This window comes from Mytilus californianus, unplaced genomic scaffold (assembly GCF_021869535.1).
Source record: "Mytilus californianus isolate M0D057914Y unplaced genomic scaffold, xbMytCali1.0.p SCAF_16, whole genome shotgun sequence".
Classification (NCBI taxonomy): Eukaryota; Metazoa; Mollusca; class Bivalvia; order Mytilida; family Mytilidae; genus Mytilus; species Mytilus californianus.
This window is the reverse complement of record NW_026262648.1, coordinates 3,714,510-4,002,867: the sequence shown is the minus strand read 5'-3', so window position 1 is coordinate 4,002,867 and position 288,358 is coordinate 3,714,510. Positions and strand designations below refer to the sequence as shown.

General features: G+C 31.7%; 1 protein-coding gene across 1 annotated transcript; it reads left to right on the top strand.

The window, feature by feature from the left end:
- The first annotated feature begins 141,138 nt into the window (after nt 1-141,138).
- Nucleotides 141,139-272,098, top strand: LOC127726120 (prolyl 4-hydroxylase subunit alpha-2-like). Its single transcript, XM_052233440.1, has 7 exons — nt 141,139-141,184; nt 144,174-144,319; nt 146,435-146,599; nt 164,021-164,091; nt 218,722-218,836; nt 256,486-256,536; nt 271,952-272,098. The coding sequence occupies exons 1-7, from the start codon at nt 141,169-141,171 to the stop codon at nt 272,096-272,098; spliced, it is 711 nt and encodes a 236-aa protein (XP_052089400.1). The 5' UTR covers nt 141,139-141,168.
- Nucleotides 272,099-288,358: the final 16,260 nt, after the last annotated feature.

Below are 288,358 nucleotides of genomic sequence, written 5' to 3'. Positions count from 1 at the left end.
AGAAATATTGTAATTACGACATCTCCCATCCAGCAACTAGCGAAATCACTGTAAAAGAGGGTCGTCCGTTTAGGTGTGCGGGATGTATGAACATGCAGCCACGTCCTGTCGATATTGGGACGTTAAATTTGACAACTAGTGAAGGAATGATGCCGCATTCTCTGCGTGTTAAAGAAAACTTTCAACAATTCGTTTTAAGGGATTCGAAAGAGGCCTGTTGCGGGGCAAACTATCTGTCCCTTTCCAACATACCCTCTTTTCAATTTTGCCCTATATTCCGTTTGACTCACTATGCGGAAGCTACCTATTGCACTAATTATTAGTTTATTCTCGTCTTTAATATCTATGAAAAATCTTCATTGGATGTTAATCAAACGACAATAGACCAACTATATTAAAGAAAGTTTACTGTGTTTGGGTTGCTCACCCAATTTTGTCAGTCAATATAACTGAACTACAAACAACTGTCATACAGGTGGGAGTTTTAGCTAGCCATAAAACCAGGTTTCCACCATTTTCTTCGGAAAATACCTGTACCAAGTCAGGAATATGACAGTTGTTTTTCACTTGTTCCGTTGATTGATAACGTTTGATTTTGTCAGATTTATGGACTTCCCCCTTTTTGAATTTACCTTGGAGTTCGGTATTTTTTCTTATACTTTTTTACTTCAAACTTTCAATCAGTTGACTAAAAGTCATGATTTTTAAGAAAACATACCGCTAATTTAGATGTGAACCTTTAACATAAAGCGTTTATATTGAAAAAAAAATACTTTTGTGACTAGGAGAATATTCTTAATGTATTAAAATCGAGGATATTAATATTAATATCCATTTATAATATTATTTTCAACCTTGATATATCAATACTTTAGATTCATAAGCTTGAACGAGATATTCTGATTTTATAGTGTAAAAATACTACATGTTTTCTTCCGATGTTGCCCTGATAAACATTGGACAATGAGTCAAAAGGCAAAGTTGCATATTGAAATTTTATAAAGATTGTTGTATATATATATGTCACACATTATTTTGGTACTTAATTTTCTATTTCAAACTGTCTTATTATATCGATTTCAATTGTGTACATTTCGTATGCAGCATGCATATTTATTTTATTCAATTGTAACGATCTCGAAATTTGCTATGACTTTAAATTTCCGAAATATTTGTTAACATTTGAAACATGTAAGATTATCAATTTATATTTGTCAATAACCTTTTAAACTCTAAGCTTATGCAAACATCTTACAAGTTCGTTATGCAACTTTTATTCGGTCATATCAAATACACACATAATTCAATTGATTGATGGATTGATCACCTATCGTAATTCTCTTTGATGAATTAAATCACTTAATTATATAATTTCTGTTTACAACATGACCCCAACAAACTGTGTTGTTATAGCAACTTTATTTGGTATTTAAAGAAAGATAAATTTATATTCAGGGACTCCGTTTTGATATACCAACGAGAGCACATGAATTGCGTTCGGATTTTCCATCGCAATCATATATGTTGTTTTTGGCTTAAAAAAAACTAATTTTTAACACTGATATTTTATATTTGGACTTTATTAAATGAATTTGGACTTTACCAATTTGTTTATGTTTATTGTATTGAAATGACGACTTGTGTGTGAATAAAGAGCTAGTACCCCGCATTGTGAATCGTTCCCATAGACGGGATCCCACTCAAAGCCATTCCGGCAATATTTATTAGAGAAAGTGATAAATACTTTCTCATAAGTTGGTGGAGTTTCGAATCGATCTGAGGAACCTCTTGCAATACAACAAGCGAGTGGCATAGTAGGTTCGGGCGCCTACTCTTTGTAATAATGGACTATTTATATCAAATATCAAGACCAAGATGTTCACATAACATGCACACGTCGGCATGCTACTGGAATGTTAAACCGTGGCAACCCTACCGAGAATTTCAGAAATTGAGATCTGTGGAATATGGAAATACGTCAAAATCGAAGGAACATAAACAATCTAGAGATCGTCGACATAAATCTAAAGCACAAAAACTTCGGGATATGAAGCGACTTGATCAATATCGACAACAAAAAGAAATTGTAAACGAATTACCGTTTTCTTCGATAACCAATAGTGATCTAGATAAATCAGTTCCAAAATGTGATACTAAAACAGAACAGATGAACAAGTTCAAAAAGAGAAAATGAGGATTTGAAGAAGACAATATTGGTAGTGACACCTGCAAACGGGAATATTACAGGAAACATCCTTGGCACTGATTCAAATTCAGATAACCAAAAATTAGAACTCGAAAGACTTTCAATTGCACTACAACATCACAAAGATATCGTTGATCAGTATATAGTGTATGCTTTAGACATGGAGGAATTAACTTCAAGCTTAAAGGATGAAAATGAAATATTAAAACAAAATCAAGGAAACCTTTCTTCGTTGGGACATTCGTCTTTCCAAAATCAGCAACTCCAAAATGACCTACAAAGTGTAACAGCGGAACTGAATAAAGCTATTCGAGATACAAACTTTTGGAAAGATAATGCATTCCGGGAAAGTAAGCAGTGTAGTGATAAGTACACAGAGATATATGAACTTGAACAAGAAATAAAACAACTTAAAAGTGAAAAGTGTGGATTAACTAATGAACTCACTACGTGGAAAATAACAAGATACAAATGATACAACAGAAACTATAAAGCCGAAGAAGTAACAACCATCAACATTTTCACCCGAGACAAGGACGATATCCACGATATTGAACTCTTAGTGAACATTTCATTTTACTATTACTCATTCAATGACTCAAATTTATAAATTCGGGACGAATTTTCTTGAAAAAGGGAATAGTTGTCACACATTATTTTGGTACTTAATTTTCTATTTCAAACTGTCTTATTATATCCATTTCTATTGTGTACATTTCGTATGCAGCATGCATATTTTATTTATTCAATTGTAACGATCTCGAAATTCGTTATGACTTTAAATGTCCGAAATATTTGTTAACATTTGAAACATGTAAGATTATAAATTTATATTTGTCAATAACCGTTTAAACTCTAAGCTTATGCAAACATCTTACAAGTTCGTTATGCAACTTTTATTCGGTCATATCAAATACACACATAATTCAATTGATTAATGGATTGATCACCTATCGTAATTCTCTTTGATGAATTAAATCACTTAATTATATAATTTCTGTTTACAACATGACCCCAACAAACTGTGTTGTTATAGCAACTTTATTTGGTATTTAAAGAAAGATAAATTTATATTCAGGGACTCCGTTTGGATATACCAACGAGAGCACATGAATTGCGTTCGGATTTTCCATCGCAATCATATATGTTGTTTTTGGCTTAAAAAAAACTAATTTGTAACACTGATATTTTATATTTGGACTTTATTAAATGAATTTGGACTTTACTAATTTGTTTATGTTTATTGTATTGAACTGCCGACTAGTGTGTGAATAAAGAGCTAGTACCCCGCATTGTGAATCGTTCCCATAGACGGAATCCCACTCAAAGCCATTCCGGCAATATTTATTAGGGAAAGTGATAAATACTTTCTCATATATACATAAGAAATTAAAGATCCTGTGGAAAAAAATCTGATGTGAAATGGTCTTGTTATGATTACAAACTACTATTTTCTGACTCTGTTTCAGGTTATTTACATATTTAGAGTCTAGTGTCAATATCAGCTGTAGAGATGAGTCTTATCCTGAAAATCCATTGAATGTTCTGCACTTACTGAATAGATATATACACATTTGGCCATCGATACCCGATATTGTTTTATGTAGTAGTTGTGCAATATCCAAGCGAGAAAGAGGTAAATGTATAAAGTTTAGTTAGTCATTGAGGTTTTGGTAAAAATTACAGTGACTGCGCATGCGTTATAACGTTTGTGATTGTGCAATATATAGAAATATAGATATATGAGATGAGTAGCTGGTCATTCCTGTACACTTAAAAATACTGTATTTCTGTATTGTGATAAGTCGTCCGTGTTTAATACCAGCAATAAGGTAACACCTCCCGAAACAAACGCTCATTCGTTATCTGCTAAATATTTGGAGATAAACTAATTATAGATACCAGGAGAAGATAAGAGGGCTGTTGCAATGCTGGTCGGCGTTGCCATAAAAGTAGAGAGGGAAATTGGTCCCAGCCCTGTATATACATAAAATCGAATTATGTATATACTAAATATTTCAGTATGAATATCCATAATCTGCTTCTGCAAATTAGAAAGAATAAAAAGATCAAGGTTTTTAACTATCGCTTCCGTTCAGTTTTATTATTCTTTCTGGTAAACTTTTTGAGGCTCATATTTTCCATAAAACTACGTACGAATAAAACGATGTATACTTTTAATGAAACTTTAAGGATTCTTCCAAAAGAAAGAATGTGTAAATCTAAACAACTAAACAAAACTTGTAATTTTTTTTTGAAAGATGCAGACCTTACACATCTTCAAGTTTTAAAAGACATAGCTCGTCGTCAGAGAAGACGACCATCTCTCTCAAAGAAAAAAAAATTGAAAGTATATACTAGTAATTATCAATGAAAAATAAGTTCCACAATGAAAACGAAACGATAATGATAAAAACTTTATCAATCGCAATAGAATCCCCTTTTAATCATCTACACGCAGACCAATGCCAGATAAAAAAAACCAAAAATGATGAACAAGTGACCATGCTGTACGGTAACAGTCTATGGAAAGTGCGAATAAAAAAAAAATAACGTTTCTGATGTAGAGTAACGATATTTTCTTTTGTAAACGAGATGCATTGTGGCAAAAATGGGACACGAATACCACATTTGTAAGAAAAAAGAAGATTTCCTTTTTAAAACAGGGACATATTTAACAGAACAAACGTCTGTATAAATTTCCATGCACTGTGTACATATAATTCTAAGTATTTTGTATTTACGAGAAGATAGGCAAATTGGATTAAATGAAACCTATTTGTACTATCTCTAAGTTTGAAGTGTACAAATACTAAGACAATAATGTAGGAAATACAGTGTAATCCACTTTCAATATGTTCTATTGCATTTTAAGCCACGTGTGATAGATTGATAATGCTATATTTTCTTATATGAGTGCGATATTTTTTTGTATAGCGATATGTTTTTATTATGAAAAACTTATTAGTGCTATACTTTTGTAACATAAAAAACAGTTACGTCAATATTGCAATATGCATTTCAGACAAATAAAAAACATCGCCATTTATTCATGACAGGTTGTATGAAATAGTCAAATTATGATTGCTGACACTGACATTTCGTACATGATATGAAATGAGGAGATGGGTACAATTGCCAATGAAACAACTATCCAACTTAGTCCAATATGACACAAAATTAAGCAATATAGGTCAACGAACGGCCTTCAACAATAAACAAAACACATACCGTATACAGTCCGCTACATGTATGAAAGGACCCGACATGACAAAAAATGAAACCATTTAAACAAGAAAAACAACGGTCTGATTTATGACAAAACAATCAACAAAAAACTGATATAACAGACAAAAAATTACGACAACCACCACATTACAGGCTCTAAGCTTGTTACAGGTGCATATAACATGTGTGTGTGGGGGGGGGAGGGGAAGTGGAAGGGGGGGGGGAAGTGGAGGGGGGCATGTTTGAGCCCTTCAACCCTCCCCTTAATTAAAACAATGGTGTACCAGCAAAACATAATAAATACCTGTTAAAAAATGGTACGACTCATCAGATCGGCACGAAGCAAAAAAAAAAAAAAACAAAAAAAAAAAAAAAAAACAACTAACGTGAAGACAAAAGAGTACTTTCAGCTACTGAAAGTTAGTTAATGGACAATAACAACTACTTAATTAATCATGTTTTCCCAGACTAAAGTTTCAATTAGTACATATGCATTGGATTCAGTGTAAAGACGTAATAAACAGTCTGCGAAAAGCTTGACCTTGTAAATACCATAACATAAGTACATTAATTTGTCTAGATGTAGGACCATAACTTTTCATAAATGTTAAGAAATCCATGTTTAGTAACGTTTGATTTAGCAATAAAAAAAAATCCATGTCATTAACAATAATCACTTTATTCAAACATCTTTCTACGATGTTAAAATGATATTCAAATGATCAATAAGTTAACATGGATTGTGTTTAATTTAAATTTATGTACTTTATAAACAACATAGCCGTAAACATTTATTTAAGAAGTGATATCCCATTTTTATAAGAATTTCTTATCTATGAAAGAATTAAGTAAATGTTAAAATAATCTATTGTTACGAAATCTTAAAGCCATATCATACTTCTATTTTTCACGTGCTCCACGATTCTGTGTTTATCAATAGGTAACGATCAGCAAACTTTGACACCGAAACTCGAAAGTTAATTAGCAGCCCTAGTTTTCAATCAACGATCAAAAAATGATTTTTTTGTCGATTTTACGTTATGGATTCGTAAAAATGTTGCACAGAGGCCCTGGTTTAGTTTATATGCATGCATTGGTTCAATAATGTCTTTAACATTATAATAACTAGTCACTCGTTTCAAATGACTTTAACCAGTGATACATAGATTTCGTTCATTGAAATATCAAACGTTACTACAGACAAGGACATAGTAAACCAGTTTTGAAATACATCCACCGTAAGAAGAGCCAAGGGGACGCCACGTTAAAAAAAAAAGGAAAACTAACAAAAGAGAACGAAATATCGTCTCTTTTGACGTAAATTTTTGTTCAGATTTACACGTGTGAAATCTTAATATCCAAAATTAGAAAAAGGGCAATTATTGTTGTTAATATAAGATTTATTTAAAGGAAATTCCCTTGGGTAAATTTTAGCTGTACGGTAAGAAAATTCTTGAGTATTCAAAGAAAGAGAACACATCATCAAGGTAACGTTGAGTGTTATTAAATTTGTTAATTAAATGGAATTTGGACGGATCTTTACTGAGTTTGACTGAGAATCGATAAATTTTGGATTTTCCAATCACTATTGCACAGTATTTACCACCTTCCAAGTCCATACATAATACACGATCCTATCGTTTTATTAAGTAACTCTATTTCAAATGGTGATGCTTTAGTGGAATTATAATATGGCTAATAACAATATTCTTTCAAACCATTCGATTATATCATAGGTCATGTTGTAAATAGTAAAATAAGCAAGGAATTACTATTTCTTAAGAGAAAGAAATATTCAAAGCGACAATACAATCTAATACGTAAAAAAAAGAATGCACATATGGCAAAAGTATTATTCCAAACAAAGACAGATGTACAGTTACTGTTGTCCCAGACATGTAAGATACAATTCTACATCCCAACAAAAAGTTCAAAACAACTATTTACCAACGATGAACATATTACTTTTATCTAATAAAATTATGTTCGAAGAACAATTAAGAATTTCGAAAGATGATTTAAAGATTAGTTTTGACGTTCAGCAGTGAGCTAAAACTGATATCTCTTATAAAATAAAAGTTGTAGTTACAATAGAAAAGTACTGCAATTACATTAAAAAAGTATAGCATCTACTTTAAACTGAATAGCATTTAATCATTATTTATATAAGAAAAACATAGCACCACAATTTTTCCACGGACATAAACTTTTGCTTTCATATTACAATTGAACATATTTGAAGACTTAATTTTGGTTTGTAATTAAACGATATGTTGACAGTTGATATATCCATAAAATTATTTAGCATTATTTATTTTTACAGATGCACTTGATTTTTTTCCTTTAAAACATCCTTGAAATGTAGGTAATGATCGATTTCAGACTCTTTTGATTTATAGTTATACATGTAACTCTCCTTTTTGTCGCGTAAAAGTAATCCCGGACCAAATTTATTGGTTTTTTTTTATATATTAAACATAAGTTTCATTGCCGAAAACATCTTTTTTTTCTCATGAAGTGTCTGCATATTTACAATCCCACATAAGAAACGGTTATTTCGATTCGCACTTTCTATAGACTTAGTAAGCACTTGTAAATTAAACAATGCATTATTAATAAATACGACAAACATATATTTCACCAATTCTTAATTGAAAAATATACACCAAGAGCCAGAGATCACTGACGAGAATCGGGGACCTTTAACACCAACTCATTCGAGTTAACTATAGTATGTGATTACTCAACAAGACAATGTTAATGCGAGAACGAATTCTCTTTTCTTTAAATTGTAAGACGACTAGAATAAAGACTATATTTATTTATGATACAATTTGAAGTGAAAACAAATTCCCTAGAAAGATTGTAATTTAAGATCTGCTCGACTAGGGGTTGTACTGTAAAAAGTAAAATAACAAAAATACTGTGTGGTTTTGGTGTGAGTTTAAAATGTTTTACGAGTCCAAATAAAAAAGAAATTTCCAGGCAAAATCTTTTAATAAGCTTGAAATATATCATCTTATATTATTTTATTCATTTTATTAAAATACATTTTAACGGGGTCACCGAATTCATATATCATTGAAGTACATTTTTCATAACTAAGAAACATAGAAACAATTAAAAACCAATTGTTCAGAGAACAATTGAAGGTCTTTCCACATCAATTTTCTAAATTATTGATGAAAAAGTACTTCCCGTTTACTTAAAGTAACTATTTGCGTCCAAGCATAGGTTTCTTCATTCTGATTCAATAAATATATGGTTTCTATATATTTTTGCCTGAAATAAAGGATAATTGTCAACTTCCGGTTTAAAAAATATCACATTTGGTCTCATATGATAGCATTATTCACACTGAAATATATGGTTTCTATATACTTTACCTGTAATAAGGGAGATATTATGTACTTCCGGTTTATTTAAAGTAACTTCCGATCTCAAATGATAGGTTTATGTATGCGTATTTTAACAAATGTATATTTTCTAGATATTTTTCCATGAAATAAGTGCAAAAAAGGCTACTTCCAGGTTACTGAAGGTCACTTCCGGTTGAAATTTTCATATGTGAACCAAGAACTTGCAAAAGACCCTATGGCTTTATTATGTACCAATTTTGAGTTATTATAAATTAACCTTAGATTTAATCATTTCAGGGACAATAACTCCTATAAGATGTCATTGGATTGTTTCAGACCAAATGTATCATATTTTCATCAGAACAAGGCAAACATTTTGCACTAGTTCTTTTATATATAACTTTTAAAGTGTCAGAGAAAATACAAAAACAAGCAAAATCAAAAATATAGAACATGACCTTGACCTTTGACCTTGACCTTATTTTCTAAGTTAGGACCCATGGACCTCAAATAAAATAACTTCAGGTTTTTACGGCTTACGGTTTATGAGTTACAAAAATATAACGACAAATTTATATGGTAAAGGTAGATAACTCCTTTAAGATTTCACCAAATCGCTTCTATTCAAATTAGCCAAAAAATCCTGAGGATGTAACGAACAATTTAGAAAAAGAATTTTGTCGATATTTTTTTTTGTTACGAAGGAGATGCACAAACAAGATAAACAGTAAACGGGGAGATAACTTTTACAAAGAAAATTGTTCGGCTTAGCAGGGTGAAATTTAAAAGCGCACGAAAAAACTGTACGATACAATATAAGAAATATCTAAGCGGCATATTGCGAAACAAAAAATTATCGCAAGAACAAAATTTGGCGGAAGAAAAAAAAAAAAAAAGAATAATAATCAGAACAAATACAATAGGTTTTTCCACAGAAAAGTGGAAAGACCTAATTATATAATGAAATTTCGATGCACAATGCTGTCACGACGGCATGCACATGTTTGTTGATTTTTTCCCACCAATGCGGTGCAGTAGATTTTTGCACGACCTTGTGCAACGCAAAAATATAACTATCTACTGGTAAGACCATAAGTGTTTATTACATATGAAGTTTGAATATAAACATATATAATTTACAAACAAAAGAGACTTTATAATTTGTTAGTGGGTAGAATAAAAAATATATAAAAATACACATACATTTATATTTAAAAAATATGAAACAAAGATATGTGTCTAAAAGACTGGTTTTAAATCTAGTATGGGATGGATGAACGAACGGGCACACAGACAGAAAATATTATGTCCCTTTATTTTCATAGGTAGAGCATAGACCTAAAAGGATCCAATTGCATGACATGTTCTATTCTGTTTTTCGGATGTAATGTCCAAGTAAAACGTCAAATGTTTAATAAAGAATCTTACGAGAACACATGCATAATTATAATTAAAGACAAGAAGTTAGATAACAACTTACTTGGTAAAATGCAACAAATTTTGATCTCGAAGATGCATCCTCATAAATTCCATTTTATAAAATTCTTCGAAAAGATGGTAAAAATACTATTTGATACATTCATTAATGATCTGAATTTCTGCCGCAGACAAAAGTATCTTGATACAAATTATTGGTTCAGCTGATTCGTGCATATTTTAAGATAAATTGTGGGTTTGATGATAAAAGCGTGAAACTTTGCACAATTGTAGATATATATTTGGTAGTCAATTCAAGCTATGAACCCACTCTGAAAAATCCAATATGGCAGCAGTTTTTAAGATGTCTGCCAATCAGTCCAAATTTCACAACCATGTATAATTTAAAGCTAACAATATACAAACCAAATCTTTTAAAAACATATAAAATGTATTCCAACGTTTCTCGTAAGTCCTGACGTTGTATTAGACTTTTCATTTTTTTTTTAAATGCCGAAAATTCAAAATGGCCGCCAAAAAAAGTGAAAATGAACAAAACTAAGACAAGGCTTTGCTGATATTACTTCTATCTATTTTGCAGTTCATACAATGTTCTAGGGATTACGTAAACAAGGTACATTGATGCTGATTACAAGACAATTTAATCAAAGATCTCATAAATGGAAACATTCGAACGTTTTCGTGACGCCATGGGAATTTGTTTGATCGTTCAGTTCCATCTAAGTCACAAATAATAATGTTATGTTATATGAAATGAAATGTTCAACTTCTCCTTGCCACAATCCCTTCTTTTTCCACGATTGTGATAACATTTATATGATCAATAAAAACGACTAATCATCGAATTTTACTTTAAAGAGTAAAATTACGAGTTGTACCAGTTCCGGAACATCTGAGTTGATCCCTAGTTTCAATGAAAAGGAACGTGTGTTGTTTATGCTTTCAATGTTGTGCTATTTGCTCGTTACTTTTTGATGTCTGTGTTGTCAACCAGTGAAAGTCTTGTTTTCCATCGTATAGGGATGGGAAACCTTATTGCAATTGAAACATTCACATTCGATTAAGATTTACATGTACATATGTTATTTGTTTTACATGTTTTAAGTTTTATGATTCTTCGGGTTGGAGTAGAGACCTGTATAAATCTACTATTATATGATATACTGGATATGACTCATGAATATATTTTAAAAAAAGCACCTAGGCTGGAATCACTTGTAGAACAGGAACTGCTGACCCTTCTTGAGCACCTGAATTATCCCCGGATTTTAGTGGTGTTGGTGTTGCTCAAATGTTAGATTTTTGTGTTGTGGTTTCTTAACTGCTGTTAGTCTTTTTTTTTGCGTTTTTATCCCATATTCTTATCTGGTTTTGTTTTACTAATGACTTTTGAGTGCCTAAGTATCTTCTCCATCTTTTTTATCGCCTGAACAACAACATATTTTTCATGCAGTTTTCAAAATGTTTCTTAAGGACAGCCCATTTAGTCTTTGCCCCACTCCCCACCACATTTTGAACAGCATCGTACATAGCATTATTGTCCTCGCGCATTTTTATCGACCGTGACATCCGTTTTATATCTGTCAACCACATTTTATTAGCTCATCACATAATGCTGATACCTTTGTGATAAATGTCACATTAGGTATATGCCATCCATATTCACTTGAAGTAGCGCTCTGGGTAAAACTACTTTGAGAATGCTGTGTATTTGCTTTTAAACCGTAACTGTGGTTTACCTGATCTCGTTATATTATTTCAAAGGTTGATTTGAACTTGTAAATTGCTATTGCCATTTCTAGACAAAACACCATTACATGCTGTAGTTGTGTGATACTGATAGTCGATCTGATTGCCCCCACCTTCTCCTTTTACAACTGTGTAATTCTACTCATAGGCTTGATTTACATTTACCATTTTTAAATTAAGTTTGCAACACTTAAACTATAGTTGAATAGCATAATATCCCGCATGGGTACAGAAAGCCATAATTTGGATAGAAAAATGCAAAGAACCAATGAATACGCTGAGTCATGGAATTTTTATACACCCAGAAGGAACATTCTCTTAAAGATCTTCCTAAACATGTCTAGTTTAATCTTTAATGTTAAAGATCAGATGTGGTTAAGCGGACTCTCAATTTCTCTCTTATTGCTCCATTCTTTGAATGTTACATTTAATTCTCACCAGGGTGTCGTTCGTGTTGTTTAAACACTTGTTCAACCACTGTTTTCTAACGAATCACATAAGGTTTTCAGTGATGCCATTTCTATATGACGACCAAAAACAAAACTATTCTTTGTTCTGCTAGATATATGTTTGCCCAGTTCCACTGTTCCGATTTTGGAAAAGCAAAATGATTGGTCACAAGTAATAATTGGCACATGTCTCGAAAAAAATTAACACATTGTTGGATTGTGATCATGGAATGTCGAATCGTTGTGACAGATTTGATCTCTTCCTGAAAGATCGATCAATGCAGACTGATATATAAAGGCGAATGACCATTTGTCTTGGCTCTTCATGCGTGGAATGCTGTCCAGACATATTTAATGTTTTCATTATCATCTGCTTCAAGCCACCTGTGTTATCATTTGGTTAACTTTTTTATACCATGCAATGATAGAGTTGCACAATTGACTCATTTTACCAGGTTGGCATACATGTATTTTTGGTTAGACAATTGTCAGAGTGCATGTCCATAAAACGGTAATTATTATACGTAAGAATGAAACGCATGGTTATATTTGGTCAGTATTAAGGATATATCTTACTCCATAGTAATATATATATAATTAAAGACCAATTGTTCAGAGAACAATTAAATGTCTTTCCACCCGAAAAGATCTATTTTGATACAAAAATATTAAAATTCGGTTTAAAATGTTATTTCCAGCGTCAAATGATAGCTTATTGTACGCTGGTTTAAAAAATATACGAATTCTAAACATTTTTTTTTAAATAAGGAAGATAATTTGTTTCTACGGTTTGAAAAATGTCACTTCCGGTATTATGTGATAGTTTACCTGACACTGATTCCAAAAATATATGGTTCTATATACTTGTACATTACACAAGTACAAAAAATAGCTACTTCCGGTTTACACAAGATCACTTCCGGTTAGCTTTTCCAAGGTAATCTGGCTTGCAACCTAATGCATAAAGTCCCACGGTTTTATCATGTATACATATGAAGTAAAAGCAAAGGTCAAAATCTAGAACGTCAAATTTACCAATGACCTTGAGCTCAATTTGAAGGTCATAAATCAAGGACCTAAAATCAAAAGACACTAGGTCTTTATTATATATGGTGAATGAGTTATATCACCATATGCGTAATTTTAAATCTAAGAGGGGAGAAAACTCCAATTTAATGTTAGCGTACCTTTTCAACCAAAATGTATGCGTTACGACATGTCGCAACTAGCAATTTAGTAAAAATATGTTGTCGATATCTTATACGGTTTTTGAAAAGAAGTGAAATTAAGCCAAAATCTAAACTTAGAATATGACCTTGACCTCTGACCTTGACCTAATTTTCTTTTTTTGGACCAAGGACCTCAAATCAAAAGACCTTAGGTATCTTTCACTTATGGTTTACCAGTTAGAAATGCATATCACTTATATCAAAGGCATAAGGGGAAATAACTCTCATATGGAGTCTCCGGATAGCTTCGGTCAAAATAAAACGTAACATCCTGAGGATATAATGAGCATTTTGGAAAAAAAAATTTGTCGCTTTCTTTTACGGTTGCGAAGGAGATCTCATAACAAGAAAAACAGTGTTTGGGGAGATAACTCTTACACAGAAAAGTGTTCGGTTAAACAGGTTCAGTTTCAAAAGCGTATAGACTGTTTGATATTATATACAAAAAAACTAAGCGATATCTTTTGAAACAAAAATACAGCGCAAGAACAAAATTTGGCGGAAGAAAAAAAAAAAATAATCAGAACAAAAACCAATAGGTCTTTCCACGGAAAAGTGGAAAGACCCTAATAAGTTGTAGCAAAAATACGAACAGTTGTGCTGGCCAATAATATACTGATTAAAGTTTCAGAGATTATGAGGGAAATGCATATGTTTCAAAGCATAATGTTATGAGGAATTTGTCAAGTTAGACTAAGCAAACGCTGAAATATTAAAAGTGTAGTACTATGTTACGATTATTTAGCCGTTGTTGAACTCTCGTTTTTTGTCAATATTGTCCACGGCTGCTGTTGTAAAACCACCAGGATTCGAGGGAGGAACCACATATTCAATGTTAAATGTTTCATAGATGGAATCTTTTAGTACTGTAGATAAATGGATAGATCATTCATAAACGACAAATATTAACTGTACATTTGGTCATTTAGTTCCTCATTTTCTGGTCCTAGCATCCAGGAGAATGCCTATATACATTAAGAGATGGTTTTAGTTCAGTTTTATGTCATATCAAATAAGAATAGAGAAAACAAACAGAAGTAACTTTGAAATGATAGCGTCGTATTTGCCTCAATGGAATTACTCGACTTCATCTGGAAATTTGGCCAAACGATTATCAACTTCTAGAAATGTTTTGATGACTGTGGAAAAGACTTTTACCTACATCATGTCTTTTTGAACTACCTGCAGCTTTTTCAAGTATCATTATTATACAAACAGATTGTTGCGGTTGTTTGTTTAATTGCAATACAATATTCATTAAACAGAAGAAGCAAGCAACTGTCTTGTTAATGGCTTGGCAAGCCTGAGATTACTGCAATTTATAAGATCATTACTATGTCCTCTTTCAGTTGATCATAAAGAAAACTGTTCAAGTCGGGAAGTATACATTCTAGTTAAGTCTAGCTTAAATATTGGAATAACGCCAGTGTCTATACGTGATCCCTCGTTGTATACTACTGTTCTGCAAGAATAGTGCCGTAGTTATGATTTTCTATACTTTCCTCACAAATCTTTTAGCTTTAGTATATAAATGTAGCATACGTTTGGTATTATAGGGCACGTAGTTTTACTGAAGGTACGTCAAAACAATACACTTTGTAAACTTCTACAACGGATATTTATTGATTTTGATAACTTATAGCGGCTATCTTGGAGAAAGCCACCAAATTGAAATTTGAATTGGCGTCCATCAATGTCCATAGCTAGTATTGTTCGAAGCACCCAACATTACTTACACGACAAATTTGAACTTATATAAGGGATATTTGTTGATTTATATATTTTGTGGCGGCCATCTTGAAAAAAGCCGCCATATTGAAATTTCAAGGTGGGTTCATAGCTAATACTTTTGGGAACCCCAAGCTCTACTTCCATGCCAAATTTGACCTTAAATGTGACCTTATATAAGTGATACATGTTGATTTTGATATTTTATAGCGGTCATCTTGGAAATAGCCGCCATATTGAAATTTCCAGGTGGGCCATACCTAATGTAGTTTGAAACACCTAGAACTACTACCATGCCAAATTTTGTGCTTTTATCATCGAACCCACAATTTTGTCACCGCTAAAGAAGTAACATTCGGGTATGGTTGAAATCACTTTTTTAAAACCTAACAACATATAAAAAGCAAATCAATCTCACTTCATATTTCATTTTTTTTATTTATGTTTACAGACTTAGTTTAGAATTTATAAAGATCCCTCTAGTTCACAACATAACACCATGTCACCCTACCCTGAAACATTATTTCGACTCTTGGCCGACCAGTCTTTGCTCTTACTCTTAAATGACGCATGAGAAGTAGCAAATACCAACTTTCCATTCCTTGGTTTGCCCCGGTAGGGATGTTTATTGATTTTTATATTGTTATTAGACCAGATATATCTATGATCGACACAGCTGCTCATCATTTCGATTTTATGTTTATGAATTTCTAATTGAAGGATTGACTTATAATATTTTTCCAAAAAATATTTCCCTATTTTTGTCTCTTGAATAGAAAGTTATTTTGATAATTCTTATTTTGTGAAGAACCACACTGATTCTATCAGAAAATACACTGAAGATGATATTATCAAAATGCTGTTCTTTTTGATCGACAATATATTTGTTGAGTTTGCAGGATTGATATTTCAACAGACAGTCGGTATTCCAATGGGTACTAATTGTGCACCCCTACCGGCCGATTTGTTTTTGTACTCGTATGAAGCAGAATTCATTCAGAACCTTCTAAAAGACAAGCAGCAGTAATATACCCGCCGCCCCATCGTATGGTGTTTACATATCTCAGTTGATACGTTATGCTCGTGCATGTTCACACTAAACGGACTTCAAATACAGGAGTGTGCTCCTTACGCAGAAACTGCTCCAACAGGGTTATGAGGAGGAAAGATTAAAAATAACACTCAGTAAATTCGATAGACACCATCACGAATTGGTAGATCTATACGATGTCTCTGTGTCTAAACTAACTAACGACAGTTTTACCACGTCTTAGATTGTGGTTTACCATCTACGTCGTCTGGTCTGCTAAGTACCGAAAGTGACCTATTCCCAAATATGACTGTTTTGCCGAGTTTGAATTTGCATTGCTATTAGACGTGTCTCGGTATTTATACACCCAGCATTCATGTACTAGTATTCAGTTATGATGTTTCTTTTGTAAGTCTGGTTGAATATTGTGTTATAACTTATCGTTTGTGGTTTGAATTCTATTTTTATTTTTTATATAAAATTGAGAATGGAAATGGGGAATGTGTCAAAGAGACAACAACCCGACCACAGAACAGACAACAGCAGAAGGCCACCAACAGGTCTTCAATGCAGCGAGAAATTCCCGCACCCGGAGGCGTCCTTCAGCTGGCCCCTAAACAAATATATATACTAGTTCAGTGATAATGAACGCCATACTAAACTCCAAATTGTACACAAGAAACTAAAATTAAAAATAATACAAGACTAACAAAGGCTAGAGGCTCCTGACTTGGGACAGGCGCAAAAATGCGGCGGGGTTAAACATGTTTATGAGATCTCAACCTTCCCCCTATACCTCTAGCCAATGTAGAAAAGTAAACGCATAACAATACTCACATTAAAATTCAGTTCAAGAGAAGTTCGAGTCTGATGTCAGAAGATGTAACCAAAGAAAATAAACAAAATGACAATAATACATAAATAACAACAGACTACTAGCAGTTCACTGACATGCCAGCTCCAGACTTCAATTAAACTGATTGAAAGATTATGTCTTCATCATATGAATATCAGGCACAATCCTTCCCGTTAGGGGTTTAGTATCATACCATCATAACATATATGAGAAGAACATAACCCGTGTCATGCCAACAACTGGTTTTTAAATAAATGTGTTTAGTGCCGATGCAAAGACCCTATAAGTGAATCAATATTAACGCCAAAATATGCAATCTTTAATGACCTGACAACAGTATCGTAACTATATCCCTTCTTAATAAGTCTATTTAAAGGTTTTGTTAGTTTCAGAGGTGAATACTGACATTTTTGTGCTTTATAAAGAATATTTCCATAAACAATTGGATGTGAAATACCTGAACGTATAAGAAGTCTGCATGTTGAGCTATATTTACGAATGATGTCCTTATACCGATGATAAATATTAGTAAATGTTTTGACTAGTTTGTGATATCGAAAACCCTGGTGTAATAATTTTTCAGTAATACATAAATTTCTCTCGTTAAAATCTAAAACATTGTTACATACACGAGCGAATCGTACAAGTTGAGATATATAAACACCGTAAGATGGTGACAAGGGAACGTCACCATCTAAAAATGGATAATTAACGATAGGAAATGAAAAATCATCTCTTTTATCATATATTTTAGTATTAAGCTTTCCGTTAATGATATAGATATCAAGATCGAGGAAAGGGCAGTGGTCATTGTTAGTATTAGCTTCATTTAAAGTAAGTTCAACAGGATAAATTTCTTTAGTATACATACTGAAGTCGTCATTATTGAGAGCCAAAATATCATCCAAATATCTAAAAGTATTATTAAATTTGTGTATCAGATGTTGTTTCGATGGGTCTTTACTGATTTTTGTCATAAATTGTAACTCATAGCAATACAAAAAAAGGTCCGCAAAAAGTGGTGCACAGTTAGTCCCCATTGGAATTCCGATAACCTGACGATATACGGAATCTCCAAAGCGAACAAAAATGTTATCTAGTAAAAATTCAAGGGCATATATAGTATCAAAGCATGTCCAATTGACATAGTTTTTTTGTTTATTGCTACTAAAAAATGACCTAAAAGAGTTTGAACATATATATTCACATTCTGACTTTTTAAATGCCAATTTAATTAGGTGTGTGAATTTTTTCTAAATGAGAATGTGAGGCAATGTGGTATATAGGGTAGAAAAATCAAAACTTTGAACAGATTCAAAATCACCAATATATGCATGCAATTTATCAAGTACTTCCAACGAGTTCTTGACACTCCAAAAGTAATTAATTCCACTATTTTCGAAGGCCTTATTTGAACAATTTATTATCAGGTTTTTGATTGTACCAAGTGTACTGGTAAGAAGAATAGACAATTTAGTAGTGGAACAATGGCTTGAAGACGAAATGAATCTATATTTGTAAGGTGTTTTGTGTAGCTTCGGAAGCCAATACATAGTTGGGACTTTCATTGTATTTGGTTCTGCTTGTAAAGCGGTAGCTAAAAGTTTATGTTTGTTACAGATGTCGTTTTCTGAAAATGGAGTCAGTTGGAATGTTGGTGAATTGGTGATTTCTTTTTTCAGAACCTCAATGTAAAATTTACGTCAAACAATAATAATATTATTAGCAGCTTTATCGGCCGGGACAAAAACAAATTCCTTGGCTAGTTCTTTTAGTTTATGTTTGATACGAGAAATAGGTTTATTGTGGTTATTGTTAAGAGTAAAATGTTCTTTAAAATGTTGAATACGTATATCAACTATGTTCATTACTGATTTAAAAAAAGAGTCCAAAGATTTTTTGTCAGCTTTTTCCCGTTTTATCCATTTCAAACAGTAAGTATGGAGTGAGTCGTGGATGATATTACGACACTCATTCCAATTAATAATTGACGGGGGACGATATTTAGGTCCTTTACTGAGGAATGATTTTAACTCTCGGTCTTGAACGATGTTAAGATCTCCTGTTATAACATGGGAAATGGGTCCATAAATGTATTCGGAATTACTGCAATTACATGAAGTAGGTGTATTTTCACTGATATTAACATCTTTACACAATTGGCTATAATTAAACACAAATTTCCGGGTAGATTTCTTGTAAATATAACAAATAAGAGGGAGCTCAGTATTATCAAAATATCCCGGAATTTGTTCTTTAACAGAATGGTCGTTAAAAATACCGGCAATATTTACAAAATCAAGACCTTTATATGTATGTAAAAGTTGAGATAAGTGATAATCTAGTTCATTTATATGATTTTCAGTTTAAAGCAACTAAATGCACAGGATTTTTTAAGACAGACAGCTAGATACCATAAACATACTATATATACATATGCCAGAGTCTGAGCTTGATTTGCTATATATAAAAACTAAACTGACGAAAAAAGGTCATTTATTCAAAATCATAAAATGCAAAAAAAACATTTTGCAAATAAAAAAATTGACATAAAAGTTCATATTTAATATGAAATAATAATACATAATTAATACGAAATTACATCAACTAATATCAAATTAAATAAAATGCTTCGCTGGGTGCAGCTTGATACGACCGCAGAGGTCGAAACCTGAACAGTTGGGGCCAGTATGGACAGCTCTGAATTTGGATTGTGATTGAATATTTGACACAGCATAGGTTTCTGACACAGAAAGAATGTGGTCTAAAAACTTGAATTTTTTTAATTTACCTATTATGGTCCAATGTCCAAAATCAAAATACATGGTTAGATTCAGCATATCAAAGAACCCCATATATTCAATTTTTGTTGAAATCAAACAAAGTTTGATTTTGGACCCCAACTTGGACAAACTTGAAAACTGGGCCCATAATCAAAAATCTAAACACATGTTTAGATTCAGCATATCAAAGAACCCCAAGAATTCAATTTTTGTTAAAATCAAACTAAGTTTAATTTTGGACCCTTTGGACCTTAATGTAGACCAATTTCAAAAACGGGACCCAAAATTAAAAATCTAAATACACGGTTAGATTAGGAATATCAAAGAACCCCAATAATTCAATTCTTGATGAAATCAAACAAAGTTTAATTTTGGACCCTTTTGACTTCAATATGAACCAATTTGATAGCGGGGCCCACAAATAAAAAATCTAAATACATGGTTAGATTCAGCATATCAAAGAACCCCATATATTCAATTTTTGTTGAAATCAAACAAAGTTTAATTTTGGACCCCAATTTGGACCAACTTGAAAACTGGGCCAAAAATCTAAAATCTAAATACATGTTTAGATTCAGCATATCAAAGAACCCCATATATTCAATTTTTGTTGAAATCAAACAAAGTTTAATTTTGGATCCCAACTTGGACCAACTTGAAAACTGGGCCCATAATCAAAAATCTAAACACATGTTTAGATTCAGCATATCAAAGAACCCAAACAATTCAATTTTTGTTAAAATCAAACTAAGTTTAATTTTGGACCCTTTGGACCTTAATGTAGACCAATTTAAAAAACAGGACCCAAAATTAAAAATCTAAATACACGGTTAGATTTGGCATATCAAAGAACCCCAATAATTCAATTTTTGATGAAATCAAACGAAGTTTAATTTTGGACCCTTTTGACCTCAATATGAACCAATTTGATAGCGGGGTCCACAAATGAAAAATCTAAATACATGGTTAGATTCAGCATATCAAATAACCCCATATATTCAATTTTTGTTGAAATCATCAAAGTTTAATTTTGGACCCTAATTTGGACCAACTTGAAAACTGGGCCAAAAATTAAAAATCTAAATACATGTTTAGATTCAGCAGATCAAAGAACCCCATATATTCAATTTTTGTTAAAATCAAACAAAGTTTAATTTTGGACCTTTTGGACCTTAATGTAGACAAATTTGAAAACTGGACCCAAAATTAAAATTCTAAATACACGGTTAGATTCGGCATAACAAAAAAATAAATGTGGTCAAAGAATTTACAAATCTAATGTGCCATACTGTGCAATTAAAGATTACTTCTTGAAATTTTTCAATATTTGAAATTTGAAAAAAAAAAAATATCTGAAGAATAATTCTTTTTAATTGCTGAAATCTGAAATGAGAAAAAATTGACCCCCCACAATTTCTTTTTACCCCCCCCCCCCTTTTTTTCCCCAAAAATTCTTTCCCTCGAGATATGGTCATAATCTCAATTCAAATTTCCAATGGAGTTTGCAACCATAATTACCCTTTTAAATTTACCATAGTGCTAACTTAATCTATTTTATAATAGAATTTAAAATATAGTGTCAAATCTTTCATATGGATGTTTTTGTAAAAAAAAAGATGCAACATTTGCAGATATTTTTACTGGTCTTCCTTTATAAATATGCATTTCTTTAAACATAATTTAAAAGCAGTTTAAGGGAAGTAACCAAAACGTTGTATTTGGATTACCTCCCTTACACTGTTTTAAATCATCTTAATTGTTTATTAACCATTACTTTATACATAATTTAAAAGCAGTGTAAGGGAGGTAATTTCAATGATATATTTGATTTATCTCCCTTACACTGCTTTAAATTATGTTCTGTACTAAAGTATTTGTCCATTAACCAGGACAATCTTGTTTTTCCCCCTTTTTTGCCCCTAATTCCTAAACGGTTTGAGCCATACCCCCCTCCCAAAGCAAATCCTAACCATCCCTTTGTGGTATGGAAACTTAGTATAATTTCAGAGAGATCCATACACCGTTCCACAGTTATTGTCTGGAAACTAAAAAATGCTTATTTTTGGCCCCTAATTCCTTAACTGTTGGTACCATAACCCCCAAAATCAATCCCAACCTTCCTTTTGTGGTATTTAACCTTATGGTAAAATTTCAAAGAGATCCATTCACTTAAACTAAAGTTAGAGTGCGAAAACCAATGTGTCTTCGGACGACGACGACGACGACGCCGGACGACGACGACGACGACACCGACAACGACGCCGGACGACGACGACAACGATAACGACGACGCCAACGTCATAACAATATACGACCGCAAAAATTTTTTGCGGTCGTATAAAAATGACAAAGAATAGCAAAGATGGGGAGAAAAATCTGCCCCACAAATAAACATATATACATATCTACTTCAAAAGATAACATTGAGGGAGGTATGTGGGTGGGAATTTTTAACAAATTGTTTGATAAGAATCACAAGTTAACACATCAAATGCTGATGATAAAAGGAAGTGACCACAACGCACTTACACGTGAACTCGTGCTGACCCCGCAAGATCATTGACCAATAAGAAAGATGTAATCCAATCATGCACTGGTCATAATTGAAATTTCTCTGCACGTGAAAACATGTTATCTAATTTCAACAATTTATCCTTTGGTTAAGTAGGACACTCTGACCCTTTGACCAGACAAGAGACATCATAAATTTACAGTATAAATAGCTCACTCTTTACATAAGTCTTAGTAATAAACAATTAAAACAGACAGCTAGATACCATAAACATACTATATATACACATGCCAGATCTCTGAGCTTGATTTGCTATATGATACAAAAACTAAACTGACGAAAAAAGTCATTTATTCAAAATCATAAAATGCAAAAAATACATTTTGCAAATAAAACATTTGACATAAAAGTTCATATTTAATATGAAATAATTATACATAATTAATACGAAATTAAATCAACTAATATCATATCAATTGAATAAATGACAAAGAATAGCAAAGGTGGGGAGAAAAATCTGCCACAAATCTGCTCTTAAGCTGAAAGAGTGGATCCCCCACCCGATGACTCTGGCGACGTGAATACAATTTATATATAACTTGACAAATTTGCAAGCATGACATTCACATACATGTACACCAAAAAATAACACTTTATTTTGGTAAAACGTTTCCACATTGAGCATAAATACTAAAAGTTCATATGATCATATACCAAGATATTACTTTTAAATTATCTCTTACTGATAAAAATGATTAAAGGCGTAAATCTTAATCCGGTCAGGACCACAGCAATAAAATTACAATATAATCGTTGTTAAGTATATGTTTCAGAATTCATATTTCGTCTCACGTCTAGACATTTAATAATAGTATCCCCTAAATATTTTAGTACGGACAATTAGTACATTAATTAACCGAAACTTTATCTTTAATCTTAAATCTGCAAACAAAATAGAAGTACATTTTTACGAAGCCCTGGATTTTTTCTAAATACGAAGTTTTATATCTGACTATTTCTATATGGGATCATGAGCAACTGATTCTCATACTACACATTTTCAATCAAAATTGTATAAAGATCATAGATTTATTAAATTTCTTAAGGAAAAATGTTTTAAATTGAAATTAGTAAATAAGTATCTAATGTAGACCCTTTTAACTCTCAGTTATTTTTGTGATTATTGATATGAGACTTTAGAAATATTTTGCGAAACTCATGATTTGGTAAAAAGTTAAGCTTTAGTCATAATCTTGAATATACAGCTTTTTAATATTTAATGACTGGTGAATACCACCATTCGATATTAATAGTATTTTGGCAGGCAATACTGACCCAAAACAGAAGCATAGAATTTTTTTACTAAAGATCATATACTAGTTAACGTTTTGTCAGGCAATGCTGACCCAAAAACAAGACAGTTGTAATTATATGAAATAAAGATCATAAAACGTTTTGGCAAGCAATGCTGACCCAAAACAAGACAGTTGTAATTGAATGAAATAAAGATCATAAAACGTTTTGGCAGGCAATACTGACCCAAAACAAGGAAGTTGTAAATGTATGAAATAAAGATCATAAACGTTTTGTCAGGCAATACTGACCCGAAACAGCTGAAGCATAAAGTTCTGTTACCAACTTAATTCTTTTTATGCTGTAAAATTCCATAAACGCATTTGACTTCAATCCTTGAATCACGGATAGGACAATTCCATCCATGAACTGCAGCAGAAGTCTTTGTTTTTTTCTTCTTCTAAAACTAAGTGCTGTATAGTTACGAGAGTCCAAGACAATTAACGTCATAAATTTGTATTTATAAAACAGTCAAAAGTAGGCTTTGGTAAGACAATGATTCTTGTTGATATGACTCGCACGTCTTGATCAAAATTCTAATCTCGAAATTAGGTATGTGTCATTAAATAATGTCAGTGAAACAGCAACCCATCAACATTTGTATGTTTGTATTATCGGAACTGTGGCATACCGCTGATATATGAAAGTATATGTAAGTTGTTGATATCACTCTTTATTGCACATTTCCTTCAATGGAAAAAAAAGTTCTTTCGTAGATCAATACCAGACTCAGCGCCCTTTGTCCATAGTTAAAGCATGAAATAAACAAAATTAGAATGGAAAAGAATGGAAAAACTCAAATTCTCATTAAAAGACGAACTTGATCTTACTCTAGGACCACAAAAATAACGCATGTTAAGGAATAGTATGCGATGATTTATTATCATAGTTTCTTCTTCTTCAATAATCAACCATTAAGCAGACATGATTTTTATATATTATGTATTAAATGAAAAGAATGAACTTTAAAATATTATCAGTATGTCTTGTCCATTGTTATTTTTCATAATAAATCTAGTATAAAGTAAAAGCAAACGACCTTACAATGTATAAGTATTGGCATAAAAATTATCAATTACGTTCATCGCAACCCAAACTATATCATGTACATGAATTATACTAGTAAACATAATTATAATAAAACAATACATTAAAAACATGTATTATAAACTGACAAACATTTGAATCTAGCTACATGTCTCAAAATAATCGCAATTTTGTATGTAGCAAAAGGATTGATTACAAAAATAATTTATTCCAAACCAATCATCATGACGAAATAATAATTAAAAGTAGCATGAGTTTCATGACGAAGCATAAAACAATACAGAGATCATAGACCAAGCTACTACGACCTCTGCAAAAAATGTATCATGAGTTTCATGACGAAGCATAAAACAATACCAACTACATACTAACATATTTACAAAAGCATATACACAGAGGTCATAGACCAAACTACTAGACCTCTGCAAAAGTAGCATGAGTTTCATGACGAAGCATAAAACAATACCAACTACATACTAACATATTTACAAAAGCATATACACAGAGGTCATAGACCAAGCTACTACGACCTCTGCAAAAGTAGCATGAGCTTCATGACGAAGCATAAAACAATACCTGCTACATAATAACATATTTGCAAAAGTAAATACACAGAGGTCATAGACCAAGCTACTAGACCGCTGCAAAAACAATACACAGAGGGCATAAGTACAAGCAACCTCGCCCTCTGCAAAAATTAGAATATCGTCCACATTACCCAAACAGGCAAAGACAGGTAAATTGGTTCGTAATAAATAAGCATTGGGTTGCGATATAGGTAAGAGACATATCCTTTTTATACCGTTAACATTAAGCAAACAAGGTACACCTGCATGAATTAAAATACTAACAATTATAGCGATTAGGCTAACTTGCAAAATTATAAGCTCCAAACAAACCACCGTGACGAGATTTACGAAAGTAGCATGAGTTTCGTGACATAGCATGAAACAATGAACACTAAATAAAACATAATTGCAAAAGAAAGTACACAGAGGTCATAAGTGCAAGCAACCAAGATCTCTGTACCAATTGAAATATCGTCCACCTTACCCAAACAAGTAAGGCAAATGAGTTTGTAGCCCAAAAAATAATAGCATAGCCTTAAAACTTAAACTGTCTTGCTCTTTCATATGAGAGTGTTTAAGTGTATGCAATCGTGAATAACATCGTATATAAGTGTGTAATTTGCATTCTATCATGTATGGTATTATTATCGTTATGCAAAAATGTTTGTATTTGTAGTTAAATTTAAATGAACCATGTCTCCTACAGATACACAAGGCGGATATACTTTCTGCAAACATTAGGATGCTATTAAGGATTCAGTAACTTGTAAAATTACAACATCGGGTTAATCAACAGCTATTATTTTTATAAGTATGGTAAATAATTACATTTTGATCGCATACGCACAGTGTCGCCAACAACACCAAAATTAATTTGACCCACTATCTCTTTGACAAAGAAATGAATTTGACCAATTAACTGCTTTAAATGTTTTGCATAAATCAAAATCGTGAGATCTATCCGAATGGAAGAATGATAAAAAATTAACTGTACGTTTGTTCAGAATTTAAGCATAAACTAGCTAAAAAATAAAAGACTTTTGTATAGTTCGATTTTACCTCAAATTGCTAAAAGGAAATCACTCCAGTCCAAAATTATCCATAAAATTAAAATTAATAACAAATTGTTTGAATCACAAGTTAACACATCAAATGCTGATGATAAAAGGAAGTGACCACAACGCACTTACACGTGAACTCGTGCTGACCCCGCAAGATCATTGACCAATAAGAAAGATGTAATCCAATCATGCACTGGTCATAAGTGAAATTTCTCTGCACGTGAAAACATGTCATCTTATTTCAACAATTTATCGTTTGGTTAAGTAGGACACTCTGACCCTTTGACCAGACAAGAGACATCATAAATTTACAGTATAAATAGCTCACTCTTTACATAAGTCTTAGTAATAAACAATTAAAACAGAATTATCTTCTCTGCTGTCTTAAATTATTTTATTCAGCTTAATTTTCAATTAGAAAATAAAATTGTTTGTTTTACACAGTTTTGATTTAGGAGAATAACCGACATGGTTAGAAAATACAAATAATTACACCATTACAAATACAATTCTATATTAATATTCTTGTATGGTTAGAAAATACATAAAATAACACCATTACAAACTCAATTCCAATTTTATATTCTACTTTTCTGTACCTGAGATAAAAAAAACCTCACAAAAGTACGTCACTTTTTGTGGCGTTGATACATTTGTGTGACGCACAGTTCATAATTCTTTTGTGGTGTACTGGTGTACTGTCGTAAATCCATGGGAAGTGTCCGTTGTTATTCAGTGGTTTACATGTTGTAATGTACAATTATATTATTTATTTATGTATTTCTCTGTCCTTGGTGTTCTTGCGTTTATTTGTACTGTATTCCTGTAACGTAATGTTGTTATTTTAGCGGTATTTTTAACATCGTCATATAAGCAGGAGGTTTGGCTAGCCATAAAACCAGGTTCAATCCACCATTTTTTCTCTTAAAATGTCCTGTACCAAGTCAGGAATATGGCAGTTGTTATCAAGTAGTCCGTTTCTTCTATGTATGTTGACGTTTGTTTTTGTAGCAGTTCAGTGTTTCTGTTGTTCCGTTGTTTTCCTCTTATAGTTGATGTGTTTCCCTCGGTTTTGGTTTGTGACCCGGATTTGTTTTCGCTTAATCGATTTATGACTATTGAACAGCGGTATACTACTGTTGCCTTTATTGGAACAATTCTATAACCTGACTTTTTATATGGAATATATAGGATAGAATATTTTTCCAAAATCATGGACACACAAGCGGCAACATGAGATAACAATAAACAAAGTTTAACAATTAAATAAATATATAAGAACGATACTGAGGGATAGAAAAACTTGATTGGTAGAATACAAATGAGACAATAAAAAAAAAAAACAACTAACCAAACAAACAAACAAACAAAAACACTTCAGACATGTATTTTATTAATTTTGATTACTTTGTCTTATACATATTGTAAAAGTCAATAACATTTACAAAAAGTAATACACATACATATCTTAGGTAAGAATTTAGATAAAGTTTAAGGCAAATGACCATATAAAAATTTATTCACAAAATATAGATGATCTTTGTCCTCATTATTTAATATATAGAAGAACTTTTCCCCCTATTAAACGGGCTATTTTTTTCACTTAATTAGAAATAGTAGTAAATTTAAACCTTGTTTTCGCTCATTGTGGTATTTGTCACATCTAATTAACACATGTTTTTTTTTCATTTTCTACCTCATTTTTTCACATTTACAACAAATTCTCTTTTCTCTTGATATATGTTCATATCTTCCAGGTTTTATGAATAATTTGTGTGATGATATTCTTAAACAGCAAAATGTTTTTCTATAATCACATTAAGATAATTCTTTGAAACAGAATTTTCTTTTATAGATAAGTAAGTATCTAACTTTTCAGACTTGAAGGGCTTCACTATTATTGTTCCAATCACTTAAGTATTTTTTTGGGTAAAGCTGGGTTTAAAATCAAATATAATGTTGTTTTATTAGAGGACAGAACGTGTTCTTCGATAACTTTTAACAATTCTGTAATTGAGGAGTACCAAGTTGTTTTACGTTGTTTGCGCAAATCTTTTGAGTTTACAAAAGCAGCAGATAGCTAAATTTGCCATTGCAAGCAATAGCGGATGGCACCCATCCCACATTGCCACTAAACTGCAGCCATTTTGAGAAGTTTAAACAGTCAATGCACATAAATTCTTCACAACGCATCTGTTTGTAAATTTTCCAGAAGTTTGGAGCATTTTTTTGTATTTCCTATTTTTGCAGTTTCCATGGCAACAGCGGCCATTTTGGAAATTCCAAGTTCAAAAGTCTCATCTTTACTTACCAGTCAACAATTGTTTTAAGTTTCATTAAGTTTGGAGCATTCTGAAATGTTTTTGGACATGTTTGCTGTTTCCATGGGTACGGTGTCCATTTCGAAAATGCCAACAACAGCTATAACTTTGTGCCATGTTATATATTCATGAAGTTTCATCGTGTTTGATTTAATATTATTTAAGAACATGCAGTTTTAATTTTTCCCCAATAGGGTCAATGTTTAACTTTTCCCCAGTTTCCATGGCAATGACAGCCATTTTGGAATTTATAAGTACTGATGGTACATTTTTGTACTTCAGGGCACCACTGGCAACATTTACATAAAGTTTCCATAAGATGGCTCTTATAACAAAAGATAAACAATTAAGAAATTAGATTTTTGTTTACCTTTTTGCTGTTTCCATGGTAACGGCGGCCATTTTGAACCATTCCAATGTCTCTTGCACAGCTTCAATTAGTGTTCCACATTATGATTTAGTTCCATCAACATTGGTCTGACCAATTCCGAGAAATACTGTGGACAAAATGTGTGGAAGAATAAAAATAAGAAAAAAAAAAAAAAAAAGAACGGAACAATAACAATATGTCACCCCAACTCCGTTGAGGGTGCCATAATAATTGAAATTCAGACAAAATAATTCTTATATGATTTACATATAAGAGAATACGTTGATATGATTGGTTGAGAGGACTTCCGGTAGTTGTTCTTGACGTTGTTAATTTTTCGATAGACGACGTTGACCGAACTTCTTTTCGTAACCAATGTAAACAAGATGGCGGCGATAATGACACAATCCGGATCGACGTTAACAAAATTTATTTTCAATTCGCGTTAATAGGTCTTAATAGTTAAATTAAATAATAAACACAAAACATTCGTTTGAATGATAATAAGAGTTTTTGTAGTTTATTTTTTATCAGATTGCAAATTTGATGGAGTACATATTTTTGCGTTAACCAACAAATATATTCATGCGCCAGGCCTATTCAATGACACAAATATACAATTTACGTGTGAAAGAGGTTACGAGTGTGGAAAAATAAATTCCTTATCTCCAATTTTAAAGAATTATAAGGACTAAACGCCTTTTTAAAAGAATTTATTGGTGTATAAACTGTACCAAGTCACTCACAAACATATCATTTTATTTGTTTGTGAGTGAATTGGTCGAGTTTATACACCAATAAATTCCTTTAAAAAGGCGTTTAATCCTATAATAATTCTGTAAAATAATAGTTACAATATTCTAACGTAGATTGTACAATGTTATAACGTAGTGGAAACCTTCCGAGCTCTGATAGTGATGCAAAGTTAACACCTTTCCTATGCCCACCTAATACAAATTTACAAAACGTGTACGCAATTGTTCACATGGTAAATTCTTATTACGTAAATCTAGATTAAGCTTTCCTGGATAAGAGTGGATTTTCTTATTATTAACATTAAATGATCATCCCTAAATTTCTGAATCATATACAAGTTTAGGTTTGATTGTGTGATCAAAAACATGTAAACTAGAGTTTATTCCTGGATTTGTACTTGAAAAAACCATTTTCTTAATTTGTAATATCGTTTCAGTGCTTTATATATATATACGCAACGCAATCATAGGTTTGAACGTTGTTTTCAATTTAGACTTGCATAAATATATATATATATATATATATATATATATATATATATATATGAAAAAAAAAGGTAAGGCTGAAAATGCACCAAATATTTATATTCAATATGAATATTCACATTTTGTCTATTATAACAACAAATTGTTCAAAAATGTTCTCCATAGTATCCTACCGGTTTCACTGTTTAACAGATCTTCAAGGATATGGTTGCTGGCGACGTCGTCAGGGGTAACGTCCATCAGCGACATTATTATTTAGTCCTGAACGTCATAATATAGCACAACGTAATAATTATGTACTTTCACTTTCGTTTTAAGTACCTACGTTGTGCTATATTATGACGTTCAGGACTAAATAATAATGTCGCTGATGGACGTTACTCCTGACCGGTAGGATACATTTTTGAACAATTTGTTGTTGTAATAGACAAAATGTGAATATTCATATTGAATATAAATATTCGGTGCATTTTCAGCCTTACCTTTTTTTTCCTATTTTATGCACAGCGTGGACAAAATTTAAAACTTTTCAATATATATATATATATATATATATATATATATAATATATATAAACAAGTCTAAATTGAAAACAACGTTCAAACCTATATATATGAAATTCATATATATATGAAATTCATATATATATGAAATTCATTTTTAGTCAATGAAAAATTTCCTAAAGCTGAAAAATGTATACCCAGATGTTAATAACTGGACACACTTTAATAGTAGAATTATTAAATAGAAATTTCTGCCGCATTATTTAATATATTTATTTTTACGATTGATCTTAAGACACCAGTTAGAGCAATAAGTAAAATAACAAAAATGCCGAACTCCAAGGAAATTTCAAATCGGAAAGTCCATTATCAAATGGCAAAATCAAAAGCTCAAACACATCAAACGAATGGAAAACAAGTGTCATAATCCTGACTGGGTACAGGCATTTTCTTATGTAGAAAATGGTGGATTAAACCTGGTTTTATAGCTAGCTAAACTTCTCACTTGTAGGACAGTCGCATAAAATACCATTATATTGACAACAATGTGTTAACAAAACAAAAAGACATAATAGACAAAAATGTCAAAAATAGGGGTACAGCAGTCAACATTGTGTTATAATCTTAATCACACATAAAAACAAACAAATATGTCAACAAAGAAAAACAAAATGGCGTATAGACAAAGCACATAAGCAAAAATGAAGACAAAAATACAAAAAAATGACCACAGCACAACAACAGTTTGGCGAGATGCATAAGTACCGAGCCACGCCAAAAGGTTCTTACCAAAAATGAACTAAACAGTAAAGGTAAATAATTTACAAAGACAAATAAAAAGAACTCTATAACACGTAATTAAGATGATAAACAACGTCAGTACCTAAAATCTATACTTCAAAACCATCATGTATTATTTGTGAAGTTGATACGGAATATATATCAACAAGGTCTTGGTATCTTCCGATGAACTTTGTTAGAAAAAGGACGAGACGTTCTTGACATAACCCTGGTTCATTAACTTTCTGCTCAGACACTGAAGACGTTTTGTAAAGTCTGAGTAGCAGCTGCAAGCTCTTGAATACCGAATGAGTTGGGAAACGTATATCCCATATGCAGGTGAAGTTGGTATAATGCTACTAAGGTGGGGGAAATTGATAATTTCAAAATTAAAATAGTCTCGTTTGTCATAGATTCTGGTACTAAAATGACCGCTTATGTCGATTTCAAGGTATAAGTCTAAAAATGAGGCGGAGGAAGCCGTGTCTGTTGTTTCTTTAATTTCTAGTTCTGGAGGATATCAGAAAAGTTTGGATTGCTAATGGAAAGAACATCATCAATATATCTGAATGTGAAATTAAATGATCTGGCTTCTTTGGTCTTCTTGTTTTTGTGTCTGAAGGTACTCCGACTCATATGAAAATAAGAAGAGGTCGGCAAGGATATAGAATATTTTTCTAATATTTTAGTTTGCGTTGCAATCCTTCAGCTGAAGTTGAAAAAATCACAACATCATCTGCATATTAAGCAATTTAAATCATTACATTTAAGTTTCACAGAGTCAAATCATGATTGTAGATATGATGGAGAACGTTAATAAAAATCTTAAATAGAGTAGTCCTGGACGAACCCCTATTTTTAGAGGAAATGAGTTTTACACATGATTACTCTTATAATACATACTGTTATGATATTTTAGAATTTGTTTTTTACATTCATTTGTAACAATGTAAGCATAAAATATGACGTCTTTACACTTAACCCATTGGATGTGTACTAATTGAAATTTTAGTCTAGCAGAACATGATTTATTTAGTTGTTGTTACTGGTTTTTATCTGCATACATACAAGTTCTCCTTATTTTTTTTTATATCATATACAAAATGTCAGTGTCAGAGATCATGATTTGCTTATTCTATCCAACCTGTCATGAATAATCGCCGATGTTTCTTGTTTGTTTTGAATGCATTGTGCCATAGTGTCGACATTGTATTCATATGAAAAAATATCGCATTTGTAGAGAAAAATATAGCATTAAAGGGGCATTAGCTCAATAGCTGTCAAATTCATGTTCACCGATTCGACTCGAATTCTCATATTTTATTTATAACATACTAAAACTTCTATCCAAATTACAAAAAAAATCATAAAGAAACGATTAACAATGCATGGACTCGTTATAATACATCAACATTTTTGTGTATTTTTGAATAGACGCCATCTTATTAATCATCGAGATGATCTCCAAAGGTAAAAACAATCAAAATTCAGAATTTAGAAAGTGACATTGACCGTTGATTCTGACCACAACTTTCTTTTGGTGGATTAAGGACTTCCAATCATAATACTCTGGTCTCTATTGACATTTATTCATATTGTAAATCTACTGTTACCAAAACTTTGTCGTACTTTATTTAGCGTTACTAACTTTTTTTATCCGAGCGTCACTGATTAGTAGAAACGCGCGTCTGGCGTATAAAATTTGAATCCTAGTATCTTTGATAAGTTTTACTAACGGCTCATAAGTTACATTTATGTATATCTTAAGGGATACCATTAACAACATAAGAAGTGCAATAACTGTTCTATATCATATGCAAATTGTCTGATCGGCATGTTGGGAAACAAAAAATAATAATGTGGTGGAAGAAAAAGAATTATTGAAACAATTGAAGGTCTTTCCACCCAAAATACATGTATTTTGATTGGAAAATATAAATACTTTCGGTTTTAAATGTCCTTGCCGGTGCAAATAATAGCTTATTTTACTCTGATTCCCAAAAAAAATATAATTTCTACATACTTTTACTTACAAGAAGGGAGATGAGTTGCAAATTCCGATTTTAAACGATAAGTTACTTGACACCAATGCCCAAAATAAATGGTTTTAGTAACGTTTACATGAAAATTGTGCCAAAAGTGGCTCATTTTGGTTTACGAAAGTTACTTCCGGTTGAAATTTTTCAACGTCATATAAATCAAAATAAAAAAAATAAAATAATTTTATTGGTGTAAATTCCAATACAGGAATGATACCAGCTGACATTAACAAAATACAAATATAAAAATACCAACAAAAAAACAAAGACAAATATACAAAGACATATTTTCTCAATGATAAGAGACGCAAATTTTGTAATATAACTACATTGCGTGGAGGTATTATTCATACTATGTGTTATCAAGCTATTACAATAAGCGTTCATACTATAACAGTTCTCAACAACATTATGTTTGCTTTAAATAAATGTTCTTATCATACATATCACTTATTCCAGCTACACATACAGTACATATTTCAGCATCATTATTTTTCAAAATGAAACTAAATTTATCTTGTTCAGACATATTAACAAAAGATGGGACTATATCACTTAAATTACAAAAGACTTCTATTAAATTATAACGCTTTACATTTAATGAGGAAATGGAATTCATCTTCAATTCCATACTTGCAGAGTGGACAAATTCTCTGTTCTAAAGGCGTTCTAGTATATCTACAAACTTTTATTAGTAATTTGCTATTACTAATTCTAATTTTTACCATTTTAGAAATAACACTTTTATTAAGGTCCAGTAGGAGATATTTTTCTAATTCGAAATTATTTTTAACTTTACGATACGTTCTTAGTTTTTACCATGACTATCCTTATTAGAGTTACAAAAAAGAGCTTGTTTCCAGGATTTTATGAATTCCTCTTCTAATTTCTTTTTTTCATATAGGTCTGCAACTGAATTCAAAAGATCATATGACTTTGTATCAGTAAGAAGTAACAGCATAGGTCAAAATCAAGAACGTCAAATTAAACTTTAAGAAAGGACCTCAAATCAAAAGACACTAGGTCTGTACTGGGACTTACTATATAAATATAATAGTCCCAGGTCTGTACTATTAATGGTTAATTATAAATATCACCATACAGCAATTTTTTTATAAGAGGGGAAAAAACTCCCACTACATTTCACTTATCCTTTCAATCAAAACTTATGTGTTACGACATGTCGCAAATAAAAAATTAGTAAAAATATTTTGTCGATACCTTATATGATAATAAACAAAAATATATATTTACATCATGACCTTGACCTGTGACCTTGACTTCATTTTTCTTTTGGTAGACCAAAGACCTCAAATGAAGGACCTCAGTTATCTATCACTTATGGTTTGCCAGTTACAAATATATTTCATAAATATGGAATACGAAAGGGGAAATAACTCTCGTATGGAGTCTCCTGATAGCTTCGGTCAAAATTATTTAAAACATGCTGAGAATGTTTGGAACAATTTTATAAAAATGTTGGTTTCTCTTACGGATGGAAAGGAGAAGATACCACTAACAACAATGTTCGGGGAAATTACTCTTACAAAGAAAATTTTCCATTAAACATGATGAGTTTCAAAATCACAAAACTGATCGATATCATATACCAAACTTCTAAGCAACATCTTGCGAAACAAAAATACTACGCAAGAAATAAAATGTGGCGGAAGGAAAATAATAATCAGAACAAAGGCTCAAGGTGTTTCCACAGAAAAGTGGAAAGACCTAATTAAAATCCAATTATTCAAGGAATAAGAAGAAGAAAATGTATTTTTCATTCCAAACCTGAGGTATCAATATGTGAGATGGATAGACCTTTTAATAAGAAACACATTTCTTATCTTTGATTTTTACAACTACAATCATGTAGTTAGTTTTAAAACCACATAGTCGGCCACTCTTTTAACACGCTAACGCTTGTGCAAAAATACTGAGAGTAAAAAATCTGCTAAAATTTCCGACTTGTAAGATAATTCGCATCAAAAAAGCACTTTATAAATTGTATATGTCTAAGCGGATTTCTGGATTAACCTTCACCAGGAACGTTAAAAGCCAAATATTTAAAAGCCAAGAATGAACTGATCATTGACGAAACGTCGCTTAGGAAGGTTATATTGAGAACAGAACACATAAACGATTAATAAGTTTCATATAATGATATTTTAAGTGCATAATGTTAAGAAAAATCTTAAAGGGAAACATTGAAACATAAGTTTACTTAGGTAACATAGAAAATGTTATTTTACAAGAATTGATTGACACAATCTAAACCTCTATCCACTAGGATATCACAATATATTTATTAAAACAAATAATATAACTTTTGTTTGAATAAAGAACATAAAATTGAGAATGGAAATGGGGAGTGTGTCAAAGAGACAACAACCCGACCATAGAGCAGACAACAGCCGAAGGCCACCAATGGGTCTTCAATGCAGCGAGAAACTCCCGCACCCGGAGTCGTCCTTCAGCTGGCCCCTAAACAAATATGTATACTAGTTCAGTGATAATGGACGTCATACTAAACTCCAAATTATACACAAGAAACTAAAATTAAAAATGATACAAGACTGACAAAGGCCAGAGGCTCCTGACTTGGGACAGGCGCAAAAATGCGGCGGGGTTAAACATGTTTTTTGAGATCTCAACCCTCCCCCTATACCTCTAGCCAATGTAGAAAAAACAAACGTACAACAGTACGCACAGTAAAACTCAGTTTAAGAGAAGTCCGAGTCCGATGTCAGAATAGGAAACAAAAGAAAATAAACAAAATGACAATAATACATAAATAACAACAGACTACTAGCAGTTACTGACATGCCAGCTCCAGACCTCAATTAAACTGATTGAAAGATTATGTCAATATCATATGAATATCAGGCACAATCCCTCCTGTTAGGGGTTTAGTATTATACCGTCATAAAATATATGAGAAGAACATAACCCGTGTCATGCCAACAACTGGTTTTAGAATAAATGTTTAATTCCGATGCAAAGACCCTATAAGTAAATCAATATTAAAGCATAAATATGCAATTTTTAATGACCTGACAACAGTATCGTAACTATATCCCTTCTTAATAAGTCTGTTTAAAGGTTTTGTTAGCTTTTGAGGTGAATACTGACATTTTTGTGCTTTGTAAAGAATATTACCATAAAAGATTGGATGTGAAATACCCGAACGTATAAGATGTCTGCATGTTGAGTTATATTTAGGAATGATGTCCTTATACCGATGATAAAATTTAGTAAATGTTTTGACTAGTTTATTATATCGAAAACCCTGGTGTAATAATTTTTCAGTAATATATAAATTTCTCTCGCTAAAATCTAACACGTTGTTACATACACGAGCGAATCGTACAAGTTGAGATATATAAACACCATAAGATGGTGACAAGGGAACATCACCATCTAAAAATGGATAATTAACGATCCATCCTGTGCGTATTTTTTTTTGCGTGAACCCCTTGAGGGGGTTCACGCTTATATATTGGCGAGTTTTGAAGTGTCTATGGGCCACTCGATATCCTCAGAATCACGATTTTCGGAACGTCTCGAAAATTTTCCATCATTTTTACAGATAGTTATTTAGGTAGCAATAAACAGTTAGGAAACATAATTAAAATTTTCCCTTATAAATTTTACTATCCCCTTTTCATTGCCTTCTTGCAATATTAATTTGACTGTTTGTGTCATATATGTGCATATGTATGTAATCAGAATCTTCCATAGATTTCATATCCAGTATATAAAATGGTAAAATATAATTTCTTTTTGGTGTATCCATGGCAACAATTTGCATTTTTTTGTTATAAAATATAGCAAAAAGGGGGGAAAAGATGTCACATATTTCCCCAAATTTGGCCAAAAGTAGAATTTCAATCACTTCAAGTAATACCTTTTCTGAAACTGTTTACATATATCTTTCAATAAATCCAAAGAAAATCATATGTCTTTCGTCTCACTTTTTTTTTAAATTGCGTCAAAAACTTCGTGTAGGGAAAACGGTACTATTTATTCTGCCATAGGCGACAATACTAACATTTTCTAAATTTACCACTTTTTATAGTAAAAACCTGGACAAAACAATTATGTGTCGTGTTAGTACTTTATCACTCTGTTCGAAAAATTGAAGCCAAATAGTATCAAGACCAACTTCCAATTGAGCTTGTTTATGTTATCCATGCCCACCGTCATTTTACATTAAATTTATGAAATTTTGGAAGTCTTTTCGAATAATTCTCTAGAAAATATTTCAATGGGTTTCAAAATTTATATTGTAAATAAACACACTGCAATTATTCATAGATAAATAAAAAAAATATATTGTACCCTTACATCCAATCACAGCGCTCCTAAGTTGACTTCCTTCACCTGCCTTGGGCACACAAAAGGCCAACCTAATGCTGGGAAAATGTAATAGTACCGTTTTCCCTATACTGTGACATAAAGAGATAAAGAATTCTTATGACACCATTAATGCAATAATTGGTTATTGTGAAAACCTTGGCTATACTAAATTCTTGTATGTCCCCATTACTTAACCCTTTCCCTTTCACACCGGTACAGCTTACCGGTGAAGCAAATTTTAAGATATTTTTTGGGCATTTAGTCTTGTTCCATCGTCATTTGCTGACGTACAGATATGGTTAAGGGCAGACTAAGAACTGGATTCCTGCTATATTTGCGCAAAAACCATGCATTTGGCCATTTTGGCATCAAAAATATATTATCTGAACACATAATTTCTAAAAGAAAACAAGCTGGGTGAGGATCTTCAGATGTTTTTTTTTTTTCGTCTTTAGTAGTAGACTTAAGTACTTAAATTTCAATATATTCCTAACGATGCCAGTGGTGCAGGGGTATGCTGAACAAACCCAAGGCGGAAAGATCGCGTGTTCGATTCTCACTGCCGGAGGTGGAAAAATTATTTCCTATATTAAATGTAACTTAACTTAACTTTACTTTCAATTTCAAAAAGAAAAACCAACGAAATACTTATGTTTGTTTTTAAAAGAATGTGTGTGTCAAATGGCCCCCCCTTTTCCCCCCATTTACTTCCTCGGGTTCGGTCCAGGGTGCGCCACATCAAGTTATCATTAGTAATTCAATGCATTTTCCCTTGAAAAAACAAAATTTAGGTTACTGCTTGACTGAAATCGATTTAGACAAAAAAATAGTGTCCGAGTTTGAAATTGGTCGAAAAGAGCATCTGAAATCAGTTATTTTGAATGTTACGGACATCCAGATTTCAAGGCATATAGCACGTATTTCCTCTTTTAATACCAATATGATAACTTGTATGCCTTTAACAGACTTGGGGCATTGTGTTTCCACCAAAACCTTACCCTATTAGCGCAACAATATGTCTCTACACGACTTTTGTCCCAAGGATTTCGAATTTTTCCACATTTTCTCCAAAAGTCACGTGACTTTTCGAAACATCCCACGTGACCAAAAAGGACGAATTATCTTCAAACGTAATTTTCGGAAATATTTGATCAATTATCTTTCATATGAGCCCAACATGGCATGTGCATGACCATTGGTGCGAATGCAGTATTCAATTGAACTTTGATAGTGTCTTTTCGATAAGTAAAGGTCTAAAATGCCTGAAAGGGAAAGGGTTAAAGAAACATGGATCATTTCATGTCCCCACCCCTATATGCTGGTTTACCTCTTTCTGTACTTCTTTCAGATAAAACTTAATAAACTACCTGTATCCAATCATATCTTATCTTATTTAAAAAGAATAATAAACAGTACCATTCAAACAGGTAAAAATGACAGTTCCATTCAATTTATCCAAAATTTACAACATAAGCACAAATTCAAGATTTTTCATACTAATCTCCATTCCATGCTTTAGTATATGCCATATTGTGGTTCAAAATTTCTGAACTTGTTATAAAATCCATTATTCTGTCTTGGGATGATAAAAACAAAGATATTAGACACTTTTAACATTAAATATGCAAAATATTCAGCTGTAAAGTTGCCTTTCTTGCCTGTATCAGTCTATGAAAAAGCTGAATTATGTCCCTTGGGAGTATTCATTTCCAACAAAAGTCCTTTCAAACAGTAGAAAATGAAAAATTATATATGCTTGATATAATAAAAGATAGAAACTACAAAATGAAGCACTATTCAAACATTTGCTGCATGAATTGTCAAGAATGTGATCAATTCTTCACACTGGAGAATATAAAATCTACCTAAATTTACCTTCAATTGGGCCTCTTTTTTTCTTAGCTGAACAAATTTTATACTGAAAATGCTTCTATTATGACCAAATATTGCCTTACTCCATAAACAGTACACACTTAACCAGATAATTTCCCAATTTAATAGATTATGTCTTGAGAAATACCCAAGGGATACATTTAGGGAATAACACAGCAAAAAAGTCAAATATTTCAGTTAAAAATATTTGTCGCAACTTGAATTCTGGTGTTTCCAATTGAATTAATCATTGCGAAAGGTGAAAACAAATACAAAAGAACTAGAGTTAGGTGCATCTTATACAATATAGTTAATATTGAAATCCTACAATGAAGTTTTATATCAGTACCCATCAATTTGACTTATTATGATGACTCAGCACTTTTCTCAACACAGTATTGGTCCCAGTGAAAAATTTCTATTCTTGCTGATAAAAATCAAATGTATTAATCAAAAGCTTCAAAATAGTGTAATATAACTGAAATCTGATTGATTTTGATTTCCCTTGCTAGATTCAGTATACTGTGACATAAAGAGATAAAGAATTCTTATGACACCATTAATGCAATACTGGGTTATTGTGAAAACCTTGGCTATACTAAATTCTTGTATGTCCCCATTACTTAAAGAAACATGGATCATTTCATGTCCCCACCCCTATATGCTGGTTTACCTCTTTCTGTACTTCTTTCAGATAAAGCTTAATAAACTACCTGTATCCAATCATATCTTATCTTATTTAAAAAGAATAATAAACAGTACCATTCAAACAGGTAAAAATGACAGTTCCATTCAATTTATCCAAAATTTACAACATAAGCACAAATTCAAGATTTTTCATACTAATCTCCATTCCATGCTTTAGTATATGCCATATTGTGATTCAAAATTTCTGAACTTGTTATAAAATCCATTATTCTGTCTTGGGATGATAAAAACAAAGATATTAGACACTTATAACATTAAATATGAAAAATATTCAGCTGTAAAGTTGCCTTTCTTGCCTGTATCAGTCTATGAAAAAGCTGAATTATGTCCCTTGGGAGTATTCATTTCCAACAAAAGTCCTTTCAAACAGTAGAAAATGAAAAATTATATATGCTTGATATTATAAAAGATAGAAACTACAAAATGAAGGACTATTCAATCATTTGCTGCATGAATTGTCAAGAATGTGATCAATTCTTTACACTGGAGAATATAAAATCTACCTAAATTTACCTTCAATTGGGCCTCTTTTTTTCTTAGCTGAACAATTTTTATACTGAAAATGCTTCTATTATGACCAAATATTGCCTTACTCCATAAACAGTACAAATTTAACCAGATAATTTCCCAATTTAATAGATTATGTCTTGAGAAATACCCAAGGGATACATTTAGGGAATTACACAGCAAAAAAGTCAAATATTTCAGTTAAAAATATTTGTTGCAACTTGAATTCGGGTGTTTCCAATTGAATTAATCATTGCGAAAGGTGAAAACTAATACAAAAGAACTAGAGTTAGGTGCATCTTATACAATATAGTTAATATTGAAATCCTACAATGAAGTTTTATATCAGTACTCATCAATTTGACTTATTATGATGACTCAGCACTTTTCTCAATGCAGTATTGGTCCCAGCGAAAAATTTCTATTCTTGCGGATAAAAATCAAATGTATTAATCAAAAGCTTCAAAATAGTGTAATATAACTGAAGTATGATTGATTTTGATTTCCCTTGCTAGATTCAGTATACTGTGACATAAAGAGATAAAGAATTCTTATGACACCATTAATGCAATAATTGGTTATTGTGAAAACCTTGGCTATACTAAATTCTTGTATGTCCCCATTATTTAACCCTTTCCCTTTCACACCGGTACAGCTTACCGGTGAAGCAAATTTTAAGATATTTTTTGGGCATTTAGTCTTGTTCCATCGTCATTTGCTGACGTACAGATATGGTTAAGGGCAGACTAAGAACTGGATTCCTGCTATATTTGCGCAAAAACCATGCATTTGGCCATTTTGGCATCAAAAATATATTATCTGAACACATAATTTCTAAAAGAAAACAAGCTGGGTGAGGATCTTCAGATGTTTTTTTTTTTCGTCTTTAGTAGTAGACTTAAGTACTTAAATTTCAATATATTCCTAACGATGCCAGTGGTGCAGGGGTATGCTGAACAAACCCAAGGCGGAAAGATCGCGTGTTCGATTCTCACTGCCGGAGGTGGAAAAATTATTTCCTATATTAAATGTAACTTAACTTAACTTTACTTTCAATTTCAAGAAGAAAAACCAACGAAATACTTATGTTTGTTTTTAAAAGAATGTGTGTGTCAAATGGCCCCCCCCCCTTTTTCCCCCCATTTACTTCCTCGGGTTCGGTCCAGGGTGCGCCACATCAAGTTATCATTAGTAATTCAATGAATTTTCCCTTGAAAAAACAAAATTTAGGTTACTGCTTGACTGAAATCGATTTAGACAAAAAACTAGTGTCCGAGTTTGAAATTGGTCGAAAAAAGCATCTGAAATCAGTTATTTTGAATGTTACGGACATCCAGATTTCAAGGCATATAGCACGTATTTCCTCTTTTAATACCAATATGATAACTTGTATGCCTTTAACAGACTTGGGGCATTGTGTTTCCACCAAAACCTTACCCTATTAGCGCAACAATATGTCTCTACACGACTTTTGTCCCAAGGATTTCGAATTTTTCCACATTTTCTCCAAAAGTCACGTGACTTTTCGAAACATCCCACGTGACCAAAAAAAGGACGAATTATCTTCAAACGTAATTTTCGGAAATATTTGATCAATTATCTTTCATATGAGCCCAACATGGCATGTGCATGACCATTGGTGCGAATGCAGTATTCAATTGAACTTTGATAGTGTCTTTTCGATAAGTAAAGGTCTAAAATGCCTGAAAGGGAAAGGGTTAAAGAAACATGGATCATTTCATGTCCCCACCCCTATATGCTGGTTTACCTCTTTCTGTACTTCTTTCAGATAAAACTTAATAAACTACCTGTATCCAATCATATCTTATCTTATTTAAAAAGAATAATAAACAGTACCATTCAAACAGGTAAAAATGACAGTTCCATTCAATTTATCCAAAATTTACAACATAAGCACAAATTCAAGATTTTTCATACTAATCTCCATTCCATGCTTTAGTATATGCCATATTGTGGTTCAAAATTTCTGAACTTGTTATAAAATCCATTATTCTGTCTTGGGATGATAAAAACAAAGATATTAGACACTTTTAACATTAAATATGCAAAATATTCAGCTGTAAAGTTGCCTTTCTTGCCTGTATCAGTCTATGAAAAAGCTGAATTATGTCCCTTGGGAGTATTCATTTCCAACAAAAGTCCTTTCAAACAGTAGAAAATGAAAAATTATATATGCTTGATATAATAAAAGATAGAAACTACAAAATGAAGCACTATTCAAACATTTGCTGCATGAATTGTCAAGAATGTGATCAATTCTTTACACTGGAGAATATAAAATCTACCTAAATTTACCTTCAATTGGGCCTCTTTTTTTCTTAGCTGAACAAATTTTATACTGAAAATGCTTCTATTATGACCAAATATTGCCTTACTCCATAAACAGTACACACATAACCAGATAATTTCCCAATTTAATAGATTATGACTTGAGAAATACCCAAGGGATACATTTAGGGAATTACACAGCAAAAAAGTCAAATATTTCAGTTAAAAATATTTGTCGCAACTTGAATTCTGGTGTTTCCAATTGAAATAATCATTGCGAAAGGTGAAAACAAATACAAAAGAACTAGAGTTAGGTGCATCTTATACAATATAGTTAATATTGAAATCCTACAATGAAGTTTTATATCAGTACCCATCAATTTGACTTATTATGATGACTCAGCACTTTTCTCAACACAGTATTGGTCCCAGTGAAAAATTTCTAATCTTGCTGATAAAAATCAAATGTATTAATCAAAAGCTTCAAAATAGTGTAATATAACTGAAATCTGATTGATTTTGATTTCCCTTGCTAGATTCAGTATACTGTGACATAAAGAGATAAAGAATTCTTATGACACCATTAATGCAATACTGGGTTATTGTGAAAACCTTGGCTATACTAAATTCTTGTATGTCCCCATTACTTAAAGAAACATGGATCATTTCATGTCCCCACCCCTATATGCTGGTTTACCTCTTTCTGTACTTCTTTCAGATAAAGCTTAATAAACTACCTGTATCCAATCATATCTTATCTTATCTTATTTAAAAAGAATAATAAACAGTACCATTCAAACAGGTAAAAATGACAGTTCCATTCAATTTATCCAAAATTTACAACATAAGCACAAATTCAAGATTTTTCATACTAATCTCCATTCCATGCTTTAGTATATGCCATATTGTGGTTCAAAATTTCTGAACTTGTTATAAAATCCATTATTCTGTCTTGGGATGATAAAAACAAAGATATTAGACACTTATAACATTAAATATGCAAAATATTCAGCTGTAAAGTTGCCTTTCTTGCCTATATCAGTCTATGAAAAAGCTGAATTATGTCCCTTGGGAGTATTCATTTCCAACAAAAGTCCTTTCAAACAGTAGAAAATGAAAAATTATATATGCTTGATATAATAAAAGATAGAAACTACAAAATGAAGCACTATTCAAACATTTGCTGCATGAATTGTCAAGAATGTGATCAATTCTTTACACTGGAGAATATAAAATCTACCTAAATTTACCTTCAATTGGGCCTCTTTTTTTCTTAGCTGAACAATTTTTATACTGAAAATGCTTCTATTATGAACAAATATTACCTTACTCCATAAACAGTACACACTTAACCAGATAATTTCCTAATTTAATAGATTATGTCTTGAGAAATACCCAAGGGATACATTTAGGGAATTACACAGCAAAAAAGTCAAATATTTCGGTTAAAAATATTTGTCGCAACTTGAATTCTGGTGTTTCCAATTGAAATAATCATTGCGAAAGGTGAAAACAAATACAAAAGAACTAGAGTTAGGTGCATCTTATACAATATAGTTAATATTGAAATCCTACAATGAAGTTTTATATCAGTACCCATCAATTTGACTTATTATGATGACTCAGCACTTTTCTCAACACAGTATTGGTCCCAGTGAAAAATTTCTATTCTTGCTGATAAAAATCAAATGTATTAATCAAAAGCTTCAAAATAGTGTAATATAACTGAAGTCTGATTGATTTTGATTTCCCTTGCTAGATTCAGTATACTGTGACATAAAGAGATAAAGAATTCTTATGACACCATTAATGCATCACTGGGTTATTGTGAAAACCTTGGCTATACTAAATTCTTGTATGTCCCCATTACTTAAAGAAACATGGATCATTTCATGTCCCCACCCCTATATGCTGGTTTACCTCTTTCTGTACTTCTTTCAGATAAAGCTTAATAAACTACCTGTATCCAATCATATCCTATCTTATTTAAAAAGAATAATAAACAGTACCATTCAAACAGGTAAAAATGACAGTTCCATTCAATTTGTCCAAAATTTACAACATAAGCACAAATTCAAGATTTTTCATACTAATCTCCATTTCATGCTTTCGTCTATACCATATTGTGGTTCAAAATTTCTGAACTTGTTATAAAATCCATTATTCTGTCTTGGGATGATAAAAACAAAGATATTAGACACTTATAACATTAAATGTGCAAAATATTCAGCTGTAAAGTTGCCTTTCTTGCCTGTATCAGTCTATGAAAAAGCTGAATTATGTCCCTTGGGAGTATTCATTTCCAACAAAAGTCCTTTCAAACAGTAGAAAATGAAAAATTATATATGCTTGATATAATAAAAGATAGAAACTACAAAATGAAGCACTATTCAAACATTTGCTGCATGAATTGTCAAGAATGTGATCAATTCTTTACACTGGAGAATATAAAATCTACCTAATTTTACCTTCAATTGGGCCTCTTTTTTTCTTAGCTGAACAATTTTTATACTGAAAATGCTTCTATTATGACCAAATATTGCCTTACTCCATAAACAGTACACACTTAACCAGATAATTTCCCAATTTAATAGATTATGTCTTGAGAAATACCAAAGGGATACATTTAGGGAATTACACAGCAAAAAAGTCAAATATTTCAGTTAAAAATATTTGTCGCAACTTGAATTCTGGTGTTTCCAATTGAATTAATCATTGCGAAAGGTGAAAACAAATACAAAAGAACTAGAGTTAGGTGCATCTTATACAATATAGTTAATATTGAAATCCTACAGTGAAGTTTTATATCAGTACCCATCAATTTGACTTATTATGATGACTCAGCACTTTTCTCAACACAGTATTGGTCCCAGTGAAAAATTTCTATTCTTGCTGATAAAAATCAAATGTATTAATCAAAAGTTTCAAAACAGTGTAATATAACTGAAGTCTGATTGATTTTGATTTCCCTTGCTAGATTCAGTATACTGTGACATAAAGAGATAAAGAATTCTTATGACACCATTAATGCAATACTGGGTTATTGTGAAAACCTTGGCTATACTAAATTCTTGTATGTCCCTATTACTTAAAGAAACATGGATCATTTCATGTCCCCACCCCTACATGCTGGTTAACCTCTTTCTGTACTTCTTTCAAATCAAGCTTAAAAAACTACCTGTATCCAATCATATCTTATCTTATTTAAAAAGAATAATAAACAGTACCATTCAAACAGGTAAAAATGACAGTTCCATTCAATTTATCCAAAATTTACAACATAAGCACAAATTCAAGATTTTTCATACTAATCTCCATTCCATGCTTTAGTATATGCCATATTGTGGTTCAAAATTTCTGAACTTGTTATAAAATCCATTATTCTGTCTTGGGATGATAAAAACAAAGATATTAGACACTTATAACATTAAATATGCAAAATATTCAGCTGTAAAGTTGCCTTTCTTGCCTGTATCAGTCTATGAAAAAGCTGAATTATGTCCCTTGGGAGTATTCATTTCCAACAAAAGTCCTTTCAAACAGAAGAAAATGAAAAATTATATATGCTTGATATAATAAAAGATAGAAACTACAAAATGAAGCACTATTCAAACATTTGCTGCATGAATTGCCAAGAATGTGATCAATTCTTTACACTGGAGAATATAAAATCTACCTAATTTTACCTTCAATTGGGCCTCTTTTTTTCTTAGCTGAACAATTTTTATACTGAAAATGCTTCTATTATGACCAAATATTGCCTTACGCCATAAACAGTACACACTTAACCAGATAATTTCCCAATTTAATAGATTATGTCTTGAGAAATACCCAAGGGATACATTTAGGGAATTACACAGCAAAAAAGTCAAATATTTCAGTTAAAAATATTTGTCGCAACTTGAATTCTGGTGTTTCCAATTGAATTAATCATTGCAAAAGGTGAAAACAAATACAAAAGAACTAGAGTTAGGTGCATCTTATACAATATAGTTAATATTGAAATCCTACAATGAAGTTTTATATCAGTACCCATCAATTTGACTTATTATGATGACTCAGCACTTTTCTCAACACAGTATTGGTCCCAGTGAAAAATTTCTATTCTTGCTGATAAAAATCAAATGTATTAATCAAAAGCTTCAAAATAGTGTAATATAACTGAAGTCTGATTGATTTTGATTTCCCTTGCTAGATTCAGTATACTGTGACATAAAGAGATAAAGAATTCTTATGACACCATTAATGCAATACTGGGTTATTGTGAAAACCTTGGCTATACTAAATTCTTGTATGTCCCCATTACTTAAAGAAACATGGATCATTTCATGTCCCCACCCCTATATGCTGGTTTACCTCTTTCTGTACTTCTTTCAGATAAAGCTTAATAAACTACCTGTATCCAGTCATATCTTATCTTATTTAAAAAGAATAATAAACAGTACCATTCAAACAGGTAAAAATGACAGTTCCATTCAATTTATCCAAAATTTACAACATAAGCACAAATTCAAGATTTTTCATACTAATCTCCATTCCATGCTTTAGTATATGCCATATTGTGGTTCAAAATTTCTGAACTTGTTATAAAATCCATTATTCTGTCTTGGGATGATAAAAACAAAGATATTAGACACTTATAACATTAAATATGCAAAATATTCAGCTGTAAAGTTGCCTTTCTTGCCTGTATCAGTCTATGAAAAAGCTGAATTATGTCCCTTGGGAGTATTCATTTCCAACAAAAGTCCTTTCAAACAGTAGAAAATGAAAAATTATATATGCTTGATATAATAAAAGATAGAAACTACAAAATGAAGCACTATTCAAACATTTGCTGCATGAATTGTCAAGAATGTGATCAATTCTTTACACTGGAGAATATAAAATCTACCTAAATTTACCTTCAATTGGGCCTCTTTTTTTCTTAGCTGAACAATTTTTATACTGAAAATGCTTCTATTATGAACAAATATTACCTTACTCCATAAACAGTACACACTTAACCAGATAATTTCCCAATTTAATAGATTATGTCTTGAGAAATACCCAAGGGATACATTTAGGGAATTACACAGCAAAAAAGTCAAATATTTCAGTTAAAAATATTTGTCGCAACTTGAATTCTGGTGTTTCCAATTGAATTAATCATTGCAAAAGGTGAAAACAAATACAAAAGAACTAGAGTTAGGTGCATCTTATACAATATAGTTAATATTGAAATCCTACTGTGAAGTTTTATATCAGTACCCATCAATTTGACTTATTATGATGACTCAGCACTTTTCTCAACACAGTATTGGTCCCAGTGAAAAATTTCTATTCTTGCTGATAAAAATCAAATGTAATAATCAAAAGCTTCAAAATAGTGTAATATAACTGAAGTCTGATTGATTTTGATTTCCCTTGCTAGATTCAGTATACTGTGACATAAAGAGATAAAGAATTCTTATGACACCATTAATGCAATACTGGGTTATTGTGAAAACCTTGGCTATACTAAATTCTTGTATGTCCCCATTACTTAAAGAAACATGGATCATTTCATGTCCCCACCCCTATATGCTGGTTAACCTCTTTCTGTACTTCTTTCAGATAAAGCTTAAAAAACTACCTGTATCCAATCATATCTTATCTTATTTAAAAGGAATAATAAACAGTACCATTCAAACAGGTAAAAATGACAGTTCCATTCAATTTGTCCAAAATTTACAACATAAGCACAAATTCAAGATTTTTCATACTAATCTCCATTCCATGCTTTAGTATATGCCATATTGTGGTTGAAAATTTCTGAAATTGTTATAAAATCCATTATTCTGTCTTGGGATGATAAAAACAAAGATATTAGACACTTATAACATTAAATATGCAAAATATTCAGCTGTAAAGTTGCCTTTCTTGCCTGTATCAGTCTATGAAAAAGCTGAATTATGTCCCTTGGGAGTATTCATTTCCAACAAAAGTCCTTTCAAACAGTAGAAAATGAAAAATTATATATGCTTGATATAATAAAAGATAGAAACTACAAAATGAAGCACTATTCAAACATTTGCTGCATGAATTGCCAAGAATGTGATCAATTCTATACACTGGAGAATATAAAATCTACCTAAATTTACTTTCAATTGGGCCTCTTTTTTTCTTAGCTGAACAATTTTTTATACTGAAAATGCTTCTATTATAACCAAATATTGCCTTACTCCATAAACAGTACACACTTAACCAGATATTTTCCCAATTTAATAGATTATGTCTTGAGAAATACCCAAGGGATACATTAAGGGAATTACACAGCAAAAAAGTCAAATATTTCAGTTAAAAATATTTGTCGCAACTTGAATTCTGGTGTTTCCAATTGAATTAATCATTGCGAAAGGTGAAAACAAATACAAAAGAACTAGAATTAGGTGCATCTTATACAATATAATTAATATTGAAATCCTACAATGAAGTTTTATATCAGTACCCATCAATTTGACTTATTATGATGACTCAGCACTTTTCTCAACACAGTATTGGTCCCAGTGAAAAATTTCTATTCTTGCTGATAAAAATCAAATGTATTAATCAAAAGCTTCAAAATAGTGTAATATAACTGAAGTCTGATTGATTTTGATTTCCCTTGCTAGATTCAGTATACTGTGACATAAAGAGATAAAGAATTTTTTTGACACCATTAATGCAATACTGGGTTATTGTGAAAACCTTGGCATTACTAAATTCTTGTATGTCCCCATTACTTAAAGAAACATGGATCATTTCATGTCCCCACCCCTATATGCTGGTTTACCTCTTTCTGTACTTCTTTCAGATAAAGCTTAATAAACTACCTGTATCCAATCATATCTTATCTTATTTAAAAAGAATAATAAACAGTACCATTCAAACAGGTAAAAATGACAGTTCCATTCAATTTATCCAAAATTTACAACATAAGCACAAATTCAAGATTTTTCATACTAATCTCCATTCCATGCTTTAGTATATGCCATACTGTGGTTCAAAATTTCTGAACTTGTAATAAAATCCATTATTCTGTCTTGGGATGATAAAAACAAAGATATTAGACACTTATAACATTAAATATGAAAAATATTCAGCTGTAAAGTTGCCTTTCTTGCCTGTATCAGTCTATGAAAAAGCTGAATTATGTCCCTTGGGAGTATTCATTTCCAACAAAAGTCCTTTCAAACAGTAGAAAATGAAAAATTATATATGCTTGATATAATAAAAGATAGAAACTACAAAATGAAGCACTATTCAAACATTTGCTGCATGAATTGTCAAGAATGTGATCAATTCTTTACACTGGAGAATATAAAATCTACCTAAATTTACCTTCAATTGGGCCTCTTTTTTTCTTAGCTGAACAATTTTTATACTGAAAATGCTTCTATTATGAACAAATATTACCTTACTCCATAAACAGTACACACTTAACCAGATAATTTCCCAATTTAATAGATTATGTCTTGAGAAATACCCAAGGGATACATTTAGGGAATTACACAGCAAAAAAGTCAAATATTTCAGTTAAAAATATTTGTCGCAACTTGAATTCTGGTGTTTCCAATTGAATTAATCATTGCAAAAGGTGAAAACAAATACAAAAGAACTAGAGTTAGGTGCATCTTATACAATATAGTTAATATTGAAATCCTACTGTGAAGTTTTATATCAGTACCCATCAATTTGACTTATTATGATGACTCAGCACTTTTCTCAACACAGTATTGGTCCCAGTGAAAAATTTCTATTCTTGCTGATAAAAATCAAATGTAATAATCAAAAGCTTCAAAATAGTGTAATATAACTGAAGTCTGATTGATTTTGATTTCCCTTGCTAGATTCAGTATACTGTGACATAAAGAGATAAAGAATTCTTATGACACCATTAATGCAATACTGGGTTATTGTGAAAACCTTGGCTATACTAAATTCTTGTATGTCCCCATTACTTAAAGAAACATGGATCATTTCATGTCCCCACCCCTATATGCTGGTTAACCTCTTTCTGTACTTCTTTCAGATAAAGCTTAAAAAACTACCTGTATCCAATCATATCTTATCTTATTTAAAAGGAATAATAAACAGTACCATTCAAACAGGTAAAAATGACAGTTCCATTCAATTTGTCCAAAATTTACAACATAAGCACAAATTCAAGATTTTTCATACTAATCTCCATTCCATGCTTTAGTATATGCCATATTGTGGTTGAAAATTTCTGAAATTGTTATAAAATCCATTATTCTGTCTTGGGATGATAAAAACAAAGATATTAGACACTTATAACATTAAATATGCAAAATATTCAGCTGTAAAGTTGCCTTTCTTGCCTGTATCAGTCTATGAAAAAGCTGAATTATGTCCCTTGGGAGTATTCATTTCCAACAAAAGTCCTTTCAAACAGTAGAAAATGAAAAATTATATATGCTTGATATAATAAAAGATAGAAACTACAAAATGAAGCACTATTCAAACATTTGCTGCATGAATTGCCAAGAATGTGATCAATTCTATACACTGGAGAATATAAAATCTACCTAAATTTACTTTCAATTGGGCCTCTTTTTTTCTTAGCTGAACAATTTTTTATACTGAAAATGCTTCTATTATGACCAAATATTGCCTTACTCCATAAACAGTACACACTTAACCAGATATTTTCCCAATTTAATAGATTATGTCTTGAGAAATACCCAAGGGATACATTAAGGGAATTACACAGCAAAAAAGTCAAATATTTCAGTTAAAAATATTTGTCGCAACTTGAATTCTGGTGTTTCCAATTGAATTAATCATTGCGAAAGGTGAAAACAAATACAAAAGAACTAGAATTAGGTGCATCTTATACAATATAATTAATATTGAAATCCTACAATGAAGTTTTATATCAGTACCCATCAATTTGACTTATTATGATGACTCAGCACCTTTCTCAACACAGTATTGGTCCCAGTGAAAAATGTCTGTTCTTGCTGATAAAAATCAAATGTATTAATCAAAAGCTTCAAAATAGTATCCTAGTCTCACTGGTACCCCATAATCCTAATAGATATAAGATATGAAGGTAAAAAACTTTAAAAAGTGACTAAAAGGACACAGGGCACCACATTGTAGGAAAGCAACAGCAAGCCGTTCAAAAGATCGATAACAAGTTACAACAGGCATTACAACTTCTGATCTCGAGTAACCTAAGTTAAACTTCCAAAGGAATACCCTACAGCCATGACAGCGTTTTTGTGTCTTTGACTTATTCCCCATTTGCATTCTCAATTTTAATCTGATTCAGGAATTGGATATAAAAGCAAGACAGTCACGAGTCTTTGAAAACTATACAGGATCTTACTGACTTGAGATATCTTCACACTCTATTTGTGTCAGTTCTATATTTTGTTTGTTTTTTTTTGTTTGTTTTTTTGTTTGTTTTTTGTTTTTTGTTTTTTTGTTGTTTTTTTTCTGTCTTTCACATCAAGCAACAGCAAGCACATTTACGGCAAGTTATACCAAAAACTCTACTTAGAAAATGACATTCACCGACTTCTGAGCCAAACTGATGACCAACTAAGATAATCTTATCATTATATATGCCTATGGTCAACCAATGAGAATAGTATCCTTGTCTCACTGGTACCCCATAGTCCTAATAGATATAAGATATGGAGGTAAAAAACAAAAATACCCTAAAAACAAACGTGAAATAATATATCTTAATCCTCTTAAATCAGAAATAAACATATATTCAATTCTTATTTCAATAACATTTCCTATAATAATTTAATACCCCATTTTTATTATAGGATTAAACACTCGACCAATTCACTCACAAACAAATAAATGTCCGAAGGATATGATATGTTTGTGAGTGACTTGGTACAGTTTATACACCAATAAATTCCTTTAAAAAGGAGTTTAATCCTTATAATTCTTTAAAATTGGAGATAAGGAATTTATTTTTCCACACTCGTAACCTCTATCACACGTAAATTGTATATTTGTGTCATTGAATAGGCCTGGCGCATGAATATATTTGTTGGTTAACGAAAAACTATGTACTCCATGAAATTTGCAATCTGATAAAAAATAAACTACAAAACCTCTTATCATCATTCAAACGAATGTTTTGTGTTTATTTTTTAATTTAACTATGAAGACCTATTAACGCGAATCTAAAATAAATTTTGTTAACGTCGATCCGGATTGTGTCATTATCGCCGCCATCTTGTTTACATTGGTTACGAAAAGAAGTTCGGTCAACGTCGTCTATCGAAAAATAAACAACGTCAAGAACAACTACCGGAAGTCCTCTCAACCAATCATATCAACGTATTCTCTAATATGCAAATCATATAAGAATTATTTTATTTTATTTTATTTTATTTTATTTTATTTTAGTTTTTGTTTTTGTTTTTATTTTGTTCTTATATTTACGGTATTTTGTTTGTAAAACATTCTTTAACATATTGCTGAGACATTTTATTTGCACATCTGAAGTAAAGTACTCTTCTGATGTCTGTGGTTTTAGAACGCCTCATTAGAAAGATGGCCATAAATATGATGTTCATGGACTTGACCACTGCATGCATACTTTAATGTTCTGATAGGAAAATATTGAGGAACCAGCAAAATAAACAACTGCAGATAATTCACCAGATGAAGTCAGTAATTACAGTAATTAAAAGCGCAGACAACAACCATAAATATTTAGGAGTGACATGTTTGTCAATAAAACATCCATTTCACCAGAACTCTTCTCTTTGCTAGTTGACACTGAATAAATAGTACACATATATTTCAAACAGGTTTATTTTATTACTAGACTAATTAACGTATGTACACATGGATTATATGTTCATAAGAGACCTCTTAAATTTTTTAAAAATAAATTCTCTCCAGATTTGTTAAAGTGAACCTGGTCTTTCAAACAAGGTTCAGAAATATCTGATTGATCAACAAAATGATAATTACTATTTTTACAACATAATACAATGTGCTCATTTAGCAAGTCTATTCGTTTGTTTATCACTTTTGATTTTGTGTAAACACATCCTGAAAATACTATTGCAAAATTGGAACATGTTTGTAATTTGCTCAGCTCAATAAAAAGTATGTCACATTCCCTTTTAGCTTGTGTAAGCTGTTGTGTTTCTGGAAAATACATTTTATTTACATTATTGGTTCCAATATGGAACATTACAACAAAAACAATTCTTCTTTCAAGTTCAACTTTAAGCATATCTAAAACGTCACAAAGTGTTGCCCCTCCTCTTGAAACAATAGCAGTGTCTAAAACACAATTTGACAAAAAACGAATCATGGAATCCCCAATGAAAAGGATGGGCGTAAATTCTTTTGTTTTTTTCATCTGAATAACTCTTGACTTTTTAACTACATTGAGAAAACAAACTTTGCAGCTAGTAAATCAAACTGTAAGCCTCTTTTGTCTTTTAAATACCCTTTTCTGGAGGGAAACATTAATGTTCCTTTGTCTCCTTTAAAACCTATAACATTGACAGAGACTGCATATCTCATAACTAGCGTATACCAATTAGGAATAGGGTCAAATTTAGGAAAAACAACTGAACAATTTATACACTCATCTATAATAAATGTGATAACCGAAGGCAACAAACAGTAAGGGGGAAAAGCATAACAATTTTTTCTCGAATCATATATTTGACTAAACGCATCAACACCTGCTGTACATGGAGATGGATAAGGAGTGAAATGGTCTAATGGTTTTCCCTCACATGTAGTCATTGTGTTACTATCCAAGGCAAACATATCTACATCATGTGGGCGGTAAATATAATCTATATACACCCATGTACGTTTACTAATAGTTGTGTCCGACTTTGACAGTGACCTTGAATGAACATCTGCAGGATTTTCCGCAGTATTTATATATACTAAAGATAAGGAACAGTTATTCCTAAATGTGACCTGAAAAATTTCTTTCAGTATTTTTGTGAGATCAGAATTTTTTAAATGTTGGTTTTCCCAAGCATAAACAACAGCCTGATTGTCGACATGAGCAATTATTCTTTTACACTTAATGAGATGTTCAATGCTTATCAAACTATTTTTTAAAGCTAATGCTTCTTTTAACATAATTGGAAGTTTCAAAGACTTCTGATCCCAATAATCTTAAATTATTCCTTCTTTCATATCTTTTCCAGAAATTGTAGCACCCCATTTGTAACCTGACGAATCAGTTGATATTTCTAAAATGAAATGTCGGTCTGAGACCCATAAAAATGGTTTATCCCATGTATCTAAAAATTCCCAGTACATGATTTCCGCCTTAATTTCATCGTCTATTAAAACATTGGAGAAATTTAGAATTGCGTTAGATATAGCTTGGTTAGCAGCGGATGTATACAATTTTGCACCTGGAATTACAAGACACATAGATATACATAAACCTGTAAACTTCTGTATTGTGGTAACTGGTGCCCTCTGACTCTGTAAGATTTCAATTCTGAGATTTTTTAATTTTAATTTTCTTTTTTTTTGTGACAAAAAACGATTGCCTTTTTGAGTCAATTGTCATTCCAAGAAAAGTAATGCATTGTACTGGTGTGAGCACTGATTTACTTATGTTAAAAAAATAGCTAAGTTAGAGAATAAACTAACCGCCATATGTATTGAAATCTTAGCCCGAGTCATGGGGTTATCTAACTCCTTGGGTAATGGATCGTTGAACTCTCCGATGAGACGGTCATCAATGTTCAATAGACAGGACAAAGATAACTGTCTTAATAACGATATAGCCGTCAAACTTAGTGTGTTATACACGAAAGCAGAATTTTTCCATCCAAAAGCCAAGGTGTTACATTGAAAATAATGACCCCCCCCCCCCCCCGCTGAAAACCTAAAAGTGTCCTTGAATGTTCTGAGACCAATACGTTGTCGTAACCGGACTTGTCGTCAAGTTTTGTCAGGAAACTATCTTTCTTAACCATCTTAGGAACATCCACGAATGTATCTAATTTAAAAGGTGTGTCTCTCATAAAACAGTTCTTGGCTTTAATGGTTCAATGGTGATAGGTGAAACTATATGGGGTGAATGAGCTTCCCCAACTTTTCCAAGGTAAGTAACGGCAGCAGCTTTAATACGTTCAATTAATTCAGAATTTATAAAATCCACAAAATTTTCACAATTGCGAGCATTTTTGAATTGCCTTGCGGGTGGGAATTTGTCATCATAATGCATTCCCCAAAATTCTCCTTTGTAAGGTTGCATAAAATCATGAATGTTAACTCCTTTCTCTAGCCATTTCAATTGTTCAATTGTTAGGATCAGCAATTATAGAACGCCACTGATTAACATGACTATGTAAATTTCCTGCAACAAAGTATGTTGGATCATAAACAGCAAAGGGATCATCATGGAGAATCATATTTACATCCAACGGAGTTGAATTATGATAGAAGTTCGGTAAATAATCGACAATTTTATTATCTTCAGTTACTAGTCTTTGAGGAAAACACCGCTTCTCTACTGTCCATGGTTGAAAAGTATGCATATATTCCCATTCATTGGGTTTTACAGTCGCTGATCCAGATGAAATCTACAAAATAAGTCGTCACTATTTACGTGGACAGTCAACTCTAAAATGAGACATATCGCCACAAATATGACACCCACTATAATTGAGACCAGGCCTCATTCTTGAGTTACCACCCCCTCTTCTGTTTGGGCTATAGTATGACCTTGGTGGTGCTGAGTTGGGAAAACGACGCATAAAATGTTGCATCATTTGGAACATAGGTGTGAACTGATCTAAAGAATTTGAATTTCATTGAATTTTCCATGCAGCTTTAAAAATTTCTGTTCTTTTTCGTATATTTTTGACTCCGCTGCGGAACATAATAAGGATGTAACAAGATGGCCAATTCTGGGTTGCGATTTATTGCACAAATTACCGTTGCAATACCAAAGAAAATAACTCTTTGTCATTGTGGTCATATCTGCGACCCATCTCGTCTAAATGCATGAGTTTCATTTGTAGACTTTCAACATTTATCTCTCCCGCTCTAGCGGCGTACTCCTTAACTTCACGTAACGCTTGAGCTACTGTATCTGCACTTAAACTCTTTTTCATCTCATCAATTTGCTGCTTCAAATCATAATTCTAAAACGACACAAATCTTATGTTTAATAATAAACTTCACCTTATCATAAATTTAATCAGTTATATTCTTGAATTTTGAAAAATCCTTGAATCGTTCAAAAATCGATTGTAAAGAAGAATTATCTTTTGTGGCTATAGCCTCTGCAGATGTAAACTTGCTGCACATCTCGTTACCTAATGTATATTGACGCAACATTGAATCTGATTTCCAACCTACATGAAGTTTTATTGCATCTTTTTATCTATTCCTAACCATGCCAATGTCAATGCACAACCACTGCGGGTGCTATGAGGGGTTTCTTCCTCCCACAAATTTAGCTTAGTAAGGTACAATTTTAATCTAGCATTCGCTGCCGACGAAGATAACGGTTTACTGCTCAATTTCTGATGTGAATCTAATGGACGAAAAGCATAGCCCAACTTTAAATTAAAACCTATGCTATCACATAGCTTTACATAATCTTGTAACATTTTGACTGGGCACAATTCAGCATGAGTTTTTAAAACGACAACAACTCTTGGATCACGAATATCAACAGTTTTACCTTTGGTAAGTTGTATTACAAGGCCATTATTCTCCGGAAGTACAAAAATCTGATTTGTTAATAACGAACCAAGATCACCTGCTCTATCCCCGGTGCTAGCGAGCAAATTAAAAAATGTCAGATCTCTTCGGTAGATATATTTTTGTGCGTTCGAAAGCTCTGGGTTACAGAGTTTGTATGAAATATGTCTGGAAATTTTGAAAAGTTTGTTTTTAAATAAAAGCGGTGTATGCTTTGGAGTGGTAGCACTGGAGGATTGTTCTAGTCTTATTGCTGATAAATGTTTTTTTATAACAGAGGCTGCTGCAGGATTTCCAAAGCCTGTAACATTATTCCAGTCAGTACCTCTACCATAATCCCGAAAAATTGCCCTTAATTGACCAATGAGACTGTCTACTGACCCCGCGGATCTTCTAAAGGGACATTCACATGACTTGTCACATTTTTTAGTATTTCCCATTGAAGAACACCCTGATTTATGCACCTGTGTTTTTCCTTTTCCATCTTTAAAAATTAAAAACATTCTTATATCTAATGGCAGCGTTAATTATTATCATACTTATTATTTATTATAATCTAAACTCTAAGGTTCGCCCCGAATCATATCAACCAAGATCGATATCCAATACATCAAGTTCCATGGTTCGACTCATATCACATACTCTTAACTTTTGAGTCTGATACGGCTCTCCCCGAATCATAACCTAAATTAATGACACTCTAATCAAATCCAAGGTTCGCCCCGAACCAAGACCTAAGACAGTCTATCAGCACATTCTTTTTCTCTAGCCCTATACCACTTGTATCAAATTTAATAAATTTAAGGTTCGACCCTAACCAAACGCATGCAGCCTAAAATACAAATAATATCAAAAATTATATTTCACTCTCCCTTATATCTCTGTCTCCCCTATCCGAATCATATCCTTAATAACACTCTAAACAATTCCAAGTTTCGCTCTGAACCAAGACCTAACATAGTCTATAAGCACATGATTTTTCTCTCGCCCCGGCTATACCACTTGTATCAAATTTTAATAATTTTAAGGTTCGCCCCGAACCAACGCATACAGCCTAAAATACAAATAATATCCAAACTGAATATATTTCACTCTCCCATAGCTCTCTCTCCCTATCCACATGTATAGAATTTTAATAAAATTTAAGGTTCGCCCCAAACCAACTCATGCAGCCTAAAATACCATGGCTCCCGTTCACAGCATGCCCGCCATGGATTTTTTCTAAATTGCATTACAATTATTACTTTTTGAAGGTGCACTGCATTTTAGATGTCACAGATCCACCTGACGTCCGAAACTAAAAAGCAGTCTGACAATATTCATAACATTATATCTGTCAAATGACAACTGCTGCTTTGCAATGCTATGAATACAGATACCATGTGGATTTTTACTAGGATACTAGACATTCTTAACCTCAGATAACCTCATACTTCGTCAAACTCATTGTCACTAACATCTGTGTATCAGATAAAAATATTAATGTTATCCTCGTTTAACCTTCTCCACCTTATTCTATGTCTACTCTAACCTATCCTCAGATAACCTCATACTTCGTCACTCATCGTCATTAACATCTGTGTACCAGACAGAATAACCCAGCTGTATTATACACCTTATTCTATGTCTAATCTAACCAAATCTGATTTAACGACCGACACAATTAAACAAAATTAAAGATCTTACCGATGGTTCATTTGTCTTGCCTTTCTTGCTTTGACCCGCCTAATTGTCTCCTTCACCTTTTCGCTTTTTATTCGAATCAGCTCTACTAATATGTTCATTTGCTAATTCTATAGCACAATGAGCTAACTTGACCAAGGCATTGGTGTCCAGTGACTTTTTTAGAATTGCTTCTACTCTTTCAATGTCAACACCGAAACTTTTTGTTATAGATTTGATGAGATCGTCGCGATCAAGTGTATCTAAGGATTCTTCAGTAAATCCATGTAACTCTTCCACATGTACAGAATTTTGAAACTTTATGATAAGTTCCATTAACATATCCGAATATTAAACTTTATGTCACTAATGAGTTTCATCTTGTTAACAGATCACTAAAAATTAGCACGCTGATAATACGGCACAGCCTCTGAGCCAAACTGATGACCAACTAAGATAATCTTATCATTATATATGCCTATGGTCAACCAATGAGAATAGTGTAATATAACTGAAGTCTGATTGATTTTGATTTCCCTTGCTAGATTCAGTATACTGTGACATAAAGAGATAAAGAATTCTTATGACACCATTAATGCAATACTGGGTTATTGTGAAAACCTTGGCTATACTAAATTCTTGTATGTCCCCATTACTTAAAGAAACATGGATCATTTCATGTCCCCACCCCTATATGCTGGTTTACCTCTTTCTGTACTTCTTTCAGATAAAGCTTAATAAACTACCTGTATCCAATCATATCTTATCTTATTTAAAAAGAATAATAAACAGTACCATTCAAACAGGTAAAAATGACAGTTCCATTCAATTTATCCACAATTTACAACATAAGCACAAATTCAAGATTTTTCATACTAATCTCCATTCCATGCTTTAGTATATGCCATATTTTGGTTCAAAATTTCTGAACTTGTTAAAAAATCCATTATTCTGTCTTGGGATGATAAAAACAAAGATATTAGACACTTATAACATTAAATATGCAAAATATTCAGCTGTAAGGTTGCCTTTATTGCCTGTATCAGTCTATGAAAAAGCTGAATTATGTCCCTTGGGAGTATTCATTTCCAACAAAAGTCCTTTCAAACAGTAGAAAATGAAAAATTATATATGCTTGATATAATAAAAGATAGAAACTACAAAATGAAGCACTATTCAAACATTTGCTGCATGAATTGCCAAGAATGTGATCAATTCTTTACACTGGAGAATATAAAATCTACCTAAATTTACCTTCAATTGGGCCTCTTTTTTTCTTAGCTGAACAATTTTTATACTGAAAATGCTTCTATTATGACAAAATATTGCCTTACTCCATAAACAGTACACGCTTAACCAGATAATTTCCCAATTTAATAGATTATGGCTTGAGAAATACCCAAGGGATACATTTAGGGAATTACACAGCAAAAAAGTCAAATATTTCAGTTAAAAATATTTGTCGCAACTTGAATTCTGGTGTTTCCAATTGAATTAATCATTGCGAAAGGTGAAAACAAATACAAAAGAACTAGAGTTAGGTGCATCTTATACAATATAGTTAATAATGAAATCCTACAGTGAAGTTTTATATCAGTACCCATCAATTTGACTTATTATGATGACTCAGCACTTTTCTCAACACAGTATTAGTCCCAGTGAAAAATTTCTATTCTTGCTGATAAAAATCAAATGTATTAATCAAAAGCTTCAAAATAGTGTAATATAACTGAAGTCTGATTGATTTTGATTTCCCTTACTAGATTCAGTATACTGTGACATAAAGAGATAAAGAATACTTATGACACCATTAATGCAATACTGGGTTATTGTGAAAACCTTGGCTATACTAAATTCTTGTATGTCCCCATTACTTAAAGAAACATGGATCATTTCATGTCCCCACCCCTATATGCTGGTTTACCTCTTTCTGTACTTCTTTCAGATAAAGCTTAATAAACTACTTATATCCAATCATATCTTATCTTATTTAAAAAGAATAATAAACAGTACCATTCAAACAGGTAAAAATGACAGTTCCATTCAATTTATCCAAAATTTACAACATAAGCACAAATTCAAGCTTTTTCATACTAATCTCCATTGCATGCTTTAGTATATGCCATATTTTGGTTCAAAATTTCTGAACTGGTTATAAAATCCATTATTCTGTCTCGGGATGATAAAAACAAAGATATTAGACACTTATAACATTAAATATGCAAAATATTCAGCTGTGAAGTTGCCTTTCTTGCCTGTATCAGTCTATGAAAAAGCTGAATTATGTCCCTTGGGAGTATTCATTTCCAACAAAAGTCCTTTCAAACAGAAGAAAATGAAAAATTATATATGCTTGATATAATAAAAGATAAAAACTACAAAATGAAGCACTATTCAAACATTTGCTGCATGAATTGCCAAGAATGTGATCAATTCTATACACTGGAGAATTTAAAATCTACCTAAATTTACCTTCAATTGGGCTCTTTTTTTCTTAGCTGAACAATTTTTATACTGAAAATGCTTCTATTATGACCAAATATTGCCTTACTCCATAAACAGTACACACTTAACCAGATAATTTCCCAATTTAATAGATTATGTCTTGAGAAATACCCAAGGGATACATTTAGGGAATTACACAGCAAAAAAGTCAAATATTTCAGTAAAAAATATTTGTCGCAACTTGAATTCTAGTGTTTCCAATTGAATTAATCATTGCGAAAGGTGAAAACAAATACAAAAGAACTAGAGTTAGGTGCATCTTATACAATATAGTTAATAATGAAATCCTACAGTGAAGTTTTATATCAGTACCCATCAATTTGACTTTTTATGATGACTAAGCACTTTTCTCAACACAGTATTGGTCCCAGTGAAAAATTTCTATTCTTGCTGATAAAAATCAAATGTATTACTCAAAAGCTTCAAAATAGTGTAATATAACTGAAGTCTGATTGATTTTGATTTCCCTTGCTAGATTCAGTATACTGTGACATAAAGAGATAAAGAATTCTTATGACACCATTAATGCAATACTGGGTTATTGTGAAAACCTTGGCTATACTAAATTCTTGTATGTCCCCATTACTTAAAGAAACATGGATCATTTCATGTCCCCACCCCTATATGCTGGTTTACCTCTTTCTGTACTTCTTTCAGATAAAGCTTAATAAACTACCTGTATCCAATCATATCTTATCTTATTTAAAAAGAATAATAAACAGTACCATTCAAACAGGTAACAAGAGCTGTCAAAATGACAGTAAACCGGATTCTTTAACATTTATTTGTGTTCTGGCATTAATCAATATCACAAGGACCAAAACTCCTAATAGGTAAAATTTATGATCATCAATATCAAACTTGACTTCCATGTTGTCAACAATAACGACATATAAACTAGATAGAAAATGACCCTCTAGCAGGACATGACATTTTTTAAACTTTCAAGAACCGTAACTCCTGAACGGTAAAAGTCAAAATCGTCATTATTGAACTTGACCTCCATTTTGTTGTTAGTAACAACATATTAAAATTTAAAAAGGTTTAATTGAACAGTTCATGAGTAAATGCACGGACACGACATTTTTTAAACTTTCAAGATCCGTAACTCCTGAACGGTAAAAGTCAAAATCGTCATTATTGAACTTGACCTCCATTTTGTTGTCAGTAACAACATATTAAAATTTAAAAAGGTTTAGTTGAACGGTTCATGAGTAAATGCACGGACACGACATTTTTTAAACTTTCAAGAACCGTGACTCCTGAACAGTAAAAGTCAAAATCGTCATTATTAAACTTGACCTCCATTTTGTTGTCAGTAACAACATATTAAATTTTAAAAGGTTTGGTTAAATGGTTCATGAGTAAATGCACGGACAACATTTGGTTGCCGCCCGCCCGCCCGCCCGCCCACCCGCCCGACCGACCGACCGACCGCCCGCCGTACATCCCCAAATCAATAACCAACATTTTTGACACAAAAATCCGGTTAAAAATGACAGTTCCATTCAATTTATCCAAAATTTACAACATAAGCACAAATTCAAGATTTTTCATACTAATCTCCATTCCATGCTTTAGTATATGCCATATTGTGGTTCAAAATTTCTGAACTTGTTATAAAATCCATTATTCTGTCTTGGGATGATAAAAACAAAGATATTAGACACTTATAACATTAAATATGCAAAATATTCAGCTGTAAAGTTGCCTTTCTTGCCTGTATCAGTCTATGAAAAAGCTGAATTATGTCCCTTGCGAGTATTCATTTCCAACAAAAGTCCTTTCAAACAGTAGAAAATGAAAAATTATATATGCTTGATATAATAAAAGATAGAAACTACAAAATGAAGCACTATTCAAACATTTGCTGCATGAATTGACAAGAATCTGATCAATTCTTTAGACTGGAGAATATAAAATCTACCTAAATTTACCTTCAATTGGGCCTCTTTTTTTCTTAGCTGAACAATTTTTATACTGAAAATGCTTCTATTATGACCAAATATTGCCTTACTCCATAAACAGAACACACTTAACCAGATAATTTCCCAATTTAATAGATTATGTCTTGAGAAATACCCAAGGGATACATTTAGGGAATTACACAGCAAAAAAGTCAAATATTTCAGTTAAAAATATTTGTCGCAACTTGAATTCTGGTGTTTCCAATTGAATTAATCATTGCGAAAGGTGAAAACAAATACAAAAGAACTAGAGTTAGGTGCATCTTATACAATATAGTTAATATTGAAATCCTACTATGAAGTTTTATATCAGTACCCCTCAATTTGATTTATTATGATGACTCAGCACTTTTCTCAACACAGTATTGGTTCCAGTGAAAAATTTCTATTCTTGCTGATAAAAATCAAATGTATTAATCAAAAGCTTCAAAATAGTGTAATATAACTGAAGTCTGATTGATTTTGATTTCCTTTGCTAGATTCAGTATACTGTGACATAAAGAGATAAAGAATTCTTATGACACCATTAATGCAATACTGGGTTATTGTGAAAACCTAGGCTATACTATATTCTTGTATGTCCCCATTACTTAAAGAAACATGGATCATTTCATGTCCCCACCCCTATATGCTGGTTTGCCTCTTTCTGTACTTCTTTCAGATAAAGCTTAATAAACTACCTGTATCCAATCATATCTTATCTTATTTAAAAAGAATAATAAACAGTACCATTCAAACAGGTAAAAATGACAGTTCCATTCAATTTATCCAAAATTTACAACATAAGCACAAATTCAAGATTTTTCATACTAATCTCCATTCCATGCTTTAGTATATGCCATATTGTGGTTCAAAATTTCTGAACTTGTTATAAAATCCATTATTCTATCTTCGGATGATAAAAACAAAGATATTAGACACTTATAACATTAAATATGCAAAATATTCAGCTGTAAAGTTGCCTTTCTTGCCTGTATCAGTCTATGAAAAAGCTGAATTATGCCCCTTGGGAGTATTCATTTCCAACAAAAGTCCTTTCAAACAGTAGAAAATGAAAAATTATATATGCTTGATATAATAAAAGATAGAAACTACAAAATGAAGCACTATTCAAACATTTGCTGCATGAATTGCCAAGAATGTGATCAATTCTTTACACTGGAGAATATAAAATCTACCTAAATTTACCTTCAATTGGGCCTCTTTTTTTCTGAGCTGAACAATTTTTCTACTGAAAATGCTTCTATTATGACCAAATATTGCCTTACTCCATAAACAGTACACACTTAACCAGATAATTTCCCAATTTAATAGATTATGTCTTGAGAAATACCCAAGGGATACATTTAGGGAATTACACAGCAAAAAAGTCAAATATTTCAGTTAAAAATATTTGTCGCAACTTGAATTCTGGTGTTTCCAATTGAATTAATCATTGCTAAAGGTGAAAACAAATACAAAAGAACTAGAGTTAGGTGCATCTTATACAATATAGTTAATATTGAAATCCTGCAATGAAGTTTTATATCAGTACCCATCAATTTGACTTATTATGATGACTCAGCACTTTTCTCAACACAGTATTGGTCCCAGTGAAAAATTTCTATTCTTGCTGATAAAAATCAAATGTATTAATCAAAAGCTTCAAAATAGTTTAATTTAACTGAAGTCTGATTGATTTTGATTTCCCTTGCTAGATTCAGTATACTGTGACATAAAGAGATAAAGAATTCTTATGACACCATTAATGCAATACTGGGTTATTGTGAAAACCTTGGCTATACTAAATTCTTGTATGTCCCCATTACTTAAAGAAACATGGATCATTTCATGTCCCCACCCCTATATGCTGGTTTACCTCTTTCTGTACTTCTTTCAGATAAAGCTTAATAAACTACCTGTATCCAATCATATCTTATCTTATTTAAAAAGAATAATAAACAGTACCATTCAAACAGGTAAAAATGACAGTTCCATTCAATTTATCCAAAATTTACAACATAAGCACAAATTCAAGATTTTTCATACTAATCTCCATTCCATGCTTTAGTATATGCCATATTGTGGTTCAAAATTTCTGAACTTGTTATAAAATCCATTATTCTGTCTTGGGATGATAAAAACAAAGATATTAGAAACTTATAACATTAAATATGCAAAATATTCAGCTGTAAAGTTGCCTTTCTTGCCTGTATCAGTCTATGAAAAAGCTGAATTATGTCCCTTGGGAGTATTCATTTCCAACAAAAGTCCTTTCAAACAGTAGAAAATGAAAAATTATATATGCTTGATATAATAAAAGATAGAAACTACAAAATGAAGCACTATTCAAACATTTGCTGCATGAATTGCCAAGAATGTGATCAATTTTTTACACTGGAGAATATAAAATCTACCTAAATTTACCTTCAATTGGGCCTCTTTTTTTCTTAGCTGAACAATTTTTATACTGAAAATGCTTCTATTATGACCAAATATTGCCTTACTCCATAAACAGTACACACTTAACCAGATAATTTCCCAATTTAATAGATTATGTCTTGAGAAATACCCAAGGGATACATTTAGGGAATTACACAGCAAAAAAGTCAAATATTTCAGTTAAAAATATTTGTTGCAACTTGAATTCTGGTGTTTCCAATTGAATTAATCATTGCGAAAGGTGAAAACAAATACAAAAGAACTAGAGTTAGGTGCATCTTATACAATATAGTTAATATTGAAATCCTACAATGAAGTTTTATATCAGTACCCATCAATTTGACTTATTATGATGACTCAGCACTTTTCTCAACACAGTATTGGTCCCAGTGAAAAATTTCTATTCTTGCTGATAAAAATCAAATGTATTAATCAAAAACTTCGAAATAGTGTAATATAACTGAAGTCTTATTGATTTTGATTTCCCTTGCTAGATTCAGTTTACTGTGACATAAAGAGATAAAGAATTCTTATGACACCATTAATGCAATACTGGGTTATTGTGAAAACCTTGGCTATACTCAATTCTTGTATGTCCCCATTACTTAAAGAAACATGGATCATTTCATGTCCCAACCCCTATATGCTGGTTTACCTCTTTCTGTATTTCTTTCAGATAAAGCTTAATAAACTACCTGTATCCAATCATATCTTATCTTATTTAAAAAAAATAATAAACAGTACCATTCAAACAGGTAAAAATGACAGTTCCATTCAATTTATCCAAAATTTACAACATAAGCACAAATTCAAGATTTTTCATACTAATCTCCATTCCATGCTTTAGTATATGCCATATTGTGGTTCAAAATTTCTGAACTTGTTATAAAATCCATTATTCTGTCTTGGGATGATAAAAACAAAGATATTAGACACTTATAACATTAAATATGCAAAATATTCAGCTGTAAAGTTGCCTTTCTTGCCTGTATCAGTCTATGAAAAAGCTGAATTATGTCCCTTGGGAGTATTCATTTCCAACAAAAGTCCTTTCAAACAGTAGAAAATGAAAAATTATATATGCTTGATATAATAAAAGATAGAAACTACAAAATGAAGCACTATTCAAACATTTGCTGCATGAATTGTCAAGAATGTGATCAATTCTTTACACTGGAGAATATAAAATCTACCTAAATTAACCTTCAATTGGGCCTCTTTTTTTCTTAGCTGAACAATTTTTATACTGAAAATGCTTCTATTATGACCAAATATTGCCTTACTCCATAAACAGTACACACTTAACCAGATAATTTCCCAATTTAATAGATTATGTCTTGAGAAATACCCAAGGGATACATTTAGGGAATTACACAGCAAAAAAGTCAAATATTTCAGTTAAAAATATTAAACGCAACTTGAATTCTGGTGTTTCCAATTGAATTAATCATTGTGAAAGGTGAAAACAAATACAAAAGAACTAGAGTTAGTGCATCTTATACAATATAGTTAATATTGAAATCCTACAATGAAGTTTTATATCAGTACCCATCAATTTGACTTATTATGATGACTCAGCACTTTCCTCAACACAGTATTGGTCCCAGTGAAAAATTTCTATTCTTGCTGATAAAAATCAAATGTATTAATCAAAAGCTTCAAAATAGTGTAATATAACTGAAGTCTGATTGATTTTGATTTCCCTTGCTAGATTCAGTATACTGTGACATAAAGAGATAAAGAATTCTTATGACACCATTAATGCAATACTGGGTTATTGTGAAAACCTTGGCTATACTCAATTCTTGTATGTCCCCATTACTTAAAGAAACATGGATCATTTCATGTCCCCACCCCTATATGCTGGTTAACCTCTTTCTGTACTTCTTTCAGATAAAGCTTAAAAAACTACCTGTATCCAATCATATCTTATCTTATTTAAAAGGAATAATAAACAGTACCATTCAAACAGGTAAAAATGACAGTTCCATTCAATTTGTCCAAAATTTACAACATAAGCACAAATTCAAGATTTTTCATACTAATCTCCATTCCATGCTTTAGTATATGCCATATTGTGGTTCAAAATTTCTGAACTTGTTATAAAATCCATTATTCTGTCTTGGGATGATAAAAACAAAGATATTAGAAACTTATAACATTAAATATGCAAAATATTCAGCTGTAAAGTTGCCTTTCTTGCCTGTATCAGTCTATGAAAAAGCTGAATTATGTCCCTTGGGAGTATTCATTTCCAACAAAAGTCCTTTCAAACAGTAGAAAATGAAAAATTATATATGCTTGATATAATAAAAGATAGAAACTACAAAATGAAGCACTATTCAAACATTTGCTGCATGAATTGCCAAGAATGTGATCAATTTTTTACACTGGAGAATATAAAATCTACCTAAATTTACCTTCAATTGGGCCTCTTTTTTTCTTAGCTGAACAATTTTTATACTGAAAATGCTTCTATTATGACCAAATATTGCCTTACTCCATAAACAGTACACACTTAACCAGATAATTTCCCAATTTAATAGATTATGTCTTGAGAAATACCCAAGGGATACATTTAGGGAATTACACAGCAAAAAAGTCAAATATTTCAGTTAAAAATATTTGTTGCAACTTGAATTCTGGTGTTTCCAATTGAATTAATCATTGCGAAAGGTGAAAACAAATACAAAAGAACTAGAGTTAGGTGCATCTTATACAATATAGTTAATATTGAAATCCTACAATGAAGTTTTATATCAGTACCCATCAATTTGACTTATTATGATGACTCAGCACTTTCCTCAACACAGTATTGGTCCCAGTGAAAAATTTCTATTCTTGCTGATAAAAATCAAATGTATTAATCAAAAGCTTCAAAATAGTGTAATATAACTGAAGTCTGATTGATTTTGATTTCCCTTGCTAGATTCAGTATACTGTGACATAAAGAGATAAAGAATTCTTATGACACCATTAATGCAATACTGGGTTATTGTGAAAACCTTGGCTATACTCAATTCTTGTATGTCCCCATTACTTAAAGAAACATGGATCATTGCATGTCCCCACCCCTATATGCTGGTTTACCTCTTTCTGTACTTCTTTCAGATAAAGCTTAATAAACTACCTGTATCCAATCATATCTTATCTTATTTAAAAAAAATAATAAACAGTACCATTCAAACAGGTAAAAATGACAGTTCCATTCAATTTATCCAAAATTTACATTATAAGCACAAATTCAAGATTTTTCATACTAATCTCCATTCCATGCTTTAGTATATGCCATATTGTGGTTCAAAATTTCTGAACTTGTTATAAAATCCATTATTCTGTCTTGGGATGATAAAAACAAAGATATTAGAAACTTATAACATTAAAAATGCAAAATATTCAGCTGTAAAGTTGCCTTTCTTGCCTGTATCAGTCTATGAAAAAGCTGAATTATGTCCCTTGGGAGTATTCATTTCCAACAAAAGGCCTTTCAAACAGTAGAAAATGAAAAATTATATATGCTTGATATAATAAAAGATAGAAACTACAAAATGAAGCACTATTCAAACATTTGCTGCATGAATTGCCAAGAATGTGATCAATTCTTTACACTGGAGAATATAAAATCTACCTAAATTTACCTTCAATTGGGCCTCTTTTTTTCTTAGCTGAACAATTTTTATACTGAAAATGCTTCTTTTATGACCAAATATTGCCTTACTCCATAAACAGTACACACTTTACCAGATAATTTCCCAATTTAATAGATTATGTCTTGAGAAATACCCAAGGGATACATTTAGGGAATTACACAGCAAAACAGTCAATTATTTCAGTTAAAAATATTTGTCACAACTTGAATTCTGGTGTTTTCAATTGAATTAATCATTGCGAAAGGTGAAAACAAATACAAAAGAACTAGAGTTAGGTGCATCTTATACAATATAGTTAATATTGAAATCCTACAATGAAGTTTTATATCAGTACCCATCAATTTGACTTATTATGATGACTCAGCACTTTTCTCAACACAGTATTGGTCCCAGTGAAAAATTTCTATTCTTGCTGATAAAAATCAAATGTATTAATCAAAAGCTTCAAAATAGTGTAATATAACTGAACTCTGATTGATTTTGATTTCACTTGCTAGATTCAGTATACTGTGACATAAAGAGATAAAGAATTCTTATGACACCATTAATGCAATACTGGGTTATTGTGAAAACCTTGGCTATACTCAATTCTTGTATGTCCCCATTACTTAAAGAAACATGGATCATTTCATGTCCCCACCCCTATATGCTGGTTTACCTCTTTCTGTACTTCTTTCAGATAAAGCTTAATAAACTACCTGTATCCAATCATATCTTATCTTATTTAAAAAAAATAATAAACAGTACCATTCAAACAGGTAAAAATGACAGTTCCATTCAATTTATCCAAAATTTACAACATAAGCACAAATTCAAGATTTTTCATACTAATCTCCATTCCATGCTTTAGTATATGCCATATTGTGGTTCAAAATTTCTGAACTTGTTATAAAATCCATTATTCTGTCTTGGGATGATAAAAACAAAGATATTAGACACTTATAACATTAAATATGCAAAATATTCAGCTGTAAAATTGCCTTTCTTGCCTGTATCAGTCTATGAAAAAGCTGAATTATGTCCCTTGGGAGTATTCATTTCCAACAAAAGTCCTTTCAAACAGTAGAAAATGAAAAATTATATATGCTTGATATAATAAGAGATAGAAACTACAAAATGAAGCACCCTTCAAACATTTGCTGCATGAATTGCCAAGAATGTGATCAATTCTTTACACTGGAGAATATAAAATCTACCTAAATTTACCTTCAATTGGGCCTCTTTTTTTCTGAGCTGAACAACTTTTATTCTGAAAATGCTTCTATTATGACCAAATATTGCCTTACTCCATAAACAGTACACACTTAACCAGATAATTTCCCAATTTAATAGATTATGTCTTGAGAAATACCCAAGGGATACATTTAGGGAACTACACAGCAAAAAAGTCAAATATTTCAGTTAAAAATATTTGTCGCAACTTGAATTCTGGTGTTTCCAATTGAATTAATCATTGCGAAAGGTGAAAACAAATACAAAAGAACTAGAGTTAGGTGCATCTTATACAATATAGTTAATATTGAAATCCTACAATGAAGTTTTATATCAGTACCCATCAATTTGACTTATTATGATGACTCAGCACTTTTCTCAACACAGTATTGGTCCCAGTGAAAAATTTCTATTCTTGCTGATAAAAATCAAATGTATTAATCAAAAGCTTCAAAATAGTGTAATATAACTGAAGTCTGATTGATTTTGATTTCCCTTGCTAGATTCAGTATACTGTGACATAAAGAGATAAAGAATTCTTATGACACCATTAATGCAATACTGGGTTATTGTGAAAACCTTGGCTATACTAAATTCTTGTATGTCCCCATTACTTAGAGAAACATGGATCATTTCATGTCCCCACCCCTATATGCTGGTTTACCTCTTTCTGTACTTCTTTCAGATAAAGCTTAATAAACTACCTGTATCCAATCATATCTTATCTTATTTAAAAAGTATAATAAACAGTACCATTCAAACAGTTAAAAATGACAGTTCCATTCAATTTATCCAAAATTTACAACATAAGCACAAATTCAAGATTTTTCATACTAATCTCCATTCCATGCTTTAGTATATGCCATATTGTGGTTCAAAATTTCTGAACTTGTTATAAAATCCATTATTCTGTCTTGGGATGATAAAAACAAAGATATTAGACACTTATAACATTAAATATGCAAAATATTCAGCTGTAAAATTGCCTTTCTTGCCTGTATCAGTCTATGAAAAAGCTGAATTATGTCCCTTGGGAGTATTCATTTCCAACAAAAGTCCTTTCAAACAGTAAAAAATGAAAAATTATATATGCTTGATATAATAAGAGATAGAAACTACAAAATGAAGCACTATTCAAACATTTGCTGCATGAATTGCCAAGAATGTGATCAATTCTTTACACTGGAGAATATAAAATCTACCTAAATTTACCTTCAATTGGGCCTCTTTTTTTCTTAGCTGAACAATTTTTATACTGAAAATGCTTCTATTATGACCAAATATTGCCTTACTCCATAAACAGTACACACTCAACCAGATAATTTCCCAATTTAATAGATTATGTCTTGAGAAATACCCAAGGGATACATTTAGGGAATTACACAGCAAAAAAGTCAAATATTTCAGTTAAAAATATTTGTCGCAACTTGAATTCTGGTGTTTCCAATTGAATTAATCATTGCGAAAGGTGAAAACAAATACAAAAGAACTAGAGTTAGGTGCATCTTATACAATATAGTTAATATTGAAATCCTACAATGAAGTTTTATATCAGTACCCATCAATTTGACTTATTATGATGACTAAGCACTTTTCTCAACACAGTATTGGTCGCAGTGAAAAATTTCTATTCTTGCTGATAAAAATCAAATGTATTAATCAAAAGCTTCAAAATAGTGTAATATAACTGAAGTCTGATTGATTTTGATTTACCTTACTAGATTCAGTATACTGTGACATAAAGAGATAAAGAATTCTTATGACACCATTAATGCAATACTGGGTTATTGTGAAACCTTTGCTATACTAAATTCTTGTATGTCCCCATTACTTAAAGAAACATGGACCATTGCATGTCCCCACCCCTATATGCTTGTTTACCTCTTTTTGTACTTCTTTCAGATAAAGCTTAATAAACTACCTGTATCCAATCATATCTTATCTTATTTAAAAAGAATAATAAACAGTACCATTCAAACAGGTAAAAATGACAGTTCCATTCAATTTATCCAAAATTTACAACATAAGCACAAATTCAAGACTTTTCATACTAATCTCCATTCCATGCTTTAGTATATGCCATATTGTGGTTCAAAATTTCTGAACTTGTTATAAAATCCATTATTCTGTCTTGGGATGATAAAAAATAAGATATTAGACACTTATAACATTAAATATGCAAAATATTCAGCTGTAAAGTTGCCTTTCTTGCCTGTATCAGTCTATGAAAAAGCTGAATTATGTGCCATGGGAGTATTCATTTCCAACAAAAGTCCTTTCAAACAGTAGAAAATGAAAAATTATATATGCTTGATATAATAAAAGATAGAAACTACAAAATGAAGCACTATTCAAACATTTGCTGCATGAATTGCCAAGAATGTGATCAATTCTTTACACTGGAGAATATAAAATCTACCTAAATTTACCTTCAATTGGGCCTCTTTTTTTCTTAGCTGAACAATTTTTATACTGAAAATGCTTCTATTATGACCAAATATTGCCTTACTCCATAAACAGTACACACTTAACCAGATAATTTCCCAATTTAATAGATTATGTCTTGAGAAATACCCAAGGGATACATTTAGGGAATAACACAGCAAAAAAGTCAATTATTTCAGTCAAAAATATTTGTCACAACTTGAATTCTGGTGTTTTCAATTGAATTAATCATTGCGAAAGGTGAAAACAAATACAAAAGAACTAGAGTTAGGTGCATCTTATACAATATAGTTAATATTGAAATCCTACAATGAAGTTTTATATCAGTACCCATCAATTTGACTTATTATGATGACTCAGCACTTTTCTCAACACAGTATTGGTCCCAGTGAAAAATTTCTATTCTTGCTGATAAAAATCAAATGTATTAATCAAAAGCTTCAAAATAGTGTAATATAACTGAAGTCTGATTGATTTTGATTTCCCTTGCTAGATTCAGTATACTGTGACATAAAGAGATAAAGAATTCTTATGACACCATTAATGCAATACTGGGTTATTGTGAAAACCTTGGCTATACTAAATTCTTGTATGTCCCGATTCCTTAAAGAAACATGGATCATTTCATGTCCCCACCTCTATATGCTGGTTTACCTCTTTCTGTACTTCTTTCAGATAAAGCTTAATAAACTACCTGTATCCAATCATATCTTATCTTATTTAAAAAGAATAATAAACAGTACCATTCAAACAGGTAAAAATGACAGTTCCATTCAATTTATCCAAAATTTACAACATAAGCACAAATTCAAGATTTTTCATACTAATCTCCATTCCATGCTTTAGTATATGCCATATTGTGGTTCAAAATTTCTGAACTTGTTATAAAATCCATTATTCTGTCTTGGGATGATAAAAACAAAGATATTAGACACTTATAACATTAAATATGCAAAATATTCAGCTGTAAAGTTGCCTTTCTTGCCTGTATCAGTCTATGAAAAAGCTGAATTATGTCCCTTGGGAGTATTCATTTCCAACAAAAGTCTTTTCAAACAGTAGAAAATGAAAAATTATATATGCTTGATATAATAAAAGATAGAAACTACAAAATGAAGCACTATTCAAACATTTGCTGCATGAATTGCCAAGAATGTGATCAATTCTTTACACTGGAGAATATAAAATCTACCTAAATTTACCTTCAATTGGGCCTCTATTTTTCTTAGCTGAACAATTTTTATACTGAAAATGCTTCTATTATGACCAAATATTGCCTTACTCCATAAACAGTACACACTTAACCAGATTAATTCCCAATTTAATAGATTATGTCTTGAGAAATACCCAAGGGATACATTTAGGGAATTACAGAGCAAAAAAGTCAAATATTTCAGTTAAAAATATTTGTTGCAACTTGAATTCTGGTGTTTCCAATTGAACTAATCATTGCGAAAGGTGAAAACAAATACAAAAGAACTAGAGTTAGGTGCATCTTATACTATATAGTTAATATTGAAATCCTACAATGAAGTTTTATATCAGTACCCATCAATTTGACTTTTATGATGACTCAGCACTTTTCTCAACACAGTATTGGTCCCAGTGAAAAATTTCTATTCTTGCTGAAAAAAATCAAATGTATTAATCAAAAGCTTCAAAATAGTGTAATATAACTGAAGTCTGATTGATTTTGATTTCCCTTACTAGATTCAGTATACTGTGACATAAAGAGATAAAGAATTCTTATGACACCATTAATGCAATACTGGGTTATTGTGAAAACCTTTCCTATACTAAATTCTTGTATGTCCCCATTACTTAAAGAAACATGGATCATTGCATGTCCCCACCCCTATATGCTGGTTTACCTCTTTTTGTACTTCTTTCAGATAAAGCTTAATAAACTACCTGTATCAAATCATATCTTATTTTATTTAAAAAGAATAATAAACAGTACCATTCAAACAGGTAAAAATGACAGTTCCATTCAATTTATCCAAAATTTACAACATAAGCACAAATTCAAGATTTTTCATACTAATCTCCATTCCATGCTTTAGTATATGCCATATTGTGGTTCAAAATTTCTGAACTTGTTATAAAATCCATTATTCAGTCTTGGGATGATAAAAACAAAGATATTAGACACTTATAACATTAAATATGCAAAATATTCAGCTGTAAAGTTGCCTTTCTTGCTTGTATCAGTCTATGAAAAAGCTGAATTATGTCCCTTGGGAGTATTCATTTCCAACAAAAGTCCTTTCAAACAGTAGAAAATGAAAAATTATATATGCTTGATATAATAAAAGATAGAAACTACAAAATGAAGCACTATTCAAACATTTGCTGCATGAATTGCCAAGAATGTGATCAATTCTTTACACTGGAGAATATAAAATCTACCTAAATTTACCTTCAATTGGGCCTCTTTTTTTCTTAGCTGAACAATTTTTATACTGAAAATGCTTCTATTATGACCAAATATTGCCTTACTCCATAAACAGTACACACTTAACCAGATAATTTCCCAATTTAATAGATTATGTCTTGAGAAATACCCAAGGGATACATTTAGGGAATTACACAGCAAAAAAGTCAAATATTTCAGTTAAAAATATTTGTAGCAACTTGAATTCTGGTGTTTCCAATTGAATTAATCATTGCGAAAGGTGAAAACAAATACAAAAGAACTAGAGTTAGGTGCATCTTATACAATATAGTTAATATTGAAATCCTACAATGAAGTTTTATATCAGTACCCATCAATTTGACTTATTATGATGACTCAGCACTTTTCTCAACACAGTATTGGTCCCAGTGAAAAATTCTTATTCTTGCTGATAAAAATCAAATGTATTAATCAAAAGCTTCAAAATAGTGTAATATAACTGAAGTCTGATTGATTTTGATTTCCCTTGCTAGATTCAGTATATTGTGACATAAAGAGATAAAGAATTCTTATGACACCATTAATGCAATACTGGGTTATTGTGAAAACCTTGGCTATACTTAATTCTTGTATGTCCCCATTACTTAAAGAAACATGGATCATTTCATGTCCCCACCCCTATATGCTGGTTTACCTCTTTCTGTACTTCTTTCAGATAAAGCTTAATAAACTACCTGTATCCAATCATATCTTATCTTATTTAAAAAGAATAATAAACAGTACCATTCAAACAGGTAAAAATGACAGTTCCATTCAATTTATCCAAAATTTACAACATAAGCACAAATTCAAGATTTTTCATACTAATCTCCATTCCATGCTTTAGTATATGCCATATTGTGGTTCGAAATTTCTGAACTTGTTATAAAATCCTTTATTCTGTCTTGGGATGATAAAAACAAAGATATTAGACACTTATAACATTAAATATGCAAAATATTCAGCTGTAAAGTTGCCTTTCTTGCCTGTATCAGTCTATGAAAAAACTGAATTATGTCCCTTAGGAGTATTCATTTCCAACAAAAGTCCTTTCAAACAGTAGAAAATGAAAAATTATATATGCTTGATATAATAAAAGATAAAAACTACAAAATGAAGCACTATTCAAACATTTGCTGCATGAATTGCCAAGAATGTGATCAATTCTTTACACTGGAGAATATAAAATCTACCTAAATTTACCTTCAATTGGGCCTCTATTTTTCTTAGCTGAACAATTTTTACACTGAAAATGCTTCTATTATGACCAAATATTGCCTTACTCCATAAACAGTACACACTTAACCAGATAATTTCCCAATTTAATAGATTATGTCTTGAGAAATACCCAAGGGATACATTTAGGGAATTACACAGCAAAAAAGTCAAATATTTCAGTTAAAAATATTTGTCGCAACTTGAATTCTGGTGTTTCCAATTGAATTAATCATTGCGAAAGGTGAAAACAAATACAAAAGAACTAGAGTTAGGTGCATCTTATACAATATAGTTAATATTGAAATCCTACAATGAAGTTTTATATCAGTACCCATCAATTTGACTTATTATGATGACTCAGCACTTTTCTCAACACAGTATTGGTCCCAGTGAAAAATTTCTATTCTTGCTGATAAAAATCAAATGTATTAATCAAAAGCTTCAAAATAGTGTAATATAACTGAAGTCTGATTGATTTTGATTTCCCTTGCTAGATTCAGTATACTGTGACATAAAGAGATAAAGAATTCTTATGACACCATTAATGCAATACTGGGTTATTGTGAAAACCTTGGCTATACTAAATTCTTGTATGTCCCCATTACTTAAGGTGGTACCTAACACTACAGGGAGATAACTCTGTAAAAATCAGCTATACGTTTTAATTACGTTGTATTGTTAAGGAAATATTAAGCTTCTCAATGATCAAAATTAGTGTTGGTCAAACTGCTGTATAACCAACTAAATTTTTCTGATAAAGTTGTTGGTTCAAATTTTTTGAATTTTTTATATTTTTGTCAAAGGGTCAAAGTAAACATCTTGTCAAAATTTCATGAAAATTAAACGAGCCAAATTAATATTAGTCAAGGTGTTGGGTACCACCTTAAAGAAACATGGATCATTTCATGTCCCCCACCCCTATATGCTGGTTTACCTCTTTCTGTACTTCTTTCAGATAAAGCTTAATAAACTACCTGTATCAAATCATATCTTATCTTATTTAAAAAGAATAATAAACAGTACCATTTAAACAGGTAAAAATGACAGTTCCATTCAATTTATCCAAAATTTACAACATAAGCACAAATTCAAGATTTTTCATACTAATCTCCATTCCATGCTTTAATATATGCCATATTGTGGTTCAAAATTTCTGAACTTGTTATAAAATCCATTATTCTGTCTTGGGATGATAAAAATAAAGATATTAGACACTTATAACATTAAATATGCAAAATATTCAGCTGTAAAGTTGCCTTTCTTGCCTGTATCAGTCTATGAAAAAGCTGAATTATGTCCCTTGGGAGTATTCATTTCCAACAAAAGTCCTTTCAAACAGTAGAAAATGAAAAATTATATATGCTTGATATAATAAAAGATAGAAACTACAAAATGAAGCACTATTCAAACATTTGCTGCATGAATTGCCAAGAATGTGATCAATTCTTTACACTGGAGAATATAAAATCTACCTAAATTTACCTTCAATTGGGCCTCTATTTTTCTTAGCTGAACAATTTTTATACTGAAAATGCTTCTATTATGACCAAATATTGCCTTACTCCATAAACAGTACACACTTAACCAGATAATTTCCCAATTTAATAGATTATGTCTTGAGAAATACCCAAGGGATATATTTAGGGAATTACACAGCAAAAAAGTCAAATATTTCAGTTAAAAATATTTGTCGCAACTTGAATTCTGGTGTTTCCAATTGAATTAATCATAGTGAAAGGTGAAAACAAATACAAAAGAACTAGAGTTAGGTGCATCTTATACAACATAGGTAATATTGAAATCCTACAATGAAGTTTTATATCAGTACCCATCAATTTGACTTATTATGATGACTCAGCACTTTTCTCAACACAGTATTGGTCCCAGTGAAAAATTTCTATTCTTGCTGATAAAAATCAAATGTTTAAATCAAAAGCTTCAAAATAGTGTAATATAACTGAAGTCTGATTGATTTTGATTTCCCTTGCTAGATTCAGTATACTGTGACATAAAGATATAAAGAATTCTTATGACACCATTAATGCAATACTGGGTTATTGTGAAAACCTTGGCTATACTAAATTCTTGTATGTCCCCATTACTTAAAGAAACATGGATCATTTCATGTCCCCACCCCTATATGCTGGTTTACCTCTTTCTGTACTTCTTTCAGATAAAGCTTAATAAACTACCTGTATCCAATCATATCTTATCTTATTTAAAAAGAATAATAAACAGTACCATTCAAACAGGTAAAAATGACAGTTCCATTCAATTTATCCAAAATTTACAACATAAGCACAAATTCAAGATTTTTCATACTAATCTCCATTCCATGCTTTAGTATATGCCATATTGTGGTTCAAAATTTCTGAACTTGTTATAAAATCCATTATTCTGTCTTGGGATGATAAAAACAAAGATATTAGACACTTATAACATTAAATATGCAAAATATTCAGCTGTCAAGTTGCCTTTCTTGCCTGTATCAGTCTATGAAAAAGCTGAATTATGTCCCTTGGGAGTATTCATTTCCAACAAAAGTCCTTTCAAACAGTAGAAAATGAAAAATTATATATGCTTGATATAATAAAAGATAGAAACTACAAAATGAAGCACTATTCAAACATTTGCTGCATGAATTGCCAAGAATGTGATCAATTCTTTACACTGGAGAATATAAAATCTACCAAAATTTACCTTCAATTGGGCCTCTTTTTTTCTTAGCTGAACAATTTTTATACTGAAAATGCTTCTATTATGACCAAATATTGCCTTACTCCAAAAACAGTACACACTTAACCAGATAATTTCCCAATTTAATAGATTTTGTCTTGAGAAATACCCAAGGGATACATTTAGGGAATTACAGAGCAAAAAAGTCAAATATTTCAGTTAAAAATATTTGTTGCAACTTGAATTCTGGTGTTTCCAATTGAACTAATCATTGCGAAAGGTGAAAACAAATACAAAAGAACTAGAGTTAGGTGCATCTTATACTATATAGTTAATATTGAAATCCTACAATGAAGTTTTATATCAGTACCCATCAATTTGACTTTTATGATGACTCAGCACTTTTCTCAACACAGTATTGGTCCCAGTGAAAAATTTCTATTCTTGCTGATAAAAATCAAATGTATTAATCAAAAGCTTCAAAATAGTGTAATATAACTGAAGTCTGATTGATTTTGATTTCCCTTGCTAGATTCAGTATACTGTGACATAAAGAGATAAAGAATTCTTATGACACCATTAATGCAATACTGGGTTATTTTGAAAACCTTGGCTATACTAAATTCTTGTATGTCCCCATTACTTAAAGAAACATGGATCATTTCATGTCCCCACCCCTATATGCTGGTTTATCTTTTTCTCTTTCTGTACTTCTTTCAGATAAAGCTTAATAAACTACCTATATCCAATCATATCTTATCTTATTTAAAAAGAATAATAAACAGTACCATTCAAACAGGTAAAAATGACAGTTCCATTCAATTTATCCAAAATTTACAACATAAGCACAAATTCAAGATTTTTCATACTAATCTCCATTCCATGCTTTAGTATATGCCATGTTGTGGTTCAAAATTTCTGAACTTGTTATAAAATCCATTATATTGTCTTGGGATGATAAAAACAAAGATATTAGACACTTATAACATTAAATATGCAAAATATTCAGCTGTAAAGTTGCCTTTCTTGCCTGTATCAGTCTATGAAAAAGCTCAATTATGTCCCTTGGGAGTATTCATTTCCAACAAAAGTCCTTTCAAACAGTAGAAAATGAAAAATTATATATGCTTGATATAATAAAAGATAGAAACTACAAAATGAAGCACTATTCAAACATTTGCTGCATGAATTGCCAAGAATGTGATCAATTCTTTACACTGGAGAATATAAAATCTACCTAAATTTACCTTCAATTGGGCCTCTTTTTTTCTTAGCTGAACAATTTTTATACTGAAAATGCTTCTATTATGACCAAATATTGCCTTACTCCATAAACAGTACACACTTAACCAGATAATTTCCCAATTTAATAGATTATGTCTTGAGAAATACCCAAGGGATACATTTAGGGAATTACACAGCAAAAAAGTCAAATATTTCAGTCAAAAATATTTGTAGCAACTTGAATTCTGGTGTTTCCAATTGAATTAATCATTGCGAAAGGTGAAAACAAATACAAAAGAACAAGAGTTAGGTGCATCTTATACAATATAGTTAATATTGAAATCCTACAATGAAGTTTTATATCAGTACCCATCAATTTGACTTATTATGATGACTCAGCACTTTTCTCAACACAGTATTGGTCCCAGTGAAATATTCTTATTCTTGCTGATAAAAATCAAATGTATTAATCAAAATCTTCAAAATAGTGTAATATAATTGAAGTCTGATTGATTTTGATTTCCCTTGCTAGATTCAGTATATTGTGACATAAAGAGATAAAGAATTCTTATGACACCATTAATGCAATACTGGGTTATTGTGAAAACCTTTGCTATACTAAATTCTTGTATGTCCCCATTACTTAAAGAAACATGGATCATTTCATGTCCCCACCCCTATATGCTGGTTTACCTCTTTCTGTACTTCTTTCAGATAAAGCTTAATAAACTACCTGTATCCAATCATATCTTATCTTATTTAAAAAGAATAATAAACAGTACCATTCAAACAGGTAAAAATGACAGTTCCATTCAATTTATCCAAAATTTACAACATAAGCACAAATTCAAGATTTTTCATACTAATCTCCATTCCATGCTTTAGTATATGCCATATTGTGGTTCGAAATTTCTGAACTTGTTATAAAATCCTTTATTCTGTCTTGGGATGATAAAAACAAAGATATTAGACACTTATAACATTAAATATGCAAAATATTCAGCTGTAAAGTTGCCTTTCTTGCCTGTATCAGTCTATGAAAAAACTGAATTATGTCCCTTAGGAGTATTCATTTCCAACAAAAGTCCTTTCAAACAGTAGAAAATGAAAAATTATATATGCTTGATATAATAAAAGATAAAAACTACAAAATGAAGCACTATTCAAACATTTGCTGCATGAATTGCCAAGAATGTGATCAATTCTTTACACTGGAGAATATAAAATCTACCTAAATTTACCTTCAATTGGGCCTCTATTTTTCTTAGCTGAACAATTTTTATACTGAAAATGCTTCTATTATGACCAAATATTGCCTTACTCCATAAACAGTACACACTTAACCAGATAATTTCCCAATTTAATAGATTATGTCTTGAGAAATACCCAAGGGATACATTTAGGGAATTACACAGCAAAAAAGTCAAATATTTCAGTTAAAAATATTTGTCGCAACTTGAATTCTGGTGTTTCCAATTGAATTAATCATTGCGAAAGGTGAAAACAAATACAAAAGAACTAGAGTTAGGTGCATCTTATACAATATAGTTAATATTGAAATCCTACAATGAAGTTTTATATCAGTACCCATCAATTTGACTTATTATGATGACTCAGCACTTTTCTCAACACAGTATTGGTCCCAGTGAAAAATTTCTATTCTTGCTGATAAAAATCAAATGTATTAATCAAAAGCTTCAAAATAGTGTAATATAACTGAAGTCTGATTGATTTTGATTTCCCTTGCTAGATTCAGTATACTGTGACATAAAGAGATAAAGAATTCTTATGACACCATTAATGCAATACTGGGTTATTGTGAAAACCTTGGCTATACTAAATTCTTGTATGTCCCCATTACTTAAAGAAACATGGATCATTTCATGTCCCCACCCCTATATGCTGGTTTACCTCTTTCTGTTCTTCTGTCAGATAAAGCTTAATAAACTACCTGTATCCAATCATATCTTATCTTATTTAAAAAGAATAATAAACAGTACCATTCAAACAGTTAAAAATGACAGTTCCATTCAATTTATCCAAAATTTACAACATAAGCACAAATTCAAGATTTTTCATACTAATCTCCATTCCATGCTTTAGTATATGCCATATTGTGGTTCAAAATTTCTGAACTTGTTATAAAATCCATTATTCAGTCTTGGGATGATAAAAACAAAGATATTAGACACTTATAACATTAAATATGCAAAATATTCAGCTGTAAAGTTGCCTTTCTTGCCTGTATCAGTCTATGAAAAAGCTGAATTATGCCCCTTGGGAGTATTCATTTCCAACAAAAGTCCTTTCAAACAGTAGAAAATGAAAAATTATATATGCTTGATATAATAAAAGATAGAAACTACAAAATGAAGCACTATTCAAACATTTGCTGCATGAATTGCCAAGAATGTGATCAATTCTTTACACTGGAGAATATAAAATCTACCTAAATTTACCTTCAATTGGGCCTCTTTTTTTCTTAGCTGAACAATTTTTATACTGAAAATGCTTCTATTATGACCAAATATTGCCTTACTCCAAAAACAGCACACACTTAACCAGATAATTTCCCAATTTAATAGATTGTGTCTTAAGAAGTATCCAAGGGATACATTTAGGGAATTACACAGCAAAAAAGTCAAATATTTCAGTTAAAATTATTTGTCGCAACTTGAATTCTGGTGTTTCCAATTGAATTAATCATTGCGAAAGGTGAAAACAAATACAAAAGAACTAGAGTTAGATGCATCTTATACAATATAGTTAATATTGAAATCCTACAATGAAGTTTTATATCAGTACCCATCAATTTGACTTATTATGATGACTCAGCACTTTTCTCAACACAGTATTGGTCCCAGTGAAAAATTTCTATTCTTGCTGATAAAAATCAAATGTATTAATCAAAAGCTTCAAAATAGTGTAATATAACTGAAGTCTGATTGATTTTGATTTCCCTTGCTAGATTCAGTATACTGTGACATAAAGAGATAAAGAATTCTTATGACACCATTAATGCAATACTGGGTTATTGTGAAAACCTTGGCTATACTAAATTCTTGTATGTCCCCATTACTTAAGGTGGTACCTAACACTACAGGGAGATAACTCTGTAAAAATCAGTTATACGTTTTAATTACGTTGTATTGTTAAGGAAATATTAAGCTTCTCAATGATCAAAATTAGTGTTGGTCAAACTGCTGTATAACCAACTAAATTTTTCTGATAAAGTTGTTGGTTCAAATTTTTTGAATTTTTTATATTTTTGTCATAGGGTCAAAGTAAACATCTTGTCAAAATTTCATGAAAATTAAACGAGCCAAATTAATATTAGTCAAGGTGTTGGGTACCACCTAAAAGAAACATGGATCATTTCATGTCCCCACCCCTATATGCTGGTTTACCTCTTTCTGTACTTCTTTCAGATAAAGCTTAATAAACTACCTGTATCCAATCATATCTTATCTTATTTAAAAAGAATAATAAACAGTACCATTCAAACAGGTAAAAATGACAGTTCCATTCAATTTATCCAAAATTTACAACATAAGCACAAATTCAAGATTTTTCATACTAATCTCCATTCCATGCTTTAGTATATGCCATATTTTGGTTCAAAATTTCTGAACTTGTTATAAAATCCATTATTCTGTCTTGGGATGATAAAAACAAAGATATTAGACATTTATAACATTAAATATGCAAAATATTCAGCTGTAAAGTTGCCTTTCTTGCCTGTATCAGTCTATGAAAAAGCTGAATTATGTCCCTTGGGAGTATTCATTTCCAACAATAGTCCTTTCAAACAGTAGAAAATGAAAAATTATATATGCCTGATATAATAAAAGATAGAAACTACAAAATGAAGCACTATTCAAACATTTGCTGCATGAATTGCCAAGAATGTGATCAATTCTTTACACTGGAGAATATAAAATCTACCTAAATTTACCTTCAACTGGGCCTCTTTTTTTCTTAGCTGAACAATTTTTATACTGAAAATGCTTCTATTATGACCAAATATTGCCTTACTCCATAAACAGTACACACTTAACCAGATAATTTCCAAATTTAATAGATTATGTCTTGAGAAATACCCAAGGGATACATTGAGGGAATTACACAGCAAAAAAGTCAAATATTTCAGTTAAAAATATTTGTCGCAACTTGAATTCTGGTGTTTCCAATTGAATTAATCATTGCGAAAGGTGAAAACAAATACAAAAGAACTAGAGTTAGGTGCATCTTATACAATATAGTTAATATTGAAATCCTACAATGAAGTTTTATATCAGTACCCATCAATTTGACTTATTATGATGACTCAGCACTTTTCTCAACACAGTATTGGTCCCAGTGAAAAATTTCTATTCTTGCTGATAAAAATCAAATGTATTAATCAAAAGCTTCAAAATAGTGTAATATAACTGAAGTCTGATTGATTTTGATTTCCCTTGCTAGATTCAGTATACTGTGACATAAAGAGATAAAGAATTCTTATGACACCATTAATGCAATACTGGGTTATTGTGAAAACCTTTGCTATACTAAATTCTTGTATGTCCCCATTACTTAAAGAAACATGGATCATTTCATGTCCCCACCCCTATATGCTGGTTTACCTCTTTCTGTACTTCTTTCAGATAAAGCTTAATAAACTACCTGTATCCAATCATATCTTATCTTATTTAAAAAGAATAATAAACAGTACCATTCAAACAGGTAAAAATGACAGTTCCATTCAATTTATCCAAAATTTACAACATAAGCACAAATTCAAGATTTTTCATACTAATCTCCATTCCATGCTTTAGTATATGCCATATTGTGGTTCAAAATTTCTGAACTTGTTATAAAATCCATTATTCTGTCTTGGGATGATAAAAACAAAGATATTAGACACTTATAACATTAAATATGCAAAATATTCAGCTGTAAAGTTGCCTTTCTTGCCTGTATCAGTCTATGAAAAAGCTGAATTATGTCCCTTGGGAGTATTCATTTCCAACAAAAGTCCTTTCAAACAGTAGAAAATGAAAAATTATATATGCCTAATATAATAAAAGATAGAAACTACAAAATGAAGCACTATTCAAACATTTGCTGCATGAATTGCCAAGAATGTGATCAATTCTTTACACTGGAGAATATAAAATCTACCTAAATTTACCTTCAATTGGGCCTCTTTTTTTCTTAGCTGAACAATTTTTATACTGAAAATGCTTCTATTATGACCAAATATTGCCTCACTCCATAAACAGTTCACACTTAACCAGATAATTTCCCAATTTAATAGATTATGTCTAGAGAAATACCCAAGGGATACATTGAGGGAATTACACAGCAAAAAAGTCAAATATTTCAGTTAAAAATATTTGTCGCAACTTGAATTCTGGTGTTTCCAATTGAATTAATCATTGCGAAAGGTGAAAACAAATACAAAAGAACTAGAGTTAGGTGCATCTTATACAATATAGTTAATATTGAAATCCTACAATGAAGTTTTATATCAGTACCCATCAATTTGACTTATTATGATGACTCAGCACTTTTCTCAACACAGTATTGGTCCCAGTGAAAAATTTCTATTCTTGCTGATAAAAATCAAATGTATTAATCAAAAGCTTCAAAATAGTGTAATATAACTGAAGTCTGATTGATTTTGATTTCCCTTGCTAGATTCAGTATACTGTGACATAAAGAGATAAAGAATTCTTATGACACCATTAATGCAATACTGGGTTATTGTGAAAACCTTTGCTATACTAAATTCTTGTATGTCCCGATTCCTTAAAGAAACATGGATCATTTCATGTCCCCACCCCTATATGCTGGTTTACCTCTTTATGTACTTCTTTCAGATAAAGCTTAATAAACTACCTGTATCCAATCATATCTTATCTTATTTAAAAAGAATAAATAACAGTACCATTCAAACAGGTAAAAATGACAGTTCCATTCAATTTATCCAAAATTTACAACATAAGCACAAATTCAAGATTTTTCATACTAATCTCCATTCCATGCTTTAGTATATGCCATATTGTGGTTCAAAATTTCTGAACTTGTTATAAAATCCAATATTCTGTCTTGGGATGATAAAAACAAAGATATTAGACACTTATAACATTAAATATGCAAAATATTCAGCTGTAAAGTTGCCTTTCTTGCCTGTATCAGTCTATTAAAAAGCTGAATTATGTCCCTTGGGAGTATTCATTTCCAACAAAAGTCCTTTCAAACAGTAGAAAATGAAAAATTATATATGCCTGATATAATAAAAGATAGAAACTACAAAATGAAGCACTATTCAAACATTTGCTGCATGAATTGCCAAGAATGTGATCAATTCTTTACACTGGAGAATATAAAATCTACCTAAATTTACCTTCAATTGGGCCTCTTTTTTTCTTAGCTGAACAATTTTTATACTGAAAATGCTTCTATTATGACCAAATATTGCCTTACTCCATAAACAGTACACACTTAACCAGATAATTTCCCAATTTAATAGATTATGTCTTGAGAAATACCCAAGGGATACATTTTAGGAATTACACAGCAAAAAAGTCAAATATTTCAGTTAAAAATATTTGTCGCAACTTGAATTCTGGTGTTTCCAATTGAATTAATCATTGCGAAAGGTGAAAACAAATACAAAAGAACTAGAGTTAGGTGCATCTTATACAATATAGTTAATATTGAAATCCTACCATGAAGTTTTATATCAGTACCCATAAATTTGACTTATTATGATGAAAAATTTCTATTCTTGCTGATAAAAATCAAATGTATTAATCAAAAGCTTCAAAATAGTGTAATATAACTGAAGTCTGATTGATTTTGATTTCCCTTGCTAGATTCAGTATACTGTGACATAAAGAGATAAAGAATTCTTATGACACCATTAATGCAATACTGGGTTATTGTGAAAACCTTTGCTATACTAAATTCTTGTATGTCCCCATTACTTAAAGAAACATGGATCATTTCATGTCCCCACCCCTATATGCTGGTTTACCTCTTTCTGTTCTTCTTTCAGATAAAGCTTAATAAACTACCTGTATCCAGTCATATCTTATCTTATTTAAAAAGAATAATAAACAGTACCATTCAAACAGTTAAAAATGACAGTTCCATTCAATTTATCCAAAATTTACAACATAAGCACAAATTCAAGATTTTTCATACTAATCTCCATTCCATGCTTTAGTATATGCCATATTATGGTTCAAAATTTCTGAACTTGTTATAAAATCCATTATTCTGTCTTGGAATGATAAAAACAAAGATATTAGACACTTATAACATTAAATATGCAAACTATTCAGCTGTAAAGTTGCCTTTCTTGCCTGTATCAGTCTATGAAAAAGCTGAATTATGTCCCTTGGGAGTATTCATTTCCAACAAAAGTCCTTTCAAACAGTAGAAAATGAAAAATTATATATGCCTGATATAATAAAAGATAGAAACTACAAAATGAAGCACTATTCAAACATTTGCTGCATGAATTGCCAAGAATGTGATCAATTCTTTACACCGGAGAATATAAAATCTACCTAAATTTACCTTCAATTGGGCCTCTTTTTTTCTTAGCTGAACAATTTTTATACTGAAAATGCTTCTATTATGACCAAATATTGCCTTACTCCATAAACAGTACACACTTAACCAGATAATTTCCCAATTTAATAGATTATGTCTTGAGAAATACCCAAGGGATACATTTTAGGAATTACACAGCAAAAAAGTCAAATATTTCAGTTAAAAATATTTGTCGCAACTTGAATTCTGGTGTTTCCAATTGAATTAATCATTGCGAAAGGTGAAAACAAATACAAAAGAACTAGAGTTAGGTGCATCTTATACAATATAGTTAATATTGAAATCCTACAATGAAGTTTTATATCAGTACCCATCAATTTGACTTATTATGATGACTCAGCACTTTTCTCAACACAGTATTGGTCCCAGTGAAAAATTTCTATTCTTGCTGATAAAAATCAAATGTATTAATCAGAAGCTTCAAAATAGTGTAATATAACTGAAGTCTGATTGATTTTGATTTCCCTTGCTAGATTCAGTATACTGTGACATAAAGAGATAAAGAATTCTTATGACACCATTAATGCAATACTGGGTTATTGTGAAAACCTTTGCTATACTAAATTCTTGTATGTCCCCATTCCTTAAAGAAACATGGATCATTTCATGTCCCCACCCCTATATGCTGGTTTACCTCTTTCTGTACTTCTTTCAGATAAAGCTTAATAAACTACCTGTATCCAATCATATCTTATCTTATTTAAAAAGAATAATAAACAGTACCATTCAAACAGGTAAAAATGACAGTTCCATTCAATTTATCCAAAATTTACAACATAAGCACAAATTCAAGATTTTTCATACTAATCTCCATTCCATGCTTTAGTATATGCCATATTATGGTTCAAAATTTCTGAACTTGTTATAAAATCCATTATTCTGTCTTGGAATGATAAAAACAAAGATATTAGACACTTATAACATTAAATATGCAAAATATTCAGCTGTAAAGTTGCCTTTCTTGCCTGTATCAGTCTATGAAAAAGCTGAATTATGTCCCTTGGGAGTATTCATTTCCAACAAAAGTCCTTTCAAACAGTAGAAAATGAAAAATTATATATGCCTGATATAATAAAAGATAGAAACTACAAAATGAAGCACTATTCAAACATTTGCTGCATGAATTGCCAAGAATGTGATCAATTCTTTACACTGGAGAATATAAAATCTACCTAAATTTACCTTCAATTGGGCCTCTTTTTTTCTTAGCTGAACAATTTTTATACTGAAAATGCTTCTATTATGACCAAATATTGCCTTACTCCATAAACAGTTCACACTTAACCAGATAATTTCCCAATTTAATAGATTATGTCTTGAGAAATACCCAAGGGATACATTTAGGGAATTACACAGCAAAAAAGTCAAATATTTCAGTTAAAAATATTTGTCGCAACTTGAATTCTGGTGTTTCCAATTGAATTAATCATTGCGAAAGGTGAAAACAAATACAAAAGAACTAGAGTCAGGTGCATCTTATACAATATAGTTAATATTGAAATCCTACAATGTAGTTTTATATCAGTACCAATCAATTTGACTTATTATGATGACTCAGCACTTTTCTCAACACAGTATTGGCCCCAGTGAAAAATTTCTATTCTTGCTGATAAAAATCAAATGTATTAATCAAAAGCTTCAAAATAGTGTAATATAACTGAAGTCTGATTGATTTTGATTTCCCTTGCTAGGTTCAGTATACTGTGACATAAAGAGATAAAGAATTCTTATGACACCATTAATGCAATACTGGGTCATTGTGAAAACCTTTGTTATACTAAATTCTTGTATGTCCCCATTCCTTAAAGAAACATGGATCATTTCATGTCCCCACCCCTATATGCTGGTTTACCTCTTTCTGTACTTCTTTCAGATAAAGCTTAATAAACTACCTGTATCCAATCATATCTTATCTTATTTAAAAAGAATAATAAACAGTACCATTCAAACAGTTAAAAATGACAGTTCCATTCAATTTATCCAAAATTTACAACATAAGCACAAATTCAAGATTTTTCATACTAATCTCCATTCCATGCTTTAGTATATGCCATATTGTGGTTCAAAATTTCTGAACTTGTTATAAAATCCATTATTCTGTCTTGGGATGATAAAAACAAAGATATTAGACACTTATAACATTAAATATGCAAAATATTCAGCTGTAAAGTTGCCTTTCTTGCCTGTATCAGTCTATGAAAAAGCTGAATTATGTCCCTTGGGAGTATTCATTTCCAACAAAAGTCCTTTCAAACAGTAGAAAATGAAAAATTATATATGCCTGATATAATAAAAAATAGAAACTACAAAATGAAGCACTATTCAAACATTTGCTGCATGAATTGCCAAGAATGTGATCAATTCTTTACACTGGAGAATATAAAATCTACCTAAATTTACCTTCAATTGGGGCTCTTTTTTTCTTAGCTGAACAATTTTTATACTGAAAATGCTTCTATTATGACCAAATATTGCCTTACTCAATAAACAGTACACACTTAACCAGATAATTTCCCAATTTAATAGATTATGTCTTGAGAAATACCCAAGGGATACATTTAGGGAATTACACAGCAAAAAAGTCAAATATTTCAGTTAAAAATATTTGTCGCAACTTGAATTCTGGTGTTTCCAATTTAATTAATCATTGCGAAAGGTGAAAACAAATACAAAAGAACTAGAGTTAGGTGCATCTTATACAATATAGTTAATATTGAAATCCTACAATGAAATTTTATATCAGTACCCATCAATTTGACTTATTATGATGACTCAGCACTTTTCTCAACACAGTATTGGTCCCAGTGAAAAATTTCTATTCTTGCTGATAAAAATCAAATGTATTAATCAAAAGCTTCAAAATAGTGTAATATAACTGAAGTCTGATTGATTTTGATTTCCCTTGCTAGATTCAGTATACTGTGACATAAAGAGATAAAGAATTCTTATGACACCATTAATGCAATACTGGGTTATTGTGAAAACCTTTGCTATACTAAATTCTTGTATGTCCCCATTCCTTAAAGAAACATGGATCATTTCATGTCCCCACCCCTATATGCTGGTTTACCTCTTTCTGTACTTCTTTCAGATAAAGCTTAATAAACAACCTGTATCCAATCATATCTTATCTTATTTAAAAAGAATAATAAACAGTACCATTCAAACAGTTAAAAATGACAGTTCCATTCAATTTATCCAAAATTTACAACATAAGCACAAATTCAAGATTTTTCATACTAATCTCCATTCCATGCTTTAGTATATGCCATATTGTGGTTCAAAATTTCTGAACTTGTTATAAAATCCATTATTCTGTCTTGGGATGATAAAAACAAAGATATTAGACACTTATAACATTAAATATGCAAAATATTCAGCTGTAAAGTTGCCTTTCTTGCCTGTATCAGTCTATGAAAAAGCTGAATTATGTCCCTTGGGAGTATTCATTTCCAACAAAAGTCTTTTCAAACAGTAGAAAATGAAAAATTATATATGCTTGATATAATAAAAGATAGAAACTACAAAATGAAGCACTATTCAAACATTTGCTGCATGAATTGCCAAGAATGTGATCAATTCTTTACACTGGAGAATATAAAATCTACCTAAATTTACCTTCAATTGGGCCTCTTTTTTTCTTAGCTGAACAATTTTTATACTGAAAATGCTTCTATTATGACCAAATATTGCCTTACTCCATAAACAGTACACACTTAACCAGATAATTTCCCAATTTAATAGATTATGTCTTGAGAAATACCCAAGGGATACATTTAGGGAATTACACAGCAAAAAAGTCAAATATTTCAGTTAAAAATATTTGTCGCAACTTGAATTCTGGTGTTTCCAATTGAATTAATCATTGCGAAAGGTGAAAACAAATACAAAAGAACTAGAGATAGGTGCATCATATACAATATAGTTAATATTGAAATCCTGCAATGAAGTTTTATATCAGTACCCATCAATTTGACTTATTATGATGACTCAGCACTTTTCTCAACACAGTATTGGTCCCAGTGAAAAATTTCTATTCTTGCTGATAAAAATCAAATGTATTAATCAAAAGCTTCAAAGTAGTGTAATATAACTGAAGTCTGATTGATTTTGATTTCCCTTGCTAGATTCAGTATACTGTGACATAAAGAGATAAAGAATTCTTATGACACCATTAATGCAATACTGGGTTATTGGGAAAACCTTGGCTATACTAAATTCTTGTATGTCCCCATTACTTAAAGAAACATGGATCATTTCATGTCCCCACCCCTATATGCTGGTTTACCTCTTTCTGTACTTCTTTCAGATAAAGCTTAATAAACTACCTGTATCCAATCATATCTTATCTTATTTAAAAAGAATAATAAATAGTACCATTCAAACAGTTAAAAATGACAGTTCCATTCAATTTATCCAAAATTTACAACATAAGCACAAATTCAAGATTTTTCATTCTAATCTCCATTCCATGCTTTAGTATATGCCATATTGTGGTTCAAAATTTCTGAACTTGTTATAAAATCCATTATTCTGTCTTGGGATGATGAAAACAAAGATATTAGACACTTATAACATTAAATATGCAAAATATTCAGCTGTAAAGTTGCCTTTCTTGCCTGTATCAGTCTATGAAAACGCTGAATTGTGTCCCTTCGGAGTATTCATTTCCAACAAAAGTCCTTTCAAACAGTAGAAAATGAAAAATTATATATGCCTGATATAATAAAAAATAGAAACTACAAAATGAAGCACTATTCAAACATTTGCTGCATGAATTGCCAAAAATGTGATCAATTCTTTACACTGCAGAATATAAAATCTACCTAAATTTACCTTCAATTGGGCCTCTTTTTTTCTTAGCTGAACAATTTTTATACTGAAAATGCTTCTATTATGACCAAATATTGCCTTACTCCATAAACAGTACACACTTAACCAGATAATTTCCCAATTTAATAGATTATGTCTTGAGAAATACCCAAGGGATACATTTAGGGAATTACACAGCAAAAAAGTCAAATATTTCAGTTAAAAATATTTGCGCAACTTGAATTCTGGTGTTTCCAATTGAATTAATCATTGTGAAAGGTGAAAACAAATACAAAAGAACTAGAGATAGGTGCATCATATACAATATAGTTAATATTGAAATCCTGCAATGAAGTTTTATATCAGTACCCATCAATTTGACTTATTATGATGACTCAGCACTTTTCTCAACACAGTATTGGTCCCAGTGAAAAATTTCTATTCTTGCTGATAAAAATCAAATGTATTAATCAAAAGCTTCAAAATAGTGTAATATAACTGAAGTCTGATTGATTTTGATTTCCCTTGCTAGATTCAGTATACTGTGACATAAAGAGATAAAGAATTCTTATGACACCATTAATGCAATACTGGGTTATTGTGAAAACCTTTGCTATACTAAATTCTTGTATGTCCCCATTCCTTAAAGAAACATGGATCATTTCATGTCCCCACCCCTATATGCTGGTTTACCTCTTTCTGTACTTCTTTCAGATAAAGCTTAATAAACTACCTGTATCCAATCATATCTTATCTTATTTAAAAAGAATAATAAACAGTACCATTCAAACAGTTAAAAATGACAGTTCCATTCAATTTATCCAAAATTTACAACATAAGCACAAATTCAAGATTTTTCATGCTAATCTCCATTCCATGCTTTAGTATATGCCATATTGTGATTCAAAATTTCTGAACTTGTTATAAAATCCATTATTCTGTCTTGGGATGATAAAAACAAAGATATTAGACACTTATAACATTAAATATGCAAAATATTCAGCTGTAAAGTTGCCTTTCTTGCCTGTATCAGTCTATGAAAAAGCTGAATTATGTCCCTTGGGAGTATTCATTTCCAACAAAAGTCTTTTCAAACAGTAGAAAATGAAAAATTATATATGCTTGATATAATAAAAGATAGAAACTACAAAATGAAGCACTATTCAAACATTTGCTGCATGAATTGCCAAGAATGTGATCAATTCTTTACACTGGAGAATATAAAATCTACCTAAATTTACCTTCAATTGGGCCTCTTTTTTTCTTAGCTGAACAATTTTTATACTGAAAATGCTTCTATTATGACCAAATATTGCCTTACTCCATAAACAGTACACACTTAACCAGATAATTTCCCAATTTAATAGATTATGTCTTGAGAAATACCCAAGGGATACATCTAGGGAATTACACAGCAAAAAAGTCAAATATTTCAGTTAAAAATATTTGTCGCAACTTGAATTCTGGTGTTTCCAATTGAATTAATCATTGCGAAAGGTGAAAACAAATACAAAAGAACTAGAGATAGGTGCATCATATACAATATAGTTAATATTGAAATCCTGCAATGAAGTTTTATATCAGTACCCATCAATTTGACTTATTATGATGACTCAGCACTTTTCTCAACACAGTATTGGTCCCAGTGAAAAATTTCTATTCTTGCTGATAAAAATCAAATGTATTAATCAAAAGCTTCAAAATAGTGTAATATAACTGAAGTCTGATTGATTTTGATTTCCCTTGCTAGATTCAGTATACTGTGACATAAAGAGATAAAGAATTCTTATGACACCATTAATGCAATACTGGGTTATTGGGAAAACCTTTGCTATACTAAATTCTTGTATGTCCCCATTACTTAAAGAAACATGGATCATTTCATGTCCCCACCAATATATGCTGGTTTACCTCTTTCTGTACTTCTTTCAGATAAAGCTTAATAAACTACCTGTATCCAATCATATCTTATCTTATTTAAAAAGAATAATAAATAGTACCATTCAAACAGTTAAAAATGACAGTTCCATTCAATTTATCCAAAATTTACAACATAAGCACAAATTCAAGATTTTTCATTCTAATCTCCATTCCATGCTTTAGTATATGCCATATTGTGATTCAAAATTTCTGAACTTGTTATAAAATCCATTATTCTGTCTTGGGATGATAAAAACAAAGATATTAGACACTTATAACATTAAATATGCAAAATATTCAGCTGTAAAGTTGCCTTTCTTGTCTGTATCAGTCTATGAAAAAGCTGAATTATGTCCCTTGGGAGTATTCATTTCCAACAAAAGTCTTTTCAAACAGTAGAAAATGAAAAATTATATATGCTTGATATAATAAAAGATAGAAACTACAAAATGAAGCACTATTCAAACATTTGCTGCATGAATTGCCAAGAATGTGATCAATTCTTTACACTGGAGAATATAAAATCTACCTAAATTTACCTTCAATTGGGCCTCTTTTTTTCTTAGCTGAACAATTTTTATACTGAAAATGCTTCTATTATGACCAAATATTGCCTTACTCCATAAACAGTACACACTTAACCAGATAATTTCCCAATTTAATAGATTATGTCTTGAGCAATACCCAAGGGATACATTTAGGGAATTACACAGCAAAAAAGTCAAATATTTCAGTTAAAAATATTTGTCGCAACTTGAATTCTGGTGTTTCCAATTGAATTAATCATTGCGAAAGGTGAAAACAAATACAAAAGAACTAGAGATAGGTGCATCATATACAATATAGTTAATATTGAAATCCTGCAATGAAGTTTTATATCAGTACCCATCAATTTGACTTATTATGATGACTCAGCACTTTTCTCAACACAGTATTGGTCCCAGTGAAAAATTTCTATTCTTGCTGATAAAAATCAAATGTATTAATCAAAAGCTTCAAAATAGTGTAATATAACTGAAGTCTGATTGATTTTGATGTCCCTTGCTAGATTCAGTATACTGTGACATAAAGAGATAAAGAATTCTTATGACACCATTAATGCAATACTGGGTTATTGGGAAAACCTTTGCTATACTTAATTCTTGTATGTCCCCATTACTTAAAGAAACATGGATCATTTCATGTCCCCACCCCTATATGCTGGTTTACCTCTTTCTGTACTTCTTTCAGATAAAGCTTAATAAACTACCTGTATCCAATCATATCTTATCTTATTTAAAAAGAATAATAAATAGTACCATTCAAACAGTTAAAAATGACAGTTCCATTCAATTTATCCAAAATTTACAACATAAGCACAAATTCAAGATTTTTCATTCTAATCTCCATTCCATGCTTTAGTATATGCCATATTGTGGTTCAAAATTTCTGAACTTGTTATAAAATCCATTATTCTGTCTTGGGATGATAAAAACAAAGATATTAGACACTTATAACATTAAATATGCAAAATATTCAGCTGTAAAGTTGCCTTTCTTGCCTGTATCAGTCTATGAAAACGCTGAATTGTGTCCTTGGGAGTATTCATTTCCAACAAAAGTCCTTTCAAACAGTAGAAAATGAAAAATTATATATGCTTGATATAATAAAAGATAGAAACTACAAAATGAAGCACTATTCAAACATTTGCTGCATGAATTGCCAAGAATGTGATCAATTCTTTACACTGGAGAATATAAAATCTACCTAAATTTACCTTCAATTGGGCCTCTTTTTTTCTTAGCTGAACAATTTTTATACTGAAAATGCTTCTATTATGACCAAATATTGCCTTACTCCATAAACAGTACACACTTAACCAGATAATTTCCCAATTTAATAGATTATGTCTTGAGAAATACCCAAGGGATACATTTAGGGAATTACACAGCAAAAAAGTCAAATATTTCAGTTAAAAATATTTGTCGCAACTTGAATTCTGGTGTTTCCAATTGAATTAATCATTGCGAAAGGTGAAAACAAATACAAAAGAACTAGAGATAGGTGCATCATATACAATATAGTTAATATTGAAATCCTACAATGAAGTTTTATATCAGTACCCATCAATTTGACTTATTATGATGACTCAGCACTTTTCTCAACACAGTATTGGTCCCAGTGAAAAATTTCTATTCTTGCTGATAAAAATCAAATGTATTAATCAAAAGCTTCAAAATAGTGTAATATAACTGAAGTCTGATTGATTTTGATTTCCCTTGCTAGATTCAGTATACTGTGACATAAAGAGATAAAGAATTCTTATGACACCATTAATGCAATACTGGGTTATTGTGAAAACCTTTGCTATACTAAATTCTTGTATGTCCCCATTCCTTAAAGAAACATGGATCATTTCATGTCCCCACCCCTATATGCTGGTTTACCTCTTTCTGTACTTCTTTCAGATAAAGCTTAATAAACTACCTGTATCCAATCATATCTTATCTTATTTAAAAAGAATAATAAAAAGTACCATTCAAACAGTTAAAAAATGACAGTTCCATTCAATTTATCCAAAATTTACAACATAAGCACAAATTCAAGATTTTTCATACTAATCTCCATTCCATGCTTTAGTATATGCCATATTGTGATTCAAAATTTCTGAACTTGTTATAAAATCCATTATTCTGTCTTGGGATGATAAAAACAAAGATATTAGACACTTATAACATTAAATATGCAAAATATTCAGCTGTAAAGTTGCCTTTCTTGCCTGTATCAGTCTATGAAAAAGCTGAATTATGTCCCTTGGGAGTATTCATTTCCAACAAAAGTCTTTTCAAACAGTAGAAAATGAAAAATTATATATGCTTGATATAATAAAAGATAGAAACTACAAAATGAAGCACTATTCAAACATTTGCTGCATGAATTGCCAAGAATGTGATCAATTCTTTACACTGGAGAATATAAAATCTACCTAAATTTACCTTCAATTGGGCCTCTTTTTTTCTTAGCTGAACAATTTTTATACTGAAAATGCTTCTATTATGACCAAATATTGCCTTACTCCATAAACAGTACACACTTAACCAGATAATTTCCCAATTTAATAGATTATGTCTTGAGAAATACCCAAGGGATACATTTAGGGAATTACACAGCAAAAAAGTCAAATATTTCAGTTAAAAATATTTGTCGCAACTTGAATTCTGGTGTTTCCAATTGAATTAATCATTGCGAAAGGTGAAAACAAATACAAAAGAACTAGAGATAGGTGCATCATATACAATATAGTTAATATTGAAATCCTGCAATGAAGTTTTATATCAGTACCCATCAATTTGACTTATTATGATGACTCAGCACTTTTCTCAACACAGTATTGGTCCCAGTGATAAATTTCTATTCTTGCTGATAAAAATCAAATGTATTAATCAAAAGCTTCAAAATAGTGTAATATAACTGAAATCTGATTGATTTTGATTTCCCTTGCTAGATTCAGTATACTGTGACATAAAGAGATAAAGAATTCTTATGACACCATTAATGCAATACTGGGTTATTGGGAAAACCTTTGCTATACTAAATTCTTGTATGTCCCCATTACTTAAAGAAACATGGATCATTTCATGTCCCCACCCCTATATGCTGGTTTACCTCTTTCTGTACTTCTTTCAGATAAAGCTTAATAAACTACCTGTATCCAATCATATCTTATCTTATTTTATTTAAAAAGAATAATAAACAGTACCATTCAGTCAGGTAAAAATGACAGTTCCATTCAATTTATCCAAAATTTACAACATGAGCACAAATTCAAGATTTTTCATACTAATCTCCATTCCATGCTTTAGTATATGCCATATTGTGGTTCAAAATTTCTGAACTTGTTATAAAATCCATTATTCTGTCTTGGGATGATAAAAACAAAGATATTAGACACTTATAACATTAAATATGCAAAATATTCAGCTGTAAAGTTGCCTTTCTTGCCTGTATCAGTCTATGAAAAAGCTGAATTATGTCCCTTGGGAGTATTCATTTCCAACAAAAGTCCTTTCAAACAGTAGAAAATGAAAAATTATATATGCTTGATATAATAAAAGATAGAAACTACAAAATGAAGCACTATTCAAACATTTGCTGCATGAATTGCCAAGAATGTGATCAATTCTTTACACTGGAGAATATAAAATCTACCTAAATTTACCTTCAATTGGGCCTCTTTTTTTCTTAGCTGAACAATTTTTATACTGAAAATGCTTCTATTATGACCAAATATTGCCTTACTCCATAAACAGTACACACTTAACCAGATAATTTCCCAATTTAATAGATTATGTCTTGAGAAAAACCCAAGGGATACATTTAGGGAATTACACAGCAAAAAAGTCAAATATTTCAGTTAAAAATATTTGTCGCAACTTGAATTCTGGTGTTTCCAATTGAATTAATCATTGCGAAAGGTGAAAACAAATACAAAAGAACTAGAGTTAGGTGCATCTTATACAATTTAGTTAATATTGAAATCGTACAAGGAAGTTTTATATCAGTACCCATCAATTTGACTTATTATGATGACTAAGCACTTTTCTCAACACAGTATTGGTCCCAGTGATAAATTTCTATTTTTGTTGATAAAAATCAAATGTATTAATCAAAAGCTTCAAAATAGTGTAATATAACTGAAGTCTGATTGATTTTGATTTCCCTTGCTAGATTCAGTATACTGTGACATAGAGAGATAAAGAATTCTTATGACACCATTAATGCAATACTGGGTTATTGTGAAAACCTTTGCTATACTAAATTCTTGTATGTCCCCATTACTTAAAGAAACATGGATCATTTCATGTCCCCACCCCTATATGCTGGTTTACCTCTTTCTGTACTTCTTTCAGATAAAGCTTAATAAACTACCTGTATCCAATCATATCTTATCTTATTTAAAAAGAATAATAAATAGTACCATTCAAAGAGGTAAAAATGACAGTTCCATTCAATTTATCCAAAATTTACAACATAAGCACAAATTCAAGATTTTTCATTCTAATCTCCATTCCATGCTTTAGTATATGCCATATTGTGGTTCAAAATTTCTGAACTTGTTATAAAATCCATTATTCTGTTTTGGGATGATAAAAACAAAGATATTAGACACTTATAACATTAAATATGCAAAATATTCAGCTGTAAAGTTGCCTTTCTTGCCTGTATCAGTCTATGAAAACGCTGAATTGTGTCCCTTGGGAGTATTCATTTCCAACAAAAGTCTTTTCAAACAGTAGAAAATGAAAAATTATATATGCCTGATATAATAAAAAATAGAAACTACAAAATGAAGCACTATTCAAACATTTGCTGCATGAATTGCCAAAAATGTGATCAATTCTTTACACTGGAGAATATAAAATCTACCTAAATTTACCTTCAATTGGGCCTCTTTTTTTCTTAGCTGAACAATTTTTATACTGAAAATGCTTCTATTATGACCAAATATTGCCTTACTCCATAAACAGTACACACTTAACCAGATAATTTCCCAATTTAATAGATTATGTCTTGAGAAATACCCAAGGGATACATTTAGGGAATTACACAGCAAAAAAGTCAAATATTTCAGTTAAAAATATTTGTCGCAACTTGAATTCTGGTGTTTCCAATTGAATTAATCATTGCGAAAGGTGAAAACAAATACAAAAGAACTAGAGATAGGTGCATCATATACAATATAATTAATATTGAAATCCTGCAATGAAGTTTTATATCAGTACCCATCAATTTGACTTATTATGATGACTCAGCAATTTTCTCAACACAGTATTGGTCCCAGTGAAAAATTTCTATTCTTGCTGATAAAAATCAAATGTATTAATCAAAAGCTTCAAAATAGTGTAATATAACTGAAATCTGATTGATTTTGATTTCCCTTGCTAGATTCAGTATACTGTGACATAAAGAGATAAAGAATTCTTATGACACCATTAATGCAATACTGGGTTATTGGGAAAACCTTTGCTATACTAAATTCTTGTATGTCCCCATTACTTAAAAGAAACATGGATCATTTCATGTCCCCACCCCTATATGCTGGTTTACCTCTTTCTGTACTTCTTTCAGATAAAGCTTAATAAACTACCTGTATCCAATCATATCTTATCTTATTCAAAAAGAATAATAAATAGTACCATTCAAACAGGTAAAAATGACAGTTCCATTCAATTTATCCAAAATTTACAACATAAGCACAAATTCAAGATTTTTCATTCTAATCTCCATTCCATGCTTTAGTATATGCCATATTGTGGTTCAAAATTTCTGAACTTGTTATAAAATCCATTATTCTGTCTTGGGATGATAAAAACAAAGATATTAGACACTTATAACATTAAATATGCAAAATATTCAGCTGTAAAGTTGCCTTTCTTGCCTGTATCAGTCTATGAAAACGCTGAATTGTGTCCCTTGGGAGTATTCATTTCCAACAAAAGTCCTTTCAAACAGTAGAAAATGAAAAATTATATATGCCTGATATAATAAAAAATAGAAACTACAAAATGAAGCACTATTCAAACATTTGCTGCATGAATTGCCAAAAATGTGATCAATTCTTTACACTGGAGAATATAAAATCTACCTAAATTTACCTTCAATTGGGCCTCTTTTTTTCTTAGCTGAACAATTTTTATACTGAAAATGCTTCTATTATGACCAAATATTGCCTTACTCCATAAACAGTACACACTTAACCAGATAATTTCCCAATTTAATAGATTATGTCTTGAGAAATACCCAAGGGATACATTCAGGGAATTACACAGCAAAAAAGTCAAATATTTCAGTTAAAAATATTTGCGCAACTTGAATTCTGGTGTTTCCAATTGAATTAATCATTGCGAAAGGTGAAAACAAATACAAAAGAACTAGAGATAGGTGCATCTTATACAATATAGTTAATATTGAAATCCTGCAATGAAGTTTTATATCAGTACCCATCAATTTGACTTATTATGATGACTCAGCACTTTTCTCAACACAGTATTGGTCCCAGTGAAAAATTTCTATTCTTGCTGATAAAAATCAAATGTATTAATCAAAAGCTTCAAAATAGTGTAATATAACTGAAATCTGATTGATTTTGATTTCCCTTGCTAGATTCAGTATACTGTGACATAAAGAGATAAAGAATTCTTATGACACCATTAATGCAATACTGGGTTATTGGGAAAACCTTTGCTATACTAAATTCTTGTATGTCCCCATTACTTAAAAGAAACATGGATCATTTCATGTCCCCACCCCTATATGCTGGTTTACCTCTTTCTGTACTTCTTTCAGATAAAGCTTAATAAACTACCTGTATCCAATCATATATTATCTTATTCAAAAAGAATAATAAATAGTACCATTCAAACAGGTAAAAATGACAGTTCCATTCAATTTATCCAAAATTTACAACATAAGCACAAATTCAAGATTTTTCATTCTAATCTCCATTCCATGGTTTAGTATATGCCATATTGTGGTTCAAAATTTCTGAACTTGTTATAAAATCCATTATTCTGTCTTGGGATGATAAAAACAAAGATATTAGACACTTATAACATTAAATATGCAAAATATTCAGCTGTAAAGTTGCCTTTCTTGCCTGTATCAGTCTATGAAAACGCTGAATTGTGTCCCTTGGGAGTATTCATTTCCAACAAAAGTCCTTTCAAACAGTAGAAAATGAAAAATTATATATGCCTGATATAATAAAAAATAGAAACTACAAAATGAAGCACTATTCAAACATTTGCTGCATGAATTGCCAAAAATGTGATCAATTCTTTACACTGGAGAATATAAAATCTACCTAAATTTACCTTCAATTCGGCCTCTTTTTTTCTTAGCTGAACAATTTTTATACTGAAAATGCTTCTATTATGACCAAATATTGCCTTACTCCATAAACAGTACACACTTAACCAGATAATTTCCCAATTTAATAGATTATGTCTTGAGAAATACCCAAGGGATACATTCAGGGAATTACACAGCAAAAAAGTCAAATATTTCAGTTAAAAATATTTGCGCAACTTGAATTCTGGTGTTTCCAATTGAATTAATCATTGCGAAAGGTGAAAACAAATACAAAAGAACTAGAGATAGGTGCATCATATACAATATAGTTAATATTGAAATCCTGCAATGAAGTTTTATATCAGTACCCATCAATTTGACTTATTATGATGACTCAGCACTTTTCTCAACACAGTATTGGTCCCAGTGAAAAATTTCTATTCTTGCTGATAAAAATCAAATGTATTAATCAAAAGCTTCAATATAGTGTAATATAACTGAAATCTGATTGATTTTGATTTCCCTTGCTCTATAGATTCAGTATACTGTGACATAAAGAGATAAAGAATTCTTATGACACCATTAATGCAATACTGGGTTATTGGGAAAACCTTTGCCATACTAAATTCTTGTATGTCCCCATTACTTAAAGAAACATGGATCATTTCATGTCCCCACCCCTATATGCTGGTTTACCTCTTTCTGTACTTCTTTCAGATAAAGCTTAATAAACTACCTGTATCCAATCATATCTTATCTTATTTAAAAAGAATAATAAACAGTACCATTCAAACAGGTAAAAATGACAGTTCCATTCAATTTATCCAAAATTTACAACATGAGCACAAATTCAAGATTTTTCATACTAATCTCCATTCCATGCTTTAGTATATGCCATATTGTGGTTCAAAATTTCTGAACTTGTTATAAAATCCATTATTCTGTCTTGGGATGATAAAAACAAAGATATTAGACACTTATAACATTAAATATGCAAAATATTCAGCTGTAAAGTTGCCTTTCTTGCCTGTATCAGTCTATGAAAAAGCTGAATTATGTCCCTTGGGAGTATTCATTTCCAACAAAAGTCTTTTCAAACAGTAGAAAATGAAAAATTATATATGCCTGATATAATAAAAGATAGAAACTACAAAATGAAGCACTATTCAAACATTTGCTGCATGAATTGCCAAGAATGTGATCAATTCTTTACACTGGAGAATATAAAATCTACCTAAATTTACCTTCAATTGGGCCTCTTTTTTTCTTAGCTGAACAATTTTTATACTGAAAATGCTTCTATTATGACCAAATATTGCCTTACTCCATAAACAGTACACACTTAACCAGATAATTTCCCAATTTAATAGATTATGTCTTGAGAAAAACCCAAGGGATACATTTAGGGAATTACACAGCAAAAAAGTCAAATATTTCAGTTAAAAATATTTGTCGCAACTTGAATTCTGGTGTTTCCAATTGAATTAATCATTGCGAAAGGTGAAAACAAATACAAAAGAACTAGAGTTAGGTGCATCTTATACAATATAGTTAATATTGAAATCCTACAATGAAGTTTTATATCAGTACCCATCAATTTGACTTATTATGATGATTAAGCACTTTTCTCAACACAGTATTGGTCCCAGTGATAAATTTCTATTCTTGCTGATAAAAATCAAATGTATTAATCAAAAGCTTCAAAATAGTGTAATATAACTGAAGTCTGATTGATTTTGATTTCCCTTGCTAGATTCAGTATACTGTGACATAGAGAGATAAAGAATTCTTATGACACCATTAATGCAATACTGGGTTATTGTGAAAACCTTTGCTATACTAAATTCTTGTATGTCCCCATTACTTAAAGAAACATGGATCATTTCATGTCCCCACCCCTATATGCTAGTTTACCTCTTTCTGTACTTCTTTCAGATAAAGCTTAATAAACTACCTGTATCCAATCATATCTTATCTTATTTAAAAAGAATAATAAACAGTACCATTCAAACAGGTAAAAATGACAGTTCCATTCAATTTATCCAAAATTTACAACATGAGCACAAATTCAAGATTTTTCATACTAATCTCCATTCCATGCTTTAGTATATGCCATATTGTGGTTCAAAATTTCTGAACTTGTTATACAATCCATTATTCTGTCTTGGGATGATAAAAACAAAGATATTAGACACTTATAACATTAAATATGCAAAATATTCAGCTGTAAAGTTGCCTTTCTTGCCTGTATCAGTCTATGAAAAAGCTGAATTATGTCCCTTGGGAGTATTCATTTCCAACAAAAGTCTTTTCAAACAGTAGAAAATGAAAAATTATATATGCCTGATATAATAAAAGATAGAAACTACAAAATGAAGCACTATTCAAACATTTGCTGCATGAATTGCCAAGAATGTGATCAATTCTTTACACTGGAGAATATAAAATCTACCTAAATTTACCTTCAATTAGGCCTCTTGTTTTCTTAGCTGAACAATTTTTACACTGAAAATGCTTCTATTATGACCAAATATTGCCTTACTCCATAAACAGAACACACTTAACCAGATAATTTCCCAATTTAATAGATTATGTCTTGAGAAAAACCCAAGGGATACATTTAGGGAATTACACAGCAAAAAAGTCAAATATTTCAGTTAAAAATATTTGTCGCAACTTGAATTCTGGTGTTTCCAATTGAATTAATCATTGCGAAAGGTGAAAACAAATACAAAAGAACTAGAGTTAGGTGCATCTTATACAATATAGTTAATATTGAAATCCTACAATGAAGTTTTATATCAGTACCCATCAATTTGACTTATTATGATGACTAAGCACTTTTCTCAACACAATATTGGTCCCAGTGATAAATTTCTATTCTTGCTGATAAAAATCAAATGTATTAATCAAAAGCTTCAAAATAGTGTAATATAACTGAAGTCTGATTGATTTTGATTTCCCTTGCTAGATTCAGTATACTGTGACATAGAGAGATAAAGAATTCTTATGACACCATTAATGCAATACTGGGTTATTGTGAAAACCTTTGCTATACTAAATTCTTGTATGTCCCCATTACTTAAAGAAACATGGATCATTTCATGTCCCCACCCCTATATGCTGGTTTACCTCTTTCTGTACTTCTTTCAGATAAAGCTTAATAAACTACCTGTATCCAATCATATCTTATCTTATTTAAAAAGAATAATAAATAGTACCATTCAAACAGGTAAAAATGACAGTTCCATTCAATTTATCCAAAATTTACAACATGAGCACAAATTCAAGATTTTTCATTCTAATCTCCATTCCATGCTTTAGTATATGCCATATTGTGGTTCAAAATTTCTGAACTTGTTATAAAATCCATTATTCTGTCTTGGGATGATAAAAACAAAGATATTAGACACTTATAACATTAAATATGCAAAATATTCAGCTGTAAAGTTGCCTTTCTTGCCTGTATCAGTCTATGAAAACGCTGAATTATGTCCCTTGGGAGTATTCATTTCCAACAAAAGTCCTTTCAAACAGTAGAAAATGAAAAATTATATATGCCTGATATAATAAAAGATAGAAACTACAAAATGAAGCACTATTCAAACATTTGCTGCATGAATTGCCAAGAATGTGATCAATTCTTTACACTGGAGAATATAAAATCTACCTAAATTTACCTTCAATTGGGCCTCTTGTTTTCTTAGCTGAACAATTTTTATACTGAAAATGCTTCTATTATGACCAAATATTGCCTTACTCCATAAACAGTACACACTTAACCAGATAATTTCCCAATTTAATAGATTATGTCTTGAGAAAAACCCAAGGGATACATTTAGGGAATTACACAGCAAAAAAGTCAAATATTTCAGTTAAAAATATTTGTCGCAACTTGAATTCTGGTGTTTCCAATTGAATTAATCATTGCGAAAGGTGAAAACAAATACAAAAGAACTAGAGTTAGGTGCATCTTATACAATATAGTTAATATTGAAATCCTACAATGAAGTTTTATATCAGTACCCATCAATTTGACTTATTATGATGACTAAGCACTTTTCTCAACACAATATTGGTCCCAGTGATAAATTTCTATTCTTGCTGATAAAAATCAAATGTATTAATCAAAAGCTTCAAAATAGTGTAATATAACTGAAGTCTGATTGATTTTGATTTCCCTTGCTAGATTCAGTATACTGTGACATAGAGAGATAAAGAATTCTTATGACACCATTAATGCAATACTGGGTTATTGTGAAAACCTTTGCTATACTAAATTCTTGTATGTCCCCATAACTTAAAGAAACATGGATCATTTCATGTCCCCACCCCTATATGCTGGTTTACCTCTTTCTGTACTTCTTTCAGATAAAGCTTAATAAACTACCTGTATCCAATCATATCTTATCTTATTTAAAAAGAATAATAAATAGTACCATTCAAACAGGTAAAAATGACAGTTCCATTCAATTTATCCAAAATTTACAACATGAGCACAAATTCAAGATTTTTCATTCTAATCTCCATTCCATGCTTTAGTATATGCCATATTGTGGTTCAAAATTTCTGAACTTGTTATAAAATCCATTATTCTGTCTTGGGATGATAAAAACAAAGATATTAGACACTTATAACATTAAATATGCAAAATATTCAGCTGTAAAGTTGCCTTTCTTGCCTGTATCAGTCTATGAAAACGCTGAATTATGTCCCTTGGGAGTATTCATTTCCAACAAAAGTACTTTCAAACAGTAGAAAATGAAAAATTATATATGCCTGATATAATAAAAGATAGAAACTACAAAATGAAGCACTATTCAAACATTTGCTGCATGAATTGCCAAGAATGTGATCAATTCTTTACACTGGAGAATATAAAATCTACCTAAATTTACCTTCAATTGGGCCTCTTGTTTTCTTAGCTGAACAATTTTTATACTGAAAATGCTTCTATTATGACCAAATATTGCCTTACTCCATAAACAGTACACACTTAACCAGATAATTTCCCAATTTAATAGATTATGTCTTGAGAAAAACCCAAGGGATACATTTAGGGAATTACACAGCAAAAAAGTCAAATATTTCAGTTAAAAATATTTGTCGCAACTTGAATTCTGGTGTTTCCAATTGAATTAATCATTGCGAAAGGTGAAAACAAATACAAAAGAACTAGAGTTAGGTGCATCTTATACAATATAGTTATTATTGAAATCCTACAGTAAAGTTTTATATCAGTACCCATCAATTTGACTTATTATGATGACTAAGCACTTTTCTCAACACAATATTGGTCCCAGTGAAAAATTTCTATTCTTGCTGATGAAAATCAAATGTATTAATCAAAAGCTTCAAAATGGTGTAATATAACTGAAATCTGATTGATTTTGATTTCCCTTGCTAGATTCAGCATAGGGAAAATGGTACTATTTATTCTGCCATAGGCGACAATACTAACATTTTCTAAATTTACCACTTTTTATAATAAAAATCTGGACAAAACAATTATGTGTGGTGCTAAATCTAAACCTTCTAATAAATTGCATGCCACAGAGTTTCACTTCACATGGAAAATGGACTTTAAATGTATCTATACAACATCTACCATGAGTACAGACAGCTTCAATAACGAGTTGGGAATATTAAGGCATACATGCAGGAAACAAAATATTTTTTGGTAGATAAAATAAATGCATCCAGATTATAAAGCAAACTGAGTGCTTAAATTTATATTGCGATTGGTTTGTGAAATTAGTTTTATACATCCGGTTTGTAGAAACTGGGATTTGCAATAGGATTATGAAAAAATGATGTACAATCCCAAGTAATAAATCAAAATAGTCGAGCTTTAAAATGTATATTCAAATAGTAGCTGTTTACACACTTTTCTATTCACAACTATCCAACATTGCTTTCAACTGACTTGTGCAAGAATGTACACCCTATTACATATATTTAGTAAAGGTAGTTTAACTTCATCATTATCTTCTTCTATTCACAGTAAAGTATTTCAATTCAAAAGCAAACAAAAATTCAGCAACAATCTTTTGGTGACCAGTCAGCGGTCTTAGGTTCACGTATTGCTTTTCTTTTTTTTTTAAATAAAGCAACTTGTTTCATAACGAAATCATAACTTCCCTTGTTCGCTATAGTCGTATTTGAACAATTTAAATCATCATCAAAGATGGACAATACAATAAACAATTTTTACAAAATATGAGAGGGAGAAAAACATTTAAATGTATTAGTAAGTATCAGCTGCAAATGATATGAAGCACATCTAGCAAATTGTTAGTACTTTTCTAAGACTAATAGCGGCCACATTGCCGATGACAGCCATTTAAATAGGATTATACATTCCCCTACAAAAATATACAATGAGAGCCATTTGAGATTTCGAAATCTCACCAACAATTTGTCCCTTTATAGTTGAATTATTGAAGTGTTTACCTTCTGTTCGTGTACAAATAAACATTGTTAACTTTGAAAATTTTCCTCTTTTTTTTAGTTTGAAAATAGGAAGCGCAACCGTAGTATAATTGTGCAATATGAAATAACAAAATTCGTTAAAAAGTCATATTCAAAATACAAATAGACATGCCTAAGATATGTTTTTGTATGTAGATGAAAAAAAAAGAAATGTCTGATAATGAATTTAGATCCATTATTGTTCAAAATTCCCTTTGCTTATACGTTTTTATTATTATTAAGAAGCTTTACCTTTATTATGTTTAAATCACACATACAGGTACAACTTACATGTATAATCCTACTTAGTGAAAACTTATATTGCTGCTTAATTTTCCATTCAATATCTTTATAAAGTATGCTACACATATTTTATAAATTTTTAAATTTAATACCCCAAAAGGCCCATTCTAATTTGGATCAGGTTGTCTCGTTAAACGGGAAAATAGTGATCTTGTATGTGTTAAGGCTACTGTAATAGCCAACATTGCCCAAAATGTCAATTCAATTTATTTGCCTTCATTTAATTTTAAAACTTACAAAAGATCTTCTGTTGTTCAACTGACGATTCAAATACAAAGGTCTAAGAACACCATTTCTGATTAAACAGTACTAAAAGAAATGAAAATGCAAAAGAGCAAAAAACTCAAGATTGGTCTGAGATGCCTACCTTTTGTTTTTCGATCTTTCTTTCCTTTTGTCTCATTATCCCTTGACGATTCCATATTTATGTTGTTCCAGGCCCTTGCCAAAATTTTCAATTTGTTTGGGGATCCACCAGTTATTCGCTTTGCTATCTTTTATATTTCTTACTGATGCTTGAGTCTTATTTTAATCCCCCCTCCCCCGTTTTCTCCAATAGGCTTAACAAGTTCCCCCATAAGACCAAACTAACCAATAGAAATGCACAAAGGTATTGCATATCTCCATACGATGAAACAAAGAGAACACACAAACAAAACATAGAAAACACAGAAGAATTCCAGTATTTCCCTTGGAAACATACAAACTGCGCCAAAACTGATAATTCACAATAGAAACCGTCAGAAGACAATTCTGATAAATGAAAGTAAACTGGACTGTAGAACGGAAGCATCTCCGATAAGAATCATTTTAGGATTAAACATAGAACTCTTAACCTTAATGAACTGCAACAGAACGTCAGAATTTGGATCGAATCGAAAGCAATCTTATTTGGAGTTAGAGCATAACCGTTCGATAACCCCAAAAACAATACTTCCAGGAACTGATAGAATACTATAACATAACAGTTCCAATTTTTTATCAATTTCATCTATGTTGTCAATAGTTCGAGCGGTGGAAATGGAACTGTGGAAAGCTACGACGACGTCAAGTTTCCTTTTGAAAACGTCATTCAAAGATAGAAACAAAAGCGAGTATAGAAGTCGGAACATGATAACAACTTCCCCATGAAGTATTTCTTATTACTTATAACCCTAATTACATCTTATGTAAGAATCCGGGGTTTTGATTGGTTGATATCCAGTGTATTTTTCACCAATTTACTGTTATCAAATGAATATCGTTCATTTTTTAATGCCGCTGGGGTATATGCAAAAGGATATGCCTTTTTTACCCTCTCTGCCATGGTATTTGCCAAAAAATACTCTATCCGACTGGACGCTTGTAACGTCACGATCATCAATGCGTTTTTGAACGTTAACATTCGGTGTAATTAAACTGCGAAAAATACCAGTCTTGAGAATGAATTTCCCTCGCCTTACGGCTCGCGAAATTTAACATTCTCTCGACTGGTATTAACCTTAACATGATATATCTGTTCAAAATTCACTTCTAGTGACGAGAATTCGCCGTTTTAGAATATGGTTATTGGTCAAATATCTATTATTTAGAAGGTTGTTACCAATCATATCATTTTCGTATAAGATTTAAAAAATAGTATGAAGCAGGTTGTACCTGTGAAAATCGACAGATACATATAATATAAAATATAATGCTTGGTTTCCAAATCAAATTGATAGAATATTTCTAATCTTATTACAAAGCAATCAATATTTATTACACTGTGTTGTAACATTACAAACAAAATATTTAAGAAAAATCAGTTATCGACATTAATAAGTGGCTTCAATATTGCGGCCTGATTAATGAATAAAACCGTTTACCAAACAGAATTTCTTGTATAATTTCTGTTGAAAAAGATAGCCGATGATGGTCATGCTATTATGCAAATCTTTAAGACGCCATGGTTAACAAAGACATAATAAACTTCAAACACTTATGATGCATATACTTTTTACTAGGAAACATATTACAATAAAGAATACTAGCCTGCACTTATTTCTTACTCCAAAAAATGAAGAAACATACCCCTACCCCAGCTGGCAGATTTTCAATTTTTTTTTTTCATCTTACCACTTTTACATAAGGAGTGAAAAAAAAACCAAATAAACAATGATTAAAATCAGCACAGAAGTACAACATAGTAATTCAGGAAGAATTATTGGATTGCAAACTCTATTTCTATTTAATATGACCGTTAGAAACAGTATAAGAACCAATCATGAAAATAAGATAGTAAATATAAAAATAAGAAGATACCAATGAGACAACTCTCCTCAAGAGACCAAATGACACAGAAATTAAAAACTATAGGCCACCGTACGGCCTTCAACAATAAGTAAAACCCATACCGCATTGTCAGCTATAAAAGGTAAGTCCATTCCAAATTTACAGCATGCCTTACATTCTTTTAAGAGCCTGTCCATGATAGTAGGGTGCCCAGTCAACAAATTTGATCGATTTGGGTTAACGGAATAACACACGGCTATATTTTTATCATTGGAAAGAGGAGAATAAGCCTCGTCGAAATATTGATGTCGTCGTTGTCTACAGTGTCACGATTTTCTTAAATTTGGGTCAAAGGTCAAATCTAAAATTTCAAGGAAAACATAGAGTCACGTTTAGACAGCTACCCACCCCTTCATATTTGCGTTTATAGCAAAATAAATTCTAATAATTCAAAGGATTATAACTAAAGTTTTTATATTTAGGACTAATTTGATAATTTTATTGCCAGATATGGTTCGAGATTGACATTTGTACTTACAATTTTCATTCAGCTGTTAAATAACAGTGACCTTGACCTTTTAAAATCGGAATTTTTACACAAGATTCGATACAAGTGATATTTAGAGATGTTTTTTTTATATTAACATTTATGAGTTGCCCTCCCAAAATGTTATTTTTTCCGTCTTTTGATAGAAGGTGTTCGTCATGATTTTCTGGGTAAATATCCAATTCTCTTTTGGTGAACGTGGAAGCACATCAAATAGTACTTAGTTCCAAAACTGATGAATATTAACGCAGAATTGATTGAATTAGCAGGTCTGAGTATATATTTGCTCTACAGAAATTAAAACAAAACCAACTGCAAACAGTGAAAAAGGGGGAGGGTTTATGTTACAAGTTATGAAAACAAAATGAGAATTAGAAACAGCAGGCTAATCACTCGATCTTGCACACTTATATCAAGTGTAATGTACATAACTTATTGAACATAAATTGGCCTACAATTGACATGAAGTAAAAGATTATCTACAAAAAGAAAGTTTTGTACAGCATCGATGTATTTTACAAACACTTGTAAACAACATCAATCTAATTAAAACTTAGATCTCTGATTTCGTTATCCTCATTTGAGCTTATACATAAGAGTACGCGAGTTAATAAAGATCAGCATTTTAATAAGAGCGAAACAACATAGAAAAATTACCGAAGCTAGTAGTAGCTATTACGTTTCATTGTCTACTATTAAGTTGAAAGCTCAGATAGTAGTGGGTTAAATATATTTGTTGTATGGAATGGTAACAAGGTGTACGTGATTTTGTGGCAGAGTTCATCTGACCTTACCTCATTTACATGGAACATTGATAGTGTTAATTTTATGTAATACTTGTTGTATAATATAAAAATTAGGAGATGTGGAAGCAAGCAATTATAGGCAACCATACAGCCTTCAACAATGTGAAAAAGTCATACCGTATGGTCGGCTATAAAAAGGCCAGTTATGAAAAAAATGAACGAATTCATTTGAGAAAAAACTAACGGCCTGATTTATAACTAAAGCTAGTTTTTACCGTAATGATGTTTATGATCATACTTTTCTCAGACTATTGATGACGTCCTTTCATTAGTTTTCAGTAAGGGAACACCTATTTGATTTCGAAAACAGGGAGGGAATGAGGATTTTGAAAATAAATTACTTGGCCTGGTATGAACTGAAATAATTGACTTTGCACACGCACGGCTGGTAATCTACACACGCAGAACAATTGGTTCTGCAATGAAAACCGTGAGAGGATTTTCCGGTTGTGCTTGAATGGAGTAATTGTCACCGCTTCAAAAGGTATGTACATTTCTAAATTGCAATTTTCTAATTCAACTGATCAACATATTGAAAATCGGAGAATGTTATGCTGTGGTAAATACTCTAACGAAGAGATACATGTATCATTTACTGTTGTACATGGAGTTAAACTCCTACAAAATCAGTTGCCCCACGAGAAATTGCCTAAAAAAGTGACATTTAAATTTTGAAATGGTTCTATTAACAGACCTACAAGTTCAAATTTAGTTTTTTTTCGGTCAATAGGTATGAATGTCGTTTTGGGCGGCATGTACGCTGTCAGGTGTTGATAGACGTCTTAATAAATCCAGAAACTACAAATTTTCATTATTTCATGCGTGAGGGGATCGATTCTGATTGAGGACATCGTGAATGCGTGAGTGGACGTGAAATCATATCTTTATATCCAAGCTTTGAGTCAATGAAAGTTGCCTAAATTTGGTTAGATTGTTCATGAAAAAACACATTTGTGTGCAAAAAAAAAAAAACACTATGAGATAGAATTTTGAAATAAATTGTGGGAAGATAGGTTTTATAATTTGTTTTAAGAAAAATTAAAATAAAAAATGGTGCCAACGATTTTGTTTTCTTGCTACAAGTAAAAATTCAAATTTTCCCTATCAGCCCAGTATATATTTTTTACTAAAAGAGTTAATGAAAATTTGTAGTTTTTAGATTTATTAAGACGTCTATCAACACCTGACAGCGTACACGCCGCCCAAAACGACATTAATACCCATTAACCGAAAAAAAAAAATATAAATTTGAACTTGTAGGTCTGTTAATAGAACCATTTCAAAATTTAAATGTCACTTTTTTAGGCAATTTCTCGTGAGGCAACTGATTTTGTAGGAGTTTAACTCCATGTACAACAGTAAATGATACATGTATCCCTTCGTTAGAGTATTTACCACAGCATAGCATTCTCCGATTTTCAATATGTTGATCAGTTGAATTAGAAAATTGCAATTAAGAAATGTACATACCTTTTGAAGCGATGACAATTACTCCACTCAAGCACAACCGGAAAATCCTCTCCCGGTTTTCATTGCAGAACCAATTGTTCTGCGTGTGTAGATTACCAGCCGTGACACGACAGGATGAGAATGAACACTCTTCAACATGAAATGCAGGATAGTTGAGGATATGAATGTGTACGAAAGTGAAAATAAATTTTCGCGCCGCCAGCCCGATCCCTTTCTTCAGAATATAAAATGTTCTACCCTAACGGCGAGTACTATTATATCGGTACTTTGTGTTTTTTGTCTTCATGTTAGTTGTTTTTGTGCTTCAAGCCATTTCAAACTGTTTTTCAGCAGATTTTTCTTATGCTGTGTTATACCATTGTCCAGGTCAGGGGAGGGTTGAAGGATCACAAACATGTTTAACCCCTCTAAATTCTGTATATGACTGTCCAAAATCAGAAGAATGTAGTTAAGTGGTTGTCGTTGGTTGCTGTCTGTTGTATCCGAGTTTTTTGTTGCACAAACGGTGGTATATTTTTGTTGTCGTTACCACCTTGTGGGATTTAGGTCGAAAACATCATACAAGCCTTTTGATGTGCCATATTCCGGGTTTTGATTCGATCCGACCGATTTGATTCTTATACTACAATTATAACAAAATATTTATTCAATAAAAAGTTTAAAGTTTTGAAAAACAGACACACAACAGATTTCTCCGAACAAAGTGACAATCTATAAAGTTAGCTGGCTATTCACAACAAATAAAACAACCACTCAACAGGCAAAAAAGACAAATGTTTTGAGTGACCTCTGTCCTTGTTAATGACCTAATAGTGTAAGCAACAAAATGATTAATGGCACGAGATAATCCGTGTTTAATCAATATCAAAATGTTGACTTAATTTGTGTTTTGAATTGCTAATTTCTTCAAAACGATTTTTATTTCACGCATGCAATTTGGCACACACATGCACTGTTTCTTAGTGCTTAAATCAGAGTAAAAAATATTGTGATGATACACGTAATAATTTTGCTTTCGATGAAAATAGGGTAAATTTTGGGTAAAATTTTACTCTTACTAAAATGCTGAAATACTTATATCAAAATCACTTAAATACTTTCCGATTTCGTTATATGATATATTTAATATATAAACTATATAATAGGTACTGTTTTAACTACCAACAAAGAACGCAATAATTTTATTTTTCATGTTAAAGATTCCCCGTACAATACGATATCTGGTGGTACCCTGTAAAAACACGAAATTTAGAAAATCATGACCACGGGAACTTACGACGACAATCATGATTGTAAAATATAATAATTTTCCTATAATGTGCAAAAAAATCAGCCGTGTGTTATCCGTTAACTTAAACTCGTTAACTAGAGGACTTTTTAGACATTGGGCACCCTACTATGAGAAAACCATGCAAAACAGTCCGGAAGCAAGATTGGCCAATCTTCATGAAATCTTGTTTGTAGCTTAACTTTACCACATTTATCATAAAAACATATAAACGTTTGGTCTGATTTATATATGTAGGGGACGCCATCTTAATTTTTTCAATTTTCAGATGAAAACCAATAAAAAATACACAAAATAATTATTTATTATATTAAGAAAAATATTATCAATAAAAATGGCATCACGTGTATCACAAAATACAAGGATCTCTCCACAGCCATATCTGCCAATTAAAAATTGAAGTTAGCCAAAGGCAAATTACTCTGACAACTTGGCAATTTATCACACTTTACAATCTAGGTTTTGTAAATTTATACCTGATCCAACTGGCAGAGATATTCTATTTGTCGTTCACAGCTCTTTGCATGTTGATGCTTGTATGCCCCTACTTGGTTTAACAACACACTGACTTGAATGTGCCGGTGACCGACACTTTCTCGTGTGTAGCCTCCAATGAATACAATAATCATCACTGTGTCTTGGGCATAGATAAATGTCATACGAGGAAGAGTCTACAGAGAATATCCCACTTCTATAAAGCACAAAAAGCCCTTCTGGAAGACCAGTGTTGGGGGAAACACATTCAAGACTCAATAAATTATGAAATCAAAAATATATTTTTAATCATTAACAATATTGTTAAACAAGGCATGCGCCAGAAAGTAATCATCAACCAGTTGATGTTTTTCTGTATATAAAGAAGAAATGGTTCCTTGTTGGCTTGTCACACTGGTAACTGGGATACACAGGGCATTTGATGTATAATGAATTGATGGGCAACATTGGGATTTATATGCTAATTCACATTTCATTCCATTCTCAGTCTGCATAGTAGCATAATTAAGAAGGTTCCAATGAAATAAAACTGCAGAAGATGCGATTCCATTATGGCTCCCATGTAGACAATAAAGAGTAGATTCAGGGTAGGTAAATCAATTTCAATTGAGGCACCATGAAGGATATGTCTTTAACTTTTTATATAGACAGAAATAAATGGTTTGGAAACTATTAAACAAATATTTTTATATGTATTAACTACTAAATAAATTATTGACTTGTATGTCCTGATGTGTAATATAGTATAGATTTTATTGGATTGAAATAAAAATATGTTGAAAAAATTAGAGTTATATATAACCCTCGTATTGCTCAATTTTGATGTTAAGTAATTAATAGAATGTGTGTAGTATTTTTTCTCTTAATTATTTTCAATATATCAGTAACTTTTGATCAGTATCGATGGTTTTTTTTGCAAATAAATAGGATATTATGTCTGAAATTCTTCCTTTTTTTCGTTAAAATTTTAGACTTTTTGAAATGCTTAAAGTATATTAAAACCTTATTTGCAAAGCAAAAGCTTACAGACACTGAAGATATCAACCTCATGAAACGTAAAAAGAACAAAATAAAAAAAAATCAGGTGTTATCTTACAAATTATAAACTTTAAAAAACAGTAGGCAACACTGTGTACCAATCCTTTTTTCGAAAGTTGACAAGATGCCAATTTATATCATTTGATGGTCAAAACCGTATTTAAAGGTTTAAAACGTGTTAAACTTGCTTACTATAAAAAAAATAACATTTTCGCAGGAATTGGCAAAAAAAATATTTTCACTGGAAAAAATACTTGTGTCAGTTCTAAAAATAGAATTGGTTATTTCTTAAAATAAAATGAAATATTTTCATTTTTGATGGTATACACAGAGTCCCTACCTATTACCCTTCCAGATACATGTCACATAACATTATTTTCAAAACTTGCTTCCGGACGATTTTTTGGCATTTTGCATGGTTTTCTCATAGACAGGCTCTTAAATATTTCCAGGTTATGTAACAAGATGCTTAAGATGGCAGTTAACAATTATTTTAAAATCTTTTGACAATACATGTACTAGAATATATCTCTAAGTTGGCTATTTGTCTCTTTCTAATGTATGCATTGAGTTAAATTATGTCCCCTAACATAATCAATAAACCTTGTTTGTGCTTTTCATGGTAAGAAAATTAAAACAATTCATGACATTTGCATAGAAAATAAATTAACTATCCAAACAATCTGACATTCACTGGTATTTACAATCTTTGTCCCAAAAAAAGTCTTAGCAATGTAAAGAAACCCTTAATGCTCGCTCTCTTTCAGCTAAATATGGGACTAATTGAATATATCTAACTAAAAATCCTTTAACTACTTACTGGTCCCCAAAAAGCTAATACTGGTGTCATGTTACCACAGAACTACACATTTAACCTGAAGAAATCTAGTATAGCTGTACTTGTGTGGAAAAAAATAAAAAATACATACTTTATTTATTTCAGTGAAAATTATAGGATGTACTGGCAACTAACATATGTCGAGTCTCAAAATTGAAATTCCCGTGGTTGCACATGTGTCAGACACTGTTGTTCTTATTCTAGTTGCACTAAATCATTTTTTTTATTGATACATTTACAAATTAAATAGGTAAAAAATGAACCTTAATTGCTTTAGTGTACATCATATTTATACCAGTTAAGGTGGCACGGTAGTGTTTCCTGGCCCAAAGGGATAATGATAGCCTTTTTTTAGAATTTTCGGCACTTTCTAACACTGCCCAAAAACCTACATACACAGTTAACTGAAGTACTTTCATTATAATATTCAGAAAAGAATTTGTATATGTATGATGACCGTTTACTTTTTCTGCTATCTTTATAAACCTAAGGCCACTAGTGCTTTTAGATCTTTAATCAGTGAATACAAAATGAAAAAAAAAAAATCCTAAAAATTCATTTTCACCTGAATGTAAAATTATTTCATATTTTTTCTACACTCGATTCATCCCTCAGCTTGGGAAAGTATGTTCAGTAGATACTGTATTTTTTGTTCAGATACATTGACTTAAGTAGGGTACACAAACGAGCAACCTTAATTCCAAAATGTAAATACTACCGTGCCACCTGAATTAAAGTAAACATGCGTAAAAAGAACGCGTTTTTCAATTTTCAGTAATGTTTTACAAATGTATGTACTATTTGATTATAATTGAACAATTTATACATGAAAACGATTTTGGCGTGTAATGTATATGCGTTCAAAAATTTCAATGTTTGTCAGCTTTGTTTTCCATAAAAATTCATTTGGTTTTCTTATCTTAAATTAAAACTGTATGTGGAATAGACATTAAAGACCATATATACAGAAACAAATAAAAATATTATTAAAACAAATGGGACTATTTGAGCTTCAAGCTCAGTCTCACGCAATCCCAAGTAACTTGAACAAGGCGGAGGCGCAAAATGGATACAACACAGAAGCGCTTATAGAATGATAAGGATTATCACTAGTATATTTATATTAAAATTCAGTTTTATACGTTTTGATTTTTCTACTGTAATGAAGAATTTGTTCCCATAGAATGCATTCGATTCTGAAACGATGATTTGTGACGACTACCTCCTTGAGGCACTCCCGGTCACTCGACTTTAGGTTGCACGTGTACACAGAATACCTTGTTGCATCTCATAGCACAACCTGTGAAATACGACTTGTTTCGTACGCCATTACTTCTTACATATATTCTTCTTGTGTGGAATAAATGCACGTTATCGATATCTATTCGCTGTTACTTTATATTTCAGACGTTTCTGTAAATTTTGTTTGACTTCATCAGGTCACTTGTCAAAAAACTATGATCAAATGTCACAAAATATATCTAAGGTCTCCCGAAAAAGTTCTGCATGGCGTCCCAGTTATTGAAAGTTAAATTGTAGACATACACAACTACAGGCTTTAATAATATTCTCAAATAATATTTCAGATTTCAACCAATCGTATCACCATTTAAAAAAAGAAATTACTGACTGGCCTAGACAGCACGAACTGCAAGCAGCAGTGCGATCGTTTTTACGCTTGCGTACTACATATCATCTGGATATAATCCAAGTCATTCAGGGTAACATAAATGAAGAAACAACAGAGCCTTTGAACTTATCACTTATTCAGTTAATAATCAAAGAAGCAGAATATATAAAAATGTGGGACGAAGCTTTACTTTGGAGTGATGCTCTTTTGAACTTATTACCAGAACTCATATCTTCAAATATTTCGACCACTGCAATGTTCATCGATCAAATTAAAGCAAGGATTCTTCATAAAGTAAGTAATACTTGATACTATTTTGAATAGCTCAGTAAGATGTCTGTCAAGTATTTTATTAACTTGGACAGATAACACTCAAACACTTTCTCCATTTGAACCAACGAAGATACGAGTAGAATACAAAAAAGAAAGACCATTTGCACAAAAGATACTTTTAAAATATTATAGCTTTTACATGTGTATTGCTAAAGTTTCGACGAAAAAAATATTCCGTACATTTTATTTCATAGATATTCGGTTTATAGATTGATTAGGAGACAAGATGGCAGCAAAGAGTCTGATGTTAAAATCTCATGAATGCGCTTAGACGATACAAAGCACGGTAAAAAAAAATGGGGGAATCACATGAACTCACTATGGAAGATAGACTGGGTACGTTAACAGGGTAAACGTCTCCTGCAATTTATAGATATAATTAAGAATCGATATATGTGAATATTCATGGATACAAGATATAATACTTAGATTAAAGAGAGTCAAAATATATATAGCAAATTTCATTGCCTGTCAAAAGGTGTTTTATAGATCATCCCCCTTTGGCGTCCGTCATTTATACGCACCTCGTTTGCGTCTCTAAACGAGAGGTGAAAAATACAAAAGGGACAATCAAACTCATAAGTCGAAAATAAACTGACAACGCCATGGCTAAACAAGAAAAAGACCAACAGACAAACAACACTACACAAAACACAACATAGAAAACTAAAGACTTAGCAACACGAACCCCACAACAAAATTGGGGTAATTTCTGGTGCTCCGGAAGGGTAAGGAGATCCTGCGCCACAAGTGGGACCTGTCTTGTTGCAGATGTAAGTACAAACCTGGTGTTAAATCTTATTCGAGGAAAAGGGGACGGGATTGTAGTTCTGACAAGTTGAACATATCCGTTGTCATCTGTGAAACGGATAGTTCATAACGGTCGTGATGGCGTGCGTAAAACTTACGAAGGGAAGATTTCAACTTTACCAACTTGAACTCTTGGTTTAATAGCTTCCTTGTTAGCAACAACACTCAATCAAGGAAATCATGATAGGAAATACAAACCCTGGAATATCGTATCAACTGGGAGACATAACTCCGTATTCAGGCGATGCTGGAATGTTGCTACATAGAAATTATAAGGAATGGAAATTTCACAAGTGAGAAGCTGAAATCATCTCTTTTGTCGTAAAGTTTTGTTTTCAATCGACCCTCATTGTCATATTTTAGATGTAAGTCAAGATTTGGGGCAGACGTAACTGTATCTGTTGTATCCTTTTTCTCAAGCTCGATGGGATAGATGCGTTCAACATAGTCACTAAATTTGGAATTATTTAAGGAGAGAACAGCATCTTTATAGCGGAAAATGAAGTTAAAGGGTATTGCTAACTTCTTTTCTTTCTTCATAAGAAGTTCCTGTATGAAGTCAGCCTCATAATAATAAAGGAACAAGTCGGCAAGAAGAGGGGCACAGTTGGTTCCCTTGGGAAGGCGAATTGTTTGTACACGTCCTCCAAACGTAAAGAGTATGTTATCAATCAAGAAATCAAGCATCTTGATAATGTCAGTTTCAGAGAATTGTTTGTTTGAATCAGAGTGATTTTTTACAAGTACGATTTATCCCTCCCTAAGACAAGATACTTGTATCTAAGTTTGCTATTCTTTTATATAAAACAAAGCAGGACCAACTCTTCCAATTTGTCTTTTAGTTTGGAATGGGGAATACTTGTGTAAAGTGTAGAAAAGTCAAATGTTTTAATACTATTGCAAGATGAAAGAGTCTTAGATTGTATGAACTCTAAAAGATCTTTGGAATTTATTAGTATCCACATCTGATTCACGCCACCTCTTGAATAGGTAATTTCACAATAACTTTGAAGCCCGGATTTGATAGCTGACAAAGTTGATGTTAATAATTTAGAAAGAGGTTTCGTGGAGCACTTGGAAGACCCAGCAGTGATCCAGTTCTTCATCTTTGGTTGAAATTCCAAAGTAACATAGAACAGACCTATGATTATCCAGGATTTCCTCCATGGTAAGTTTCGTGGGGGTATATGTTGAGTTTCCAAGTGAATTGTCAATACTTAATTCATTTTTCAAGCAGTTTATGTAATATGATTTACACACAAAGACGACGTTGTTTAGGGCTTTATCTTGTTATTCATGCTTGTATAGTTCTAAAACCGTTTTTGTTCAAGTTGTTATGCGTTACATTGTATATATTTTATCTTTGTCTCTGAGAAAATACGCTTGATACCTTTACAAGTTAATGAAAGGAATATACAACAGATACAGTTAAGTCTGCCTCAAATCTTTACTTTCATCCAGAAATTGACAATTAAGGGACGGTTGAAACTAAAACTTTTCGTCAAAAGAGATGATTTCAGCGTCCGAATTGTGAACTTTCCATTTCTATATAGCAACATTCCAGCAGCGCCTGCATATGGAGTATATATCGCCCACATTATACGATATACCAGAGCTTGCATTTTCTTAGTTTCCTTGAAAGATGGTTGCTGCTCAAAAGGAAGCTATTGAACCAAGAGTTCCCAGTGGTGAAATTGCCTCTTATTTACAGAAAAGTATACGAGTTCAAAAGTCGTCTATTTATTTCTAAGTTTTTATGGGGTGGAAATGAAAGAAGAGAGTTGAAATAGGTTTCTGGATGTTTTGTTTTCACTGATATATTGATTGAATGAGGGAAAAGGCCAGGTGCAAAAAGGTATTTTTAGTTTACGGAACATCTCTTGACTTGACAAAATGGATGTATATTTGTGAGCAGTAAAGGTTCAATTTTTCTAAATTAAAGAGTCATTTTGGGACTTGTACTATACATTACACACATAATAGATTTGACAAAATTGTAAGGTGCGATTTTTTAATATGATAAAACGTTTCAAAGAACCAATTGGGAAATTAATTGTGATCTGTGGCCTAAGTAAGAGATGCATTCAGTAAATATAGAACCTGTACATTGGCAACTTCTATGAATGATATTGGTATCTATCTGTCAAACTACGTGAAAGTATAAAGAATTTACACTTTTATTTGATAGAAATTCTGTGAAAATTATGCTGTTTTCATTTTTAAGAAGTAGTGACATGCTTACTTTCTATCTGATCTGGTCATCTAACAGGCTGTTTGAATCAGGTGAAATGTGAGTAGCTGTCTACATGAAAGTGAAATCTTATAAAAGATTTTTTTGAATCTATATGAAAAACACAAAATAAGGATTGTTTAATCTTGTTCGTTTCTGTTTTTTTAAATTGTTCCATTCAAACATCAAATTGAACACACAAAATAAATCAAAATGGTCATATTGTCATAATACATAGCCATGAAACTTGTTAACTGTTTACTAATACATTGGTCCTGTGATGCCAAGTATTATCACAATGTGGTAACTTCCCTGATTGATTGATTGGTATCAGTTTGCCATACTGCATAAAAGTAAAGGATTTTCCACTTTTATTTCAAAGAGATACTGTAAAAAAAGTCTCATTTTGGCATTATATGCCAAAACTATAACTTTTAAAGACGTTTTCATTTTTTAAAAGAAGTGGAATGCTGATTTTCCCCAAGGTTTCATGTTTTTTATTTGTGTTTTTAGGTTTTTATCTAGTTGTTTTACTCATTTTTGAAGTCTGAACATAGACATAATGTGACAAATGTGTTGTTTAAATGGTCTGGAACCAGCAGCCTGTTTGAAGCAAGTGCAATGTGAGGAGTGTGTATTTGAAAATTGATAATCCTTTATAAAGAATTCCCAGAATGTATATGAAAAGCATTTAATAATGATTATTTAACCTTGTTTATTTCACATACGACCTTAATCAGCTTCTGTATGATAGTCAATAGTTCAGTAATCAAATATATGCCTATTGAGGCTAAAATTACATGCAAATTTTCATTTGCAGGTGTAATACCACCATTGTTTTTCCCTATTAGTCTTTGTTAAATCAGCAATTATTTTCAGAAAATCGTGCTGAATTTACCTTTGTTTTAAATAAAATAATTCGTAAGGAGTTCCACGGTACCCTGTGTCTCGCCTTCGATTTCTGCTGTTAGAGTAAAAGTGTAATGTTGACTTAATCAGTGAGTCCATTTATCAGTAAAATACAGAATTGAAAAAGAAATTCAAACTTTTTCTGTAGATGCTATTTCTTGGTCTTGAAGATAAGCTTCTGTCCTAGTTTCAAAACAATCCATGAAGGTTTACAAATTTATCATGTAAAAAAAAACTAATCCCAGACTGTCTGAAAATGTTAACTGTAAAAAACTAAGTCCATCTATCAGAAAAATACTGAAAATGAAAATATATTTTCAAAAGTTTGCTTCAGACATTATCTCTTAATCATAGAAAAACTTCTGCCAAAGTTTCATAAAATTCTATGAAGGTTTGACAAAGTAATTGGCGTGTAATAAACTTTAACCCTAGACGGTATCTACTTGTTTAATGTAAAACAAAAAGTAAGTCCATTTATCAGTAAAATACGGAAAAATGAAAAAAACATATTTTCAAAACTATGCTCTGGATACTGTATTTTGGTCATAAACAAGCTTCTGTCCACATTTCATAAGATTCCATGAAGGTTTGACAAAGTTTTTGATGACTGAAAAACTTTAACCTCAGACTGAATCTAAATGTTAGCTGTAAATAAAACTTAGTCTTTTTATCAGTAAAATACGGAAAAATGAAAATAAATATTTGCAAAATTTGCTCGGCATACTGTATTTTGGTCTTAAACTAGATTCTGTCAAAATTTCATAAAATTCCATAAAGGATTGACAAAGGTATTGATGTCTAAAAAACTTTAACTACAGACTGAACTTAAATGATGCCGCCGCCGCCACTGCCGACGGAATCTAGGATCGCTATGTCTCACTTTCGCGACATTAATGTCGCAGGTTCGACAAAAACACTTGACATGAGACAAGTTTTATCCTGTCTGAAAACTTCACATAACCTCTCATTGCATATAAGATAATAACCATCACCGGAAGTAAACCAATCAAATTTTCACCCCTTTTTTCCTGTTAACAAACTTTAGTAACCATGTCATCTCAAGTTTCCAAAATATTTTATAGAAACACTAAATACAAAAAGAAATGTGCTTTGAAACACCCAAGATATATGTTTATGATTCAGACATTTTTTTTCTGCAATGAAATGCAGGTAAATTTGCTAAAACTGTCAAATTCAAGGGAATATTTTTTTCGACCCTTTTTTGTATGAAACCGGATGTAACAAACTATGATATGGTGGTAATACACCTAGCAAAGAAATGAGGGGAAAGGAAGCAAATGTCCATTACCCATAGACTATATATATGCATGGAACTGCCTAAATTGACAAATATTTCAGTCTGACATTGACCATTTTATTCTCATGTGTTATGCTATTTGTAACTTTTATTTCCATTTAAAGTACAATAAATATGTGTAGAAGGATTGTTTATATCCAAAAAACCCTCAGAATTGTTTTTAGTGGAACATTTTCATATAAGGCATCACTTTCATATAAGTTTGACTTTGGCCCAATTTCGATAAATATGAGTATTCTGTTACTTTCGGACATTAAAAAAGCATATTTTTGCATCATTAAAGTTTGTTAGCCCAAATATTAATAGTTGAAATTGTTTTCTTAAACGTCAATATTTAACACCCAAAATTCAAATATAAATATTGCCAAATATCCTTTAATCTATATATGAGGAGTTTATTTACAACCATTGGGTCGATGCCACTGCTGACGGAAGTTTCTCCCCGAGAGTATCACCAGCCCAGAAGTCAGCACCTCTGTATCGACATGATTTATTATTGATATGATTTTAATTATTAATTAATTGTTTATGGAATTTGTCGAAATACTAAGAATTTTCTACCCATGGAATAGATTTGACAAAACCTTTCGGAATTTTAGGTCCTCAACTCTGTATATTATTTTGCCTATTTTACTTTTTTCATTCGAGCGTCAAAGATAAGTATTTTGTAGACGAAACAAGCGTCTGGCGTTCACAATTTTAATCCTGGTATCTATGATGAGTTTATTTACAACCACTGTGTCGATGCCACTGCTGGTGAAGGTTTCTTTTCGAGAGTTTCACCAACCCAGTAGTCAACACCTCTGTGTTGACATGAATTATCATTTATATGGTCATAATTATAAATTGAATGTTTATAAAATTTAGAATTTTTCGAAATACTAAGAATTTTTTACCCCAGGAATAGATTACCTTAGCTATATTTAGCAAAACTTTTCGGAATTTGGTGTTCCTAAATGCCCTTCAAATTCGTACTTTATTTGGCCTTTTTAAGTTTTTTGATTCGAGAGTCACTGATGTGTCTTTTGTTGACGGAACAAGCGTCTGCCGTACAAAATTGTAATCCTTGTATCTATGATGAGTTTAATTATATCATATAGCCAAGTACTCTCAAATCGTACTTTCTTGTTTATTTGACCTGTTGATACTAATTGTAATGCTTTTTTGTTATTGAATGTTAACTTATTCAGGGTTATATCTGGGTTTATATACCAGCTTTGATAAGTGCTTGGTATTACTATAAATTTTCACTTCTTCGTACTATGAACATCAAAATTATTTATTTTGTAAAAATATTTCCTTTCTCCCTTTGAAATGTACACGTATACCTAACAACAAAATTATTTTCATTTACCTGTTTTTAGAGTAATTGCAAATGGCTGATATTTTTGTTCAAGCATATTGTTTTTCTTAAATTGTTTAACATTTCACAGCGGTATAACATGTTACTTTAATTATTCTTCCCTTAGTTTATTTATTTTGTATTTGCATTGTATCATAGATCAAATTTATTATTTATTTGTTCAGTGTATGTTCACTGGTGTTAATATGTCTTTTGATTAAGTTAAGCCATTTCAATTGATATTTTATAGTGTGTCTTTCTATGTTGTGTTTTACACTGTTGTTTCAGATAAGGGTGAAGGTTTGGTACCATTAAAACGTTGAAACCCGCTGCAATTGTTTGCACCTGTCCTAAGTCAGGAATCTGATATTCAGTCGTTGTCGTTTCTCGTTTCTCGTTTTTTATATAGATTAGACCGTTGGTTTTCCCGTTTGAATGGTTTCACACTAGTAATATTTTGGGGCCCTTTATAGCTTGCTGTTCGGTGTGAGCCAAGGTTCCGTTTTGAAGACCGTACTTTGACCTATAATGGTTTACTTTTATAAATTTTGGTGAGTTGTCTCATTGGCACTCATACCACATCTTCTTATATCTATGAACTCCGGTCAACTTATACACTAAGCTTAGGTCATGCCAAGATTTTTAATCATAGAGTTTTTTCTTTATCTTTTTTTCTTTCCCTTTCTTATTCATTTCCAAGTTTCAGTTGTTTTCCATTCGTTTGATGTGTCTGAGCTTTTGAGTTTGCCATTTGATAAAGAACTTTCCGTTAAGAATTTTTCGATATTTTTGTTATTTTACTTTTTTCATGGAATGAAACGAAAGTAGAGCGTTTCAATTTTTTAATGTTTTATTGTTACTGTTATATTGATGGAAGGCTTGAATAGGTCAGGTAGGAAAGGGTTATGCTTGGTTTTTAACATTTCTTGACTTGTTCATACGAGATGGATGAGTATGGGCTAAATTTGTGAGCAGTGGAGGTTTAATATTTCTAAATGCTGGACATATTTTGGGACTTCTACTGTACATTACAGACACAAAAGGTTGGACAAAACAAATAGGGAGATGAATTGTGCTCTGTGGCCTAATTGACTGAGTCAAACCTTGCACTGGACATTAAACACTACCCATCCATCCTACAACATGTATAGTATAATAACCTTAAATTCAATAGCACAGCAAGAACGAAATATTGTTATTGAAGCTTCTGTACGTATAGAAAAGCCAATGAAATAACACTCATATTGGAAAAACTCATCCCATGGAGCACAAGACATAAAATTGAGAATGGAAACGGGGAATGTGTCAAAGAGACAAGAGCAGAAAACAGCCCAAGCCCACCAATTGGTCTTCAACAAAGCGAGAAAATCCCGCACCCGAAGACGGGCTTCAGCTGGCCCCTAAACAAAAATGTGTACTAGTTCAGCGAAAATGGACGTCATACTAAACTGCGAAACATATAAATGAACCAAAATTAGAAAAAAAACATACAAGACTAACAAAGAATAGAGGTTTCTGACTTGGGACAGGCGCTAAAAAATGCGGCGGGGTTAAACATGTTTTGTGAGATCTCAACCCTCCCCTATACCATCTTGCCAATGTAGAATAAACAAACACACAGTAAAGCTCAGTTTAAAAGAAGTCCGAGTCCGAAGTTAGAATAGGTAACAGAAGAAACTAAGCAAAATGACAATGATCAACATAAATTAACAAAGGACTACTAGCAGTTACTGACATGCCAGCTCCAGACCTTAATCAAACTGATTGAAAGATTATGTCTTCATCATATGAAAATCAAAAATATCCTTCCCGTTAGGGGTTTAGTATCATACCATCATAAAATATACTAGAAGAACATAACCCGTATCATGCCAATAACATAGTTTGTTCTTCCAATGTATCCGTAAAGGTTAAAATATAACAACCAATCACTGCAGATAACATATCCTTTGACAAATGTAAGAACTCTGTATAATTTGATTTTTTTTTAAATGGACTAGTCCTTAGACGTTTATTCATGTACAAGTATGCTAGAGGTTAACACAACCTATTTTAAATGTTATTTATATACTTATATACTTATAACAAAACGAAATCGAAGCAAAAGAGTGGAGTTAACACACACACACGCCTCTCTGATTTGTCTCAAGTTCATTCATTGTTTCTTTAAAACCTTTAAAAAATAAAATTCACATTTGTTTTTTTCTTGCCTTCTTTCACTGAAAACATATAAATGTCGAAATTCTACATGTAATGATAAAAAGTGGTTATCTAATTCCGTTTAGGAAACCGTGTGCACAATGAGATTAAAAGATTTTCCTTCTTATCCAACTATTTGTTTGTGCAATTTAGGGAAAAGTAATCGTGTTCAAATGAATTGTATCTGATATTGTTTACGAGCGGACAGCTTAATGTGTACATTAAATAGACATACACTTAAAATGAAGAACACGTGATGGGTTTGGTGTTCTTCATTATGTCCTTACCGGTACAAATTAGCCTTCGTACATTATATCCAGCAAAGTAATACCACAAAAAGTTGGTACTATTTTTAAATTGTAAGTTGTAAATGACAGATACCGCTTTCAAGTTTGGTGTTTTTATTTCTTTTTAGTTTAATATCTCATTGCAACGCAATGGCTAGAAGGTATAAAGAGGCGGGTTTAAATCATCGATATGATGCGAACCCTACCCAAATTTCACTAGACCCACAAGACGTGTTATATATCACGTCTGGGCTCAAAGGGTATAAACTGAGGGAGTCAGGTTTTGCAGTCATTCCTCAGCGCTGCGTGTTATGAATGACTTTAGAGAAAAACCCATTTTGAAGATACAAATAAATAAAGAAAAATGGATGGAAATTGCAATACCGTCAAATGAATCTAGAAATGGTATGTCATCAAGATAAGCTTTGCCTGCTATGCATGTATTGCAAAGGCATTAAAACGATATCTTTGCGTGAAAACATATATAAATATTTACACGATGGAAATTAAACTTCCATGATTTATAACCATGCTGTTTTAAATCCCTCTGCATATAACCATGAAAGTTCTATGTTATATAAATATAAGTATTATTTTGCATTGGCAAAACAAATAGGGAAATTAATTGTGCTCTGTTGCCTAATTGACTAAATCATACCTTGCACTGGACATACTACATTGCCCCATCCATCCTTCAACCTATATAAGTTTGATAACCTTAAATTTAATAGCACAGCAAGAACGAAATATTGTTATCATGTAAAATACCATATTAGAATGAATCAATATTGCAACTTAGAGACTTCAAACAAAATATTTCTAGGATTGTTTCTGTAAATCACTATACGTGTAGCATAACCACTAAATCGAACAAGATCCACTTGATAAGAATAACATATAAAATCGAACCTTCCTTGCAAGATTCTGTACGTTTAGAATAGCCAATAAATTGACACTCATATTGGAAAAACTCAGCTCATGTAGCACACGACATACCATAGTTTGTTCTTCCAATGTATCCGTTAAGGTTAATATATAAGAACCAATCACTGCAGATGATATATCCATCGATAAATGAAGAACTCCGTATGATTTGAAATTTTTGAAAAAAAATGGAATAGTCCTTAGACGTTTATATTCACGTACAAGTGTGCTAGAGTTTAAAAACCTAATTTGAAGCTAAATGTTACTAATTATTTATATACTTATGATAAAACTCAATCGAAGCAAAGAGTCGAGTTAACACACACACATGCCCCTCTAGTTTGTCTCAAGTTCATACCGTATAAAAATAATTTTCACATTTTGTTTTTGCCTTCTATCACTCAAAACATATTAATGTCGACATTCTGAGAATAAAAATTGCAGTCATCTTAATTCCGTTAAACCGTTGAACCGTGGAAATCAGATTAAAAGATTTTCCTTCTTACACGAAAATCTAATTGATCCTAGAAGATCGATATACTGTTAACGGTTGTAAGCTTTAGTTAATTGCATTCTGTTTTGTATTCTATTTTTAAGAATTGACCTCCACATCATTTTCTCAAAGCTCTATTTAAAGTATTTTTTGAAAAATAATACTTATATACTGATATACACAGAGAACTTTTATGGTCATATACAGAGGGATTTAAAAAAGCATTTTCATAAATTATGAAAGTTTTCTTTCCATCGTGTATTTGTTTGTGCAATTTAGGGAAAAGTAATCGTAATAGAATGAATTGTATGTGATATAAAAAAGAAGATGTGTATGATTGCCAATGAGACAACTCTCCACAAGAGACCAAATGACACAGAAATTAACAACTATCGGTCACCGTACGGCCTTCAACAATGAACAAAGCCCATACCGCACAGCCAGCTATAAAAGGCCCCGAAATGACAATGTAAAACAATTCAAACGAGAAAACTAACGGCCTAATTTATGTACAAAAAATGAACGAAAAACAAATATGTAACACATAAACAAACGACAACCACTGAATTACAGGCTCCTGACTTGGGACAGGCACATACATACAGACTGTGGCGGGGCTAGACATATGTGAGTATGTTTGTCATTAACATTTTCATTAACTAGGTAATAAATTAATCTGATATTATTTACGAGCGGACAGCTGAATGTGTGCATTAAAAAGACATACACTAAATATAAAGAACACGGGATTGGTTAGGTGTTCTTCATCATGTCCTAAAAAATGTCATCAAGATAAGCTTCTCCTGTTATGCATGAATTACAAGGCCATTAAACGATATCATTGCGTGAAATCAGGTCTAATTATTTACACGATGGAAAGAAAACTTTCATAATTTATGAAAATGCTTTTTAAAATTCCTCTGTATATGACCATAAAAGTTCTCTGTGTATATCAGTATATAAGTATTGTTTTGCAAGAAATACTTTAAATAGATCATTGAGAAAATGATGTGGAGGTCATTTCTTAAAAATAGAATACAAAACACATGCAATTAACTAAAGCTAACAACCGTTAACAGTATATAGATATTCTAGGATCAATTGATCTGGTCAATTATTGATACTCAAAATACATCATTAGGCCTCCATTTGAAGGTCCCTACTATATATTGACTAGATAACATAAAACTTCTGGTCTCGCCCTTTAGTGAGTGTTCACAACCAATGTATCAGTGCTTTTAACTAGCCTTTTTACTACTGTCAGGTTACAGGTATTCTTTTGGGCACAAATTTGTTCTGGAACATCCATTATAGTATCATTTGGTACAATTTCATTGCTTTTATTGTACATTTGGAGAAGTATGTTGACTCGTTTATAGACTTAGACATTTCAACATTTGTACCACATGAGATAAAATTTTCAACAAAGTAGTGAAACTCAAAGATGCCTTTGTTAAAGGCTTCTCGGAGTAGAAACCCAATTTACACACATGGAATTAAGTTTTTTGCAAATATATAAACTCAATACAAAAATAAGAAGATGTAGTATGATTGCCAATGAGACAACTCTCCACAAGCTATAAAAGGCTCCGAAATGACAAATGTAAAACTATTCAAACGAGAAAACTAACGGCCTGATTTATGTACAAAATAATGAACGAAAAAAAAATATGATATACAGCAACAAACGACAACCACTGAATTACAGGCTCCTGACTTGGGACAGGCACATACAGAATGTGGCGGTGTTAAACATGTAAGCGAGCGCCCAACCCTCCCCCCAACAGTGGACAGTGGTGTAACAGTACAACATATGAACCAACTATAAGAATCAGTTGAAAAGGGCTTAACTCATCAGATAGATACAAAGCAAAAACAAGTAATAAAAACACAGAGTGGACGTGGCCGAGTACTTATACATCCCCACAACAAAAAGTGGGTACTTGCAGTTTCTGACAGCTAGTTCAAAGTAAATAACAACTAATAAAAAAATCATGCATCTAAGACTAAAATATGAATCAGTACATATCCAATATCAAATGGATTTAGTGTGACGTCATAAACAGTCAGAGAAAAACATGACCTTGTGCAATGCCAAGATACAGGTATCGACAGATTGTAAAGCCATTAATATCGTCATCTATCTAAAATAGATTTGAAACAGTGTCGTCAGGTCACAAAAGACGCTCGTTCCTCGTATTGTAAAAATTAGTGTAAACGATTAAAATTTGATAAAAAATCTCTTGTTTCTTGTTTAAATAAATGTATGAATGTTGTGGATATGCGATTATCACATTTTGAAAATATTTCAGAAATAAATAAAAGAGTACATAATACGCCTATTTCTAGAATAAGAAATAAACTTCAAGAACTTTCAAAGCGGTTTGTGTTTGTACCGGCCGACAAAGCAGCCAACAATGTGATGGTGGTATGCCGTAAATACTACACGGACGTTCTTAAGAATGAAATTTAAATTCATCTACAATCAAGTCCGTACGCTCCACAGAGAATCATATAGTAAACAAACATATCATAACCACATCACAGCTTAAGGCATCTTCTGAACATTTGAAGGTCCCTACTATGTATCGGTTACCTAAACTACACAAAAAAGCAGTAAAATATCGTTTCATCTCGGCCTCTAGTAAGTGTTCTACAACTAATCGTTCAGTGCTTTTAACTAGTTCCTTAACTACTATCAAGGAACTTATCATTAACTTTTGTAATAAAATATATGAAAATAGTAGAATTAACTATTTTTGGAGTGTAAAAAATTCTTTGGATGTTTTAGATAAATTACGTGCTTTTGATGGTCATTTTGATTCTGTTGACAGTTTTGATTTTTCAACTCTTTTCACAACACTTCTACACAATCTTATCAAAGAAACGTTTTCCTCTTTAATTAAATGGTCGTTTTGTAAATCTGAATGCAAATATATTTGCTGCAACTAATTTAAAGCCTTCTTCTCTAATGAGAAAGGTAAGTATGCTAGACATACTTACTGGAGGTGTGATGAGATGATTGAAGCTGTTCCTTTTCTCCTTGATAATATTTATGTACGTTTCGGCAACAAAGTTTATCGACAGGTTGTAGGTATTCCCATGGGCACCAATTACGCCCCTTTAATAGGAGACTTGTTTTTGTACTGTTATGAATCACAGTTTATGACCAAACTCAGTGAAGACCCGTCTAAATTGCATTTTATTGATAAGTTCAACAACACTTACCGTTATCTTGATGATATTTTTTCGTTAAATAATCAAAAATTTTCTAAATATACTGCCGAAATTTACCCAAATAGTCCAGCTGATTCGTGCATATTTTCAGAAGAATTGTGGGTTTGATGATAAAAGCATGAAACTTTGCACAATAGTCGATATATATTTGATAGTCAATCTAAGCTATGGACCCACTCTGAAAAATCTAATATGGCGGCCATTTTCAAGATATCTGACAATCAGTCTTAATTTCACAACCATGTCTAATTAAAAGGAAATAATATTCAAACCAAATCTTTTAAAAACATATAAAATGTAATCAAACGTTTCTAGTAAGTCATGACGTTATATTACACCTTACATTTTTTTTTAAAATGGTGGAAAATTTCAAAATGGCCGCCAAAAAGTAAAAATGAACAAAACTAAGCCAAGGCTTTGCTTATATTCTATCGAATTGCATTTTGCAGTTCGTACAATATTCCAGGGATTGTATTTCCATGATACATGGATGCTGCTTGCAAGATAATTTAATCAAAGATCCTATAAATGGAAACATTCGAACGTTTTCAGGACGTCATCAGGATTTGTTTGACCATTTAGGAATCATCTGAGTCAAAAATGATAATTTATATGTTTTACTTCTCCTTGCCACAATCCTTCCTTTTTCCTCGATTGTGGTAACATCAAGATGATCAATAAAAACGACTTATGACCAAATTTCTACTTGCAAACCGTAATCATGGTAGCATTAAGAGTGCTTCCAGTTGGCCAGAAACTACACAGACTTCCGGAACACCTAGTTTTAATGAAAAGGGACTTGTGTTGTTTATGCTTTCAATGTTGAATTATTTGCTCTTTATTTTCCAATGTCTGTGTTTTGTCAACAATGAAAGTCGTGTTATCCACCACACAGGCATGGGAAACCTTATTTCATTTCAAACGTTCACATTCGGTCAAGTTTTGTTTAATTTACATGTACCAATTGTTTTATACATGTTTAAAATTTTGTGATTCTAAAGGCTAGAAAGGTGACATCTATAAATCCACTATTATATGAAATACGCCTAATTACTGGATATGATTCATTTATTTATTTAAACAAGAGCACCTAGGCAGGTGTCACTTGTTGAACAGGAACTGCTGACCCTGCTTGAGCACCGTAAATCATCCCCGGCTTTTAGTTGGGTTGACGTTGCTCAAAGTTAAGTGTTTTTTTTTTTTGTGTAGTGATTTCTTGACTTCTGTTAGTCCTTTTTTGCGTTTTTTATCCATTTTTTTATCTGGTTTTGTTTTACTAATGATTTTTGAGTGCCTATGTATCTTTTTTATCATCTAAACAATTACATTTTCTCAATGCAGTGTTCAAAATGTTCTTAAGGACAGCTCATTTAGTCTTTATACAACACAGCTGTCCTCGCGCAACTTCATCTACCAGGTCATTCGTTTTATATCTGTCAACCACATTTTATTAGCTCATTACAAAATGCTGATACCTTTTTGATAAATGTTAATATGGCATATGCCACAGTTTATCGAAGTAGCACTCTAGGTAAAAGGGTGAAACATTCCCCGCCTTAAGCTTTGACATGTTTTGAGAATGGTGTGTGTTCGCTTTTAAAACGTTCCTGATGTAGAACATCATGTGGTTTACCTGATCACGTTAAATTATTTTAAAGGTGGATTGAAACTTGCTAATTACTATGACCATTTATAGACAAAACACCATTAAATGCTGTAGTTGTGCTACATGTATTGTCAATCTGATTGCCCCACCTTCTCCTTTTAAAAGTGTTTAATTCTACGCATGGGCTTAATCTACATTTCCATTTTCAAATTACGTTTGCAACACTTAAACTGTATAGTTAAATGACATAATATAGCACAAGGGTACTGGAAGCCATAATTTGGAAGGAAAAATGCAACGAATCAATGAATAAGCAGTATAAAGAAATCTTTATGCACCCAGATTAAGCATTCTCTTAATGATCTCACTTCAACATCAGACCAGTTGTGGTTAAGTGGACTCCTAATCCTCTTATTACTCCATTCTTTTAATTTTACACAGTTCACATCAGGGTCTCGTTCATCAGTAAAAACTATGTCAGGATCTTTGCATATATAAGAATGAGAAGTACACCTGCTGTAACCTCATGGAAATGTCTTGTTAATGATGCATGAAAGCCTCTAAAACAGAATCTGCTGTTCATGAAGTACTATGTTTCCTTGATTGAACACTTGTTCAACCACTGTTTTCGAAGATTCTCAACGGTACAATTTCTATATGAAGACACAAAACAAAAACATTCTTTGTATTACTAGAAATATGTTTACCGAGTTCCACTGTTTCGCTTTTGCAAAAAAAAAAAAAAAAAAAAAAAAAAAACGATTGATCACTAGTGGTACTTGATACATATCTCGGAAAAAATAACACATTGTTGAATTGTATTCATGGAATGTCGAATCGTTGTGATAGATTTGATCTCTTCCTGAAACATTGGTCAATGAGGACTGATATATAAAGGCGGATGACCATTTGTTTTGGCTCTACATTCGTGGACTGATGTCCAGACATATTTAATGTTTTCATTATCATCTGCTTCAAGCCATTTGTGTTATATTTTTGTTAACTTATTTTTACCATGTAAGGATAGACTTCAATTCACTAATTGTTCCAGGTTGACATACATGTATTTCTGGATAGACAATTGACAGAGTTCATGTCCGTAAAACGAAAATTATAAGATGTAAGTATGAAACGCATGGTTATATTTGGTTAGTATTACGGATATACATTGTATCTTATTCTAGTAATATATATATATTATATACTAAGTTAGAGCAGTAACACGAACAGTTGTGCCGGCGCATAATATATAGGTGAAAGTACCAGAGATTATAAGGATAATGCATATATTTCAAAGCATAAGGTTATGACGAATTTGCCAAGTTAGACTAAGAAGATGCTGAATGCAACGATTCTTTATCAGTAATTGAACTCTTGTTGTTGTCAGTTTTGTACACGGCTGCTGTTGTAAAATCACCAGGATTCGAGGGAGGAACCACATATTCAAATGTTGAATTTTCAAAGATGGAATCTTCTAGTAATTTAGATACATGGATAATTCGGTCATTCATAAACGACAAACGTAAACTGTACATTTTGGTGATTTAGTACCTCATTTTTTGGTCCTAGCATCCATAAGAAGGCCTATATACATTAAGAGATGAATTTAGTTCAGTTGATTGTAATATTAAATGAAAATACAGAAAAACAAACAGACGTAACTTTAAAATGGATAGCGTCGTAGTTGCCTCAATAGAATAACTCGACTGCATTTGAATATTTGGCCGAACGATTATGAACTAATGTTTGAATGACTGTGGAAAAAAACTTTTGCCTACATCATTGTCTTTTTGAACTACCAGCATTTTCATCTTTTCTCAAATACCGTTGTCATACAAACAGATTGTAGCGGTTGCTTATTTAAATGCAACACCAACATAATCATTAAGCAGGATAAGCAAGCACATGCCTTGTTAATGGCCTGGCAAGCCCGAGATTACTGCAATTTTTCTCGGATCATTACTATGTCCTCTTCCAATTGATCATAAAGAAAACTGTTTCAATCGAGAAGTATACATTCTAGTTAAGTCTAGCTTAAATATTGTAATAACGCCTGTCTATACGTGATCCCTCGTTGTTGATTACTGTTCTGCAAGAATGGTATCGTAGTTACGATTTTCTATACTTTCCTCACAAATGTTTTGATGGATGCCTTTAGTATATAAATGTGGCATGCACTTGGTTTTATAGGGCACTTAATGCAGGTACGTAAAAAGAACAACACTTTGTAACCTTCTATAAGGGATATTTGTTGATATGGTAAACTTGTGGTGGCCATCTTGGAAAAAGCCGCCATATTGAAATATCAATTTGGGTCCATAGCTTATATTGTTTGAAGCACCTAGCACTAATAAAATGACAAATTTGAACTAATATAAGTGATATTTGTTGATATGATATTTTTTGGTGGCCATTTTGGAAAAGCCGTCATAATAAAATTTCAAGATGGGTTCATGCTAATATTTTTGAAAAACACCCAGCACTACTGCCATGCCACATTTGACCTTGAATGTGACCTTATATAAGTGATATATGTTGATTTTGATATTTAATGGCGGCCATCTTGGAAATAGCCGCCATATTGAAATTTCAAGGTGGGTCCATAGCTAATATTGCTAGACACACCTTAAACTACTATCATGCCAAATTTGGTGCTTTTATCATCAAACCGACAATTGTTTCACCAATCTGCCGGACTAAAAGGAACTTACTTTAAATAAATCAAATGTAAACGGTAATAATTGTTCTTTCCTAGATTTAGATATTTCAGTTTTACACGGGAAACTCCACACTAAGATTTACGACAAAAGGGACGATTTTTCGTTCCCTATTGTTAATTTTCCTTTTTTGGATGGTGATGTTCCTTTCGCAACATCTTACAGTGTTTATATATCACAACTCGTTCGCTATGCCCGTGTCTGTTGTGACGTTTTGGATTTTAATGAAGATAACCTATGTATTACTGGTAAATTATTAAGTCAGGGATTTCGTTACCACAAATTACTTAAAACCTTTACTAAATTCTTCCATAGATATAAAGATTTGGTTTTGAAATTTGGTTGTACCTGTAGAAAACCTATTTCAAACGGGATAGCACATCATCATTTTTACGGAGATGTTGTTAACCGTGCCCGGAAATTTAGAAACGATCCAGGTAAACTTATCGATCCTTTAAATAAACTTATTCTAAAAGGTTACCAATTCAGCACTGTAATTAGATCTTTGAATATTGTTTTTATTGGTATAAATATTGATTTTGTTATCAGTAAATTAAAAGCAAACTAAATATTATTGTTATAAACATATATAAAAAAGAAGATGTGGTATGATTGCCAATGAGACAACACTTCATAAGAGACCAAATGACACAGAAATTAAATAGGTCACCGTAAGATGGTGCCAAAGGAACATCACCATCTAAAAAGGAAAATTAACAATAGGGAACGAAACATCGTCCTTTTTGTCGTAAATTTCAGTGTAGAGTTTCCCGTGTAAAACTGAAATATCTAAATCTAGGAAAGGACAGATATTAGCATTTATATTTGATTTATTTTGAGTAAGTTCCTTTTTGGGTAAATTTCGGCAGTTTATTTAGAAAATTCTTGATTATTTAACGAAAAAATATCATCAAGATAACGGTAATTGTAGTTGAATTTATCAGTTAAATGCAGTTTAGACTGGTCTTTATTGAATTTGGTCATAAACTGTGATTCATAACAGTACAAGAACAAGTCTGCTATTAAAGGGGCGCAATTATTGGTGCCCATGGGAATACCTACAACCTGTCGATAAAAGTTATTGCCAAAACGTTCATAAATATTACCAAGGAGAAAATTAATCATCTCATCACACCTCCAGTAAGTATATCTAGCATATTTGCCTTTCTCATTAAAGAAGAAGGCTTTAAATGAGTTGCAGCAAATATATTTGCATTCAGATTTATCAAACTACCAGTTAACTAAATAGGAAATGTATATCTATAGTTATATATCAACATTATAAAGTCTATATATTTACCAAACGACCAGTTAATTAGATAGGAAATATATATATATCTATAGTTATATTTCTACATTATAAATTCTCTGCACTCTAAAACAAAATCAATTGTTATTTTATGTTCAGTCAAGACATTTAAATATTAATAGCAATATTAATAGCAACATTTCAAAATCATGAAGGAGACATTTTTGTTTACATTTGAGAATCGCGTTCTTCGCTTGGAATCCAAATAGAGATACTTGTTTCATTCATTGCGTCCTTGCGGAAAACATGCCAATTTTCAAAAACTGTCATTTGCAAGAGCTATAAGTTTTTTTTTACACTATTTTCCCCCACAGATAAAAAATAAGGTTTATTTTACTGAAATTTTAGTTCACAAGGAACAAAATGTCTGAATTTACATACACGTATTTAAAACATTTATCTTGTAGGCATCGTTTACAGCAGATGCAGCTCAATTATTAGAAATGTATTCACAAAAAGGTATGTGTTCCCATTCTATTATGTTTGATGTTCAAATCAAAAATTCTTTGTACAAATTAAGCTTCGAAACTCATTTTACGAATCCAAGTTCTATTATGTCTAACTATTAACTATTATGTCTGTTTGGGTTGCTTACCTAATTTTGTCTATATAACGGAAATATAAACAACTGTCATACAACTTGGAGCTAGTATAATACCAGGTTAAACCCACCATTTTCTTCGGATAATGCCTGTACCAAGTCAGGAATATGGCAGTTGTTTTTCACTTGTTCCGTTGACTGATATTTTGATTTGAAGTAACTATTGAAAGTTCTGATTTCATGATTGCGTAATAAAAAAATGATTGGAATGTTCATCAATGCAGGGTTACTCCCAAAGTGTTCACAGTCACGACCGGTCAGGATTGGAGTTTCTAATCCGTTGTCTCGTGTAGAAAGAGTACTACGCTCTCTGCATTTAAGAACCCTTGCAATGATAGATTCATAGGTAGCATGTAGCAAGGTTTTATTTCTGTCCCTATCCAATGTATACCATATTTTGTTTTAGTCACATTATCAATTTTCCTCCCTTGATCAAGGTCGACTCTCTTTTGTATTATTTGTTAATTCGTTCTCGTCCTGAACATTAATGAAATAGTTGCCACTGGACTCAAAACAAACAACAATCATTAAATCAAACAACCATACATTTATTAAGGTTTCCAGTCAATTAGGAAAGACAATATCAAGTGAATGATGTGTATGATGATTGCGTTGAGTCGAAAATGGGGTTAGTAATGCTATTTAATCGTTTTTAATGACTCTACAATATTTTGAGTTCTGAACAAATCAATTGGAATATAACTTTATTCAAAATATTATTATTACTATCATTGTTATAAAATAGGTTTCTACCTTAAAGGGGCAATAGCTGTCAAATTCATGTTCACCGATTCGACTCAAATTCTCATATTTGAATTATAACATACTAAAACGTATATCCAAATAGTTAAAAGTCTAAAATAAACATTTTACGATGCACGGACTCGATAAAATGTATCAACATTTCGTGTGTAGTTTAGTCTAGACGCCATCTAATTAACCATCGAGCTGACCCTGGTCTTTCAATGTCCATAAAATTCAACGATATTATAGACTAAGTATATATAAAGATCGTATAAAAAAGATTTCCCAGAATAATGTCATCTTCGATATCTACGAAGGGCTTAAATTGTCACTTTTCAGCCCAAAATGTCAAAAATTCAGAAGAAATGGCAGAGGGCAATGGTGAAACCCCCTTGATCTCTCAATCTTCCTAATATAATGCAAACAGTTAGTTAATATAAAGATACAAACTTGACTAAAAGGAATTTAGGTAAACTTTCTGTCTTCTATGTTTACGGAGGGCTCAAATTGCCAGTTTGATATTCAAAATATATAGTGAAAACCTACCGGAGACCACTTAAAAGACGGTAAGACCCCTATGTTCATAAAATTCGACGATATCATAGACTAAGTATATATAAAGATCGTATCAAAAAGATTTCCCAGAATAATGTCATCTTCGATATCTACGAAGGGCTTAAATTGTCACTTTTCAGCTAAAAATTGTCGAAATTAAGGACAAAGGGCACAGGGCAATGGCGAGACCCCCCTGATCTCTCAATCTTCCTGATATTATGCAGACAGTTACTTAATATAAAGATAGAAACGTGACTAAAATGAATTTGGGTAAACTTCCTGTCTTCTATGTTTACGTAGGGCTCAAAGTGCAAGTTTGATATTCAAAATATATAGTGAAAACCTACCGAAAACCGATTAAAAGACGGTGAGACCCCTGGTCTCTCAATGTCCATAAAATTCAACGATATCATAGACTAAGTATATATAAAGATCTTTTCAAAAAGATTTTCCAGAATATTTTCATCTTCCATATCTACGGAAGGCATAAATTATCACTTTTCAGCTAAAAATGTCGAAAATTCAGGACAAAGGGCACGTGACAATGGCGAGACCCCCCTGATCTCTCAATCTTCCTAATATTATGCAGAAAGTTAGTTATTATAAAGATACAAGCCGACTAAAAGGAATTAGGGTAAACTTCCTGTCTTTATTTTTTACAGAGGGCTCAAAGTGCCAGTTTGATATTCAAAATATATAGTGAAAACCTACCGAAGGCCGCTTCAAAGACGGTGACACCCCCTGGTCTTTCAATGTCTTTAACATTCAACGATATCATAGACTAAGTATATATAAAGATCGTATCAAAAGGATTTCCCAGAATAATGTCATCTTCGATATCTACGGAGGGCTTAAATTTTCACTTTTCAGCTAAAAATTGTCGAAAATTCAGGACAAAGGGTATAGGGCAATGGCGAAACCCCCTTGATCTCTCAATCTTCCTAATATTATGCAGACAGTTACTTAATATAAAGATACAAACGTGACTAAAATGAATTAGTAATGTCATGGTAGTCGATATATAAAAAAAATAAGGTACAAAGAACAAGTTCCAGTGAGCTTTTCTAATCGACTTTATACACTGATATGTATTAGGTTGCGTTTATTGTTTCCCATTCCAATAATTACACTATATGTATGTTTGATTAGAATCCGTACTTTTCATTGGCTGAAAGCGAGGTATTCCAATACCAAATTGTATTTCTTAATAGAATTTAGGATCCACGACATCACGTGCTTCTCATGACAATTTCACAACAATGCACAGGAAAATAACTATAACTCGTATGTTTATGATTGTAGCATAAAAATCTTATTATAAGAATTCAATTCTTCTTTAGGTAATTTTTTAGGGTTGAAAAAGCGTTGATCGTCCGCACATTTTTTGTCATACAAAATGTGCTTCGGTCAATGCTTTTACACCCCAATAAAACTGCAGAAAGAAGCATTAAATTCCTAAATAAAAAAGTATATACATGTTTTTAACATGCTTATGCATAAGATGATACAGAAGGCAAATATTGAAAGTCTTTGTCGAACATATTTTAGGCGTTTTGTCAATACAAGAGGATTACATGAAGTACATGAATGAATTAAAAGCATACCCCAAAAAGGAGGTTCCAAAACTGTGGCCATTTCATGAACAAGAGCTTGATAGTATACAAAAACAACTCTGTAGAGGAGTAAACAGAAAGGTAGGTTATCTAATCTGTTTTTTGTTATGTTGGGTAAAAGATTGATATAATTCATGAAATTTATCTTACAAAATTAATTGTAAAAATATGTGTAAATTTTCTCTCAATCTATTACAGTTTTCAAATAATTACTCAGATTAAAAACGGATAAAAATCGTTATTGAACGAATATAACTCATATCGGGAATTTTTGGTAGCTTGACTTTTTTGCAGATATTCTTTTCTTACTGATCGTTTTTGCTGTATATTTTGTTTAAGTATCTATTAAAATTACAGCCAAGTCAGGTTTAACATCAACATTTCAAAGCAATACTTCCAATAAACTAAGTGTTGAGATCGACCATTTCGGTTATGTTTGACTTATTTTAAGATCTTATCGAGCTTATCGTTCTGCTGTTTACAGTTTTCATGTTAATAGCTCTTCGGTAATATTTTTAAATGTTCTAGATAGATTCCACTTTTTTTATTTTTCTGCTATTTTTTTGTTTAATGCGTTTGTAATTAGTATATTAAAACCGTGACTGACTCAAGCGCCGCTTTCGAACTCAATACAGGAAAAGCAAGCATCCCCACATATGGTATAGCAACATCGAAGGCGCAACTTGTGTTTAGAATTTTTAGATAAAGAAAGTGCGCACTACAGGGGACACGTTTTTAATTTTTTTCATTTTTACACTGTAGACCCAGTTGCCTTGTTGGTTTTATCGATATCGTTGTTGTGGAGCATACTTTAGTTTACATATTTCTTATAAAATACCATTAATAGAAAAACAAGCATGTTAAGAGGGATAAAGTATAACGAAAAAAACGATAATTTTGAAAAAATCTGATTTGAAGTGTTACCTGGTGTTGAAAAGTCGGTTTCGCTTCGAGGAGTATGAACACCGATGTAAACTGCCATACACCCTTGATTACACCAATATAACTAATCATTTTATTGTAATATGCTAATTCAATACACATTTTAAGTTGATCAACTAACGAAAAAACTTTCTGTTAATGAATTTGCATCATTTTACGACACGTAAAGATTTTGTTAACGTTTTAACAGTAAAAAGTAGATACCCATATCAGTTCTTGACAAGAGAATTAATTGGTGCACGCACAAAATTTTTGGGTCGGAAATATGGAGGTTTTTGGTGTAAAAAAAGTGCAAAATATTATATAAACAATCTGTATATTGAGTTGACTTTAATCCTCAATTGCCAGAACTGGTCCAATCCAATAAGTTTTGATAATGCCATAAAACATAACTTAATTGTGCAGTTGATGAAATCGAATATCTTTTAAGTGCAGTTGATTAAATGGAATATCATTTAATTCATTTTCAAGACTTGATTTTGAAACTCGTGACAATCAAAGTAGCATCTACTGACAAAATATTTGTATTCCTCATCTCAGATATGGACTTAAACGCAGACTTTCACCTCATTTACTCATCCATGAATTTTATTTCAAGCATTCTAGCTAAATGTATTGATGTATTGTGATGAACCGTGCACTTAAATATATTTTAACGCGGATGTAATGCATGTGAGACAATTTTCAAAAGAAGCAGTCTACACAAATGTTGAAAAAAGATAGTTTAAGGGTCCGGTCATTCATATTTCTGTAAAGCTACATAACAAGAAAAATCAACGGTGTTTTGATACAAAAGTATGGACGTTATGTTTGGCATAGAGGTGTGCTTTCAAGAATGATTAAAATCCCGTTTTAGGATTTCTGAAACAGAGGAATGATTGATGGACGGGGTTAAGATCTCATTAGCACATAATTGCAGTGGTACACACATGTATATATTAATGTTTACATTCTAATTTAACCTAAGCATGTCATAAGACAAAACACTACTAAGACTAATACGTTTAGATTGTAAGCACATTCCTAAACAATTTTAGATATTAAACATGTTTAGTATAAAATATGCAACCAATTCAATATTACTAAATGTGTTTAGAAAAGTGTTTCGGCCCTAAACACATCTCTAACAGTGTATAGTTTTGGTCACAGGCGTCCTCGCGAAGATTATTCAATGATACAGTACAATGAATACTCTTTTTACTATAATCAATAAAACATCAATGATTAATTAATGAAATTTTATTTTATTTTAAGTCAAACAAAGAACGTTCAAGTTTAAGTTGTTATATGGTTAAGACCAATATTCCGTACTTCAAATCAAAGACAGAGGAGGTGAATCTGGATCCTAAAATTTTGATATTCCATGATGTTATTACTGAAAATGAAATAGCGTATTTTAAAGAAGAAAGTTATAAAGTGGTAAGAATTAATATGAAATGATAGTTTTTAAGACAAGGATCCAATATCCCCAGAAGAGAGAGAGAGAGATGGCAATTTTCAAGACAAGGATTCTATGTCCCCGGAGAGAGAGAGAGAGAGAGAGAGAGAGAGAGAGAGAGAGAGAGAGTACACATTTTATTTTTTTTGTGTCGCACAAAACATTGAGTATATACAAGTCTTTATCATGCCATACGTGCGTTTCATCTACAACAGACTAGTCAGAGATGCTCGAATAAAACAAGTCAAAATAAAGTACAATCTTGAAGAGCATTGATGACCCATAATTCCGAAAAGTTTTGCCAAAAATAGCTAAGGTATTCTGTTCTTGGGATAGAGAATCTTTTGATTTTCGAACAATTCAAAGTTGTAGGAGTTGTAGTTTGATTGCAGCTAAGTTTAACTACAGATTAATAAAAAAAAGTTTAACGGAAAAGTAGTGATTATCCAATTGAGGGACAAGCAGCTACGGCCTTTACTGTAGAAAGCCCTCCCTCGACATTGGTATAAGGTTTTTCTCCCCCGAAAAAGTTCAGTTAATTGTACACATCATCATACTCATTTTTCTAGATTGTTGATTAATATCAGGTCAATATCTTTATAACCTTTAGGTAGTAGATCAACTTAATAACCCAATTGGCCAAATTTCATTTGTATTTTAGAAATTCAGATTTTCAATTGATGTGCCTTCTCTATGGGTTTTGCTTTTAAACGCCTTACACAATTGTTAAAACCATGTGTTTGCCAATGCTAAAACAGTGTTAACAAGCAAGTGAACACCATAGTCCTGCAGATTGGTAACACAATTTTGGGTTTGATGATAAAAGCACCAAATTTGGCACGGTAGTAGTTATGTGTGTTTCAAACAAAATTAGCTATGAAACCACCTTGAAATTTCAATATGGCGGCTATTATCAAGATGGCCGCCCTAAAATATCAAAATCAACCAATATCCCTTATGTTACTTCAAATTTGTCATGTGATTAGTGCTAGGTGCTTCTATCAATATTAGCTATGGACCCAAGTTATCAAACTAGACAAAGTGATGCCCCCAACTCCACTCTGAAGTAACTGTATTATAACAAAGTCAATGTAGTACTTTCTTTGAGACATTATTGTGTCTGGGAGACACAAATGATGCTCCAGCAGATTGAAAGTGTTATTTTAAAATACACAAAGTTGAGCATGGGAGAACATATGTCTATGGTTCACTGTAGGAGGGGTTATCCATAATCGCTATGCACCTCTTATGCAAGTATATACTCCAAAAAGTGACAAAGTTCAACTATCTCATAAAAGAGCAAATATTAATAAAAATCAAAAACCTGACCACATGCACACCTTCAATGTATGTACAAACAGCCAGCAAATTGAAAACTTCCTAGCATTCCAACTGTAGGCAGAGTTATCCGGAAACGTTATGCACCTCTTATGGAAGTATATAGTCCAAAAATGACAAATTCAACTATCTCCCAAAAGAGCACATATCAATTAAAATCAAAACCCTGACCACATGTACACCTTCAATATATGTACAAACAGCCGGAAAGTGAAAACTTCCTAGCATTCAAACTGCAGGGGGAAAGTATAGAAATCTTACCTACGTACTAGTCTTGCAAAACAGTAGTCTACAACGAGGGATCACGTATAGACACTGGACTCGAACATTTTTCTTATGATCAACAAGAAGAGGACATAGTAATGATCTAGAAAATTGCAGTAATCTCAGGCTTGACAGGCCATTAACAAGGCAGGTGCTTGCTTCTTCTGTTTAATGATTATTTTGGTGTTATAATTAAACAAACAACCGCAACAATCTGTTTGTATGAGAACGATACTTGAAAAAGCTGCACATGCAGGTAGTTCAAAAAGACAGTAGGCAAAAGTCTTTTCCACAGCCATTTTAAACATTAGTTGATAATCGTTTGTCCAGATTTTCAAATGCAGTTTTTCCATTGAAGCAAATACGACGCTATCCATTTCAAAGTTACTTCTGTTTGTTTTCTCTATTCTTCTTTAATATTACATTCAACTGAATTAAACCCATCTATTAATGTATATAGCCCTTCATCCGGATGCTAAGACCAGGAAAGGAAGTACTAAATGACCAAATGTACAGTTTACGTTTGTCGTTTATGATACGCCAATTATCCATGTATCTTCAGTACTAGTAAATTCCATCTATGAAACATTCAGCATTGAATATGTGGTTCCTCCCTCGAATCCTGGTGGTTTAACAACAGCAGCCGTGAACAATATTGACAACAGCAAGAGTTCAACTACGGCTAAAAAATAGTTAAATACGACACTTTCAATATTTCAGCATTTTTTTAGTCTAACTTGGAAAATTTGTCATAACCTTATGCGTTGAAATATATGCATTTCCCTTATAATCTCTGGTACTTTAACCAATATATTATGCGCCAGAATAAGATATATCCTTAATACTAACCAAATATAACCATGCGTTTCATACTTACATCTAATAATTAACGTGTTATGGACATGCATTCTGTCAATTGTCTAACCAGAAATACATGTATGCTAACCTGGTACAATAAATCAATTGTGCAACAATATCCTTACATGGGATAAATAAGTTAACAAAATGATAGCACAGATGTCTCGAAGCAAATGATAATGAAAACATTAAATATTTCTGGACAGCATTCCACGCATATAGAGCGAAGACAAATGGTCATCCGCCTTTATATATCAGGTCGGATTGACAAATGTTTCAGGAAGAGATCAAATATGTCACAACAATTTGACATTCCATGAATACAATCCAACAATGTATTAATTTTTCGAGACATGTATCAATTAGCACGTGTGATCAGTCGTTTTTTGCGTTTGTAAAATCGGAACAGTGGAACTGGGCAAACATGTTTCTAGCAGAACACAGAATAGTTTTGTTTTAGGTCTTCATATAGAAATTGAATCGTCGAGAACCTTATGTAATTGATTCAAAAACAGTGGTTGAACACAATTAAGGAAACATAGTACATGAACAGCAGATTTTCTTTAAGGCTATCATGCATCATGAACAAGACATTTCCATAATGTTACAGTAGGTGTACTTCTCATTCCTATGCATGATCCGGATATAATTGTCACCGAGGAACGAGGTTCTAGTGAGAACTATGTAACATACAAAGAATGGAGAAATAAGTGGGAAATTGAGAGTCGACTTAACCACAATTGGTCTGTAGCATCATGGACTGAACTGGACGTGCTGATGTGAGATCATTAAAATAAAGTTCCTTCTGAGTATATAAAGATTTCTTTATACTGATTACTAATTGGTTCTTTGCATTTTCCGTCCAAATTATGGCTTTCAGTACCCATGCGCGATATTATGCCATTCAACTATACAGTTTAAGTGTTGCGAACGTAATTTGAAAATATGAAATGTAGATCAAGCCCATAAGTAAAATTTAATGTTGTTTTGTCTAGAAATGGCCATAGTAATTAACAAGTTTCAATCCACCTTTGAAATAATATAACGTGATCAGTTAACCACATGATGTTCTACATCAAGAATGGTTTAAAAGCATACACCTGACATTCTCAAAGCATGTGAAAGCTTTAGGCGGGGGAATGTTTCGGCTTTTTACCCAGAGTGCTACTTCGAGTGAATGTGGATGGCATATACACTATGGAAATTAATCACAAAGGTACCAGCATTTTGTTATGAGCTATCAAAATGTAGTTGACAGATATAAAACGGATGTCACGGTAGATGAAAATGCCCGAGGTCAATGGTGGTATGTACAGTGATGTTTAAAATTAGATGGGGAGTGGGTCACAGACTAAATGGACTGTCCTTGAGAAACATTTTGAAAACTGCAATGAAAATATGTTGTTGTTAAGATGATAAAAAAGATAGGGAAGATACTTAGGCACTCAAAAATCATTGGTAAAACTAAACCAGATAAAAAATGGATAGAAAACTCAAACAAAGACTAATAGCAGTCAAGAAATCACTACACAATAATCTACAAATTGAGCAACACCAACCTCACATTAAACCGGGGATTATTGCAGGTGCTCAAGAAGGGTCAACAGTTCCTGTTCAACAAGTGGTACCTGACTAGGTGCTCTTGTTAATATAGATTGATGAGTCATATCCAGTAATTTGGCATACATCATATAATAGTAGATGTATAAATGTCTCTTTTCTAAGCCTTAGAATCACACAACTTAAAATATTTGGTACGTGTCAATTATCTAAAGCTTGACCAAATGTGAACGTTTGAAATGAAATAAGGTATCCCATGCCTGTTCGATGGATAAACGAGACTTTACCTGGTTGACAACACAGACATGGAAAAATAAAAAAGCAAATAACACAACATTGAAAGCATGAACAACACGAGTCCCTTTTCAACAAAACTAGGGGTCAACGCAGGTGTTCCTGAAGGGTGTGTAGTTTCTGGCCAACTGGTAGCAAGTAGAAATACGGTGATTAGTCGTTTTTATTGATCATCTTGATGTTACCACAATCAAGAAAAAAGAAAGGACTGTGGCAAGTAGAAGTGGAACATATGCATTATCATTTGTGAGTCTATGACTCATATGGTACTTAACGGTCAAACAAATCCTGATGGCGCCCTGAAAACGTTCGAATGTTTCCATTCATGGGATCTTTGATTAAATTGTCTTGCAAGCAACATCTATGTATCATGGAAACGCAATCCCTAGAATATTGTATGAACTGCAAAATGCAATGCGATAGAAGTATTATCAACAAAACTTTGGCTTAGTTTTGTTCATTTTCACTTTTTGGATGCCATTTTGAAATTTTCCGCCATTATGAACTGCAAAATGCAATGCGATAGAAGTAATATCAACAAAGCCTTGACTTAGTTTTGTTCATTTTCACTTTTTGGGTGCCATTTTGAAATTTTCCGCCATTTTGAAAAAAAAAAAAAAATTAAAAATCTATTATCTGATCATGAAAACGTTGGATTACATTTTATATGTTTTTAAAAGTCTTGGTTATACATGGTTGTGAAATTTGGACTGATTAACAGACATCTTGAAAATGGCCGCCATATTGGATTTTTCAGAGAGGGTCCATAGCTTAAATTGACTACCAAAAAAATATCTACAATTGTGCAAAGTTTCAAGCTTTTATCATCAAACCAATAATTCTTCTAAAAATATCCACGAATCAGCTGGACTAATGAGTGAGTTAAAATTTTCATCTGTAAATGTTATAGGTATTACGATTTACACCGTATGTATAGTGTACGGCGGAGATCGTGTTTTTTCGAGTTAATCGGTCCACTTTTTTCGAGTGTAGATCAGGTTTTTTCGAGTGGTATTACATGCGAACAGATCAATTTACTGCTATTTCTCGAAAATAAGTTTTATTCAGGACTGTTCAGCTTATTCTGAATACTACACATGTTTTGAGCATAAACGACGCACAATTTCCTTGTAATTCACTAACAATTCAGTATTTTACATTGTCTGTGTTTTTACGAGAGCAACATTTAAAACGTCCGGGTTTTTAAACAAATGGTCTGGGTTTTTGAAAGAAAATGTGAAGAAGAAAGAAGGCATTCTTGGGCTTAAATAATAACTTTTTCTAGTATGTAACTGTAATTTAGCGAAGTGCAATATTATATACTAGTATTCCTAAAAAGATTCCTAATAAGTAACAAAACATATTGCTATGTTGATCAAATTTAACCCTTTTCAATTTAATGATAATTTTCTGTTCTGAAATCATTTTACCATAACCTTGCAGTATTAAGATATATTGAAAATTACTTGATTCTTTGTAAAACTGTCTTAGGAACTAAGAACAGGGAACCCATAATCTCTTTAATATCATTTCATGCTACAGTATTTTTACAGTAAATAATAATTTATGATTTATATATATTACGGTGGCGAAATCTGGAGTTTAAAAAATTGGGGTAAGAAAACAAAGGGACAAAAGTAAGAATTTCAGTAATGCAATATACCAAGCTTTAATATGATCTTTTGAAATAATAAGACAAATGTGTATACAATATCGTACATCTCGTGTATTATTAATTCATGACTTCATGACGGCATAGTTCCGTAGATATACATAGGTAATTGAAATGTCTAGATAGAGATCCGAATTTTTCATTTTTTGAAGCGCTGCTAGCTGATGGCAAGGAAGCTGTCATGGTGTTTTTTTGCTGTGTGACCAAGTATAACATACGCTTGATCATACTCATCTTCACAGTAGTAGCATTTGAAAATTGTTCTTGTTTTCCATTCATAGAACGATTAAACAAATTATCATCAAGACAAATAGTAAATGAAATATCTAGGATGTATTTTCTGTTAAAAAAATACACATACCCGCCTAACACACACAATGTACGTACGTCTCAATCCAACATTTTGTTGCTTGATACTTTAGTCTTGGAAAACATGATTTATTCATTAGTTTTAACTGGCTTTGTACTAGCTTACAGTAACCGCGAGTACTCTTATATCGATACTTTGTAGCTATTTTTTTTTATGTTTGTTCGTTTGTCTGTGCTTCGTACCGATCTATTGAGTAAAGTCACTTGTAACTGATTTTTACAGTTTGTTCATAATTTGTGCTGTAACACCACTGTCAAAAAATAGGGGAGGCTGAGGGCATACAAACATGTTTTATTCCGCCACAATATTTATATGTCTGTCCCAAGCCAAGAGCCTGTTATTCAGTGGTTTTCGTTTGGTTCATGTCCGTCATATTAGTTTTTTTCGTTCTTTGTATTGTATAACTTAGGTCGTTAGTTTTCTCGTTTTAATTGTTTCAATTTTTTTTATGTTGGGGTCTGTTAGAGCTGACTATAAGGTATAGGATTTTCTCATTGTTGAAGGCCGTACGGTGACCTATATCTACTTTGATTTTCGTCATTTGAACTCTTGTCGATAGTTGTCTCATTGGCATTCATACCACATTTCCTTTTCTAATATATATATGTCTGTGCTCACATTAATATTGTTTACAACACGAATATTTGCTGTATGATATCCATATTTGGTTAAATCGACATCGATATATAGATATAAGAAGATGTGGTATGAGTGCCAATGAGACAACTCTCCATCCAAGTCAAAATTTATAAAAGTAAACCATTATAGGTCAAAGTACGGTCTTCAACACGGAGCCTTGGCTCACACCGAACAGCAAGCTATACAGGGCCCCAAAAATTACTAGTGTAAACCCATTCAAACGGGAAAACCAACGGTCTAATCTATATAAAAAACGAGAAACGATAAACACTTATGAACCACATCAACAAACGACAACTACTGAACATGAGATATACTTATATTTGGATCGATACAACATGTGGACCTGGACGTTGACTTTACATGGGCGTGTACATGTTTGATCTATCCAAATATACCAATGCCGGTGTCCATGCAATTTATAAGATGTGGAAAACAATAATATATACAATTAAAAACCAATTGTTCAGAGAACAATTGAAGGTCTTTCCACGCCGACTTCGATAATAAAGAATTAAATTCAAAAAAAGAAAGTGTCATTTCTGGTTCATATAATTTGTTACTTCAAACTGATTTTAGGAATATAAGATTTCAAGTCACTTTCATTGAATTAGTATGAAATAGGCTACTTCCGGTTAATATTATGTCACTTCCGATTAACCTTTTAAAAGGTAAAATGTCTTCAAACAAACGCAAAAGACCAAATGGTTTTAAAATGAACCAGTATGAATTTTTAGCAAAGGTCAAAATCTAGAACGTCAAATTGACCTTTGACCTTGACCTCAATTTCAAGGTCATAGGTCAGTGATCTCAAATTGAAAGATCATTGGTCATTTGCTTGTATGGTTTAGGAGTAATACTGATTTCAAATACATAAACGGAGAAAAATCCTATAAAGGGTGACCAGAACACTTCGACTTAAATAGGTCGAAGTTGCGCCATATCGTAAACAATTAATTGGCAAACACATCATACCATTAACTGTTACGGTTTCTTTTGAATAAAGATAACAAGCAAAATTCAAATTAAGAACACGACGTTGACCTTTTACCCTGACCTCAATTTCCTCCAAATGGACCAAGGACTTCATATCAAAAGACTTTAGGCCTCTATGACTTATGACGTATGAATTTATTCAACATATCACTTATGTTAAATTTTCAAAGGGACATAACTCCCATAAGATGTGATCGGATCATTTCGGTTAAACATAAACAAAACATTCTTAAGAGTAGACGAACAATTTGGGGAAAAAGTTTGTTAATATCTTTTACGGTTTCAGAGAAATAAAGATAACAAGAAAATGGGGACGCGGGGAGATAACTCCTATAAGAATAATTGTTCAGTTACACATGGTGAATTGGGAAATCCCCATCACTGTACCAAATCATTGGCCAAATATCCTTTCGATATGTCTTAAAACAAAAACGCATCTCAGACGGCAGAAGAAAAAAAATATAATAATCAGAACAAAAGCAAAAGGTCTTTCCACGAAAAATGGAAAGACCTGAATATACGATGCTTTTTACGAATGTATTATCAAACTGGTTAAATGCATTGGTTTCGTGTATTGAAAAGTACTTTATTTGAACCTTTTCATTGTTTTTAAACGTAATCGCACTGACATAAAACATTTTAAGCCACTGAAATTTTGTTTAATCATTCGATCAAAACCTGGACCGCATTAAAAAACCCGGACTGCTCTCGAAAAAACACGGATATATAAAAATGAATTTATTCTAAAAATGTCCTTCGCAATGCAAAAACAAGAATTTTTATAAAGTGTCTTTATATCTAAGGATGTATATCTTTTATATATTTCCTTTGACATTTGCATTGGTACTTGTATAAAAATAGCTTTATTGTATATTTTGGAATAAAGGAAAATAAAAGCTAAATTAAACTTTTAGAACACAAAATAATGTAGGGGTGATGATTTCTTTTTATCATCAATAATAACTTACCTTGTATGGTCTTTTATATTAAGTTTGAGCATCTATTTCACGTCTTACAAAAAAAGTATGTTTGTTTACATTTTTGATCATATTCACTCAAAAAAACACGATCCCAGCCGGCCACTATACCTACTGTGATTAAATGAACTCAACCAATAAATTACATTTTACCGAAGCTTACAATATAACACCGATATCAATTCACATGAATCTATTTAAATGTTTAATTTTTTGCTCAACCTTTGAAGTAGCGGAAATATTTTATTTGGACATCATTACATATATTGATTTAACTCCGGTTATATTATATACCTAAAAGAGAAAATAAGATATCTAAATTCTGGAATTCCTTTGTGACCAAAATGACGCACTGCCTTACCAATTGATAGACGCCATATGTCGAGAGGAGGCATGACTGTTTTCTCGTGGTAGTCCAGCTGATTCGTGCATATTTTTAGAAGAATTGTGGGTTGGATGATAAAAGCATGAAATTTTGCACAATTGTAGATATTTATTTGTTGATATTACTATAGCATTGCAAATTGCAGTTCATAGTGGCGGGAAATTACAAAATGGCATCCAAAAAGTGAAAATGAACAAAACTAAGCCAAAGCTTTGTTGATATTACTTCTATCGCATTGCATTTTGCAGTTCATACAATATTCTAGGGATTGCGTTTCCACGATACATAAATGTTGCTTGCAAGACAATTTAATCAAAGATCACATGAACGGAATTATTCGAACGTTTTCAGGGCGCCATCAGGATTTGTTTGACCGTTAAGTACCATATGAGTCATAGACTCACAAATGATAATGCATATATTCCACTTCTCCTTGACACTTTCCTTTCTTTTTTCTTGATTGTGGTAACATCAGGATGGTCAATAAAAACGACTTATTACCTTACTACTTGCTACCAGTTGGCCAGAAACTACACACCCTCCAGGAACACCTGCGTTGAACCCTAGTTTTGATGAAAAGGGACTCGTGTTGTTCATGCTTTTAATGTTGTGTTATTTGCCTTTTATTTTCCCATGTCTATGTTGTCAACCGGGTAAAGTCTCGTTTATCCATCGAACAGGCATGGGATACCTTATTTCATTTCAAACGTTCCCATTCGGTCAAGTTTTAGATAATTTACACGTACCAAATATTTTAAGTTTTGTGGTTCTAAGGCTTAGAAAAGAGACATTTATACATCTTCTACTATATGATGTAAACCAAATTACTGGATATAACTCATCAATCTATATTAACAAGAGCACCTAGGCATGTGTCACTTGTTAAACAGAAACTGCTGACCCTTCTTGAGCACCTGAAATAATTCCCCGTTTTAAGTGGGGTTGGTGTTGCTTAATTTTTAGATTTTTGTGTAGTGATTTCTTGACTGCTTTTAGTTTTTTGTGTGTTTTCTATCCATTTTTTATCTGGTTTTGATTTATTAATGATTTTTGAGTGCCTTAGTATCTTCCCTATCTTTTTTATCATCTAAACAACAACATATTTTCAATGCAGTTTTCAAAATGTTTCTTAAGGGCAGCCCATTTAGTCTGTGCCCCACTCCCCATCTAACTCTAAACAGCACTGTACATACCACCATTGTCCTCGCGCACTTTCATCTACCGTGACATCCGTTTTATATCTGTCAACCACATTTTAATAGCTCATAACAAAATGCTGGTACCTTTGTGATAAATGTCCAATAGTGTATATGCCATCCACATTCACTCGAAGTAGCACTCTGGGTAAAAGGCCGAAACATTCCCCCGCCTGAAGCTTTCCAATACTTTGAGAATGTCGGGTGTATGCTTGAAAACCGTTCTTGATGTAGAACATCATGTGGTTTACCTGATCACGTTATATTATTTCAAAGGTGGATTGAAACTTGTTAATTACTATGGCTATTTCAAGACAAAACACCATTAAATGCTGTAGTTGTGCAATATTGATAATCAATCTGATTGCCCTACCTTCTCCATTTACAAGTGTGTAATTTTACTCATGGGCTTGATCTACATTTCATATTTTCAAATTACGTTCGCAACACTTAAACTGTATAGTTGAATGGCATAATATCGCGCACGGGTACTGAAAGCCATAATTTGGATGGAAAATGCAAAGAACCAATTAGTAAGCAGTATAATGGAATCTTTATACCCTCTGAAGGAACATTATTTTAATGATCTCATATCAACATGTCCGGTTCAATCTTTGATGTTACAGACCAATTGTGGTTGAGTGGACTCTCAATTTCCCTCTTATTTCTCCATTCTTTGTATGTTACATAGTTCTCACAAGGGTCTTGTTCCTCGGTGACAATTATATCAGGATCTTGAATAAGAATGAGAAGTACACCTACTGTAACATCATGGAAATATCTTGTTCATGGTGCATGAGAGCCTCTAAAAAAGAATCTGCTGTTCATGTACTATGTTTCCTTGATTTAACCACTGTTTTCTAATCAATCACATAAGGTTCTCAACGATGCCATTTCTATATGAAGACCTAAAACAAAACTTTTCTTTGTTCTGCTAGAAACATGTTTGCCCAGTTCCACTGTTCCGGTTTTACAAAAGCAAAAAACGATTGATCACAAGTGCTAATTAATACATGTCTCGGAACAATTAATACATTGTTGGATTGTATTTATGGAATGTCGAATCGTTGTGACATATTTGATCTCTTCCTGAAACATTGGTAATCCGGACTGATATATAAAGGCGGATGACCATTTGTCTTGGCTCTATATGCTTGGAATGCCTTTCAGGATTATTTAATGTTTTCATTATCAACTGCTTCGAGACATCTGTGTTATCATTTTGTTAACTGATTTATTATACCAGGTTGGCATAATTGTATTTTTGGTTAAACAATTGACAGAGTGCATGTCCATAACACGTTAATTATTAGATGTAAGTATGAAACGCATGGTTATATTTGGTTAGTATTAAGGATATATCTTATTCCATAGTTATATATGTATACTAAGTTATAGCAATAATATGAACAATTGTGCTGGCGCATTATATATTGGTTAAAGTACCAGAGATTATAAGGGAAATTCACATATTTCAACGCATAAGGTTATGACAAATTTGCCAAGTTAGACTAAGAAAATGCTGAAATATTAAAAATAAACTCATCATAGATACCAGGATTGAGATTTAGTATTTGCGCCAGACGCGAGCTTCGTCTACAAAAGACTCATTAGTGACGCTCGAATCAAAAAATGTTAAAAGGCCAAATAAAGTACGAAGTTAAAGAGCATTGAGAACCAAAAAATCCTAAACGTTTTGCCAAATACATCTAAGGTTATCTATTCCGGAGGTAGAAAAGCCTTAGTATTTCAATAACTCAAAGTTTTTAAACAGTTAATTTATAATTATGACCATATCAATGAAATCGTAGCATCTGGAAGAAGGGCTATATACATTAATACTAGTAGATGGGTTTAATTCAGTTGAATGTAATATTAAAGAAGATTAGAGAAAACAAACAGAAGAAACTTTGAAGTGGATAGCGTCGTATTTGCCTCAATGGAATAACTCGACTGCATTTGAAAATCTATATTATATAAATAACACATAGCTGAGAGGGAGGTAGAGCAGATTGTTACCCCGAGAAAACATTGTCAACTGAGGCGAAGCCAAGTTTATTATATAAATCAAGTGTCAACTGAGGCGAAGCCAAGTATATTATATAAATAACACATAGCTGAGAGGGTGATAGAGCAGATTGTTACCCCGAGAAAACATTGTCAACTGAGGCGAAGCCAAGTTTGACAATGTCTTTTCGAGGGGTAACAATCTGCTCTATCACCCTCTCAGCTATGTGTTATTTAATTTATTATACTGAATGTTCTGTTATTACTGTCGATTAAATTTTAAATTCAAAGCAATAAACTATGACGTCTTGTACATAACAACCATCCGTATTTAATAAAGCGCACACTTGATCAAGTGTTTCCATGAAGGGTAATAGAGTATCTACCATAGGATATATTCGTATTTAATAAAGCGCAAACTTGATCAAGCGTCTTCATAAAGGGTAATAGAGTAAATTAACACCCTCGTATTAGCCAATCAAAACATGGCATTTTAACGTGAAGTATGATATAAACGATTATCAACTAATGTTTAAAATGGCTGTGGAAAAGACTTTTGCCTACTGTCTTTTTGAACTACCTGCATATGCAGCTTTTTCAAGTATCGTTGTCATACAAACATATTGTTGCGGTTGCTTGTTTAATTATAACACCAAAATAATCATTAAACAGAAGAAGCAAGCACCTGCCTCATTAATGGCCTGGAAGGCCTAAGATTACTGCAATTGTTTAGATCATTACTATGTCCTCTTCTTGTTGATCATAAGAAAAGTGTTCGAGTCCAGAAGTATTAATTCTAGTTAAATCTAACTTAAATATTGAAATAATGCCAGTGTCTATACGTGATCACCCGTTGTAGACTATTGTTCTGCAAGAATAGTACGTAGGTACGATTTCTATACTTTCCCCCTACAGTTTGAATGCTAGGAAGTTTTCACTTTCCGGCTGTTTGTACATATATTGAAGGTGTGCATGTGGTCAGGGTTTTGATTTTTATTAATATTTGCTCTTTTGGGAGATAGTTGAACTTTGTCATTTTGGAGTATATACTTGCATAAGAGGTGCATAGCGTTTCCGGATAACTTTGCCTACAGTTTGAATGCTAGGAAGTTTTCACTTTGCTGACTGTTTGTAAAAACACATATATTGAAGGTGTGCATGTGATCAGGGATTTGATTTTTATTAATATTTGGTCTTTTGGCGATAGTTGAACTTTGTCACTTTTTGGAGTATATACTTGCATAAGAGGTGCATAGCGTTTCTGAATAACTCCTCCTACAGTGAACCATAGACATGCTCAACTTTGTGTATTTTAAAATAACACTTTGCATCTGCGGGAGCATCATTTGTGTCTCCCAGACACAATAATATCTAAAAGAAAGTCCTGCATACAGTTACTTCAGAGTAGAGTGCGGGGGCATCACTTTGTTTAGTTTGATATTTGGCTTTAGTATATAAAGGTAGCATGCACTTGGTATTATACGGCGCTTAGTTTTACTGAAGGTACGTCAAAACAAAACATTTTGTAACCTTCTATAATGGATATTTGTTGATTTTGATATCTTATGGTGGCCATCTTGGAACAAGCCGCCATATTGAAATTTCAATTTGGGTCCATATGACAAATTTGAACTAACATAAGGGATATTGTTGATTTTGATATTTTATGGCGGCCATCTTGATAATAGCCGACATATTGGAATTTAAAGGTGGGTCCATAAAGAATATTGTTTGAAACACACATAACTACTACCGTGCCAAATTTGATGCTTTTATCATCAAACCCACAATTTTGTCACTAATCTGCATCCATGGTGTCCATTTCAGTATCGATTTCGGTTTCGGTTTATGGTAAATATATCTGTTAAAAAATGTTCATTGGCAATCATACCTCATCTCCTTATTTTTATAAAAACTGTAGAAAAAGTGTTTTTTCTGTCTCACCTTGTGTACTAAACACCTGTGTACAGTCACTGACATTTACGGCACAAAGCTTGGCCTTTTTAACTTTTTTTATTCGAGCGTTACTGATGAGTCTTTTGTAGACGAAAACGCGCATCTGGTGTACAAATCTTTAATCCTTGTATTTATGATTAACTTATTTGCAATCGATAATAAGCCTAAATACTCTTCTAGGTTAACATATAAATTATGCATGTTTAATTAGGTCTTTCCACTTTTCTGTGGAAAGACCTATTGTATTTGTTCTGATTATTATTATTATTATTATTATTTTTATTATTTTTTTCTTCCGCCTCATTTTGTTCTCGCGTAAAATGTTTGTTTCGCAAGATGTCGCTTAGATATTTCTTATATAGTATCATACAGTTTATGCGCTTTTTATTTTCACCCATTCTAAGCCGAACAATTTTCTTTGTAGGAGTTATCTCCCTGAACACTGTTTTCCTTGTGACTGCATCTCCTCCGTTACCGTAAAAGAAAGCGACAAATTTATTTTACCAAATTGCTCGCTATATCCTCAGGATTTTTTGTCCAATTTTGATGGAAGCGATACGAAGACTCCATATGAGGGTTATTTCCCCTAATGCATTTGAAATAAGTGATATGCATTTGTAACTGGTAAACCATAAGTGATAGAGACCTAGAGTCTGTTGATTTGAGGTCCTTGGTCCTAAAGAATAGAAAACTAGGTCAAGGTCAAAGGTCAAGGTCATGTTTTGATTTTTTACATTAGGTTCATATCGCTTCTTCCTAGAAAGAGTTGTAGATATCGACAATAATGAACCACAGTCTACCACTACACTCCCCCCCTTTTTTTTCAACTGATTTTTTTTTAAAGTTATCCCATTCCAAAGAAAAGAAGATCGCTTTTAGTCCCGTACATTATACTGTAAAATGCTAATCCTTCTTTTTTTTTGGGAATACATTTCTTTCTGAAATACAAATCTATTCCTGCAAAATAAAATCTGCTCCAAATCACGTACATGTATTTCTGAAAATTAATCGATAAACGTTTTGTTAGAGTATACTATAACAGCAGCATTATTTTTGTGTGCATTCAATGAATGAGTCGACCAGTGGTCAGCGCTCGGACAATAGTTTACCTGTCAAATAAATCGAGAAAATATATTTTCCGTTAGCAGTATAAATCACGTGCAGTCCGCTTGACGTTCCAATCTGGATTGAGAAATTAAAATCAATGGCGTAGAAATCCCTCAAAAGTTCGTAAATAGTAATAAAATCCTAGAATCAAATTTCTAAGCATGCATTAAAAAACAAATCTGTGTTCCCGTAAATATATGTACGAAAAAAGCATGCATGATCCGACATCAATGACCTGTAAATGAAAGAAAATTTAAATCCGTTAGCTGACAATCTTTATACACAGGTCTTGTCTTGACGACAATCCCTCTGCAACTAAATTTTAAAAACAGTCTTTCTGTGTATATCAATCAGCTTGGTGACGTCACAATCACACCAACCATCCGGTGCGGCGCGTGCTACCTAAAATAAAATAGGGGTTTTCCCCTTTTCGAAAAGAATTAAAATGTGCACGCACAGGGTTGAATACAAAAGATCCATGCAGGTAAGGTCCGATGTCCTTTAATCATAAAATTGAAAACAATGCACACACAATAAGTAAATAACACACAAGTACTGGGAAGCCTTATAAAAAAAGAGAACATTTATAAAGGAAAATGCAAGGATACTTTTTGTAAGTGTGTTTAAATCCTTGCATGTTCCTACATATGTCATAATTTGAATATAAATAAACATGTTGCAAGGACCCGTTTTCGCGGTTCCTAGAGCCTAGGTCACAAGTGTTTAAACACGGCCACTAGGCTCTCAATTCCTTTTTCGCGTATTCCTAGAGGCTAGGTCTCACGTGTTTAAACACGGCCACTAGGCTCTCAAGTCCTTTTTCGCGTATTCCTAGAGGCTAGATCTCACGTGTTTAAACACGGCCACTAGGCTCTCAATTCCTTTTTCGCGTATTCCTAGAGGCTAGGTCTCACTTGTTTAAACACGGCCACTAGGCTCTCAATTCCTTTTTCGCGTATTCCTTAAGCCTAGGTCCAAAGTGTTTAAACACGGGCACTAGACTCTCAATTTCCTTTTCGCGTTTTCCGAGTGGTTCGGCCCCATGTGTTTAACCAACCAACCAACCAACCAACCAACCAACCAACCTACCTACCTACCAACCAACCAACCATTACATGTATGTTTCGGTCCTTTGTGTTTAATACGGGTCCAAGATCTCATTTGTTTCGTGTTTGCTTGTTTCAAGCGACCCTATCTCACGTGTGTAATAAGTCAATCAATCAATCAATCAATCAATCAATCAATCAATCGACCGACCGACCGACCGACCGACCGACCGACCGACCGACCAACCAACCAACCAACCAACCAACCAAGCAAAAAACCAATTAATCATGTTTCGGAGGGGAAAGACCGTTTAACAATTGTTTTTAAAACAATTGATTTATATTTATTATAACACATCTTTCTAAAATTGTCCGTTTGAAATTTTGAAATTATAAAGAAACTGAGGTTTCAACTCCCTCAGGCAAAGTTGGCCTTTGATAGATTTGACTATTTATTTTAGGTCCCTTTTTGGTTATATAGCTCTTTAACTGTTAAGGTTATTAAACATCCTTAGCTTCCTAACGAAGGTAAATCCAGAAAAGCGCTTCGAACGCATGACATTTATAACGTTGTTTTTTAATTTTTTTATAGCACTGTGTCGATACCTCTCCTAGTGGACTATCAGTCCCCGAGGGTATCATCAGCCCAGTAGTCAGAAGTCAGTACTTCGATACTGACTGATTTATAACATTTATTACAAGTTGTTTTCATTTTGCATGCAATTGCTTTTTTTAAGTTTTATCGGTCTGGACTGCAAAATTACGGCACAGAAGAAGACGCTAACGATGACATCCGTCTGAGCTACACGTACGTAAATTATTTAACTGCACAGCCAGATATATATTTCTAAACAAATTAAAAAAAAATACAGACACAAGAAAGCATAGAATTGAAAAAAGAAGCAAAAGATACAACGGTACAAATAAATAATAAGTCGATGAAAACCCGACACTATCACAAGCAAAAGCACGAACGAAGAAAAAATAAAACATAAGCTGAGTAACAAAAGATAAAAAAAAAGATTGAATCATTCTTGACAACTTGCGACCTTTATCTAATTTAAATCAAAATTACTAGCTTTTCGCAATAAAGTAATAATATACTTATCACGTTAAAAACAGAACAGAAATATAAGCTATAATTTGCGTCAAATATTATAAATAATTCTATATACTAATTTGAAAGATTGCCCAGCAGCGTATCCTATTTGATTTCGATACATTTTTGACAATATCGAATGAAGTTTGCCAAAATTTTACTTTTTTTTTTAAATTTTAGCGAAGTCTGTAGGAATGGTATAGAATATAGCACACTTATATTTCGAGTTTTTTTGCCAATAGCATTAGCGGTACCAATTTTTACACCACCAAAATTTCGAGAATTACTTTAGTTCCCCTTCCTTTGATGAAAAACATTAATAAAGCTATGCTTAGGAGAAAATTGATAGAAATAATAGTCATTTAAATGATTCTCATAAATACCTTTTATGAAATAGAATGAGAAATATTACTTCAGGTTAATACGAAGTTATTTCTGATGCCCTTACATAATAGTCAATACATTGATGCAAAACAACAATTGTCATTAGTCTTTATTTCTACAGCACTAAATAGGCTTGAATTTAAATATAACGATGCCAGTTTCGTTGCTTGTCTAGTAAATGTCTTGCAAATAGCAAAATTTCAAAATACAACAAAGTTTAAATCATCTAGAGCTATTATCATAACTCATTCATTTAACCTCAATTCTTTACAAATTGCATAGGTCTTATGTGCTCATGCGCATACAATAATGAGTAAAATATGCTATTCCGAACAATTTTATGACTATACCAGAATTTGTTTTTATGTATCTTGCCACTAGTCAGCTCTTACTGGAACTCTGCCCAAACTCTACAACGAAACCTATTACACCTCGAATACAAGACTAGTCATCCAAAGACAGCTCGGACCGGCTATAAAAATGACAAATTGGACTGTTTGTAGAGACAATTCAGACAATTTTTAAATACATGTTAGAAAAACAACTGGGATCGTCCTACAGGAAATGGCTGATGTCTTATTTGATCGATATGAAGAAACCACCAATCGAGACAATTCACACCGTTCGGCGTTCAAAACGGGATTAAACATTTTTGTGAGCACATAACATTCGCTGTAACACCAGGGGATAGTGGTAACAGATTGACACAAAGTACCAAAGCAACTATATCAAAAAGACAAAAGAAACAAAACGGTCGACATATGAGACTTGCAGTTACAAAATACTATATAAGAAATCTCACAACAGCTAAATCATGTTTCACTAGACTTAAAATATAGATTAGTACACATCAGATGGAATGAGTGTATCCACGTCATATACAGCATGAGTAAAACATGACCTTGTGCAATGCCAAAATATAAGTATCGAAATAATATACCCTACTATGTATAAAATACATTAATAGAGGTATTGATTTATTAATTTGTCTAGTATTTTTCATGACTCTACCGTTCAAAACTTTATATCTTCATATTTGGATAACATTGAGCCACCTATAATTTCTTATTCGTATAAAAAAACCAGTAGAAGTTTGATTTTTAATTATACGTCAGTTACATCTGACGTCAGTATAGAAAATAATGCTCCTTCAACATAAAACAGTGAAACATCGAAGTTTAGATATAATCCACATGGCCATGTAATTATATGGGACCTCAACATCGTTCAAGACCGAGAGGTTATAAACTTTCTGAAAACAAGGACTAAAATATCGTCCACCGTCGAAAATAAATTGGGAAGAGTGTCGTCAGGTTATTAAAGATGATCTTTCATCCTATTGTAAAAAATTGTGTAAACGGGAGAAATCTGATAAAAAGTCATTTGATTCCTATTTAAATAAATGTCTGAATATTGTTGCTAAGCGCATTATTAAAATAATTTAGAAATATATAAAAGAGTAAGTAATACGCCCATTTCTAGGATTAAAAACAAAATTCAAGTACTCGCAAAGCGTTTTGTGTTGCTACCGGCAGACAAAGCAGCCAACAATGCGGTGGTTGTATGACGTAAATACTACACGGAAGTCCTTAAGAATGAAATTATACATTCAACTACATTCGAGGCCGTACGCTCCATAGAAAGTCATAGAGTAAATAATCGTGTCACTACCACAGTTCAGCTTAAGGTCTCCTCTGAACATTTGAAGGTCCCCACTATGTATTGGTTACCTAAACTACACAACAAACAAGTAAAATATCGTTTCATTTCGGCCTCTAGTAAATGTTCTACTTCTAATCTTTCGGTGCTTTTAACGAGTTCCTTAACTACTATAAAAAACTGATCATTAATTTTTGGCATAAAACATATGAAAATAGTTGAATTAACCATTTTTGGAGGGTAAAACATTCTTTGGATGTTTTAGATAACTTACTTGCTTTCGATGGTACTTTTGATTCGGTTGACAGTTTTGACTTCTCCACTCTTTATACTACACTTCCACACAATCTTATCAAACAAAAGTTTTCCTATCTAATTAAATGGTCGTTTGATAAATTTGCAAAAAATTGAAAACAACACGTTTAATAATTTCATGCAAATTATTTGCTGCAACTCATATAGAGCCTTTTTCTCCAACGAGAAAGGTAAATATTCTAGATATACCTATTTGAGGTGTGATGAGATGATTAAAGCCATACATTTTATCCTTGACAACATTAATGTACGTTTTGGCATTAAAGTTTATCGACAGGTTGTAGGTATTCCTATGGACACTAATTGTGCCCCTTAAATAGCAGACTTGATCCTATACTGTTATGAATCACAGTGTATGGCCAAACTCAGTAAAGAACCGTCCAAATTCCATTTAATAGATAAATTCAACAACACGTATCGTTATCTTGATGATACTTTTTCGTTAAATAAACAAAAATTCTCTAAATAAACTGCTGAAATTTACCCAAAGGAACTTACTTTAAATAAATCAAATATTAACAGCAATAACTGTCCTTTTACTTAATTTAGATATTTCAGTATTACACCAGAAATTCTGCACAAACATTTACGACAAAACGGATAATTTCTCTTTTCCTATTGGCAATTTTCCTTTTTTGAACAGTGATGTTCCTTTTGCACCGTCTTACGGTGTTTATATATCCCAACTCGTTCGCTATTCTCGTGTCTATAGTGACGTATTCAATCTCAATGAGCGTAATTTATGTATTACTGGTAGAGTCAGGGATTTCGTTACCACAAATTACTTGAAACCTTTACTAAATTTTCAATAAATACAAAGATCTTGTTTTCAAGTTTGACTATACCTGTAGAAAACTTATTTCAAACGGAATATCACATCCAAAATTTGACAAAATTGATGTTGTTGACCAAGCCCGGAAATTTAGATACGATCCGGGTAAACTTATCAATCCTTTAAATAAACTTATTATAAAAGGTTACCTATTCAACACTGTAATTAAATGTTTGAATATTGTTTTATTGGTATAAATATTGATTTTGTTATCAGTAAATTAAAACCATACTAAATATTACACATATGTACTTTCACGGTATTACAATCTGTCGATAACTATATATTGGCATTGCGCATGGTCATGTTTTTCTCTGACTGTTAATGAAGTCTTTACACTAAATCCATTGGATGTTGGATGTGTACTGATTGATATTTTAGTCTTAGATACATGATTTTTTTAATTAGTTATTATTGGCTTTGAACTAGTTGTCAGTAACTGCGAGTACTTTCAGATCTGTACTTAGTGTTTTTGTTGTTGTTAGGGATGAGGGATAGATATATACCCTGCCACGTCCTGTCTGTGTTTTTGTCTGATGTTTTTCTTTGTATCGATCTGATGAGTTAAGCCTTTTTCAACTGCTTTTTATAATTTGTTCTTATGTTGTGCTGTTACAGCACTGTCGAAGGTTAGGGGAGTGTTGAGCGTTCACAAATTTGTAAATTGGCACATTCTGTATGTGCCTATCCGAAGTCAGGAGCCTGTAGTTCAGTGGTTGTCGTTGGTTCATGTCTGTCATATTTGTTTTTTGTAAATCGTTTTGTTATAAATTAGGCCGTTAGTTTTCTCAGTTGAATTGTTTCATATTTTTCAAGTCTGGGCCTTTTATAGCCGATTATACGGCATGGGTTTTTCTCATTGTTGAAGGACGTATGGTTGCCTATAATTGCTTACATCAGAGACATATACTATACACTCCACTTCATTTAACTTTGGTGGATAGTTGTCTCATTGGCAATCATACCTCATCTCCTAATTTTATATTCATAACTGTATGGAATACATGTTAAGTTATGTAATTCATTGAAAACAAAATCAATGTTAGTAAGTGTTACTGTTGCTTCTTATATAATATAGAATCGGATCATTTTTTTATCTGAAGCTACTAGATATTTCTTACCAAAGATAAATTCCATTACACCATAATGTTACCAAATTTACCTTTTCTCACATCTTTTAATACAGCACGAGTGTCCTGACATTATTCAGAATATAATAGTTTTTTTTTTCTCTAACATGAAGAGAAAATGCCAACTATCGGTGTCAATCCTTTGACATATAACAACAATCATTATACTGATTAAAAAAGCTATGGTGTGTAGGTACGGTTTATAGCTTAATATGAAATGTAAACAGTATAGGGCTACTTTTCCTGTCTAATAATAGTACCCATTTCACCGATTCAAGAACAACTATTACTTAACAGTTTTGTAATAAGATACGGGTGACTAATTACCAATTACCACTTAAGGTTTCAAATGCTTAATAAAAATACTTATACAGTGGAACCTCGTGTCGAAATCTTGGATGAGTCGAAGTAATTTCTCGGTCCGGTAAAATTCCCGTTTGATCAATGCATAATTACCTCTGAAGAGTAGAACTCGGTTGATTCGAATACTCGGTTAAGTCGAGTAAATTTTATAGTGCCGTCGATGTAAAATTAGTGTAAATTGACCCCGATGTCTCGGAGTTCGAAAGTAAGATTTTTCGAAAGATGCAGACCTTATGATAAAAATTCAAATCGGATGTATTTCTTATGTAACCTTATAATTTTCAAAAGAGATTAAAGCTGAGTAAACATACTTGTTTGTATAACAGTTAAAATGACATGTTTATGGTGACCGGTAATTAACACATTTGTTGATCGTCCAAGTTGAACGTTAGTGTGTTGAACATATTTCACCTGACATAAAAACAAAACGAATTTAAATGACCCAAGCCGAGATTAAATGAATCTTTAGAATCTTAATTCATTAATTACAATAAATTAAAGGATTAAAGACAATTATGATAAATTCATAATAATTTAATGTAAAGCAGACGACCTCATCAGAGACTCTTCAGAACTTGTTTCGTTCCTCGAGTGATTTTATAATTTATAGTGACTGACCTTTGTAAATATTTGTGTATACTATTGATTTTATTTGTGCATGATTTGTATCTGTACAATAATTCCAAACAATCATATTTGTAACTGATTTTGATTACAGCTTGAGTGTTCTGAGTGTTCTCGACAGAGTCACTTCTTTTGACATATAAAAGTAATTATAACACTGATTAAAAAAGAACATGGTTTTTAGGTATGGTTTATTGCTATATTTTTACATATAAGTGTTATCATTTATCAGCAAACAGTTCAGATTTCGGATTCATATTGCCATACAAAAGCAGTGATAAGGTATCAATTTAATGACAGAAAAATAGACGTAATTAAGATTTCATTCCAAATCCATAATCTCAAAACATCTTCTGAAAGTGTTGCTGCAGCTGGAAAATTTGAGATAATGACATTTTTCCTGTTTTATCAAACCTTATTGCTATATTTAGAACAAGAGAAAAGATAAAATATGTATTTATTACTTCTATGTAAATGTTATCGTCTCATATCTCCGATGCTAACACCCCTCGGATATGAAAGGCTTACATCTAATATTAAATGTGAACAGTAAAGGCCTACTTCTGCCCCTAATTATAGTACTCATTTCATCGATTCCAAAACAACTATTATTTATAAGTTTTGTAATGATATAAGGGTGAATAATTATTACTTACGGTTTTCAAATAGATATCCAAAGCATAAAAGTACTTATAACAATAATTTTAAACAAACGTTACTTGTAAGTGACTTTGAATACTGATCGTAAAAAGCAACTTCTGGTTTCAACAAAATCTATTTTGGTGCTAAATTACAGTATTTTAATACTTTTTATACTGGTTAAATAATGAACAAATGTCGCTTAATGAGAGACATAGCGATTATCTGGCGGCGGCGGCGGCGTAAACTATTTGTATCAAGCTTTACATTTCAGAGGGTAGAAAACCCAGTCTCTAAAAACACCGCAAAGGACCTCTTGTGTGCACAAAGGAGCACTATGTAGCACAAAGGACCACAAAGGAGTGTAATAAGAGCACAAAGGACAAACAGTTATGTATATAATGGGGGGGGGGGGGGGGGGGGGGGAGTCAATTCATACGAAAAAAATAATTTATTTTCATTAAATACTTGCGTTTATTCGGTAAGATGAAAATTTAAGAAACCATGTTCAAAAATCGGTACGGATATGCATGAGATTACGATATTTTTTAGATTATTAATTGGTGGTTCTGCCACAGGGATTGTGTATGCGTCTAGTGCAGTGGAGGTTTAATACTCTAACATTGCCGCTGGCTAACTCACTTGTGGGTGAAAAGAGAGTTGAGTGCGTAAATCTCTCCTGCCAGTACAAAGCCTGTACACTGTCCAAGACTTCTACAGTGCCTCCCCGCGACAGCACACGGTAACTAGGTATATTGACCTAGGCATTATCTGTAGAGGATCTTGGAGCAGCAAGGGCCCTAGAAAAATGCAGTGTGTAGGCCCACCGGCGTGTGGACATGCCCTAGCACTCATTAACCTTGTCCCAGCTATGGGTCAAATAGTATCACTGCCTTGTGATTTGATTTTTGAATCAAAGGCTATGGAAGTAAATCCAGACAGAAAATCGAGGTAGATGGAACTCGTTAGCAACAGCAACAGCAATCGTCTTAGGGATGGAAACCCCCTACAGAAAAGCCACAGGTCCTCCGCCATTGCCGGTCTCAAGCACGGATGAGAAAGGGAGGAGAGTTATGCATAGGGCCAGCACCCTTATCATGTAAAAAAAACCTATGCTACGGAAACCGCACTAGTAAATCAAAATAACTTCACCGGTACTCAAGGAGACATTCATCAAACCGTAACACGAGAAATGGACTTCTGAGGCCAAAATTCCTACTTAGAGTGGGAGGATGGAATGTCCGCACCATGTACGAAGTAGGAAAAACTGCGCAAATTGAAAAAGAAATGTTGAACTATAACATCGATATATTGGGCATAAGTGAATGCAGGTGGACAGGTTATTGGTCAGTTATAACAACAAATGGACAGAAGATAGTTAACTCTGGGAAAAAAGATAATATCCATAGAGAAGATGTAGCCATCATAATGAATAAGCAAGCAAGTAAAGCTCTTATAGAATGGAAACCTATAGATGAGAGAATAATAACAGCAAGATTCCATTCAAAATATGTGAAACTTACTCTGATTCAATGCTATGCACCAACTAACGAAGCAGACATTGAAACCAAAACCGACTTCTATGAAAAGCTAAGAAGTGTAATGGAAGGAGTGCATGCCCATTGGTTAATGGAGTCTTGAATGCAAAAGTAGGTAGTGACAACATCGGAGTGGATAGAATAATGGGTAACAACGGATGTGGAACTTGTAATGAAAACGGAAATCTACTGATTGAATTTTGCGGACTAAATGATCTGGTTATTGGTGGTACAATGTTCCAGCACAAAGATATACATAAACTTACATGGACATCGCCAAACAGGAGAGACAAAAATCAAGTTGACCCTCTAATGATAAATGGCAGATGGCGGCATTCACTAAATGATGTATCTGTAAAAAGAGGGACAGACTGTGGAAGTGACCACTACCTGATTTTTGGCAAAATAAAATTGAAGCTGAAAAAAGCTCCGAAGATGAACGAACTAAGCAGGAAAACATTTGATCTGCAGAGACTAAAGGACAACAAAATAAGACAAAAATTTAATACTGACGTAAAAAAACAGATACCAAGTACTTCGTGAAATTGATGACAACAAAGAAAACATAGGTGAAAACATAACTGAAATTTGGGATTACATCAAGGACATTTATACTAAAACAGCTGAGAAAGTATTGGGTTTAAAGAACAGAAAAAGAAAACAGTGGCTGTCAGACAAGACCTGGGAAAAACATCAAAGAAAAGAAAGCCATAAAAATAAAACTTAATGCAACTAAATCTAACAGATTGAAAACCAAATTGCAATCAGACTAAAGGGATAAAGACAAAGAAGTTAAAAAAGGTGCAAAGAATGATAAAAGAAACGATGTTGAAGAACTTGCAAATGAAGCTGAAGAAGCTTCAAAGCGTGGAGAGCTCAGTGTAGTATACAAAATCACTAGGCAGCTCTGTGGAAAGTCCAGGAATAACGATGCACCAGTACTATCCAAAGAGGGGCAGCTACTAACTACAGACAAGGAAAAGTTATATCGTTGGGCAGAACACTTTAAAAATATCCTGAATAGGGCTGAAACAAACGATGATATACCTGATATTCAATCGTTTGGAGATGCACTTGAAATAGACACAGAAACTGTATGCAAAAATGAAATCCAAAAGGCAATAAGACAACTAAAAAATGGTAAAGTACCAGGCATAGATAACATCAGTGCAGAATTACTAAAATCAGACATAGAGTCAACAAGCGAGATACTACATTATCTATTTACCAACATATGGATAGATGAAGTAATACCAACTGAATGGGACAAAGGCGTTATTATAAAACTGCAAAAGAAGGGAGACCTGAAACTTTGCAACAACTGGCGAGGAATATCACTACTTTCAATCCCTAGTAAAGTATTCCTCAGAGTCATCAAGAATAGAATTACTGATTCCATCAACAATAAGCTGTGTGAAGAACAGGCAGGTTTTAGAAATAACAGAGGCTGTATTGACCATCTATTTACCCTCCGAAACATCATAGAGCAATCCACAGAGTGGCAGAACAAAATAGTACTAAACTTCATTGACTTCCACAGAGCATTTGACAGTGTAATAAGAGAATATATCTGGGACATACTAAGAGCATATGGAGTACCATCAAAAATAGTCAAGCTGATAAAGATATTCTACGACAAGTATGAATGTAGTGTATTACACAATGGACAGCTTTCTGATTGGTTCTCAGTGGATACAGGCGTCAGACAAGGATGCGTAATCTCTCCTCTTCTCTTCTAAATAGTTGTTGACTGGTGTATGAGATCAACCTTAGGAAATGGAAACACTGGAATAAGATGGACACTCAACTCCTTTCTTGAAAATCTAGACTTTGCAGATGACATTTGCTTACTATCCAGCAACAGAACACAAATGCAAAAGAAAACTTCAAGACTGAATACTATGTCAAACAAACTTGGGCTCAAAATAAACATCGAAAAAACGAAAGTCATGTCAATCAACGAACAATCAAATAAAATTCCAATAAAGATTGGATCCTTAAACATCGAGGAAATAGAAGACTTTACATACCTAGGCAGTGTAATAAGCAGTGATAATGGGACCACCATAGACATCAAAGCAAGACTGAGTAAAGCTAGAACATCCTTCTGTCAACTCAGACCAATCTGGAAATCGTCATCCCTTGCCAGAAACACAAAACATCAAATGTACAACAGCAATGTTAAATCTGTACTGCTTTATGGCTCAGAATGTTGGAGAGTTATACAAACTCACTTCAACAAACTGGCTGCATTCCACAACACCTGCTTGAGAAGAATATGTAAAATCTTTTGGCCCAACAAAATAACCAATCGGGAACTATTCAAACTGACAGCACAAAGAGACATAAGAGATGAAATAAAAACAAGAAGATCGAAACGGATAGGCCATGTCTTAAGGAAGGAACCAGCAAACATCGCTAAAGTGTCACTGAGATGGACTCCAACTGGCAAGAGAAAAAGGGGAAGACCAAAAGAAACATGGAGAAGAACAGTGGAAAGCGAGATGAAGGAGGTTGGGATGTCATGGCGAGAAGTAGAGAAGAAAGCACAAGACAGAGTGTTATGGAGAGAACTAGTGTATCATAGCACGAAGAGGATAAAGTAAGTAAGTAATTATCGAAGATTTCATACATATACACTTTAAAATATTGCAAAACATAAAAATAAAGGTAAGCAGGCAGAAAGTCACGGGACAGATAATCACATTACAGAAAGTTACAAATAATTTGTTCATAATTGTATGAATATATTAGAGAAAGTTCTTGAAATAATTTCTTTTTATTTCATATATTAATTTTTTTCAGTTTAGCAAATTGTTCATAAGCCTTGATTAATGAGGATTGATAAATGAAGATTTATCAAATTTAAACCATGCAAAGGATATATTTCATGGAAGGTAAACGGACAGAAAGTCACAGGACAAAAAGTCTCAGGTATGAAAGTCACAAGTTTGATATGACAAAAAGTCACAACTAATTTGTTTTATAACTGTTTGAATAAATAAGAGAAGGTTCTTGAACTAATTTATTTTTTTATTGCATACATTCATTTAACAGTCAAGAAAATTGTTCATAAGCCTTGATAAATGAATATTTATCAAATTTTAATCATGCAAAGGATATATGTGTTGGCACCATGAACCCTTTTAAGTAACAAGCCAGTTTGATAAATTGTTTTCTTAACAATTATTGTATCATTATTGACTTTGTTTTAGAATAGATTTTGTTAAAAAAAGTTGCTTTATATACATAATATATGATAGTTCAAGGAAAATACAAAAATGATTTTAAAAATAAGTGTGTTCTTACTCCAGAGAAAAATAATCTCAAAACTGAATTTTGACTTTTTGTCCTGTGACTTTTTGTCCGTGACTTTTTTTCTGTGACGTTATGGTCCTGTGACTTTCTGCATAAAGTCATTTTTAAAAGTTCATGACACTTTGACAAATTGTTTTCCTGACAATTACATGAATTTGAATGCTTTATAAATTAGTATCAGTGTTAAAAGGCAGTCTTTAAAAACAAGAAAACTGTTTCAAATACAATTATTCGTACTTAATTAATATTTGAAAATAAAACAAAAGGAAAACATTTAGATGATGGGTATATGTCAACAACAAAAAACCACGAGGTAATTTTTCGTTCCTTATAGCAATTTAAGATTCGTGAAGTAAGAAAATTCGGTAGATACTTTGTTTTTGTCGAGAACAAAATTTGATTAAACAAAGTACAAAAACAAAAACAAAAAGCAACTAAAAAAAAAATATTGACATTTCTAAAATACGGAATAAGAAATTCATGTCAATTTCATAGCTTGAAAATGACTGTCATACCGATCCTTTTTTATATCTTGTGAAACATTTTCTTCATAGATTTATAAAGTAAGAACATTTTGATAGATACTTTGTTATTGTCCAGAATAAATTGTGTTAAAACAAAGTGTATATTGGCATTTCTGATTATTCAGTTACTATAAATAATTTCACAAACGTAAGCTATGACAGAAACCGGATATAAAGTCGGTTCCTATCTGGTACCGGTGATAACACCAAGTCGTACACACTAAAATTCGCAATTTTCATGATTTAAATTTTTTTTTGTTTTTTTGCATTTTTCTTCAGAAATTATATTATTTCCTTGCAAACAATACAGTTTAAGGTCCTTTGTGCTCTAATTACACTCCTTTGTGGTCCTTTGTGCTACATTGTGCTCCTTTGTGCACAAAGGAGGAACTTTGCGGTGTGTTTAGAGACCCTAGAAAACCTGGATGTTTCATACCTTGTACATACCTTATGTTACGAAGTGTCCGTCTGTTATATGTTCATTGACCTTGACTTCATGTTCATGTTCAGCAGCTGATTAAAAAACTTTTTTTTTGTCATGTGATTTTTCTCACTTATTAGTTATTGGATAATTTTATTTAAAAAAAAATGGATTCTTGTAAGTTTGACATGTCCGTCAAAATGGGTTACTTGACCTCGATCTCATTTTATGTATCAGTGTTGAAGGTTAAGGTACGTGCTTAGGTCTCTTTCTCAGATACTATAATAAGTAGGTCAACTATGTTTAGTGTATGCAATGATTGTAAGGAGTACATTTCCGACTGGCAGGTTTCATCTGACCTTGACCTCATGTTCTTTGTTCAGTGGCCAGTGTTAAGTTTTTGTGTTTTGGTCTGTTTCTCAAATGCTTTAAGCAATAGGTTAACTATTTTTGGTGTATGAAATGATCGTTAGAGGTTCGATTTGTCGAAACGCGTTGATGATCTTACACAGAAATGAACTATGACCTTTCAACAGCTGCAGATTCAAAAGGATGTTCTCTATGCGAACAATAAACTGGTGTATCAACAATCAAAACTACTACATATCTACCAACCCTACACCGTGCGAACCACACAGCCGATGAAACATTTTGTGCATGGCACACTATTTCACCAGATAGTGCATAAAACCGATGGGGTATGCTATCATAAACTGAGGCTTGACAAGTTAACAACCATATTGTACAATAGGACAGGTTATCAAGACGACAGAACGAAAAGCCAAAATAAAACTTGTTGAAGATTCACTTACTGTAAATATTCGAAGTTTAGTAAAGACTTTTTAATACAGTCCTTGTAACGTAAAAGAACCCCACTTTTTCCATTACGTACATCGTTCAATCATCGTTTTTATAGTGTTCGGGCATCGTCTGTACAATATGCGTGCATCATCCGTACATTACTCAATTAGCGTATGGGATATGGCATCGTTTAAACGCTACACACGGTATTCAATCCTTGTAACGTAAACATTAACACTTTTTTCCATACGGCATCGTACGTTCATCGTTAAGTCATTGTTTGTATAGCATTTATGCATCGTCCGTACAACATTCGTATAACGTTTGTTCGTCGTCCGTAAATAATACGTTGAGCGTATGGTATATGGTATTGTTTAGCGTTAATATATTGCATCGTTTAAGCGTGTGGTATATGACATCGCTTATCGTAGTTTGTGATACTATTCAGTGTTTTCTTTTGAGTATAACCTATGGTATCTTTCAGTGAGTGGTTGTATCAGTTAAATAACATTCGATCACATTATACAGCTCTTAATTTTTGAGATTCGATATCATAAAAGAAGAGACTTCCGCTAAACGTAAAATTCTAAGGGCTTATCCTGTTTTGGTATTATGTGTGCTCTTTAGAAATGTCATGCTGTGAAAATTAGCGGTTTGAACGTTTGAAATTTCTAAAGAAATATTGAGAAACTGGAAGTATCACCCACATGCAAAGGATACGAAAAAAGTAAAATAATAAAAATACCGAAAACTCTAAACGGAAAGTCCCTAAGCAAATGGTAAAATCAAAAGCTCAAACACATCAAACGAATGGATAACAACTGTCATATTCCTGACTTGGTACAGGCACAGGTACGAAGGAACACTTAACGATATGATGTACGCTGAACGAAAAGATGCAAGTTAAACCGTACGATGTACGCAAAACTGTTCGATATACGATAAATCATACGATGTTTTCGTTCGTACATTGTTCGTTTAGCGTCAAGACAGCGTTTCGTTTGCGTTCGTACAGCTTTCTGGAAGTCTACGTTCATGATTCGTGCATCATCCATATTGTTAACTTTTATAACGTTATAGGGACCTATGTGAGTTTTATTAGTTCTGTGCAATTCGATTGGATTTAATAAAGTTGTATTGTGTAACCCTAAACCTGCTGAAACTCTCCGAGCATGTATGATGTCAGGAAAATAAATTATCGTATGAAAAAACTTGAAATTTGACGATAAGATTTATATTTTATGACATTATTAGGGAAACCGCGAGGGGACATTCTGTTATATCAAATAGTAATGCAAATGACATGATGAGATTTGCAACAGATTTGAACAATTACCATTGACATTTTCAATTGAATAGTATGTTTTTCATGTATCCATACCGTATCTGCTCATAGAATAACACATGCATTTAAAATTTCTTCCGATTATTATACTTATACACTCAAATTCATAACAAAATAAAAATGATAATTTTGATTATAGTCTATTGTGTTGGTTTACTTATATCCACCTATAACAGAGAATGCTTTTTATTTAAGCTAAAACTGTTGTCCTTTTTAAATCCATAAGATGTATACAATATAATAGTTTTTGACTGACGTGTACTTTTAACATACAAATACATATATAATACAAAATAATAAACATTGAACACAATACATCATATTACAACCTTTACACATACTAACACAGTACAAAAGGCGGGCCATATATAATTTAGATGAATTATGCAACACAAGCAAGCTAAACAAAAACAAAACACGTAAATCATGTATACATGGAGTTAATTATACTAAACTGAAAAGTAACTGCTTTCTTTGTTTGAAAAAGGAATATCAAGGAATTACAAGATCCAATCCGTAGTAACAAAAACAATAACTTTCTTCCTTAAAGACAACAATCCTAAACGATAGCATACGACTTAAGACGAAGAAAGTAAAATAACAGTTTCCTTGGCAAATGATTATTCACAGAAAACTCCCAAAGGATAAACTACCCTTTTACAAATGCTCAATTCTTCAAGGAATAAACTACTTCCTTGTCAGAAAAATGGCCAAAAGAATAGCATACTACTTTAAAGAGAAACAAATCGAACTATACAATAAGGTAACAAAAAAACAAAAACTAAGTTGAAAGCCGTAACTGTTTTTTCCCTTAAAAGTCAAATGTAATCCACCTCCCTTTAGGCATATAATTCACATAAAACTACATTTACTTTGCTATTGATCAAAATCTATCAATAACCCTTTTACAAGACCAGTTAGTAAAGACATGCATTTTAGCAAATGAATTTTGCCGTTTTAGAACAGTGAAAATAGATATGTTATAATTGACAGAAATATTTGAAAAGGTGACATTAATATGCAATGTTTTAATAATCAGAAGAGAAATATACAGCTATATTTTGTAAATTGACTAATAAAATTCTACAACCCTTTATACTGTAATTTAGTGACATGCATTAATGCTTTAACAATCCAAACTTTTCTGATTGTGTTCCATTAATATATCTTCCAGAACTAGAAATTAAAGAAACAACAGACACGGCTTCGTCTGCCTCATTTTTTGACTTATACCTCGAATTTGACATCTAATCAAATTGAGAATGGAAATGGGGAATGTGTCAAAGAGACAACAACCCGACCATAGAACAGACAACAGCAGAAGGTCACCAACAAGTCTTCAATGTAGCGAGAAATTTCCGCACCCGGAGGCGTCCTTCAGCTGGCCCCTAAACAAATATATATACTAGTTCAGTGATAATGAACGCCATACTAAACTCCAAATTGTACACAAGAAACTAAATTAAAAATAATACAAGACTAACAAAGGCTAGAGGTTCCTGACTTGGGACAGGCGCAAAAATGCGGCGGGGTTAAACATGTTTATGAGATCTCAACCCTCCCCCTATACCTCTAGCCAATGTAGAAAAGTAAACGCATAACAATACGCACATTAAAATTCAGTTCAAGAGAAGTCCGAGTCTGATGTCAGAAGATGTAACCAAAGAAAATAAACAAAATGACAATAATACATAAATAACAACAGACTACTAGCAGTTAACTGACATGCCAGCTCCAGACTTCAATTAAACTGATTGAAAGATTATGTCTTCATCATATGAATATCAGGCACAATCCTTCCCGTTAGGGGTTTAGTATCATACCATCATAACATATATGAGAAGAACATAACCCGTGTCATGCCAACAACTGGTTTTTAAATAATTGTGTTTAGTGCCGATGCAAAGACCCTATAAGTGAATCAATATTAACGCCAAAATATGCAATCTTTAATGACCTGACAACAGTATCGTAACTATATCCCTTCTTAATAAGTCTATTTAAAGGTTTTGTTAGCTTCAGAGGTGAATACTGACATTTTTGTGCTTTATAAAGAATATTTCCATAAAAAATTGGATGTGAAATACCTGAACGTATAAGAAGTCTGCATGTTGAGCTATATTTACGAATGATGTCCTTATACCGATGATAAAATTTAGTAAATGTTTTGACTAGTTTGTGATATCGAAAACCCTGGTGTAATAATTTTTCAGTAATACATAAATTTCTCTCGTTAAAATCTAAAACATTGTTACATACACGAGCGAATCGTACAAGTTGAGATATATAAACACCGTAAGATGGTGACAAGGGAACGTCACCATCTAAAAATGGATAATTAACGATAGGAAATGAAAAATCATCTCTTTTATCATATATTTTAGTATTAAGCTTTCCATTAATGATATAGATATCAAGATCGAGGAAAGGGCAGTGGTCATTGTTAGTATTAGCTTTATTTAAAGTAAGTTCAACAGGATAAATTTCTTTAGTATACATACTGAAGTCGTCATTATTGAGAGCCAAAATATCATCCAAATATCTAAAAGTATTATTAAATTTGTGTATCAGATGTTGTTTCGATGGGTCTTTGCTGATTTTTGTCATAAATTGTAACTCATAGCAATACAAAAAAAGGTCCGCAATAAGTGGTGCACAGTTAGTCCCCATTGGAATTCCGATAACCTGACGATATACGGAATCTCCAAAGCGAACAAAAATGTTATCTAGTAAATATTCAAGGGCATATATAGTATCAAAGCATGTCCAATTGACATAGTTTTTTTGTTTATTGCTACTAAAAAATGACTTAAAAGAGTTTGAACATATATATTCACATTCTGACTTTTTAAATGCCCATTTAATTAGGTGTGTGATTTTTTTCTTAATGAGAATGTGAGGCAACGTGGTATATAGGGTAGAAAAATCAAAACTTTGAACAGATTCAAAATCACCAATATATGCATGTAATTTATCAAGTACTTCCAACGAGTTCTTGACACTCCAAAAGTAATTAATTCCACACTTTGTAATTTATGACAAACGAGAAGATTTTAATTTTGAAATGATGAATTCCCAACTCATTTGGTATTAAAGAGCTTACAGCTGCTACTCAGACTTTATATAATGTCACCAGTGTCTGAGCAGAAAGTTGATGAACCAAGGTTATGTCAAAGAACGTCTCGTCCTTATTCTAAGAAAGTACATAGGAAGATACCAAGACCTTTTTATAAATATTCCGTCTCAACTTCAGAAATAATACACGATGGTCTTGAAAAATAGATTCTAGGTACTGACGTCGTTATCGTCTTAATTACGTGTTATAGTGTTCTTTTTATTTGTCTTTGTATAGTTTTGACCTTTACTGTTTAGTCCATTTTTAATAAAATCCTATTGGCGATGCTAGGTATTTATACATCCCGCCATTGTGTTATTGTGCTATGGTCATATTTTGTATTCTTGTCTTTTATTTTTGCTTATGTGATTTGCTATAAAGTGTCTATATGTCATTTTGTGCTTCTTAATTGACATAGTTGTTTGTTTTTGTAGTGATTAAGATCATAACATAATGTTGACTGCTGTACCCCAATTTTTGACAATTTTGCCTATTATATCTGTTGGTTTTGCTCACGGATTGTTGTTAAAATAAGGGAATTCTATGCGACTGTCATAGAACTGAGAGGTTAAGCTAACTATAAAACCAGGTTTAATCCACCATTTTCTATAGAAGGAAATGCCATAATATTACAGTTGTTTTCTATTCGTTTAATATCTTTGAGCTTTTGCTTTTGCCATTTGATAAGGGACTTTCCGTTTTGAATATTATCCTTGGAGTTCGGTATTTTTGTTATTTTATTTTTTCTGATACATTTTGTACTACGCCAACCATCATATATATATATATAACTACGACAACCATCATATATATATATATATATATATATATAGAAGTCTATAAAAAGGATCAACCAGCAAATTTACTATGTACCGGATCGTCAAGAATAGACGATACTGTGCAGATAAGGAAAAAAATTATATAAGTCTAGAGATTTGCACAACGATACTAATATAAGATGGTATTATACGAAGATGTTGTTATTAAATCGTGTTGACAAATATTTCGGCTTAGCAAATAGCCTTCTTCAGTGTTAATTGATAATTTTAACAATACTGATTTTGGTTATCTGAAGAAGGTTATTTGCTAAGCCGAAATATTAGTCAACACGATTTAATAACAACATCTTCGTATAATACCATCTTATATTAGTATCGTTGTGCAAATCTCTAGACTTATATAATTTGTTCCTTATCTGCACAGTATCGTCTATTCTAGACGATCCGGTACGTAGTAAATTTGCTGGTTGGTCCTTTTTATAGACTTATATATATATATATATATATATATATATATATATATATATATATACAAGTCTAAATTGAAAACAACGTTCAAACCTATGATTGCGTTGGATAAAAACAGCAGTTTTTATACGTGTGCCTGCAAAACAAATTTCTTTGTAGAGTGATCTAAATACAGCAGAAAAAACATTTTCCAAAAGACCAAAAAAAAAGTGAAAAAGTATATTTTAACAAACCGATTTTGACTAGCATGTCAAACAACGGATGTTCTTAAACCCTGCTGACTGCCATGGCAATTGCCAAATAAACAGATCACCAGATGTAAAAATGGATCTTAATTATTAGTTTAATACCAAACAGAAAACAATAAACTTGCGGAAAAGATTGTATACCGCAAACATTTATATATAATTTAACTGAATAATAGCCAACGATAAACCTTACGGGGTGATGGATCATATAATTATGATACAGTACACTATAAAATATAATATATAACAAGTCTAAAAGGGTACAACATCAACAAAAAATAATAATAAATTGAACAAATGTTAAATATTTCGGATAACAGATATCCTTCATCAGTATGATCATGATGTAAAATGAATCATATCAATCTAGTCTAATTATAAAAGTATAACAATCTTGAAATTTATACAATAAAACAGTCAAAACTGAACATCATAGAAACGCTTCCTATTTCGTAAAGAATCACTCTGATTCAAACAAAAAATTCTCTGAAACTGACATTATCAGGATGCTTGATTTCTTGATTGACAACATATTTGTTACGTTTGGAGGACGTGTTTTTCAACAGACTGTCGGAATTTCAATGGGAACCAATTGTGCCCCTTTTCTTGCCGACTTGTTTATTATTATGAGGCTGACTTCATACAGGAACTTCTTAGGAAGAAAGATAAGAAGTTAGCAATATCCTTTAGCTCTACGTTCCGCTATATAGATGATGTTCTCTCACTAAATAATACAAAATTTGGTGACTATGTTGAACGAATTAATCCCATCGAACTAGAGATAAAAGATACTACAGATACAGTTAAGTCTGCCTCATATCTTGACTTACATCTAGAAATTGACAATGAGGGTCGGTTGAAAACAAAACTTTACGACAAAAGAGATGATTTCAGCTTCCCAATTGTGAACTTTCCATTTCTATGTAGCAACATTCCAGCAGCGCCTGCATACGGAGTATATATCTCCCAATTGATACGATATTCCCGGGCTTGTGTTTCCTATCATGATTTATTTGATAGAGAATTGCTGCTCACAAGGAAGCTATTAAACCAAAAGTTCCAAATTGGGAAGTTGAAATCATCCCTTCGTAAATTTTACGGACGCCATCACGAGTTGGTTGACCGTTATGGAATAACCGTTTCACAGATGATATCGGATATGTTCCTTATGTCGTAACTACAGTACCCTCCCTTTTCACGAATGTGACTTACCGAATTAGACTATTTACCGGATTTGTAATAACATAAGCAACACGACGGGTGCCACATGTGGGGCAGGATCTGCTTACCCTTCCGGAGCACCTGAGATCACCCCCAGTTTTTGGTGGGGTTCGTGTTGCTTAGTCTTTGGTTTTCTATGTTGTGTCATCTGTACTATTATTTGCGTGTTTGTCTTTTTTTTTTTGGCCATAGCGTTGTCAGTTTGTTTTCGATCTATTGGTTTGACTGTCCCTCTGGTATCTTTCGTCCCTCTTTTATACAATTCTAACAATTTTTAAACATGACGTAGGTTATGTAGCTATTTACAACATAGACTGCAAAGATATGCTGTAAATAAAAATAGTAATGTGCGATATGAACTGGTACAACTCTGAAATTTCAAAGGTGACGACAGTTAAGATGTAACAACAACGATTGTGCTGAAATACATTCCAAATAAACAGCTCGGACCGATCCAAGCTAGTATAATATTTCATATTTGACAACGGTAGAGTAATTAAAACAGAGGCTGCGTATTTAAACATCCAAATAGATAGCAGTTTTGTAATGATTAAAAAAAAAAATTTGACTAAGGTTGAATAATTGAACGTGACTGCGTACTTATACATCCCTCCCAAATAAATAGAAACCTGTAATTTAAACTGGTTTAATTAAAAAATTCCTTAAAACTGTATGAGTCAAGTACGGAAGCATGAGTTACTGGAAACAAGTGATGGTAGGAAAATAAGTGATAGAAGGGAAAATGAGTGACTCGTTCTATGTTTTTTCATTTATGCCCTCTGGGGAAACTGTCCTTAGGTCCTTAGGACAGTCACTCATTTTCCCTACTCTAAGGACAGTCAACAGGGTTAAAGAACATCCGTTGTTAGACCTGCTTGTCAAATGCGTTTTGTTAAAATATACTTTTTCACTTTTTTGGTATTTTGGAAAATGTTTTTTGTGCTGCATTTAGACCCCTCTACCAAGAAATTTGTTTTGCATGCACACGTATAAAAATTGCGGTTTTTATCCAACGCAATCATAGGTTTCCCGTATATCAGTGTGAACGTTGTTTTCAATTTAGAGTTGTTTATATTTTTTCGTTTGGGCTTGTATTATATTTGCCTTCGGGTTTATACGATCCGTTCATCCTATTTTGACTCTTTCAAAATTCAAGAGTCTATCCTTAATTGAGGTAAATTATATGGCCTTCCAAATACCGTTTCGATTCCTAACATCACTGAAGAGACATTAAATGTCGAAATCCGGATATGGGGTACAAATTTTTGCACCTCATGTTTGCGGTATACCATCTTTTCCGCAAGTTTATTGTTTTCTGTTTGGTAATAAATGAATAATAAGATCTATTTTGTTACACCGTTTATAGTTTATAGTTTTATATATATATATTTATTTGGCAATCGCCAATGGCAGTCAGCAGGGTTTAAGAACATTAGTTGTTCGACCTGCTAGTCAAATGCGTTTTGTTAAAATATACTTTTTCACTCATTTGGTCTTTTGGAAAATGTTGTTTGTGCTGTATTTAGACCCCTCTAAAGAAATTTGTTTTGCATGCACACGTATAAAAATTGCGGGTTTTATCCAACGCAATCATAGGTTTGAACGTTGTTTTCAATTGAAACTTGTTTATATATAAAACTTTATACACAATAACAATGCATGGATTCTAAAACCATTTATACTGACATACATTGCTGATACTACGTCAACCATCATATATATACTAATAACAGTTGACTACCAAATAGAATTCATTGTTTACATTCAGGTTAATTATATTCATGGGATTTTATTTAGTCCCATTGGATAGTTTGGTCTCATGGGAATTAAAAAATCCAATGGAATTATAAAATCCGATATATATAGTTTGTAATTCAAATTGCCAAAAAACTCTTAGTATAGAGCTTTAACACTTGGTATTTAAACAACCCAAGTTATTCCGCACATTTTGGTTATTTACATGACACGATTTCTTTAAAGGAAAGACGGCGGCTGATATGCAAATGAGCATTTTGTAAATTTAAGGTGTTCAGTGTTTAATCATAAGTGTACACATTTAGATTCAGCTGTTTTACAAATTATCTTACCTCCTATAGACTTCTATGATGATCATTGGTTAAAAATGAACAAGTGGAAACTGAGTATATTTAACACGCCTTCAGGGGGCGTGTTCATTTTAAATTAACGGTTAGAAGTATAGATTTATTTCCCTTTATAAGTATTTGTGCAAATTTCACATTTGTTATGGCATTCCTTTCTTTTGAAATTTATTGTACACAAACTTAAATATAATTATCAAGCTTTTAGACAAACCTGGGACTCTGACTGTCTCAATGTTTAAAATTATTGAACTTTCTGTTTAATGTTGCGTTAAAACTACACATCAAGGTTTATTATATTAAATTGTTATTGTTGGCAATTATTTTTGTTTAGACCAGTGCAATTATATATTGGAAGACTTGATCACTGGATAGTTGACCTGTCACTAAATATTGCTTTAATGACTCACATTGATAAACAAACGAAAACATTTTTTTTTTAAAACTACGCCTGAATTCCCGCATTACTCAGTCGTTAGTTTATATATGTTGTGATTTGTATGCTGTTGTTTGTCTGTTGGTCCCTTCGTTTTTTTGCCATGTCATTGTCAGTTTATTTTTGACTTATGAGTTTGAATATGTCTTTGATATCATTTGCCTCTTCTTTAAGACAATCGGTAAGATAAATTCGTTATACACTGTGTCAGTGACCATACGATATATACTGTGTCAGTAGTTTCCATATAGGTCTCAAGCTACGTCTGCTCTAACGCCATTTGGAATCTACTGCAACCGTTTATATCGTATAAGAATATGTCTCGTGGATAAATAAACTTTTTTACTGGACTCTTATATAGTGGATTGAATAACTTAATATAAAACATATATTCAAATTACAAAAAGTACCAAAAAAAAAATTAACTATACGTGGACTCTAAAACCCTTTATACAGTTATTCAGTGACATGCATTTCTGAAACTACGTCAACCATCATATATATATATATTATTACAGTTTACTACCAAATAGAATTGAATTCATTTTTACATGTTACTTTATATTTATAATTTTAATCACATGGTATTATAAAATCCGATATATTTTTTTCAATTCAAATTGTAAAAAAACATTTTAGTATAAAGCTTTGACACTCGGTATTCAAATAATCCCAGTTATTGCGCACATGTTGGTTATTTACATGACACGATCTCTTTGAGAAAAGGCAGTGGCGGATTTGCAAATGAGTGTTTTGCAAATTTAAAATATTTAGTGTTTTACCATAAGTATAAACATTTAGAATATAATGTTTTATTAATTATCTTACCTCTTTTAGACTTCTTTGATGATCATTGGTTAAAAGCAAACACGTGGAAACCGAGTATAATTAACACGCGTTCACATTAGTTATGGCATTGCTTTGTTATAAAATATATTATACACAAACTTTATGATAATTTTCAAGTTTTTAGACAAACATGGAATCTTGACTTTCTCACTGTTTAAAATTATTGAACGTTCTGTTTAATGTTGTGTTAAAATTGTGACATGAAGGTTTACTATATTAAATTGTTATTATTGGCAATTGTTTTTATATAGACCAGTGCAATTCGGCAAAATATTAGTAGTCTTGATCACTGGATAGTCGACCTGTCACCAAATATTGCTTTAATTACTCACATTGATCAAACAATGAAAAATATCTGTTTTTTTTAAAACTACGTCTAAATTCCCCGCGTTACTCAGTCTTTGATTTTTTTTATGTTGTGTTTTGTTTGGTGTTGTTTATCTTTTGGTCCTTTTCTATTTTTGCCATGACGTTGTCAAGTTTATTTTTCACTTATGAGTTTGAATATGACTTTGCTATCTTTTGCCTTTATTTAAAAGATAGTCGGTAAGATAAATTCGTTTTACTGTGTGTCAGTGACCTAATGCGATATATACGGTGTCAGTAATTTCCATATAGGACTCGAACTACGCCTGTTCTCACGCCATATCGTCGCTGGGATTCCAAAATGTTGTATATGACTTTTTTGGCTAAAATTACTTTTTCGCACAAATCGTCTTGGCGAGAGGCAATCTTTGATACTCCAAAATAGCATACAGTTAGACCAATCAAAACATTTGAAAAAAGACTTGTGACAAAATTGCCAATTTCAACTGCTTGTAAAGTTTGCTTCCAAAATGTTGTATGTTAACTTGAAAAGTGTTGTTTAATGGCTTCATTAATCAAATACTTGTAAATTTCTATATTTCTGTTAAAATAAGTTTAGTTTTTAAGTAATCCACAAACGTCATAGTTTTTATTTCACTGTCATTTGTGAGAAATGTTTTTGAACATTAGAGAAGTATTCTTATTAAACCAAACCATATGGTTTTTTCAATAATTGGCACACTTTTTGTTCGGCATATGGTTACTCAAAATAAATTTTTTAGAATAGTTTAATTATTTAATTACAGATTGTATCCACCCGTTTTGCAAATGCTGTATCAGCCCTTGCATCTAATCCTCTAGCCGTCTTATCATGTGTGTTGGTGAAGTCTTGTGAACTTAATAAGGCTGGTGTTTTTGGTTTTTTTTTTAGATTAACATTCACCAGTTGATTTACCCCTATTGTGGACGGTTTTTTTTAACAAACAGTCCGGGGTTGTCGTTAGTACGGAACAAAACGCAAAATTTGCATTTAATTCTGTCCTGTGAAGTTGAATAGACAATGCATGGGACATAGTCAGCCACGCATATTTGAAGCATCTTTTTAACCCGTACATTTTTCGCTTATTAAAATGAAAAAAACTAGGTGGATTCCAGTTGTCATTTAGAATGCTATACATTTGAGCACTAGGTACAGATGTGGAAATGAAGTTTGCAATATTCTTAGATTCAGCAGGTGTCATTTTCTAAAAAAACTCTTATGGATATGATAGGGTGAAAAAGTTTTTTTCTCTCTTCAAATCAAGTTAACAGAAAGCGTCGTTTTAATCATAAAATCAACAAAGTAATAAACTATAGGGATAGCAGCCTTGGATTGTCTTAATTAAATTCTATGATCCTCTAATTATCAATTAAGTTCCCCTAAGGCCAATGTAATTATGACATGTGTATATTTAATGGAGTGTAGCGACAACGTGTCACCCTATTCAGTGCTGGATATTCAATTTATAGTAAAGATAACATTAAAACAAGAAATGGTTAATACAAAAAAAAATTTAAGATTTTCAAGCGGGGAGGGTTTTGCGACCCCCCCTCCCCCCGAACCCCCCTAAATCCGCTAGTGAGAATATGTCTAGTGGATGGATACACCTTTTTCCTGGACTCTTATATAGTGGATTGAATAATTTCATATCAAACATATATTCAAATTACAAAAAGTACAAAAGAAGCAATTAACTATGCATGGACTCTAAATCTCTTTAAACTGTTATTTAGTGACATGCATTACTGAAACTACGTCAACCATCATATATATATACTTTTTACAGTTTATTACCAAATAAACTTCATTCTTTACATACATCTTACTTTTGATTTGTAATTTAAATCACATGGGAATTTTTGGTCCAATGGGATTTCAGTTGTCCCATGGGACTATAAAAATCACATGGGATTATAAAATCCGATATATTTTCTTATTCAATTCAAATTGCAAAAAAAAAACTATTTAATATAGAGCTTTAACACTTTGTATTTAAATAATCCCAGTTGTTCCGCACATTTTGGTTATTTGACACGATTTCTTTAAGAAAAGGCAGTGGCGGATTTGCAAATGAGTGTATTGCAAATTTAAAGTGTTCAGTGTTTTATTATGAGTATACAGATATAGATTATAATGTTTTATAAATTATCTTACCTCCTATGATGATCATTGGTTAAAAGTAAACACGTGAAAACCAAGTATATTCAACTTGCGTTCACATTTCAACTGTTATGGCATAGCTTTCTTATGAAATTCATTGTACACAAACTTAATGATTATGTTCAAGTTTTTAGACAAACATGAGACCCTGACTGTTTCGCTGTTTAAAGTTATTGAACGTTCTTTTTAATGCTGTATTAAAATTATGACATCAAGGTTTATTATATTAAATTGTTATTGTTGGCAATTGTTTTTGTATAGACAAGTGCAATTCGGCAAAATATTGGAAGACTTGTTCACTGGATAGTCGACCTGTCAGCAAAATTGCTTTAATGACTAATATTGATCAACAAATGAAAAATATTTGTTGTTTTTTTTAAACTACGTCTTAATTCCCCGCGTTACTCAGTCTTTAGGTTTGTTTATGTTGTGTTTTGTTTGGTGTTGTTTGTCTTTTAGTCCTTTTCTTTTTTTTATTGCCATGGCGTTGTCAGTTTATTTTTTGACTTATGCGTTTGAATATGTCTTTGATATCTTTTGCCTCTTCTTTAAGACAGTCGGTAAGATAAATTCTTTATACTGTGTGTCAGTGACCTAATACGATATATACTGTGTCAATAATTTCCATGTAGGTCTCGAGCTATGTCTGTTCTCACGCCATATGGAATCTACTGCCACCGTTTATATCGTATAAAAATATGTCTAGTGGATAGATAAACTTTTTTGCTAGACTCTTATATAGTGGATTGAATAACTTAATATAAAACATATATTCAAATTACAAAAAGTACCAAAAATTCAAATTGCAAAAAAAAAAACATTTTAGTATAGAGCTTTAACACTTGGTATTTGAATAATCCCAGTTATTCGGCACATTTTGTTTTTTACATGACACGATCTCTTTGAGAAATGGCAGTGGCGGATTTGCAAATGAGTGTTTTGGAAATTTAATGTGTTCAGTGTTTTATCCTACGTATACACATTAAGATTATAATGTTTTATTAATTGTCTTACCTCTTATGGACTTCTATGATGATCATTGGTTAAAAGCGAACACGTCGAAACCGAGTATATGTAACACGCGTTCACATTACTTATGGGATTGCTTTGTTATAAAATTTATTGTACACAAAATTAATAATTTTCAAGGTTTTAGACAAACATGGAATCTTGACTGTCTCACTGTTTGAAATTATTGAACGTTCTGTTTAATGTTGTGTTAAAATTGTGACATGAAAGTTTATTATATTAAAGTGTTATTGTTGGCAATTTTTGTTCTAAAGACCAGTGCAATTTGGCAAAATATTGGAAGTCTTGATCACTGAATAGTAGTCCTGTCACCAAATATTGCTTTAATGACTCACATTAATCAAACAATGAAAAATACTAGTTTTTTTAAACTACGTCTTAATTCGCGCATTACTCAGTCTTTAGTTATTTATGTTGTGTTTTGTTTGGTATTGTTTATCTTTTGGTCCTTGCCTTTTTTTGCCATGGCGTTGTCAAGTTTATTTTTCACTTATGAGTTTGAATATGACTTTGATATCTTGTGCCTCTATTTTAAGATAGTCGGTAAGATAAATTCGTTATACTGTGTGTCAGTGACCTAATACGATATATACGGTGTCAGTAATTTCCATATAGGACTCGAGCTTCGCCTGCTTTTACGCTATATGGAATTTACTGCCACTGTTAATATCGTATATGAATATGTCTAGTGGATGGATAAACATTTTACCTGGACTCTTATATAGTGGATTGAATAATTTCATATCAAACATATGTTCAAATTACAAAAGTACAAAAGAAGCAATTAACTCTAAATCTCTTTAAACTGTTATTTAGTGACATACATTACTGAAACTACGTCAACCATCATATATATATATATAGGGAAAAAAATAAGGCTGAAAATGCACCAAATATTTATATTCAATATGAATATTCACATTTTGTCTATTACAACAACAAATTGTTCAAAAATGTTCTCCATAGTATCCTACCGGTTTCACTGTTTAACAGATCTTCAAGGATATGGTTGCTGACGACGTCGTCAGGGGTAACGTCCATCAGCGACATTACTATTTAGTCCTGAACGTCATAATATAGCACAACGTAGGTACTTAAAACGAAAGTGAAAGTACATAATTATAAAGAAATGCCTTCCAGATTCTCATTTCATCTATTTAATTTAGGACGGTATTTCTTAATGAAATAATTTTCTTTATTAATTCTCATTGGTTCCGTTGTATTATCTGAACACTGATAAAATGGAAAAATGAAGAAATTTGGATGATTTGATCCAGCGCATCTATCAATATGTTCGCTAAGTGGGATTAGCAAATTCGAGTCCCGAGCACAAGAAAAATCCCACTTAGCTAACAATTTGTTGTTGTAATAGACAAAATGTGAATATTCATGTTGAATATAAATATTTGGTGCATTTTCAGCCTTATTTTTTTTTCCTATTTTATGCACAGCGTGGACAAAATTTAAAACTTTTTAATATATATATATATATATATATATATACTTTTTACAGTTTATTACCAAATAAAATTCATTCTTTACATACATCTTACTTTAGATTTGTAATTTAAATCACATGGGAGTTTTTGTTCCAATGGGATTTCAGTTGACCCATGGGACTATAAAATCAATTCAAATTGGAAAAAAAAAATCTATTTAGCATAGAGCTTTAACACTTGATATTTAAATAATTCCAGTTGTTCCGCACATTTTAGTTATTTGACACGATTTCTTTATTAGGAAAAGGCAGTGGCGGATTTGCAAATGAGTTTTTTGCAAATTTAAAGTGTTCAGTGTTTTATTATAAGTATAGACATTTTGATTATAATGTTTTATAAATTATCTTACCTCCTATAAACTTCTATGATGAACATTGTTTAAAAGTAAACACGTTGAAACCGAGTATATTCAACTTGCGTTCACATTTCAACTGTTATGGCATAGCTTTCTTATGAAATTCATTGTACACAAACTTAATGATAATGTTCAAGTTTTAGACAAACATGGGACCCTGACTGTTTCGCTGTTTAAAATCATTGAACGTTCTTTTTAATGCTGTATTAAAATTATGACATCAAGGTTTATTATATTACATTGTTATTGTTGGCAATTGTGTCTGTATAGACCAGTGCAATTCGGCAAAATATTGGAAGACTTGTTCACTGGATAGTCGACCTGTCACCAAAATTGCTTTAATGACTCATATTGAACAACAAATGAAAAACATTTATTGTTTTTTTTTAACTACGTCTTAATTCCCTGCGTTACTCAGTCTTTAGGTTTTTCATGTTGTGTTTTGTATGCTGTTGTTTGTCTTTTAGTCCTTTTCTTTTTCTTTTGCCATGGCGTCGTCAGTTTATTTTAGACAAACATGGGACCCTGACTGTTTCGCTGTTTAAAATTATTGAACGTTCCTTTTAATGCTGTGTTAAAATTGTGTATAAGGTATAGAGCTTTAACACTTGGTATTTAAACAATATCAGTTCTTCAAGTCGACAAACATGGCCGACATTGCTAAAAATAGAATATAAAATGCATTTTTGTCTATTATCTCGAAAACTGCTATGAATAGAAAATCTGACATGAGCAGAAATATTCAGAATATTGAGATTTACATCCCGTTTACATCAATACTGTCAGACGACTTCTTATAGAAGTTTTTGTCCTGAAGTGACAAATTCAACCAACTTTTTCATATTTGCCTATTATCTTGGAAACTATAATATACAGAGAGAAATTAAAAAAAACAACAATTCTTCATATTAAGATATCAGTATTTCGTGTGCGTTATAGACTAATTACCCAACCAGATAACCTCCGAATACTGCCGACAGGGCAAGCAAATGCAATCGTATAATGACGATTTGTATAGATCTGTTTGATTTCATTTTATAGGTTAAAATATACATATGTCAGCGTTTAACCTGTATACGAAAAAATTATTTTTTGCGGGCTGTATCAGTCAACAAAATGGTTATTCCTTGTGTCTTACTTTCTTCAATGATGACATTCAAAAAGAATGTCATCATTTTTAATGAATGAACCACAAGTTAAACATATGCGTAATCAATCTCTACAAAGGTCAAATTAAAGTTTGCATAAATACGGATTAAAATGAGGTTGAATTATTGACTTGCAAGTCAATAATACATCAGGCCACACCAATTTAATTTTTAGTTCTACGGATTTTTCCTCTCCAGAAATTAGGGCGAGCAAGCGATTTGAAAATTTTGATAAAAAAAAATTATTTTTCAAATTTTTGAGGCGAAGCTAGAAAAGTAAAGGCGAGCGATTATATTTTTTTTTGTAAACTTAAAATCATAGGTTCTGACATTATTGATCAAAACAAGATGATATAAAACTTGATTTACCATTTGTATTTTGACATTCTTTAATTTATCATCTGCTGAAGTGTTTTTTTTTTCTGTTCACCAAGACATGTAATGTCAACTTTTAATTGCAGCATATTTTATATGACTTATTGTATTACTGTTACTTTCTGAGGACATCAGATCTTGAACTGAATAATTGAATTATTATTTCAACTGCCTTAAATGATCTCCATTGAATTGTCATAGATGTCTTTCCACCTTCACCGGACATGACTTATAACTAGCAACACGGCGGGTGTCTTGCAAGAAGCAGGAACTTCCATCCTTTGGAACACCTGAGTTCACCCCCAGTTTTTGGGTTCGCACTATTCGTTGATGTGTGTACTTTTTAGTTTTTTGTGTTACATGTTTGTTGTCTGTGTCTCCGTCATTTTGGCGTTCTCTTTTTTGTTCTTTGTCTTTTTTCCACTTTGTACATAAATAAGATGTGGTATGAGTGCCAATGAGACAACTCTCCATCCAAGTCACAATGACATAAAGCTAACAATTAAAGGTTTAAGTACGGCCTTCAACACGGAGCCTTGGCTCACACTGAACAACAAGCTATAAAGGGCCCCAAAATGACTTGTGTTAATCAATTCAAACAGGAAAACCAACGGTCTTATCTATATACAAAATGAGAAACACCTATGAACCACACTATTAAAAGACAACTACTGAACAACAGGCTCCTGGCTTAGGACAGGTGCATAAAACTTCCGCCGCAAAACGATATTGCAGTTAAAGGCATTTCTCCTCCTTCATCGTCCTTTATTCTAACAACGAAAATCGACATGATTTTGTGAAAGATAGTCATTGACTTTGATAAGAAATCTGTGTTAATGCTCGAAACAGTTTAAAGGGTCGCGATTTGACGTTGACTAAAGGGAAAACGGTACTATTTATTCTGCCATAGGCGACAATACTAACATTTTCTAAATTTACCACTTTTTATGATAAAAACCTGGATAAAACAGTTATGTGTGGTGTTAGAACTTTATTATTCTATTTTAAAAATTGAAGCCAAATAGTATCATGACCAATTTCCAACGGAGCTTGTTTATGTTATCCATGCCCACCGTCATTTTACACCAAATTTATGAAAATTTTGGAAGCCTTTTCGAATAATTCTCTAGAAAATATTTCAATAGGTTTTAAAATTTATATTGTAAATATACACACTGCTTTTATTCATAGATAAATAAAAAAATATATTGTACCCTTACGTCCAATCACAGCGCTCCTAATTTGACTTCCTTCACCTGCCTTGGGTACACAAAAGGCCAACCTAATGCTGGGAAAATGTAATAGTACCGTTTTCCCTATACTGTGACATTAAGATATAAAGAATTCTTATGACACCATTAATGCAATACTGGGTTATTGTGAAAACCTTGGCTATAATAAATACTTGTATGTCCCCATTACTTAAAGAAACATGGATCATTTTATGTCCCCACCCCTACATGCTGGTTTACCTCTTTCTCTACTTCTTTCATAAAGGCTTAATAAACAACCTGTATTCAATCATATCTTATCTTTAAAAAAAAATATAAACAGTTCCATTTAAACAGATAAAAATAACAATTCCATTCAATTTGTATTCATTTTATCCAAAATTTACAACATAAGTACAAATTCAAGATTTTTCATACTAATCTCCATTCCATGCTTTAGTATATGCCATATTGTGGTTCAAAATTTCAGAGCTTGTTATAAAATCCATTATTCTGTCTTGAGATGACAAAAACAAAGATATTAGACACTTAAAACATTAAATATGCAAAATACTCAGCTGTAAAGTTGCCTTTGTTGCCTGTATTAATCTATGAAAAAGTAGAATTATGTCCCTTGGGAGTATTGATTTCCAACAAAAGTCCTTTCAAACAGAAGAAAATGAAAAATAATATATGCCTGATATAATAAAAGATAGAAACTACAAAATGAAGCGCTATTGAAATATTTGCTGCATGAATTGCCAAGAATGTGAACAATTCGTTACACAGGATAGCATAAATTCTATCTAAATTTAGCCTCATGTGGGCCTCTTTTTTTCTTAAATGGACAATTTCAACACTGAAAATGCTTCTAGTATGACCAAATATTGCCTAACCCCATAAACAGTAAAAACTTAACCCGACAATTTGCCATTTTAATAGATTATGTCTAGAGAAATACCCAAGTGATACATTTAGGGAATTACACAGCAAAAGAGGCAAATATTTCAGTTAAAAATATTTGTCGCGACTTGAATTCTGGTGTTTTCAATTGAATTAATCATTGCGAAAGGTGAAAACAACTACAAAATAACTATAGTTTGGTGCATTTTATACAATATAGTTAATATTGAAATCCTAGAATAAAGTTTTATATCAGCACCCATCAATTTGACTTATTATTATGACTCAGCACTTTTCTCAACACAGTATTGTTCTCAGTTAAAAAATTCTATTCTGTGTGATAAAAATCAAATGTACTTATCAAATGCTTCAAAATAGTAAAATATGACTGAAGTCTTGATTGATTTTGATTTCCCTTGCTATCTTGAGTATAGGGAAAACGGTACTATTTATTCTGCCATAGGCGACAATACTAACATTTTCTAAATTTACCACTTTTTATAATAAAAACCTGGATAAAACAGTTATGTGTGGTGTTAGAACTTTATTATTCTATTTTAAAAATTAAAGCCAAATAGTATCATGACCAATTTCCAACGCAGCTTGTTTATGTTATCCATGCCTACCGTCATTTTACACCAAATTTATGAAATTTTGGAAGCCTTTTCGAATAATTCTCTAAATTTCAATAGGTTTTAAAATTTATATTGTAAATATACACACTGCAGTTATTCATAGATAAATAAAAAAATATATTGTACCCTTACGTCCAATCACAGCGCTCCTAATTTGACTTCCTTCACCTGCCTTGGGTACACAAAAGGCCAACCTAATGCTGGGAAAATGTAATAGTACCGTTTTCCCTATACTGTGACATTAAGATATAAAGAATTCTTATGACACCATTAATGCAATACTGGGTTATTGTGAAAACCTTGGCTATAATAAATACTTGTATGTCCCCATTACTTAAAGAAACATGGATCATTTTATGTCCCCACCCCTACATGCTGGTTTACCTCTTTCTCTACTTCTTTCATAAAGGCTTAATAAACAACCTGTATTCAATCATATCTTATCTTTAAAAAAAAAAATATAAACAGTTCCATTTAAACAGATAAAAATAACAATTCTATTCAATTTGTATTCATTTTATCCAAAATTTACAACATAAGTACAAATTCAAGATTTTTCATACTAATCTCCATTCCATGCTTTAGTATATGCCATATTGTGGTTCAAAATTTCAGAACTTGTTATAAAATCCATTATTCTGTCTTGAGATGATAAAAACAAAGATATTAGACACTTAAAACATTAAATATGCAAAATACTCAGCTGTAAAGTTGCTTTTGTTGCCTGTATTAATCTATGAAAAAGTAGAATTATGTCCCTTGGGAGTATTGATTTCCAACAAAAGTCCTTTCAAACAGAAGAAAATGAAAAATAATATATGCCTGATATAATAAAAGATAGAAACTACAAAATGAAGCACTATTGAAATATTTGCTGCATGAATTGCCAAGAATTTGAACAATTCGTTACACAGGATAGCATAAATTCTATCTAAATTTAGCCTCATGTGGGCCTCTTTTTTTCTTAAATGGACAATTTCAACTCTGAAAATGCTTCTGGTATGACCAAATATTGCCTAACCCCATAAACAGTACAAACTTAACCCGACAATTTGCCATTTTAATAGATTATGTCTACAGAAATACCCAAGTGATACATTTAGGGAATTACACAGCAAAAGAGGCAAATATTTCAGTTAAAAATATTTGTCGCGACTTGAATTCTGGTGTTTTCAATTGAATTAATCATTGCGAAAGGTGAAAACAACTACAAAAGAACTATAGTTTGGTGCATTTTATACAATATAGTTAATATTGAAATCCTAGAATAAAGTTTTATATCAGCACCCATCAATTTGACTTATTATTATGACTCAGCACTTTTCTCAACACAGTATTGTTCTCAGTTAAAAAATTCTATTCTTTGTGATAAAAATCAAATGTACTTATCAAATGCTTCAAAATAGTAAAATATGACTGAAGTCTTGATTGATTTTGATTTCCCTTGCTATCTTGAGTATAGGGAAAACGGTACTATTTATTCTGCCATAGGCGACAATACTAACATTTTCTAAATTTACCACTTTTTATAATAAAAACCTGGATAAAACAGTTATGTGTGGTGTTAGAACTTTATTATTCTATTTTAAAAATTGAAGCCAAATAGTATCATGACCAATTTCCAACGGAGCTTGTTTATGTTATCCATGCCCACCGTCATTTTACACCAAATTTATGAAATTTTGGAAGCCTTTTCGAATAATTCTCTAAATTTCAATAGGTTTTAAAATTTATATTGTAAATATACACACTGCAGTTATTCATAGATAAATAAAAAAATATATTGTACCCTTACGTCCAATCACAGCGCTCCTAATTTGACTTCCTTCACCTGCCTTGGGTACATAAAAGGCCAACCTAATGCTGGGAAAATGTAATAGTACCGTTTTGCCTATACTGTGACATTAAGATATAAAGAATTCTTATGACACCATTAATGCAATACTGGGTTATTGTGAAAACCTTGGCTATAATAAATACTTGTATGTCCCCATTACTTAAAGAAACATGGATCATTTTATGTCCCCACCCCTACATGCTGGTTTACCTCTTTCTCTACTTCTTTCATAAAGGCTTAATAAACAACCTGTATTCAATCATATCTTATCTTTAAAAAAAAAATATAAACAGTTCCATTTAAACAGATAAAAATAACAATTCCATTCAATTTGTATTCATTTTATCCAAAATTTACAACATAAGTACAAATTCAAGATTTTTCATACTAATCTCCATTCCATGCTTTAGTATATGCCATATTGTGGTTCAAAATTTCAGAGCTTGTTATAAAATCCATTATTCTGTCTTGAGATGATAAAAACAAAGATATTAGACACTTAAAACATTAAATATGCAAAATACTCAGCTGTAAAGTTGCCTTTGTTGCCTGTATTAATCTATGAAAAAGTAGAATTATGTCCCTTGGGAGTATTGATTTCCAACAAAAGTCCTTTCAAACAGAAGAAAATGAAAAATAATATATGCCTGATATAATAAAAGATAGAAACTACAAAATGAAGCACTATTGAAATATTTGCTGCATGAATTGCCAAGAATGTGAACAATTCGTTACACAGGATAGCATAAATTCTATCTAAATTTAGCCTCATGTGGGCCTCTTTTTTTCTTAAATGGACAATTTCAACACTGAAAATGCTTCTGGTATGACCAAATATTGCCTAACCCCATAAACAGTATAAACTTAACCCGACAATTTGCCATTTTAATAGATTATGTCTAGAGAAATACCCAAGTGATACATTTAGGGAATTACACAGCAAAAGAGGCAAATATTTCAGTTAAAAATATTTGTCGCGACTTGAATTCTGGTGTTTTCAATTGAATTAATCATTGCGAAAGGTGAAAACAACTACAAAAGAACTATAGTTTGGTGCATTTTATACAATATAGTTAATATTGAAATCCTAGAATAAAGTTTTATATCAGCACCCATCAATTTGACTTATTATTATGACTCAGCACTTTTCTCAACACAGTATTGTTCTCAGTTAAAAAATTCTATTCTTTGTGATAAAAATCAAATGTACTTATCAAATGCTTCAAAATTGTAAAATATGACTGAAGTCTTGATTGATTTTGATTTCCCTTGCTATCTTGAGTATAGGGAAAACGGTACTATTTATTCTGCCATAGGCGACAATACTATAATTTTCTAAATTTACCACTTTTTATAATAAAAACCTGGATAAAACAGTTATGTGTGGTGTTAGAACTTTATTATTCTATTTTAAAAATTGAAGCCAAATAGTATCATGACCAATTTCCAACGGAGCTTGTTTATGTTATCCATGCCCACCGTCATTTTACACCAAATTTATGAAATTTTGGAAGCCTTTTCGAATAATTCTCTAAATTTCAATAGGTTTTAAAATTTATATTGTAAATATACACACTGCAGTTATTCATAGATAAATAAAAAAATATATTGTACCCTTACGTCCAATCACAGCGCTCCTAATTTGACTTCCTTCACCTGCCTTGGGTACATAAAAGGCCAACCTAATGCTGGGAAAATGTAATAGTAACGTTTTGCCTATACTGTGACATTAAGATATAAAGAATTCTTATGACACCATTAATGCAATACTGGGTTATTGTGAAAACCTTGGCTATAATAAATACTTGTATGTCCCCATTACTTAAAGAAACATGGATCATTTTATGTCCCCACCCCTACATGCTGGTTTACCTCTTTCTCTACTTCTTTCATAAAGGCTTAATAAACAACCTGTATTCAATCATATCTTATCTTTAAAAAAAATATAAACAGTTCCATTTAAACAGATAAAAATAACAATTCCATTCAATTTGTATTCATTTTATCCAAAATTTACAACATAAGTACAAATTCAAGGTTTTTCATACTAATCTCCATTCCATGCTTTAGTATATGCCATATTGTGGTTCAAAATTTCAGAGCTTGTTATAAAATCCATTATTCTGTCTTGAGATGATAAAAACAAAGATATTAGACACTTAAAACATTAAATATGCAAAATACTCAGCTGTAAAGTTGCCTTTGTTGCCTGTATTAATCTATGAAAAAGTAGAATTATGTCCCTTGGGAGTATTGATTTCCAACAAAAGTCCTTTCAAACAGAAGAAAATGAAAAATAATATATGCCTGATATAATAAAAGATAGAAACTACAAAATGAAGCACTATTGAAATATTTGCTGCATGAATTGCCAAGAATGTGAACAATTCGTTACACAGGATAGCATAAATTCTATCTAAATTTAGCCTCATGTGGGCCTCTTTTTTTCTTAAATGGACAATTTCAACACTGAAAATGCTTCTAGTATGACCAAATATTGCCTAACCCCATAAACAGTACAAACTTAACCCGACAATTTGCCATTTTAATAGATTATGTCTAGAGAAATACCCAAGTGATACATTTATACATTTAGGGAATTACACAGAAAAAGAGGCAAATATTTCAGTTAAAAATATTTGTCGCGACTTGAATTCTGGTGTTTTCAATTGAATTAATCATTGCGAAAGGTGAAAACAACTACAAAAGAACTATAGTTTGGTGCATTTTATACAATATAGTTAATATTGAAATCCTAGAATAAAGTTTTATATCAGCACCCATCAATTTGACTTATTATTATGACTCAGCACTTTTCTCAACACAGTATTGTTCTCAGTTAAAAAAATCTATTCTTTGTGATAAAAATCAAATGTACTTATCAAATGCTTCAAAATAGTAAAATATGACTGAAGTCTTGATTGATTTTGATTTCCCTTGCTATCTTGAGTATAGGGAAAACGGTACTATTTATTCTGCCATAGGCGACAATACTAACATTTTCTAAATTTACCACTTTTTATAATAAAAACCTGGATAAAACAGTTATGTGTGGTGTTAGAACTTTATTATTCTATTTTAAAAATTGAAGCCAAATAGTATCATGACCAATTTCCAACGCAGCTTGTTTATGTTATCCATGCCCACCGTCATTTTACACCAAATTTATGAAATTTTGGAAGCCTTTTCGAATAATTCTCTAAATTTCAATAGGTTTTAAAATTTATATTGTAAATATACACACTGCAGTTATTCATAGATAAATAAAAAAATATATTGTACCCTTACGTCCAATCACAGCGCTCCTAATTTGACTTCCTTCACCTGCCTTGGGTACATAAAAGGCCAACCTAATGCTGGGAAAATGTAATAGTACCGTTTTCCCTATGCTGTGACATTAAGATATAAAGAATTCTTATGACACCATTAATGCAATACTGGGTTATTGTGAAAACCTTGGCTATAATAAATACTTGTATGTCCCCATTACTTAAAGAAACATGGATCATTTTATGTCCCCACCCCTACATGCTGGTTTACCTCTTTCTCTACTTCTTTCATAAAGGCTTAATAAACAACCTGTATTCAATCATATCTTATCTTTAAAAAAAGATATAAACAGTTCCATTTAAACAGATAAAAATAACAATTCCATTCAATTTGTATTCATTTTATCCAAAATTTACAACATAAGTACAAATTCAAGGTTTTTCATACTAATCTCCATTCCATGCTTTAGTATATGCCATATTGTGGTTCAAAATTTCAGAGCTTGTTATAAAATCCATTATTCTGTCTTGAGATGATAAAAACAAAGATATTAGACACTTAAAACATTAAATATGCAAAATACTCAGCTGTAAAGTTGCCTTTGTTGCCTGTATTAATCTATGAAAAAGTAGAATTATGTCCCTTGGGAGTATTGATTTCCAACAAAAGTCCTTTCAAACAGAAGAAAATGAAAAATAATATATGCCTGATATAATAAAAGATAGAAACTACAAAATGAAGCACTATTGAAATATTTGCTGCATGAATTGCCAAGAATGTGAACAATTCGTTACACAGGATAGCATAAATTCTATCTAAATTTAGCCTCATGTGGTCCTCTTTTTTTCTTAAATGGACAATTTCAACACTGAAAATGCTTCTAGTATGACCAAATATTGCCTAACCCCATAAACAGTACAAACTTAACCCGACAATTTGCCATTTTAATAGATTATGTCTAGAGAAATACCCAAGTGATACATTTAGGGAATTACACAGCAAAAGAGGCAAATATTTCAGTTAAAAATATTTGTCGCGACTTGAATTCTGGTGTTTTCAATTGAATTAATCATTGCGAAAGGTGAAAACAACTACAAAAGAACTATAGTTTGGTGCATTTTATACAATATAGTTAATATTGAAATCCTAGAATAAAGTTTTATATCAGCACCCATCAATTTGACTTATTATTATGACTCAGCACTTTTCTCAACACAGTATTGTTCTCAGTTAAAAAAATCTATTCTTTGTGATAAAAATCAAATGTACTTATCAAATGCTTCAAAATAGTAAAATATGACTGAAGTCTTGATTGATTTTGATTTCCCTTGCTATCTTGAGTATAGGGAAAACGGTACTATATATTCTGCCATAGGCGACAATACTAACATTTTCTAAATTTACCACTTTTTATAATAAAAACCTGAATAAAACAGTTATGTGTGGTGTTAGAACTTTATTATTCTATTTTAAAAATTGAAGCCAAATAGTATCATGACCAATTTCCAACGCAGCTTGTTTATGTTATCCATGCCCACCGTCATTTTACACCAAATTTATGAAATTTTGGAAGCCTTTTCGAATAATTCTCTAAATTTCAATAGGTTTTAAAATTTATATTGTAAATATACACACTGCAGTTATTCATAGATAAATAAAAAAATATATTGTACCCTTACGTCCAATCACAGCGCTCCTAATTTGACTTCCTTCACCTGCCTTGGGTACATAAAAGGCCAACCTAATGCTGGGAAAATGTAATAGTACCGTTTTCCCTATGCTGTGACATTAAGATATAAAGAATTCTTATGACACCATTAATGCAATACTGGGTTATTGTGAAAACCTTGGCTATAATAAATACTTGTATGTCCCCATTACTTAAAGAAACATGGATCATTTTATGTCCCCACCCCTACATGCTGGTTTACCTCTTTCTCTACTTCTTTCATAAAGGCTTAATAAACAACCTGTATTCAATCATATCTTATCTTTAAAAAAAAATATAAACAGTTCCATTTAAACAGATAAAAATAACAATTCCATTCAATTTGTATTCATTTTATCCAAAATTTACAACATAAGTACAAATTCAAGGTTTTTCATACTAATCTCCATTCCATGCTTTAGTATATGCCATATTGTGGTTCAAAATTTCAGAGCTTGTTATAAAATCCATTATTCTGTCTTGAGATGATAAAAACAAAGATATTAGACACTTAAAACATTAAATATGCAAAATACTCAGCTGTAAAGTTGCCTTTGTTGCCTGTATTAATCTATGAAAAAGTAGAATTATGTCCCTTGGGAGTATTGATTTCCAACAAAAGTCCTTTCAAACAGAAGAAAATGAAAAATAATATATGCCTGATATAATAAAAGATATAAACTACAAAATGAAGCACTATTGAAATATTTGCTGCATGAATTGCCAAGAATGTGAACAATTCGTTACACAGGATAGCATAAATTCTATCTAAATTTAGCCTCATGTGGGCCTCTTTTTTTCTTAAATGGACAATTTCAATACTGAAAATGCTTCTAGTATGACCAAATATTGCCTAACCCCATAAACAGTACAAACTTAACCCGACAATTTGCCATTTTAATAGATTATGTCTAGAGAAATACCCAAGTGATACATTTAGGGAATTACACAGCAAAAGAGGCAAATATTTCAGTTAAAAATATTTGTCGCGACTTGAATTCTGGTGTTTTCAATTAAATTAATCATTGCGAAAGGTGAAAACAACTACAAAAGAACTATAGTTTGGTGCATTTTATACAATATAGTTAATATTGAAATCCTAGAATAAAGTTTTATATCAGCACCCATCAATTTGACTTATTATTATGACTCAGCACTTTTCTCAACACAGTATTGTTCTCAGTTAAAAAAATCTATTCTTTGTGATAAAAATCAAATGTACTTATCAAATGCTTCAAAATAGTAAAATATGACTGAAGTCTTGATTGATTTTGATTTCCCTTGCTATCTTGAGTATAGGGAAAACGGTACTATTTATTCTGCCATAGGCGACAATACTAACATTTTCTAAATTTACCACTTTTTATAATAAAAACCTGGATAAAACAGTTATGTGTGGTGTTAGAACTTTATTATTCTATTTTAAAAATTGAAGCCAAATAGTATCATGACCAATTTCCAACGCAGCTTGTTTATGTTATCCATGCCCACCGTCATTTTACACCAAATTTATGAAATTTTGGAAGCCTTTTCGAATAATTCTCTAAATTTCAATTAGGCCAACCTAATGCTGGGAAAATGTAATAGTACCGTTTTCCCTATGCTGTGACATTAAGATATAAAGAATTCTCATGACACCATTAATGCAATACTGGGTTATTGTGAAAACCTTGGCTATAATAAATACTTGTATGTCCCCATTACTTAAAGAAACATGGATCATTTTATGTCCCCACCCCTACATGCTGGTTTACCTCTTTCTCTACTTCTTTCATAAAGGCTTAATAAACAACCTGTATTCAATCATATCTTATCTTTAAAAAAAAATATAAACAGTTCCATTTAAACAGATAAAAATAACAATTCCATTCAATTTGTATTCATTTTATCCAAAATTTACAACATAAGTACAAATTCAAGGTTTTTCATACTAATCTCCATTCCATGCTTTAGTATATGCCATATTGTGGTTCAAAATTTCAGAGCTTGTTATAAAATCCATTATTCTGTCTTGAGATGATAAAAACAAAGATATTAGACACTTAAAACATTAAATATGCAAAATACTCAGCTGTAAAGTTGCCTTTGTTGCCTGTATTAATCTATGAAAAAGTAGAATTATGTCCCTTGGGAGTATTGATTTCCAACAAAAGTCCTTTCAAACAGAAGAAAATGAAAAATAATATATGCCTGATATAATAAAAGATATAAACTACAAAATGAAGCACTATTGAAATATTTGCTGCATGAATTGCCAAGAATGTGAACAATTCGTTACACAGGATAGCATAAATTCTATCTAAATTTAGCCTCATGTGGGCCTCTTTTTTTCTTAAATGGACAATTTCAACACTGAAAATGCTTCTAGTATGACCAAATATTGCCTAACCCCATAAACAGTACAAACTTAACCCGACAATTTGCCATTTTAATAGATTATGTCTAGAGAAATACCCAAGTGATACATTTAGGGAATTACACAGCAAAAGAGGCAAATATTTCAGTTAAAAATATTTGTCGCGACTTGAATTCTGGTGTTTTCAATTGAATTAATCATTGCGAAAGGTGAAAACAACTACAAAAGAACTATAGTTTGGTGCATTTTATACAATATAGTTAATATTGAAATCCTAGAATAAAGTTTTATATCAGCACCCATCAATTTGACTTATTATTATGACTCAGCACTTTTCTCAACACAGTATTGTTCTCAGTTAAAAAAATCTATTCTTTGTGATAAAAATCAAATGTACTTATCAAATGCTTCAAAATAGTAAAATATGACTGAAGTCTTGATTGATTTTGATTTCCCTTGCTATCTTGAGTATAGGGAAAACGGTACTATTTATTCTGCCATAGGCGACAATACTAACATTTTCTAAATTTACCACTTTTTATAATAAAAACCTGGATAAAACAGTTATGTGTGGTGTTAGAACTTTATTATTCTATTTTAAAAATTGAAGCCAAATAGTATCATGACCAATTTCCAACGGAGCTTGTTTATGTTATCCATGCCCACCGTCATTTTACACCAAATTTATGAAATTTTGGAAGCCTTTTCGAATAATTCTCTAAATTTCAATAGGTTTTAAAATTTATATTGTAAATATACACACTGCAGTTATTCATAGATAAATAAAAAAATATATTGTACCCTTACGTCCAATCACAGCGCTCCTAATTTGACTTCCTTCACCTGCCTTGGGTACACAAATGGCCAACCTAATGCTGGGAAAATGTAATAGTACCGTTTTCCCTATAACGCTCTGGCGATCGCTTTTTATTTTTTTTTTATGATTACAAAAAAAACGGCGCGGGAAATAGACACGATTACTTTTCCCGATGCGGGAAGCGGGAAATTTTTAAAATATTTTTTTTCGTTTTAGAAAAAAAAATGTGTGGGCGGATCCGTCGAACAAGGAATTAAATTGGCGTGGCCTCAGTGATGTTTTTATCTTATTTTGAATTGAACCAAACTGACTGCTAATATCGAAATATTATTTCTATATTCCGCTTTTATAAATGTTTGAAACAAACAAAACATCCTATTTAAACGGTATGTCTAATTCGTAGCTAATGTCACTTAAACTTAAAAAGTATTTATTTTATCTACACATATTAACAAATAATGGAGAACACCACAAATGTACGAAATTCAATTGCTTGCTCATTATTGTGATACAATGAAGCAATTAAAAAGAAAATAAGACGTCATGAAAAGAAGTCAATATTAACTGTGCTATATATTTGTCAAAACTATTAGCCATATGTCACTAGCGGAGTGTAAATGTGTTACTAATAATATTCAACATCCACAGTATCACTGTGTAGCATCACCACCGGATATAGGTACCTCCGAAGCGGTGGAAAAAAAAGTGAAGTCAGTTAAGGTCAAATTTTCATTATATTCTACGCTATAATGACAAGTTAAGTTTTGTAATAGTGATTCCAAATAATGTAGCTACTATTAAGGGCTGATTATGATCCTTCATTGACTTCTCTCTCTTCAAATCGTCAGAATATGATAGGGTGGTACCATTTCGTGGCGAGTTCAAACTTGATAAAAACACATTTATCCTTCAACTTTTCATTTGACGTTTTCGTAGAACAAAGGTAAACTGACTAATACTAAACTTGAACAATACTGTATTTCGAAATAAACTATTTTGCACACAGAGAAATTCATGTATATAAAGCGGATAAACTGTACGGCGAACAGCGGAGAATTGTTGTTTTCTGTACGGGGATTAGAATAGGTACTTTTTACTATCATTGTTTCTTTGCTTCGTGGGTACCTATATCCATTGGTATAATTTCAAAATTTTCTCAAACCGGTGCATTATATTTGAGCGTAAAAATCACCGCATTTGCGCGCATCCAGGATTTGTAAAAAAGGGGGGCTTTGGAGTGATACTTGGAGTTATCATAGATGTAGTTCCATAATGGGAGCCCAAGACTCCCCCCGCTACCCCCCCCACCCTCCCAAAAAAAAAAAAACAAAAAACAAAATCAGTCTCTGCAAGTAAACGCAATTAAATTTTATGAAAATATCAGTATAAATATGGTTTAATTACCATTATTAAAAATTTTAGAACAACCTGTTATACTAGAACTCATAATCATGTTCATTCGTGCTCAATATTTGAAATAAACAGACTCCGATCACTTCCCGTCCTGATATTTACAGATAAGTGCAGTGCTTGAAAGTCCAATAGCCTTCTGGTCTTGTATATATGTTACAGTGAATTTGTGAAATCAGGGATTTTGTAAAATCCCTGAAATTTCAGTGATTTTGTATAATCACTGAACTGATTAGTGATTTTATAAAATCCCTGATTTGGACTAGGGATTTTTCAAAATCACTGAAATAATTAAGATCTTTTTCACAGATTCCCTGATGTAATTCAGTGAATTTGTAAAAAAAAGTTTTTCTTTTTTTATTAAAAATTCTTATAAAAAAGTCTAAAGCAGTTACACTCAACAAGTTTGAGATAAATTTAGCCTTAAATATTAATACTGAATGAGCAATTTTCACCAAACAACTGACATACTGTAGAAAAATGACTCAGGCAGTCTCTAAATCAAGAGCAAACTTACTCACAAAAGTTAATTCTAATAAATGAGGGAAAATAAAAATGTAACATATTACCGGGAAAAAGTAAGAAGGACCTTCAAAAGCTAAAAGCTGTAACAATTAACAATTGCATATCTGTTTGACCGGCAGTTAAATTGTCTTCCATTTGTGATGGACAATTTCTTTTTTGAATGTGGATGTTCTGGAACTATGGAAAGAAATGATGTAAACGAAATATGCTTCTGTCGAAAAGCAGGGTAATTGTGTAACAGTTGATGTCACCCAAACATGCATGAAAAAAATTAGTAAATTGTAGTTTAAATAGCAGCTCATATTCCTATTATTTATAACCATTGTACAATAGTTTAAACTAATATTTTACATTAAATTTTTTTATTTCAAAATCGTTGGTATAATAGTATTCCTATTACCGACAAAGTCGAAGGGGACTTTAGTTTTGCACTCCATCCATTTGTCTGTATTTCCATCCGTGTTTGAATTTTGTTCTGGTCTGACGATTTAAGGCAGAATTATTGTCCTTGAAGTTAGAAAATTTACTCAAATAATCAATTTTCAGCATTTTATTTGGTCATTCTTTAAGATATTGATTTGATGATCTATATATATTCTTTATCATGACTAGTTATAGATTCATTTCGAATTTGGGTCCGGTCTAATTATTTTGTGCAAAGTTATGGTCATTGGAATTAGAAAATACACTGAAATAATCAGTTTTCCTCAAGTTTTTTTCGTAATACATAATAATGTTGACTTGATATTTGTTATATAGTTTACACCATGACAAGTGATATATCAAGTTAGAATTTTGTTCCAGTACTTTAACAGATAGGGGAATATGTAATGCCTGGCAATACTCACAGCTAGAATGCTTGTTTAATTTGTATTAAGAAAAACACAGTTCTAATATCATTCACAAGTTTAAACTTGTAATCAGGGATTTTACAAAATCCCTGACAATATTTTTAGTGATGTTGTAAAATCACTGATCTTTCAGGGATTTTACAAAATCACTGAAAGTGTTAGTGATTTTACAAATATATATATATATATTTATAAGATCCATTTTGTTACATCTGGTGATCCGTTTATTTGGCAATCGCCAATGGCAGTCAGCAGGGTTTAAGAACATCAGTTGTTCGACCTGCTAGTCAAATGCGTTTTGTTAAAATATACTCTTTTGGTCTTTTGGAAAAAGTTGTTTGTGCTGTATTTAGACCCCTCTACCAAGAAATTTGTTTTGCATGCACACGTATAAAAATTGCGGTTTTTATCCAACGCAATCATAGGTTTGAACGTTGTTTTCAATTTAGACTTGTATATATATATATATATATATATATATATATAAGAAAATTAGTATAAGATAATGACGGTTTCAATTCATCACTTTTACTAGCGCTTTCACTGCTTTCACAGATCTTCAGGTAATGTGACTTGTATACATAAATGTTATAAAACAATTGATTGACGTTAACAATAGTTTGACGTTAACAAATACAAGGGAGACAACTAATGTCATTTTAAAATTGGAGTAAAGTCTTTAAAATGTTTCGTAAAAATTAAAATATTATTTATCATTTAATCCCGGGTTGAGAATGTTTATGAATAATTCTTCTTTCTTCTTCCGGAGAAAATCATTTTGACGATTGACCGTATACAACAGAAATATTTTAAATCGTCCATTAGAAAAACGATGGAAATGGTCGTTAGCCCTGATGATTGTTAAATCTTCATGGTTGGTTTGCTGTCTATGTACAGTCATTCTAGTCCGCAGTTCTGTTTTTGTCTCTCCAATATAAAATTCCTCACAATTTGAACATATGAGAGAATAAATGACGTTTGAACTTTTACAAGACATATTTTGTTTGACTGTGAAATGCTTTCCATTTTTGAAATAAATTGAACTTTCTTCTATTAAATCTGGACATGTCATACATCGTTTATTGGTACATTTTCTAACAATAGGCAAAGTTTCATTAAAGTCGAATTTTGAAGATGTTAAATATCGTTTTAGACTTTTTGACTGTCTTTTACTGTTGATAATCTTCTTTTTTTGTAATACTTTGTCCATTTTTTCACTTTTGTGTAAATTATTTTCAATTTGTCGCATGAAACTAAATATATCATAATCTCGTGGGTTATATGTTGTGACAAACGGGATAATTTTGTCTAAACTGTTTGATGATTCTTCGGTTGTTTCGGATCGCCGTGATTCTGTAATGATTGGTCCTTTTATCAGTGCCTTTTGAATTCCGTAATCTATCACTTGTTCCGGATATTGCTGCTTTTTTAAATACTCTTTTAATTCTTCCAATATTTTATTGCGTAATAGTTCTGTATTTGTAATGGTAATTATTCTTGACGCTAGATTAAAAGGTATATTTAATTTTACATGTTTTGGATGATTTGAGTAAAAATTTAAAAACATATGTGTATCTGTGTCTTTAGAAATGATATCTGTGACAATTTCATTGTCTTCCGTTATAAGTACTAAAATATCTAAAAACGGCATTTTGTTGACATTTCTGTTAATTGTGAAACGAATATGTGGGTTTAAAGAATTTAAATCAGAATGAAAATCTGAGACAGATATATCCGAATTCCAAATTATAAACCAATCGTCAAGAAATCGTTTCCAGTTTTGACGTAGGTAAATGGCAAAGTCATTTCCGTATTTATGGTCCATTTTTTCGTATAATAATTGTTCCAAATATCCAAGTACTAAAGTGGCGTATGAAGGCGCCATTTTAGTACCCATAGCTGTTCCTTTTTTCTGATGATAGTATGTGCCGTCAAAGTAAAAAATATTTCTTTCTAATATAACTTTCAAAGATGCAAGAATAAATTCTTTTGTTAATCTGTTTTCAATGACGTTTTCCGTATTTTCTAACCAATATTTTACGGCTGTAATTCCTAAGTCATGTGGGATATTTGTGTAAAGACTGACAATATCAAAAGTAATGAGTTCTGAATTAAGATTTACAGTTGTTGGTAGATGATTTAAAAATTCCAAATCGTCTCGTATAAAACTAGGAACTTCACGACATAAAGGTTTAATCACAATGTCTATAAAATGGCTTAAATTCTGTGTGACGCTGTTGGGTCCGCACACAATAGGTCGACATTTTAAATCATTTGGTCTTAAAAGTTCGATGTATTCACTGTTTTGTTCTGATACCGCATTTGAAATTTCCTCACTTTTGTGAATTTTAGGTAAACCATAGAAATAGCTTTCTGAAAATTTAGAGTTTGAAATGTAATCTATCTCTTTTTTATACAATTCAGTCTTATGTTTATCTAGTAACTTTTTAATCATTGTACTTGTTTGTTTGTCCATTTTTTTATCTGTCAACTCATAAAACATTTCATCTTGTAACATATTCAAAATTTTATCTCGGTAATACTCACGGTCCATGATTACAACCGCATTACCTTTATCCGCTTCTTTAATTATTATTGATTTATCTGATTTTAAATTTTGCAAAGCTGTTTTCTCCTCGTGGGTTAAATTGTCCTTGACATTTTTATTGCTTTGAAGTGAATATATATATAACAGTTCTGAATGCATTGTACATTACAACATGTACAACTTAAGAAACAATGTGAACAATGCAGGGGTTAAGCGTAATGATTTTTTTCTGCACGCCATGCAAATCAGGCCACTTATCATTAACTTGCGTATTCCAACTCCTAAATGGTCTCTTCATACAAAGATTTTGGTCAAAATATATACGAGCAACAGCTTTACACAACGAAGTATTTTAGAGACATTATCGATCATTAACATCTATGTAAAATACATTTTGTAGCAGTAAATATAAGAACTTTGAAGCCCTAATGCCAACATGTAAGACAAAGATCTAAAATATGAATATTGATATCCGACAGACTAATTTCATGTCATGCGACCAACGGAAGGATGTCATTTGGTAGATTTGTAATACTTTTTGATTTTCAAATTCAAAGGGTTAAAAAAGTGGCTTTATCATATATTCTCCTTTCGAGATGGAAACACGTCAATATAATTTGTCAAACGGTTATGAGGAATGGCTGGTCACAGATCAGTTTTGTACAATTATGGTTCTGTGATATAAAAATTATTCCAGAAGACAATTGTAGGAAAATTAAAATAAAAAGAGAATTCTCTTTGGAAATTTACAGACTTAAATTTCCTCAGCTGTATACTCGTTAGGTCTTATATCTGTAAATTAAGGTTCATGGCCGTTCTTACATCACAAAATTAATTCTGATTGCAGACAAATATGTGCATCGGGAAAATATTAAAACATGGTAGGAACTATTTAATAAAATTTCGATGAATTTTATGTATCGGAAAATTAAAAAAATAATGGAATTTGAGATCCCTTTTCTTCAAGCCTGTAGAAGACGGTAAAAAAAAACAAGCACCCAAATTTTATTTGATTGATTGGTAGTTGGTTGCTAACTGTCCATGCGCCAATAGTGCATGCATGTTTAGGACGAGAACAAATTAACAATAGCTACAAAAGGTAGGTCATGTAAAAGAGGCCGTCCCGGATAAATTTCGGTGAAATTTGGACTGCCACTTGAAAATGGGGCATAATGGATTGGGACAGAAACTTTGCCTTGCAACAGGCCACCTCCAGATTCCTTAAAGAGTTGATGCAAGGATTCGTAACTTGCACATAGCGTGGCACTCTCATTACATGAGGCATCAGATTTAAATGTCCCCGTTCTGACCGGACATGGCTTCGTACTTGTACATCCCTCACAACCGAACGGATGCCCCATTTTCGAAAAGGAGAAGACCAAAGTGTCCATATTACTATTTCCCAGTCACCCTTCGGAGAATTTCACTTGATACGATCCACGTATTAACACATTTTAAATCATAATATTGTTGTATGTATATAAATCATAATCTAACAAAAAAAAATCAAAACAAAGATCTAAGGTCAACTTTGTCTGAGGGATTAAGAACCTTAGTTTCTTAAATGATTTATAAACTTATTTTACTGTTGTTGCTTGGAAAACCAAGGGGGGATATATTGTCACGTATGCAGAGATTTCGCTATATGAGACTAATATCATTTTTTCTCTTGTGTCTCTTAAAGTTGTGGCCTGCTATCTGAAGAGATATTAAAGTATCCCCGCACGGAGTGTAATAAAAACAATTTATGCGAAAAATAAGTTAATTTGCTGGACTTATCCAGCATCATGATATGTTAAATAAAAAGCCGCGTTAGGTTATTGGTGACTTTCAGGGGTCAAAACGATGTACATTTACCTCATTACGTGGGGGACAATAACTCGAGTTGATATCAAGCAGTATCCAATTCTCATTCGTTATAATTACTACAATTATTTGTAGTAAAATCAAGTGGTGCGACTCTGTATAAATACTTGTTATATTCCGGCCTACTCGATAAGAAAAGTCTAGTTGTGGTTATCAAAAGCCTAATAAAAAGAGTATAACCTACCTTATTATGATGCATTAAATCCAATACCCATTACATTGTAACTGAACCACACTTAAATATGTGACAGAATATAAGTTCCTCCATAATATTTGTTCCAAAGAACTTTTAGCATATAACAAAAGTTCCATTGGGAACTTTCCTTATATAATATTTTATCCAATGCTATTAGAAAATTTCCTTCACAAAGGATAAAATATTACATAAGGAAAGTTTCCAATGGAACTTTTGTTATATGCTAAAAGTTCTTTGGGATAAATATTATGGACAATGTTTTATACAATAAAAGTTCCAGGAATATTTGTTATATTATAAAAGTTCTGAGGAAATGTTGTTATATTTTAAAAAGTTCAAGGAATATTTGTTATATTATAAAAGTTCTAGGAATATTTGTTAAGCTATATTATAAAAGTTCCAGGCATATTGGAATATTGGTTATATTATAAATGTTCCAGGAATAGTTATAATGGTTATTAGATAATTAAAGTTCTAGAAATATTTATTATATGATCAAAGTTCTAGAAATATATACATTTGTACTACAATATCCATAATTATGGAAGTAAATTTCCATTAATAAAGTACAGACATTTTCATCTGAAATTTGTGGCTAACTTCATGCTTGACTAAAGTATAAGCTAAACTTTCTTCATTGGTACAGACTAATGGACCATTTAGTTAAGTAAGTCATAGTGGAGCATGCAGTAATAAAATATTAAAAATATATATTCTTACCTTGTTTAGAATAAGAGCCATCGTTGAAATATGTAAAAATTTTGTTGTATTTCTCATACTCCATTCTTCGTGTTCTTTGTATGTACTACATGTACAGGTAAATGTCATGCGAGGTGAACATTAATTAAGATGTTATCAGGTGTAAAAAATCAAATGACACTCTTTCTTTAAAGGAACAAATATTATGAAACCATATGACGTTTTAGTTCCAGGAAAATATCTTATGAAGGTGGAAATAATTGTATGCAATGTTTGTTCCCAAGAACTTTTATTATACATAGTTTTGTTCCAGGGAGAACAAGTATTATGCGGAACAAATATATGTTCACACGTGTAATGTCAGTCTATACATGTAGTGTACTGAACGATTTATTGCGAAGGAAATAAAACCTTTCCACTAGAATCAGTTGGTATTAATGATCTGTTCCATTGAATAAGTACAATAGCTATTGTTCTCTATGGAGTCCATTCAATGAAAACTTTAAATTTCATCTTGTGGTTGATTAATTTGTCTGCACTAAAATATAATAGACTCCTAGTGATAAAAATACATGTACAAATGTTCTAGTACTTAGACATATTCAATAAACAGGCTCCTGTTTTGAAAAATAGAAAATGTTTTTAAAAAAAATTGGAAGACTAGACATCTCTTACATCATAGTATAACGATTCAATCCGAAAATTCAAAATATTATTAGACAATTTTATGGCCTAATGGTCTTCCAAAAATAAAGTTCGTTATAATGCACTCTGCATTTAAAGAAGAACGATTTAAGGGATAAATTTTGAAAATCAGCTGATAGGGTCAAAGATTAGAGTGGATGAAAAGTAAATTTATTACCTTTTTCGCCGAATTCAGTTTGGAAAGAATTTTAAGAAGATGTGACAAATAATGTACTTCATCTACACCTATTTTATAGAGAGGTACAATGTATGCTAAAACAACATATGTATGCTGTTGATAGTGCATTTTTTAAAATAGTTTTTAATTTTTTTTTTTACTAGCCGAAAATAATACTTTTCTTTCCGTTAAATAAATGTGAGGAAATTTCAATAATTACAATTAATATATAAACAAGGACATTGAGGCAAAAAAAAAATCACTTTTATCTGTAAATCTGAAAGTCGAAGTTAAAGCTGAATGCAACGTGTATCTGCATTTTACTTGCACAACTGGTGCCACTAATGGAGCAGAAACTACTTACCATGGGTTGGGTTCCTGTTTCTCAATCTTAAGTTTTATTTATAGTGTTTTGGGGACTTTTGTTTGTTTTTTCTTCATTTTTCTTTTGGCGATCATGGTGTTGTCTGCTTTTTTTCAACTTATGGATAATGATTGCTCTATTGGTATTGTCTTTCCCTTTTTGGTAATATGGTATATTAAGATAATCCATAGCACACCACATAACTATTTCAAAAATAAGTTTGTATCGATGATAGCAAATAAAAACATCTGAATTAGTTGGAACTGTCGAATCTGAGACTTCTTTTACACAATGGTGTCAGGTGGAATGAACATACATGTAGATTTTATGAAATGAACGAAATAAAATAGTGTTTGGATATTCAATGCCAGGCAAGACGTATCGTAAGACTGTGTACTATTTGCAGTTATAATAACGAAAGTATAATTTTGAATTATTGTATCCTGTTGGGTAAATATTTAAAAAATTCTAATTGAGTCAGATATTGAAATATTTCTGTATAATTTTCTTTGACTTAAGGTAGCACAATACAAAGATTTGTTTACTTCCAATCTCCAACCTTTAAAATGCTGTTACTTTCTTAAGACTGCATATAAATTAATAAAAGAGGTATATATAGATAGATAAAAGATTAATCTTTTAAATGAAGGCAATATTTTTGTTATGCAATCATTATGTAATCAATTATTATGCAATTAATGGCAAAATCTTGGTCAGTTCACTTGAATGAATTTAGCTCTTTCATCTCTATAACTATACAGGAAATTTAAACGAAATCTTAATCAACACAGCAGGAGCTACAAAAGAATGTCTCAAATTATCGCTATCATATTCCATTCTCTCATAAATCTCTAATTAGTGTAAACATCCTTACCACATAAAAGTAGATAATATTTGATTAGGTGTAAAATTTGATCTATAAATTCTATCCAAAATCTGAGACACCCTTTTGTAGATAATGGCTCTAGGAACAACATATAATAAAATCAACCCTCTCGGGATAACCACGAAGAAGCTAATTTCAATTGAAAGTGGAAATTTCTTGTAAAATTTTGTAGACACAGTTAACATTATAATTAATTACATAATTGTTGTATAATACTAACATTGCATTGATTTGAAAGAGTAATCTGTTAGCTATCCATAAATACCAATTTTACAAATTTTCAAGCATTATAAAGAAAGTTAGAGCATTTTAAAACTGGGGAATAGGAGGTATAAAATCTTTGTATTGTGCTACCTTAAAACGAAGAATACACTTTTTGCTAAATAATCAGATTTAAGTTTTAGAGATTGACTGTAATGGCTAGATCTTAGGAAAAAAACTATGAGAATACCAAAAAAAAAATCGTTCTTATGTCTCGGAATATGAATATTTAGGATAGTTGATAAATAGATATAGGAAGATGTGGTATGAGTGCCAATGAGACAACTCTCCATCAAAGTTACAATTTATAAAAGTAAACCATTATAGGTCAAGGTACGGCCTTCAACACGGAGCATTGGCTCACACCGAACAGCAAGCTATAAAGGGCCCCAAAAAATAACTAGTGTAAAACCATTCAAACGGAAAAACCAACGGTCTAATCTATATAAAAACGAGAAACGAGAAACACGTATGAACTACATAAACAGACGACAACTACTGTAATCAGATTCCTGACTTGGGACAGGTGCAAACATTTGCAGCGGGATTAAACGTTTTAATGGTACCAAACCTTCTCCCTTTTCTGAAACAATAGTACAACATCACAACATAGAAAAACACACTATAAAATATCAATTGGAAGGCTTAACTCAATCAAAAAACGTAAATTTACACACAATGAACGAATGAATTTGACCTGTGACACCTGAATGCAAATACACAGTTAATAAAAAATTTCAAGGGATAAATAATTAAAGAATACCATATGTTGAACCAAAGCATAATCTTCCAAAAAAAAAAAAAAAATTCAGGTAGATCAGCGCCATTAGAAAACCTTCAAAATCAAAGTTTAAAAATTAGAACTTACCAGATTATTTTTCTTTTTATTCATTTTATTGTCTCTTTTTCACAAAAAAAAAAAATAAATCAATGTTTGCCTTTCATATTTAAATGCAATTGTTTCTATGATATAGGAACAAACTTTGTTAGTTTAATAAAGGGAGGATGCTTATTGTTGAACTTATTATTTAAAAAAATCACACACACACACTCACACAATTGTTTAAAAAACAATGTTATACTAAATCTTAATCATTTCGATTTTAAATTTCAGAGGTTGGGTTTATGACAAAAATGCAATTTCAAGAAGAGTTTCCGAAAGGATTGAGTTAATAACTAAGTTGGATACTACGGAAAGAAATGTGTTAAGTAGTTCTGAATCTTACCAGGTTTGCATTTTTGCATTTTCTTAAAAATATATATCTTTAATTTTTTGACCTCTTACAATAGTATTATAATAGTTTATTCGGAGTTTCAAATTATGAAGAAGAAGAATATGTAGGGTAAACGACATCACGACAGCAAACTAACGACAAAAAAACTACAGGTCAATCAACGGTCTGAAGAGATTTTCAAAAAACAATCTTTTCTTTTGAAAAATCTAAATAAAAAAAAATACACCATATCATGACACTTTCTTTGAAAATACAATTACGAGGGCAGATAAATCAAGAAAACTGTAATTGTATTAAAAAATGTTTAATCGGAATGAAGAATACTATTTTAATATGGCTTTTCCTCTTTTGAAAATAGAAAGTTAATCTTCAAAATCGGAAAAGAAAACTTTGATTTGAAGGTTTTCTAGTGGCGCTGATCTACCTGAAAAAAGATTTTTTTGATAGATCATGCTTTGGTTTAAAATATGGTATTCTTTATCAACTATAATAAATATTCACATTCCGAGACATTAGAATGATTTGTTTTTTGGTATTCTCATAGTTTTTTTCCCTAACTACGACAAAGCAAGAGTTACAACACTGACAGAAGATTGTTCAGTGCAGTGAATTTATCAGGATTTAGGCTAGCAGTGGATCGTAATTATCATATTTAAGTGATATCCTGAAAAACTGTCTCCGTTCTTTTCAAATACTCAAATAAAAGCATATAAGACGTTTGAATCACTATATCAGGTCAAGCCTGAAATTGTTTAATTAGAAAAAAAACACAAGTATAGTTTCCAATATTGTCATCGTTTAGTTATTGTATTAACATTGTTTTATTATCTATATATGCTATTGACATGGTTTTATTATGTTTATACGCTATTGAAATAGCTTTGGTTTTCCGTGCCCAGAAATATTTTCCATGGTAAATTTACACATTAAGTTAAATAACACAGTCATACTCGTTTCACTACAATATGGATATTTTTCTGAAGCTGTTCAAAGAAACACAATTATAACAAATTATCCGATCGACAAATCAGCAATTAAAAAAACACAATTATAACAAATTATCAGATTGACAAATCAGCAATTAAAAGTAGCTTTTACTTATAGTGGTTATCCACAGGAAGAATTAAAACTGTTAACAATGTAATTGATAAAGGCTTCCTTTAGCACTTTTGTACAGAAATACGGTGAAACTACATTTGCAATTATAAAACCGATTTCAATGAGTCTTTTTTGACCCTGCACCTTTTCCTAATATTTCACTTTTTGGTTCTGCTGAGGATCTATAGATATGGTCGCATTTGAGGCAAATTATTTTCAACTGTTTAAAGGGTAGTAAGTTATGTGCAGTGGGAAATCTGGTGACAAAGTATTACCTCCCCTGTAAACGCTCAACACTGAAAACTTTATCTTTTAAATGTTTTTTCCGCTTTAGCAAGAACGCTATCAATTATAAATTCACGAGAAACCGTTCTGGTAAATAGAAAAAAAATAAAAATAAATTGAAATAAAAACAAAATTTCCATTTAATGCGATCATTTTCCTACTTAAATAGCAAACGACAAGTACAGCAGGCTGAATGAGTTTGAAGTAAAATTGGTTTAAAATGTTGCTATGCGAATAAATTCCTGGAGTGCCAACTTCAATTTATTTTTCTACTGACTGTATACCACTCTGGAACATGCCAATTATCCGAATATGTATGCACCTAGATCAGAGAAGTTCATGGACAAAATTCGAAAGAAATCGATTGATATGCAGCAACGATCAACATTTTTGAACATTATTGAAATGAAGTTACTATGCTAATTCAAACGGACATCATACCGATGTAAACATTGAATGTGATTAGATCGAGAAGACCGCAATTACATGAACAGAAATCGAGACGACCTTTTCTTAAAATTGTATAAAAAATAATTAAAATCTTTAAACGATAACCTTCTTTATTTAAATATTGATCTTTAATTTTTGAACCTGCACAGACATACTTTTTAATTGTTATATTCACGAAAAGACAATATTTGTATATTCAATGTTCACATGACAAGTGCCGATTGGTGTACTCGACAACTTAGATGTAAAAAATAGTTATATGTTTGGAAATTGTAACATGCTCAGGACTTTGTGGAACATTCCTAAAATTGGTGACCCGAAAGATCTTTAAATTTTGTATGTACATGATTTTTTCAATTTTTTTATCAATATGCAGCAAAGATAAACATTTTTCAGATTTTAATTTCACAAGATAACAAATAAATTCGTTAAAATCTATGATTGTTGTTTAGAAATCACTTTTGATCAGTATCGTCACCGGCATTGTTTAAAAAATTGATTTTCGCGACTTTTTCATAAGAGTGAATTTGCTATTGTTCCCGGTATCGACTCCCACTGTGTGAGTTTGCAAATATACAAGCTGTATGCAAAAAGAAACATTTTTGTGCATTTATATAGCTATTTCAGATCAATAGTTACTTAAAATAGTCGATGTACGGCTGAAACAAAATTAAAAAAAAAAGATACCATTGAGTCACGTTTCTCAAGAAATCACATAAGGAGTCTTAACATGTTAAACCTGACACGAGACACACAGACTAGAAAACATAATGCCTCATACTATCGAAAGCTGTGCATTATAATCGTCACCTATATCTTTTTGCTATATTTTTCACATAAAAACACATTTTTTTCAAAATAAGTATGTTGAAGGCATTTGTGATTGAATTTTCACAAACCGGGTGTTGAAAGATGTAGAATTTTGTAAATATTCTGCATATTTGTTTACAGTTTTTTCTTCAGCTGTTTTTGCTTTCTCCTGGTGTGAACACGTATAATATTTTAATACAATTTAATTTTGTTGAAATATATAGCATTTTTTTAACAAATTAAATACTTGTGTTCATATCATCAGAAAATAAAATACAAATCAAATAAGAAAATAAACCTGTAACAAGGCCACTTTTATTGGTACCAAGTTGGTTAAAATCCAACCAGAAAATGACCCCACATCAGTTTTTTTTTAATGAATGTAGGGTAGATTTATACTGAATAAAAAGAGAAAAATTGCAAGTGACAAATTCTTATGGCCACAGTGATTTTTCTGAATGTTTTTCTGAAATCTTACCATGCTGAAAACTATTAGTTTTTCCGAAATAGCTTTGGTTTTTGTAGTAGCGCAAGATCATAATGACATCAGAAATTTTGTATTACGTTGAACATTTATGCAAATTTTTGCGAATTGCACATTTTCCTGAAAAGCTCAAATACGGTTTTAAAAGTTATTATTTGTAAAGTATGTTATGTATGAAACGCAACATTCAGACGTTTGCTGGTAGTTTTGTGGGTAAATTAATAAAACTTAAATAAAGATTTATAGATTGCAGATACCAAAGGATATGATTTGAGACTGACAAAATGCCGAAGACTAAGGATATGGTATGATAAGGGGCGTTTTTGATAGCCTTTGCATAGAAACTTGGGAAAATAATAGCAACGAGTGTTATTTAAAATAAAAATCATCATGTATGACCTGTTTTATCTGTGAAAATAAGCGCATTTGCAAATAAGATTGTCGTTTTAAAAATGCATTGAAGTAAAAGATAAAAAGCCAGGTCAAATTAAGTTATTTGAATGCTAACATGAACCAACAACCTAGCAACTTTAATATTGCCTAGCAACGGTTTAAAATTTGTTCTTTTTGCTTTATATGAATTATGAATTAGGTGATTTGCCAACATATAATATAATATATAAATATCAGACCATAGTCGTCATTGTGACTTTATTATGATGCTCATACTGAACCTACCTACACAAATGTTGCTTACAACAACATACGTTTGAGTGGAAGATAAATACAAGTGAATTATTCAAATTATTGAACAAATCAGATTGTCTATATCAGAGTATTAAGCTGTAAGAAATGAAAAGTAAGTCAAAGTTTAGTTCACTAAATGCTTTTGAACACCCTAACAACAGAAATATTCAATATTAACGGTTCAAAAATTGGTTCTTTTTGTTATCTTGAATTTATTTAGCAATCTTTGGAGAATTTTCTTTTAATCTAGGGTCCTACACTATAATATGCATATTATAGTTTTCATTATTCTTTCTACGAAGTTCATATTGAACCTAACAACAGAAATGCTGGTTAGCAACAGATATTTAAGAGAACTACTTGTAAAACTTGTCAGACATCGTATATTTTTTCCCCAATTTAGATTATAAGCACCAACGTAGATTATCCTGATATTTTATATAATGAAAGATATATAAGAGTAAAGTAGATAAATTAAAATTTAAGAAGGGTCTACGTTGATGCTGATGTAGAGTTTCTTCTTCAAACATAAACAAATTGTAGAATTTTGGCAATTTCCCTCGTTTCGTTTATGGTATTTTAAGGTCTCAGTTTCACAGACATGAGCACATAATACAACAAAAAAAAGTACAATATGGACGACCAGAAACTACAGATCATGGTCATCAACTTTATAGTTTCTAAATAGAAGAAAAGGGGGACAAGAAGTAAACCTTGATTTTTATACTTTGTCCCTACCCTATATCAGGCGAATACCCAGTTGAAATGAAACAAAAGAAATTGAACTCTTTATTAGAGAAGGTAAAAAAGGCCAAATGGTTGGTATATTTGAATTGTTTACATCTGTTTCAATGGGCTTTATAAGTTTAATGAAGGTGCATAATTAAGGATTTTATGCATCTCCTATACCTGTTTTTACTTAAATTATAGTATGGAGCTTCGAGATATTTGTAAACTTGTAAATTAAAGACAAATTTTCACAAAGCAGTCGATTGTGGTACATGTAGGTGCAAATACATGTGGATCTTTTTTGTGCATAAGCATAAATTCTGCCGAAACTAAATCCACAGAAAGATAAAATATTGATCATTTTAAAGCATTAATTTGCATCTCTGCCCCGGCGACAGTTTTATGAAAAAATCCTAAAAATTGGCAATAATTTCATCGAAAAGAGAAAGTCGAGTATACCTTTGAATGTTCAGGCGTTGTTGAGTTGACTGTTTTGTCTTGAAAACGTATAAAGCAAATATTTTTGATACATCATCAGACATGGGGTAATTGAAAAATGTAATTGTAATTGACCGTAATTAATTACTATTTCTCAAGTAATTGAATGTAATGTGTAATTGAGCATTTTTTCAATTACAAGTAATTGAAAGTAATGAATTACATAGCCAAAGTTGTCTGTAATTGACAGTTACTTTTCAATTACATTTGAAATTTTGGATCAGAAAGATTGAATCTTGTGTTTTCTCAAAAAATTATGAAAAGTCATGACCTTAGTAAATGTAGTTAGCTGACAAAGCAAAGCCTACACAGTATACTCTCCGTAATTACACAACCATGGGAGATACTTTATTTTGTATTGAGTGAACAAAAAATAAAAAAGAAGAAAAAAAAAATGATTGTAGAAACATGCCATAATTTGTGTTTAAAAGAAATCATTAGTAAGTTACTGTCGTATACCTTAATAAGCTTGTTACCTCCATGTATATTCATATAGTTATTGTTTTGACATCATCAACTTTAAAGGACATAGTCAATCAATAAATATAACCTCTGGCTATTTGTTTTATTATAAACTATATAATGTTTTTACAACAGTTATGTTTGCATGTTATACAGGTGTTAAGCCAATTAGAGAGAGATGAACATGATTTTTTTTAAATCTATTAATTGTGATTCAAACTAAAGTATTTTTTTTTTAAAAGTCAGGCTTTCTAAATCATTTTTTTAGAAAAAAAGTTGTGATCAAAACTAAAAATCATTTCAAAATATTAAAATTAGGGCTCTCTTTTTTTTAAATCTAAAATTTCAATAGGTAATTAAAACCAAATTTAATATTTTCAAAATATTGAATAAGGTTTTTTTTATCATTTTGAGCATTAAACTAAACCAGACCTCTAGTCCTAAGGACTCCTGATAGGCAAAGTTGTATGTGCTTCTGAGATTTATGTATGTTTTTTTTTCTTTATTCCAGAAACACCAGATATCTAGCTTAAACTCATCTTTGATACTGACTGAATTTGAAAATAGTCGCTGTAGATCTCATTTGTTACTACTTTAAAGCAATGTATGATAAATATGTACATATCATAGAATAAATACATGTTTCAATATTTTATTTAAATTTTCTTTTCAAAAGTAATTGAAGTAATTAATTACATTTGACAAGTAATTGGAAAGTAATTAATTACATTGGTAAAAAAGTCAAATGTAATGTGTAATTTAATTGAAAATTTTGCAATTGTAATTGAATGTAATCAATTACATTTAAAAGTAATTGACCCCATGTCTGTACATCATCTAGCTTCAGATTCTATTATTTTTTACATATTAAGGCTACAGGTTGATATAATAACATTAAAAATTCACAGTACTTAAAAATGAAATATATGGGTCAAGTGAAATACCTTTCTTATGAGTGATAATAACACATTTTGTTTAAATAACAAATTTTTACTAAAAGTACTTGACGACAACCTTTAAAAGTGGATCTTAAAAATGAATCACTTAAAAAAAAAAAAAAATTTGTGTGTGTTATCTAGGGTTAACAGTCTTTAACCTCTGAAAATTTTTATTCTGCCCTTCCACGAAATATTTAATTAGAATCTTTTTTAAAAATGTTTTTGGACTTTCGAAAATTCTCCATGACAACCGATCAGACAATAGTTTTAAGTTGACTAAAGGCATAAAAGTACATTAAATTATGATCAATAGGTAGTAGATACCTTTGTCTTGTAAAATATTACTGGCATTTAAGGATCGTAATGATGCTATGTGGATAAATTTATTGGTTTTCAAGAGCTAAATTGACAGCGCGTCATCCATACAGTGGCTTCCATTTTTACGATTGTAAAAATTAGGTGGCGTAATGGGGAGGTAATTTTGATGCAGTAGAATCCTTACTGTATATATGTTAGCGGCAATAAGTGAAATTAGGCAGTTAGCTTAAATCCTAGGCAATAAGCTAACGCCTAGGCATTAAGTTATGGCCTGAAATTTTCAGGCATTAAGCTTATTTACTGAAATCTGATGAAGATTTTTTAACCTATTGCCGAACATCTTTTCAGGCAATAAGTGAAATTTATGATTTTGTTTTATTTTCCAAATAAATGTGGTGAAATATTCTTAACGGATAGTGTCTTTTTTAAATTATATTCCAAATATTGATTGATGAAAATGCATAGATTGATAACTAAAGTAAAGGAGAATAATGAGTGAAATCTCAAAATTCATGTGTTGCAAGGTGACTGTATTGTAATTTTGGAATTTATGAATAAACAGCATAATAATGGCTATGTAAACATTTCCCGTGCATGATTACACTGAATTATTTCTTTTATTTTGGGAAAATTGTAACATGGAGAAAAAGCACAAAGGAAAGGGAGAAGTAGTTAACCTATTTTATCCAAAAAGTTTAAAAGTTGATTTAATGGATTTACTATCTAATCCAGATGGGAATTGTAATTTTTTATGGTCTACCCATATTACCTAGACGTCATGCACGGTGTTCGGTTTAGTAATGGTAACGTTACTCGACGTCGTTTTTATATTATTTCAACCGACTTCTGTACAAAACGTCAAAATAAAATGATATAAGTTATGTTAAAATTAAAAATGTGTTCGTAAAATCTAATAAAATCACATTTTAATGTTGAGGTGACAAACCTTTTCTATAATTTATGTGAAAATATTATAAAAAAATCGAGGTGCCTGCTTTCATTTTTGTGTACTCGAATCATCAAATCTTACAGCTCTATGGAATTTAGAATGGCCGCTAGACTGCGAACTGAAATGATATTTATCGTGACCGTCTCACACCATGAATATGATCATATTATATCCCACCAGTACAAATTTTATCGAAATCCATTCAGCAGTTTGTAATTTTTTCTTCGTTTATATTTGGATGGTTGGTTCTTGTTGTTACGTCTTACACGGCAAAAATGGCATTATGAACACGGATTCATTGCTTAATTATATAATAAAACATAACATTAAATTTATTAAAATCAGGTTTTATATAATTTATTCAAATGATGAATCAAGACAAGTAACTATTTAATAATGCGTTCAATTGATTTGTTTTTGTCCTATTTATGCATCAAGAAATGGTCAAATGAAAAATAGACCGAACACCGTGCGTAACGTCCTAATATTAGAGCTCTTACGTCGAAATCTGCTTCAGAGGTGGCTTTTAATTTAATCGATTTTTATAATTTTTGGTATAAATACTAATACTGCAAAGTGACAGCTTTGATTATATATACATTTTTTTTTAAATGTGACTGTAATTCCAAATGCTTGAATAACAGGTTCAAAAGCAAAAAAAAAAAAAAACCGGGAAAGTGTGGAATAGTCGGTGCCACAGCTCAACAATTAACATAAAAACAATAGACACAAAGCACCGATGTAAGAGAACTCGCAGTTACAGAACATAGCTACGTTCTCTTTGGCAAAACACTACCTTCATTTTCAGCAATCTTTTTTTGTAATATACAATGTAGTATCGTGTAGGTATATATGGTATTTAGTAACCTCGATAGTGGTTATCTTGAGTCATAGTGTTGGTGTTGGTTTGATTGTTTTTTTTTATTTGAAGATTTTGGTGTTGATTTCAGATCTGTCATATATCTTGTCTTATTAATAACTTTTCTTTTTAAAACGGGGGCGATGTAAAGCTAGACATATTGTTCAGAAACCTGTCTATTGTTGAAGACTCAGTCTGTATAATAACCTCTTTATTCATTTTTGTTGAGTTGCTGTCTCATTGATGTATAACTTACATCTCCTTCAATTCACAGTAAATAAAACTTTAAGAAGAGTGATACTTGCCCTAAAAATACACTAATAATACTCATAATGGTCGTAAGTTGTACATCTTCTTTTATTCATATACAGAAACCAAGCAACGCTTTAAAGGGTCATAAGCTACGAGATATAAGGAAAAAAATAAAATATGATTTTTGTTGTTGTTCAATCATTATTGAAAGTGAAATAGTGAAATAATAATTCGCTTTTAGCAGCCAGTTTGGTTCAGCTTAGTTAAAATAAGCAAAGAAACATCGCTAATGAATTATTCACTTGCAAGTGAATAATTCGACCTCATTGAATCCGTATTAATGTGAATTGAACCCCTTAACTAAAGATGGTTTACGCATGAACTAGGTGTATTCAATTATCAAAATGAAAAGAATGTCATATTGGAAGTGAAACAAGGGTAAACCGTTTGGTTGTCTGATTCGATCTACAAAAACTATTTCTTATACAGGTAAAAACGATTATTAACATACTTTTTTAACCTATAATATGAAATCAAACAGACCTAGAAAAATCCAATTGCACGAGTTTGCTATCTATTTATATCTATGTTTATATCGGGTTATATGACCGTCGGCAGTCTTCGGAGGTCACCTCGATGGTTAATGAGATTGCGTCTAGACTAAAATACACACGAAATGCTGATAATGTTTTATTGAGTCCATGCATCGTAAATTGTTTTTTAGACTTTTTATAATTTGGATATACGTTTTAGTATGTTATAAGTCAAATATGAGAATTGGAGTCCAATCGGCGAACATGAATTTGACAGCTTATGTTCGTTTAAATCTATTAATAGCATGTATACTTGATTTGAAAACTCAACAAGAGCTTTTCCGACGTACGTGTGAGCAACATAACCACTCCTTCTCCCATATAGGTTCCTGTGTTTATCGTCTGTGACAATAGTTTTAACTTGAGAAAAAAAAAGCGTTCAATACACAGATGACTCATATATATTTCGACTCTTCAAAATTCAAGAGTCTCTCCTAAATTGAGGTGAATTATATGGCCTTCCAAATACCGTTTCGATTCCTAACATCACTGAAGAGACAATAATTGTCGAAATCCGGATATGGTGTACTAATTTTTGCACCTTTTGTTTGCGGTATACCATCTTTTCCGCAAGTTTTTTGTTTTCTGTTTGGTATTAAATTAATAGATAAGATCCATTTTGTTACATCTGGTGATCTGTTTATTTGGAAATCACCAATGGCAGTTAGCAGGGTTTAAGAACATCCGTTGTTCGACCTGCTAGTCAAATGCGTTTTGTAAAAATATACTTTTTCACTTTTAGGTCTTTTGGAAAATGTTGTTTGTGCTGTATTTAGACCCCTCTACCAAGAAATTTGTTTTGCATGCACACGTATAAAAATTGCGGTTTTTATCCAACGCAATCATAGGTTTGAACGTTGTTTTCAATTTAGACTTGTATATATATATATATATATATATATATATATATATATATATATATATATATATATATATATATATATATAGAAGTCTATAAAAAGGACCAACCAGCAAATTTACTATGTACCGGATCGTCTAGAATAGATAGACGATACTGTGCAGATAAGGAAAAAAATTATATAAGTCTAGAGATTTGCACAACGATACTAATATAAGATGGTATTATACGAAGATGTTGTTAATAAATCGTGTTGACAAATATTTCGGCTTAACAAATAGCCTTCTTCGGTGTCAATTATTTTAACAATACTGATAATATGTATAAAAATAGCTCAATAATACAGGTAAGTTTTGGTCTATTGATTTAATCCAAAATCCTGAACATCATAATATAAAAAAAAACTCAATACTCAAATATACGTGACTGTGTATATTTACAACCCAAAATGAGTGAAAAATAAAACTTAGTATTTTTTATTGATGCCGTTTGGATGATGTACATTTAGTTCCTTTATCCAAAAGCTTTCCCGAACCTGTCGCTGGGCATAACTCCAGTGAATGTTCTGTTCAATCACTAGGATCTTCATGCGGTTAAAGTCATCAAGTGTGTGACCAGACTGTCTGAAATGCTGAGAAACTGGGAGAAGTGGCTTCTTAGAGATATCACTCCTATGGCCATTGAGGCGTTTGTGGAAATGCTGCTTTGACTCACCAACATATTGGAGGCCACAAACCGAACATTCTAGAATGTAAATAACATTCATACTTTTGCAGTTAACATTGCAAAATATCTTATAGTTATTTTCGGTTGCCTTACTGTGAAAAGTTGATGAGTGATGCATCTGTAGGCAGCATTTGCAGCGTTTTTCATCACACGAACGACATTATCCAGAAGTACTTCTATTATCAGACACTTCAGCCCGCACCAGCAGGTTACGCAGACTATTGGGTTGCCTAAAAGCTATCATGGGAGGCTCGGGAAAAATCTTGGATAGTTTGGAATTCTTTTCAACTGTTTTCCAATGCTCACGAATGACACCGAAGCTGTTTTTGAGAGATGGGTGGTAAGTAAGAACACATGGAGTCCTTTTATTTTTCTTTTTATATTTGTATTCTAATAGTTTACTCCTTGGAATAGTTTCCGCTTTCTGAAAGCCTTTTTGGATAGTTTTGTGTTTGTAGCCCCTTCTCTTCAAGCGGGTTTCGAGTTGACGTAGTTGTTTTTTAGTTGTTTCTGAGTTGGAACATATTCGCTTGACTCTGAGTGCCTGACTGTACGGGATGCTCTTAGTACAATGAGCAGGATTGCAACTTTTAGGGGACAGATATTGGTGAGTGTCAGTAGGCTTAGAATATAGATCAGTGGATATTATGCCATCTGTGAGCAAGCTGGAGGTATCGAGGAAGGTGATTTTGGATTTAGATTTCTCATGAGTAAATTTGATACTTGGATGTATGTTGTTGGCATGAGTGATGAATGTAATTAAATCCTCGTCACTTTTATTCCATTTCATATCCACATCATCTATAAATCTAAACTTACATTTTTCACCTAAAATTTTATTATATTCTGAGACGTACACGAAGCCTGTGCACATCAATAAAAGCACTGTTGCTTTGCGTTGTTTTTTTATATTTTTTTTGCAGATGCGTAGCTTCCCTTAAGGCAATGAGGCAACTGCCTCACTAAATATTTGACAAAGAAAAAAATTAGAACGATAAAAATTGTACAATTTGCATTTCATAGTAATAGATGCATGGTTATAAACATTTGACTTCTCTAATTTTACACAACTATTTTAATTCTAAACGTAAGACAGACTGAGAAACTTAGTACAATTTTTTAAAATAAAAGATTCAAAGCTGGTACAAATATCATGTTAGCAAGGGACACATACCTAATAAATACAACTGAAATTAAAAACCAATTGTTCAGAGAACATTTGAAGGTCTTTCCACTCAAATTAACTTAAGATAAGAAAATTTTGATAAAACCAATATTTCCAGGCTTAAATGATAGCTTATCACTCACTGATTTTGAAAATAAAATGCTTGAGGAACTTTTTCATCATTTAAGGGAGATAATAAGCAATTTCTGGTTAAATCAAAGTTACTTACGCTGTCAAATAATAGCTAGTTTTACTAATATATAGTTTCTATATACTTTTGCTTAAAAAAAGGGAGATAAATTGCTACTTCCGGTTTTAAAAAGGTCACTTCTGGTTGACCTTTTCAAGGTTATATGTCTTCTAACCTAATGCAAAAGATCCCAAGGCTTTAACATGTATAAATATGAATCTACAGCAAAGGTCAAAATCTAGAACGTCAATTTTACATTTGACCTTGAACTAAATTTCAAGGTCATAAACCAAGGACATCAAATCAAAAGATTCTAGGTCTTTATTATATATGGCTAATGAGTTAAATTACTATACGCATAATTCTAAATATACGAGTGGCTAAAACTCCCATGTAATGTCTACGCACCCTTTCAACCAAAATGAATGTGTTACAACATGTCGCGACTAACAACTTAGTTAAAATTATTTGTTGATATCTTATACGGTTTCTGAAAATAAGCTTAAATAAAAATTTAGAACATGACCTTGACCTTTGACCTTGACCTTATTTTCTTTGTTTTAGACCAAGGACCTCAAATCAAAAGACCCTAGGTTTCTATCACTTATGGTTTACCAGTTACAATTATATTTTTTTTTTCTTATTAAAAATACAAAAGGGGAAATAACTCTCAAATGGAGGCTCCGGACCGCTCCGGTCAAAATTATTCTTAAGATCCTGAGGATATGAGGAGCAAATTGGTGAATTAAATTTGTCGTAATCTTTTACGATTGCGAAGGAGATGCGCACACAAGAAAAACAGTGTTAGGGGTGATAACTCTTACAATAAAAAGTGTTCGGTTAAACAGGGTCAGTTTCAAAATCGCAATAACTGTTCGATATCATATACAAAAAATCTAAGCGACATCTTTTGAAACAAAAAAGCACCGTCATAAAAAAGTGGCGGAAGAAGAAAAAAATAATAATCAGAAGAAAACCAATAGGTCTTTCAACAGAAAAGTGGAGTGGAAAGACCTAATAATCAGAAGAAAACCAATAGGTCTTTCCACAGAAAAGTGGAAAAACCTAATAATAATCAGAAGAAAACCAATAGGTCTTTCCACAGAAAAGTGGAAAGACCTAATAAAAATAATAAAAAAAATCCAATTGTTCAAAGAACAATTGAAGGTCTTTCCACATCAATTTTCTAAATAATTGATAAGAAGCTACTTCTGGTTTACTCAAAGTTACTATTGGCGTCCAATCATAGGTTTCTTCATACTGATTCAATAAATATATGGTTTCTGTATACTTTTGCCTGAAATAAGGGAGATAATTGCCAACATCCGGTTTAGAAAATGTCACTTCTGGTCTCATATGACAGCTTTATTTACACTGATTCCAAAAATATATAGTTTATATATACTTTTGCCTGTAAAAAATGAGATAATTGGCTACTTCCGTTTAAGAAAATGTCACTTCCGGTCTCATATGATAGCTTTATTTACACTGATTCCAAAAATATATAGTTTGTATATACTTATGCCTGTAAAATGGGAGATAATATACTACTTCCGGTTTATAAAATGTCACTTCCGGTCTCATATGATAGGTTAATGTATGCCCATTCAAAAAATATATGGATTTCTAGTATTTTACCATGAAAAAAGTGCAAAAATGGCTACTTCCGGTTTTCTCAAGGTCACTTCCGGTTGTCATTTTTCAAGGTCATATGTCACCTAACCTTTTGTAAAAGGTCATATGGCTTTATAACAAACCATGTTGAAGAAATAATCAATTAACCTTATAATTGGACATTTCAGGGGCACTAACTCTTATTTGATGCCATTAGATTGTTTCAGACCAAATTTAACATATCTTCATTACAATGAAGCAAACATTTTGCACTTGTTCTTTTATAGATATATTTAAAAGTATTGGAGAAAATGCAAAAACAAGGAAATATCAAAATTGAGAACTTGACCTTGACCTTTGACCTTGACTTCATTTTCTAGGTTAGGACCTAGGGGTCTCAAATAAAAACATTCTAGGGTTATACGGTTAACGGTTTATGAGTTAAAAATACATACCGACAAACTTTTTTGGTAAAGGTAGATAACTCCTATAAAATTTCATCGAATCGCTTCGATCCAAATTAGCCAAAAATTCCTGAAGATGTAACAAACAATTTAGAAAAAGAATTTTGTCGATATCTTTTTTTGTTACAAAGGAGATGCACACACTTAATAAACAGTGAATAGGGAGATAACTCTTACAAAGAAAATTTTTCGGCTAAGCAGGGTGACATTTAAAAGCGCATAAGCTATACGATACAATATGAGAAATATCTAAGCGACATAGTGCGAAACAAATATTTATCGCAAGAACAAAATTTGGCGGAAAAAAAATTAATTAAAAACCAATTGTTCAGAGAACAATTGAAGGTCTTTCCACATCAATTTTCAAAGTCATTGAAAGAAGCTAGTTCCGGTTTACTCAAAGTTAAAATTGGTATCCAATCAAAAGTTTCTTCAAACTGATGCGATAAATGAATGATTTCTATATACTTTTGAGTGAAATAAGGGAGATAATGTGCTACTTCCGGTGAAGTAAACGTCCCTTCCGGTCTCACCTGATAGTTTCTTTTACACTGATTCCAAAAATATATCGTTTCTATATACATTTGCATGTAAAACAGGAGATAATTGGCCACTTCCGGTTTATCGACAGTCACTTCTGGTCTTTAGTGATAAGTTTATGTATTTATATTACAAAATATATGAATTCTGAGTACTTTTCCATGAAAAAAGTGCAAAAAAGGCTACTTCTGGTTTTCTCGAGGTCACTTTCGGTTGACATTTTTCAAGGTTATATGTCATCAAACCTTTTGTAAAAGGTCATATGGCTTGATAATGAACCAAGTTGAAGTAATAATCAATTAACTTTATAATTAGACATTTCAGGGGTACTAACTCCTATAAGATGCCATTAGATTGTTTCAAACCAATGTAACATATCTTCATTACAATTAAGCAAACATTTTGCACTTGTTCTTTCATATATATCTTTAAAAGTGTAGGAGAAAACGCAAAAACAAGGAAAAGTCAAAATTGAGAACTTGACCTTGACCTTTGACCTTGATTTCATTTTATAAGTTAGAACCTACGGGCCTCAAATAAAAAGATTCCAGGGTTATACGGTTAACTGTTATGAGTTAAAAAAACATACCGACAAATTTATTTGGTAAAGGAAATTAACTCCTATAAAATTTCATCGAATCTCTTCGATCCAAATTAGCCAAAAATTCCTGAGGATGTAACGAACAATTAAGAAAAAGAATTTTGTCGATATCTTTTTTTGTTACGAAGGAGATGCACACACTTGATAAACAGTGAATAGGGAGATAACTCTTACAAAGAAAATGGTTCGGCTAAGCAGGGTGAAATTTAAAAGCGCATAAACTATACGATACAATATGGGAAATATCTAAGTGACATATTGCGAAACAAACATTTATCGCAAGAACAAAATTTGGTGGAAGAAAAAAAAAAATAATTAAAAACCAATTGTTCAAAGAAGTTTTTCCACATCAATTTTCTAAATAATTGATAGGAAGCTTTTTCTGGTTTATTCAAAGTTATTAATAGCGTCAAAGTATAGATTTCTTCATACTGATTCAATAAATAAATGGTTTCTATATACTTTTGTCTGAAATAAGGGAAATAATTGCCAACTTCCGGTTTAGAAAATGTCACTTCCGGTCTCATATGATAGCTTTATTCACACTGATTCCACAAATATATAGTTTGTATATACTTATGCCTATAATAAGGAAGATAATATGCTACTTCCGGTTTATAAAATGTCCATTCCGGTCTCAAATGATAGGTTAACCTATGATCATTCAAACAATATATGGTTTCTAGGTACTTTTCCATGAAATAAGTACAAAAAATACTACTTCCGGTTCACTCCAGTTCACTTCCGGTTTACTTTTTTCAAGGTCATCTGTCAACCAACAGTTTGCAAAAGACCCTATGGCTTTATCATGTACCAAATTCGAGTAATAATCAATTAACCTTAAATTGAATCATTTCAGGGACAATAACACCTATTAGATATCATTGGATTGTTTCACACCATATGTATCATATCTTAATCACATTTAAGCAAACATTTTGCACTTGTTCTTTAATTTGTAATATTAAAAGTGACAGAGGAGATCAAATAACAAGGAAAAGACAAAATTTAGAATATGACCTTGACCTTTGACCTTGGCCTCAATTTCATTTAAATGAACCAAGGAACTCAAATCAATATACCTTAGGTCTCTATCACTTACCATTCATGCTATATATTTATATATCCCTTATGTCAAATACAGAAGGGGAAATAACTCTCATATGGAGTTTACGTATCGCTTCGGTCAAAATTGGACAAAACATCCTGAGGATATAACGAGCAATTTGGTAAAATAAATTTGTCGCTTTCTTTTACGGTTACGGAGAAGATGCATGCACAAGGAAAAAAGTGTTCAGAGAGATAACTCCTACAAAGAAAAGTATTCGGTTAAGCAGGGTCAATTTCAAAGGCACATAAACTGTTCGATATCATATACGAAACATCTAAGCGACATCTTGCGAAACAAAAATTTATCACAAGAACAAAATTTTGGCGGAAGAAAAAAAAAAATTAAAAACCAATTGTTCAAATAACAATTGAAGGACTTTCCACATCAATTTTCTAAATAATTGATAGGAAGCTACTTCTGGTTTACTCAAAGTTATTAATAGCGTCAAAGTATAGATTTCTTCATACTGATTCAATAAATAAATGGTTTCTATATACTTTTGCCTGAAATAAGGAAGATAATTGCCAACTTCCGGTTTAGAAAATGTCACTTCCGGTCTCATATGATAGCTTTATTCACACTGATTCCAAAAATATATAGTTTGTATATACTTATGCCTGTAATAAGGAAGATAATATGCTACTTCCGGTTTATAAAATGTCCATTCCGGTCTCAAATGATAGGTTAACCTATGATCATTCAAAAAATATATGGTTTCTAGGTACTTTTCCATGAAATAAGTGCAAAAAATACTACTTCCGGTTCACTCCAGTTCACTTCCGGTTTACTTTTTTCAAGGTCATCTGTCAACCGACAGTTTGCAATAGACCCTATGGCTTTATCATGTACCAAATTCGAGTAATAATCAATTAACCTTAAATTGAATCATTTCAGGGACAATAACTCCTATTAGATATCATTGGATTGTTTCAGACCATATGTATCATATCTTTATCACAATTAAGCAAACATTTTGCACTTGTTCTTTAATTTGTAATATTAAAAATGACAGAGGAGATCAAATAACAAGGAAAAGACAAAATTTAGAATATGACCTTGACCTTTGACCTTGGCCTCAATTTCATTTAAATGAACCAAGGAACTCAAATCAATATACCTTAGGTCTCTATCACTTACCATTCATGCTATACATTTATATATCCCTTATGTCAAATACAGAAGGGGAAATAACTCTCATATGGAGTTTACGTATCGCTTCGGTCAAAATTGGACAAAACATCCTGAGGATATAACGAGCAATTTGGTAAAATAAATTTGTCGCTTTCTTTTACGGTTACGGAGGAAATGCATGCACAAGGAAAACAGTGTTCAGGGAGATAACTCCTACAAAGAAAAGTATTCGGTTAAGCAGGGTCAATTTCAAAGGCACATAAACTGTTCGATATCATATACGAAACATCTAAGCGACATCTTGCAAAACAAAAATTTATCACAAGAACAAAATTTGGCGGAAGAAAAAAAAAAATTAAAAACCAATTGTTCAAAGAACAATTGAAGGACTTTCCACATCAATTTTCTAAATAATTGATAGGAAGCTACTTCTGGTTTACTCAAAGTTAATAATAGCGTCAAAGTATAGATTTCTTCATACTGATTCAATAAATAAATGGTTTCTATATACTTTTGCCTGAAATAAGGAAGATAATTGCCAACTTCCGGTTTAGAAAATGTCACTTCCGGTCTCATATGATAGCTTTATTCACACTGATTCCAAAAATATATAGTTTGTATATACTTATGCCTGTAATAAGGAAGATAATATGCTACTTCCGGTTTATAAAATGTCCATTCCGGTCTCAAATGATAGGTTAACCTATGATCATTCAAAAAATATATGGTTTCTAGGTACTTTTCCATGAAATAAGTGCAAAAAATACTACTTCCGGTTCACTCCAGTTCACTTCCGGTTTACTTTTTTCAAGGTCATCTGTCAACCAACAGTTTGCAATAGACCCTATGGCTTTATCATGTACCAAATTCGAGTAATAATCAATTAACCTTAAATTGAATCATTTCAGGGACAATAACTCCTATTAGATATCATTGGATTGTTTCAGACCATATGTATCATATCTTTATCACAATTAAGCAAACATTTTGCACTTGTTCTTTAATTTGTAATATTAAAAGTGACAGAGGAGATCAAATAACAAGGAAAAGACAAAATTTAGAATATGACCTTGACCTTTGACCTTGGCCTCAATTTCATTTAAATGAACCAAGGAACTCAAATCAATATACCTTAGGTCTCTATCACTTACCATTCATGCTATACATTTATATATCCCTTATGTCAAATACAGAAGGGGAAATAACTCTCATATGGAGTTTACGTATCGCTTCGGTCAAAATTGGACAAAACATCCTGAGGATATAACGAGCAATTTGGTAAAATAAATTTGTCGCTTTCTTTTACGGTTACGGAGGAAATGCATGCACAAGGAAAACAGTGTTCAGGGAGATAACTCCTACAAAGAAAAGTATTCGGTTAAGCAGGGTCAATTTCAAAGGCACATAAACTGTTCGATATCATATACGAAACATCTAAGCGACATCTTGCGAAACAAAAATTTATTACAAGAACAAAATTTGGCGGAAGAAAAAAAAAAATTAAAAACCAATTGTTCAAAGAACAATTGAAGGACTTTCCACATCAATTTTCTAAATAATTGATAGGAAGCTACTTCTGGTTTACTCAAAGTTAATAATAGCGTCAAAGTATAGATTTCTTCATACTGATTCAATAAATAAATGGTTCTATATACTTTTGCCTGAAATAAGGAAGATAATTGCCAACTTCCGGTTTAGAAAATGTCACTTCCGGTCTCATATGATAGCTTTATTCACACTGATTCCAAAAATATATAGTTTGTATATACTTATGCCTGTAATAAGGAAGATAATATGCTACTTCCGGTTTATAAAATGTCCATTCCGGTCTCAAATGATAGGTTAACCTATGATCATTCAAAAAATATATGGTTTCTTGGTACTTTTCCATGAAATAAGTGCAAAAAATACTACTTCCGGTTCACTCCAGTTCAATTCCGGTTTACTTTTGTCAAGGTCATCTGTCAACCAACAGTTTGCAAAAGACCCTATGGCTTTATCATGTACCAAATTCGAGTAATAATCAATTAACCTTAAATTGAATCATTTCAGGGACAATAACTCCTATTAGATATCATTGGATTGTTTCAGACCATATGTATCATATCTTTATCACAATTAAGCAAACATTTTGCACTTGTTCTTTAATTTGTAATATTAAAAGTGACAGAGGAGATCAAATAACAAGGAAAAGACAAAATTTTGAATATGACCTTGACCTTTGACCTTGGCCTCAATTTCATTTGAATGAACCAAGGAACTCAAATCAATATACCTTAGGTCTCTATCACTTACCATTCATGCTATACATTAATATATCCCTTATGCCAAATACAGAAGGGGAAATAACTCTCATATGGAGTTTACGTATCGCTTCGGTCAAAATTGGACAAAACATCCTGAGGATATAACGAGCAATTTGGTAAAATAAATTTGTCGCTTTCTTTTACGGTTACGGAGGAGATGCATGCACAAGGAAAACAGTGTTCAGGGAGATAACTCCTACAAAGAAAAGTATTCGGTTACGCAGGGTCAATTTTAAAGGCACATAAACTGTTCGATATCATATACGAAACATCTAAGCGACATCTTGCGAAACAAAAATTTATCACAAGAAAAAAATTTGGCGGAAGAAAAAAAAAAATTAAAAACCAATTGTTCAAAGAACAATTGAAGGACTTTCCACATCAATTTTCTAAATAATTTATAGGAAGCTACTTCTGGTTTACTCAAAGTTAATAATAGCGTCAAAGTATAGATTTCTTCATACTGATTCAATAAATAAATGGTTTCTATATACTTTTGTCTGAAATAAGGAAGATAATTGCCAACTTCCGGTTTAGAAAATGTCACTTCCGGTCTCATATGATAGCTTTATTCACACTGATTCCAAAAATATATAGTTTGTATATACTTATGCCTGTAATAAGGAAGATAATATGCTACTTCCGGTTTATAAAATGTCCATTCCGGTCTCAAATGATAGGTTAACCTATGATCATTCAAAAAATATATGGTTTCTAGGTACTTTTCCATGAAATAAGTGCAAAAAATACTACTTCCGGTTCACTCCAGTTCACTTCCGGTTTACTTTTTTCAAGGTCATCTGTCAACCAACAGTTTGCAAAAGACCCTATGGCTTTATCATGTACGAAATTCGAGTAATAATCAATTAACCTTAAATTGAATCATTTCAGGGACAATAACTCCTATTAGATATCATTGGATTGTTTCAGACCATATGTATCATATCTTTATCACAATTAAGCAAACATTTTGCACTTGTTCTTTAATTTGTAATATTAAAAGTGACAGAGGAGATCAAATAACAAGGAAAAGACAAAATTTAGAATATGACCTTGACCTTTGACCTTGGCCTCAATTTCATTTAAATGAACCAAGGAACTCAAATCAATATACCTTAGGTCTCTATCACTTACCATTCATGCTATACATTTATATATCCCTTATGTCAAATACAGAAGGGGAAATAACTCTCATATGGAGTTTACGTATCGCTTCGGTCAAAATTGGACCAAACATCCTGAGGATATAACGAGCAATTTGGTAAAATAAATTTGTTGCTTTCTTTTACGGTTACGGAGGAGATGCATGCACAAGGAAAACAGTGTTCGGGGAGACAACTCCTACAAAGAAAAGTATTCGGTTAAGCAGGGTCAATTTCAATGGCACATAAACTGTTCGATATCATATACGAAACATCTAAGCGACATCTTGCGAAACAAAAATTTATCGCAAGAACAAAATTTGGCGGAAGAAAAAAAAAATTAAAAACCAATTGTTCAAAGAACAATTGAAGGTCTTTCCACATCAATTTTCTAAATTATTGCTGAGAAGCTAATTCTGGTTTACTCAAAGCTACTATTGGCGTCCAATCATAGGTTTCTTCATACTGATTCAATAAACATATGGTTTCTATTGACTTTTGCCTGAAATAAGGGAGATGATTGTCAACTTCCGGATTAGAAAATGTCACTTCCGGTCTCATATGATAGATTTATTTACACTGATTCCAACAATATATGGTTTATATATACTTTTGCCTGTAAAAAGAGAGATAATTGGCTACTTCCGGTTTAGAAAATGTCACTTCCGGTCTCCTATGATATGTTTATTTACACTGATTCCAAAAATATATGGTTTATATATACTTTTGCCTGTAAAAAGGGAGATAATTGGCTACTTCCGGTTTAGAAAATGTCACATTCGGTCTCATGATAGCTTTATTTACACTGATTCCAAAAATATATGGTTTATATGTACTTCTACATGAAATAAGTGCAAAAATGACTACTTCCGGTTCACAAGGTCACTTCCGGTTGACATTTTTCAAGGTTATATGTCACCCAACATTTTGCAAAAGATCTTATTGCTTTATCATGTACCAAGTTGGAGTAATAATCAATTAACCATAAATTGAATCATTTCAGGGACAATAACTCCTATAAGATATCATTGGATTGTTTCAGACCAAATGTATCATATCTTAATCACAATTAAGCAAACATTTTGCACTAGTTCTTTAAATTGTAATTTTAAAAGTGACAGAGGAGATTAAATAAAAAGGAAAAGTCAAAATTTAGAATATGACCTTGACCTTTGACTTTGGCCTCAATTTCAGTTAAATGAACCAAGGAACTCAAATCAATATACCTTAGGTCTCTATCACTTACCATTCATGCTATACATTTATATATCCCTTATGTCAAATACAGAAGGGGAAATAACTCTCACATGCAGTTTACGTATCGCTTCGGTCAAAATTGGACAAAACATCCTGAGAATATAACGAGCAATTTGGTAAAATAAATTTGTCACTTTCTTTTACGGTTACGGAGGAGATGCGTGCACAAGGAAAACAGTGTTCGGGGAGATAACTCCTACAAAGAAAAGTATTCAGTTAAGCAGGGTAAATTTCAAAGGCGCATAAACTGTTCGATATCATATACCAAATATCTAAGCGACATATTGCGAAACAAATATTTATCGCAAGAACAAAATTAGGCGGAAGAAAAAAAAAAAAAAAAATAATCAGAAGAAAACCAATAGGTCTTTCCACAGAAAAGTGGAAAGACCTAATAAATAATCAGAAGAAAACCAATAGGTCTTTCCACAGAAAAGTGGAAAGACCTAATAATCAGAACAAATACAATAGGTCTTTCCACAGAAAAGTGGAAAGACCTAATCATAATAATCAGAACAAATACAATAGGTCTTTCCACAGAAAAGTGGAAAGACCTAATAATCAAAAGAAAACCAATAGGTCTTTCCACAGAAAAGTGGAAAGACCTAATAATAATAATAATCAGAACAAATACAATAGGTCTTTCCACCGAAAAGTGGAAAGACCTAATAATAATAATCAGAACAAAAACAATAGGTCTTTCCACAGAAAAGTGGAAAGATCTAATAATAATCAGAACAAATACAATAGGTCTTTCCACCGAAAAGTGGAAAGACCTAATAATAATAATCAGAAGAAAACCAATAGGTCTTTCCACAAAAAAGTGGAAAGACCTAACAAGAAGTTCTTTAAAATTGAAATCATAAAGATGCTGCTTTTTCATTGAAACAAATTTGTTATGTTTGGTCGACGTGTTGTAAATGTATGTTGCAGGAAATACTGTATGATTGATTGATGTTCCGTGTTGAACATACAGTGGCAATATTTTATGCAAACGAAAACAAAATATGTCAATTCTACAAGGTAAGTCGGCAATATAAATGACTCTTTTAAAAGTTAGCGTATAGAGTAAAGCAGAATTTTTGCCTTGCAATAGGCCACTGACAGACCCATAATGGCGATATTATATGGCTGATTTAACGTGCAAAGTGTGGACGTGGCAGCGTATTTATACATTCAACACATCCGAACTGACGAACACTTCAGCGCGAGGGTTTACTTCGTGACGAGAGAAGATCAGGCAGTACAATTTTTGTCCATACCAGTCAATTCATTGGGGTTGAAAGAGAGAACGTATAGTAGTTCCTATACGGCAATCGTTATGACATAAATGTAAAAGAACAAAAGTATACACCTCATGTATGAAAAAACATTTTACGAACTCATCATATAGCACGAGACAATATGTGTAAATATTATTTAAAGAATATCTATGGCGTAGATGTATAAGCTTATGAAAAAAAATAAACGATGATAAGCTAAATCGCCATGAAAACTAGGGATATATTGCATTCCACAAAAAATTCCCTTGATGTTCAATGCGTTACATTGATTGATTGATTGCTGATGTTTAACGCCACTTTTATTACTATGTGCTATATCGTGGCGAATACAAGTTAGTTGAGGTCAGTGTACGGCTAATGCACCTGCCACGAGCGGGTTCGAACTCACAACCTCAGTGTTTACAGGAAAGTGATCGCTGTAGTTGAATTACTTAGACAACTCGTCCATCGAGACCCCTATTACGTTACAGAATTATCTTGAATATTAGTTATTTGTCTCTCGTTTTGTTTGTTGATAGTATTAAGATTTTTTTCCTACCTTTGACATTTTCCTTCGAGGTTTAGTGTATTTACAGCATACATCTACTATTATCTGTTATAATTCCAAAAATCTCAAAATTAAGATATAAAAACTATTACCAAAAGGTATGCACTTAGTTTTGTGTAACGTAAAGAGCATAAAGATGTATAAATGTCCTGTTCTCCCGGTTGAATGATCAATCTGTCAAAGAAATAAATTGAAGCTGTATATTAATATTTATTTATTGTATCACCCTCATTATAAATGTTGCTACGAACAGATTACCGGTATATAAAATGAATTCAAAAATGTCATGATTTTCCAAAGGTTACAACATGACAAATTAAATGAAAGTGGGGACGGGGCCCCAAAAATGACCCTTAGCGCCACTTGTCTTTATGGTTTGACCGTGATTTCAAGGGTCAGTTTTCAAGGAAATGTCAGTAATAGCGTGGATGTGGTTAAGTTACTTTTACATCACATCAAAATGAAACTTGGTACTCATGTTCATTATGCAGAGAACTATTTAACAAATATGCAAAATTAACATGGATATGTAATAGTACGAGCGGGGATTGGTGTCCTATGGACACATATTCTTGTACATATACCAGTCTCGTTAGACCCAGATTAGAATACTGCTCAACAATTTGGAATCCTCATACAAATACCTACATGTACATCAATAAATTAGAATCTGTCCACCACCTTATTGCCGTGCCTGTTTAACATCACCCTACTATGGCAAAAATAAAATCAAACCGCCACAGCCATGCATGGAAATTTCAGACAATTCGAACAAATGTAAATGTGTGCAAATACTCGTTCTTTCCACGAACAATCATCTTATGGAACCAACTACCACCACCTGTGATAGCCTTCCCTGTATTGGACGCATTTATGGTGGCAGTCAAGGGAGTATGCTAAACTTCCACATAATTGTACAGTGTAAATATTTTTTTTTTATTTTTAGGCTTTGATATGCGCGTGTTTAAATAGTCCTTAGTGAGATGTCTGCTTGCGGATGTTATTAAGTAACCTATATATATATATATTCAAGAGTCTATCCTTAGTTGAGGTAAAAAAAGTATATTTTAACAAAACGCATTTGACTAGCAGGTCGAACAACTGATGTTCTTAAACCCTGCTGACTGCCATTGGCGATTGCCAAATAAACGGATCACAAGATGTAACAAAATAGATCTTATTATTAATTTATTACCAAACAGAAAACAATAAACTTGCGGAAAAGATGGTATATCGCAAACATGAGGTGCAAAAATTTGTACACCATATCCGGATTTCGACAATTAATGTCTCTTCAGTGATGTTAGGAATCGAAACGGTATTTGGAAGGCCATATAATTTACCTCAATTTAGGATAGACTCTTGAATTTTGAAAGAGTCAAAATAGGATGAACGGATCATATAAACCCGAAGGCAAATATAATACAAGCCCAAACGAAAAAATATAAACAAGTCTCAATTGAAAACAACGTTCAAACCTATGATTGCGTTGGATAAAAACCGCAATTTTTATACGTGTGCATGCAAAACAAATTTCTTGGTAGAGGGGTCTAAATACAGCACAAACAACATTTTCCAAAAGACCAAATGAGTGAATAAGTATATTTTAACAAAACGCATTTGATATATATATATATATAAGTACGTCTGAACCAGTGACAACTCTATGACAGATTTTATCCATCGGATCTCCAGTGATGGTGATACAAGACTGAAAACACATTCTGTATACATAATTCGTCTAAATAACAGCCCAACAATGTTAGATCTGTAAATTTGCGGAAGCAAAGTTTTTGTTCTTCCTTGGCCGGGATTAGAACTCACAAGATCTAACATTGGTGGGCTGTTATTTAGACGAATTTATATATAAATAAGTCTAAATTGAAAACAACATTCAAACCTATGATTGCGTTGGATAAAAACCGCAATTTTTAAATGTGTGCATGCAAAACAAATTTCTTGGTAGAGGGGTCTAAATACAGCACAAACAATATATATATATGGCTAATTGAAGTGGAAGTACCGATTCTTGTTACTAGTAATGCATCGATCCATTTATTTTACATTTTACCATAAATTGGTGACTTGTTCTGTAATAAATAAAAAGTCATATGAGGGTCTGAATAGGGTTTACAAAATAGAGAATAAAGGGCTAATATTACAGAAAATGGGTAAAAAAAAAATAATAGAGAAAAATAATAAAGAAAAGAGAATAATGTGCAAAATCTATAAAAAATAAGGAAAAATGGTTAATCAAATCAAAGAATGCAGTTTTTAAGGAAACCTCGTCCAGACCCTCTTATAATATCGATATCTCAATCTATAGTAACATTGAATGTACGACAATGACGCACTCCTAAAACAATTGAGGCAAAGAGGGTCTGGGGATGTGCACCAGCGGGATTTTAGATACACCCTATATATAGATACACTATTCAACAATTTTCGTCATTCATATATATAAATCAGAAATCATGGGAAACGACAACCTCAAGATACAAAAAAAAAGAAATAAAATACGTAGACATGTAACTATGCATCTTTTAAATCTCCTGATTATCATTATATTTTTGGATAAACAGTAGCAAATGCATAATTATGATAATTATACAATATGCAATGAACATTTGGCTTTTTACCGGGAGCTTGGAATGTAGCTTTAGGCGTTTATAGCGAAATATCATTTATTTTATAGTAAGTCCCGATGTAGTGTCCCTTTGAAGTAAAACTTAGAGGCGAATTTTGGTGGGGGTATAGGCTGGGGTATAGGGCTCCCCCTTATAGAGCTACACATATGTTTATGCATAGACTTTTTACACGTCCAACTCCTAACGTTGTCTTGCCGGTAGGTCTTTCTTTAAAAAAAAATCTGGACCCGCTAGAAACGATTATGATGCTTAACGATTTTATACCAGTTGATAATTAACCTTTAAAGATACGTATAATTTCACGTAAACAAGTAAAAAATTCATTTTGATTTGGATTCAATAAATGCCGAAGTCGTTATGTATTTCTCTGTATTTATATGATTTCGTCATTCTTCACCAATATCAAAAAAAGACCCAGCTTGCAAGAAAACCTACCTCGAGCCAATTTTTTTAATAAAACAAAAACAAAAAAAAAATATCTTAATAAAGAGCTGCGTATAAAAACTAATCGGGACATGCATTTACCTCACACAACCTATTCATCATACAAAAAAGAACTAAAAAAAACCCAAACTTATGAACATTTCAAAATTTTGAAAGCTGAGTGAAAATAATCTGTGATATAAATTTTCTTCCTGGTTTTAAAAGAAAGATTCTTTTTTTTTTTATATATTTTAACGCGGCTGTCAAAGAGAGCACCTTTTTTCTTTGTAATCGTAAGTTTATGTTACGTTTACGATCACCTTTGTGAAACACTCGTAGCTAAAATCTTAGCTTAACGTAAGTTTAATCGTAAAAGTAAATCGTACGATTTTTTGTGAAACGCTAGCCAGATTGTTTTAATTTCACCTGACTACATCCTTAAATAAACTACAATTTGATTTTTCAATCTAATCCTTTTTAGATCGCCTGGTCCTATACCAGTGGTATGTGAACTATTATTATTACAGGACACCCGTCGTCGTCATCGTTAACTTAAAAAGAAAACTTTTGTTCTGAAGAAGACAATTTTCAACCAATCCTGAACTGGATGATCTTTTAAGTTAGTCTTAGAGTATCAATATAACGTCCGTATTTTTTGCTCCTGCAAATCAACCAGCATGGTCGATATGACTAAAAGAAGAACATAAGGGTAAAATAAAAATAAAATACCATGAAACCACAACAGATGAGAGACAAGTCACAAAATAAATTTTATACGAGATATCACCAACCAAACAATTATTTACTATTTACCAAATGGGAGACGATTGGTTATTTATAGATACACGATAGGAGGGACTAAGTTGCACAAGAAAGCTATTCTTTCGAGGGCTAGTTTGTCCCTCCTATCATGTATCACACATAACCAATCGTTTTCCATTTGGTAAATCACATGTGCCAAACGTTCATTCTACGTTACATCTATCTCCACGTGTGTGATTTACAAGTAGTTTTTCCGAGGTAGTATTCCAGTTTGCGTTAATATCACCTGCAACAGTCTATAGAATAAACCAGAAAACTGTATATGTATATTTACAAGACGTGGACTGTATGCATACATGTACATACTAGGACTATAGTATCAACTATTTCTAAGTTGGACAGGATGTTTAATCTCATTTTCTGGAGGAGCTAACTGTAAAAAAAAAGCAAGTACACTTCCTCGGAATATCTAACACTCTTTTGCCAGGAGGACCCGTTGAAGTGGTTTACTTATGATGGATGCCCATACGAAGTTAATGTGTTATGAAACTAAGGGTGGATTCAGTTTATGTTTAAAATATGGATATGCTTAGATTACAAATGCAGTATGGCCAGTTATACAATTATTTAAGGAATGACTGTAATATTTGTTTCTGTCTATGAAGAAATAACATCATTCCTTTTAATTTAATTCTAAATTCCATTTTAAGGCGTAAATCATGAAAAAAATGATGATGACGTCACGGTCACATGACAATATTATGTCTAAGAGCTGATAGACAAAAAACGTTCAGCATCCCTCGTATATTTTTATTTGTAAATTGTTTAATCGCCTTTCCCCCTATTTTTGGGTAAAACTGAGAGGATCTCTAAATGAATATCGGGAGATGATACTTTTAAATGGTTAGCCAATCAATAACATCACTCAACGGAATTATGGTATGGTTATGTTGTTTAAATTGGGCTTGTAAAATCACAAAAATACTGAACTCCGAGGAAAATTCAAAACGGAAAGTCCCTAATCAAAAGGCAAAAGCAAATGATAAAACACATCAAACGAATGGACAACAACTGTCATATTCCTGACTTGGTACATGCATTTTCAAATGTAGACAATGGTGGATTGAACCTGGTTTTATAGCGCTAAACCTCTCACTTGTATGACAGTCGCATCAAATTCAAAAAAGGGGTACAGTATGGAACGCCACAGCTGTCTTATGTGGAACTCTGATATTACTTTATGTTGTTTTATTATTACTTGATGATATTTTGTCTTTACTTAATATGGTTTTGGCATTACGTAATGATGTTTTGATATAACTCAATATGGAATAGTCATTACTTAATGATATTTCGATATTACACGATATGGTTTCGTATTGACTTGATATAGTTTTGTCATTACTCAATATGGTTTTGTCATTACTCGATGTGGTTTCACCATTAATTAATGTGGTTGTGTCATTAGTCAATGTGGTTATATCATTACTTGATGTGAATGTGACTTAACGTTATGTAGTTGTTTCATTACATGATGTGGTTTTGTTATTTTGTAATGATGATTTGCCTATTCTTTATATGGTTTTAACATTACGTAATGATGTTTCAAAATTTGACGATTTTACACTAAATGATGTGTTTGTTTCATTATTTGATGTGGTCCTGTCATTCTTTGATGTGGTTATCCCATTACTTGATGAGGTAAAATCACGTGACCAATTTGGAAAAAACCTGTTCTATTTTTAGATAGATTTCCATGTTGTATGTGCCTTGGATGAGTGTGGCCATCCATCGAATTAGAGTTCAAATTAAAGTTCGGGTTACTGTTTTAGTTAAACTTTGAGTTAGTCTTCGATTTCGAATTCAAGTCATTAGAATTAAAGTTTTAGTTAGCATTGAGTTTCGAGTTGGACTTCGAGTTTGAGTCACATTTAACTGAGGTAGAGTTCTAGTTACAGCATTAAATTTGAGTCACTTTTTGAGGTAGAGTTTGAGTAAGATTCGAATTTAAGTCTCATTTAGATTAATTAAGATTTTGAGTTGAAATTCGAGCCAGCTTATATGAGTTCGTAATTAAATTTTCTATCGCGGAGCAAGGACTTTTGCTCGGGCTTCCGAAAAGAGGGCTCCGGGGTATGCGTACAAAAGATAAACAATGTTACAGTATACAAAACTCAACATAGAAGTTGAAATAAAGTTAGATGTGGTGTGATTGACAATGAGACAACTATCCATCAGAGTTTAAATGCATTGGATGTAAGAAATTATATATAGGCAACCGTACAGCCTTCAACACACCGTATAGTCAGCTACAAAAGGCCACCATGCAACATGTGAAAAAATTCAAACGAAAAAACAAACGATCTTATTTATAAATAAACAATCTACAAAAAATAAATGACACACATTTATACAACGACAACAATTGAACTTCATGCTCCTGACTTCGGGCAGGTACATAAAGAAAGTGCACGTGGCGGAGTTTAACATGTATATGAGCGCTAAATCCTAACCTTACATCGGACTGTTACAGTTGTGTAACAGCACAACACGAGAAAAAAATGTAAACTAGACAAAGTGATGCCCCCGCACTCAACTCATTTAACCGCTTATACCCCAAAAATGACAAAAAAAGTTCAATTATCTCCCAAAAGAGCAAAAGATAATAAAAATAAAAACCCTGACCACATGCACACCTTCAATATATGTACAAACAGACAGTAAAAAGAAAACTTCCTAGGATTCAAACTGTAGGAGGAGTTATGCGGAATAACTATATACCCATAATGGGACGGATTAGTCCGAGTCCCCCTCCCCCCGTTTCCCTGTAACTTCAGTGTGAGTTGATTTGAAGTGTTTCATTTGTTAACAATAAAGTTCAAGTCTTTTGATTTGTGTCGAGCCTGCGACATCAATGTAGCGGCTGTGAGACACAACAAACCTATATTTCGTCGTCGATAGTGGCGTCGGCGTCTCCATCTCCATTTTTTTTATTTCTATTGAGTTTAACCTTTCATTATACATGTTACTAAACATGTATGCCATGTATATTACTTTTAGAATATCATACTGGATTTGTTTACCTCGACTATTGTATCTGTATTTATATTGTATGTTTCTCTGTAAACTTGTATTTAGTTTTTAGAGAATAAAGTATATATCTATCTATCTACAGATCGTTAGGTTTCTAGTTTTTTTTACATTTTTCATTTCGGGACCTTTTATAGCTTACTATAGGGTATGGGTTTCGCTCATTGTTGAAAACAATACAGTTTTGTTTTAGTTAGATAAAACCGAATTAAACTGTTTTGACATGATAAATTTGTAAATCTCCATGAAGTGTTTTAAAACTTGTATAGGAGTTATTCCTCAATTTCAAGAAAAAGCATCAACAGAAAAACATTTTTTTTTTTTTTTACCGATAAATGTATAGATAAATGTACAGCCGATCAACATGACGCTTTTACACTTACAACAGCAATATCAGGCGAGACACAGGGTTGCGTGGAATATTATATAAATTTATTACAAAAATACTGCTTCCGTTTGAGAACTTAGGATAAAAACAACAGGACCAAGTGGTTTGGGGATATCCCAATTATGTCCGAAATACTGTAAACTTTTTAATACTTTTTTTCTTATTATTGTCTGCCGTTTCCCTTTTTCATACCAAATAACTCTGAACAACCACTCGAACTTTAATTTGAACTTTAACTCAATGGATAGCGATACCCATCCAAAGCACATAAAAAAAAACGATATATTGAAATCTGTTTAAAAATAGAACATATTTTTTTCCGAATTGGTCACGTGGTTTTACCTCATCAAATAATGGGATAATCACATCAAAGAATGGAAGGACCACATCAAATAATAAAACAAACACATCATGTAGTGTAAAATCGTCAAATTTTGAAACATCATTGCGTAATGTTAAAACCATATAAAGAATAGGCAAATCATCATTACGAAATAACAAAACCACATCATGTAATGAAACAACTACATAACGTTAAGTCACATTCACATCAAGTAATGTTAAAACCACATTGACTAATGACACAACCACATTAAATAATGGTGAAACCACATCGAGTAATGACAAAACAATATTGAGTAATGACAAAACTATATCAAGTCAATACGAAACCATATCGTGTAATATCGAAATATCATTAAGTAATGACTATTCCATATTGAGTTATATCAAAACATCATTACGTAATGTCAAAACCATATTAAGTAAAGATAAAGTATCATCAAGTAATAATAAAACAACATAAAGTAATATCAGAGTTCCACATAAGACAGCTGTGGCGTTCCATAGTACAGTAATAGTAACACTTGATCCAAGTTTAAATGAGAAAAAATGATGACGCTCGTTATTGATTATTTAAACCCAAAAGACAATTGAAACCATAATACTAGTCTTGATGCGTTATAGTCAACATCGTTTATTTAATTTTGCATCAATATTTATGTAAGTAAGTCAATAAGTACAAGAGAAATTGAATACTGTGTCCACCTTTTTTTTTATAAAACGCCACAAAGATGACATATATCAATAATATATATATAATATAGGAAACAAAATAAGGCTGAAAATGCACTATATATTTATATTCAATCAGAATAATCACATTTTGTCGATTAAGACATCAAATTGGTCTAAAATGTTCTCCACAATTTCCTATCGGTTTCACGGTTTCACAGATATTCATTGATTAATTCTCCTCATTTTTGATTTTAATTCACGAACAAGTCTAAATCCTGATTATATCACAAATGATTCTATAGATTTAAATTTAAATGATTTTTGTGAGGGAAATATTACCGGGAAATATTACCGCAAAATTATCTTATAGATGAAGTCCTGAAAAGAAATAATCAAGACAAAAATTTGAATAACCATGGTAAGAATTTATTAGATATGTGTGTGTCTTCTAGATTCAGAATACTAAATGGCAGGTATTTACATGTAGGTGACTCATTAGGATTTTTTACTTGTTTGACTCAAAATGCTTAAGTAGTATTGATTATGCCAAAATAAGTGAAGTCTTCTGTCCTCAGTTTTTTATTTTATTACTCAAGATTTCAACTATTTGTCCGACCATATTCAAATTAAAGTGATATCAAAATGCAATTTCAAACAAGAAAATTTTAAACACTCACCAATTTTTACTGGCTGGAATGCAACCAAAGGCTACAAGTGGTCAAATGCGTCTCTCATACAATTCTGAGACAGATAAACCTATAACAATAAAGGAAATTAAACTTATATTGAATATATTAATTAAAGTGAAAACTAGTGGACCAGATGTCATTGCAAATGAAATATTTAAACACATCAGTCTTGTTGCATTGACTTCTATTTCAAAATTATTTAACTTGATATTGAAAACTGGAATTTATCCAGCACAGTGGAATACATCTTATTTAACTCTTCTTCATAAATCGGGGAGTAAGTCTATCCCATCTAATTATAGAGGAATATCACTTGTGAATTGTATTTCAAAAATATTTAGTGCTGTCCTAAATGAGAGGCTTATATCGTTAGTGAAAGATATATATTCAAACACTCGGTTTGGATTCAGAAAAAAATCACAGAACCTCAGACAGTTTATTTAGTTTGAAAACTATCATTAATAAATATATACATCAGAATAAAAGAAAACTTTTTCTATGCTTTATAGATTTACAAAAAGCATTTGATTCTGTATGGAGAATTGGATTGCTTTTTAAATTGGCGAAAATTCGAGTTGGGAAAAATTTTATTTAATGTAATAGAAAATCAATTTTCTAGAACTGAAATAGTTCTGAAACTGAATAATCTTTGTTGAAACATTCAGGGGAGTAAAACAGGGGGAATCTATCAGTCCCACTCTTTTCAATATATTTTTATTAATGATTTAGTGCAAGTCACTACAAATGAAGACTCCAAGCCACCTGAATTAGTTGATTCAAACGTTGGACCCCTTTCATTTGCTGATGATTTAATTATACTCTCAGAGAGTAAAGAATGTCTTCAAAACAGTGTAAATAACCTGAGTGTTTTTTGTGATAACTGGAAGCTCACTCTTAATATAAAAAAAAAAACAACAAAAGTATGGTTATTCAACATTACAGTAATAGTAATGTGGAATCATTTATTAATTATAAAAATATTTTTTTACAAAATGTTACTGAATACAAGTTTTTAGGCTTGCTACTTAAAAGTAATGGTAACCTGAATCATAGTTTAGAGGATCTTGTTAGAAAGGCCAAACAAGTTTTGTTTTCTATAAAAGCTAAATCTTCTTCCTTGGGCAATCTTCCTATACATGTGTCAAATTATAACTCAGAAATTTCATTTACGGATAGTTATTTGACCTATCATAGGGCTAAAATTCGGGCCGAAAAAAGTGGGCAAAGTTTGGATACATTCTATTTTATAGACAAAAAAATCATTTAACTTTTGTAAATTTATATTTATATTTCGGTTGCCGTTTGCTTTTAATTACTTTATGCGAATTAAATAATTTCAACATCCTTCGACCGCTTTGTAAAAATAGTAGATTATTATGTATTGCATCGAACGCGTCGTTATTTCTGGGATTGTGAGTTGAAATGTACGGTGAAACGTTTTTTTCTCAATGTGATTTAGTTCCCGTAAGCTAAAAGATTTTGCTCTTGTTATACCTTCATTATTCTCTTCGGTTATGTTTGGTCTAATGGCATGTATCTTAATTCATTGAATCTTGTATCCCTTAATTCGGGATTTAAAATGATTGTACATAAATTATTATGCGTTTAGCTATGTTATATGTATATTTACTCTCGTATATTTAGGATGACATAATGTAAAAAGTAGATATTGTTTGGAATCAGTTGGTTTAAAGAAAATATCGGTTTCTATGTTTGTTCCGTTCTTTATGACAAGAATGTCTTAAAATGGTAATTTGTTACTATTGTATTCCGTAGTAACTTGGATGTTCTCGTTTATTTCATTGAGACAATCTTTGAATTTCGGCATGATTTACATGTCAGCAGGTTAAGAACTTTGAGTTTTCTTTGAGTACCTGCGAGCATTTTTATATGGTATAATGTTGTGTATTAGCTCCACATTGTCAAAAAGGGCCATAATGAACTTTTACCATCACCTTTTTTGAAACACATTCCCAGAACAGTACTGATAGTTGCTGGTCCTGCATGTGAAACGCACAGACTGAATGACTTTTTAAATATTCTTCTTATACCTTTTTTGAAACACATTCCAAGTTTCATAAGAGACGACTTAGATATGTTGAACCATCTCCCCGTAATCAGGCCGACCTACACTCTTATATCGTATTTCACATAAGAATTGATACAGCAATGTCATAAACAGTGCAGGAATGAACATTCTTGTGTAATGACAAGAACAAGCTGTACACAATTTCAAAGCAGAAAAACGAAACATTTTTGTATTGTTTCAAACTAGCAAATTGAAGTTTAACTAAGATCTAATGATAAACAGTATAATTTTTATAATGTATATCAATAAGTCTATAAAGTTGCAAAAAAATAAGCAGTGTTTTCCATTCGGCATTTTAGCCGGGTGTGCCGACCACCTTGTTTTGAAAGCTTACCACCTTTCCATTTTAGGAGGTGGTCGGCTTTTTTTTCAAATTCCGAATTTTTTTCGGTTCCGCACTGTAAAAATTTAAATACTAATCGCGCCTCGCTGATTTGTTTTCATTGACAAAAATGGCGGATCGTCAAATTTCAATGTTTTCTATTATTATTCGGGGGAAGAGAAAGGCAGATGACGATGGTGACAAGGAAAACTTTAGGCAAAATAAGTCAACTAAAACGGATAATCGTATTGAAATTGTTAAAATTGAAAAAAAAGTATCAAAACAACGGAAAAGGCACGCGAGAGATCGCGAAGGTAAACAGGTTGGGAACAATCCCCTTATGAGGGATATTCCTTAAATGAGTGACAAGAGGTCGTCTTATTGTTGAAGAAAAGAAAAAAGAAAAACTAAGATTGTTTAACTTAAAAGGGGGAAAACTCGTTATAAAATCGAATCAAATCAAATAGTTTATTATTCCAATCAGGGTCCCATAGGGGGCATTTACAATTAACAATAATTTATGATAGTATAACTATAAGCAACAAACATGAGACATTGTACAGTTATGTAATATTTGGAACAACTTATCTAAAAGAATATCCCTTTTTTTTAATGATAAAGTAGATATAAGTCCAGGACTTTTACAAAATTCTTGGACATGTTTTGACCATATAATACCAAATAGATGTATAGTTCTTTGGAAAAAGTTTCTGTAAATGAAATAAATATGTGCTCATTTGTATCTCTTAAAAAATTTCCTTCATAAAAGAAATAGTCATTACATTAAGAGGTTGTTCCCAAGCTGAGAAATATGAACAGGACTTTAAATGGATAATCGTCACAGAAGAAGGATGTTACTGTTCTGTGTACCAAAAATACAGCACTAAAGCAAGGAATAGGACAAAAACTTGGCAGGAGGAGCAAGTCCTGCAAAAGCCATCTGCTATTCAATTCCATTTAATGTGAATACAATACTAACCATTCTTTTTGGTGGCAACACCCACAGTAAAAAAAACCCGGTTGGAAAAGTATAAAAAAAATAATACGACCGGTTGCAAGTGATTTTTTCAAAAGACCCACCTTACCTTAGTGAAAAATGGAGAACACTGATAAGGTAGGAAGAACAATTCCTAAAATTTATAAATAGTATAACCATAAAAGCTGGATTCTTCCCGTTTATCATAAAATTTGGTATGAAGTTTATTATGTGAAATTGTAATGTCATGGTCTAAAAAGGGAACAAATACAAATGGGTAACGGTGGTGTTTCGTAAGTCCTTCACGGATTGGTCTTCAAGCTTTCGTTGGGTTTCATAACTGTAATGGAATAATCATGCAATAAAAAGGTCATAATTATTCCCTGTATGTCGGAACATCATTCTTTTGGCGCTATCAGTCATTTCCAAAACAGAAAAAATCTTATCAAGCAAAAAGCGTATTATTGTCGCAATGGTGCATTTTTGTAAGTTTTATTACTGAAAAGGGATTGTAACGACTACATCGGATAAAGTTACATCCAGATTTATCGAAAGGCAAACAATGTCTGGTTAATTGATAACATTGTTGTGTAGTATACCGAGAAGAGAAATCATATTGAGGCAAAATGACCTCCAGTGCACATCAATGAAATAAACACTTTAGTTTCGTGCGTCCGAACTCTTCCAAGAAGTTAAACCGCCACACACATGAGATTTGTCACAATATTTTATAACATGTTCTTTAACGATGGTAAAAGTAAAATTCAGATAAACCGAAATATGTGTAGTTGGATATTTATATGAACTCCATTTTGTTTCCTTATGCTCTGTATGAGATGGATGTAAATTATCTTGCAGTATTAGTAAACTTTCACAAAACTTATGTTTCAGGTAGCAAACTATGGAATTGGTGGATACTTTAATCCTCATCTCGACAATTTAGTAAGATCATGTCTTATTTATCAGTCCTTCGGGTGAAATATATTTCACTCATTGATCGAGTAAAATAAATCACTGTATATGTATGTCGCCACCATTTCACATCTAAATGGGATACTTTGACGCACATTTTAGTATATTATATGTGAAATCATATGTACTTTCATCAAATATATGAACATGCCGTTCTATCACATTATCTATTGTCTATAAGATTTTCATTTGAAGATATATCGTCATCGTTCTTTTTTTTTATTCCAGACACTATCCACCGTTCAACTCTACAACCAAAATTATATTTAAAGCACTAAGGCATAAAAAAATAACAGCCACTAAATGTTGTCTTTAATTGGGACAGGTACAATTAAATGTGGACCGACTAAACAAGTTTTTTTAAATAATCTTTCATTAATTTTCCTACTAATTTCAAAAAGCATGGTACCAAAATTCTTTGGGAAAATCAGCACCAAAGCAAAAAATTGTCAATCTTGTGTATCATTATAGTTTTGAAACCATTGCTGCTATTCTTTCATTAAAAAGGGAAAACAATATAAGAAGGCAATACATGTTTTAATACCACGACAGACAAACAACGTAATGGTAAAAAGAAAAAGACGAAAGGGATAACAGTCCACAAAACACTTCACAAAAAACTAAATTTTGAGCATCTAAAATCCCACTAACTCATGAGCTCAAAGGGTAATCTCTTCGGGTTATATAAAATGTACTCGTCACAGTGCGTATATCAAATAGAAATCTGGTGATTCGGTGCATGCATTCAGTGATGTTATTAAAGGAAAACCCGTCCACTTTTCTTTAAATATGACAGCACCAAATGAGACTTACATGCACTAAGATGAGTTAAGGATCTGCTTCCATTCCAAAATACCTTAGATCATCCCTGGTTTTTGGTGGGGTTTGTGTTGTTCAATCTTTAGTTTGTTTTTTGTCACCTTTTTGTCGTTTTTGTTTTTTGCCATGGCATTGTCAGTTTAATGTCATCGACTTATGAATTTACAGATCCCTTTAGTATATTCAGCCTCTCTTAGAAAAACAATCAACTAGCATGCACAAGATTTATTTGACTTGAATTTCTTCTGCTTGCGTATTTTCACCATTTTTTGTTTATCGTGATCACAAATCTCATAACGAATTTATAAAATACAGAAGTATTTATAAAGGCAACAGTAGTATACCGCTGTTCGAAACTCATAATTCGATAGTGATAAAAACAAATCCGGGTTACAAACTAAAATTTATATTTGTATCACCAAAACCTGTTTATTGCCTCAATTTGATGTCCTTCGACAATATCGTTTGATTATATAGAAAAAGAGTTTTAGAATAATTCAATTTTGCATAAAATAGGTCAAGACAACAATAGCTTACAAATAAACGTGCCAGATTTACAAAGTTTAACGTTGCCAGATTGTCATTTCATGCGGACGTCGCAAGTGCCATTCTTTTCAGACGATTTTTTTTATATATTGATTAAGCAAGTTGTTTTCCTACGGGAACGGCATTCATTTATAAAAGGAGTGACCAGAAAAACATTCTAGAGGATATGCTAGTATTGAAAAAGCGGCGAAAGATACTGAAAGACTAATTTTTAAAATTGTTACTTGACAAATTTCCATCTTATTGGACCAAGGAGAAGAATATAAAATTAACTGATAATGTTTTGAAAATACTTTAGCATTTGTGCAATTAACCTCTTTATAACTGTTGCTAATAAATTCACCCATTTATATTTTCGACTGGTAGTCTTCCCTCTATTATTATACCATAGCCAAAAGGCAAGACCACAAAACGTTCATTTACAAATTGCAAGAATATATTGTAAAGTATTATGCAATCAGTACTTGCCACCTTCAATTTTTGGCTAAATATTTCATTTAACAGTATTTTTCTCTTAAGAACATATTACCAAATACACAAATAAATTTGTGAAAATTTACTCGAAATAAAACTAGAAATGGGCCTCACAAAATTTATTGAAAAAACATAGCTTTATATGAAATACTATAACAAAAATTTGCCTCTTACACTGTACGAAAGTTTTTTTTAACCTAATTTCTTTAAATTGGTATTGAAGGGTCAGCTATAATCGGTTATTAGTCCCAGGTGCTAAAATGTGTGTTCTTTTCAATAAATTGTTATGTAACAATGTTAGATAAAACTAGAGGCTACAGTTTCTCTCTATCTTAGTTATTTAGTTTTTGCCCAAAACACAAAGAGGGTAAACAAAACCGTCACTTAAGGGAAATCACCTCTATCTACTAACTTTTTTGGCAGAATTTGACCTGATTGTAGATCTTGCCTTGCTGATCATTTTTTTGTTATTTAAAGCTTTTATCTATCTTTTATAGTTTTCAAGCTAATAGGCAAAAACGCCAAAATTGGTAAAAAATGTCAATAAAGAACAACGACTTCAATAACCAGTCGACTGAAGAATTCGGCTATTATGACTTATTTGTAGATCTTGTCTTGCTGATCACTTATGCTGTTTAAGGTTTCTATATATCTATTGTACGTTTTATTTTTCTGATAAGGAATCTATTCATAATTTCCGCTATATTGACTCGAAAATCTTGTCTAGCTGATCAGTTTTGCTGTTGAGTTTCTCTCCATCTATTATAGTTTTCAAGATAAACGGCAAAATGGAAAAAAGAAAGGACAATAACACCAAAAGAAATTTTCTGACAGATTTGGCTTACATAGATAATAGGTAGAGCTCAATATTCAGAACATATCTGCCCCTGTCAGATTTTCTCTATCTATAGCGGTTTACATAATAATAGACAAAACTTACATTTTACCCCTATGTTCTATTTTTAGCCATGTCGGCCATCTTGGTTGGCAGGCAGGGTCATCGAACACATTTTAAAACTAGATACCCTAATGATGAGTGTGGCCAAGTTTGGTTAAATTTGGCTCAGTAGTTTCAGAGGAGACGATCTTTGTAAAAGTTAACGGACGACGGACGCAAAGTGATGGGAAAAGGGGGGCGAGTATTGTCAGGAATATTTTATCCCCGCTGCATTTTACTTTGCTGTCTTAAGACAACAATCAGGTGAGCAGTAGTCTTTTTTTATAGTCATGTAAGTGATTTTTTTCTTTTCTTGCATAACAGCGTTAATGGATGATTTCAGTAGTCTTGTTTAAATTTATTTTTACTCGTCTTGACTAGGTATACTATATGAAATTTTGTGTAGATGCTTGCCTATTGTTTTATGACCGCTCTATTTAATATATTTTATTTTATTTTATTGTGTCTTTTGATTGCTGTCTCATATATGTAGGCCTTTACTCGCGATCGGCACTTCTGACAGATTTGGCTTACATAGATAATAGGTAGAGCTCAATATTCAGAACATATCTGCCCCTGTCAGATTTTCTCTATCTATAGCGGTTTACAAAATAATAGACAAAACTTACATTTTACCCCTATGTTCTATTTTTAGCCATGTCGGCCATCTTTGTTGGCAGGCAGGGTCATCGAACACATTTTAAAACTAGATACCCTAATGATGAGTGTGGCCAAGTTTGGTTAAATTTGGCTCAGTAGTTTCAGAGGAGATGATCTTTGTAAAAGTTAACGGACGACGGACGCAAAGTGATGGGAAAAGGGGGGCGAGTATTGTAAGGAATATTTTATCCCCGCTGCATTTTACTTTGCTGTCTTAAGACATCAATCAGGTGAGCAGTAGTCTTTTTTTATAGTCATGTAAGTGATTTTTTTCTGTTCTTGCATAACAGCGTTAATGGATGATTTCAGTAGTCTTGCTTAAATTTATTTTTACTCGTCTTGACTAGGTATACTATATGAAATTTTGTGAAGATGCTTGCCTATTGTTTTATGGCCGCTCTATGTAATGTATTTTATTTTATTTTATTGTGTCTTTTCATTGCTGTCTCATATATGTAGGCCTTAACTCGCGATCGGCACTTCTTTTTTTTCAACTTGGAGATAGGGTATTGAAAGTCAAGAGTTTCCTTATATAGAAAATCAAATTCAAAAACATAACAAATGCTTAACAGTCTAAAACAAAGTAATGTCCATAGTTATGATTATTTATATGATAATTTTAGTATCACTACCCCTCGTATTCTTTCCCTAACACAAACCGTACATTATTATTTAATATATTACATCATCAACCGAAGCAAAAAGTTAAAACAGTTCCAGATTTTAGGGGCCGAAATAATTCCTGTTGAAATTTTGTAAATAGATCCGTGCCAGTAGAGTGTCTCCTCTTAGATATTTTCTTGTTCTTGTTCTTGTATGTTATCCCTTGCTATTGCTCGGGATAAAACAATCGAATACAAATGTCCAACCCTCGGTTAAATGAAAACAAATCTACGGCTGTTATCATTTATTTATTAATTAAGTCATTTCCCATTTTTCATTAGATAACTGGAAGTTTATTGTCATACTCGTAGACGAGTGTGAATATGCGTCCGACGTATTAAAATTTGCCACTGAACTATATTGCCATTCAAGTAATTAATCGTAAATTAATTTAAGACCTCGGGGTACAATTATTGATAACTTTAGTTAATGCAATAAATATATCTCGTCCATCGACTATGTGAAGACGACGATGAGTGCCCTTCAACAATGGACCATAAATGTTTAATGACAGGAACGTGATTCATCCTAAAATGCTCGCTAAAATTTATGTATAAAATATTTTCCTACAAGGTTTTATTACACAAATCAAACAATCATGGTTTACAAGAAATATGTATGTAAAATATGCAATTATACCTTCCTTCCTTCATGGCAGGACTTCGGCTTGCAATACAAAAGAAGACTCCAAAACATAAAAAAGTAGTATAAAACAGGATCCAAAACGTCATTTCTGGAATTGTGTCTTTCACCGGAGAAGATCGTTAATTTCGCACGCCTTTATGACGTCATTTACCAGATAGAAGGCGTGCCTGTAGCCCTGCTCTATTAAAAGTTTCCAGCACTTTCATAATCGTCATTCTGTAGGGTAGTAATCTTGATTCCCGTATCCTCGATGATTGGAACTTCGTTACCCTAACTCTAAACGGAAGAAAAAATTCACAACCATGGAGCAAATAATATCCACTGTGAATGTAAATATTCTTTACTTATTGCAAACAGTCTGAAACACTTAATTGATAAATTGCTTCAGAAACATGGTCAATCTGTCTATGTTTCGTATTGTGACCCGATTCCGTAAAATAAGTAGACATGTTTGTAAGTTCGTGACCTTTGTCTTGGACGGTAGCTTTTGCGCATGTGCAACAATATATAGTTCAGGCCTATTGTATTATGTATTTGAACATTTCAGAATAAATTTGAGATCAAATAACAAATGAATATCTCGAAAAAAAAGAGAAATTGGGATATACTAACTTTTTTATTCTCCTTACAACAATTATTCTAATATTTACACGTGACTTTCAATGGTCAATTAGAAAGTCCAGAATTAAACACTTTAAACATGTTTAAGATAACTATAACGATGTCACAATGTCATTAATGCATCAAAGTATTTTTTCACTCAATTTGCATTAAATGGCATAGGATTAAATAACTTTTACGTGCCAATATTCATCAGGTTTGGTTTTATCAAAATATATCAAATCCTTTTCTGATCTTAAAAACTCATCTCACATACAGACTTTAAAAATAATACTCTTGGCCTTAAAAAGGGAAAAGAGCGCCACATAACCTAAAAATAGATGATGACTAATTGTTAAGATGTCAATAACATTGCTGACAGGATTTTCCCAAGAATTCAACGAAATTCTAGGAGAGGAATAAACAGTAATAGTGGAAATAGATGTTTAAACAAATAATATGCAAGAACATACACAACTTCTCTTTTTCAAGCCGATATTAGTGAAAATGCAATGAAAAATGTCCGGTTAAGTGTATTTGAAGTAGCACGTTGCCGATGATAAATAATTATGCATGACGTCACGAATAAAGTGGAAACCCCCAAATATCACGAACTTGCACGCATAACGAACTTGCAATCATCGACGATACGACTGAGGGAGGATGACCATCTGATTAGATTTCAATTTCCCAAATATTTTGTACAGTATAAAATCAAACTTTTTCACCCATTTGCTCAACATGTGTTGGAAGTGACGATGCATACATTTTTGTCACGTGGTGATGGAAGTCACATGACAGATTCGTCTAAAAACCGTATCCCGGAACTGCCGTTATATGGGAAATTTCTGTTGAGAAATATGTTTAAAATGAGTCTTTATTTTATACCTCTTTTTGATATTTACCGAGTTCTTACTTTGTTAACCCTCTTGCTGTCGTTAATTTTAAATGGTTACATTTCGTTTGCCTGAAAATTCGACAACTGTACGTTTGTGACGTCACATTTGAAAGAGATACAGCAATGACAAGAAGCTTGCATAATTAAACATATGGACATTTGTGTTCTCTTTTGATTCTGCCTTACGTGAGTGGAACGAAATGTCCGATTTGGACTAACGTGAGAGTACCCAAATTGCACCTATTTTGACAGTTTTTTCACCTACGTTTATTAACGATCCAGACAAAAGTTACCATTCTGTGTTTATTTTGTAGATGTATCCTGTTTTACTGTATAGTTACACCAATTTAATTTTGAATCCATAGTGAATCATAGAAAAATGGGTTTGAACCGACCTCTAAACGATCCATGATTCTGTAATGAAGAGTATCCAGATTGCAACCATGATTTAATTCACATCCTTCAAAAATGAATAACAGTTGTTTTGTTTTATTTCTTCAAATATTTAGAACAATTTGACATTAGTCCATGCTTAGTATTCATTTTTTTATGAAATAGATGCTTGTAACATATTCTATTTGCTCATTTTTAAAAGATGACTTTTTGTAGAAGGTCGCATGGCGACGTTCAGTAGATTTTACTTTTTCGAGTGTGCTTCATCTGTTAAAATATATATATACTGTGAACGTTTTTGTATATTTGAACAACTTACCTATGTTAAAAGACGTCTATAATATCAAATCATAAAAATACAAATTATTTAGTCTCAAAGAAAACTTGTAAGATTTTCGTAGCTATTTTTGTTGAATAGGTGCAATTTGGGTACTCGGGTGCAACTTGGGTACTGTGACGTTAAGTGGGTTAACACATTCAAAATTCGGACATAAGAAATGTGCAAAAATTTCTAAAGCATTTGTCAACACATAGTCGGACGAATATGTCGGAAATGCAGTCAATAAAGTGCTTTATATGAAGTAAGATACGATGCAAAAAAGTGGCGACCCAGTCGTCTTGTTACCAGCTGTTTAAATACCAGTGTTTTTTTAATCTTCAGCACCAGTGTCATGTGCTTGCATGCACATACAAAAAACCAATGTTGTTGTTTGCCGCACTGGTAGACGACTTTTTCAGAGATAAAAAGTTCAATTTACATTTGCCATAATTATAACGTCACAATGAGATCACGGGTATCACGCCATTGCTTCAAAATAATCTTAGATGACCGATGGTAAAGATAATGGTTATAAAGCATAAATTATTTAGTGTGTTATAGGTTGAAATGTTTTGATTGATAATGTATACGTAAATGCAATTGATGAAACGATATATATGTCGCTATGGCATACTACCCCCTAACGACATATTTGTCGCTTTGGCATTAACACTCAAACGACATATTGGTAATCCGACTAAAAATGACAATGAGGTTTGCACATGAAATGGGTACGGACATTCAACTTTATAGAAACAGGCTTATATCCAGTTAAGATAAAACAAAAGAAAGGGAACCATGTATTTGAGAAGGTAAAAATGGCCAAGTTGGTATATTTAAATTGTTAACATCTGTTTCTATGGGCTTTAGAAGTTTAATGTAGGCGTATAATTTAGGATTTTCTTCATTTTATATACATGTTTATAAATACTTAAATTATAGTATGGAGCTGCGAGATATTTGTAAACTTTAAAATTAAAGACAAATTTTCACGAAACAGTCGATTATGGTAAGTGCAAACACGTGTGGATTTTTTATTATGCATAAGTGTAAATGTCGCCGAAAAAAATCCACTTAAAGATAACAGATTGATCTTTTTAAAAAATTTAATATGCATCTCTACCCCCGGCTACAGTTATTTTTGCGAAAATCTTAAAAATTGACAGCAATTTCATCGAAAAGAGAATGTCGGGTACACCTTTTTATGTGTTTGAGTTGACTGTTTTGTCTTGAAAACGTATATAGCAAAACCATCATCATCTCGCTCCAGATCCAAATTTATTTTATATTTTTAGGCTACATGTTGATTTTATAACATTAAAAATTTAAAGTACCAAGAAATGAAGTATATGGGTCAAGGTAAATACCTTTCGAATGAGTCATTAGAGCAGAGTAGGTATACTAGTAATAAGCTTCGTGCTACTACAACTGTTAAAATTTGAAGTGTATTTCTAATTTGTATTCTATTTATTTTCGTTCACTCATTTTTCAATTATGGCATATTAATCATTTTTATTCATGAAATGTACTAAAAAGGAAAGGTGGACATACCCTTAAATATTTACTGAAAGCCCTTGACGACAGACATTCTTATGGATCTTTTTTTATGCATAACTTAAAAATGTGTGTATCTAGGGTAATTAGTCTTCAACCTCATTTTTATTCTTCCCTTTCAAGAAATATATTAATTAGAATTTTAAGTGTTTTTTAAACTTTCGAAAATTCCTCCTGATAACCGATCAGACAATAGTTATAAGTTGACATAGGCCTAAAAGTACATTAAATGGTGCTTAATAGCTTCTAGATACTTTTGTTTTTAAAAATACAACTGTCATGTTAGGATCGTAATGATGCTATGTGGATACATTTTTCGGTTGTCAAGAGCTACATTGATAGCTGGTTATCTCTATAATAGCTTCCATTGTCACGATTCTGATACAAAAATTTAATAATACTTTTAGATATTTGGATGATATATTGGCTCTCAATATTGACGCCTTCACTATGTTCACTAAAGAGATTAATCCTGCTGAACTGACTTTAAATAAAGCTAATACTAACAATGAAGACTGCCCTTTCCTGGATGTTGATATCTATATTTTTAACGGAAAGGATTATACTAAAATTTACGATAGAAGAAATGATTTTCATTTCCTATTGTTTATTATCAATTTTTAGATGGTGACGTCCCTTGGCACCATCCTATGGTGTTTATATATCTCAACGTGTTCGATTCGCTCGTGTATATAACAGCGTATTTGATTTTAACGAAAGACACCTCTGTATTACTGAAAAATAATTACATAAGGGTTTTCGATATCACAAACTTGTCATAACATTTATCATTCGTAAATATAAATCAACGTGCAGACATCTTATACATTCAGGTATTTCACATCCCATCTTTTATGGTAATATTCTATACAAAGCACAAAAATGTCGTCATTCACCTCAAAAGCTAACCAAACCTTTAAACGGACTTATTCAGAAGGGTTATAGTTACGATACTGTTGTCAGGTAATTAAAGATGGCATTTTTTGGAATTAATATTGATTCACTTATAGGGTCTTTGCATCGGAAATAAACACATTTATTCTAAAACCAGTTGTTGGCATGATACGGGTTATGTTCTTCTCGTATATTTTATGATGGTTTGATACTAAACCACTAACGGAAGGGGTTGTGCTTAATTTTCATATGATGAAGACATAATCTTTCAATCAGCTAAATTGAGGCCTGGAGCTTGCAGGTCAGTAACTGCTAGTAGTCCTTTGTTGATTTATGTTGATCATTGTCATTTTGCTTAGTTTCTTCTGTTACCAATTCTAACATCGGACTCGGACATGAAAACAGAATTTTACTGTGCGTGTTGGTGTGTGGTTTTTTTTTTATTCCACATTGGCTAGAGGTATAGGGGAAGGGATGAGATCTCACAAAACATGAATAACCCCGCCGCTTTTTTTGCGCGTGTCCCATGTCAGGAACCTCTGGCCTTTGTTATTCTTGTATGTTTTATTTAATTTTGATTTATTTATATATTTCGGAGTTTAGTGTGACGTCCATTTTCGCTGAACTAGTATAATAATAATAATAATAATGATAATAATATCTTTATTTAAAGAGGGTAACTCATTTGAATTAAACCAATTTTCAATAAGGCTCTCTACATACAATATCAACTACATGAATAAAACAATTAATCTACTATTACACACATGTAAACAATAGATGTATATATACAAAAATATAACAAAAGTAATACACCTATTGTATACATTGTGGTTTAACTTATAAATTTCACACTGTTAAAAATTTAATGACTTGTAAGAGTATTTGAATGCAGATACAGTTTTTGATTTTTTAATTTCACACATGTAAACAATAGATGTATATATACAAAAATATAACAAAAGTAATACACCTATAGTATACATTGTGGTTTAACTTATAAATTTCACACTGTTAAAAATATAATGACTTGTAAGAGTATTTGAATGCAGATACAGTTTTTGATGTTTTAATTTCACTGGATAGTGAATTCCACACTTTTGGACCACTAAAAAAACTTGATTTGTATAATTCTGTGTTTGATTTAGGGACAATAAAATTGGCTGATGATGAAAGTCGAGTATTGTACCATTGTCTACTATTTGTAGGCACAATGTTTTGATTTATAAATTAATAATGACTTGTGGTTAAGTATTCTCTTAGTAACGGGAATAATTCCAGAATCCCTAAATAGTTCAATAGATGGTTTATGAATATCGTGTTCGTTTAAAATAATCCTAGCTGCCCTTTTTTGCAATTTTAGTAAACTGTCAATTAAAAACTTGTTACAGTTTCCCCATACTGAACAAGTATTTCTTGATTCTTGTTAATAACGCTTACGAAGAATTAATTTTTTGATAATATGATTAATTTGATCATACCAAGACAGAGTTGCGTCAACAAAAATATCAAGGACTTTTTCACAGTGACTTTCATTAAAATGTTGGCCATTAACGGATATATTTAATGTGTCATTGCAAATGACAGACAGTTTTTGTTTTAAACCTATACACATTGTCTTTGTTTTTGACACATTTACTAACATTTTGTTTTCATCACACCAATGACAAATATTTTCTAATAAAACATTGAGTCCCTGACTTATATACTTTTTGACTTTTCCCATCACAGAAATAGTGCTATCATCAGCAAATTGATCAGTGTTATGATAAGAATTAAACAAAGGCAAATCATTAATAAATATTAGGAATAGTATAGGACCTAAAACTGACCCTTGAGGTACACTTGCTTTTAATGTAGATACATTTGAAAAAGGATTTGAAATGGATACGACCTGATGTCTACTTTAATTTTTGAAGGAGCAGTTAATGATTTAGAAGATCAAAAGCTTTACACAGATCCAAAAATACTGTCCCTACTAAATTTCCTTCATCAATGGCTTTTAACCATTTATCTAACAAAGACGTCATAGCAGTTCGACAGGAATGGTTTTATACGAAGGCCTGATTGCTTGACATACAACAGATTATATTTGTGTAGAAAATTCATCAAATGAGTTTTTACGTGTCGCTCAAGGATTTTAGATAGTAATGGTAAAATTGCAGTAGGTCCGTAGTTAAATACATCATTTTTCGAATCTTTATTCTTAAAAACTCGTATAACTTTAGCCAGTTTGAATAACGATGGGTATACTGATTTTCTGATTTTTCACTACCATTGACATTATGCAAGTGTTTTCATAATTTACTACTGTTTCCTTTTTCATGTTCTATTACATCAAGTATAGAATTTTTGCTTTGAATTTTCTATAAGGTATTAAACCTTGTTTCTCCAGAATTTATAATTAGACGTATCTTTTTTCTTGTGATAATAATCACGTTGTTTCATGCCCTCCTTAATTTCATCATTTATCCACTCATTTTGATAAACATGTTTAACTCGCTTTTTAATAAGTGGAGCATGATGATTCAGCACTTCAGTAAAAATATTTATAAAACTTAGTAGCGCTTCATCAGGATCATCAATAATAAGGGGACACCGAGATAAATGGTGAATAAAATCAGTCTCGTTGAAATATTTTGTAGATCTATAAGTTATTAATCATGAATTTGCTTTTTTCTTTCTTAACCCTCTTTTATGAGAAATACAAACTGGATAGTGATCACTGAATGAATATTATGAAACTGAAATATAATCAATATTTTCTGGCACATTACAATAAACATGGTCAATTAAGGTGGATGAAGTTTTTGTAACTCTTTCATGTTTTGAAACCACCTGACGCATGTTGAAAATATCTATGAGGTGTTACCACTTAGGATGTTTTTACTTGACATTAAATCAATATTAAAATCTTCCAAAATAATAGTTTCCTTATCTTCAGTGTCAACTTTTAACAACATGGTTTCAAACTTAGTAAACCATTCAGCATGACTGTTAGGCGGTTTATATATATAACCTAGTAAAATAGGCTTTTGATGAACATTAATAAATTTTATCCACATTGACTCAATTTCTTGAATTTCCAAATCATCCCGTCTAAGCGTATTTATTTGTTTTGAAGTATGAATTAAAAGCCCATCCCCAGATTTACCAATGTTTTCCTTTCTGTGCAAATTGTACCCTAGAATAATAATTTCTTTATTCTTGACACTATTCGACAAAAATGTTTCACCCAAACATAAAATATGCGTGTTTGATTTGGATTCCGAAATTAAGTATTGTATTTCAGCAAATTTTGGTAAAATAAGGTTTATATTCAAGTGACAAATGTTAAGGGATTTATGTGGGAATATAAAAGGATTTATATGGGTATACTTGGAGCATTCTGATCTGTGCTCAAGAAGAAAAATAGCAATACACACATATAATATGAGAATTACCATAGAATGAAATAAAATACAATCGTGTGTTTGACTTGAGCAGTATTCAAAAGTTTCCAGGCGTTTGGACGAATTGAATGTTGATGTTGATTGGTTGTCTTATATGGCACATATCTCCTCCCTGTTATCCTCTCCGAATAAAAATAATACATTCTTAGTATCATGTGAACACAAGAAAGTATGTTATGGCTTAGTACTTTAGCACCGTCTACATTGGTATGTACATGGTCCTTAAATAGCGATTGATTAGGTCGATTGCCGCACAAAAAGTCTAACGTGTTATTCAGTATTTTTATTTGATTATCTTCAACTCTCAGTAATTGCTGGTTGACCTCAGAAATAATTTGGTTTGATTTGTAATCTGTAGGTCTATGTAGTATGGATGAAATAGTCAGTTGTGTTTTCCGGTAAGCTCTGTTTCACGGTGTAAATAAGATTTCTATAATCATTTATAATGGTGTGAACCGAATCTCTATCAGACACAGTGTTGGTTCCAACATGCACAACTATAACATCAACGTAATTGAGTTTGCCTTCTGGTATATATTCAATAAGTCAATCCTCAATATCTCTTACTCTTCCTCCACGGATGATTTTTACGTTTGTTGTGATGTTATCAGTTGTCATTTTCCTGGCCGACGTTCTTTTAAGCGTTGAACTTCCTATCAGAAGTAAGTTTTTCTTGTCATTGTTTGGCTAAAATAATGGAAATTTGGGACGTTCGAATTTCCTCTCATCATACTCAACGTTTAGTAATTGTTCACACCTCTGTCGCAAAAAAAGGTCCTGGTGTGTTTGGTGTAGATGATTGGCGTGTTCTACATTGTAATCTACTTTTCACTTACTGTATGTTATGTCCCAGGTGTCATTTTTGTTGTGGTTAAATTCTTTTCTTCTCTTTTGCTATTTTGAGTACTGTTATTTATTTGGGCAACTTTATCTTGCATATGAATATTTTCGTTAGATGTCTTTATCTATTTTACTTCTTGGAATACTGCATTAACTTTATCCCATAGACTCTTAGATTTATCAACGAAAGCCTTGTTATTAGAGTTAATGTCGCTTTAATGACCTGAGTTTGTGCTATCACTTCTTCAACAGAGGCTGATGCTGAACTAGTTTGCACTTTTACTGTATTTGCCAAGGAAACAAATTTATCATTTATCTCTTGAAATTGTTTGTTTGTAGAATCAATGTGACAGTTAACAGTGTCATTTAAATTTGAGACATCTTCAGCAGTAGATAGTAGTAAACCTTCAATTCTTCTTAGTGCTGAAATTACACCAAATGATGGCGAGCTGGTCTTATTGCTAGTTTTCTTTGCTTTTTGATTTATAGTCCTTCGGCGAAGTGCTACTAATTTCATCGGAATTATTTCATCTTCACTATCACTCTCATCAAATGTATGCATTGTGATTTGTATACATTATTGTTTAGGGGCCAGCTGAAGCCCGACTCCGGGTGTGGGATTTTCTTGTTGAAGACCCATTGGTGACCTTGGGCTGTTTCTTGCTCTTTGGTCGGTTTGTTGTCTCTTCGACGCATTCCCCGTTTCCACTCTCAATTTTAATGGGGAAATAACATCCTGACTGAGAAAGTTTAGTCTTAAATTTGGAATTGGTTAATATATTATGTTATAATATATTGTTATCATCACCATTATTGGCGTTTGTAAGGTCATTTTCGCAGCTGCCGAAGGCGTTGTATGTGTAGTATCACTTTGTTCATAATTCTGAGCAAGATAATTTCTGTTGATAATAAAATGCAATTCTTTGTTTAAGGGTAACAATTGAAGAAATTGTCCTTTAAATCTGTCTGTTTAGTTTAATAGACTTATATCTCATTGGCAATCATACCACATCTTCTTATTTTTATATTTTTTGATAAAGGGTATTGTTATACTCTTGTTGTTACTCTGATTATTTAAGATAAACATCAATTTGCTTATTTATAGCATGAAGCAAGCCTGAAATATTCTGAACAAGTTTCTTTTGGGCATTGCACAAGATCGTATCTTAATGTACTGTCTCTGACCATTTTTGTCCGGGTTAGATGAAGTCCAAAACCAAGCGTATAGTATGGTGATTTCGGGTAGAATGGCGGATGGGAAGGCAGGCGGGAAATAGTTGATATCTAACTTTTCAGTGTTATCAACTCCTACAGTTTTCATCTCAGATTCAAGAGAAACGCCACAGAGAGACTGCACATATGTTGAAGCTGTGCACCTGTTATTATAAAATTGTTTGAGGATTTTTTTCTAATTTTGCCAACTTGGGATTTTATTAATTTGTCAGCAAAATATTTGAAAGAGGTTACAAGTTTTCAACTTTTTCTATACAGTTTTCAGCCAAGATCCCTAAGAGTTCACAGAAAGATTTTTCACATGTTGAAGTTATGCACTTGCTATTATGGAATTGTTTTAAAAAGAATCACATTTTCCGGACTTTGGAACATAGTTATTTTCAGCTAAATTGACGCAAAGGTTAATTATTTGATGTATCATAATAAGAAATTGTCATTTACATCAATATTTATTTCAGCATAATCCTATATGGCGGCAGCCAGTACAGTCTGATGCTAACTTCGTCAAAGGATCTGGAGATAGAATCGCTACATGGATGTTCTATGTAAAGTATTCATATTCATTACCAATTACAAAGATAGAAAGTAAGAGATGTAAAGTTTAAAATAAAACCTCTACTGATATAATCTGATTTTACCTGACAGCTTAGTATTGTTGTGATTGTCATTGGCTATTATTAACAATGTTTAACGTTAAAAAAAACAAAACAAAACAAATCAAAACAAAATAAAAAAAATACAGTAGATTGAAGTAAAGAGAAAATTAACAATTGAGCTTTCCACATAAGACAAAATGTTTCTTGCATAAACAATCTTGAAAAGTTGAAAATAATTACACTGTCCAAAATAGTAATGCCTTTATTTGCATAAGGTAGACTTCAAGGGCATGTAAAAAATAAGGAAAAGTATCTAGTATTTTTCTTTTATCTTTCACTAAATAACTTATATATAACAATAAGGAGATGTGGTATGATTGGCAATGAGACAACTATCTAACAGTACCCGGGACCTTTCGCAAAGTTTGTTTACTATGATAATCCCATCCATCATTTTTAAGTTAAAATAAAGGATAGTCTGTTTTTGTCTTGACTTACACCTAGAAATGGATGGTAAAGGTAATTTGATTAGTTAATTTGAGGCAGAGAAGATTATCGTTATGGTTAATTGTTATATGGCAGTATCCACCTCCAAAATGTTATGCTTTAACTTTTATGATTTCAATATGCTGCAGGCAATTAGATCTATAGATTATATAATATTATGTACCAATAAAATTTAGAATTAATCTTCCTATGAATATGTTTTAACAAATGTCTGTAATTTACACATTTTATCGTTAGCAATTTACTAAAGGTGCAAGGAGAATTGCATTGTGATGTATATAGGTCTAATAGATTAACAAAACAATGAAATAATAAAATTCACCCTCAAAATCGTATTTACGCAAATACTAGTTTGATCAACTAAAAGTTGACCCGTGCAAGCGCGGAAATGAAAGTCATCTTATAGGCGAGTGACTTATTTCAAAAAGACGCTTAGTTAACGACTTTAATGCACCCACCTAACACACGGCTGTATTATATATCATTCGAAAGCTAATAATCTGTACTTTCTGTTTTGTCCGGTAGTAAAAAAATCGCACGGTGCATTTTCTGTTAAATCAAGGTCAAAGGTCATGAAAAAACATTCCAATTTTTGCGATTACTAAACAAAAAGCCATTTTCTAATTCTTGTACCATAAAATTTTTCAAAAGATCATATGAACTTTATATAACATAATACATTATTTCCAAATCAAACAAAAAATAAGAGGTAATATGCGCAATATTTCCCGAAAATAGAAATTCATCACAAATCCTAAAAAAATTAAAAATGTTCCAAAAGCAAAATATATCTTGGGGGATCGATATTTGTATGCTAAAAAAATAGATAAGTAATATATTTTAGGTCAAGGAATATTTGTTTTGTAATTTTAAGATGCAATTATTAATTATTGTTCATAGAACAGCCTTCTATTGAAGTGTTTGCAGTTGCCCAAAAATCTGCCATCTGCAAATAGCGATCATTTTGTTATTCTATGTTAAGATAGCACATCGCTTATTGTCAATATCAGGGAGGAGAATGATTTTCCATAATAAAAGAAGAGATATTTAAAGTTCGAAAAGAATATATACGAGCTAATGGAGGTAAGAATATGATTTTTACGAAGTCAAACTTATTTACTTTTTTTAATCATGTTTAAATGCAAACATGACTTTGCGACTAAATCGTAGGCAACATTGAAATAAGTAACCTTGTTTAGAAAAACTTGGTTGTCTAAAGCGGGATGTAAACGAACTACATATAATGCTGTTGCTTCTTATTTAGTTTAAAATCGTGTTAGACATATTAAATGTGTTTAGAAGTTTAATCTCTTTAATTATTTGAATAAAAGATGCTTCTATATATCTTTATTCTCACAAACCAAATTTCAAAGGTATAGAGATAGGATTGAGTATTTTCAACATAAGCTTTTAAAATACAAATGCAGGTCATTGTGTATGTAAAACACTATAAGCAGTTGTGAAATAAAAAAATGAAAAAGTTGAATACCTTCCTGACCTCATAAAATCATTCGCTGTTTTAGGCAGTGATCGTTTTCATGCTGTGCTCTGTTTTGTGGACTGTTGTTCGTCTCTTGGACTTTAATTTTATTTTGTTCATGGTTTTAATTAGGTTTATTTGACTCATGGTTTGAGATGTTGATTGTCCCTTTGGTATTATTTCACTTTAAAGATATCAACTTGCAGTAATGAAAATTCGCAAAAAAATCGCCTCAAAGTAAAGTGAAGAAGATTAACGCAATAAGACAAATATCCGCGAAAATAACTTAATTTGCTCACGGTGATATATATATATAGAACCAAATCGTTATCATGATACATTTAACTACAATGATCTACAATTTTTAAAACTTTTACTACTTGAAGAGTGGCGAAATATATTAAAGGGACATCAAACTCATAATTGAAAACGAACTGACAAAGCCGGGCAAAAAACGAACAAGACAAGCAACAGTATACAAAACACAACATATAAAACTACAGATTGAGTACCACAAACCCCCCCCCCCCCCCCAAAAAAAAAATATTTGGGGTGAACTCAGGGGCTCCTAAAGGGTGAGCAGATCATGTTCCACATGTGACACCCGTCTTGTGGCTCGTGTAATTCCTACCTCGGTGCCAAGCCTTATTCGGTAGGTGACATTCAAGGCAGAAATGACGGTATTTTGGTTACGTCGATTGGAACTTATCAGTCGTCATCTGGCAAAACAGATATTTCATAACTGTCAACCAACTCGTAGTGGCGTCCATAAAATTTTCAAATGGATGATTTCAACTTTGCATTTGAACTCTTGTTTAAAACCATGTTCAAACCACCATTTTTCTTTAAATGTCCTGTACCAAGTCAGGCATATGGCAGTTGGTATCGAATAATCTGTTTCTTTGTATGTTAATTTTTGTTTTTGTAGCAGTTCAGTGTTTCTGTTTTTCCGTTGTGTTCCTCTTATAGTTGATGCGTTTCCCACGGTTTTGGTTTGTGACCCGGATTTGTTTCAGTTACTAGTAAATCGATTGATTACTATTGAATAGCGGTATACTATAGTTGCCTTTATTTAATATCTTTATTGTGAGCAGTTACGCACTATCACGACAATCGTGAAAGTAAATGCAAGCTCTGGAATATTGTATCAACTTGGAGATATATACTCCGCAAGAAGATGCCGCGAAATCGCGTTACAATTGGGCAAGTGTTTAAATAAAGAGTTTTATTTAATTTTGCGGGAAGTACGTCGACTGAGCATGCAAAGACAAATTAAGGAAATGCAAAACCCTACATTTATACGTCATATCATAAATATTCCGACTTGTTATTGTTTCAGAGGAGTTGAGGCTCAGTGAAATCGGTCTCCTCCTTTAATAGTATAGATATGCAGGTGTTGCTATAATGTTGCTACATAGAAATGAAAAGTTTATAATTGGTTATCACTAGTAACGGGTTTTACTACTGAAACGGTCATTTTAAACTAAACAACTCTTAAATGCCTGAATTTACCGCAAGGAAAAATGTCAAGATCTTTTTCAGTTGTTCAGTACATGTTCAGTACACTAACTATCGCGATCGATTAAGTACCAGTCAGTACTGGTTTAGTTAATTAAGAAAAAACCCGTAGCGTTAAATCCAGTACTGTTTAGTACATTTTAGTACACGTCAGTTCATCGATAAAATAGTTGATTGGGAATTTTCAGTAGCATCCAGTACCAGTAAATCTATCAATTTTGACATAAAATTGTTTGTGCAGATTAATAAGGTTTGTCTCCCTTTATTCGAGCTTGTTTGTTATACCCTGATTTCTCAGTTATATTCATGTCCTTCCGTGAAAATTTGTTTGCTTTGTTCAATTGTCCAAAATAAAATATATGTGAGGGTTAAATGAGCATAAATTACAACTAAAATGAAATATGTTTTTTTCGGAATTGCGTACAAATTTACCTAGCTTAAACGGTTTTCGGTAAAATTCTACAACTTTTAACCTTTAAAAATGTATACTCAATTGATTAAATCAGACTTAACAATTAGACTTTGTTATTGTAAAAATCAATTTTAACTGTAACTATGACATGTAGTTTTATGAGATTAAAATTCATTGAAAATCATTCAATTTGCAATGTACATTTGTTCATGTTTTAATATCAAATAAACTCTATTGCAATCATAAAAATATAGCAAGTTTTCAAATGGAAAGAAATATTGATGATCGAAAATAACTTTTACATAAAAACTGTAATGTATTTTTTACTTCTTTTTGGTAAATTGTATCTATAAAGATTATGTTCCGTAATGACAGGAATTTTTATTCGAGGTCTGTAAAAATACTAGAAACAAGCTTTTATTAATACTTCGTTAGTTAGCAAGTAAAAAAAAATCGAAATTTATAACCGTTAAAGAATATTTTTTATACAGCATAAAACATAAAAGGCTCCTTAAGTCTCCATTCGTTGCTGCATAATGAGTCGCTAAAAAACGACGATTTTCAAATAAAATGTCAAAAAATAGTTGTCAAATCCGTGAGTAAATACGTAAATTTATACGTAAACCTTAGCAACAAATACCATGTATTGTGTATTTTAGATATTCAAGATAATTGAAATAGAAATGATCAACCCCCCCCCCCCCCCCCCCCGGAAAAAAAAAACAAAACAAAACATGTAAGATAGCTTTTTGTTTTTTTAAATTACATGTATAATTTGGATATTGGTTGGCTTCGTATTTTACTTGTTTTCTGGTGTTTTTCTTTTTTTTAATGACAAATGAAAAAAAGAGTCTAATATTTATAATCTTGTATAACATAAACTTTTGACCAAAAAAAACCCCAAAATTTGTTAAAATTACTTTAATAAACGAGTATTCCATTATAATGTCCATGCCGTACAAAAAAAGCACCCGGAAAATAGCAGTTTGATAAAGGGATAAATTCGTATATACCCGGCAAATAATGACAAATACCAAATTCAATTATTATGTATACATGTATGTATATTATATAATCATCACAACTGTATATTATTGCTTATGTGTATAATATCATCCAACAAATTTCCATTGTCCAGGTGACTGCGATAATATAAGTCCAATATGCGTGTCGTATGCAGAATGTCGTCCCTCCTCTGGTCGGTTGACAAATTAAATATGAAATGACAAGTATAAACACACAAGAGACAGATTATTCGGTCTGTACATGTCTGTATTGGTTGAAGACATATAATTGCTGATATATTTGTCATTGAAACTCTGATTAAAATTTGTTTTATTGGCATCATACAACATCTCCTTATTTATATTTTGAAAAAAATGTCACTGCCAGCGGTTAAGTATAATAAATGCTAATATTGATGAACTACATTGTAATGTTTCTGTTAACGTTAAACCAAATATCAACATTTACTCTTCCACCAGACAGTCTGAAATATTTTATTATTATATAATGAACACTTTTGTTTGAAGCTTCCGTTTATTTTCTCACGTGTTGTGTTTAAATTGTTCTTTTCAGTGAAAATTAACAGTAAAAATGAATCGAATTTTTCAGGGTTTTATTTGTCAGTTATATTGATCAAGAAAATGAGCAATGTCCAAGTATGTAAAGTTTTTATTCCACGATTATACTTTAAAATCTAAAATACTGCTCGTTACCACGACATTCAATTATTTTAACAACCCGACTAGTATGAAATTCAATGTACATTTGTAAGAATATATTGGGTATAAGTGAAAAGACAGCAACCCCACGAAAACAATATGCAGAAGACATCACAAAACCAACACACAGTCAATTACAGTAGACAGGTTTACCCATATAGTGTATAACAGTTGAGAATTAATTTAACGGAAACAATGAAATATCTGCCATCAACGCCCATTTTATTTTTATAAAAAAAATTCTGAACATGCATGTAATATTTGCCACTGGACGTTAAGCAATTATCAATCGATCATTTTCATAAATGATATTATGTTTTGAAGCTCAAAGTAAGTATATATTTATATATAGACTGTAACACGTGAAGCTGTGATACTGTGATTTTTTTTTTTTTGTGAAGATGTTTTAAAAATAATGCTGATTCAGAATCTCTATCTCAAGTTAAACATGTGGTCCGGGTACACAGTTATCGTCCTTTGATTTTCGTTGTCCACGAATATAGTCCCTAGTGTGGACAGTGTGTTACTTGTCGATTTTTTTTTATACCCCTTCCAAATTTATTTCTCCATGTTTTATGACTCAAATAGTAAGTAGGGGGGTGAAATGACACTGTAAAAAAATTTGGGCCATGAATTTTAAAGTAAAGTAGTGATTTGGTCCAGCTGAAAAATGTTAAAAATTAGCACTTCGGAGGCTGTCAAAAGATTTGAAGACCCCCTTAGCATGAAATTGTCCGTATTTTGAGTTAGAGCCGATGAAGTTTTCTATAATTTTGATATAATTTGTCCCAAAAGTAGTACAACACACTGTAAAAATATTATTGAGAAAGCGCAGGTGGGACTTTTTTAATTTTCATTTATTGTCTAAAAGAAATGCACTACGAAATAACTGTGTACTCGGACCTAAGAGGTGAAATCAGGAAATATAGAATCTGTACTTTGGCAACTTCCCTGAGTGATTTGATGGTGTCAATTTATCAAATAGCATAAAACTAAAGGATTTAAACTTTTATTTGATAGAATTTCTGCAAAAATGACCAATTTTGGCATTTTATGGTCAAAATAAGCATTTCATAGCTTTTTCAATTTTGATGCATAAGTGGCATTCTGACTTTCTATCTGACAGGTTTTTATGTGTCAATATTTGGGTTTCTATGCTTCAATCCAGTTGTATTACTCATTTGTGAACTCTGAATCTACAGAAAAGAAGATTATCTCAGACAATATGTGCAAAATGTGTTGTATATATGGTCCTCGTCTAACGCCCTGTTTGGATCAAGTTAAATGTGAGGATCTTGGAACATAAAAGTTGAAGTCCATTATAAAGACCTCACTAAATTTGTATAAAAAGCATTTAACAATGTCTTTTGTACCTGTTTTATGTCACATAATATCTTTCTTTTCTTCTGTAGGATAGCAAGTGGTTCAAATATAAGCCTGTTGAGACTAAAATTGCATGCATGTTTTTCACTAAAAAGTGAAAAATCTTTGTATCAGACCATACTGTCTGCAAAAAAAGTTGAATGCAAGAGTCTTTTTGTGCTCAGATTTATTATATCATGTCACCTGAGTATAGAAATGATAGAAAAGACACAAAATTTTATTTCATATAGCTTCAATATGCATTTTTAAATGTAAATATGTGATACGGCCTAAATTGACCCTAAATTATTTTCAGTCTTACTTGGCCTAAGACCCTTTTAAACTAATGTGATATGTTATTTGTAAGTTTTCTTTCCATTTAAAGTACATTAAATACATATGTAAGGATTATTTATAACCAAAAAGCTTTACAAATTTAAAATTGCTGGAAAATATTACATCTTCATGTAAGGCCCCCCTTCATTGGAAAACCTCCATTTTTAGCCACAGGCTCATATAAATTTGACTTTTTAATAATCATAATAAGTCTGATAAATCAAATGAGTACTCTATTGCTTTTAATACATAATATATTATATATTAAGGCATTTCAAAAGTATTTTTTTGTAATATTTTAATTTTTTAAGCCCCAAATGTTGATAGTTGAAAATTTTCAATTTTAACGTCTAAATTTAACACTCAAAGTTGAATATAGAATTAGTCATATTGTCTATAATATATATCCTATTGCCATGAAACTTTGTAAGCAGTCTTATAATTTAATAAGCTTTGGTCATACCAAGTTTCATAAAGATTGGTCAACTTTTTCTACCCTATTAGGTCCGGGTACACAGTTATCGTCCTTTGATTTTCGTTGTCCACGAATATAGTCCCTAGTGTGGACAGTGTGTTACTTGTCGATTTTTTTTATACCCCTTCCAAATTTATTTCTCCATGTTTTATGACTCAAATAGTAAGTAGGGGGGTGAAATGACACTGTAAAAAAATTTGGGCCATGAATTTTAAAGTAAAGTAGTGATTTGGTCCAGCTGAAAAATGTTAAAAATTAGCACTTCGGAGGCTGTCAAAAGATTTGAAGACCCCCTTAGCATGAAATTGTCCGTATTTTGAGTTAGAGCCGATGAAGTTTTCTATAATTTTGATATAATTTGTCCCAAAAGTAGTACAACACACTGTAAAAATATTATTGAGAAAGCGCAGGTGGGACTTTTTTAATTTTCATTTATTGTCTAAAAGAAATGCACTACGAAATAACTGTGTACTCGGACCTAAGAGGTGAAATCAGGAAATATAGAATCTGTACTTTGGCAACTTCCCTGAGTGATTTGATGGTGTCAATTTATCAAATAGCATAAAACTAAAGGATTTAAACTTTTATTTGATAGAATTTCTGCAAAAATGACCAATTTTGGCATTTTATGGTCAAAATAAGCATTTCATAGCTTTTTCAATTTTGATGCATAAGTGGCATTCTGACTTTCTATCTGACAGGTTTTTATGTGTCAATATTTGGGTTTCTATGCTTCAATCCAGTTGTATTACTCATTTGTGAACTCTGAATCTACAGAAAAGAAGATTATCTCAGACAATATGTGCAAAATGTGTTGTATATATGGTCCTCGTCTAACGCCCTGTTTGGATCAAGTTAAATGTGAGGATCTTGGAACATAAAAGTTGAAGTCCATTATAAAGACCTCACTAAATTTGTATAAAAAGCATTTAACAATGTCTTTTGTACCTGTTTTATGTCACATAATATCTTTCTTTTCTTCTGTAGGATAGCAAGTGGTTCAAATATAAGCCTGTTGAGACTAAAATTGCATGCATGTTTTTCACTAAAAAGTGAAAAATCTTTGTATCAGACCATACTGTCTGCAAAAAAAGTTGAATGCAAGAGTCTTTTTGTGCTCAGATTTATTATATCATGTCACCTGAGTATAGAAATGATAGAAAAGACACAAAATTTTATTTCATATAGCTTCAATATGCATTTTTAAATGTAAATATGTGATACGGCCTAAATTGACCCTAAATTATTTTCAGTCTTACTTGGCCTAAGACCCTTTTAAACTAATGTGATATGTTATTTGTAAGTTTTCTTTCCATTTAAAGTACATTAAATACATATGTAAGGATTATTTATAACCAAAAAGCTTTACAAATTTAAAATTGCTGGAAAATATTACATCTTCATGTAAGGCCCCCCTTCATTGGAAAACCTCCATTTTTAGCCACAGGCTCATATAAATTTGACTTTTTAATAATCATAATAAGTCTGATAAATCAAATGAGTACTCTATTGCTTTTAATACATAATATATTATATATTAAGGCATTTCAAAAGTATTTTTTTGTAATATTTTAATTTTTTAAGCCCCAAATGTTGATAGTTGAAAATTTTCAATTTTAACGTCTAAATTTAACACTCAAAGTTGAATATAGAATTAGTCATATTGTCTATAATATATATCCTATTGCCATGAAACTTTGTAAGCAGTCTTATAATTTAATAAGCTTTGGTCATACCAAGTTTCATAAAGATTGGTCAACTTTTTCTACCCTATTAGGTCCGGGTACACAGTTATCGTCCTTTGATTTTCGTTGTCCACGAATATAGTCCCTAGTGTGGACAGTGTGTTACTTGTCGATTTTTTTTATACCCCTTCCAAATTTATTTCTCCATGTTTTATGACTCAAATAGTAAGTAGGGGGGTGAAATGACACTGTAAAAAAATTTGGGCCATGAATTTTAAAGTAAAGTAGTGATTTGGTCCAGCTGAAAAATGTTAAAAATTAGCACTTCGGAGGCTGTCAAAAGATTTGAAGACCCCCTTAGCATGAAATTGTCCGTATTTTGAGTTAGAGCCGATGAAGTTTTCTATAATTTTGATATAATTTGTCCCAAAAGTAGTACAACACACTGTAAAAATATTATTGAGAAAGCGCAGGTGGGACTTTTTTAATTTTCATTTATTGTCTAAAAGAAATGCACTACGAAATAACTGTGTACTCGGACCTAAGAGGTGAAATCAGGAAATATAGAATCTGTACTTTGGCAACTTCCCTGAGTGATTTGATGGTGTCAATTTATCAAATAGCATAAAACTAAAGGATTTAAACTTTTATTTGATAGAATTTCTGCAAAAATGACCAATTTTGGCATTTTATGGTCAAAATAAGCATTTCATAGCTTTTTCAATTTTGATGCATAAGTGGCATTCTGACTTTCTATCTGACAGGTTTTTATGTGTCAATATTTGGGTTTCTATGCTTCAATCCAGTTGTATTACTCATTTGTGAACTCTGAATCTACAGAAAAGAAGATTATCTCAGACAATATGTGCAAAATGTGTTGTATATATGGTCCTCGTCTAACGCCCTGTTTGGATCAAGTTAAATGTGAGGATCTTGGAACATAAAAGTTGAAGTCCATTATAAAGACCTCACTAAATTTGTATAAAAAGCATTTAACAATGTCTTTTGTACCTGTTTTATGTCACATAATATCTTTCTTTTCTTCTGTAGGATAGCAAGTGGTTCAAATATAAGCCTGTTGAGACTAAAATTGCATGCATGTTTTTCACTAAAAAGTGAAAAATCTTTGTATCAGACCATACTGTCTGCAAAAAAAGTTGAATGCAAGAGTCTTTTTGTGCTCAGATTTATTATATCATGTCACCTGAGTATAGAAATGATAGAAAAGACACAAAATTTTATTTCATATAGCTTCAATATGCATTTTTAAATGTAAATATGTGATACGGCCTAAATTGACCCTAAATTATTTTCAGTCTTACTTGGCCTAAGACCCTTTTAAACTAATGTGATATGTTATTTGTAAGTTTTCTTTCCATTTAAAGTACATTAAATACATATGTAAGGATTATTTATAACCAAAAAGCTTTACAAATTTAAAATTGCTGGAAAATATTACATCTTCATGTAAGGCCCCCCTTCATTGGAAAACCCATTTAAAGTACATTAAATACATATGTAAGGATTATTTATAACCAAAAAGCTTTACAAATTTAAAATTGCTGGAAAATATTACATCTTCATGTAAGGCCCCCCTTCATTGGAAAACCTCCATTTTTAGTCACAGGCTCATATAAATTTGACTTTTTAATAATCATTATAAGTCTGATAAATCAAATGAGTACTCTATTGCTTTTAATACATAATATATTATATATTAAGGCATTTCAAAAGTATTTTTTTGTAATATTTTAATTTTTTAAGCCCCAAATGTTGATAGTTGAAAATTTTCAATTTTAACGTCTAAATTTAACACTCAAAGTTGAATATAGAATTAGTCATATTGTCTATAATATATATCCTATTGCCATGAAACTTTGTAAGCAGTCTTATAATTTAATAAGCTTTGGTCATACCAAGTTTCATTAAGATTGGTCAACTTTTTCTACCCTATTAGGTCCGGGTACACAGTTATCGTCGAATATAGTCCCTAGTGTGGACAGTGTGTTACTTGTCGATTTTTTTTATACCCCTTCCAAATTTATTTCTCCATGTTTTATGACTCAAATAGTAAGTAGGGGGGTGAAATGACACTGTAAAAAAAATTTGGGCCATGAATTTTAAAGTAAAGTAGTGATTTGGTCCAGCTGAAAAATGTTAAAAATTAGCACTTCGGAGGCTGTCAAAAGATTTGAAGACCCCCTTAGCATGAAATTGTCCGTATTTTGAGTTAGAGCCGATGAAGTTTTCTATAATTTTGATATAATTTGTCCCAAAAGTAGTACAACACACTGTAAAAATATTATTGAGAAAGCGCAGGTGGGACTTTTTTAATTTTCATTTATTGTCTAAAAGAAATGCACTACGAAATAACTGTGTACTCGGACCTAAGAGGTGAAATCAGGAAATATAGAATCTGTACTTTGGCAACTTCCCTGAGTGATTTGATGGTGTCAATTTATCAAATAGCATAAAACTAAAGGATTTAAACTTTTATTTGATAGAATTTCTGCAAAAATGACCAATTTTGGCATTTTATGGTCAAAATAAGCATTTCATAGCTTTTTCAATTTTGATGCATAAGTGGCATTCTGACTTTCTATCTGACAGGTTTTTATGTGTCAATATTTGGGTTTCTATGCTTCAATCCAGTTGTATTACTCATTTGTGAACTCTGAATCTACAGAAAAGAAGATTATCTCAGACAATATGTGCAAAATGTGTTGTATATATGGTCCTCGTCTAACGCCCTGTTTGGATCAAGTTAAATGTGAGGATCTTGGAACATAAAAGTTGAAGTCCATTATAAAGACCTCACTAAATTTGTATAAAAAGCATTTAACAATGTCTTTTGTACCTGTTTTATGTCACATAATATCTTTCTTTTCTTCTGTAGGATAGCAAGTGGTTCAAATATAAGCCTGTTGAGACTAAAATTGCATGCATGTTTTTCACTAAAAAGTGAAAAATCTTTGTATCAGACCATACTGTCTGCAAAAAAAGTTGAATGCAAGAGTCTTTTTGTGCTCAGATTTATTATATCATGTCACCTGAGTATAGAAATGATAGAAAAGACACAAAATTTTATTTCATATAGCTTCAATATGCATTTTTAAATGTAAATATGTGATACGGCCTAAATTGACCCTAAATTATTTTCAGTCTTACTTGGCCTAAGACCCTTTTAAACTAATGTGATATGTTATTTGTAAGTTTTCTTTCCATTTAAAGTACATTAAATACATATGTAAGGATTATTTATAACCAAAAAGCTTTACAAATTTAAAATTGCTGGAAAATATTACATCTTCATGTAAGGCCCCCCTTCATTGGAAAACCTCCATTTTTAGTCACAGGCTCATATAAATTTGACTTTTTAATAATCATTATAAGTCTGATAAATCAAATGAGTACTCTATTGCTTTTAATACATAATATATTATATATTAAGGCATTTCAAAAGTATTTTTTTGTAATATTTTAATTTTTTAAGCCCCAAATGTTGATAGTTGAAAATTTTCAATTTTAACGTCTAAATTTAACACTCAAAGTTGAATATAGAATTAGTCATATTGTCTATAATATATATCCTATTGCCATGAAACTTTGTAAGCAGTCTTATAATTTAATAAGCTTTGGTCATACCAAGTTTCATTAAGATTGGTCAACTTTTTCTACCCTATTAGGTCCGGGTACACAGTTATCGTCGAATATAGTCCCTAGTGTGGACAGTGTGTTACTTGTCGATTTTTTTTATACCCCTTCCAAATTTATTTCTCCATGTTTTATGACTCAAATAGTAAGTAGGGGGGTGAAATGACACTGTAAAAAAAATTTGGGCCATGAATTTTAAAGTAAAGTAGTGATTTGGTCCAGCTGAAAAATGTTAAAAATTAGCACTTCGGAGGCTGTCAAAAGATTTGAAGACCCCCTTAGCATGAAATTGTCCGTATTTTGAGTTAGAGCCGATGAAGTTTTCTATAATTTTGATATAATTTGTCCCAAAAGTAGTACAACACACTGTAAAAATATTATTGAGAAAGCGCAGGTGGGACTTTTTTAATTTTCATTTATTGTCTAAAAGAAATGCACTACGAAATAACTGTGTACTCGGACCTAAGAGGTGAAATCAGGAAATATAGAATCTGTACTTTGGCAACTTCCCTGAGTGATTTGATGGTGTCAATTTATCAAATAGCATAAAACTAAAGGATTTAAACTTTTATTTGATAGAATTTCTGCAAAAATGACCAATTTTGGCATTTTATGGTCAAAATAAGCATTTCATAGCTTTTTCAATTTTGATGCATAAGTGGCATTCTGACTTTCTATCTGACAGGTTTTTATGTGTCAATATTTGGGTTTCTATGCTTCAATCCAGTTGTATTACTCATTTGTGAACTCTGAATCTACAGAAAAGAAGATTATCTCAGACAATATGTGCAAAATGTGTTGTATATATGGTCCTCGTCTAACGCCCTGTTTGGATCAAGTTAAATGTGAGGATCTTGGAACATAAAAGTTGAAGTCCATTATAAAGACCTCACTAAATTTGTATAAAAAGCATTTAACAATGTCTTTTGTACCTGTTTTATGTCACATAATATCTTTCTTTTCTTCTGTAGGATAGCAAGTGGTTCAAATATAAGCCTGTTGAGACTAAAATTGCATGCATGTTTTTCACTAAAAAGTGAAAAATCTTTGTATCAGACCATACTGTCTGCAAAAAAAGTTGAATGCAAGAGTCTTTTTGTGCTCAGATTTATTATATCATGTCACCTGAGTATAGAAATGATAGAAAAGACACAAAATTTTATTTCATATAGCTTCAATATGCATTTTTAAATGTAAATATGTGATACGGCCTAAATTGACCCTAAATTATTTTCAGTCTTACTTGGCCTAAGACCCTTTTAAACTAATGTGATATGTTATTTGTAAGTTTTCTTTCCATTTAAAGTACATTAAATACATATGTAAGGATTATTTATAACCAAAAAGCTTTACAAATTTAAAATTGCTGGAAAATATTACATCTTCATGTAAGGCCCCCCTTCATTGGAAAACCTCCATTTTTAGTCACAGGCTCATATAAATTTGACTTTTTAATAATCATTATAAGTCTGATAAATCAAATGAGTACTCTATTGCTTTTAATACATAATATATTATATATTAAGGCATTTCAAAAGTATTTTTTTGTAATATTTTAATTTTTTAAGCCCCAAATGTTGATAGTTGAAAATTTTCAATTTTAACGTCTAAATTTAACACTCAAAGTTGAATATAGAATTAGTCATATTGTCTATAATATATATCCTATTGCCATGAAACTTTGTAAGCAGTCTTATAATTTAATAAGCTTTGGTCATACCAAGTTTCATTAAGATTGGTCAACTTTTTCTACCCTATTAGGTCCGGGTACACAGTTATCGTCGAATATAGTCCCTAGTGTGGACAGTGTGTTACTTGTCGATTTTTTTTATACCCCTTCCAAATTTATTTCTCCATGTTTTATGACTCAAATAGTAAGTAGGGGGGTGAAATGACACTGTAAAAAAATTTGGGCCATGAATTTTAAAGTAAAGTAGTGATTTGGTCCAGCTGAAAAATGTTAAAAATTAGCACTTCGGAGGCTGTCAAAAGATTTGAAGACCCCCTTAGCATGAAATTGTCCGTATTTTGAGTTAGAGCCGATGAAGTTTTCTATAATTTTGATATAATTTGTCCCAAAAGTAGTACAACACACTGTAAAAATATTATTGAGAAAGCGCAGGTGGGACTTTTTTAATTTTCATTTATTGTCTAAAAGAAATGCACTACGAAATAACTGTGTACTCGGACCTAAGAGGTGAAATCAGGAAATATAGAATCTGTACTTTGGCAACTTCCCTGAGTGATTTGATGGTGTCAATTTATCAAATAGCATAAAACTAAAGGATTTAAACTTTTATTTGATAGAATTTCTGCAAAAATGACCAATTTTGGCATTTTATGGTCAAAATAAGCATTTCATAGCTTTTTCAATTTTGATGCATAAGTGGCATTCTGACTTTCTATCTGACAGGTTTTTATGTGTCAATATTTGGGTTTCTATGCTTCAATCCAGTTGTATTACTCATTTGTGAACTCTGAATCTACAGAAAAGAAGATTATCTCAGACAATATGTGCAAAATGTGTTGTATATATGGTCCTCGTCTAACGCCCTGTTTGGATCAAGTTAAATGTGAGGATCTTGGAACATAAAAGTTGAAGTCCATTATAAAGACCTCACTAAATTTGTATAAAAAGCATTTAACAATGTCTTTTGTACCTGTTTTATGTCACATAATATCTTTCTTTTCTTCTGTAGGATAGCAAGTGGTTCAAATATAAGCCTGTTGAGACTAAAATTGCATGCATGTTTTTCACTAAAAAGTGAAAAATCTTTGTATCAGACCATACTGTCTGCAAAAAAAGTTGAATGCAAGAGTCTTTTTGTGCTCAGATTTATTATATCATGTCACCTGAGTATAGAAATGATAGAAAAGACACAAAATTTTATTTCATATAGCTTCAATATGCATTTTTAAATGTAAATATGTGATACGGCCTAAATTGACCCTAAATTATTTTCAGTCTTACTTGGCCTAAGACCCTTTTAAACTAATGTGATATGTTATTTGTAAGTTTTCTTTCCATTTAAAGTACATTAAATACATATGTAAGGATTATTTATAACCAAAAAGCTTTACAAATTTAAAATTGCTGGAAAATATTACATCTTCAT

What these genes read in the sequence shown, in the direction of transcription:
- LOC127726120 (XM_052233440.1), top strand. An exon ending in GTAGAGGAGTAAACAGAAAG is followed by an intron (nt 144,320 to 146,434) that starts GTAGGTTATCTA and finishes TTTTATTTTAAG; the next exon opens with TCAAACAAAGAACGTTCAAG. An exon ending in GTAGTTCTGAATCTTACCAG is followed by an intron (nt 218,837 to 256,485) that starts GTTTGCATTTTT and finishes CTTATGTTTCAG; the next exon opens with GTAGCAAACTATGGAATTGG.